We start from the raw sequence: 276837 nt of genomic DNA, 5'->3' as shown, positions 1-276837 counted from the left end.
CTGGACTCAGGGGTAAAGTAGTAAAGTAAGACGAAGTCCCGCTCTCGGGGCACTTATATTTGGGGTTGCAGGGGTATGGGTGAAACACACAGACTGTGACCATAGAGGGATGGGCCAGACTAGGTCAGAGCGGCATCTACAGTTTTCAATAGGGGAGGCAGGGAAGGCCCCATGAAGAGGCTAACGTTTGAGAGAAGACCCCAGTAGCTCTGCTGTGTAGATACTTGGGGAAGAACATTCTAGACAGAAGGGATAGCTAGGGCAAAGGCTGTGAGGCGGTAATGTGTCTGGAGTGTTCGAGCAACAGTCCGGAAGCTAGGGTGGCAGGAATGGAGTGAGCAAGGCGGGGGTACAGTGGGAGTAGAGGTCAGAGGTCAGGGAGGGCAAGAGAAGCATAGGGCCTTGTAGGCCTCTGGAAAGACTGGCTTTTACTTTGAGGTGGGAAGCCATCAGAGGGTTTTGGGCAGGGAAGTTACCTGGTCCTCTGGCTGATGATGAAAATGCAGTGTGGGGGCCAAGGGCAGAGGTGGTCAGAATCAGGAATGGTTTGGAGGTCAAGCAGACCAAAGCAGATGGATTGGATGTGGGGTCTGGGAGAAAGTGAAAGAGGAGCCAATGTGTCTGTCCTGAGGGCCTGGAAGGATGGAGGCGCCATTACTTCCCACTAACCTTCCCCTTCCCAGAGCCTCTACCTAGAGCCCCAGCAACGCCTTTCCTACTCTTCCCTGAAGAGATGCTGTGCTTCCTCGAATGTCCCTCCTGCTCCCTCCACGTGCTATTTCCACATGCCCAGGGCCATGTGCTGCCTCCTGCTCGGGCCCAGCCTCAGCAGATGATTACAGCCCAAGTAATTCTGGGAATTTGGGGGCATTTGTGGCCTGCCACAGAACTCGAATGAAGCCTCAGAACAAGTAGTAGGATTTGGTTAAGAGGAGAAAAAAAAGAGAGGGGATTCCAGAAGAAAGCCAACTCAACACCAATGGTGGGAGGCAAGTTTTGAAAAAAGAAAACTAAGAGGGCACCTGGGTGGGGCAGTTGCCTGAGAGTCTGACTCTTGGTTTTGGTCCCGGGTTGTGAGCTCAGGGTCTGGGCATCGAGCCCGGTGTCAGCCTCCACGCCGAGCGTGGAGTCAGCTTGAGATTCTCTCCCTCGGCCCCTCCCCCCACTCTCTCTAAAATAAGTAAATAAATAAATCTTTCTAAATAAATAAATAAATACATAAAAAGAAAACTTCAGAGAATAAAACTGTCTGGCAAACCTGTTCCTTACCTTGGTTTTTCCACTAATGAAATCAGCCCTTCAGTAAATATCCAGCGTCTGGCTGCTGGGGGTACTGGGGTGAACAAGGTCATAGTCTTTCCTCTCCTGGAATTTACATCTAGTGGAATTTCTAGGTCCTTCTCTTTGTTGTCATGCTGCCGGGGTGCACCAGATTATTCGTGGACTGCTGAGTGCAGAGGTGGGAGTGATGGATTGGGCATGGGTTAACACGCCAGGCTCTGACAGCCTGAGCTGTCCTTGTCCCCAGCGAGGAGGCTCTGACCCGGTGCGGGTGTGGCAGAGCCTGCCTTGGCCACCGCTGGACCTGAACTGCCGGTATTCGCCTCCCTGGCCCTCCCTTCCCCTTGCTTCCGTGGCTGCTCTGGTGCCCTCCCATGAGCTTGTTCTCTGGCACATAAGGCAATCGCTTCTGGTAGACTCAGAGAAAAGATTCTGACATTCTCTCTCTTCAAGGCCACATCACAGGTCTCTGATCCATTAAATGCTGATACAGGTGAACCTCAGGAAGCACGGTAGGGTTCAAGATCTTCGTGAGCAGCTTGCTGTCGTGCCTATGTACTTCCATGGTTTGGTTTTCCTTCAAAACAACTAATATGTTGGGTGGCCAAAGGTAAGGTGCGGACAGCCTTTGCACATTCCTCCTATGCTGGAATTCTGCCAAGTGTTTTGCTTCTGCTAGCTAAGCTGTGACTGAATAAAACTATGAGTAACACACACACACACACACACACAGTGCTTTCCTCTGGAGAGCTCCTGTGGGATGTGTGTAACGGGGAGGGACAGATGGCAGCCACGACCACGTGGAGACTGTTTTGGCTGGGCAGCACGTCTTGATCAGGCTGTGTGATCTCTTAGAAGGCTGGCTAGAGATAGATAGACTGCAAGAGGCTTGCTGTTATGCTAGGACCCATGTCCCAGGAAGAAGCTAAAATCCTAAAAGGTCAATTCCCCAGGAGCAAGGGTCAGAAATACTATTCACATTTTTTTTGTCTTTTTATTTATTATTATTATTTTTTTTAAAAGATTAATTTATTGGGGCATCTGGGAGGCTCAGTGGGTTAAGCCTCTGCCTTTGGTTCAGGTCATGATCTCAGGGTCCTGGGATCAAGCCCTGCTTTGGGCTCTCTGCTCAGCAGGGAGCCTGCTTCCCGCCCTCCCCCACCTACTTATGATCTCTGTCTGTCAAATAAATAAATAAAATCTTCAAAAAAATAAAGATTTATTTATTTATTTTTAGAGAAAGAATGAGAGGGAGGGAGGGAGGAAGGGAGCATGCACAGGAGAAGGGGCAGAGGGAGAAAATCCTTCAAGCTGACTCCTGTTGAGTGAGAGCCGTCATGGGCTCAATCTCACAGCCCATGAGATCATGACCTGAGCCAAAACCAAGAGTTGGATGTTCAACCGACTGAGCCACCCAGGCGCCCTTTCTTTGGTCTTTTAAAATGAGGCCCCCTACCGCTTTGTATGGAAGAGCATTGAAAGTGTGGTCTGGAGTCCCTCCGCCCAGGAAGCCTGTGTGGACTGCCTCTTACTTTTCATGGTGTCCATGATGTGGCGCTGTTGGAAGTTAGTCAGTTTGGATTCCTTCATCATCACTGCAAAGATAAAAGCACCTCTATGAGGCCTCCCGAGCCACAAGCAGAGCCCTTCATCTCATCCTACGCCAGTGTAAAACTGAATCATCCCCTAACCCCATTCTGCACCTGAGTACTCCTTCTCTCCCTTTCCTGCTTTATTGTCTTTTCCTGGAGCACTTATTACCATCAAAATTCTTGAGGCACGTGGGTGGCTCAGTGAGTTAAACCTCTGCCTTCAGCTCAGGTCATCATCTCAGGGTCCTGGGATCGAGCCCCTATCGAGCTCTGCATCAGGCTCTCTGCTCAGCAGGGAGCCTGCTTCCCCCTCCCTCTCTGCCTGCCTCTCTGACTACTTGTGATCTCTGTCAAATAAATAAATAAAATCTTAAAAAAAAAAGAAATTCTACATATTTTACTTACTGTACCCCTCCTACTAGAATGTTAGTTCCATGAGACAGCAAGAATGTTTGCTTTCTTTCTTTCTTTTTTTTAACTGCTGTATCCTCAGGACTTAGAGCAATGTCTAAAGCACGTTAAGTGGGTTTAAAATTTTTGTTGTTGTTGAGTGAAAGAATGAATGGGTAATATTTACTAAGCATGTGCCAGGGGCTGGAGCTACAGTTGTGAGCCCAAACAGGCATAATCACTGCTCTGATGGAGTTCATGGTCTAGAGTGGTAGATGAATATTAACCCAATGGGAAAGAACTAAACATCTGACTACAGGTTTTGCCGTCCATTGAAGGAAAAGGTATTTGGAGTTGTGAAAGGGCGGAACTGTTGGTTCCACCGTGGTGGTGGCAGGTGGGGAGGCTTCCTGGCTTCCTGGGAAAATTCAAAGTGTGGTCTATGGGGTCTACAAGAGTTTTGTAAGTTGTAGGATCCTTGAACTTTTCTGAACCCTAGGCTTTTTATCTATAAAATGACTAAGCAATTGCTGAGCCGCAGGTCATGTAAAGGAGAACTAAGCTGCAGAGGGTTAACTGTTACCACCACTCTTCTCCTGTCCTTTACAAATACTGACCTCTGAGCAGCTCGCAGGTCCCCGGGGTGTAAGTGGCCGGCCTAGGGCAGCGCCAGAACTCTGTTCCTTTGGTCACCGTCTCCACCCTTTCCTGGGAAGCCATGGGAGGGCTCTGAGGAGGGAAAAACGCAACGGCACAACTCTTGTTTCCCAGGTCCAATCTCTGCTCGCGCACCCCACAACGCCACCCAAAGTCTGGCGGGGAGTGGGGTGGGTGGCTGTCGAGCCATAGGAGAATCGTGACGTCGCCGTCAGTATCGCGACAGTGCCTGATCCCCTAACCCCGAACAAATACAGAGGCAGACCCACACACACACACACACACGAACGGAGACCTCATCATGACCCGACGCCTGCGGCAGGGAAGCGGTCTCCGGAGGAAGGGGGCGTTAGGATAGCTGTGGTCCGGACAGTGCCCGTCGGGGAATACGCCAAAATTGAAACCTCACCCTAAAGTAAGACCCCGGCTGGCTACCCCCAGCCACAGAGAGCGGCTGGGCTCCGGAGACCGTAAACACGGCTCCGCAGCGGCACCGTGCCTGGACCCCGCACAAATATTCGCAGACCTCCGCGACCAGAGCCGCCACTAGCGACTCTGGCTACCATGGTAACGGCCACACGGCTCTCGGCGCGTGCGCACAGTTACGGCTCCGGCCTGCCTCCCGGAAGTACTTGTCTCTGGGTCACGGCGCAGGCGTAGAGTCCGCGGGTCACCGCGCGGGAGTCAGGCTCGGTGTGTGTGGGTCTCCGCGAGGGTCTACAGCGCCGGGCCGCGTCGCGTCGCTGCGGGCGTCATGTCAGACAACGAGGACAAGTGAGTGCGGGAGCTTCGGAAGGGGCGGGTGAAGCGGGAGCCTGGGCCGAAGGCGGCTGTGGAGCCAGGCTCCAGGGGCAGTCTCTGAGGGGACTGCGGGTACTGAGGGGGCGCGGGGCTGGAGAGGGGAAGGGCGGGGAGCCCTGCGTAAAGACCGGGCGAGAGGCTGGGCACGGAAAGGCCCGACTCGAGGGTCCAGAGAGGAGCAGTGAAAAGGACTTACAGCAGACTTTCGGCGAGCCGGGCTGTGTGTTTTGTATTGGGAGTATTGAGGTGAATTAGGCATAGCCCTGCTCCCCGGAGAGGGGACAGGCGCTGAAACAGATAGTACGGGGTCGTGTGAGAGTACGCGCTAGAAGCGTGTAGCCCAGAAGTCATCCAGGGGACAGTCTGGCGAGCCCCGGGGGTGTGTGTGTGTGTGAATGTCTGTTAAGGGTTGCAGTAATCTCGGTGAAAGGAGGTAGTGGCTTGGACTGGGGTGACACTAGTAGACGTGGTCACAAGTGGTTTTGAATTCTGGTTTGATTAAGAAGCTAGGGCGTGAAGATTTCCGGATGTGCGTGGTCGGAGGAGAGTCTTCTCTGAAGATAAAAATAGTGGAATCAGGGGTGACTGGGTGGCTCAGTGGGTGGTGAGAGCCTCTGTCTTCAGCTCTGGTCATGGTCCCAGGGTCGTGGGATCAAGCCCCGCATCCGGCTCTCTGCTCGGCTGGGAGCCTGCCACTCTGCCTACTTGTGATCGCTGCCTGTCAAACAAACAAACAAACAAACAAATAAATTTTATAATAAAAATTTACAGTAAAATAAAATAAATAAATAAAATCTTAAAAAAAAAAAAGTGGAATCAGCAGCCTAAGTTTGTTAGTCAGAACTAAGAACCAGGTGAGATCACCAGGGGAGTGTCAGTAGGGAAGAGTAGATGGCTGGTGACCCAGGTGTTAGAACATTCTAGCATTGAGTGCTCCTGGTAGAAGAGGAGAAATCAGCAGAGGAGACCGAGATGGAGCAGCCAGTGAGGTAGGGAACCCCAGGAGAGAGAGGAGGCCTTGCAGTCAAATGAGGAGAGTATATTGAGTGGGGGGGGGGGAGTGGGGGAGTTGTCTAGTGGTCCAACTGATAGATCAACTAAATGAGAACAAGAATTGTCAATTGGATTTAGCAGTGTGGCAGTCATTAATGAACTTGAGAAGAGTGGTTTTGCTGAAACTGTGGGGGTGAAGGTCTTACTGGAGTGAGATTATGACAGAATGAGAAGAGAGAAATTGGAGACGGGGAAGATAAGCATCTCATGAATTTTGCTTCTAAGAGAAGCATGGAACTAGGACTCTGCGGGAGGTAAAAGAGAAGTACATTTTTTGTTTTTAAAGAGTATTTATGTGAGAGAGAGTGGGAGAGCGGTGGGGAAGGGCAGAGAAAGAGGGAGGGAGAGACAATCTTAAGCAGACTCCGTGCTGAGCGCAGAGTGCAGATGGGGTTCCATCCCACAACCCTGAGATCATGACCTGAACCGAAACCAAGAGTCAGATGCTTAAGTGACTGAGCCATCCAGGCACCCCTGTTTGTTTTTTAAGGTGGGGAAATAACTACATGTTTATACATTCATGGGAATGACCCAGTAGAGCGGAAACAGTGATGGAGTCCTAGCAAAATTTGTGGGCTGATGGAATAAAGATGAAGGAGTAAAATGGAGCAGAGGTTTGATTTGCTCATTATGTAGTTACTTATTGAGCCCTTTCTACATATCAGATGAGACACAGATCTCTTCTTTCTTTGATTCTAGTGTGATGCTCCAACTAACTGATCTCTTCTTCTTGTACAGTTTTGATGGTGACGACTTCGATGATGTGGAGGAGGATGAAGGGCTTGGTGACTTGGAGAATGCTGAGGAGGTCAGTATTTAGCTGTGGGCTCCCTTTCTCTGCAGCCCAAGCTGCCAAATAAGCCATTTGGTGATAATTGCCTGAATGAGTGAGCAGTGTCCTAGTCCTGGGTGGTGGAAAAGCCCAACAGGGTGGGCCATAGCCTGTGGCTTTGGGGGCATTTGGTTTGCTGATGGGTGAAATACCGCCATTCATGCAGCAAGCCTGTGTTGAATGTTTGTTACGTACTAGGTGCCCTGTGGCAGGGTGTATGTAAGGAGCCGGGGGGGTATGGCCAGGATAAAGCTGGAGAGGTAAGGGCCCACATCAGGCAGGATTTTCTAGCCTAAAGGCACTGGAAGCCCCTGACAAGTGTTGAGGCAGAAAGGGGCCCAATCCAGTGTACATTTTAGAAAGGGCGTTCTGGCCTCAGAGTGATGAGTGAGTTGGAGAGGTCCAGGAGTAAAAGAGACCTTTAGCATCTCTCCATCCAGGTGAGAGACCTGTGGCTTAGGCTTGTAATATAGGTGATGACAAAATGGATGAAAGATATTTTGGTGGATTGCATACAGAGCTAAGAAAGCGGGAGATGACAGGGGTGACCCCCAGGTTTCTGGCTTGCATAACTAGGTGGATGGGTTCCTAACTTCCTGAAAGACATACAGCTTTCTGTCCTGTGATTAATGGAGGAAGAACTGCTTTATGGCTCCTGGAAAGGGAACAATCCCTCAATTTTTTTAGACTTGGAAGCCAAAGCCCCCCTTTTTGGATTTTCTCTTTTCCGCATGGTACTCCCAGCTGCCTGTTCACCGAGTCAGAAACCTCCTCTCCATCCTGGTCTCCCCATCCCTGTTCTGTTGGTTCTGCCTCCCACACATGGTCCAGCCCTGGTTCTCTTTCTCTGTTCTTAGTGCTTCCGCCTTCATTGCTTTCACTCACTTTGTTGAGGAAATGTTTTACTGATTTTCCTGCCTTCAGTCTCCCTCCACACTGCTTAATTTGCCATCCTGCTGCCAGAGTCTTCTCTCTTACCTGCTTGATTACTGCTGGTCTTCCTATAGGGTCTGCTGCTGCCCTTAGCCCCTACAGAATAGTCTCAACAGAGCATCCATAGGGATACCTTTAAGTTTTTTTTTTTTTTTTTTAAGAGTTATTTATTTGAGAGAGAAAGGGTGTGCTCATGTGCATGAGCTAGGAGGAGGGGTAAGGGGTGAGGGAGAAGCAGGCTCCCTGCTGAGCGGGGAGCCCGATGTGGGACTTGATCCTAGGACCCTGAGATCATGACCTGAGCCGAAGGCAGATGCTTAACTGACTCTGCCACCGAGGCGTCCAGGGATACCTTTAAATCTTTTTTTTTTTTTTTTTAAGATTTTATTTATTTGTCAGAGAGAGAGAGAGGGAGAGAGAGCGAGCACAGGAAGACAGAATGACAGGCAGAGGCAGAGGGAGAAGCAGGCTCCCCGCCGAGCAAGGAGCCCGATGTGGGACTCGATCCCAGGACGCTAGGATCATGACCTGAGCCGAAGGCAGCTGCTTAACCAACTGAGCCACCCAGGCGCCCCATCCTTTAAATCTTAAGTCAAATTGTGTCTGTCCTCTATTCAAAACCCTCAGCCAGGGGCTTCCCATCTCATACAGAATAAGTGCCAAACAGAAGTACAAGGTCCTCCATGCTCTGGCCACCTGCTTTCTCATCTCTTCTTACTGTCCCTGTCATACTAGGTTGACTCCTGCTCAGGATCTTTGATCACCCTATTCCCTCTTACAGGAGTGCTTTTCCTGTATGTATGTACACGACGTATGGCTCACCTTCCTCAGGCCTTTGTCCAAGTGTCCCCTCGGTGAGGCTTCCGTGACCATCCTATTTGAAGTGGTAGCGTCCTTCCCCTCCTCCCACACACCCATCCTGGCACTCCCTTTTTTCACTTTCTGTTCTTAATTTTACTTATTTTTTTCTTTTGTTTTTATACTATAAATTTTACTTGTTAATTTTGTTACCTCTTCTCATAATGTCAGCTCTATAGGGGAAATAATTTTTTTTGTCTTCTTCTATTTAAAGCACTTAGAATACTATCTGACACATAGGTACTCAATAAATATTTGTTGACTTAATTTTTTGTTGTTGTTGTAATTTAAAAGTTTCTCTTTATTTTAGTAATCTCTACACCCAGCATAGGACTCAAAGTCCTGACCCTGAGATCAAAAGTCACATGCTCTACCCACTGAACCAGCCAAGGGCCCCTATTTATTTTAGAATTTATTCTTCTGCCTAAACCGCTATGCACACCTTTTGCTCTAATCATACTTCCGAAGTAGTACATTCTCTTTGACCCCTGTGCTTTTGTGCATGCAGCCCGGCCTGCCAGAAATGCCCTTCTCTTCCTCTTGGCTTGGCAGCTCCTCCTCATTCTTCTAGTCTCAAGTCTCCTCTCTGGACGGTCTTCTGAACCCCCAGCATGAGTTCGATGTCCCCCACCTTCTTTTTTTTTTTTTTTTTTTTTTAATTTTTTTTTTTAAAGATTTTATTTATTTATTTGACAGAGAGAAATTACAAGTACACTGAGAGGCAGGCAGAGAGGGAGAGAGAAGGAAGCAGGCTCCCTGCTGAGCAGAGAGCCTGATGCGGGACTCGATCCCAGGACCCTGAGATCATGACCTGAGCCGAAGGCAGCGGCTTAACCCACTGAGCCACCCAGGCGCCCCTGTCCCCCACCTTCTTGTTAACTTCTTGGCACCCTTGCCTTCCTTTGTAGCACCTGCTGTCTTGTTTACTCATGTCTCCTCTGCTGGCTGACTTCTTTGAGAACAGAAACGCTTAGCTTGCTGTCTTACCACGATTGTGATGGTGTCTGGCATATGACAGGCGCTTAAAGTAATGCGTGTGAGTACGTGCACATTCCTGTCCTCACTTTGACTTCTTAGCCATCCGACCTGTTGATTCAGTTACCCTGTCTGAAGGATGGAGTGCTTGCTCCTTGCCTCCTGCTTAGAGAGATCTGTTGTCTGTGCTCCAGGACCTGCCCACCCCCCACCCTCATCTCCAGGCTGTCTGAATCCCAGTCGTGGTTCTTCTCTTTCACTAGGCCTGAGCCTTTGGCTAAGTCAGCCCCTACTCTGAGCCTCTAAAATGGTCACTGTCACCCCAACCATGTGACGTCATCGTGAGGACTAAATGAGGCGTCACTACCTGTAGCGGCATGAGTGCCGGAATGTAATAAGTGGTGATGGCGGCGGTGATTGTCGTCATTGTCACCAGCGTCCTCCCCCTCAACCCAGAACATACTCCCTGAGACTTTCCATGCTTTCTGTCTTTTTGCCCAGGAGGGCCAGGAGAACGTTGAGATCCTCCCCTCTGGAGAGCGACCACAGGCCAACCAGAAGCGAATCACCACGCCGTATATGACCAAGTACGAGCGAGCCCGTGTACTCGGCACCCGCGCCCTCCAGATCGCGTGAGTGTATGCCCCTTCACGGTCTTTTCTGTCAGTCACTGTCCCTGCTCTCACCTGCTAATCAAGGCTGATGTTGTCTTTGTGTGCCGGGCACTGTACTAGATTCATGCCCTCAGGGAGTTTGTGATCCAGTGGGAGAAATAGAACAGGAACATCTGAGAAGCTGAATAACAGTACAGTAGCAACATAAAAATACAGAAATTGAGTGCCTGTCACATTAGTGAAGCAAAACAAAGAAAAAAAAAGTGTGACTACAGGGAGCCGTAGACTCTTGTGGCTGGTTAGTCAGGGGCACTGTGGGAACACCCGTCAGGCTTAAGATGGTTCTTGACTCAAGGTGGACTGTGGCCAGTCCTGAGAAGAGGGAAGGCCCTCCATGTAGAGGCCAGGCCAGACCTTTCCTTTCTTCCAAGTTAGGAGACGGGTGAAGAATGACAAGATTCAGGAACTAGCCGATAGACAGGTGGAGAACAAAGCTTCCGATGATTGCATATTCACCTTCTCAGCCATAGGCAGTGCAGGCCTCCAGGGCCAGTGTCTTCAGGGGTAAGCCTGCCTGCCAAGGTGGTGAATGAAGAGCCCTGAAAACAGCCTCCCTTGTAGGCAGGTGGCTTTGAGAAAGCAGGAATTGTCGACCCTGGGCTCCAGGTAAAAGCTTTTTCTCCCTGACTCCCCTCTTGGGAGTTATTATTCCTCCTTCCTGGGAATGAGTGAGTTAGGGGACAGAGAGAGGACAGATACATTATTGGTGACTCTAGTAGAATGTCCTCCCCAGGGAACACAGGCTGAAGGAATGAACCCCTGACCCCAAACATCTTACAAGTTGGTGTGGGAAATGGTGGGTATCTGGAGGAGTGGGAGCTATAAGTAGGGAATAGTGGGAAAATGTCTAGAAGGAAGAGCTGGGGTCAGCTTTGTGGAGTCCTACATGCTGGAGGAGATTCTGATCTGTGTTCCCTTCTTTGTTTTCAAACAGTGTTGGGCTTTATCGCCTCTAGTTCTCTGGGGTAAAGATGACCACCATATCCACTTTGTGCAGGGTTTTATGGGTGGCCCATACTGTTCCTCACCTTCAAAGTAATAGACCTCTCTCTAGCCTGGTTGTACTCCTGGCTGGTCTGGGTGGAATTAGTGCTGCACTCAGTGTGATGATTCTGATTATCTGTGGGTCAGATCCTCTGGGTCTGTACCATCAATTATGGTAGCCACTAGCTACATGTGGCCATTTTAAGTAAAAAAAAAAAAAAATTAATATTTTATTTATTTATTTGTCAGAGAGCAAGTGTGAGCGCAAGCAGGGGGAGCAGCAGACAGAGGGAGAAGCAGGCTCCCTGCAGAGCAAGGAGCCCGATGTGGAACTCAATTCCAGGACCCTTGATCATGACCTGAGCTGAAGGCAAATACTTCACTGCCTGAGCCACTGAGGCATCCCTAAGTCAAATAATATTAAGTGAAATTTAAAGTTCAGTTTTTCAGGGTCACCTGGGTGGCTCAGTACCTTCGGCTCGGGTCACAATCCCGGGGTCCTGGAATTGGGCCCCGCATCGGGCTCTCTACTCAGCGGGGAGCCTGCTTCCCCTGCTCTCTCTGTCTGCCTCTCTGCCTACTTGTGATCTCTGTCTGTCAAATAAATTAAAAATTTTGAAAAAAAAATTTTTAGACAGTTTTACAGTCTAATTAGCCACATTTCAGGTGCTTAGTAGTCACACGTGGCTAGGGTCTCCGTAACAGTGCAGATAGAGGACATTTCCATCACTGCAGAACATTCCAGTGGGCAGCGCTTGTCCAGGCTAAAAATGATCCAGCGGAAAGAATAACTCGTAAATTATTTTTCAAACAAGTAGAATGATTCTTTGCCAGCTTACAGTCTATCAGCACTGAGTGAGGTATCGGGCTCGCACCTGTTGGGGAGGGGAAGCTGACCGCAGATGGCCCCATCTGACTGCAGATGGTCTGCTGGGGGAGATGGCTCACAAGTCACCAGAACCCGCAGTAGCCGGGTACTGTGCTTTCTAGAAGGCACGAGGAAGGAGAGAAGGGAGTCACTGCGGGTCTGCCTGGGAGAGCCCAGGAGGATGGGGAGAGGCAGGCGGTTTTGAGGGTATCCCGGGTGCCGGAGACAGCACAAGGAAGGGCTGACAAGCATGGATGGTGGTGGGCGAATGGCAAGTAGCTGGGGGCACAAGGCTGGGAAAGGTGTCACCGGTGCCTCGAGTGACAAGTTCACAAGATCAGCATGCATTTGGTGGGCAGCGTGGGGAAAAGTTGGGAGGCGGACATTCGGTACACCGCCGGTCCCAGGGTCTTGCTTTGCTTTGGGAGAGAAGCTTGGTTCAGCTTAGTTGGGTCTATTGTGCTCCTTCTCTTTATGGGCTGGGATGCTGTCCGGGGGCTCCCTGCTTGCTGTAGGCCCTCCGACAGCCAGGGCTGTATCTTGTCACCTAGTACCAGGCATGGGACCCTGCACCTTGAAAGTGCTGAACATTTCTTTGAATTTTTTGGATGAAGTGTCGCTCTGGGTCATTAGCACCACCTGGTGGCCGATGTTTACCACAGCCATTTCTTGAGGATCATTGGCAAGTTTGTGGGGTCGTTGGTGCAGGACAAAATACCTAAGGGCACACTCGTGATTTGCACATTGTATGCACAAGGCTGGATGAGTGGACTTGAATTATTAATATCTTGAAAGGAATAAGGTGTTCATGGATCAGGAAAACCATTTTGCTATATATTTTAAAGCTTTAAATTAGTGGGAAATTTAAACACTTGAAAGGGGTATAGGGAAGGTTAAACATTTGGTCTCTGCCTCTGGGAAATTTTCAGGGAACAACAAATCAAAGTCATAATAATATTAGTAGATGAGGGGCGCCTGGGTGGCTCAGTGGGTTAAGCCTTTGCCTTCAGCTTAGGTCATGATCCCAGAGACCTGGGATCGAGCCCCACATCGGGCTCTCCACTCAGCGGGGAGCCTGTTTCCCCCTCTCTCTCTGCCTGCTTCTCTCCCTACTTGTGATCTGTCTGTCAAATAAATAAATAAAATCTTTAAAAAAAAAAATCAGTAAATGACGTTGTGTAAACTGGTGCCTCTCAGACTGGCTATGATCAGAATCACCTGGCGAGCTTTGCAAATGCAGGTTCTCAGGCTTCTTCACTAGCTATTCAGAGGGTCTGGAGCAGGCCCTGGGCTTCTATTTTTAGCGTGTTCTGGTAATTCTGATGATTGTGGGGTTTGGGATCCATTCATGTAAACTTGTGATGAAATCATGAATGGTGGCTTCCTAGAGGATAGAATTGGTGTTCCTCCCATTCATTTTGAGAGTCTCTGCTGCCGGCCAAGTGTTGTGTTAGGACGTGTGGTCCCAGGCCACCAGGTGCTTATGGTCTAATGCAGAAGACTCCAGATAAGCAACTACCATCCAGTGAGATTGAGAAGCTTATGGAAATGCGGCAGGGCGCCGAGCAGGGATTTCCGGGGCAGAGGATTGCCGGAGAAGAGAAATTTGAGCCTATCCCTGGCTTCTAGGGAGAGGAAGAGCTTATTGGAGGGTGCAGAAGGGAACCCCCAGGGTGTGTCTGGGACCCGTGGGAGTTTAGTATGGCGGGAACGTGGGATGAATACAGGCAAGTAGCGTGAGAAGGAGCTCCTAGAGAGGTGAGCGGACTGGGTTCTGCTGATGGCCGAACCCAGTGCCATAGAAGGGTTGGAAAGAAGAGAGCATCTGCCCGCAGGCCCTGTGTGGAGGTTGAAGAGCAGGATCCCGAGGGGTGTTGCTTGGGCAGAGAAGGAAAATGAGTTGGCTGGGCCCTGAGGCAGGCCTGAGGAGTTGGGTTAGAACTAGCCTTTGGGTGGTTGTTCCTTTGTGCTGGAACACTCTGCTGAGGGGGCTGGCCTCGGGAGTCTGTGGGAGGCCCTTGTCAAGGGAGCCAACAAGGATGTCTTATGGCCCAGTGAGGAAAGCCTACATGTGCCCTTTCACAGTACCTTTCTTAAGTTTATGGACATTTACTTTTAAGGATTTTATTTATTTATTTGACAGAGATCACAAGTAGGCAGAGGCAGGCAGAGAGAGAGAAGGAAGCCAACTCCCTGCTGAGCAGAGAGCCCAATGCAGGGCTCGATCCCAGAACTCTGGGATTATGACCTGAGCCGAAGGCAGAGGCTTTAACCCACTGAGCCACCCAGGCGCCCCTATTTTTTTTTTTTTTTTTTTTTTTTTTTTTTTAGATTTTATTTATTTGATAGAGCACAAGTAGGCAGAGCAGCAGGCAGAGGGAGAGGGAGAAGCAGGCTTTCCGGTGAGCAGGGAGCCCGATGCACGCCTTGATCCCAGGACCCTGGGATTGTGACCTGAGCTGAAGGCAGATGCTTAACTGACTGAGCCACCCAAGTGCCCTATTTTTTTAAATTTTTATTTTCTAAAGATCTTGTTTATTTGATAGAGCGCAAGTGTGAGAGTACAAGCAGGCAGGGTGGCAGAGGAAGAGAGAGAAGCAGGCTCCCCGATGATAGGGGGCCTGATGTGAGGCCCTATCCTAGGACCCTGGGATCATGACCCGAGCTGAATTTAGATGCTTAAACGATTAAGCCACCCAGGCGCCCCCAAGTTTATAGATCTTTAGCTTATTAATGGGAGGTGTTACAGCATAGTGGGTAGGTGCATGTGGGATTCCAGTCTTGGCTCTGCCACTTACTGGCTGTGTGAGCTTGGGCAAGTCACTGATGTCTCTGTTCTTAGTTTCCTCCTCAGTAAAATGAGAATTGTAGGAGTCCTCACCTCAAGTGAGATCCTCTGTGGAAAGAGCGGGAAACAGCAGACAGTATTAAGTGAGCCAGTAGTATTTTTGTATCATTGTAGGCAAGTCAGGGCTCTATGTCTCCCATGTTTGAGTGAGGATACTGAAATTTGGAGAGAAATTCAGTGTCTCTGGAGGTAGAATTTAAAGCCTGTCTCCTGGCTCCCACTTGCTTATTATAGTCACTGTGGCAGTGCCTCCAAACCCCTTCCCACCCCCCATGCTTGCTTGCCTCCCTAGAAGGTGACCTTTCTTGGGGAGGACTAGGGCGCTGATCTGATCCGATTTGTGAAGTGAGCCTCCGTCTTCTTGCTGGGCCCTACTCTCCCAACACGTGTCCCTATACCTACAGGATGTGTGCCCCCGTGATGGTGGAGCTGGAGGGGGAGACAGATCCCTTGCTCATCGCTATGAAAGAGCTCAAGTAAGTCACCCAGACCACCCAGACCACCCAGAAGTGGTTCACTTCTTCAGAGCCCTGGGAGGTGTCCCTTAGGTTCTCTGCTGCATACCCCGCCCTCTCCCCCACCCCTGGCTCGGGAGATGTGATTCTTGTTCCTATAGGTCCTTAGTTTGTTCAGGAGTCAGCCCTGTAGGAAGAGGGTTGGGAGGGAACAGGTGAAGGGGGGTGGGTTGAATGAGACACGGTCTTCTCCTGTCTGTCGAAATCCCCCTCTTCCTGCCGCACTTGGCTTTACCAGTATCCCTCCACACTTCTTTCTCTTTCTCATAAGATGGCAGACCCACTCTCATATGATTTCCAGACCCACTGTCCCCTACTCGAGAATGCAAGAAGTTTCTTTTTATTGTAATTTCTTTCCCACAAAGTACCCTCATAGTCCAAAAAGGCTGCTGTCCAGACTTCTTTTTCGTGGCATTCTGCACACAGTCTGTCCCATCTGCTGTAGAACCGGGGCCACCAACCCTCATATACTTGTAACATCCCCCTGCCACAGGGCCCGAAAGATCCCCATCATCATTCGCCGATACCTGCCGGACGGGAGCTATGAAGACTGGGGGGTGGACGAGCTCATCATCACCGACTGAGCTGGAGTCGTCTTCCTGACTGTGCCTCATCCTATTTTCACATTCTTTCTACGTGTAAATAATAAACTGTTCAGCCTTTTAGCCCGCTCTGCCTCCAGCTCTCTGATACCCGTTTGGTCCTTCCCTGTTACTGCCCCACTGCCTGGCAGGGACACCCATTCGTGTGGCCCCCTGACCGTCTGCACTGAGGAGCACCAGGGGCCTCACTCCTCGTGGATCCCCCGCGTCCCTCCCTCCATCTCCCTGTTCCCCAGTGCAAAGGCTGCTGCGGGGAGACACCTCAGCTGCCTTCCCAGCAGACAGACGAGTCTTTGTGCCCAGGGAGCTGGTTGCCACGGAAACCCCCAATTTCCTTTCCAGTGGGGACTGGCTGCAGGGGCTTCTCCCTTCTCAGGAGTATCACAGAGCAGGTCTCATCAAGCCACCCATTGTTTCCTGAGGACCTGCCTCGAGCCTCTTATCGTGGGCTCGGATCCCCTTTCAGGAGCTAGTGCCCCAGCAGGAAGCTTAGGGATGCAGTGATCTCCCGCCCTCCCCAGGCAGAGCCCTGCCGGGCAAGGCAGCAGCTGGAGCAGGGACCGAACACCTGCCCAGCCCTGTCCCCACTCTGTCCCCACTCCTCGGGCCACTGTCCTCCATGGCCTTCTGGTCCACCACACCCATCTCCTCTCCTTCCCTACCTCTGCAGGATGTCCCTTCCCTTCTGTGTAGGGCCCGTGCTCCTGCGAGGCCTTGACTGGGATGACGGTGGGCAGGGAAGCAGGGCTCCCGGGTTCCAGGTGTGACATGAAGTCGACACCGGCGCTTCCTCTGTCCTTGGTTCTGGGTCCTGCTCTCTTCATCCTGCTTTACCCAACCTGCAGTAAGACCAATCTTACTGCTTCCTCCCTCCCTGGGGGGACAGGGAGAGGGTGTATATCGATACCCACAGAGAGGGAAAGTTGGTTCCCTGAATATTCCAGCCTTGACCTCCATTCTGCTGCCAGCTCCCCTTCCAGGAGGAAGAGTGGGCTTGCCCAACCTCTGCAAGAGGCAGGACCTTCGGGTTGTGTGTGCCGTGGACAGAGTGGGAGTGACAAGTGTCCCCAGGAGTGGGAGGGGTGTCTGCCTCTCTGGAGAAGGGTTAATCCAGGGAGCCCTGGACTCAGCACCCTTCCTCCCTCCTCCAAGCCTGTGGAGTCCTTTAATCAAGTAGGGTGCTGAAATTCCAGCTCTGAAATGCCGCCTTTGTGCTGGCGTCCAGGCGGCCGCCCCGGAGTGCGGGGTCACTTTCTCGGCCCCGATTCTCTAAATGGTCTCTTTGTTCCTGCTGGGCCGCTCAGTATCAGATGTGATTAAAGGGAGATGGGCTTTGGGCGGGGGAAGAGAGAAGGGGCTGAGAGAGGGAGTAGGGGGTTAACCCTTAGGGGATAGGGTGTAGGGGAGATGGAGGAAGGGGTGGCTTTCTTCCCGTCTCTCCCTTCCCAACCTGCTCCTGTTTCATGGGAGTCAGTCCCTTGCTGCTCAGCTGGCCAGGCCTGGGTATGGCTTCTTCAGTCCCTTCCAGAAACATCTGGCCCCATCTCTCCACACACAGAAGCCACTGCCCTACTGAGGCCCAAGTACCTCCAGAACCTTAGGTCTAAGGGCGTGAGCACGAGCCAGGTCTTCCGACTTCTCCAAGGTCATTTGTCCTCTCTGGGGCCATTTTTACCTCCTTCCATATCCCCAGTGACTTCCCAGTCCATCTCCATCTCTTGAGAGGCAGGGTCCTGGAGGGGGTGGTTTCATCTCCATGGAGCCCCTCCCTTCTGCCCTACTGGCTCTGTCCACAGCTCCACGGAGAGCAGGAGCAGTGAGCACCTGGAAATGGACTAGCAACCTGCATGGCAACAGAGGGGAACGGCTAGGTGTAAAACTTAGGAGTACCGAAGGTCAGTCCTCATCCGTCCCTGACAAAATTTGTAGAATAGGTGGTTTCCTATTTGAGAACACAGAGGTAAATAAAGAGGAGATCCCGGAGCTAGCAGAATTTCTAAGAATGTTGCCACATGAATCCAATTTCCGTTTCTCAAAGGTTAGTAGTCTCGTTGGTCTGGTAGGTTGGAGGAATGCCACAGAGCAAATCTTGATTTCAGCAAGGCATCAGGCAGTCTTTCCGAATAGCTATGATGGAGGGGGTTGTACTCGTGGTGATACAGTCAGATTCGGAGTTGACGGTTTAGTCCTTCCCTCAGAGTGTTGATAATGGAACAGATGATGGAGAAGTATTTGGTGGTGGCTATGGGCCTCTCTTCATGTCAACCTCTTTTATTTGTGACTTGAATAGGGATATTCAGGTTTGCAGATACATAAAACTCAGAAGGAGGATCAATAAGTTGGATTCAGAATTCCAGGACTGAGTATAGGTGGGAAAACAGTCAAATCCAACAAGACGAGTTCTGTCAAAACTCAGTATAAAATCCTGCCTTTCACTACAACACAACAAAAGAAAACACCAGAAAATAGCTTCTATACAGTTTCGGGTGATCTGACTTGGCATCACTTATGTCTGTAAGAGCAGGGCTTTGTAGTTACTGCTAAGCCTTATAGGAGCCGGTGGCTATGGCTGACATTGCCAGAAGAATCCGCGTGACGCAGCTTCCAGGTGGGAGTGTGGCCAGCCTGGGGGACTATGCTACTTGGTGCTCCCTGCCCTGCCGTAGGTCCCGACGAGGTGGTGAGGGACTGGAGCCCACAGGTGGAAGAAATGGAAAAGGGAGCTGGGGACGCTGGTCTAGAGCCGCAGGAGAAGCATCACTCCCGATGACAAGCAGAATTGGGGCCTGCAAGCCGTGGGCAAGGTCAGTGTCTCATTAGCATCAACGTCTCCAAGTTTCAGCCGCCCATTTGGAAAACAGGGATAACGAGTGGACCCACTTGGTCCTAGGCCTGAATGACAAAGCAGTCAGCAGAGCACTTGATCAGGGAGCACTCAGAGCACGGGGACTGTACTGTTGTTAGGAGCCTGGCCTAAGGAGGACCTCCAGCCCCCAGAGCCATCCATCAGTGGAAGATGGCAGGAAAGAGGTTTCCCTTGTCCCTGACATGGAATGGCTTCTGCCCCCGAGCACAGGGTGGAATCCCACCCAGGGAAGAGCTTCTAGGGAATGAGCACTGAAGGATGAGTTTGCGTGTCTGCCATTCCGGGTTCACACACAGACCCATGCAGCTGCCATGAAGACTTGGCTAGATCGCGGAGCAGACCAAGGGTGTGTGTGTGTGTGCGTGCGCATGCGCGTACGCGCTAGGGGAGGGGAGGCACAAAGAGGGGTGCAGTGAGAGAAAGCCCGGTGACACATCCCAAAGGACAGGCCTGCTGGCCGTAGACGGCTGGACATCAGGCTTGACCCCCCTCTTTCAAATACCTGTCCCTTGAATGCTTCCAGGCCCCCACCCCTCTGCTGGGCAAGTAAAAGGGGCTGTTCCTGCTGAGCTCCAGCTGGAAGCGCAGGTGGCCCCACAACAGGATGAGCGCAGCAGGGCTGGGGATAGCTCCCAGCAGGGGCCTCCAGCCCGGGCATCAACGGACCCCACCGTGATGCCACTTGTCCCAACACATGGCACGGCCCCTACCGTCTTACGGGAGAGAGGAGACCTCTGTATTATCCGACCTTTGCATTCTGCCCCTAGCTACTTCCAGAAAGCATCCGAGGAGGTACAGGTGCGGGGATAAGAGACCAAGAGACAGGCCAGGTCAGGCCCACCAAGCAGGTAACCGGAACCTTTAATTTTATTATGTGGAATGCTTAATGCAGAGTTAATAGGGGCTGGAATACCTAGGAGGAGGGGAGAGGGGAGAGGGGTCTACTGAGATAAATAAGAGGGGGCAGTAATGAGTTACATGTGGACTGCGGGGCTGCAGAACAGGAAGATAGGGGCAGACAGAGCTACATACTTTATTCAGATACCACTGGGAGGCAAAGGGCAAAAGGCCAGGGCAGAACGTACATGTCCGGAGTCTAGTGTCTTCAGCCTGCTGCCAGCAACCTGGGTCCCGGGCCCTGTCCTGTGTCTCCTCCTGGAGCTAAGGGCAGAGGTCTGAGCAGCTGTGACCCTCTGGGAAGCCCGAGGGGCCGGGGCTGACAGAGCAGGGACCGCAGAGCCTGGTGAGGGGAGAGGGAGTTGGCAGGGAGCCTGGGAGGAAGGCTCTGTGAATTGTCTCTGAATCCTTTCCTAGAGCCCCTGCCTTCTCACTCCTCATCCGGGAGGTGCCTCAAGGTCTGGGGGGCTGTCATGGAGTAGGACCAGGACGCCCTGTCTCCGTGAGACAAAGAATGAGGTGGCTGGCATGGAAATGGGTCCGGAGGCCTCTGTGCCAATTCCTCCCTGTGTTCAGAAGGGGAGGGGGCCCTGTGGGGATGAGGAGTCCTCCCTCTGAGCACTCCTGCCCCACCCAGGCTGTTCAGAGCTGTCCTCAGCCCCCGAGGGGCAGACGTAGCCCACTGTAGGCACTGACGCAGGTCTCTGGCTGGCTTTGATCTTAGGCACGTGGCCCAAGTGGCACGGGTTATGTCAGACCCCTCACTCTCCACGAGAAAGCCAACACGGGCCCAGGCGTGGCAGGGCCTCCGATTCCCATCCAACCCTGGATGCCTCCCCGACTCCCAGAGGAGGGTGAATGGGTCTTTCTCAGGTCCTGGGATGAGGGTCATTCCTGGGGGGGAAGGTGCAGCCCCTCATCATTCAGTCTAGGGGCAACAGTCCCCTCCTTCTCTTCTGCCCAGCCTAGTAGCTCAGGGCTTTGCCTGGGCTGGAGCCGGGATAGGACGGGGTGGGGTCATCAAAGGCAGTGAGCCAGACAGAAAGCCTTCCCTCAGCTGTCAGCCTCTGCAGCCTCCTCTCCAGCCACCACCAGGCCTGAGATGGGTGAGGAACAGGGCACGAGGGCTGGGGGAAGGGGCATGCCACCCAGAGGGGCCGGGCAAGGTGGCGATGACAGGGCCCCCCCTTTAAGGCCGGGACAGCGTCGTATATACTGGCTGCTCCCAGTGTGTGGGGCTGTGGGACTGGGGCCCTGAGGGGCTGGGGTCAGAGATGGCCGTGTAGAGGGGCCGCTGCGAGGGCCCCATGTAGGAGAAGGCCGAATAGAGGCCAGAGGCCTGGCCTGAATGGCCGTAATAGGGTCCTGAGGGCTGATGGTCAGAGTAGTCAAACTGGGGGCGGGAGATGGAGGGGAAGGCGGAGCCGTAGTGGGGCAGGCTGAGGGAGGTGTAGGCGATCTGCGAGGTGGACGGCTGGTCGGTGTAGTGCGGCGGGCCCTGGGGCCCTGCGGTCTCCGTCTTCACCTGGGCTTTGGCGTCCACGCCAGGTGGCGAGACTGTAGGCAGAGCCACGCCTGGTGGCTTGGAGATCCAGGCGGAGTGTCCACTGGCCACAGCCAGGGCGCTGCCCAGCCCGTAGCCGGCTGCTGAGTAGCTGCCCACGTGGCCCGGGTGCCCGTTGGGTGGCAGGTACTGGTCCAACTCAGCCACATCAAAGGTCTCCATGTTGGACATTACCTCGTGGCTGATCTCACCGATGTCCACGTTGCCGAAGTCGATGTGAGGCTTCCCGCCCTCCCCCATGGAGCGCCCATCCCGCTTGGGGTCTGCCTTGCCCGACTGCAGCTCTGTCTTTGGGGTGGTCGGAGGGGTGGGTGGGCCATGGCTCTGGCCTGGGTGGAAGGGAGACAGAAAGAAAGTGGGAAGCGAGTCAGAGGCTTCTGGATTCTGATGGTTCACTGTCAGAGAAGATGCCTCGGGGGGCTGAGGATGGATCACGGCGTGACCTTGTACGCTTGACGCGTTTGGGAAGCCCAAGTTGGTGCTTAATTCTCTAACAGTCTAGGGCTGGTCTCCAGCTGTTTCTGAAGACCCCCATTTGGAGGGGTGCATCGGCCTCCCCCACCCACAGCAGGACTCTCCCTGTCACCCACCTCCTGGAGAGACTTGCTGCATCCTGAACGACCTTCCCTGTTGGGGAAGTTGTTCCTCATATCAGCGGAAGTCAGCTTCCTTCTCTGCCCCCGCTGCCCCTTAGCTGTCCCCTGGATGGGCACTTAGCTGACTCGTTCCACCCGTTCCTTGGTTTTCTCATTCACACATTCATTCACCAAATGCTTAGGGGGTGTGGTGCCAGGTGCAGGGCACACAAGAGGAAAGAAAGGGGATCCTACTTTACAAGCTCCCAGTCTTGGGGGAGGATCCAGAGACTCACACAGAACTGGAGGGCAGCTCAGAAGTGACGGGACGTGCAGGGGGCTCAGGAGACCAGAGGAAGAAGCTACCCGCCCTGCTGTGGGCACTTAGGGAAGGTCTCTCTGGGGAAAGGAAGCTGAGCTGGGCCTTGAAGGTTGAGCAGAGACCCAGGCCCATGGTTGTATTCCAAGGTGACTGTTTGGTAGTGGTCTTCTGCTGTGTGTATGTGTGTGTGTGTGTGTGTGTGTGTGTCCCTGAATCTTTGAAGGTAAGGTATGTAAGTTGTGTGGGAGAGACGGCTGGACTGGGGATCCCATTGGAGAGAGAACATGCCCTTGGTCTATGAGACTGGGGGCTCCTTGGGGGCCGGCCCATGTCTCTCACATCAGGCCAGAGGCAATGCCAGGTCCGGCACTGGCCAAGTGCTCTGGAGTTTGAGAGGCTCACCCGGGTTGGAATCCTGGCTCTATCACTTACTGTGTGATCCTGGAAAAATGCTCATCTTCTCTAACCTGTTTCCTTATCAGTAAAACAGAGATGATACTGGGGCACCTGGAGCCACTGGGTGGCTCAGTGGGTTGAAGCCTCTGCCTTCGGCTCAGGTTATGGTCCCAGGGTCCTGGGATCGAGCCCTGCATCGGCCTCTCTGCTTAGTGGGGAGCCTGCTTCCCTCTCTCTCTACCTGCCTCTCTGCCTACTTGTGATCTCTGTCTGTCCAATAAATAAATTTTAAAAAATCTTAAAAAAAAAAAGCCCAAAGATGATACTAAGCAGCTCAGACACGGCCTCCTTCTGGAAGGTGCAGGCTTCATGCACACTTGTTTTGGATTCGTTCATTTGTTTTCATCCCTGCTCCTCCCTCTACACTGTGGACCTCGTAGACCAGGGAGCTTCTCTTGTTGGTGCCTCTGGTGTCTGCTCCTGGGTCTGGCACAAAGGAGGACTCGGGCGTGTCTCCTGAGGGCAGAGCTGTGCCGACAGAGACTTCCCATATGCCTGACCCCATGTACGGCCTTCTACACGTTGTACGAACAGAAGCAAGGCAGCACTAGTGTCAGCAGGGGCCCCAGAATCCAGCTGCCTGGGCTCAGACTCAGCTGTGTCCGTTTACTCATCCGTGACATGGGCGTCATTTGCCACACAGCTGAAGTCGGAGCCCAGGCAGTGTGGCTGCCTCATCACAGCTCAGAGTAATTGAATGATAATACACATAAGGTAATTTGGGTGCCTGTACACAGTAGGTGCTCAATTAATGTTAGCTGGTATTTTCATTAATAAGAATGCAACGAGATGCCCTATGTCTGGCCTCTCCATGGCACTTGCTCAAGATCCCCTGCTGTGGCTCCCCCATCAGACTGGGAGGCGGGAAGGAGGCAATGATCTCTCCTCCATCTGATCACCCATCTCTCAAAATCACCCTGTCTCTGCTTTCCCTGTTGTAACTCACCCCTCGGCCTCCATGGCCTCCACAGCCTCCTTAACTGGCCTCTTCACTTAGTAGCTGTGCCCGCTTCCATCCACCAGAGCCATCTGGCCCAGCTACTTCCTCGGGGACCTGAGTTCCCACCGAGCTCCCTCCCGGACCCTGCACCCCAACTGGGGCAACTGTGCAGCTGGGTGAGCCTCCCCAGCGCCCAGGCTCTCCCCACCCATAGCTCATCAGCCCAGCGCTCACCTGAGGGGTGCTCGGGGTTCCCATCTGACATGGGGGAGCCCTCTCCCGGGTGCCGGTGGTCCAGGTGGGCACTCTTGTAGTGGGCCTGGATGGCAGCAGCGCCGCCCTGCTCGGCCTCCCCGCCGGGACACTCTGACTCCCCCTGGGCCGCCTTTCCGTTCTTCCGCCTCCGGGGTTGGTACTTGTAGTCCGGGTGATCCTTCTTGTGCTGCATTCGGAGCCGCTCAGCCTCCTCGATGAAGGGGCGCTTGTCACTCTCGTTCAGCAGCCTGAGGCGGTACAGTTGGGGGAGATAGCCCAGCGGCCAGTGTGAGTCTCTGCCCTCAGACAAATGAGGCCTGGGGGTGCGGGGGTGGGGGTGGCAAGTGCAGAGGGTGGGCGGGGTCCAGGGCAGGGGGAGTTGGTGGGGGTTTGCTCTTTGAGTCACAAACTAGGAAGTGAGGCCGGAGGATCCACAGGCTCAGAAGGCTGTGATCATCCCTAAACTCTCAGGGGCTCCTGGCAACCCTGAGGATGGAGTTAGACGTATGGATAGAGCTTTTTTTTTTTTTTTTTTTTTAAGATTTATTCATTTATCCTAGAGGGAGAGAGAGCATGAGTGTGAGCACACAAACAACGGTGGGGGGTGGGGAGGTGGTGGGGAAGGGGGTTGGAGGGGAATGGGGAGGGGCAAGCAGATTCTGTTTGAGGAGCCCAAGGCAGGGCTTGACTCCAGGAGCCAGAAGAAGCTCACAACCTGAGACAAAACCAGCGGTCAGATGCTCAACCGACTGAGCCACCCAGGTGCCCCAGGAATAGGGCTTTTGAGGGATATGGAACTTCATTTCAAGGAAAGAAAAAGCTTTCCCGTCATCAGATCTGTCTGGAGGTAGAGCTGGCTGCCTTCTTAGGGGATGAGCTCCCTGGGGCTGGAGGTATGCAAAGCAGAGTGGGGGGAAGAACTCAGTCTCTGCTACTGGCTAGCTGTGGGACCACGGGCAAATTGCTCCTATGGGCTTCTTTGCTTGTCCCTAGAGGATAATGCCTACTTCACTGGGTGTCAGATTGGCTGAGGTCCTGGGTGTGAAGCCCCTTGCACGAGGCCTGGGGGTGGAGGGCAGGCACCTTGAGAAACAGGTGCTGTTCTCATACTGCTGGGGGTGGGGGCCTGGGCCAGGAGGACCTGGGGTGGGCCCTCTCAACTCTGGAATGTTCCTTTTGTGAGTCCCAGTGTGGTGCAGACAGGATGAAAGTCCCCTTTGCTCTCTGGGGTCACAGCATCCCAGGGGAGATCACATCTCCTTGTCCAGGGAGTGACAGAGGGTAGAGGAAGCTAGACTTTCTTTCCAGACCCTGAGACAGAGGCAGATAGACCCTCTCCCCAGCCTGAGACCAGCCCTGAAGGCAGTGCCTGGGGCCCACTCAAGTCCAGCCTCAGGCCAGGGCTGGAGGACAGTGGAGGGGGTGATGTTTAAGGCTTGGCTGCCCCCAGGGCAAGGAGGGCAGAATAGAGTGCCTCAAGTGGAGTGGGCTGAGGGCAAAGAACAGACTCAGAGAGTCCTAGACATGAGGGACTCTGGGAGTGTGACTCTGCTGCCCAAAGGGCCTGTCTCCGCTGCCCTCCTCCCCCAGCCAGCAGAAGGCCTAGCCCTCCTGTCCAGGATGGGAGGGGGTGGTCATACCAGGCACCTCCTAGCCGGAGGCAGCATTCCTGTGCAGCTTAGCCTGCCCAGCCGCCCCCTCCCCCCACCAGGCTGCCAGAACCCAGCCCTAATGTAGCTTTCTCCAAGGATCCCTCCAGCTGAGGGATGGGATGGAAACCCCAGATCAGCACCTCCTCTGGGACGAGGGAGTGGGCTGCCCCCTTTCTCCCCCAGCCATGCAGGCTATCCCCCTAGCCAGGCCTCAGGGAGGCTGGGCCGCAGATTTGTGTGTGTGTGTGTGTGTGTGTGTGTTTGAGGGCGGGGAGAGAGAGAGGCACTAGAGGTCTCAGCCACTTCCAAGGGTCCCAGCTCAGACGCTCTGCAATGGCTGGGGACACTGAGCTTCCTCTCCTACCCAGATCCTTGCTTGTGCCCTCTATCCAGCTGGCAACTGGGTGTGAATCAGCAAGAACACAGTGGGGGCATGGAGTGGGGGCACAGGCCACAAGACAGGGAAGAATCCAACACGATACACTGTCACCACCCTGCTAGGTCCCAGCAGTACCCTAATCTTGACAGGATCCTGACCTCTGGTCCCCCCACCCCAGCCCAGCTGGCTAATGAGCCTCCAAGCCCCGACCCCAGCCTTACTCCAACCTCAGCTCTGTTCATCTTGACCCCCGCACCAGCCTTGCATTGTCCCCCAGACCCCCCCATGTACCCACCGCTCTAACTGCAAACCCGATCTTCATTTGCATTCCACCTGGCCTCTGTCCTCTAGATCTCCCGGGTCTGGAATAGGGGCCAGGAGAGGGTAGGCTGGTTCCCCCTGCAAACTGGAAATCCCAACTTGGTGGTGGGGGGAGGGTGCTCCTAAGGTGGGGCACGGGCTGCTGCTCCGTCTGCTCTCTCTGTCAGGGAAGGGGCCTGTGGACTTGGGGGTCAAGAGAGGCTCCAGCCTGTGACCCCCTTTTCAGTCTCTGGGGTCTAATTACTCTTTCCAGCAAGTACACCAATGTACAACCGTCAGCATGTGACTATTAGAGCTCACACAGCCACTTAGGAGCCAGGACCTGGACGCTGGGTGTCCGACCCCAACCCATTTCCAGCACCCTAAGCAGTCTGTCCTCATGTCTTCCTCTTTTTGGGTTTAGGGCCCTGTTTTCTAGTTCTGCCTGTTTAGCCCATACCCTCCCTGGTGGCCTGGGAATTATGAACCGGGGAGGGATTTCGGTATGGGCCCCCACCCAGGATCCAGGTAGCTCGCCCACCTATGGGGATAGCCTTTGATCCTTGTCCTTTTCCTGCCACCCTCCTACCCTGGGCTTGGGTCCTGAGCAAGCAGTGCCCGCTTTCCTGATGGCCCTATGCTAGATTGGCCCTTGGGGCCAATCACAGATGGCCAGGAACTAGTCCTCTGGAGGGAGCCCAAGCCCAGGGTTCTGGGCTGGAGGAACAAGAACAGGGACAATGGAGGGTCTAGTCTTAAATCCCTTGCAGTGGGTTGAGGGACAAGTGGGGGTCCATCCTTGTGTTGATGCTGTCATTGAGCTGGTGCTGCGGTCTGTTCCTGATCCCCAGGACCTGCTCCTTCTGCCTGTCTCCCTCCTGGTTGTCTGTCTCTCATTTGCTCTTCTCTGTCCCACGACACCAAGAGTATTGGCCTGGGCTGTGCCCTACCCAGTGCAGATGGACCTTGGGCGGACGAGCTAGTTTTGACCCTGCTCTTGGGCAGAGCTGGAGCCTCTGAGTCCTTACAGCAGGCTGGTCACTAAGCCTAAGGCCTGCCTGCCCGGGATGAGCAGAGCGCTGACGGCCAAGATGGGGATGTGAAGGGGCACCAGGCCATCAGCAAACACATGGGGCCCTGGGGCTGGATGCGAATCCCTCTTGGTCTCTTGGGGGGGCCTTCTAGCTTCTTGTACCACCCTAAACTTTTGGCCTTCTAGGCCCCATCTCCATTACACTGGGGCCCACCAGGGGAGGGCAGCAGCAGGAGGGAAGCCCGCTCCTCTGAGAAGTGCCGACTTTCTGGAACTGAGGTGTGCTGTACTTCCACTCTCCCCTTCTCTGTCCCCCCACCTCCTAACCACGCTTTAGAGCCAAGGGGTGACCCACCACTGTCACCAAGGACAGTGTGGAGGACGACCAGTAGACCTGGATTTGACCCTGCTCTGCCACCAGCTGGGATGTGGACTTTGAGGTCCCTTTTCCTTTCTGGACCTGTCTCTTAGGCAGTCTGGTGGGGGCATCAGGGGGCCTCTGCAGGCTTGCATCTCCTGGATCGCCTGTTCTTTTCCTGAGCTGCCCAGGACGCCTGAGGTGGGAGGTGGTTACCCTGCTCAACATATCCCAAGGGGCCAGGCTGAGCCCCAGACCTGAGGGGAGGGGTGGCCGGCTTCCTCGTTGGGGTGCATGTTTTCCCCCAGAGGTTTGGGCTGGCCCCAGGGGACCAAGGACTCTGAGGGGCCAAGGTTTCCTCCTGGCCAGGGCGCTCGGCTCCAGCTCTGGGGCTGGAGGGGTAGGAGGTTACTCAGCGCTGGGTGGGGCCCTGGAAAAGAAGATGGCGCCGGACGTCGGGAGGGAGGGAGAGAGGGGCAGGCCTGGCAGCACTGGCACAGGGTGGGAGGGGATACTTCTCTCTGTGCGGCCCTTACCCTAGAGGATAAAGACAGGAGTCCCCCCTCCCCCAACCCGGAAGGAGGGGAGGATAAGGAGGGCACGATGAAGGTAGTTGGGACAAGACAGGATCCTGCAGTGACAGATTTGCCCTTGGCCGTTCTCCATCCCTCACTCTTTCAAAGGCTCCTTCTGAGTTCCTTATTTTCCTTGAACTGGCTGCCTTAGTTTCCCTGCTTCACCAGCCAAGCCTTCCGTTCTGTCCCAAGCATTTCTCGGGCATCCCCCTGACTAGTGGGGCCGGTGGCAGTGGCACCCTCCAGTGCGCCGGGCCGGCGGAAGACGTTAGTGAAGGTCTTTGGTGTGGGCCCCTCGGGATCCTCCCCCCTCCCTCTCCTTTACCCCCCCCCCCCACAGGAAGAAGCTCAGGCCCTTCGCCTGCCACCGACGGAATTCCAACCACGAGGGGGCGCCCTCCTGCCCGCTGCCCCGGGTGGGGAGCCTTGCCTAGGCCACTGGAGTTCTAAGGCGGCGCAACCTCAAGGGGGTACTTGTGGGGGAAGGGCGGGCCCGAGCCCCACACCTGGTCTTCCAGTCCCATCAGAGCGGTGGCTGCCCCCCGCGAGAAGGGCCCGGGCAGCGCGCGTCTGGCCTGAATCCACCCGCAGCTAGGGGGGCCCGCGGGAGCTCCCCGGAGGCGATTCGGGGGCGCTCACCTCCAGAGCTTGCCCAGCGTCTTGCTGAGCTCGGCGTTGTGCAGGTGCGGGTACTGGTCGGCCAGCTTCCTGCGCGCCGCCTGCGCCCACACCATGAAGGCGTTCATGGGCCGCTTGACGTGCGGCTTGCTCTTGCTGGCGCCGTTGACGCGCACGGGCATGGGCACCAGCGTCCAGTCGTAGCCGCTCAGCACCTGGCTGACCGCCTCGCGGATGCACACGGGGAACTTGTCATCGTCCGCCTCGCCGTCCTGCTGCTCCTTCTTGACCTTGCCCAGCTCGCCGGGCCCCGGGCTGGCTCGCAGGCCCGATCCGCCGCCGCCGCCGCCGCCGCCACCGCCGTCGGGCCCCAGCGAGGGCGCGCTCCCCGGGGACAGGCAGCGGGGCTCCTCGGAGCCCACGGGGCTCAGCTCCACCTCGGATAGGTCCTGCTCCTCCGCCATGTCGCCCCCGGCCGCCGCCGCCTCGGCCGCCTCCCCGGGGCCCGCCGCCGGGGTCCTGGCGAAGAGTCCAACGCCCACCTGGATGGGAAGGAGGACGCGACGGAGCGGCGGTGAGCGCAGCCCCGACGGCAGCCGGAACGCGACGCGGGCACAGCCCCGAGGTGGGGCCCGCGCACATGCCAGACCCGGGCTCGGCCTCTGAGCGCCCGCCTCCGCGTCTTCCCACCACCTGGTCCCAACCGTCTCTTGGTGTGGGTGGGTTTGGGTTTTTTTAAACCTCTTTTTGGGTGGAGGTTTGTTGATGGAAAGGAAGAAAAACGGACTCTTTATTCTACTCTAATCCTGGCTCCTGGAATTTCCCACCTTTTCTCTCACCTTTCCGGCTACCCTTCTGCCTGCCCCCCATGGAGTCTAGAGGAGCCGGCGGGGGCGGGGGGCAGATGCGGGTGTCATTCTCTCTCCACCCACGCCCCACCGCGGGGTCCCAGGCCCGGGCCCAGGAAGGCAGGAGCAGAGGAGCGGACTGCGCACTCACTCACCTCCTCGGACCTCTCCTCCAGTCTGGGGCTCGTCCTTAGGAAGTGGAAAACCGTGTCCCAAGGTGTGCGGTCCAGCTCGGGGCTGGGGGGTGACGCTGGTGGGCTGGAAGGGAGGGGCTGGGGGGCCCTGAGCCTCAGGCCACGGCCTCGTCCCGACGGAGCCTGAAACCTCACCACCAACCACCCCGGCCGGACAGCCTGAGACTGACTGAGCACTGAGCTGCTGCCGAGGGCTGGGAAGGAAGGAGGGGGAGAGGGGGGGGGGAGGGGAGGGAGGGAAGGGCAGAAGGTGGAGCCTCCAGCGCTGTCCTTCATCCCCAACACTCAGGGCTCCTCCGCCAGGCCCCCCCACCCCAGCTCCAGGCGCGGCTGTCCCAGGCCGGTCTTGGGGCCTGGGCATAGTCAGGGAGGTGTAGGAGTGGGCGTGGTTAGGCCGGGAAAGCCAAAGGATGCAGGTGGGCAGGGTCGGACCTGTCACCTGCAGGAAAATTGGGCCCAACTGGGACCCCAGCCTCTGCCTCAGGTGGCGGGATGGGCAGGTGGCAAAGGATTGGGGCTGGATGAAGAGAACACAGGGGAAGGTTCTGTGGACATCTGAGGGCGCCCGGCCTGCGCTGCTGGTTTAAGACGCTTAGGGAGGGCCTACTGTGATCCGAGGGACGCTTCTTCTCAGCCTGCCTCACCTGCCTCCCAGCCTGACCCAGGCTACCCTTTGCCTCAGCTCATATGGGAGAGAAAGCACACGCGGGTCCGTACCTGGAGAGGCAGGGGTGGCTGGATACCTCCTGCCCAGGCCAGAGGCCCTAGCTCCAGCCCTGGGCCCTTCTCACCAGACACGCAGCGCTTGGAAGGGCTGGCCTGGCTCAAGGTAGAGGGAGGCAGGACTGAAGTTCCTAGGGGAGCTGGCCGTGGGGCTGGGCTGGGGGGTCCTCTTCAGCTAGGTCTGAAAGGCTTCTGGGACCCCAACTCCCTCCACGCTGGGTTCATGCTCTCTTGGTCTGCGGTGGGGAGATTCTCATTCAGGGCTGTCGTGAAGTCCCGCACTCCCCACCCTTTCAGGGTGTCTCCCTCCCTGCCCGCCTCCCTCTCCCACCTCTCTGCCCACTCCTGTCCTCGGCCGCCTCCCCAGTGGGGTCACCTCTCTCCCTTTTCTTTCCCGCCCATCACCCAAGGCTCCTTTTCCTCTCCCCTTTCCCAGGGGCCGGGTGTCGAGGCAGAGGTTCGGGTGGGCGTGGAGGGGCACGTGGAGCCTGGGCCCGCGCGGGCGACCACGTACACTCCTGAGCTCAGCGGCTGGGCAAGGCCTTAGGCCCAGCCCAAGGGAGTCTCGTCTGGACTGGGGCTGCTAAGGGGGTCTAGGCAAGGCCTCATGCTTGGGAAAGGCCAAGGGGGTGGAGGGGGGTGGGTAATGGGACACAATGAGGTAGTCACACGAGGCAAAGGCATGTTGGGGGTGGGGGGAGCGGACATTGGAACACACACACACACACATGCTCGCACACACAACCAGTCAGACAATTGGGCCAGTGTGTCTGGGGCCTCGGAGCCCAGTGAATTAGGAGTTTGATAAGGGTTTTCTCTTTCTCTCGCTTGCCGGCCTTGGACAATCTCCCCCCAGTTTTCCTCGACGCCACCCCCGGCGCTGCCAACCCTCCTCCCCCCGCCTCCCTTCTCTTCCCTGTGCCCAGACTCTTGTTCGGGGCCTTGAAACAGTGAGCTGTCTTTGTTCGAAATACAGGTGAACGGCAATCATGTGATTAACACACACACACATAAAAAGCTTTTTAACAGCGCCCGCCCGGCCTCAGAACCGCCCAGAGAGGAGCCGCCCTGGATGGACAGAGGGACGGAGGGACGCGCATCCAGCCGGTCGTGTCCAGCTGCCCGCAGCAGTCTCCGACACCCGCTGCTGTCCGCCCGCGGCCCGCCTGCCCGGCATCTCTCGATCCCGGTGGGTCCCCACTCGTCCTCCCATCCCGTGGTTCCTCCTCTTGGAGGGAAGGACTTCCCTGCTGCCCGTGGCGTCTGAGACCCCCCTGGGGTGGGAGGGGTGGCCGTAGAGGGAGAGGGCCCAGGGTAAGAAGCCTGGGCGTGGGGTCCCACAGCGCCCCTCTCCGGCTCCCCTCCTCCCTCACCCTCCTGGGCCCAGCTGTGCCAGGATGGGGTGGGTGCGGCGGTGGGCGCTCTGGGTCCACAGAGAAGCCATGCTGGACAGAGGGGACCTCTCTCTTCCCCTCCCTCTGTCTGTCTCTCTGTCTCCCCCTCTCTCCTGTTTCCTCATTGCTGTGCTTGGGCTTTCTGCTGGGAGGTTGCTGGATGAGACAGGTGGGCCTTCAGGGGTGTGGGGAGGGGCTGCCTGATGCCCAGAGGTGTGGGCAAAGGGGCGGGGGCAGGGGGGACCCCTGCTGTGACCCCCCCCCCACTGTAATCCCCTCCATCCCATTCCCAGGCCCTGGGGGCCCCAGCTTCCTCCAGCAGAGAGGGCAAAGGCCCCAGGCATCCCTGGAGTGCAGTGAGTTGGGGGGGGCAGGGGTGCCGGAGGAAGGTACTCTGGGCTCTACCCTTAGCAGGACAGCCACACCCCCATCCAGCCTGCCCCTTCTCACTGAGATGTGGTGGCCACGGACCCCATGGCCTGCCCTCTCTCCCCAGCAGAGAGGGGCCCGCCATGGGAGTGTGAGCGTAATGGTGGAGAGTCAGGCTTCCCTCCCTGGGTGGAGAGGCCTTTCAGGAGCTGCAGACTTTTCCTGGGACCTCCCCCCACCCCACCTGGGTTCTGTTGCTGCCAGTCCCAGCCTTACTGCTCAGATGGCCCTGACAGTGAATTATGGCCCTTGGCAGTCAGAGGTAAAGTCCACTGAGGACCCCGCCTGGCAGAACTGCTTCTGTCAGCAGTGACCCTTAACCCCTTAGCTCCCTGAGTCCTCTTCCTAGGACACTGGGCCCATTCCGTGGAAGGCTCCGCCCTTGGTTCCCTGCCCTGGGTCTCAGTCCCTTATCTGTCACCTGGGCAGGGACCCCCAGTGCCTCCCTGCCTGCCTCCTAGGACGCACTGAGCTGAGATGGGGGGGTCTGCTTTTCAGTGGAGCAGGGGCTGCGCCAGGGTGAGGGGTGGTGCTGGTCAAGTTGGGCCTCTGCTCCAGCCTCAGTTTCCCCAGCTGGGCATGAGACTCTTCCTGCCTGAGGACCAGATGAGGGGACACTGGGAAAGCACTTTAGCACCTCGAGGCGCCTGGTCTAGGCTGTCACTCCCTCATTCCCTGGGGCCTATGGCCCCTCTCAGTGCTTCAGACACTCACCTGTCCACCTGTCCAGCGCCCCGGGGGCCAGGGGGAGGGGATTGGCTTTCCTCCCTACCTGCTGGTTTGTGCAGAAGCGGGGCTTGGCCGAGGGCAGTACTTTTCAACATAAAGGTGTGCAGAACACTGGCTGGCATTCTTTGGGTCTGGGATGGGAGCTGTGGTTCTGCATTTCTCACCAGCTCCTAGGCAGGTGTCTGAGGATTGATTGTAATTCTTGCTGAACTTCAGAATCACGTACGAAAGTTTTTAAACAATACCGAAGCCTGGATCCCACCACAGACTGGCTGACTCTGCATCAGGGATGGGGGTCCAGATGTGCTTACTTTTTAGCTCTCTGGGCCCTGCTTTCCATCACTGGGGGCCTGGAGCCCGCAGGCTGTGACGAGCCCACGCAGAGCCCCGCATCTCTGGGGAGAGGGCAGGGGGCCAGGGCTCTGGAACCCAGAGCTGGAGGTCGGAATTGCAGTCACACTGGGGTGTCTGCGGAGTGGGGGGCTGTGGCAGGGGAGCGACTGCACAGTGGGGTGAGGGAGGGCTCAGGGGCACAGGTCAGGGGTCAAGGGTAGGGTAGTGACCGCTGCAGAAGCTTAGTCTGGGTGAGCACTTCCTCGAACATTTCCTAGGCCCCCGCCACCTCTGGACAGGCTGTGTGGTTCGTCGTTTGGAGGGCAGTGGAAGGAGCACTGGACTTGGAGTCAGGAAGTCCTGCCATTAGCATCCACGTGGCCTTGGGCAATTTGTGCTCTTAGCTTCTTGGGACTTGATTTTTGCATGTGTAAAATGCTGATAATATACATCACTGCACGCGGGAGTGGATGGGAGAATTCAGAAACCGCACAGACTCACATGCACGCACAAGTGCCTAGCTCAGCGTTTGGTTCGTAGTAGTAATTTACGTGCTGGGAGGTTGAAATGCTCACATCAGTTCAAGTGCACAAGCGTTTACTGAGTAGCCAGTGTGGACCCGCCTTCAGGAGTTTTACCGTCTGCCCCCCGAATCCCAGCATCAGACCGGGCTGGTGCATGATAAGCCCCTCAGCACTGGGCCTCCCCTCCCTGGGCCCCCTCCATAGCAGAGGCCCGCACTGCCAGAGCCTCCCGTGGGCTCTGAGTGCTTCTGTCCTCTCGGCAACCCAGCGAGTGGGTGCTGTTGTTATTCTCCTTCTAGGAAGGAAACTGAGGCACAAGAGGTTCAGCGACAGGCCGGAGCTCAGTGATAGGTGGGAATGCATCTGCGGCTGCAGTTTACCTCCGGAGCTGGACCTCTGACCATTCTGCCCCGTGCCACTAGACCCCAGGGGCCGCCATGGGCCAGTCCCCTCCTCTACCCCCCAATGGGCCTTTGCACTTTCCTCGTGCTCCCCATCACCGCTCAGCTCTGAGGCCCTCTCTTCCAGGGACGCACTCCTGGACGTGAGCTCGGCTGGAATTCTCTCCCTGTATTACTTGCTGGTGGAGTTGTTACTTGCACCCCCCTTCCTCTCACAGCGTGGTGTCTGGGCCAGTCTCTACCTCCTACTTGGAGCCCCCGAGAGGGTAGGGCCATGCCTTCCTTCTTGGTGTTGGCCCTCCCCAGGGCACAGCATGACCTCAGGGAGTCTTTCCTGAGTTGAGCTGCTGTCAGGGTTCCAGAGCGGAACAGATTGGCGAGGCTGGAGCAGGCAGGACTGGCTTCCTGGAGGTGGAGGGCCTGAGCGCTTGTGGAGGATGGAGGACCGCCGCGTTCCAGGGCTTGTCCCAACAAGGGCTCTCCCCCGTCCTTGTTTCTGGTCCAAGCCGAGGGTCCCACCCCAAGCCAGGAAGACAGCTCCAGGGACTGGAGTCTTCCTTCCCTGGCCCGCCCCACCCTCTCTGACCACAAGGAGGCTGGGCCAGTGCCTAGGGCAGCCTCAGGGCAGCTGGCCTCTGCCCTCTTCTCAGAAGCCCTCCCAGGAGGGCTTGTTCTTGTTCTCCAGACCCTGCTGCTAGAAACCCCTTCCGGGTGTCTGCCCCGAAGCTCTCACGCTGAGCTGAACTTTCGGGAATGTACTCTGTATGGGACACAGGAGCTCAGAGTTTGAGGGGAGAGGCCTACGTGGATACCCAGCGCCTTGGGCTATGTGGGCCACAGGGACCCCGAGGGCTGGGCTTGTGTCCCGGCTGGGCTGTTGAGGCCCTTTGTTGCCTCGGCTACCTCTAGCCTCCCGTGGCCTCAGTTTCCCATCCCCTGAAATGAGGGGCAGACTAGGTTATCTCTGAGGGTGTTTCCAGGTCGGATAGCCCATGAATTCTATTTCAAAACGAGGGTCCAACGCCTGAGCTTCCAAGCCGTGGTGTTGCCAGACATGGAGCGGTGTCTCTTGAAAAGGCAGTTTTGTGGGCAAATAAGTTACAGAAACCCTGCTTTCCACTTCCTCTTTCTAGAGACGCAGGGCCTGTCTAAAGCTCTAAGTTCTGCAGTTAAGAAATGGATCTTTGTTTAAATACTTATCCCCAACTCCTCCTCGGCCGTGAGCACTCTCCCCGGCCCCACTCTGTGGCCCAGCCTTGCTCTGGACACCTTGCCTGGTGGCTGGGCCTGGAGCCTCGTCCAGCTCCTGTGTCCCTCGCCTTTCCAGCAGGACCTGATCCCTGCAAGGCGGGTCTTTCCGGCCTTCCGACATATGCCCGGCACTTGGAAGGTGCCCAGCGGTGCCGATGAACGAAGGAGTCCTAAGGAGATGACTTTGCAGGTAGCAAGCTGTGCTGCTCTTGAGTCAGACAGCTCCGGGGTTGAATCCTGGCACCCCCACTTATTAGCTGTGTGTCCTCAGCAAAGGACGTGAGGTCTGAGTCTCCCTTTCCTTCTAGGTTGTGGGGAGGATGAATCCGGATGTAGTATGTAAGCGCTTAGGATCGTCCCTGGCACATTACGGGACTAGGTCAATGGCTGCTGTTGATCTCGGCATCTAGGGGTCGGCCCCCGGAGGGTGGCTGTCAGCTGACCTTGGGTTTGATAGTCGTCCTTGCTCCTTTCCCCGTCCACATGCTATCGCTGTCAGCGGACGTTCTCTGTCCGCCCCTCGCAGCCAGGAGCTGGCGGAACACGGGCAGGACCATCGTCCCATGGAACAAGAGCAGGAAGCGGGGCGACTAACTGGCCGAGGTCACATGACTGCTTAGTCTCAGAACTTGACCTCTGTGCCCTGACTTTTTGCCCCAGGTTTCCCGAGGACCCACTCCTAGGCAAGGCTCTGCTGTCTGTGGGGTCCTGAAGAGCGACGAACAGTTGGCTTATCTTCGAGGAGCTTGTCGATGAGTGGGGAAGTTGGGTCGTTCATTCATACATTCCCACGCGCTTATTAGGGCAGGGGCGCGGACAGGTGTGAGGGTGGCGAGAGCGGTGTGGGGAAGGCGGAGGAGAGACAGAAGGGCAGAGGAGGGCCGAGGGTGGCTTTTCTCAGAGGGGACCCTGGTTTTGACCAGGTTGGGGCTGCTACTGTCACAGCTGAGTGGGCTGTGTGTGGCTAACAAGGGCCTCTGAGCCTCCATTACCTGGGCAGCTTGGAGCGAGGGGCTTGTCCAGGTGGCCCGGTGTAGGGGTGCCTGGAAAAACCCCGGATCTGCCCACACCAGATACCCTGTCATTTCACCCCCATCCTCCGGGGCATGACCAGGGACCAGGGGGCTGTGGATGCTGAAGGGGGCCGGCCTGGGCGTGAAGGTAGTCATGGTCACCGGGCTTGGCGTTGTGAGCGCATCTCTGCTCTTGCAAAGTTTCCCCTCTGTCCCCTGAAAGTGAACACAGGGTGATCTGGTGGGATTTCAGTGTTTATATGAGCTTGAAGGGGCCGCTCCACAAGAAGGTTACCGTGTTCTGTGATGGTGTCACTTTATAAGGACAAGGGAGCCGAGTGACGAGCCTGAGATCCAGAGCCAGAGAGACCAGGGTTCAAATCCTGTCCTGCCCCCACTAATCTGTGGGATTGGGCTGCTTACTTATCTTCGTAACGAATTACTTCATCGGTAAGATGATGATAGCAACACTTGGCTCCTGAGAATGTCACAAAAATGAAAAAGCAGAGAGAAACAGTACGTGCCCAGCAGATTGCTGGAAACAAAAGGTAGACATGGCCGTTCGCTTCTCTCGTCTGTGTCCAGCATTTTCCAGGCAGGACGGCCCACGTATTGGATATGATAATATCTTGGCTATAATACACCCAGGAAAATCTCTTCCCTTTGCAGGGGGAGGAGGCGCACTTACCGTGATAAGACCAAGGGACTCGGGCACAACCCGGCGGGGGGGGTGCTCACGCGTCCGGGTGCTCCGGTCCAAGGAGAAGTGAAATGTACCCGTGAGGCTGCCAGACACAAGGATTTCACATGTCTCACCCTCCCCCCACACCAGGTGGCAGGTAGAGAAGTCAGAGAGTTTGAATGTCTCCCGTTTGGGGCTAGAACCCTAAGCGGAAATCTCAGCTTTGGCAGGTACAGTGGGAGGAACTGTTCCCAACGCTGCCAAAGTCCAGACTCTTGCTGTGTGACCTTGGGGCAGTCGGCTGCCCTCTCTGGGTTTGCTCAGCCATTCATCTATACGATGAGAGAGTTGACCTCTGATTTCAGGGGAGAGGGGGCTCCTTCAGATTTACTAGCAGGGGTTTCAGGGTTCTGTGGGAAAAGGCCCACACCTGGTTTTGTCTCCCCGACTCGGCTACTCAGGGCTGGACATGGGAGTACACAGCAGGTACACACAGGACAGTACTTGTCCAACCTCGATGACCAGAGAGAGAACCCACTAAGAATCTTGGGCTGCTTCTCCGCTCCCCAGGCCCGATCACATCATTAGTATCGGTCCCTCTGGGGCAAGACCCACGAGTTCATGCCACAGTCAGCTGCTTGCTCACTGGGTGAGCAAACGCACGGATGTAGCAGACACATGTGCCCATTATGGAAATAACACTTCACATCAGAGACATACTTGATACAACATAGTTCCTTCTCACGGCTCTCGGGATCAAAATCCCAAATCTTCAGCCTGGCCCTCACGTCCTGGCCCCACTCTCATCCCGAAACTCCAGCCACAGCGGCTGCCAAGCTCCACGAATGCCATCCTTCCACTGAACGCGCTTTCCGCGGTCACCTCGCCGGCCTCTCCTGTGGGCTCAGCCTTGAGGTCGGGTCTGCAGACACCGCCCGATTCTCTAGCATCGGTTACGCCCTGGGACCGCACTCTGACCTTCTGCTTTACAGCGCTCGCGTCGATTCACGACTTTATGTTTGTTGCGAGATGAGTTATTCGTTGTCCGTCTTCCCACAAGGATGTCAGCTCCGTGAATCCTTGGGGATCCGTGGAATGCCTGGCATGCCGGAGGTGCCCGATGAACGAATGAGTGAATGAATGAATGAAGGGGGGTGACCAGTGGAGGAAGGGGCGGGAGGCCTGGAGAGGTGAAGGGAGCAAGGAGGGAGGCTGAGTCTGAGGGCCAGAGGGAGGAGACGGGTCCGAGGTCTGTCACGTGACCGAGGCAGGTGCCTCGACCCCTAGTCCCGTATTCTCCCTTCTAATGCAGCCGGGGCCCCTGGAGCGACAGGCTGGGTTTAGTGAGACGCCAAGGCCCTGAGGACCTAGGGAAGGGGGATCTGAGCCAGCTCCCCAGCCAGCCCCACCCCTTCCCCCAGCAGGCAGGAAGGACGGGGCAGATCTGTCAGCTTCAGAAACACCGCCCCAGGGGACCCAGCCCTGAGTCCAAGGAGGCCAAGGGAAAGAGGGGGGGCACAGGAAGCACCCAGGTCTCCCCCTCCTCCCTCCTGCCCCACCCTCCGCCCCCATATCTGGCTAGAGCTCGCAGCCCCGGGCCTTGGCACTCGGGGGACGGGGGCGGGGAAGTGGGGGACAGAAATCCTCTTCCTTTCCCCCATTTGATTTCTGGGCCTCAGGAGGGTGACTGACCTGGCAGCCCCCGAAGAGCTGGGCCCTGGCCTCGAGGCTGGAGAGATGGCGGGAGAGGGAGGCGGCACTGCCCACTGAGGCCCTTCCTGTGTGCCACCCGGGGCGGGGACCTGGGAGGCCTCACTGTAAGACTTTGCAGGGAACCCTTGTGTGGCCGTCGGTGGCCCCCTCATTGGTTAGTCTGGTTCACCCCAGAGCCACACGTGGCTACAAGCTCGCTGGAGAGCTTGCTGTCGGTGCTGGTTCCCAGGTCCCATTCCAGTCATAGATTTAGGTGGGAATCTCTCTCATTTTTTAAACTTTTTTTTTCTTTTTTAAAGGTTTTATTCATTTATGTGACATAGAGAGAGAGCATAAGCAGGGAAAGAGGCAGAGGGAGAAGCAGGCTCCTGCTTAGCAGGGAGCCCATTGTGGGGCTCGATCCTAGGACCCTGGGATCATGACCTGAGCTGAAGGCAGACCCTGAACTGACTGAGCCACCCACGCGCCCCTGGGTGGGAATCTCTTTTAAAAGCTCCTCTGTGGGGCGCCTGGGTGGCTCAGTGGTTAAAGCCTCTGCTTTTGGCTCAGGTCATGGTCCAAGGGATCCCTGGGATCAAGTCCTGCATCGGGCTCTCTGCTCAGCAGGAGGCCTGCTTCTCTTCCTCTCTCTCTCTGCCTGCCTCTCTGCCTACTTGTGATCTCTGTCAAATAAATAAATAAAATCTTTAAAAAAAAAAAATAAATAAAAGCTCCTCTGTGTCTATGGTGCGGCTAATGCGGAAACTACTGGACTGGGTGGCCTCTCGGTTCCCCTCCCCAGCCTCCAGCGCCCACCTCTGGGGCAGACCATCCCTCCGGGCTTCCGCGGTGCCCTCCTCATTGCTGTGCGCTGAGCTCTGGGAGCTCCGGGTCCTCCTCCTGTATGCTGCTGGAGCGCCGTGTGTGCGCCCCGCGGCGCGGGGTGCCGGGAGGGGGCTGCGGGGACCTGCCTGGAGGCCCCCTTTCTCCTCCCTCCTCCGCCGCCTCATCTTCCTCCAGACCTTTGCCTTCGGTCTTCTTTTCCATGCCTGGCTCTGCCTCTTGGCCTACTTTCCGCCTGGTTTCCTACTCTCTGCCCATTGCTTCCTCTTCCCCTTCTTTCTGTCTGCAGCCTCCTCTCTCTGGGAGGCTTTGTAATTTTGACCCCACAGCTGGTTGCTTCCATGTCCCCGCGTCTGTCCTCTTCTGGCCCGCTCCGTCTCTGGCTGGCCGTCTCTGTCCCTGTTCTCCCCCTGTCTCCAGCCCGGCCTCTGCTTGCAAGGCCTCCATCTCTCTCGGTCTCTCTCCTCAAATTTCTCTGTCTTCGCCCTCCCCCTCCCCCCGCTCCTCCCCTGGCCATCCTTCACCTGCCCTGGCCCCGTCTACCTGGAAATCTGGGGAGGCTGCCAGGGGGTGGAGGGCCCCAGGAAGGTGAGAGAGACGGCAGAGGTGACAAGGTAGAGCAGCCAAGATGTGTGCACATGATTGCCGAGCAGCTCTCGGGGCTCAGCGCCCAGTGCCGCCTGTCCTGACCTTCCAGGTTCTCCCAGCCTGGCTCCGGTCCACATTTCAGCTTGCTGCTCCCTAGGCTGTCCTGCCTCCGTGCCACCTCCGCGCCACCTCCACGCGCTGGCTGCACTGCTGCTGCCTTGGGCCTGTGCCCCGCACCCCACCTCCCTCTGCCTCTTCCCGGCTTAACCGCCATGGCCTCTGGGGCCTTCTCCCTGAGCTCCCACAGCGCTGTGATGGCAAGAGGCAAGGTGGGAGGGTGGGTTCAAGTCTTTCTGGAATGGTCCTCACTGAGCTGCAGATGGAAGGATGTGTGCCTTGTCCTGGGGCAAGAGGCAAAGGTGGCTGATGCGGACTGTGGAGCAGGGGTTCATGTCCCCTTCAAGGACGAGCTCTCCGCCACCGAGGGAGCCAAGGTGATGGGCTCAGGGTGGCACAGCAGGCTTGCAGAGTTGGGTCGGTGGCAGGGAGACGGTGGAAAGTGGAAAAGGAAGGATGGAGAAGGAGAAAGTGTCTTGGTTTAGAAACTGGGTCCCCGGGCTGTGCCACCAACTTGCCCGGAGGGACGGAGGCCACACTGTCCCCCTCTCACATTCCCCATCTGAGCACAGAGGGCCCGGCCTAGATGGCCTCTGAAGCTCTTCTCACTCCCATTGTCTAAGTTGGAGGGGTGGGGACAGGCAAAGAAGAGATGGTGTCCTTTGACTCAACAGACCAGTTCCTCCTCTGTCTCCAGACTCCAAAGGCTACGCACCTCTTGTCTCTCGTCCGTGACCTACCTGGACAGGTGGCTGCTGCCTCCGGTCCTATTAACCCCCTCAGGACCGGGTATGGCTGAGAGCCCCAGCCTGCCAGGTGTCCCCTGAAGGACCTCCCTGGGGGTCTGAGGCATCAGACTGGCCCTGGCGAGTCTGTAGGCCCTGGGCCTCCCGCACGTAGTGGTGAGACCTTCTGGCCACCAGGGCCTGGCTGAGAGAGGCTTAGGCAAGGAGCCAGGCTCAGGGTCCCTGGGAAGTTTGGGTGGTCCTGCTGTCCTATCCTGGGGACTTTGTTCCAGAAGCTCTGGGCTGGAGGAGTCCCTGTTTTTCCCAGACTCCCTCTCTGCATCCCTCCTGCTGGCCCTGTGGCCCTGGGTCTGGGGACATGCAGACGAGCAGCCGGGAGAAGGGTTAAGTCAGGAACTCTTGGGATGGCTTTGGCCACGGCGATTCCTCCGGGAGAGGAGAACAAGAGGCCCATTCTGTGTGTGGGAATTAATAGCAAAGAGTCATCTGGGGTGTCATTCAAGCCCTGATCAGCTCCCAGAGGAATGCAGGAGAGAGAGAGAGAGAGAGAGAGTTGCTGGTGGGGGTGGCGCGGGGAGAGGCCCGAGGCAGAGATGTCAAAGGAAGGGCATCAGGGTCTGGCTGGTAATGGGAGCCCGCCCTGGCAGGTGGGCCCACAGCCCTAAGATTGGAGGTATGCTTTTCATCACAGATGGACCCCCGTTCCCACTTGGGATGGGGACCCCCTCCTGTCATGCCTTCACCAAGGGTCTCCTTCCGTCTTCCCTCTTTTCCCAGGATGGCGACACCCTCCAGTCCCTTGTGATTGTCTCCCCTGAGGCCTGGAGCCCAGCCCAGGCTATGGGCCTGTCTGGGCGGGCCCACGGGCCTGCTCTTCTGGGAGCCCCGAGCCTGTCCCCATCTTTGCCTAGGGGTCCTTGCCGGTCCCCTAGAGAACAGTCCTGAGGCTGGCACCAGAGAGTGCCGGCTCGGGCTCCTGAGTTGGACCCTCTGTCCCCGGGTCTGTGGCTTGGCTCCAGGTCCAGCTCCGACACATTCCTGCCAGGGGACCACAGACACCTTCAGCTCCCGGCACGTGGGAGGCACTGGAGCACTCGGGCCCCCACTGGGGCACGGCCCCCATGGGGGTCAACCTCAGCCAAAGGCCCTGCTGGGGAGCTCTGCAGGCCTCTGGGGACATCCTGGATGTCACAGGCTGAGGAAGGGCCTTGGCGAAGCTCTCGGTCAAATTCCTGGTTTTTGCAGACGTGCTGGCTGAGGCCCCTGGCAGGCGCCCACCTGCCCCTGGCTCGTTTGCCTCTCAGCCCTGTGCCCCGGCTCTGGCCCAGCCAGCACCCCCGCCCCGGCCACTGAGCGGTAAGGCGCCTCCACCGTGGGGGGCAGACAGATCGGGGATGACGGGGTGGGTGGAAGGATGAGGGCTTCCAGGCTGACAGAGCTGGGTGACCTAGGGCCAAGTGAGAGCCGGGGAGCGGGGGATTCTCTCTGTAAAATGAGAGGAGCTGCTTGGTGGGGGAATGTGGGGCGGGGGCAGGGAAGGTCTGACGCGAACCCCGGAGGGTGCTGTTATTTTGATTGTGTTGCTCATTTTTACCAGAGGTCTGGGCGCTCGAGGCGGACCGTACGGTACGTACCACTTGGCAGTCTGAATCCGTGCCCAGCAGCCTGTGCCCGCTCCGGTGGCTTTCAGGAATCTCATGCCTGGTTTTGGTGGGGGTGAGCTCCCCGGCCCCCCATCCCCTTTGGTGCCAACAGTGTTTCCACACGGTCTGACTCCTCCTGCCGGTCCTGGTGGCAGGTGGCATGTTTCTCCCTGACACAGCAGTTCCGGGGACCACCATGTACCACCTGTCGGGGTTCTGGAAATCTCGGGGCCTTAGTGCCCTCCTGTGTCCCAGGGCCAGCCTTCCTCCCCATTGTGGACTCTGGGCATGTTGAAGCCCGAAGGGATCTCAGAGGTTGTCCAGCTGAGGCCCCTCAGAGCCCAGATGGGGAGGTGAGTTTTAGGAAGGAGAGGGGACTTTCTGAGGTACCAAGGGACACCGGGGTCCCAGCCTGAACTCTGCCTCGAGGAGCCAAGTGGCCCTGGAGGACTGCTTACCTGTAGGCAAGATGGGGACAGGATGGACTGAAGGAAAGTCGGTGCAGGCTTCTGCCAACCGAAAAACGCTCTGCATTTAGGGCGTTTGAAGAGGGTCCATTTGGGACCCCTTGTGAATGTGCCAATCCTCTGGAGAGGCTCTGGGGAGAGGGAGGCCGGGGAGGCCAGGCCTGTCTCTGTGCCATGTGGTGGGGGAGGGTGGCTGGTGCCTCCGGGGCATGGCTACCCCACCCAGGGGAGCAGACTCAACACGGCTGAGACATGGGACAACCCAGGGGTTCCCTGCCTGGCTTGAGAGGCGGCAGGTGCATGAAAGCGACATTCTCCAACATCCTCGAGGTAGAGGATGGGCTGGCTCGGGCCTGCTGTCTCTCTGCTCTGGGCTCGGTCCCTGGCCTGCAGGACCTGGTAGCCAGGTGACCTCGGCGTTCTTCATTTTAGCTCTGGTTCCCTGCACGGGGCTTGGCACGCGGTGGGTCGGTGGGATTGAATGGAGCGATGGTGTTGAGACAGCCCACTGCTGGCAAGACGGCGCGTTTGGGCGCAGGTGAGGGCCGCGTCTTGCCTGGACGCAGAGGAACGGACGAGGAGCAGACGGGGAGGGATGGCTGGCGGTGGGACCCGTGGGTGGCAGGAGAAGGATGTTGAGGGGACCTGGGGGACTGGGAATGGGACAGTCCTTCGTTCTCTTCCTCACTCTGCAACCTCTTACTTGCAAGCTCGTTCCCTACTCTGAACCCCAGTGTCATTCTCTGTGAACCGGTGATAACTGGATCTACTTCGTGAAGTTGCCAGGAGGCTCAGGAGAGGTAACGTGTGGGCTCCTGGCCGCGCACATGTGATGTGAGCAGAGATGTTTGGATAAACTGTAGAAGTATTTTATAGAGGGGCCCTGGGGTGGCTCAGTTGGTTAAGTGTCTGCCTTGGGCTCAGGTCAGGATCCCGGGGTCCTGGGATCGAGCCCTACATCAGGCTCTCTGCTCAGAGGGGAGCCTGCTTCCTCCTCTCCCTCTGCCCCTCCCCCTGCTCATGTGCTCACTCTCTTTCTCAAATAAATAAATAAATAAAATCTTTTAAAAAAGAAATAGAGAGACACAGTTGACAGATACAGGAATAAATACGAGTTGCTTTTTATTAGATTCATAGAGAAGAAAAATTCTGTGGGCACTGCCTGAACACTGCACTGTGCTACCCGGCTGTTGGCCACCAGGGGCACAGAGAGGAGGCAAACTCTGATTCTTGAGGTCACCTGGTCCCTCAGAGGAGACAGGTCGATAAACGCCTGATTTGTTACACCCAGCAGTGGTCAGCTCTGGGTGCAGTCTTCTTCTTCTTCTCTTTTTTTTAACATTTTATTTATTTATTTGACACAGAGAGAGATCACAAGTAGGCAGAGAGGCAGGCAGAGAGAGGGGGAGGCAGGCTTCCTGCCGAGTAGAGAACCCGATGTGGGGCTCGATCCCAGGACCCCAACACCATGACCTGAGCTGAAGGCAGAGGTCTAACCCTCTGAGCCACCCAGGCGCCCCTGGGTGCAGTCTTCTTAACCTTTGGCAGGGGGAGCTTAGGGCTCAGGGCCTAGAGGCTTTTCATCACCCCACAAAGATGTTTGAGAATGAAACACAAAAGCACTAGCTGCGAAAAGAATTTTTTTAAGATTTCATTTATTTATTTATTTTAGAGAGAGAGCAAGATGGCAAGTGTGGGGAGGGGCAGAGGGAAAAGGAAAGAGAGAGAATCTCAAGCAGACTCCTTGCTGAGCATGGAACCCCATGTGGGGCTTAATCTCATGACCCTGAGATCATGACTTGAGCCAAAATCAAGAGTTGGGCATTTAACTGACTGAGCCACCCAGGCACCCAAATATGGATACCTTTTTTTTTTTTTTTTCAATTTATTTGATAGAGATCTCAAGTAGACGGAGAGGCAGGCAGAGAGAGAGAGAGGAGGAAGCAGGCTTCTCCCCGAGCAGAGAGCCCCATGCGGGCCTCCATCCCAGGACCCTGGGACCATGACCCGAGCCGAAGGCAGAGGCTTTAACCCACTGAGCCACCCCGGTGCCCCAATATGGGTACTTTTTAATATGCTTGATAGGGTGTGGGGTCAGTATGGTACTTACAAGGATCTTAGGAAACGATCCTGAGCACCAGGGTCTGAGGGTGCTCGGCAAAGGGAACTGCACTGGGGCAATCAAAGAGGGCTTCGTAGTGGAGGAGATATTTGGGACAAACCTTAGAGGAAAGGGTCTGAACAGAAGGAAAAGTGGCCTCATGGTAATTGAGGAAGAAGCAGATATCCGAACAAAGTTCGGGGGAAAGCAAGCATCTGGAGAATTCGAAAGAAGTGCCAGATACGTGGAATGCAAGCTATTTTGGACTTAGGGTATGGAGAACAGGGGAGGGATCAGAGTGACACTAGAGAGGTTGGCAGGGGACTTTATCCTAAGGACAATGAGGAGCCATGGAGAAACTTTAAGAAGGAGGAAGTGCGGCAACATGGTCAAACTTTCTGGCAGATGTATGCGGGGCTTGGAGGGAGGGAGGTGCTGGAAGAGACTGGAGGTGGGGAGGCCGGTTAGGAAAGATAGTAATCTCAGTAAAAGATGGTGGGACCTGGGCTGGGACAAGGTCAGAGGGGAGAGAGGAAGAGGAGAGGCTTGAGAATCCGTCTGGCAGTGGCTGCATTGAAAGACCTGGAGGAAGGTGGGAATACCAACACAGCGCAGGTCCCTGGGTGCTCAGTGTGGGCTCTGCACGTTCTGTGATGTGTCTTCTGGATGATGTGTCTTCTAGATGAATCTTCATCACCTTCCTCGTGCAGGGAGAGACAGGAGGCAGGCTTTGCTATCTGCAAGTCTGTGTCAGTGAAGCCTGGGTCATGTGAACTTTCAACGAATCAGTCCTCTGTGCTCTGCATTGAGAAAACAATGTTGGAAAATGATGTACATTCATTGTAGACAAATTAAAAACATAGAGAAACAAAAACAAGTAAAAACTCCTAATATCATTGTCCAGAGAGTGGTAACAGTTTGGTGAAATGTTCCAGAATTCTATCCGTAAGCATGCGCATCTGAATGTGTTTGTCAGAGCCCTTAAATGTGTAGCTGATGAACTTGTCTCTAGGTGGAGAGCAGGGTAGATGTTTGGGGTGAGTCCGAGTACATATCTGAGCATTGGGTTTACAGCAGCTTCACGATTCTAGATTCTTCTGCTCATTTGATCTGAGAGAAGAGGGTTCAGTTCTCCTGTCCCCCATGGGCTTCAGTTCTGCCGAAATCACCTATGTTTTCTGCTTTATGGTTGTTGATGCTATTATTTGGTGCATATGTATTTATATTTTAAAATCTCTTTATAATGTTTCCCTTTATAAAGTCCACATCCTCATCATTTTTAATGCTTTTGGCCTAAATATAATCTTGTCCTATTACAGGGTTGCAAGCGCTGACTCTCTGCGCTTGCCTGATGTGACTTTACCATCAGCAGAGAGATATATTTCATGCAGCTATTTAAACATTTGAACTCCAGAGGCCAGCAGAACTGAGTTAGAATCCTGACCCTGACATTCTCTGGGTGTGTGGCTTTGAGCAAGTCCCAAATCTCCATTGTTGAAGAAAGAGGCTAATAAACCACTCTACAGAGATGTTGATGATTAAGAGTCTTGCATTAAAAATTAAAGACAGAAGCGCCTGGATGGCTCAGTGGGTTAAGTCTCTGCCTTCGGCTCAGGTCATGATCCCAAGGTCCTAGGATGGAGCCCTAGATCAGGCTCTCTGCTCAGTGGGGAGCCTTCTTCCCTCCGGATCTCTGCCTACCTCTCTGCCTAATTGTGATCTCTCTGTCAAATAAATAAACAAAATCTTAAAAAAAAGATGAAAGATTGCTATGAGTGGGCACCCACGACTGCAGGGGAGGATGAAGAAGTCTGCACATTCACTTAAAGGGTCTATGGAGGGAGAGCGCGTTCGTGTGCAGAACTGGTAACAGTGCCGGGTGGGGCACCCGGTTCTTTCTCTGTGGCTGGGAGAGGGGCCGCTGGAGCGTGGAGGATGGAGGCCCACGGGTCTTCCTGGAGAGCTTCTGAGGGAGGAGAAGCTGGGACTGAGAGCATGGGGAGGACAGAGCTGGCCGAAGAGGAGCTGGGGCCTGTGTGTTCCCAGAAGGAGAGTCCTGATGCACACAGTGAATGCAGACCAGCGGTCCGTGGGGATCCCAGGTTTCCGGGAGGGCATACGAAGTGATGGGGCAGGGGTGTGTGTGAAACTCTAGCTTATGGAGGGAATGTTAGGTTCAAGAGCTCGGGTCCTAAAGGGGAACCACAAAGGATTTCAGTTCATAAGGGACACACGTCAGTTCCAAATCTCACCCTGGGTGGTGTTGGGGGGCCAAGACCGAAGGCGGGAGAGTGGGATTCTGGTCTGGGGTGCCACAGAGGAAGGGCCCCACCAACGAGACATTACGATGGAAGGAAGTTCATGACCAACTGGTCCGCGAGGGCGGCAGGGTGAGGGGTTGCCAGGCACAGTGGGGATGGACGGGAGCTACCGTCACTGAAATGAGGAAATTCAGAGCAGCACTCCTGCAAGTGAGGTCCATGGACGGGAGCCTTCCCTGAAGGGGTAAGTGCAGACTTGAGACACTCCTGTAACAGCCTGACCTAGCTTGCTGCAGTTTCCAAGGGAGGGATCGACATTTAGTTATTTATTTGTATTGTAATTTACAAAAGTACTGGTCCACAAAGGATTGGATTTAAAAAAAAAATTGTTTGTCCTCCTGTCCAGTGAGCGGAAGCACTGACCTAGATGGACAGCTGGTGTCCAGGGAGGGTAGCGAGCCGTCAGAGGAGCCAGTCGGCGGGCCTGGGGGAGGCTCCGCGCACACCCGAGGAACCTTGGGATTATTCGCAGTGTGCGAGGTCCAGGGTGATCAGCGGTAGCAGACCGCAGCTGGCTATCCCACAGTGAGGGATGCCAGTCCCACAATGACTGTTTATAGAGCACAGGACAGGTGCCATAGCATTTAAATACAGAGCAGAGGGAGCCTGATCTGTCCTTGTCCACTTGGAGTTGACACCCTCTTACTCCAGGCCCACCTTAGTGGGTTCAGCCCAGCTTTTAACTCAGCGGAGAGGACAGTGGGCTGCCTTGGGATCCCTGTTGGAGCTCCCGGGGTGCACCCTGCGCCTGGCTTCCCGGTGTTCTGGGAAGCTGCAGGCTCACAAAATCTGAAAGGAACCGGGTCTTACTGGTTATAAGGGCTCCATTTCTCAGTGAATAAAAAATCCAAGAGGTCCAAAGAGGGCAAACTGCATAGAAACTTGACCCTGATTCCTGACTTGAGGTCCTGCCGGCAGTGCCGGGCACCCTGGGAGCCTGCGGGGGCAGAGGGGCGGGCAGGATGGGTGCCCACCTGTAGGGAGGTATGTTAGGGACCCCTGGGCTGACTTGGGAGGATGAACCAGAAACAGGAAGGCCTCGGCTCAGAGGAGGGGCCGAGGGGTACAGGAGCCGTGGGAGGCTGTGGGTCTGGGGGCTCAGGAAGTAAGTGGAAGCTGGAGAATCTGCTGGCCAACAGAGGCCGGAGGCTGGGCTCAAACCAAGGAGCAGCTTCCATGGCTCCAAGACCTGCGTCCACATTTACAAGATGAAGGTGGGAGCCATGCTCTCAGGTTGTCCTTCCCAAGGAGGTGGGCCGAGGCGCTCTGCCCTGATTGTGCCTGGTGTGGGCCCCACGGGGAAGCACCCCTGCCACCCCGTGTTGGGAAGTCATGGATCGTGAATGAATGAATGCCTGAGGGAGAAAACAACTAGCTGTAGCCACAGCTGGTTTCTGTCCTGAGGACCCTGGGAATCATGGCACCATTAGGGCTGTCCTGGGACCTGTCACAGGACTCGAGCTCTACACAGCAGGAGTGTGGTCTGTGTATTGTCAGACAGGTGGGGAGGGGCAGAGGGAGAGGGAGAGGCAGATTTCCTGCTGAGCAGAGAGGACCAACACAGGGCTTGATCCCAGGACTCTGGGATCATGACCTGGGCTGAAACCAAGAGTCTGGCACTCCCCTGACAGGGCCACCCAGGCGCCCCCTGCCCTGCCCCCTTTTGAAAGAAGCCATTTGAGTTTTGTGTACCCTTCTCTTCCTCACATGCCTTTTGGACCAAGGCAGCGAGAACACCTAGAGGAAACCAGGAAGGGTTGTTGTTCCTGTGGCTGTTATAAGATCGGGATTGGGGACCTGCTGGGAGGAATCTGGTTGGAGATGCCAGGTGTGACCAGAAGCTGTGATCAGGGGACCTAAGCACTGGGGAGATGGTGGAGCATTCTGGCTAAGAGCACAGGTTCTGGAATAACCCTGGGCATGCTTAAAAAAACAAAACAAAACTCTGCATGCCTCAATTTTCCCATCTGTAAAGTGGGCAGAATTACAGCACCACTTCCGGGGACTATACTATGATCTATGAAAAGCAGTCACAACAATGCCGGTACGCATCGAACATTCCTTTATTTCTTTTCTTTTAAAGATTTTATTTTTATTTTTTTTATTTGACAGAGAGAGACAGCAAGAGCAGGAACACAAGCAGGGGGAGTGAGAAAGGGAGAAGCAAGCTTCCCGCCAAGCAGGGAGCCGGATGCTCCCTGAAGAAGCTTAAGGACTGAGCCACCCAGGCGCCCCTTAAATATTCCTTTAACAACATTTATGGACACCTACCTGGGGCTCCCAGACTACAACACTGAATTATAACAAAAGTACAAATTCCAACTGAGGGAAACAAACAAAACCCAAAGGAAGTTGATTTTATTCGGTGTGGTATGGGAGGGGGGAACCCAGGCCCTAAGGCGGGAGCAGTGAGCAAGGGAGATCAGGGAGGAGAAGCTACTGAATTCCAGCCCAGGTGGTGTGGATGGTGGCCCCAGGTGGCCCCAGTGTGACGGCCAGGAGTACCTGGTTGCGTTGCTGACATACAATAAATTTAAGATGTGCATTTTATTTTATTTTTTAAAATTTAAATTAATTTAATTTATTTTAAAAAATAAATCAAAAATTTTAAAATAATTTAATAACTATTTAAATAATAACAATAAAACAATGAATTGTTTATTGTTATATATAATTAATAAATATATTAATATATAATTATATATTATATAATTGATAATAAAATGATTTAATTAAAAAATTTATTAAAATATAATGTTTTATTTGCCCCAGGGGTACAGGTCTGTGAATCATCAGGCTTACACATTTCACAGCACTCACCATAGCACATGCCCTCCCCACTGTCCATGACCCAGCCACCCTCTCCCTACCCCCCTCCCCCCACCCCCAGCAACCCTCAGTTTGTTTCCTGAGATTAAGAGTCTCTTATGGTTTGTCTTCCTCCCCAATCCCATTTTGTTTCATTTTTTCCTTCCCTAACCCCCAAGCCCCCCACTGTACCTCTCAAATTCCTTATATCAGGGAGATCATATGATAATTGTCTTTCTCTGATTAACTCATTTACCTCAGCATAATACCCTCTAGTTCCATCCACGTTGTTGCAAATGGCCAAGATTTCATTTCTTTGGATGGCTGCATAGTATTCCATTGTATATATATACCATGCCTTCTTCATCCATTCATAAGATGTGCATTTTGTTTTATTTTTTTAAAAAGATTTTATTTATCTATTTGACAGAGAGAGAGAGTGAGCACAAGTAGGCAGAGAGGCAGGCAGAGAGAGAGGAGGAAGCAGGCTCCCTGCTGAGCAGAGAGCCGATGCGGGACTCCATCCCAGGACCCTGCGATCATGACCTGAGTCGAAGGCAGAGGCTTAACCCACTGAGCCACCCAGGCACCCAAGATGTGCATTTTAAAATTGACATTTTAAATCTTCAAATTAAGATGCGGATTTAAGATGTGCATTTTGTTGAGGGTTGACCCATCTGTAACCACTGCCACAATGGAGAGAACGAACACCTCCATCGCCCCCCAAACTTCCCTCCTGCCCCTTGGTCATCCCTCCTCGAGCCCCACCCCTTTCCCCGGGCAACCACTGACCTGCTCTGCGTCACCGCGGATTAATTCACATTTTCTGGAATTGCAGCTAGATGGAATCGTACGGTAGGCAGTGCTTTCTGATTTGTCTTCTTTCGTTCAGAAGACTTGCTCTGAGACTGATTCCTGTCATTGGGCATATTAGTAGCTTATCCTTTTTACTACCAGAGAATATTCTATCGTATGAATAGCCCACAATTTGTTTATCCATTTGCCTGCTACTGGACGTTGGGGTTGTTTCCAGATTTGGACTGTTGCAAAAAAGCTGCTGTGAACATTCGTGTCCAAGGCATTGTGTGGACATGTGTTCTCATTTCTGCAGGTCAGTGTTTAGGTGTGCAATGGCTGGGCTGAACACAGGTGTGTATTTCACTTTTTAAGAACCCATCTCCCTCTTCTTGGACCATTTTTCATTCTCACCAGCGGCACACAAGAGCCTGCTTCCTCCACGGGCTGGACAACACTTGGTAGGGTCAGTCTTTGTGATGATAACCATCAGACAGATGAATAGGGGTTTGAATTTGCACTTCCCCAATGACCAGTCATCCCGAGCATTCCGCCACGGGCTCCTTTGCCATCTGCATATCTTCTTTGGTGAAGTGTCTCTTCAAATTCTTTGCCCATTTAAAAAACTAGATTGTGTTCTTATTGAGTATTGAGAATTTTTCATGTATCCTGATTACAGTCCTTTTATTAAATAGACCCTTGGCAAATATTTTCTCCTAGTCTTTGGCTCGTCTTTTCATTCTCTTGCTTGTGTCTTTTGAAGAGCAAATTTAAAAAATTCTGATGAAGTCTGATTTATTAATTTGTTCTTTTTAAAAAAAAGATTTTATTTATTTGACAGAGATCACAAGTAGGCAGAGAGGCAGGCAGAGAGAGAGGAAGGGAAGCAGGCTCCCCACTGAGCAGAGAGCCTGACGTGGGGCTCAATCCCAGGACCCTGAGATCATGATTTGAGCCGAAGGCAGAGGCTTAACCCACTGAGCCACGCAGGCGCCCCTTAATTTGTTATTCTATGGGTTGTGCATTTTATGTTGTATCTAGGGAATCCCTCCTTAACTAGGGCTCCCATGATGTTCTCTTCTAGTTTCTTCTAGAGGGTTGTTTGTTTGTTTTAAGATTTATATATTTATGGCATCTGGGTGGCTCAGTAGTTTAAGGATTCCCTTTCAGCTCAGGTCATGATCCCACATCCGGGGATGGAGTACGAGGTCGGGATCTCGGCTCAGTGAGGAATCTGTTTCTCTCTCTCCCTCTGCCCCTGCCCCTGCTCACGATCTTGCTCTCTCGTGTGCGTGCTCTCTCAAATAAATAAATAAAATCTTTTTAAAAAGATTTATGTGTTAATTTGAGAAAGAGAGGGAGAGGAAGAGAGAGAGGATGAGTGAGTCGGTGGGCAGGGGCAGAGGGACGGTCACAAGCGGACTCTGGCTCAGCGCAGAGCCCGATGGGCTCTCTACATTTTTTTTTTTTAATTTTATTTATTTAGGGATGCCTGGGTGGCTCAGTTGGTTAAGCAGCTGCCTTCAGCTCAGGTCATGATCCCAGCGTCCTGGGATCGAGTCCCACATCGGGCTCCTTGCTCGGCAGGGAGCCTGCTTCTCCCTCTGACTCTGCCTGCCACTCTGTCTGCCTGTGCTCGCTCTCGCTCGCACTCTCTGACAAATAAATAAATAAAATCTTTAAAAAAAAAGAATTAAAAAAAGATTTTATTTATTTATTTGTGTGTGAAAGAGAGATCACAAGCAAGAGTTGAGGAGGGGGAGAGAGAGAAGCAGACTCCCTCCTGAGCAGGGAGCCGGGTTTAGGGCTCGATCCCAGGACCCTGTGGTCATGACCTGAGCAGAAAGCAGATGCTTAACTGACTGAGCCACCCAGGAGCCCCCCTACTTCTCCATTGATCTGTATGTCTGTCTTTATGCTAATGCCACGCTGTCTTCATTATTATAGCCATATCATAAGTCTTGAGATTAGGTAGTATAATTCTTCTGACTTTATTCCTTTTCAAAATCGCTTTGAGTATTCTAGATCCTTTGCATTTACCTGTAAGTTTTATTTTTTAATTAAAAAAAGATTTTTTTATTTATTTAAGAGAGAGAAAGCGCATGTGACTGGGAGTGGGGACGGACAGAGGGAGAGAGAGAATCTCCAGGAGACTTTGGACTTAGCACAGAGCTCAACAGGGGCCTTGATCCCAGGACCCTGAGATCATGACCTAAGCCAAAATCAAGAGTTGGATACTTAACCAACTGAGCTACTGGAGTGCTCCAAATTTTACTTATTTTTATTTTTAAATTTGTCATCAAAGTATAGTTGACATAAAGTGTTCTATTAGTCTCAGGTGTCCAACATAGCGATGTGATAATTCGATACATTACTCGATGTTCACCATTCATGCAAATTTTAAAATCAGCTTGTCAGTGTCTCCCAAATAGCCTTCTGGAATTCTTATTAGGCCAGGATTCGATCTATAGAACAATTTGGGGGAGAACTAATATCCTAACAATATTGGCTTTCAGTCAATGAATGGGTTTCATCTCTACACTGATGTCTTCCTTAATCGCTCTCAACAGTGTTTTATGGGTTTCATCTTTTGTCCAATTTTCCCCTAAGTATTTATGTTTTTATGCTATATTAAGTGATAGGGCTTTTTTTTTTTTTTTTTTTTTTACTTTTTAGTTGGACATAATTTTAGACTGACAGAAGGGTTGTGAGGACAGTACAAAGAGTCCCTGTATACCCTTCACCCAGCTTCCTCTAATGTTCTTTTTTTGTCCCAGGATCCAAGCCAGGCTCCCAAATTGCCCTCATTTGTCATCCTTAGACTCCTCCCCTCTGTGACAGCTCCTAGTCATCTTCCCTTATGTTTCATGACCTTGACATTTTTGAACAGTGTGGGTCAGGCATTTTATAGAATGTCCCTCAGTTTGAGTTTTTCTGGTGTTTTCTCATCACTAGACGGCAGGTCTGGATTTGGGGGAGGAGCACCACAGAGAGGATGTGCCCTTCTCACCGCATCGTATTAGGGACATGTGATATTGATATCCCTTCACACTGGCGTCAACCTTGACTACTTACTTGGCTCGGGTGCTGTTGGCCAGAGTCCCCCACTGTAAAGATTCCCTTTTCATTCCCTGTTGGAAATGAGTCAGCGCACAATCAAGGAACGTTCGAGGGAGTGAAGGTCTGGGGCGCCTGGGTGGCTCAGTGGGTTAAAGCCTCTGCCTTCAGCTCAGGTCACGATCCCAGGGTCCTGGGATCAAGCCCTGCATCAGGCTCTCTGCTCCGCAGGGAGCCTGCCTCCCCCCACCCCCGCCTGCTTCTCTGCCTGCTTGTGATCTGTCAAATAAATAAATAAAATCTTAATGAAAAAAAAAAAGGGGGGGGGTGAAGGTCTACCTCCAGCCCCACGGGGTCCATTCTAGTCTTCCCCCATTGCTTCTTTGTGATTTCTTTCTCTGACAATGAGAAACCCGGCTCTCATTATCTACAGTGTATTTACCTATTTGTTCACATTTAGTATAGATGTAAAATGGCCTCAGAGTTGCTAAGCCACGCCTTGTGGGAAACACATAGGCCAAAATACAGCATTTGTACGTGGTCTATGCCTCTAGCTTTACAGCAGCTAGTAAAAACACCACTGTGCAAAGTTACTTAGGTGGGTCCTTTCTTCTCCCCCTCCCCAGCATCCTTATGTCGTGCATTTGTAATCCAAATTTATCCTTAAGTGTTTCAGATTTTGTGGTTTTGTTTTAAATGAGATGGAACAATTTTAAATTTCTGATTGTTTTGGCGAGTATACAGAAAGAGAATTAATTTTTTGTATTTATTCATTTTTTTAAAAAGATTTATTTATTTATTTGACAGGCAGATCACAAGTAGGCAGAGAGGCAGGCAGAGAGAGAGAGAGGAGGCAGGCTCCCTCCTGAGCAGAGAGCCCAATGTGGGGCTCTATCCCAGGACCCTGGGATCATGACCTGGGTCAAAGGCAGAGGCTTTAACCCACTGAGTCAACCAGGCGCCCCTATTCATTTTTTTAAAAAAGATTTTATTTATTTATTAGACAGAGATCACAAGTAGGCAGAGAGGCAGGCGGGTGGGGGGGGAGAGGCAGGCTCCCTGCTGAGCAGAGAGCCCAATGCCTGGCTAGATCCCAGGATCCTGGGATCTTGACCTGAGCTGAAGGCAGAGGTTTTAACCCACTGAGCCACCCAGGCGCCCCATGTATTTATTCATTTTTTAAGTGTATCTTGCAACCTTGCTAAACTCACTTATTTTTCATCATATATATATATATATATATATATATATATATATATATATATTGTGTGTGTGTGTGTGTGTGTGTGTGTGTGTGTGTAGATTAAGGAGGATTTTCTATATAGATGACTATGTTGCCTGTGCTATAAAGATAGGGTTGCTTCTTCCTTTCCAATCTTTATGGCTTTTATTTTGTTTTCTTGCCTTATTGCACTGGCAAGGATTTCCAGTACAAAGTAGAGAAAAAGTCAGATGGGACATTCTGGATGTGTTTTAAAGATAAAGTTAATAGGACTTTCTAAAGGGATTGGAGTTTAGTGATTATCATGAATGCTGACTTTCCTTAGCTGGAGAGAGAGTTGGTGGCCACAGAAGGGGCCTGGGGCTTCAGCGGGGACAGTGGGGATGGTCTGTAGGTGGTGGGAGTCAGAATGTTGTCAGGAGGCCCTTGCTCAGCAGAGGGGAGAGGTGGGGGGTGGGGACAAGGAGACTTTGCTCTGCATCTTCCTTCTTCCATTTGGGCTTAAACGTGAAAAGACTCAGGATTTCATGTGATTTTCTTTTTTGAGGAGGGGAGACAGTCTAATGGCGATTTGCAGACCAGCCCCCAAAAAGGGGGGTTAGCACTCCTCTGTCGCTCAGAGCTAGAGTCCTAGTTTCTAGTGTCTATCCCGGAGCAGTGGAGTAGACAAGAAAGAGTCCTGGATTTGGAGTATCCAAATACTCCTGGCTCTGGAAATGCTGTGTGATCAGAGGGGAGACCCCAGGTGGGCCTGAAGCTCCAGCACCACAATGATCGCCACCACCACCACCACCACCACCATTATAATAAAAACGGCCATAGCTCTCAAACCTAACAAAACCGTGTGCCAGGCTCTGTTCTAAGTACCTTATTTGTCGCATCTTGTCTTCCCCAGTACCTGTGAGGTAGGCATCACCATTATTCTCATTTTAGTGATGAAGACTTAGTCGTGGTGAGATGGGGGAGGGGGTCCGACCCCCACCTCTGCCCCAACGGCCTGTCCTGTTTTTCTGCTTGTGCTACCTGCCCCCAGAACTGTCCCCACCACCCTTCCCACCACCTGCACAGCACCAGCGACATCAAGCCCACTGCCTGGGCTCCCCCATCCCATCCCCCACGCTCTCCCAAATTAGGGACCATGTCTCCCTCATCCCCTCAGCCCAGCATCTAGCAAGGGTCTCAGCAGCCACGGGGGGTTCCAGATTATAGAGGTAATTGTGGGCGCTGGCCACACCCTTGGGGGTCGCCAAGAAGGCCTCCTGCCACGAGGTCCGAGACCTGCCCTCCGACGAAGCCCCGGGCCTGAAGGCATCCCGGAGCCCGCTCGTCCCTCCGCGGCTCCTCCCTCCGCGCCGCCACCAGCCGGCCCCAGGACGCTCCAGGAAGTGCTGTGCGCGACACCCGCCCCCGCCGCCACCTCCCAGAGAAGGGACCATTGTGTCCGAAGGGTTAACAAGGGATGAGGGATGCGAGGCAGGGGCCCTTTAGCCATGATGCCCTCTGACCTTTCATAAATCAGAGGGGCTGGGGGCGAGGGGGCTGCTTGGCAGGACTTGGTGGGGCGGGGGCTTCGAAGCAGCTGCGCGCGACGTTGACATTGTTCCCACCATTCTAAGTGCAACAAATCCCTCTATTGTGTTCCTGGTTTATCTGGTTCCTCTTGTTTATTAGCTGGGCTCCTTTGGCCGCGGTTCCAGCCCTGGGCGGGTGGAAAGAGTGCTGGCACGCACCGCGGGGGGAGGGGGCCGGGAGGGGGCCGGGAGGGGGCCGCCGTCAATGCCCGCATTGTTCCCGCGCTTTTTGTTTCTACTGTAATGACATGTTGGAAGAGAGAGAGGAGAAAAAAAAGACGTGAGTTGGGGAGGGAAGAGGAGGGCAGAAAAGAAAGAGGGAGCGGGCCCTGGTGTGGATTGATGTCTGGGCCTGGGCGGATGTGCCGGCAGCTGGGGAGTCCGTTGGGTGCGCGGAGCCAGGCCGGGGTGCAGGCGGTGGGGGGGGGAAGGGGGTGGCCGCGTGAGGGGCCATCAGCCCTCCCCCCCGGCCTCTGCTGCCTGGCACCAGGTCCCCCCACCACCCTCCAGCCCTCCTTGGGCATCTGCGGGCTGTGCCAGAGTGGGACAGGTGCTGGGATCTGGGGCCCTCCTGCCGATGTGCCCCTGCCTGGCTGTGCCACCCAAGGCAGGCCGCTTAGCCTCTCTGGGTCTTGGTGTCCAAGGTCTGCCAAATGGGGGTATTGGGCGAGAAAGGCTCTGCTGGCATTCTGGCGATGGTGCCCTGTCCTCCCCAGTTCTGGGTCTATACTTCTGAGCCCGGGGCAGAGTGGAGACACACTCACACCAGACGCAGGGCCCAGCACTGCTCCCAGAAAGACAGTGCCCAGGACCAGCTCGGCAAGGCGGGTCTCCTCTCCCATTTCGGTCTAGTCTGGACAGCGAGGGGGGTGCTGTGAGAGGACTGAGCCAGGGAGGATTGGAGCTCCGGTCCCACCTGGCCGGGGCGGGTCTCTCCCTTGCCCGGGGGCAGGACTCAGGGGCCCTTCCAGTGGCTGCTGGGTTGAGGGGGGAGAGCGCAGGGACCTGAAGGAGGCACGGTGCGCCCTGGACATCTCGGAGCAGGCAGAGCCCTCAGAGCTCGTGGGCCTCTCCCTGCCACTTCCTGTAGGCCTCCCTGTGGCACCAGGCAGAGAGTCACCTCCGCCCCACCCCCCACGGGCACACTTCACACATGGCTCCTTCTGTCCTTGCCCAGCCCTGACTTTGGGGAAGTTCTTCCTAAAACCTGCCTCCCTGTAGCTTCTATACTTTGGTCCCGGCGCTAGTCATTGGAACCCCGTGGAACAAGGGAAGCCTCCCTGGGAACCAGTTTCCTCACCTATAAAAAGGGAATCATAGGTCCCTTCCTGCCACGTAGCAAAGGCCATCATGTGGATTGTGTGGAGAGTTCTCCAGATCTTCTCAGACTTCAGCTAGGGCTTTCTGTGCTTTAGAAAGGAGTGAGGACCATTCCTCATGTGAATAAAGGCAGAGTGTTTTGAGATTGGCTTAGGGCTCGGGCTAGGATCAGGACACTCAGTCTGGGGGCAAGACCAGGGCTCAGACTGGGGCCAGTGTCTGGGCTCAAGCTATAGCCATGGTAGAAGTTTATTCAGGAAGAGGGTAAGGGCTTAGTTTGGGGTCAAGATCAGGGGTCAAGATCAAGGGTCAAACTCAGGCCAGGATAAATGTTCAGTCTGGGATCAGGATTAGGGTTGTCTAGGTTTGGAACAGGGCTCAGTTTATAGACAGTGTCAGAGATTGTTTATTTTGGAATTAGGGTAATGGCTCAGTCTGGGGTCAGGGCTCAGGCTACAACCAGGGTGTGTATTTTTGGGGTCAAGATCAGGGTCCAGTCTGTGGCCAAGATCATTTTGGGTTTAGGATCAGGCTGCTGGCTGGGGTCAGGGTCAGGGACAGGCCTTAGGCCCAGGTTTGATGGACAATGTGAAGCTAGGGTCAAGGCTCCCTCTGCGGCTGGGCTGGGGTCGAGGCTCAGCAGTGATGTGGATCAGGACTCGGTTTGAGACTCTGTCTTAGACTGTTCTTGATCCGGGCTGGTTTTTGCATCTTGCTCCCTAGTAGCTCAGTCCATCGAGGTTTTCCTGGCTGACTCCAGTCTCTGGAAGTCTGCCGTGGACCTGGCAACATCGGCGTGTGCCAGGAGAGCATAGCAGGGAGAGCATGAAGAGGAGGGGGCCCTCTCTCTGGCTAGCCCAAAGAGGAGGCCAGGGAGTGCTGTGTGTGAGAGGGACTGGAGGTTGGCCACAGGGGACAGGTTGGCCTCTGGGGGACCAGGCTGGCCTGGGCAGGTGAAATCCTGACTTTCCAGGGGCGTGAGAACCAGGCCACTGGTCAGGGGATTGCCAACAGACTTCTGGGGGTGGGATGAGGTGGGGAGGGTAGAAACAGGAGAGAAAGAGCGATCTTGGGGGTGTCTGGCCCTTCCTCCCGTGCAGACATGCTTTGTAGGGTGACAGGTGACTGTGCGTGTGGACACGCGTGTGTGCCATGCGTGCTGGGAAGGTGACTGTGGGCGTGGCTGTATGGAAGGACTTAGGTCTGGGGGTGAGCTGGTGATTGCACGTGCATTCAAGGGCACGTGTTTGGTTGGGGTCAGGGCCAGGATGGGGGCAGGCTGACGCCAGGCTTCCTCCTCTCCATCCCTCCGTCCCCCGAGCTGCTGGCGCCCCTTCTTCAGCCCCCAGCCTCTGCATCCCGTGAGGGTCCAGGCCATCCCACATGACTGGCATCCGAGCCCTGGATCAGCCATCAGCTGAGAGCCTGGGACCCAGCAGGAGACACGCAGGGCCAGCCCTTTCTGGAGCTGTTCCTCACCAGGGACTTGTTCAGGAGGCGAGGGGCAGGGAGACTCTCGGCTCCAGTCAGGGTCATAACCGCACACCTTCCCTCCCAGATGGTTCAAATACAGCTAATACTGACACTCCCTGCAGGAATCTGCCCCCGGGACGGAGAGCAGCCGCAGGCGAGCAGAGAGGGAGCCCAGGGGAGGACCATGGTGGGCAAACAGCGGGGACTCCAGCTAAAGTCAGGCCACTGTCAGGGAGGAAGTGGCACCCCTCTTGTGGGAGGTGGGGGGCAGTCACCTCGGTCTCCAGCGGCCTTTTAAGAAGGTTGGGGCCAGATCTACAGGATTCCTGCTACCCCTCTCTGCAGGCCCCTTGCCCCGGCTTAAGAGGGGGAGGACGCCCCTTGGAAGTCTCTGCCACCATCCTCTGTGTCGCTCTGTGTCCTCCTCCTCCTCCCAGCATCCCCCACCCCTGGGCATTCTTTCTGGTCTGCAGATTGGCTGCATATTCACAAAGCCGGGAGTCAGGGTCATTATAGGGTGTCAAGGCCAGAAGGGGCCCGAGTCCCACACTGGCACGCGCGCAACCAAGTGAGGGCTCCTTGGGGTGTGTCCGGGCCTGCCCTGCACTCACGACTGTGCACTGAGCCCCACTGTGTACCAGGCCACAGAGGAGAGACCTCAGGGAACCCTCTGTCACCCGGGGCGGGGGGGAGGCCAGGCTAGGGGAGCCCCGGCTGCAGAAAGGGACCTCGAACTAGGTCTGTAACTAGGAGGAATGGACTAGGTGCGGTGTGTGTGTGTGTGTGTGTGTGATGGGGGTGGCCCCGACCTTGCCGACAAAGAGGGAACTTGGCTGTGGGGCCACCTTTGCCAAGCTCTTCCTCATGGTTTGGCAAGAGGCTCTCCAGTAGGAACAGCACAGTTGTCGGGTTAGACCAGGGGTGGCGAGTCTTGGCTCTGATGCTTTCTAGCCCTGTAACCCGGAGAAGCTCACGGACCCCTCTGAGCCTTGTTTTATCCCCTATAAAAGCAGGGTGCCGGCCGCTGTCTCCTGGAGCCACGTGCACACGATTGCCTCACTTGTCCCATCTGTTAAGTGGGGTCATACGACTGTACTCCTCTCGTGGTCTCAGCAGCTAACTTGGACACATGGGCACAAAAGTCCCAAACGACACAGAGATACTCTTCACATCAGAGTTCGTTTGGGTTCTGAATCTGGATGGCAAGAGTCAGATGCCAGGGTTCAGCTCCTGAGCCATCAGTGAAATCTGTGTGGTTCCTGAGTTTTGGATGGTGAAAGATATAAAAAAGATTTCTCAGAGTCTAGTTAGTTCCTAAATCAGACCTCGAGGCATATCTGTTTGTTTACAAGTTACATACAAGTACTGTGATATTAAATATAAGTTAAGTTGAAGTTTCAAAATCACGAGAGTAAGAATAAACATGGAAAGCAATGCTGACATTTTCTTTTCGCACTCACTGGGTCCTTCTGTGTTTCTCCCCCGATGCCCCACCTTTCCAGAACATTCTTGGTCTGAGGCTGGAGGTGCTGATGGGTTCCCCTAGAGGGCAGGAGGACCCTGGGGGAGCCTAGTCAGAGAAACACCATGTGCCTCTGTCCGACTCACCCCAGCGCTGGGGCTGGACATTCGTGTTGACATCTGCCTGAAGGAAGTCGGTGATGTCTGTGCGGCTGTTTCTCTTATTCACAACCGGGTCCACAAAAGAACAAACTTTCTTAAAATCTAACGAAAACGTCCTCAAAAAACTCTGCCTGGTGCTTTCCTCCCCCCAGCAGTAAAATCGGCACAAGATGACATTTACCATTTTGACCATTTTCAAGCGCGCCGTTCAGCGGCGTCAAGCACATTCACAGCGTTGCACAGCCAGCATCGCCGTCTGACTCTAGAACTTTCTCATCTTCCCAAATTGAAACTGCCTGTTCTGCCCCCCACCTGCAGCCCATGGCAACTACTGTCCTCTTTTGTCTCTCTGAGTTTAACCCCTCTGGACACCACATCTCAGTGGAGTCACACGGAGTTTGTGTTTTTGTGTCTGGCTCCCTTTGCTGAGCGTCAGGTCCCTGGGGTTCGTCCGTGGTGTGGCAGGCGTCCGAATTCCTTTCCATTTTACGGCTGAGTGATATCCCGTTGTCGGTATGGACCACATTTGGTTTGTCCGTTCACCTGTCGATGGGCGCTTGGGTCCTTGGCACCTGTTAGCTGTTGGCAGCGATGCTGCCATGAACACAGGTGTACAATGATCTCTCCCAGTCCCTGCTTTCCATTCCTGGTGACTTTTATAGACAGAAGTTTTTGACAACTTCTCCCATGGCTTGGCGTCTAGTTGATCCCGGTTTTGTAAACGTCAGTGGGTCACGAGGACTGTCAGAACCGTGTGCGAGAGCGCAAGACGTTATGGGGCTGCGGGGAGAGGAGCCTGCAGGGAGGGACAGACGGGGGGCGACTTGGTGACTGTCTCAGAGTTCCCCAGACAGACTCGTCGTCGTGGAGGGCAAAGCATGAAGGGCGGAGGAGGGGTGGCGCAGCTGAGCAGGTGATTGGGTCTGGCTGAGGAGCGGGCATGGGTTGAGGGGCTGCGGGAGAGAAGCAGAGAGAGCGTGGCTGACCCAGCTCCAGAATGTGGGTTTCTCCTGGAGGGAGGAGGACGACTCCAAGACCCTCCGACAAGTGTGGAGGAGCACTAGGTAGGACTTCTCCCCGGGGTCTGGTTCCGCTGCAGGTGCCTTCTTGGACCAGCCCGAGCGGAGGCCTCCACCCCACAGCACCTTTGTCTCTTCTCGGGGTCTCCTGGCCCCTTGGAGGTCCCCGGTCTCTTCCCGGTCCCTCCGGCCACATGTGAGCACCTTCTCTGGGGTGCTTGACCTCTTCATGCATTGGACATTCTGAGGTTTAGCTCAATCCCCTTTCCCCAAAAAAAGATTCCATAAGTGATCCCTTTGCTGCAGACACACACACACGCACACCTGTTCCCACACTCGTGTGTTCGCACACACGTGCATGTGCACAGGTACTTGCACACATGCACAACACACCCGTTCCCATGCACGCACACACTCATTCACAGCACCCCCCACATGCGCACTCACACACACGCCCTCACGCATGCGCACACTCACAACGCCCACACTCACACACACCTATGTGTGCAATCACAGCTCCCACCACTGTGTAGCCTCCCTTCTCCCCTGCTCTCCCGTCTGCGTCATTGCCAGACTTTTCTGCGGGCCAGAACCAACTTTCACTGAGAATCCCCAAGGCGTCAGACAGTGGGTGTCGGCTCTTTCCACTCCCCGTGACAGCCTTCCGGGGTGGAGAGCGTCACACCATTGTACAGATGCACACACTGAGCCTCGGGAGCGGGTGGTCCCACAGGAGCCACTGGGTCTCTTTTCGTGGCAGCTCCGTGTTTTTTCTGTGTCATTAACTCCCCGAGTCAAGTTGGCAACCCCCCCCCCCCCAGGGCCAGGACCACATCTGCTCCTTCTGTGTCTCCTACGTGAGCTGGAATTCTGGAGATGCTCAATGAATTCTTGTAAACCAGTGACTCTGAATCCTGATGTCGAGGGGTGGTCTCAGAAGCCCCTTATGCTGTTCCGCTGCCTGGAATGCTCCCCCTCCCTTTCAGGGCCCAGTCTGGGGGCTCTTCTTGGAGCCCCCTACCCGTCCTCTGTCCTCCATGTTGGCGTCACTCTCTTTGGAGTCACCTCTCCTCGGGACGGGACGGTCATGGTAATTGTTATTTACTCTTCTGTCTTCCCTGTGGGATAGGAGCTCTGTGGGATAGGGCTGTCTCTGGTTCACCTTTGGGAGCCCAGAGATGCTCCAGAGGCTGCACCCTGGAAAGGAAGTGCTTTGCATGCATGTTTGGTCCAGTTCCCCACTAAGGGTCCTCCCGCTGCTCCTGGGAGAAGGCTTTTGTGGAGGAATTTTTCGGGTGCCTCTGCCTGTATCCCCCTGTTGTCCCCAGGCATGTCGGCCTTCAGGGGTACCAAGCTGGGGAGGAAGTGGGGTTTAGTCGGTGCCCTTGTCCATCCTCCTGGGCACTGAAGCTCTCAGTGGGCCACCCCGCTTCCTTCTCTCTCCTTTATGCCCAGGGCAGCTGGCTTAGATGACCTTGGGGCACCAGGGCCCCTTCCCCTTCAGCAAGGACAAGGCGGGGTGCAGGTACCCCAAGAGCTGGGACTGCCCCTTTCTCTGTAGCCAGCCAGCACTCACTCTGCCATCATCCAGCCACCTCCTGGGCCTCAGTTTCCCTGTCTGTAACACCAGGGCTTGTCTCCCTGAGCCCAGGGCCCTCCCCAGCTGTGCCCTCCTGCACCTGTGAAATTCTGAGAGCAGAGGCGGGAAGGAGAGATGGCCCCTCTTTCCCCGCCGCCTCTCCCTGTCCCCCAGGGTCACCCCAAAGCCTCCCCCTCCCCTGACTCCCTGGAACTTCCCTGCAGCTGCAGGCCTGGTGAGACAATTGGGTGTTTTAGAGAAATACATTTTTGGGCTAATTTGCCATGCATAAGTGTTTCTCTTACCCTTTAAAGGCGGAGAACAAAGAGGCCTTTCTGCACCCGGGCAGGCTGCTGGGGAGGGGACCGCAGCTGTACCGGGCCGGCGACCCTCCTCCCTCCCTCATCCCTGTGAGCGCCCCACCACGCCGCCCACCGCCCCCCCCAGGAGAGACAGCCTGGACTTTCCCAGCCTCCCCCAGCCCCCTGCCCTGCTGCCTCTGAGGCCCCTCTGGTCCTGCCCCACCCCAGCCCCCACCCTCCCACCAGCTGCCCCAGGCGAGAGGGAAAGCCTGCGTGGGTGAGGGGATGGATGGATGGATGGATGGGGAGGGGGCATGCCCGGGGAGAGCGGCTTTCTACGAGGCTCGCCAGGGCGGCCAGGGCCTGGCTGGGTGCGTGCCAGAGCTCCTGCGGGTTGCGGGGGGCAGTCACGGGGTGTGGGATGGTGTCAGTCATCAGGTGAATCACCAGTGTCGTGGGGGGGATGTGGCGGTCTCTCCATCCACTCATTCCTACGTTCATTTGTCCATTCCTTCCTTCAGCTAGTCTCTGCTGTGCTCCCACCGTGTGCGGGTCTCAGGGCACCTGCATCCCGGAGCAGCAGTGAGGCGCTAATGATTCCAGCAAAGCACGTGGGGTTCCGTATTTCCAAGGGGCAGCGGCACCTAGGGGGGCCGTTGCTCGGGGACAAGGCTGTGGGTGCAGAGGTGTGGGAAGCAGGTGCTTCGTGCTGCCTGCTGCATAATGGAGGGCCACGGAGCTCCGTAGCAGCTCCCCTTGCTGGCGGTGAAGGTCCTGAACGCGGCAGATTCAGCATCACGCCCTCCCAGGTCATGGTTCACCATCATCCCTTGCTCAAGCCGTTCCTTCCCCTGGAATGCCTTGCTCTCACTCTTGGCTGTTTGGAGGCCACACCTCTCCTCTTCTGGAGCCGTCTCCTAGCTCCCCATCCTCCTCTGTCAGGGATGGCCCCCTCAGCAGTCCTGTCTGTCTCCCCCAACACATTGAGAGAGCCCCGTGGGCGCGCACACATCCACACAGGGCCCTGCTCTCCCCCTGTCTGCACTTTCCCCCCATGTTCGTGGGCTCACTGAGGGCAGGGGCCTTGGGTGTCTTCCCAGCAGGCAGCGCAGCGGGAGAGCACAGCCCTCTGTGCTCAGGAAACGAGCGTGCAGGGCTGGACAGCCCTCGTCTATACTCAGAACGGCAGCGGCCACTGTTTGCTGAGCACTTACGGCGCCAGACCCTGCGGGTGACATTGGCTCACTCACGAAGTCGTAGCCCCTGTGGGAGGCGGGCGCTGCTACCTACCACTGCTCTGCAGGTGGGGAAACAGATCCAGAGGGCTTGAGACTTTGCTAAAGACTGACTGTCTGGCTCGCAGGGGAGGAGGCGTGAGAGTCCTTGCTCTAAACCGCTGTATCTGGATCCCACAAGAGCCCCTGCTCCCTGGGGTAGACTGGCAGACGCTGGCCTCTCCTTCCATCCCTGGGCGCTGCCTCTGCCCCACGTGTGCCTGAGAGAGGGCGAGACACCGAGGCTGAATGGCAGCGTGTCGCCCCACAGTGGAGCCATGTAAGGCAAGGCCAGCCAGGGCAGGAGGCCAGGGCTGCTGCTCTCCCGCTGCCACAGGGGCAGGCGTGACCTTTGGTCCTTGGACTTCAGGACCAGCGAGGGCTTCAGAGCCCCTTTCCAGCAATCTCACTTGGTTTCCTCGAAGTCAGCACACCCGAGGGCACGAGCGACACCTCCCAGGGCTCCACGGGTCAGCACAGGGCGACGGACACGGGCTTCGCAACCCTCTGTGAGCGTGTATATGTGCACACCTCTGCACGTACACGCATCCGTGCCCGGGTGTGCCCAGGTGTGGGTTGGCCAGGGCATGTCTACCTCGGGGTGATCAGAGATGGAGAGGCTGAGACTTGAGGGAGGAGAGTGGCTGCATCGTCACCCGGAAGTCTCGGAGCGGGATCGAGAGGAAGGGGCAGCCCTCTACCCCTCACATGCTTCCGAGTGTACAGATCCTCCGAAAGCTGGAGCAACGCAGGCAGAAAGCGAGATGTGGCTGTTTGCCCCGGGGGGTTGAGGGGGAGCCCCGCTGCGAGGGGCAGGCGGCTCTGGGCCTGTCTGAACAGGGGCTCTGAGACTCACCGAAGGCTTTGTAGGCCTTGGCTGCGAGCTCCATCACAGTCCTTGATGGGCAGTCGTGGGGGCTGACTGCGTGCCTGGGGGCAGGGCTGGGGGTGGGTGGGCCCGGCCTCTGCCCTTGCAGAGGAACCTGTAGTCTGAGAGATCTGTTCGAGGATCTGAGGGGTGAGCGGTGTGGTCTCTTGGGTGTGTATTTGTGGGGGGGGGGAGTGAAGGCTGCTGAGGGAGTTTGGGAGGTTAGGGAGGGAGATTTGAAGGTTAGAGACTGATAGGGAGAGGGAGGGCCCCTATTCATAGAATCCTAGAATGTAAGTCCTTTGAAGATGACCTAATTTGAGTCCAGTTTATGCAGAGGGAAACTCAGGCCCAGGGACAAGGGATGCCTTGCCCAAGACAGCGGAGTCCATTTGAGTCCATTCAACAGGGATTTCCTAAGCCTATGGGGCACCAGGCAGAGGACTCAGCCTTAAATAAGGGCCCATCTTGCCTCAGGGGGCTGTGGTCTGGTGGGGCAGTGGACACACAGACAGATAAGGACCGTCCAGTGCCATGAGTGTGACCATCACAGGGTGTACAAAGCAGCTGGGTGAGGGGGAACGGAGGACCATTACCTAGGCAAGACTTCTTGGCAGAGGTAGCATCTGGGCTGGGCTTTGAAGGATGAAGAGTTCAAAAGGCCGAGCAGGGAAGGAAGGCATTAGTTTCCAGGTGACCAGGTGGTTTGAGTCAGTTTCTGTTTTTGCCACCCCTGAAGGCGGCCACCAGTGCGTCCTGCATGGGCACCCCATTCTCTTGGAGACCCGAAGCAGGCTGGGACAGCAGGGGGGTTTTGGGGTGTTTCTGTCCTGAGGCGGGGGAATGGATTCGGGGTTTCCCAGGGCTCCGGGTTTAGCCTGGCTGCAGGGCCTTGATTTGTCCCCCTTCCACTCAGTCAGAGAACATTGCCTGGGCACCCGTTATGACTAAACCTTACCCACTGGGGAGGATTGCGAGAGGCAAAGAGGAAAGAAAGGCATTCCAGGAGAAGGGAACAGCACGAGCAGAGGTATGTTTGCTGGAACACAGAGGTTTATTTCATGACTATCTTTTGTTTTGTGTGGCTGGAACAGGGGCCATGAAGGGAGCAGTTCTAGATTCATCTGGAAAGATCTTCCACTGCTGGAGCTGGAAGGCTCTAGCGAGGAGTCTGGGCTTTAATCGGTGGCAAAGCGGGAGATGCTAATTGATTGTGAGCAAGAGCAACTCCTTCAAGAGCCCAAGACCATGCTGGGAACTTGAGAGAACCCAGAAGCCTCCCGGGGAGCCAGGAGATGGCCCCGCTAGACACGGTATGCTGGGAAATGCTTGACAACCAGCTCTGTTGGGGCAGAGGGTGGCCCTCTAAGGATGGATTTCCACAATGTAAATGCTCCCACCAGGGCTAATTTCAAGCTTCCCAGCTGACATCAACAGGCTTAGAATGTTCCAGAAAATTTAACAGTTGGCTCTCCCATACCGGTATGAGCTGACTCCTGCACACCACGTCCCCCGGGATGATCAGCTGTCATGTCCAGTGCTCAGCCCCCTTCTCTCCAGGTTTACTTCCGGTGTGCCCTTCATGCGGGAGCCCAGGGATGGAGACCTACCTGAGAGGTTTGTCCATGCTCAGTGGGGTTCTGACTGAGCCCCCAGGCCCTGTGGGTTTGAGCCTTGGCTCACCCAGTCCCATGCTGGATGACCGCAGCCCACCCCTCACTCCTCTGGGCTGACATGATGACACAGAGGGGAAGTGTGGGTGGCAGAGAACAGAGCCGGGAAGGCCTCAGGGGGCTTGAGTCACCGCTCTCTGGGGGTAGGGACCAGCCCCACCCACCCCCAGCTCATTCGCCTGAAGATCCATCAGCTCACCAGCTGATGCTGGGGCAGGAGGGGACCTTCGGGGAGAGAGGACAGGGGACAGGGTGGGGGCACTGAGAGCCACGTGGGCTCCAGGCTATAGACCACCAATGCCTCAAAGTCTGCCAGGGCAAAGCGGGTTTCTGGGCCTTGATACAAGTTGGTTCCTTTGCCCGGGGCCACCCTCTCCCTCCCTGTCTTTTGGCAAATTCCTGCTCAATCCCAGGCCTCAGCTTCAACACATCTCTTCCAGGAAGCAGGGCCTAAGAGCCCAGGACCCGTGAGGCCATGGATAACCTTAGTCTTTCTCCAGCTCATCTGTAAAATGGGAACAATGGTACCGTGGAGCCTGTGGGACGGCTCCGAGCGTCACGTTACTCCTTAGTTACTGCCTCTTCCCCCATGTCCCTTCCTAGGCAAGCTTGGCCTCTGAGTCCCCACCGTGCCTAGCGGACACACCTTCAATCAGGTGGTAATCATGGCCATGTCTGTCTCTACCGCCGGACAGTGAACCCCTGAAGGTGGGGATTGGGTCTGAGTTGCCTTGGGGGGCTCCAGGGCACAACCCGAGCCCAGCCCGGGCACCAGCCTTGCCCTGTTTTTAGGTCCCTGGCCTTGGCTCCGACCCCAGCCAGGTCCCTGGCCTTGGCTCCGACACCGACCCGCTCAGGGTCCTGGCTCAGTGGCTGCTCCCCACAGAGACTGGGTTTCCTCGTGTGTGACCTGGATGACCTCTGAGGTTACTTCTTCCAGCCCCCAAAGGCTGTGAGTCCCTGTCCCAAACCCGAGTCACCATCCCGCCCCCTGGACCAGCACCCCGCCCCCTCCGCTTCCCTGCTCCATCAATGGCTCCGCTGTTCTCCAGTGACCCAGGCGTGAAACTTCAGAGTCATTTTTGACTCATCCGCCTTTCTGTCCCCTCACGGCTAATCACTAGCCACGACAGTTTTTCCTTCGAAATGTTGCTCATATCCGTTGTCCCCTCTGGTATTCTGGTCCCCTCGGTCTGCCGCTGGGATGATGGCGCCCACTTCCTGACCGGCCAACATCCTCTCTCCTCCCGTCACGGCCGTCTCCCCAGCAGAGCTCTGGAAATGCCACCCCTGTGTACCCCCCACCCCGGGAAAAGCACACCTGTCCCCTGGCAGGGGATGAGCTCCTGGGTGTGCGCAGGAGAGACCGGCCGGAAGGGAGGTCTTGAGAGGAGAATGGGGTGCACGCCCCAGGTCGCTGTGGCTTGTCTCTAAGCGCTCATACACTCATCTGGTCGGGGGACCCAGCGCTGCGTGCGAGGCAGGGACTCTGTCACACCCGACAGGCCCCATACTGTGGGGTGTACAAGGGGCTGTGGGTACTGAATCAGGGGCCTCGGCCCTGAATCAGGAAGCTTCACGGGGGAAGTTGGTTCTTCAGAATGCGGATTCCGGCCCGGAGACAGCCTGTCCGTGGAGCAGTCAGAGGGCCGGGGAGGTGCTCGGGGTGGCGGGTGCTGGGAGGGGTGAGGCTGGCAGGGTGGGAAGCGGTGAGGTGAGGCTGAGCAGGGCTGGGTGGGCTGGGGAAGGGCCCTGGCTGTAACCTCAGCGACCCTTTCCTGCCATCTGTAATTCAAGTCTCCTGCATAGAGCTGACGTCCCTGGCAGGGTCCTCTCTGTGACAATCAAAGTGATAGCCTGTGGCCCCACACTCTACGGTTCGCACAGTGCTGGCCTTCTCCGGCTCCTGGTCCTGCTTTACCAGCCCCGCGAGGTGGCACCGGCAGCTCGTCTGTCACTCCTGTTTGACAGATGAGGCAGCTGAGGCTCAGAGAGGGGAAGGGGCTGGTCCGGGGTCCCCAGCAGTCCTCGCCCGCAGGAGGCTGGCATTTCCCTGGCCCCGGATGCCAGCTCTAGGGGTTGAAGGGAGGGAGAGAGGGGCTTAAGCTCCAGGGCCCCTGTCCTCCTGGGGAGGGGCTGGCTCCGTGGGACCCAGACGGGGGACAGGCCAGCGGCTGGGAGGCTGGGAGGGAAGATTGCTTCCATGGGTCCTCAGCAAAGCAAACCCCGCCGGGCTGGCACGCCCCCTGCCTGGGCGCCCTGGGGCAGGAGTCTGCCGGGGGGAGCAGGAGGGACTGGCTGGCGGATTTGTGTTTCCACTTGATTCCCTTAGTTGTTTTTCCAGAGCTGTGGCAGGATCCCGAGGGGTGGGGCGGAGGCGGGGAGACCTCAGGAAGGCAGGAAGGCGGGGGGGGGGGGCGCCCCCACCGCCCGCCCCCCATGTGACTCCTCTGACTGACGACAGTGCCACATGGAAGGGCCTCGAGGCTTCCGTCCTGCGCTGGCAGGACGAGTGTGTGACGTGGGCCAGGGCGCTGGGCCCATACAGGGTGACTTCCCGCGTGACCTGCACTGTCTCAATGCTCTTTCCATTGGAGGCCAACCCCTCCGACTGTGGGGTGGGAGAGGCCCGTGACCGTCACCTGACCCCCATGTCCAGCACAAGCCCAAGGGGCAGGTACCTAGGGCCAAACGTGGGCAGGGCCGGGGAGGTGGTGGTGCCCTGAACCCTGGGATTTTGCTCTCCCAGTTCCCCTCCAGCCTGTCCGGTGACCCCTTCTCAGCTCGGTCTGTTGTCCACAGCCAGGACCCCTTCCTCCTGCTGCCTCCCAGCCGCATTTCAGGCCTGGCCTGGCCTGAAGTCTCTCGACTTCCCCAGGCCTGGCCACGCTGGGCTCGCTGTCCCTGCTGGTTGAGTTTCCTGCCTTCCACAAGTGCCCACACCCTGGTCCCTGGGCCCCAGGCCTGGCCTCTCCGCTTGCAGTCACCTGTGTGTCCTGGTCCTGTCTGCCCTTCTCAGATGGTGGCAGGAGGAGCAGGGGCAGCTACTCCTGGCTTTGGCATTCTGCTCCTGGCCCTTGTCTGGAACTCAGCTTCCTCCGCAGTGAAGCAGGGCTGAGGGGTACAGAGCCAGCAGCCTCCCAGCACTAGATCTGAGGAGACAGGGGCCTGGCACAGGGTTGGGGGGAGGCGGGGAGGTAATGGAAGCTCTCAAAGGAGCCAGCCTCACACCAGCTCTACAACCCTGGGTGAAACTGACATTTCCCTGAGCCTCAATTTCATCCTCTGTAAATTGGGTATAATAATAGTGCCTTCCCTTAGTACTGAATGACATGCTCCCGGGGGAGGGCTTCTCCACCTGGCCTGGGGTGAGGGAGGGCTTCCTAGAGAGGCCGCGAGAGGCCGCCCTCATGGCTCTGGACACGCATGGACAGAGCTCCAGGGAGGTGGAAAGCAGGAGCTTTAAGCTGAGACTGGGAGTGGGGGAAAGAGACCTGGGGCTCTGGTCCCGTGGGGAACAGGGGCTTTCCAGGACCTCACCCCAGTGTCCCCACCCTGCCTCTCCACCAGGGGCTGACGTCACTTCCTGTTCTGCAAGCTGGCTCCCTTCTCTGTGACTTTGCTTGTACAGGTCCTTCTGTGTCCAGGCCCTCCCACCTCCCTAATATGCACAACTACAGCTTGACTCTCCAGGAAGATTTCCCTGCCATGGCCATCTCCCTCCCTCTCCTGTCAGCACCGCCCAGGTGCTGTGTTGGATTATCTTGTAAATGGCGCACAGCCTGAAACCTAGCAGGAGCCCAGGACCTGCTACCCCTCCCAGAAGCAGTCTCCATGATGGCTTCACAGGCATCTCTGTGCCCAACCCTTGCTACCGTCCTATGCGGTCAGGAGGGCTAAGGGACCATCGACAGTTGATACAGTGGCCGGGGAGGTCCAGGGGGCTGCCCAGGGCCCACAGCAAGGTGGGGAGCAGACAGGAACACAGCACTCACTTGCACTTTCTCTCTGTGTCTCTCCATCTCTGTCTCTGCCTCTCTCAGTCACCTGCCCCCCAGCACAGAGCTCCGGGCTGGGGCCTAGTAAGGGCATGTTTCCTTTCTGTTCAGCTGGAACTCCAGAGTCTGTCCTGTCTCTGTTCGTCTGGGCCATGCAGCCTTCCTTCCCTCCCCGCCAGCCTGTCTGCTTTTGGAGGGTCCCCTGACACTGTCACCATTCTCTGTAGCCACTGCCCCACGCTACCCACCACTGCAGGCCTTGACCTGAGCTGAGCTGAGGAGCCCACAGTTGCCCTGAGAGCACACAGAGGGTGCAGGGAAAGCCATCACTAGGGGTGGGGAGGCGCTGCCCCTTTCCAGCTGGTGACCTTGAGCCATCGCTTGCCTCTTGGAGGCTTAGTCTCCACCACCCGTGCCCCCCAAGAATGAAGTGCTGCCTTTTTATGCTTGCAACAAACCTGCAAAGTGTGCCTGCTTTTACAGTGGAGGAAGCTGAGGCCCTGGGAAGCCAGGGACAGGCCTGAGCTGGGGGCTGGCCGGTGGGCCACCGAGCCTCTGCTTTGCTGGACCATTTGTAACATCTCAGCACTGTGGGACTCGGGGGCGGGGTGGGGGCAATGTTCTGAGAGCTCTTCGTTAGGCTGTAAAAACTCCCCAAAGAAGAGGCTCTGTTCTTCGAGCGGGGGTCAGGGTCCCTGAACCCCATGATTATGAACTGCTCCCGGCGGTGGGGGTCAACCTTGTTCTCTTTAGGAAACTGCCTGTTTCCATCCTCACCATGGCTGGTGCTGGGCCATCGCTAATTCAAAGAATGATTGGACTCTACTTATGAGGGGGTGGGTGACATGGGGGAGTAGCCACCGGGGATGGGAGCACATAGGGTATGGGGGGCTGGTGGGTCTCTAGTCCTCACCCTTGGCCTTCTACAGTTTATCCCTTGCATGGGAACCACGATGTCCTTGTTAAAATAGAACTCGGACCCCACCACTCCCTGCTCCAAGCTCCTGCAGGCCCCTCCCACCTGGGTTCCTCCAGCATCCCCCCTGCTCTGAACCCTGTTCTGTGGCCTCCCCGTGTGCCCCTTGCTCCCTCTGTTTTTGCCACTCTGGCCTCCTGGCTGCCCCTAGACCCCCTGGCACATTCCCTCTCAAGGTCTTTGCACATGCTCCTCCTACTGTCTGGAACATTCTGCCCCAGACATTCTTCTTCTCTTCATTCAGACCTTTGTCAAAGAGCGCACCCTTCCAGGGGCTTCCCCGATCACTGTTTCTGATGCACACCCTTCCTGTTGGTCCCTCCCTGACCCTGCTTTGTTTTCTGTCACAGAGCCTGTGGCCACCGGACATTAGCTTGTATATTTGCTGGTTTATTGTCCATCCTGACAAGAACATTTTCTCTGTTTTGTCCACTGCTGGAACCCCAGAGCGGAACAGTGCTGGGCACATGACTAGTGGCCAACTCTTACTTGTAGAAGGAGGGAGGAAGAGGGGGAGGGAAAATCCTTTCTTCTGCTTATCTATGGACTGCCTCCCCTGTGTGGCCCTGTGTGAGGTGCTTCTAGAACAAGTACCATCAGCAGGGCAGACAGCAGCTCACTTGAGCCCCGCTGACCCCAAGGTAGCAATGGTCATTAAGTGGGTATAGGTGAGGGGCCCAGAGTGCTGTAGCTTCGTTTTGCCTTATTTGCGGTATTACTGGATGTGGTCTCTAGGAGCTAGAACCAGGGTTAGTGGGTGGAGAGTGGGGGAAGGGGAGAAAGCTGGGTAGGGATGAGAGAGATTTAATTAAATTTGAGAACAAAATTTTCAAACAGGCCACACTGCAACAAGGAAGGGACGTCCTTGGTAGGAAATGTGCTTCCTGTCCGCAGAAGGAGGCAAGTGGGGTCTGGTGGCCCTGGAACCTGGTCCAGCCAGCCTGAGGACCTGAAGCCATAAGATGTAAGGATTCAGGGGAGTCCTCCCCGAGGCTGGGGTGGGCCAGGCTCTGGAGTTGGAGCAAGCATGGGTCACTGGTCTGACCAGACCGAGGCAGCAGAAGCCATGGCTCCAGTCCCCGGGTCCGAAGGCTGCTGGGACTTGGCCAAGCAGCCATATTGGGCCTCTGGACCTGGGAACCGCAGACCAGGCCTGGGAGACAGGAAATCGCCCCGCTCAGGGCCCGAAAGCCCCCTAGCATACCCTCACTCCCTCCCCACCTCCCACAGTGGCCTCAGGCCCCTGCGCCCCGCGCCCATGGGGTTAAATCTCTCCCTGTCTCTCTCTGCTCCAAGTTGTTTTCCAAGTGAAGCAGAGAATGGTTCTCTTGTTACCAACATGGCTTCTGGGCATTGGGTAATGCGCTGCCTCTTCTCCCTGCTCCACTCCACAAAGGGACCTTTTGTTCCTCTCCCTGCCCCTCTCTCTGGCTCTTCCCCGGCCCCCCACCCACCCCGACTCCCTCCTCCCCGCCTCCCGCCCCACAGTGCACCCCTGGGCTGCGAGGAGTGACCGTGGTCTGGCCGCGGTGCCCTCCCTCTCCCGAGGCGCCCAGGGAGAGAAGGGGCCTTGTGGCCACGGCGGCCATTTTGAGAGCGGCCATTCCGGGCGGCCCCTGGCTTCTGAGAGCTTGCGGGGTTGGGGAAGCCATAGCGGGGTGGCTGCGGCTCAACAGGAGGTCTTGTGGTGCACCTCCTATTCTCTAGGGAGAAGGGGGACCCTCCCACCGGCCGCCCCCACCTGGGCCGCCTCCTTGCACGGAGACAAGACACCTTCCCCCTTTCCACCATCTTGCTGGACCCGCACAGCAGCCCCCGAGGCGGGAGTGACCCCCGCCCTCGGCAGGTGGAGACTGAGGCTCCGTGGGGGTAAGTGTCTGTTCCGACCAGGGGCTCAGTGAGCAGGTGCTGCCGCCGGACCAAGCCATGTGCTCCCCCCCCCCAGAACCCCCCAGGAAAGAGCCCTCAGAATGTGCCCTGACCCACGGGAAACACAGATGGAAGCTTAAAACCAGATTTACTGGAATTTTTTTGGAAATGGAGTTGATGGTGCCCAAGATGGGAGTGTCAGGAAGCCGGTCAGAGGTTGAAGTGTCTGCTGTAAGGGAATTCAGTCTCTATCCATTGTCCCCCTCACAGGGTCCTGCACAGCGGGCAGCAACAGGCTGATGGCAACCGTGTTCAGATGAGGAAACAGGCATGGGGGAGACACACTGCCAGGACTTGGCACTCACCCAGCCGGCTCCAGCTCTGCCTGTCCCTTCCCAGGGCTGCAGCCCACCCTTGTAGAGGCCCGGGGACTTGGGGAGGAGATGTAGGTCGATTGTGGCAGCCCCAGCCACCCGGTCTGCAATCACAGGAGCCAGACCCTGAGGAGGCTGTGCTCAGGTGCTTCCAACACCCACCGATTCAGCCATCTCACTCTGTCGCCACGTCTCCAGAGCCCTGAAACAGACCACCTGCACCGTGCCAGCAGGGGGCACTCACCTATAACCATCGAGTGGGGCAAGAAGAAGCAAGAAGAGGTAAAATGGGTAGATTGGGGATGGATGGATGGGTGGGTGGCTTGGGAAACAGACAGAGAAGGGAGATTTATTCAGAGTTAAATGCATCCCTGGGCCTGCCCTCAAGGAGCCACACTCTAGGAGGAGAGACAGCTCAGCCAAGAGCCAGCGTGCTGTAAGACAGGGCGCCTGCGAGCTCACCACTGGCTGGGAGGTTGGGGAAGGAAGGCTTCCTGGAGCAGGTGACCAAGGATGGAACCTGAAAAGATGAGGATGAGTGAACTAGGCAAAGAAATTGAGACAGAAGGTGGCAAGGGGCTGGCATAAGGAGAAGGTGAGTGGTGTGTGATGGGGGAACGGGCCATACCCGCGTGCCAGAGCAGAGTGGGGGCAGGGAAGGTAGGAGAGGTGGCCAGGGGAGGAACTGTGTGGGCTGCCAAGGGTAGTCAGGGGGGCTCCTGAGGACTAGAAGACCCCGAGAAGTTACATGAACTAGATCCTGAGGGCAGCAGGGTGGTCACTGAAGGATTTTCAAGGGGTCAGGTTTGTGTTCTAGAAAGATCATATGGGCTGGGTCTGTGCCAGTTTGGTTTATTACTCTTTTCCCAGCACCCAGCTCAGTGCCTCACATATAGTAGGTGCTCAATAAATGTTTTGAATCAATACATGAACACCAACAGTGTACTTCGAGGTCATGGTTCACACTAGTTGTAGGACCCTGGGCTTCAGCTCCCTCATTTGTGAAATGGGGGTAAGGACACCTGTCTCCTGGGGGTGCCGAAATGGTGAAGGGTTGAGGCTTGTGACGGGCTTTGTTCAGTGTCCCGCATGGGGCCCACGCTCCATAGCTGGTAGCTTTCTGCCTTGTGCACAGGGTACGCCGGGGGGGCGAGCCCGAGGCCAGGAGCAGGTGGAGAGGGGCAGGGTCACCCTGGCGTGGGGGCTAACACCAACGCTGATCAAGGGCTTAAGCTCTTCGAGAATTTTACTCTTAAAACCCTCAAAACAAGCTAACGAAGAGGGCATTATGGTCACCCCTGTTTTATTGTCCAGGAAGCCTGGCACAGAGAAGTGAAGTGATTTGCCCAAGGCTGGGGGGGGGGGGTTGAGTGGGATGGAAGGGCTCTGGACGCCAGGGCCCAGTGACCCCTGAGCTGGTGACAGTGGCAATGGTCTGGGCAGCCACGGGGGGAGGCGGCCCAGTCTGAACGGTTGGACCAGAAGGTGGGGGCAGGCAAGGGGCGGGGAGGGAAGCATCAAGCCTGCCCCTCGTTTTCCGGCCTGGGTGGCCCAGCAGAAGTTCATTCCATTTCCTGGGTGAGGGACACTGTGGGACGGGCAGGCTAGGGGAGGAAGAACACACGGAGTCTGGGTGGAGGGGCCCGGGAGGTCCGGCGTCTGGGGGAGAGGTCTGGGCTGGGGATGTGGATGAGGGCGAAACGGGCTCCTGGGGCAAGTGGGAGGCATGTGGGGTCGGGGGGGGGGGAGGGCCCCACCCCCTGGAGCTGGTGGAGCAGAGATCAGGTCGCGTTTGCTCTGTGCCAGGCATCACCCTGAACCCTTGTGTTACTTTATTAAAATCCTCCCAACAGACCCTTCGAGGGGCACCATGACCATCCTCACTTCCCAACCCAGCAGACAGTGAGAGGTCCCAGCTGCCCCAGCGGCCAGGGCTGGGATTGACCCAGGGCCCAAGCCCGGGTTGGGGATGCGTGGAGAGGCTCTGAGGGCTGCCTGGGTGTGAGCCGAGGTGGGGGGCCCAGGCCTGCCTCATTATCTCCTTCAGTACCTGGTCTGGTCACCTCCCCTCCCCATGCCTCCGCCACCCCCATGGGCCCAGGCCTGTCCCTGTGACGGAGGAAGCCAGCAGGGAGCGGGGGCCAGCTCTGCTCTGCTCTGTGGGGCCCGGTGGTGGGTGAGGGGCACGCGTTCTGGTCAAAGGGTGCAGAGCTGGAGGGCTGGTTGGGGTGAGCAGCAGGGTGGCAGGAAAGTTCTGGGTATCAGGGCCTGGGGGGCTGGCAGGCAGAGAACAGTAATTGTCCAGCTGCGCATTAGGGACAGGGGCCGGGACATGCTGGCCCAAACTGCCTGGTCCCCAAGCCTGGCTCCCAGCTGTGAGCTCAGGGAGTGGAGCGCGAGAGCTTGGTGGCGGGACAGTTGTGCCTCCATCACTGCTGGGCGAGGCGCAGAGTCAGAGCTGAAGGCCCTGGGGAGCTCCCAGCCCACTATGGAGGACTGGTGTTTTGCCTGATGACAGACCCCCGAGAAAAGGGCTTCCAGGAAGGGGCTTGCCACTGCCGGCTTTGCAAGGTATGTGGCACAGGGAGTGGTGACCCCGGGCCAGGCTTCAGTTTCTCGGGACAGGTAGCAGGCAGGGTGCCGGCAGGAGCAGTGGTTAGAAGTGTTGGAGCTTTGGGAAATGGTGGGTGATCTGGCGTAGCTAGCTTAGGGGGTCCAGGAGACGAAGGGGGCTAGACGCGGGGAGAGGGGGCTCCCTTCTGTAGGCAGTGAGAGCCAGGGAAGACACGGGGGCTGGAAGAGCTGCTGGTTCTGTTATGAGAGGAGGCACCGAGCTGGGAGCAGGCAGAGGGCGTCAGAGAAGACACGTTGCATTGTCCCATAGGGCGGAGGGTCAGCAAAGTAGCTCAGAGAGACAGGGAGAGAGTTTGGGGTGGCGGTCCCCTGCTATGGAGCCTTTCCCAGAGCGGGCTCAGGGGCTGGGGGAGAATGGAGGGGCCTTCAGCCAGGGCGTGTGGACAGCAGGTGTAGACAGGTCTTTGGGGAAGCTCGGCCAGGAAGGGGAGATACAGGGCAGGCACTGAAGGGGGCCTCGAGGATCACGGGTTGTTCTTAGAAGAGACACTGGCGGTGCATCGCGGAGGTGGGCTCCGTGGGGGAGGGGCTCCTGGAGTGGAGGTGGGGGGTCCTGAGCTGGCTGGGGGGGCCTCTGGCTGGGGGGAGGGAAGGGATAGGGCTGGGAGCTGCAGAGTCATTTGTAGGCTGAAGGGGAGGTCCGGGGACGGCTGCCCAGGGGCCTCTTCTCTGTGACGGAGGAGGGGAGTGGAGAGCCAAGGCGCTGCCGGGGGTCCTGAGGTTGGGGTCTCGACAGAAGGCCCTGGAAGAAGGAAGCCTTGACGATCAGAGAAGGGCGGTGTGCAGGGGGACGACCAGGCTGTTCTGAGCTCACGCCATGTGCTCATGCCCAAGGGGCCGTGGGCCTGTCCAGAGCTTATTGGCACCTTCCTGGAGGTGTTCCTGTCCTGGTCCAGGGCAGCCCGTCATCCCCAGAAGGCAGAGCCGCTCCCAGAGGCTTCCCACGGCCTCCAGATGCTTCCCTCCTGTCCCACTGGCTGCCAGTCCCCAGCTCGGCACACAGCAGGGCCTGGACACCACCGGCCTGTGTGCTTCCATGCTCTCCCACATTTCCAAGCACCCCCCGTAACTCCCTGTGCCCCCTCTGGGTTGCAGGACTGGGGCTGCTGTCTGGGCTCTGTCACTGTGGTCAGGACCAGGAACGAGGGGAGGCTGAGTTCCATGGCGCTTTGTTAAAGCCAACTCGGTACAAATTGTTCCATGGAAAGATGTAGACTCTGACCCACTGGCCACCCCCTTAAGGCTCAGTGGTCAGGGACTGTCACAATCCTGTGACAGAGTCTGATGCTGCCATTAAAAATGATGTGTATGGGGGGCACCTGGGTGGCTCAATGGGTTAAGCCTCTGGCTTTGGCTCAGGTCATGATCTCAGGGTCCTGAGATCGAGCCCCGCCTTGGGCTCTGTACTCGGCAGGGAGTCTGCTTGAGGTTCTCTCTCCCTTGGCCTCTCCCCCGGCTCACGTGCTCTCTAAATAAGTAAGTAAATAAATTAATAAGTAAATATTTTTTTAAAATAATGTTTATGGGGAATTATAATGACATAGGAAATGTTTTCAGTTTTAAGTGAAAACCAAGATATGAAAAGCTATAGGCATATGTATGATTTAATAAAATGAAAAAAAAAAAAAAACCATGTGCTGTGAGCTTGACTTCATTGAATAATTACAGGAAAAAACCTGAAAGAAAACTCAAAAATGCTAACCCTGTTATTGGGACTGGGAGTGGCGGAGACGTTTTCAGTGCTTTGTCCTTTATCGTTATTTCCAAGTTTGTACAATAAACACGTTCAAATGTTAAAGTAGTTTGAGATGAAGGTGCGGCACGGATCCCGGCTTTGAGAAGGAGTCCACGTCTCTGGAAAATCTTCTTGCGTGAACGTGTAAGATCTTGGAGTGTATTTATATATATTTCAGCTGGAGGTAGAGCGTGGATCCGTTAGGAAGGCGTGTTGACTGCAAATGATGGAAAACCCCATAACACTGAGAGGGTTACTTCTCCTGCCCCTCCCCCACCGGTCACAGGAAGTCCCCGTTCGGCCACCCAGGGCTGGGGTGGCTCCGTGATGCTCTCATGGAAGCAGACCTGTTATTCACCCTGCACCCCGCTCTTTCAAGCTCTGTTCCCCACACCCACTTTCCATCTGGGACTGCGAGCTTGCCCCGTCCCGTGCCAGCCTTACTGGAGCCGTGTCTGTGCTCATCTGGGGCCACCTGGGGGCCAGGACCAGGCAGCCCAGTGGGGACCAGCTTGTGGGAGACTGGTCGTGAGGTCACACTGTGCCCTGGGTCACACCGCTGCTCAGGTCACTGGATGAATGAGAAACAGATGAAGGGATAGGGGCACAATCAGAACCCGTCCCTCAGCTCTCTTCCCCACCCGAGTGACACACTGCCGAGTCAGTCCCCGCAGGACCTGGCCCTGCTGACCCACTTAGCCTCACGTCTCACCCCTGAACTGCTGTGGTTCACACATACCCCACCCTGGTTTTACTCTGAGCCTTCGCTTATGCTGTTCCCTCTGCCTGGAATGCCTTTCCTTGCTGCACCCACCCCATTTGGTCTAACTTCTGCTCGCTCTTTTAGAATCGGCCCAGCGTCATCTTTTCCTAGAGGTCTGCCTGACCTCCTGACTCCTCTTCGACACCCACCGGACTCTGTGCTCACTGATTTTACCACACTGCCTCCTTTCTCTTCGAGTTCTGACCCGCTTCCCTGCCAGCCTCTGAGCCCCTGGAGGGGGGATGTGTCTGACTCACCTCAGCACCCAGCCCTGGCCTCAGAAGGGGCACGTTTGAGCAGGAAGTCTTGGGACCTGGCTGTCCCCAGCTGCTGGCCCTGAGGAGAGCCTCAGAATGGTAGAGGTCTACGTGCTGGGGCCTCAGCACACCAGCCCCCGCCAAAGAGGCTGGCCTGGCAGGCCCCATGGCAGAGAGGGCTGGCCCTCAGCAGTTATCAAAGGCCAGCAGGGAAGCCTCCCTCAGATGGTGGCTGGGGGAGGGGGGAAAGGGGAGCTCCCTGGGGCTGCCGCTTTCACTGTCAAGCGGGGCCATCCGTCAGCCCTGAGCACAATGGGGTCATTAACCCCTGACCTGGGCCTTCTTAGCCACTTCCTCTGGAGGGCTCTCCCCAGCAGAAGAAGAAGGGTGGGGAAGATTTCTCTTAAGCCTCCGGTCTTCAATGAGAAGGCCAGGACCCCCTGGGCTGGTCGGGGGAGTCACAGCCTTGTGGACCCTTCCAAAGCTCAAGGTCCCTATCTCTAGCTCCCACCCTCTGTGGCTGCCTTGGGGGATCGGTTGGTGGCCCCTCTGCCAACTGCCCAGAGCAGTGTGTCTGGGGAAGGACAGACAGGGACCCGAGAGAGACAGAGATGAGATGGAGGTCTTCTGAGAGAGACACTTCAGCTCAGAGATGACGCTTTTTCATTTAATAGTTCCTTCAAAGGACCTTACAGACCAGTCCTACTTGTGAAGTTGAATGCAGGAATCCTAAATAAAATGGTAGCAAAACGAATCCGGCAACGAAGAAAAAGGATACATCCCTCACGACCAATTGGGTTTACTCTAGAAATGCAAGGGGAGTTTAACATCTGGGAGTCAATTAATGCCATCTATCACATTAATAAATTGAGGGAGAAAAGTCACATGATCCTCCTGGAACTGGCAATAAATTTCAACATCCCCTGATGATAAAAATGCTTTAGCAAACATTGGATCGAAAGGAACTTCCTTCAAAGGATTATCTACAAAACCCAGCACCAGCGTGGTTCTTAAAGGGACAGCAGACAAAATTCCTTAAAATCCAGGGCAAGACAAGTTTGCCCGCATCCGTATTTCTATTTAATATCTCACCTGAGGTCTGAGATGGGGCAGTAAGCGAGAAAAAAACAAACAAAGACAAGGTATGAGGACTGGACGGGAAAAAGCAAAACTTGTATTATTTGCAGATGATGTGATTATCTACATAGAAAACCCAAATTCACCATGAAATTAACCATGAGTAAAATCTAACAGAGATACGGGATATTCTTATTTCAAATCAATATCAAAAAGTAATTATGGGGGTGCCTGGGTGGCTCAGTCACTGAGCGTCTGCCTTTGGCTCAGGTCATGATCCCAGGGTCCTGGGATGGAGCCCCCCATCTGGCTCTCTGCTGAGCAGGGAGCCTCCTTCTCCCTCTCCCACTTCCCCTGCTTGTGTTCCTGCTCTCGCTGTGTCTCTCTCTATCAAATAAATAAATAAAATCTTCAAAACAAAAACAAAAAACTAACTGCGGCTACAACCTGTGGATGAACCTTGAAAACCTTATCCTAAGTGAAGGAAGCCAGACACAAAAGGACACATGGTGTATGATCCCATTCACACGATATTTCCCAAACAGGCAAATCTACTGAAAGTAGATTTTGGGAGGAATGGGGAGAGACGGCTAATGGGCAAAGGTTTCTTTTTGGGGTGATGAAAATGTTCTGGAATTAGTGGGGACAATTGCACATCTCATGCACATACTAAAAATCTACTGAATCGTACGCTTACCAGTGATTAATTATGCTTACCAGTGATTCATATTGTGTAAATTCTATCTCAATAAAAAGCGACCATCATTTATAAACATCAGAGCAAGCAAAGCATCATTTTAAAAAACCTTCCACTTATAATAATAACAAAAATTCAATCTAGAAAAAATATCTACAGAGAAAAACATGAAACGTCTCTGAGGTGCAGCCACTCTGGAAAATAGTTTGGCGGTTTCTTAAAAAAATGAAATGCGGGGTGCCTGGGTGGCTCAGTGGGTTAAAGCCTCTGCCTTCAGCTTAGGTTATGATCTCGGGGTCCTGGGATCGAGCTCCGCAATGGGCTCTCTCCTCAGCGGGGAGCCTGCTGTCTCCTCTCTCTGTCTGCCTCTCTACTTGTGATCTCTCTCTGTCAAATAAATAAATAAAATCTTTTAAACAAACAAACAAACAAACAAACAAACAAAAAACCCGGAAACACACACTTACCATATGACTCAGAGGCTGCACTTCTAAGCATTTGTTAGAGAAAATATCCACACAAAGTACATCCATGATTATGCAGGGCAACTGCATCTGTAATAGTCAAAAATAAGAAACAAGGGTGCCTGGCGGGCTCAGTCAGGAGAGCGTGTGACTCTTGATCCCGGGGTTGTGAGTTCGAGCCCCACATTGGGCATAGAGCTCACTAAAACAAAACCAAACAACCCTAAATGCATCTAAATGCCCCTCACTGAGTGATGGGTTAAAAATCTCAGAATACCACTCATCAATAAAATAGAACTATCGATACACGCGATTAGCTGGATGGAGCTCGAGGGAATGATGCTAAGTCAAAGAAGCCTGTCTCAAAAGGCTACATGCTGTGTGGTTCATTCGTGGGACGTTCATGGGACGTTCCCAAACTGACACAAGTATAGAGACAGACGGAGAACCGATTCGTGGCTGGAAAGGTGGGGAGGAGAGAGGGAAGGGGGCTCCAAATGAGCAGCGCGACGGGCTATGTGGTGTCCGGCTTGTGGTGGTGATTGCACGAATCCACGCAGGGGAGGGACCTGCACGGCAACACACAGGCGCGCGCACACACAGGCGCGCGCACACACACACACACTTACGTGCACGCATGCGTGAGTGCGTATAAACCGAGCGCAATCTGAATGAGGTCGGTGGATGGGCCCATGTCAGTTTCCGGGTTTGGGTAAAGTGCCCTGGTGACGGCGAGCTGTCACCCCTGGGGGGAGCTGGATGAAGGACACACAGGAACTCTCTGTTTTTGCAACTTCCTTCCATTTGTAACTATTTGAAAACAGAAAGGAAGACCAAAAATTTAAAAACATTACTAGAAGAGATTAAAGAAGACCCCAGAGGTTAGCTTGAAAATAAGGAATTCTGGGGAAGGTGAAGGGGTAGGGAGGGGCAGGGTTATGGCTGAATAGAGAGAGACCACGAGGGGTAATGCATAAAGAGTGTTTTGTTATCCTTTTCTCTCTCTTTCTGTACACTTGACATTGTCTGTCTTTCTTTCTTTTCTTTTTTTCTTTTTTTTAATTCAGGTACTTTTTTGGGGGAAGATTGTATTTATTTATTTGACAGAGAGAGAGAGAGCACAAGCAGGCAGAGCAGCAGGCAGAGGGAGAGGGAGAAGCAGGCTCCCCGCTGAGCAGAGAACCTGTTGCGGGGCTCGACCCCAGGACCCTGGGATCATGACCCGAGACAAAGGCAGACGCTTATCCTACTGAGCCACCCAGGCGCCCCCACTTGACACTTTCTTAATAAAAAATAAAAGAAACCTAAGGAAATGTGGAGAGACGGTGTCATTGACTTCTTCCCAAATTCCCATCTGGACTGAGTTCAGTCCTGATCAAACCCCCACAGGGTTTCGGCAGAGCTCATAAAGCAAGGTAAGAAAGAGCAAAGCACAAATACCAGTTGAGACGCTCCCCCAGAAGTTGGGCGCTTGTCCTGCCACACCTCAAGGCTTATTACAAAGCGGTAGTGAGGAGGCCAGTGTGGTGTATCCTGGAGCAAAGACAGGCCGCTCGACAGATGGGACAAGGCAGAGAGACGGACAGACAGGACACGGAGGTGGGCATGTGGCAAATCAGAGGGTAAGGGGGGAACGGACCCATTCATGTCTGTCACATGTCATCCTCACAGCCTTCCTGTGGGGCTGGCTTCGCTCATAAGTGCCCCAAACCCCATTTCACACTCGGCAGAGGCTCATGGAAGGCCAGTGGTGCCCAACGTCTTCTGGCTTTGGTCCTGAGCTCTTTCCAAAGTGGGGTCCTCCCTGCCTTGTGTCTGAACCATGGACCCCGATCTGGACCTGTTGATTCCTAATCTCTGGGGATGTCCTGGCCTCCACATGACTACTAACATCCCACTTGAGCCTGCGAACTCATGAACTAGAGAGAGGGAAAGAGCGAATTACACAGTGGTGGCGGCAGAGGGGCAGCGGGGGGGTGGGGGGGAGACACGAGATAGCAAAGAGCCAGTCACACCGAGGCCAGCGGGGCCTCACCGCCGGGGGCGGGGAACAATCAGGCACTGTCCCTCTCCCTCCGCCCCCCTAGGCTTTCATCACTGACCTAACTCTGGGGCAGAACATTAAGGGTGGGTGGGAGTGAGGGGGGGAAGGTCAGGGGTCAGCCCCCCGCGTGCTAAGCACTGCCAGGAATAGAGTTGATTCGTAGGTGGCTGGAGGGACTCGGAAGCCATTGAGGAGAGAGGAGAGAGCTGCCCTGCGCCCCAAGGGCAATGGGGTCCACAGCCTCATCAAGCTGGGAAGGGGCTTCTGGAAGGAGGCTCTGACCGATGCTAATCCTCTTCCTCAGCCACTGCTGCCCGAGTGGGAGGGACGTTCCTGTCCCTTGGACGATCTGGTCCCTATAGTCCCATGACCCCCAGGCTGATCCACTGAACCAGCGCCCCCTTCCGCCTCGAAGCCCAGCTTCCCGGGTCCTGCAATCCCTGAGCCCTGTTCCCCAACCTGGTTTCAGACTGGGGGGAGGGGAGACTCCCCCCAAGTCCGCTGACCTGCTGCGGCGGCCGGAGGGGTCCTGCCAACTACGATCTGACTGGTCTCCGGTGGCTGCCATGTGCCAGGCAGACAGGAGTTCTAGGTGTTCGGAGAGACCAGCCCAGGGCTGTCCTTGAGCTGGTCCGCAGGGAGGGTTCCCTGAGGATGTAGCCTGTGAGTAGAGACACGGATGGAGTGAGGGAAGGAGCATTCCTGCAGAAGAGCATTTCAGGCAGAGGAAGCTGGAAGGGTAAACCATCCAACAAGTGCCAGGAACGGCAAGAGGCCCTGGAACAGAATATGAACAGAGAAGAAGAGCAGGCCACGTGCCTGAGGAGCAGCCAGGCCCAGGTCTGAGACAAGACCTGAGGTTTATTCTGTGTGTGATGGAAAGAGGGTAGAGGGGTTGGAGCAGGGGAGCGTCATGGTCTGACTTAAAACCAGCACACAGGCTCTTGGGATACCCATTTTGCCCACGGAGACCAGGGCTCAAAGAAGTCAAGTGATATTTCCAGGGTCACATAGCCGCCACTGAGCCAATGCTCTGTCGGCCCCCTTACCAGCTCCCCACAAATCTACAATCCTGCCCCTTGCCACGGGGCTCCCCTCTTGATCTGGGGGCCCTCTGCTTGGAAGTGGGAGGTGTTACCTCCCTGTGCAGCCGAGCAAGCTGGAGTTCAGAGACTCTGGGTCACCCGTCCACAACCACACAGCACGGCAAGCTCGGGGATCAGAGTGGCTCCAGGCCAGGCACACCAGGCTTCGAACCCTGGCCTTACCAGCGATGAGCTGGGAGGTGTGTCTAACCCTTCAGAGCCTCGTCTGGGAAACAAGGGTGGTGATAACACATGATCTGACCCCCACCCCCTGCCTCTATGCATCCTACCGCTTCCAGCCACCCTGGCCTCCCTGCTTCTCCGAGATGTCAGCTCACGTCTGCCACGGGAACATTCTGCCTCTGGGCTCCTCTGGGGCCTCTCCGGTCACCTCCTCAGAGACCCTCCCAACCATCGTAGCAAAAAAAACCAAAACAACCCGGTCTCACCACCTTTTCCACCCTCCCCCACCTCCCCCATTTTGCAGTATCCTTAACGCCCACCACCAGCTGGCCTGAGCCCATTTCTTGGTGTCTGGGTTCACTGCCTGCCTCTCCTGCTCATGTGAGCTCTGTCCAGGCGGGACCTTGCTCTTTCTACTCCCTGAGGTGTCCCGAGGCCTGGGCTCAGAGGTGCTGACTGGGTGTTTACTGAGTGAGTAAGTGCGTGCACGGAGAGCAGGGCGTGGTGATCTTACACGAGCTCATGTATGGGAAATGCTGTCATTTCGCTTGATTCTCAAACCCGTGATCCAGATCTCTATGCTGCTGATGAACTGAACCGAATTTCAGCCCCCACCCCTGGTTTACTGACCTTCACCGTGGCCTTGGAAGCCAGCGGTCAATCAGTGAGGAGCCAGGACCCGGGCTGGGGCCCCAGCAGGGCTGAAGGGCGGGCACCTGGGGCACAGTGCGGCATATGACCAGCCTCACCCACTGCCCACGGGGTACAGAGACTCGTGGTCTCCCCAGCCAGCCCAGAGCTGAGCGGGTGGTAGGGTGGCAGGGGGAGGGGATGGTGGCATGGACTGGAGTGGAAAGATAGGGACCCTCCTAGGGCCCTGGTGCCCCAGGAGGTGTTTCTCCTAATGGCCACTGGGTGGCAGCACTCCTCCAGGAATGGGGGCAGTGCAGCCCAGCTTTTCCTGCGGGAGCCTGGGAACAGAGGTGGCAATCTTGGGATTGTGGGAGAGGAGTTGAGACTTTCCCAGGGTCACACAGTGACAGGGATTGGCCAGGTAAGAGGTCATCTGCCTGCCTGGAGAGACTCGGGAGCAGAGAGAGGGAGGAGGAGGAGGAGCGAGCTCAGAGGGTGAGCGGGAGGGCCAGCCCTGACTCAGCCCCTGGGAGGGGGGTGGACGTCCTTACCCCAGTCCATCCTAGAGTCGGTGCTTAAAGCTTCCCCCTGCTGACGCCTGTCACCTGTGCCTCTGCAGACTGGTGGTACTCCTGCTGGACTTGGAGGGCTGTCACCGCCCCCACCAACTCTCTCCCCCACAACACTGGACTGTGCCTGGACCCCAGCTATGCCCTCTGCCTGTGCCACGCGGCCCCTCTCAGCCTGGGTAACACCCGCTCCTACAGGACTCAGCTGAGCTGTCGCTCCCTCCGGGAAGCCTTCTCTGGGCTCAGCCTTCCGAGAAGCCCCTTCTCTGGGCCCACATAATACACTGGGCTCCTCCTGGCTGGTGAGACTGTTGGGGCAGGGATTGCTGGTGGACACCCCGAATGTGCCAGACCCCGCCCATTCTGAGCCTGTGATGCGGTGGTCCTGCTGGAGGCACTGAAGGCATGTTTTGTGGAAATGTGACCTCCAAAAACTGCCCTTCCTTGGAGACGCTGATCTCTTTTTATTTGTTTGTTTGTTTGTTTGTTTCTTTCTTTCTTTTAAGGGAGATAGAAGTTACTGAATACACCGGAAGGAAGCAGCCAACAGGCCAGCTGAGCAGAGGCTCTGCAAGGAGGCAGTGGGTAGGGGCTGTAGTTAAAGTGGAAGTGGGGGCTGGCTGGGTGGCTCTGTCTGTTAAGCATCCGACTTTTGGTTTCGGCTGAGGTCATGATTTCGTGATGGTGGGATCAAGCCCCGAGTCGGGCTCTATGCTCAGTGCGAAGTCTGCTTCAGATTCTTACTCTGAATGGTGGTAGGTAGCCCATTGGTCAGTTGGGGGCCTGTGGATATTTGAGACATGATGGGGCTGTCTGGATTCAGCCAGGGGGTTGCTGGGGCTCCTTTCTACATTCCATCGCTCAAGACTGTTTGCCTAAAAGCGGCCTCTACATCCCCTCTGCGTGCCCTACCACCCCTCACCCCCCCCCGCCTGGCAGATCGACAATGACAAATCTTAGGCATTTGGACATAGGTCTGGCCTTCGGACTGAGTGAGGGGCACAGAGATGTCCCCTCCTAAACCTATTGGTCTGGCAGTTACAGACCAGAGCATGGTATTAGATTAACGGGCTGATGGGTGATTTGAGTCAAAGTCCTTGGTGGTCACGGCCATGGGGCTTGGGGGAGGAGACCCTCCGACGGAATGTGCTAGAATCCCTTTTGAGCCATCATGCCCAGATGGAATTGTTGGATTCACTCAGATGCGTAGGAACATGTTTGCCCGTAGATCGAGGTGGAGACTCTGATCTAAGAGGTCTGAGACAGAGCTCCAGAATCTCCGTGGAAGACACCTCCCGCTGGAGTCTGATGCAGGGGCCTGGGCCTCCTAAGGCCCTTCCATGTTTGCCTTCAGAAGCAGTGGGCGAAATAATAGCAATGAGGCAAGACAATAAAAACCTCTGTCGTCTGCGCTGAGTGAATCGCTCACGAGGTACTCCCCACCTGCTGCTTCTTTTAGTCTTCATCTGTTGTAACTACTGTCTTGGGAGGGATCATCGTCCCCAATTCTCCAGACCCCTGAGGCTCAGAGACAAAGGGTGACTTGTCCAAGATTCCCCAGCTACAATACAGCAGAGCTCAGAAAGGAGCTGAGGCCATCCTGGAGCCGTCCGTCTACGATAAAGCCTCTGGGTTTGGAGGTTGCTCTTTGTTGAAAACCAAAATTCCAAAATCCAGGACTCCCCCGCCCCTTAGTGTGGTGATTCCAGCCCCATGGAGGAAGCTCCGGTCATGGTTCAAGTTCAGGCCCTTATCGTCCCTTCTCTCTGTCCACCCACGTCCTCTCCTCCAGGGCCCAGAGAATGTCCCGTCTCATAGAAAGCTACACCATTTCTAGGGCATTTTCACCCACAGCTGGGGACTGTTCGGGGCTCTGTGGGAGATGCAGGCAACCTCCCTTGATTGCATTTTGTAAATGCTGTGGTTTGTTTTGTTTTTGTTTTTACAAATTGACAGTCTGTGGCATTAAGCCTGTGGTGCTATTTTTCCAACAGCATTTGCTCAGTTTGCGTCTCGGTCACATTTTGGTTGCTCTCATGATATTCCCAAATTTTTGATGGTTATGTTTGTTACGGTGATCTGTGATCAATGGTTAGGACTTGATAAAAGCCCAGATAATAGATAGCTTTTTTTTTTTAGTGATAAAATCTTTTTAAATTAAGGTATACAGGGACGCCTGGGTGGCTCAGTGGGTTAAAGCCTCTGCCTTCGGCTTGGGTCATGATCCCAGGGTCCTGGGATCGAGCCCCGCATCGGGCTCTCTGCTCAGCAGGGAGCCTGGTCCTCCTCTCTCTGCTTGCTTCTCTGCCTACTTGTGATCTCTGTCTGTCAAATAAATAAATAAATAATCTTAAAAAAAATCAGTTAAAAAATTAATTAATTAAGGTATACACATTGCTTTTTGAGATGCATGCTCTTGCAGACTTAATAGACTACAATATAGTGTAAACATAACTTTTCTCTGCAGTAGTAAATCAGCACGGTCACTTGACCTGTTTTATTGCCTTATTGTGATGTTGGCTTTAATGTGCGGGTCTGGAACAGAACCTACGAGGTCTTCAAGGTGCCAGTACAGAGAAAAGCCAGATCTGTCCCCAGGGGCTTTCTGGCTGGGAAGACAAGAAGTGCTTACTTTGTTGTTGTTGTTGTTTTTAAGATTATTTATTTATTTATTTGACAGAGAGAGAGAGATCACAAGTAGGAAGAGAGGCAGACAGAGGGAGAGAGTGGGGGAAGCAGGCTCCCTGCTGAGCAGAGAACCCAACATGGGGCTTGATTCCACGACCCTGAGACCAAGACCTGAGCCAAAGACAGAGGCTTAACTACCTAGGTGCCCAGGTTTGTTTGTTTGTTTGTTTTAAGATCTTATTTATTTATTTTGACAGGGAGATAGAGAGCACAAGTGGGAAAAGTGGCAGGCAGAGAGAGAGAGAGAGAGAGAAAAGCAGGCTTTCCGCTGAGCAGAGAGCCCAATGTGGGACTCGATCCCAGGACCCTGGGATCAGGACCAGAGCCGAAGGCTGACGCTTAACGGACTGAGCCACCCAGGTGCCCCTGTTTGTTTGTTTGTTTGTTTTAAGATTTTGTTTATTTATTTGAGGAAGGGGAATGGTCAGAGGAAGAAGCAGACATAGCAGGAAGCCTGACATGGGGCTCAATTCTGGGACTCCAGGATCATGACCTGAGCCAAAGGCAAATGCTTAACTGACTGAGTCACCCCAGGAGCCCCAGGAAGCACTTACTTTGGTGATGGACCAAGTCACTTGAACTTTCTTTTCCCTCAAATTCATGGCCCCAGCCTCGTCCCCTTAATTGTCTGGAACACGTTTCCCTGCAGCATGGGCTGACTGATAAAGTTGTTCATAATAGTTTCACACATAGGGACACCTGGGTGGCTCAGTTGTTGGGCAGCTGCCTTCGGTTCAGGTCATGATCCCAGGGTCCTGGGATCGAGCCCCACATCGGGCTCCCCGCTCAGCAGAAAGCCTGCTTCTCCCTCTCCCACTCCCCATGCTTGTGCTCTCTCTTTCTCACTGTGTGTGTCACTCTCTGTCAAATGAACAAATAAAATCTCTAAAAAAATATTTTCACACATAGTATTTTCCACTGATAAAGTGGTTCATAATATTTTCACACTAATAGGCATTCAAAAGCAATCCAATTTTCTTTTTTATTGTTTGCCACAGTGACATCACCCATTGGGGTATTCCTGGGGTCCTCTGGAAGGTACAAGGGATGATAAAGTTGGTACAAAAAGGGAATTCAGGGAGAAGCAGTTTATAGTTTATTGAGATAGGAGTCCTAAACCCCAATTTTAAAAAAAGATTTTATTTATTTATTTGACAGACAGAAATCACAAGTAGGCAGAGAGGCAGGCAGAGAGAGAGGAGGAAGCAGGCCCCCCGCTGAGCAGAGAGCCTGATGTGGGGCTCGATCCCAGGACCTTGGGATCATGACCTGAGCCGAAGGCAGAGGCTTTAACCCACTGAGCCACCCAGGCGCCCCTCTTAGCCCCAATTTTAAAGGAGAAAAAAACCTTCTCAGACAAAGTACAAGCATGTATAAGTTAAGCAACTCAGAATTGGCTCAGGGAAGCCCTGAACGGATTTCAGAAGGCCAGACATAATTCCAAATGAATGATCCAAATGAATGTTTCTGGAACTAAGTTAAAGTGGCAGAACTTGTGAGCAGCGATTGTCTGGTAAGTCTACCTGGAAAAGGTGTGTCGGGATGGGGCCTGGAAGATGGGGAGGGTGAGGCAGAAAAGAGGGGACCAGAGCTGGTGGGGAGTCAGGAGGCTGGAGTGGCATCTTTGCCATGAGAATTGTTTACAAAACACTCACACCTGGTTCTCCTCTTTGTCTTGACCTTCACAAGTACCTGTTGGATTATTTTCCCCTGGTCTAGGGATACCTGAGGCTCAGAGGTGGGCAGTGACTTGCCCAAGATCACCCAGTTATAAAAATGACAGAACATGGGCTTGGGCTCAGACTGTCGTGGGGCGGAGAAGTCACAGTCCGTGTTAAAGTATCTAACTTTGGAGGCTGCCTTCTTCTTCTTCTTCCTCCTCCTCCTCTTCCTCTTCTTCTTCTTCTTTTTAAAGATTTATTTATTTATTTTGAGAGAGAGCACGCTTGCTCGAGCATGCACACACATGGGAGAGGGTGGGGCAGAGGGAGCCAGAGAATATCAAGCAGACCTCGTGCTGGGCACGGAGCCCTGGGGGGGGGGAGGTGCTGCATTCCATGACCCTCAGATCGTGACCTGAGCGAAAATCAAGAATCAGATGCTTAACTGACTGAGATACGCAGGCTCCCCAGCTGCTGCATTTGAAACCTAAAATCCTGGCCTGAACAGGGCTTGGAAGTTCTAGCCCTAGTTCTGCGACTGACCCTCTATCCATGAGACAAGGGGGGAGTTGCTTCTCTGTGCCTCAGTTTCCTCACCTCCACAATGTGGCTGACCATCCTTGTTCCCCTCTCACAGGGTGGTGGTGAGTTTTGCAATCCTGTGGCTAACCCGAACTGCAGAGCAGCAGGTACATGGGAAGGTCGCTGCTACTGTGGCATTCTGCACATTTGCGGGGACCTTCCTAAAGAGGGTGTGGGGTGGGGATCCCATGGGATGGTGGGATGCGCTGATAATCATCCTTCTGTGTCTCTCCTTCCTCTTCTGCCCGGGAAGGAAGCTGTGACCCTCCGTGGGGCCCCCGGGGGGGGGGTGCGCCTCAGGACTAAAGAAAGAGATGAGGTGTGGGGAGTCTTTTACCACATACCAGAGAAAGCATCTGGCTCAACGCTCTTAGTTTGCATATGGCGAAAGGGGGCACATAAAGGTAACTTGTCCAATCTGTCGTTAATAACAGAGCCGTTGAATACAAGTGTGCAAGCGTTAAAAGGGCGCTGCACTAGATGGCAGGAGTCTCAGGGTCGAGATCTAGATCTTATAACAACGGTGCGGGGCTCCGGTCAAAATCCCTTCCCTTCTCTGGCACTTAGTTTCCTGGTCGCAGAACTGGGATTAGGCTCGAAGGGTCCTTCCAGCTCGGTGACCGGCGCCTAGGCCGGGGCGCAGAAAATGTGAAAGTGTTTGTATTCCACGGAACTTCGCCGGGAACCTCCGCGCCCAAGGATGCTTCCGTTGCCATGGCAACCGCCCGGCCGGCGTGGTCCCCGGAGTCCCGCGGAGGACGCTGGGAAGAACCCTGCCCTTACCAAGATGGCGGCAGCCACAGGGCAGGGGCGGGGTTGAGTTGTTAGCCTGTCCAGACCTTTCCTCTGTTTCCGCTTTTTCGTGCTAAAAGCGAGTTTCCGTCAATACTTGTTTTCTCTTCTGGTTCTGGAAGCGCCGGGAGCCCGGGAGGAAGGGCTGTCTGCAGGGACTGGGGCAAGTACCCCGGTGGTGGGGAAGGCGGGACTTCCGTGTCTCACAGGAAGTGACGCGACAGTCGCGGCCGCAGACAGGTGGAACGGCAGGTGGGTTCAGGTGCCAGCCTGGCCTGGACCCGGCTGTGGGACCGACGCTTCCGGTGAGCGACAGAGGTAGCTCCCAAAGGCCTGGAGACCCGTGGGGGCGGGCTCTGGGGTCTGAGCCCACCGTCCTGGCCTGGAATCCCTCCCTGTACCCAGTAAGACTCCCGTACCTTCCCGCCCCCGAGCCACGGGGACTCTCCCCGCTGTCCAGAGGGAAGGGGGAAGGTCCGGCTCTCCCGTATCGTCGGGGCGGAGGTTGACACCTAGGCACTTCGGGTCCCCAAACCCTACACTCTCTTCTCTCCCTGATCCAGTTCCCCATTCCCCTGCCGAGCTGGGCGGTTCGCCAGCCCACCTCAACTCTCGGAACCATGTTCGCGGACTTGGATTATGACATCGAGGAGGATAAACTGTGAGTATTTTGTTCCCTGCAAGTCCCAGGAACGCACGAGCTCCAGGGCCTCCAGATCCCCAGACTTCCCAGTTCTGCAGACCCTTGCTTCTCAGCGGGGGGATCAGGTCTTGTACTTGTAGCAGTAACAGACCCTGCCCTTCCAGGAGCTCACCATCTGTAGCTGGGCTGTGGACGCATTAGCAGATAACAGATCAGGGCCACATGGGTACTAATGGAGGATGGCCTGGCTACAAGGAGAGGGCAGATGGAGCAGTGCCTTGACTAGGTGTTCAGGAAAGGTTTCACAAAGGAGGTGGCAACTGAGCCAAGTTTTGAAGGTGAGTAGGAATATTGTAAGCCCACCTTCCTTCCCAGTGTAGACAATCAGTGGGGCATATTTTCAAAAATTGTTAGTCTCCTTCCTAACATCTGTCCTCCATCGGTCCGCTGCCCGTGTCTTTGGCATTTAGTATGGTGCTCCCCATCAGTAGGCTGTTAGCAAATGTTTGTTGAATGAATAAGTGAATACAGGCAAATATCTACCACAAAACATAAGTAAGTGCTGGTTTATAGTGAAAACTGGGGGTTACCTGAACAGAGCAACTGAGAGATGGGTGATGGATGGTTTAACAGGAGAAGGCTTCCTGGAGAACGTGGCCATAATGTTCCCCGGGCGCCTGAGAAGGTGACGAGGACAGAGTTTGACTCAGGTCTCAGAGGTAGGAAGAAGGAGAGAGAAGGGGGACCTGTTTTCACAGGTCCAGAGTGCCTGCTCTGGGCTGGTTTGGTGTTAAGTGCCTTCCATGGGCTTTCTTAGGTTTTCATCAAGTAGCAAGCCATTCTATCCATACCGCTGCCTTCCGGATGCGGGAACTGAGATGCACAGAGGTGACTGACTTACCCAAGTCCTGTAGATGGTCGATGGCAGAGCTGGGATCTGATCCCGCATCCTCAGGACTGCCGAGAGCCGCACCCGTGCCAGCACAAGATGCTGTCTCTTTTGGCCAAATGAGAAGAGAAAAAGCTGAGCAGCACTTGGAGCCTCTCGGGTTTTGAAGGGCCTGTTCCTTCACTGTCCCCTCCAGTCGTCCTTCTGCCAGGAGCTTCAGCCTCACGTGCTTCTCTTTCCAGCGGGATCCCGACTGTGCCCGGGAAGGTGACCCTGCAGAAGGACGCCCAGAACCTGATCGGGATCAGCATTGGAGGAGGCGCTCAGTATTGCCCCTGCCTCTATATCGTTCAGGTAGCGGGTGCTTTGGAGGTGGGGGTGAGGTCCCAGAGAGGGGGAGTCATCTCCCTGCTTGGGTAGCATCGTTTTCCTCTCTGCAGAGCTGGTGCCTTTTCTTCTTGAGGTCTGACCCCCGCAGAGAGGCCTTCCCGACTGCCCCCTCCGGAGGTGCCCCTGTCTTCTCCATCACATCACTGTGTTCCCTCCCTTCTCAGCCCCCGTCACCCATGATTACAATCATGGGCTTGCCCATTCGTGAGTCTGTATCTCGCCACTTACCTGTCTCCGCTCTTGGACGACAGGCTCTCAGTCTGCTTTTCCACTGCATCAGCACTGAGTACAGTGCTTGGCGTAGGGTTGAACCACATAACTCTTGGCCGGGGGCGCTGGGGCAAGTGGAGTGTCGTAGGAAGTCTCCCAGTCTATGAAGTGATAATGGTCTGAGTTCAGTGTAAATCTCCCTGGTCAGGAGCGAGTTACCCAGCCTCTCTGGGCCTCAGCTCCCTCCCCTGGAAAATGAAGGTGTGAAATATTTGGTCACCGTGAGGATTAAACAGAACACCCCAAGCAGTGCCCGGCATAATAAACACTGAGTAGAAGATGCTGTTATTTTTCTGGCTGTTGCTCACTTCCCCAGATGGTGCAGAACAATTCTGTGGTTCTTGTAGAAGCTGCCCTGGTGACTTCCAGTCAGCTGTGACTCTGAGCCATGGGGACCATTGACTTGGCAGCTGGTCAGAGTCCCTGGTTTTTCTGTAGGCTCAGAAGGAAGCTCTCCACCTCGGACATAAACTTGACCCGGCTTCTACCCTGTTCTGACTTTCTCAGCTCAGTAGCCATTGGTGGCAGATGGGAAACTGCCATCTGCCGAGGATCTTGGAAAAGAGTCACTTCTGGGCCTCGAAGACAGAGATTCCCGGGCTGTGGTCGGCCTCCTCTGGGTGCTGCCTTCATAAGCAGTTTGGCCTCCTCTGATCCAGAGGGTGCTAGGGAGGCCTCGCCCTGGCCTGGCCCTTTTGCTTTGTGCCTGCTTGACTCCTGCCACCTCCCCCTCCTCACCCACTGGGGACCACATCTGCTTAGAACAACCCGTAATTATAAAATAATGGAATTTGGTCAAATAATAGCACTCCTTTTTTTTTTTTTTTTAAGATTTATTTATTTTAGGCAGGGAGAGGTGGGGAGGGGAAGAGGGAGAGAGAGAGAGAGAATCCCAAGCAGGCTCCCCACTGAGCACAGAGCCTGTTGTGGGGCTCGATCTTATGACCCTGGGAGCATGACCTGAGCTGAAACCAAGAGGCGGACGCTTAGTCTACTGAGCCACTCAGGTACCCCTGTTCCACCCCTTCTTACAACCCTCCTCTCCCCTGCCCCCACCCCTACCCCCATAGCAATGCTGCTTTCTACCCTTAGAGCTGTGTCTTAGGTGTGAGCCTCCACTTTCCTCACTTAGATGCTTACCCTGTTATTTCTGGATCTGTTGCTTGTAAATATCTGTCAGTTTCTCCCAGTCCGTTCCCGTTAGGTGGGAACGTTAGCTCTCTTCCAGAGCCTCCTTGCTCTCTCTCTCCCCCCCCGTCCTTCCAGCATGGTGCTCGCGCAGTTCAGGCTAACCTGCGGTCCGTGTCAGCACCGCGGGCCAGGCTGTGCTGTGGGCACTAGGGGTGAGGCAGTGAGGGGAATGAGGAGCCCGTCCTCCCGAGCTGCTGGTGCTGTAGGAGCAGGATGACATCCGGGTCTGTGTCTTGAGCTTCACGATCGTCCGCGGTCGTGCTTTTTTAAAAATTACTTTATTGTGAAATCCATACAACGTACAGTTAGTAGTTTTGAAGTTCAGTGGCATTTGTGGTGCATTTGCATAAATTCAGCCATCAGCCCTCTCTAATTTCAGAACATTTTCATCCCCCAGAACAGCCCACGTCCTCTTAAGTGTTCACTCGTCACCCCTAAGTGTTCACCCCTCCCCTCCCCCGGCCACCACCCCTCTCTGCGACCAGTGTCCGTGCTGGTTATTTCAGATCAGTCAGTAATCTGCTTATTACATAGGTTGTTCTTTTGGATATTTTTAATATAAACAGACTCTAACACGTCACCTTTGGCGTCTGGCTTCTTTCACTTTGCATAATGTTTTTGAACTTCATTCAGGCGGTGGTGTATTTCAGTAATTCATTCTTTCTACGGCTGATGAAGATTCCTTTTTGTGGGTGCACCACAGTGTGTTCATCCATTCCTTTGAGGGATGTATGGGTTGTTCACCCTTCTCAGCTGCTGTGATGGTGCTGCTGTGAGCCCGCGCGGGCGCTTGCTGGGCGGACACGCGTGCTCGTGGGCATGGAGCACGTACCTGGGAGCAGGTGCACACACCAGTGGCACCGCTGGCTCCCACCGTACTGCCGTGGTTAACTTTTTGAGGAACCTCTGCCTCTTTTCTTAACTCAATCTTTTCTTCTTTTTTAATGTCATTTCTTGGGGTTCTTCCATTGTGTACATTCAGCATCTTTCCTCGTGGGCAGCTGATCTTTCTGTTTCCCTGATGGCTGTAGTCTGTCCTCACTGGGCCTCCCCTTCCCTCTCCTCTGTGGGACTCCCCCACTTCCAGGAGTCCTCTTTCCCTCCTCCTTTTTTTTTTTTTTTTTTTTGAAGTTTTCGTTTTGATTCCAGTGACTTCATGTATGGTGTAATAATCAGTGTCATGTCTTCGACATAATGATTTAGCACCTGCGCACATCCCCTGGTGCTCGTCACAAGTGCCCGCCTTAATCTCCAGCACCTGTTTCCCCATCCCCCCTCCCGTCCCCCCTCTGGTGACCAGCAGTTTGTCCTCTCTAGTTTTGTTTATTTCTTTTTAAAGATTTATTTAATTGAGAGAGTGCGCGTGCGCACACGGGTGTCAGGGGGCAGTGACAGGGAAAGGGAGAAAGAGAATCTCAAGCAGGCTCCCTGCCGAGGGCAGAGCCTGACCAGGGTGGTGGGGCGTTCGACCTCAGAACCTTGAGATCAGGACCTGACAAGAGTCAGACGCTTAACCGACCGAGCTGCCCAGACGCCCCTGTTGTTGATAGTTAAGAGTCTGTTTCTTGCTTTGTCTCTGATTTTTCCCCCTTTGCTCATTTGTGTTGTTTCTTAAATTCCACATTATGAGTGACATCGTGTGGTCTTTGTGTGACAGACTCCTTTTGCTCAGCATTATGCTGTCTAGATCCATCCATGTCTTTGCAAATGGCAAGGTTTCGTTCTTTTTTATGGCTGAGTAATATTTCATTATATATACACACACCACATCTTTATGCATTCATCAGTCGATGGACACTGGGCTGTGTGCATATCTTGGCTCTTGTAAATAATGCTGCTGTAAACGTAGGGGTCCACATATCCCTTTTTTTGTTTTTGTTTTTTAAGATTTTTTAGAAATTTATTTTACAGACAGATCACAAGTAGGCAGAGAGGCAGGCACAGGGGTTGGGGGGGAAGCAGGCTCCCTGCTGAGCAGAGAGCCTCATGTGGGGCTTGATCCCAGGACCCTGGGATCATGACCTGAGCCGAAGGCAAAGGCTTTAACCCACTGAGCCACCCAGGTGCCCCCACATATCCCTTTGAATTAGCATTTTTATATGCTTTGTATTCTGAATAACCAGTAATGCAATTGCTGGGTCATAGGGTAGCTCTATTTTTAATTTTTTGGGGAACCTCCATGCTGTTTTCCAGCACGGCTGCCCCAGTTTGCGTTCCCACCAACAGTGCGAGAAGGTTCCATTTTCTCCACATCCTTCCCAACACTTGTTTCTTGTGGCATTGACTTTAGCCATTCTGACGGGTGTGAGATGGTATCTCAGTGTGGTTTTGATTTGCATTTCCCTGACGCTGAGTGATGTTGAACATCTTTTCATAGGTCTGTTGGCCCCCTGGATGTCTTCTTCAGAGAAACGTCTGTTCACGTCTTCTGCCAGTTTTTTAATTGGATTATTTGGTTTTTGACTGGTCTAAGTTCTTTATAGATCTGGGATACTAGCCCTTTATCAGCTGTGTCCTTTGCAAATATCTTCACTCATTCTGTAGGTTGCCTTTTAGCTTTGTTGTCTGTTTCCTTCGCTGTGCAGGCCAGGAGCCCTCTTTCTCGGCTGACTTCCCCATCAAGGTGGAGTGCACCCCATGCAGCTTTCTTTCTTTTTTTTTTTAAGATTTTTATTTACTTATTTGACAGAGATCACAAGTAGGCAGAGAGAGAGAGAGAGAGATTGGTGGAAGCAGGCTCCCCACTGAGCAGAGAGCCTAATTTGGGCTTCGATTCCAGGACCCTGGGATCATGACCTGAGCCAAAGGCAGAGGCTTAACCCACTGAGCCACCCAGGCCCTCCCTCCTGCAGCTTTCTGAGAGAGGCTGCATGGGAGGTACATTTTCTGAGAGCTTGTGTCTCTGAAGGTGCTGTTATCCTGTCCTTGTTGTTATTCTAGTCCTTCTACTTGACACTTGGACAGATCAAGAAAGACTATCAAAAAAAAAAAAAAAAGGATGCCAAGTTTGAAAATAATTTTCACCTAGAAATTAGAAATTCAATGGCGTCCTTTCATTATCTGTGCTGTCAGCATTGTTACGTCTCAGGCTGCTCTTCTTATGTGTGACCCTTTATCTGTAATTTCTTTTATCCTTGATCTCTCAAGACCCTTGGGAATTTCCTTGTGTCCCCGGCATTCTGAAGGGTCACGATGATGGCTCTTGGCACAGGTCTTTGTCTTGTGTTGGTCCTAAGTGGGTGTGTCCGTCAGGGACCCTCATGGCTCTCTCCCCGCTGGAAGTTTCTAGTGTTAGCTCTTTGAGGGGATCTTGCTCTGGTTTCTATTCCCTCTTGTGGGACTCCTGTTCATTAGTGCCGGGCTTCCTGAAATGATCTTCTAATATTTTTCTTTCTCTTTTTTTTTCTGATTTCCTATGTCTTTTTCATTTTCCTCTGCTTGGCTGCCTAATTTCTTTGACATTGTAAATTTCAGTTATAATTTGCATTTCTAAGATTTTTCCTTTTTTAAATTTTTTAAAGATTTTATTTGTTTATTTGAGAGAGAGAGTGCTCAAGCACGAGTGGGGGTAGGGACAGAGGGCGAGGGAGAAGCAGACTCTCCACTGAGCAAGGAGCGCAACGCAGAACTCGAATCCAGGACCCCGAGATCATGACCTGAGCTGAAGTCAGGTGCTGAATGGAGTGAGCCAGGCAGGTGCCCCCCTGTTTTTGAATTGATCCTTTTATATCACCCTGTTCTTTTTCTAATCACTTTGAAGACATTAATGGTGCTTTTCTTTCTGTTTTTATATCGTCCCTACTTTGTTTCTGCTTCCTGTGGTTCCTTTTCTCTGTGTAAGTGTTTCTCATATGAAACCTTTTCCCAAGTGCCCGGTAATCCTCACCTGTCTTTCCAGGGCAAGTGAGCCATCACCGCCATGTGCTAAGTAGTCGAGAATCTGTGTGCGGGTCGTGTCTGGGGGCTTCCCTGTGGGGCAGTCAGGCATCAGGGAAGCTGTGAGGGGAACCTCCCAGTGTCTACATAGACGGGCCTTTGCAGTGGAGCCATTCAGGGCAGTGGCCTCCAGTCTCCCGTGGGGAAGGGCAGTAGGCCTGGCTGCTGGCATTCTGGGTCCCTACTGGGGGTAGGGGCTGGGGATTCACTAAACCCAAATCCTTCCAGTCTGGTGCCTCTGTCCTGCCTCCCTCGGTCCCCGGGCCTTGGAAAGGGGAAACCCGGGGAAACCACCTCCATCTTCCGTGGAGACGGGGTGGTGATGGACGACTCTGTGGATGGGGAGGGAACCCGGAGTTGAGTCCTTTTCTTACTTTCTACACCTTGCCTTCCGCCCACCTGTGGCTGTTTCCAGAGGTCCACTTCCTGACCCACTGGCAGTTTCCAGCAAAGACTGGATCTTTCTTCCTAAAGCCCCTCCATTAGGCCTTTGGATTCCTGCTGTCCATCTTCCAAGGACAGGTAGACCCTCTCATTGTCTTCTCTACCAGTGAAAAAAAAATATTGGGGTGCCTGGGTGGCCCAGTCAGTTGAGCATCCAGCTCTTGATTTTGACTCAGGTTGTGATCTCGGGGTCCTGGAATCGAGCCCTGCATCAGGGCCGAGTGGGGACTTGGCTGGAGAGTCCCTCTCCCTCTCCGCCCCTCCCCCTGCTCGTGCTCCCATGCGTCCACGTGTGCACACTCTCTCTGAGATAAATTTAAAAAATAATAATAATGATTGTGTTTTTAGTGTGACCCTGGAAGGTAATGGAAAGAAACTCTCATCTCCGGTTTTTCTGTTTTTATATTGCCCATATAATGTTACATATAAGTAACATATATGTGAAACAGTATCAAGTATTCTTTCTATACACTTTGTGTAGGAAATTTAGCGACTGAAGATCAAGGAGAGGAAAGACGTACCAGACGACCACTGCTAATAATTAGGTGTCTGTCCTAGTGGCTGTTGTCTGGCTATGCCTTTTGTCTTCTTGTCCATCTCTGCACACACGTTCGTGGCCTAACTGCACCCCCCCGCCCCCGCCTTGCCCAGAGCAGCGCTTGCACACCCGTGCTTGGACAGGCCCGCCCTGCCTCACGGCACAGGAAGTGCAGACCCACCCCGGACCCCGGGAGGGAGGCTCACATGCGCCGTGGAGTCCTTGCTCTTTGGGGACTGAGATGAGGCGCAGGAACTGACCAGAGGGCCTTTGGGGCTTCAAGCATTGTGGGGAAAATCTGTGAACGAACTGCGTTTGGAGGAGCACACACTCAGCTGGGTGCGTGTGGGCTGGCCCGAGCCCGGCCTCGGTCGGGGTGCAGGGGACCACTGTCTCCACCCCGCCCTCCTTTGCACCCCCAGGTGTTTGACAACACCCCAGCGGCCCTGGACGGCACTGTGGCAGCCGGTGACGAGATCACCGGGGTCAATGGCAGGTCAATCAAGGGCAAAACCAAGGTGGAAGTGGCGAAGATGATTCAGGAGGTGAAGGTAAGGCTGCCGCGGGCGGGGGCAGGGAGGGGGGACACAGACAGCCACGCCGCTTTGATGACCCCCAGCCTGTCAGAAGCCCCCGCAGGCCTGGAAGGGGATGGGCCCTTTCTCAGCTGCCCCCTTGGTACACCCGGGTCCGGGCCACAGTCCAGCCTTCCGCAGCGTCTCCCACATCCGGTCAATACCGCTCACGCTCCAGGACTTGTAGTGTCTTGGCAGGAGAGTGGGTACCTTCTGGTCCCCTGTCCTTCAGCTCCCAGGGTTGCTGTCGGATTGGGAACCGTGCCTCAGGGCAAGCCGGTATGTCCCCGCTCAGGGCTGGAGCTGAAGCTAGAAGTCCAAGGTGAACCTGCCGGGGTCCGCAGACACCCGGTAAATGTCAGTCGGGCCATGCCGGGCCTCGGAGGGGTAGGAGGAAAAGAGGAGCCCCCTTTCCTCATCCCTGTAGGAGCTTTTCTGCTCACTGGGTCCTCCAGGGCTCACAGACCCCCAGGGAAAGTTCTGGGCTCTGTGGCAGCTCGCAGGCCAGCTGCCGGTCTTCTGTTCTACAGACCACAATCACGCGCGGCCGGTCCCCGCTCCCCGCGCTCCACCCCTGCTGCCACGGGCCGAGGTCTCGCCCCACAGATCCCCTCCCCCACCAGTGGCAGGCAGCGTTCTGACCACTCACAAGCAAGCGTGTGGCCCTTCAGCCATTTTTTAGAGGTTTTGCTGCTAGTGACTTGGGAAACCAAAGCGGCGAAGGACCTGCAAAGCCATTGGATTATTTTGAGCTTTTCAAGTCAGGGGTCCCAGCCGTAGCTAGGCCAAGTGTCCTGGCTCCCTCACCCCATCCATCCAGAGCTCTCCTCACCCCTGTTCCTCCTCCGTGTCTCAGGGACTTGGCACCAATGTCCCTGCCTGTCCCTCTTGGTGGGGAAACACTTCTCAGGAGAAGGCCAGCACTTCCCTTCCTATTGTAGAAAGTGATTTGCATCAGCCTCTCTCTGGCTTGGGCCCTAGGGGCTGTGGGCTGTCCCCCACCTCCCGGGCATCCCAGCCCCAGGCACAGAGGAGGCGCGGGGAGGTGTTAGTAGGGGGCTACTGAGCCTGGGGTAGCACAGCGACGGCTTGGAGTGGGGCGTGGGGTGGGGGAATGCAGGGCACCTGATCTCGCTGGAGCACAGCGGGCTCTGAGCTCCGTGACAGCAAGGGACCGTGTCTGCCCTTGTCCCTGCTGGTTCCGCAGGGCCTGGCGCGTAGTGGGCTAAGGAAGGACCTGGGAACAAACAGGTTACAAGGCAGGGCCTGGTCACAGCCCTTGGCCCAGTGTGGCAGAATTTGGGGCCCCTCCCTGGGCTCAAGATTCCGTTATGACCACAGATTGTGGGGCACACAGGCTTCCCCAGGGGAGGGGCTGGGGACCCAGGAGATTCCTTCTCAACCCTCCTCTTTTCCAGGGGGAAGTGACGATCCACTACAACAAGCTGCAGGCAGACCCTAAGCAGGGCATGTCCCTGGACATTGGTAAGTGGGGACAGAACAATGGTGCCCCGTGGCCCCCCAGGCCCCGGCCCCTATTTTGTGTTTCTGTGACAGTGTGTCAAGAGTTATGTGACTTTTGACCAAGTTAGGGGCCTAGGGGAGTACCCGGGGTGCTCTCCTGCAGCTGCTTCAAGAAATCTGTCCCATGTTGCAGTCCTCTCCCAGGGCCACCTCCTCTGACTGCCCTGCGGTTGTCCCTTATAGGGCAGCCCCTCCCCCTTCTGAAAGGGAGGGCAGCCTCTACAGTGAGGCATGGTGCCTCCTGCCCTCCCGACACTCCCTTACGTGGCCCTGGCCGCCTTTCCCGCCCACCTGCTCCCAGGAAGGCTCGTCTGAGCTGGACGTCACTGGCCAGCCCGTGCCCCCACGGCATTCCCCGGGACAAGTGGCCTCCTGCTAGCGGGGGACTGGGCTTTGGATCTGTAGAAGCTTCAGGGTCCAGAGCTTAGACATTGCAGCTTTGAGGTCCTCTGGACCAGCTGCCTCTTTCCGCATCAAGGCTTGAGGCCCAGAGAAGGCTGTGTCCCCTGCGTGATGCACACCCAGGTCCCTTGGCTCTGGAACCCAACACACTTTCCCTCCACCTTAGGGCCATAGCCGCGTTCTGGTTTTTAGGGAGAGAGGCTAAGATCAAGTGTGTCCTGGATGGAGGTGCTCTGTAGAAGCACCTCCCCTTTGGTCCCATCCTGGGCCCCTTCCAGGACTCCATATGTGGCCAAGTATACAGTAAATGAGTCTGGGTCCAAGGTCTCTTGTCGCTGATGGCACCTCCACTCAAGGCTCTCCCTGGTTGGCCTGTTGGCACTTTACACATTCGCCTCCTTCTGGCTCCCAGCACCGCCCTCATGGAGAGCGACTAGGGCAGGGGGTCCAGCGCGACCTCTGCCCTGGGGCTGTCCTCAGAGTCACCAGAGCTCAGTGCAGCCCCCTCAGTCCCTGCCTGAGGTCGCTGATCACGAGGAGATGAGCTGGGGCAGGGGCGGGCCAACAGCCCAGCTGCACAGGCTCCGTCACTGAGGCCCTTTCTGCCCTGCTCCCAGTGCTGAAGAAGGTAAAGCATCGCCTGGTGGAGAACATGAGTTCGGGGACCGCAGACGCCCTGGGCCTGAGCCGGGCCATCCTGTGCAACGGTGAGTCCTCTCCTGCCCAGCGCCCCGGGGACAGGATCACAGGCCCAGGCTTCCAGATCGAGGGGCACCATGGCCACCCGTGTTGCTGATGTGGGTACTGCTGCCCGGGGGGGCCGATGGTCACCCTCTGCACCCCCAGAGCGTCTACGGCAGTCAGCCAAGGCCTCCTGCAGCCAGCGGCCCTCAGGCCCTGACACAGATGAGACAGATGTCCAGCTCCCTGCGCCTGCGCTTTCCTTCGCCACTGTCCCCAGCTGCTGTCACAGGGCCAGCAGCCACCACGGGCCCTCAAGTGCATCCCCAGCTCCCTGCCTTTCTCCAGGAGGTGGCGCTGCTGCCCTTGTCACAGAGGTTCCCGGCCAGGACTGGGGTGGGGGTGGGGAGAAGCCACGGGACACGCACGTTCACACCCACGCATGTGTGTGGCCAGTGAAACACTTGGTCCTGCTCCCACCCTCCCCAGCCCGAGTTTATAAATAGCAGTTCTGCTGTGCCTGTGTGGGGGCTGGATTTCAATGCCTATATATATTGTGGGCTCAGCTGGGCGCACTGGGCTTCACTGCGGGGGGGCGTAGGGGGGTACAGAAGTGGCGGCTGCTATTTTCAGCTTCTTGGTGTCTATAAATCCCTGTTACTGTAGTTACCATGCGTTGAGATGAAATTAGAACTGGTTGTTGTGTTTTTCCCCCCCAAACCTTGCAATTTCCCCAGCCTTAAATAGGGTTTCTAAAATTGAAGCTGTCATGATGTCCCATGACCCAGCTAAAAACAACAGCGGGCGCTTACGTGGCTCCTTTCCTGCCAGGCTGGCCGGGGGCCAGGGCTCTGGGGAGCCAGCGCCTGGGGGCCAGCCAGGGGCCCAGCTCCCAAAGACACCCCCCGCCCATCGCCGCTCCCTCCTGTCCCGCAGAGCCCACATGGCCGCCGCCTGACGCCCAGCCACCTCGGCCAAGCTCGCCTTCTACACCCCCCCCCCGCCTCCCGCTCAGAAAACCAGGGCTCAGGTCAACACGGGGGTGGGGGGTCAGAGGGCCCCCCCCCCAGCTGGAATAGTGCCCTGCTGTGTGCCATCGGGCAGGTTGTGTCTCAGCTTGTCAGACCATGAGGGAGGTAGTCCCTGCCCCACAGGCGCACAGGGAGGGAGGACTGAGCTGTGTGCAAGGAGCCTTGAGCCCTGAGTCCTGGCTCACAGTGGCTGGGCTCAGTGAGGCCAGGCCTTGCCCTGAGGGGCCACCACGTGAGGAAGCCAAGGGCGCCAACACCTGCCCTGACCCTGCCCTGAGGTGGCCGCCGGGGCTCCTGGTGGGGAGGTGGGAGGTCCCCTGTCCCCTCACTGCTGGAGGGGCCCTCCCTCCCATGATCCGAGAAGCTGGCCCCGGCCACTGCGGTCCCCTTGCTCCCATTTTGAGCCCTTGAGGGGAAGCAGCTGCCCCCACCTTGCCCTTTGGGGTCACCCCACTTGTTGCTTGGCCACTGTCTCCTCTGTTGGACCGCGAGCCTCGAGGGCATGACGTGGGCTCATTCACCAAGGCTGTTCTGTGGGCCTGCCGCGGGCCTGGCAGGCAGAAGGTGCTTGAGAAACCTCTGTGGAGCGAGTGAGGTTGATGGCCAAGGCCGGGTCCAGCGCGAGCTCGGCTTCAGGGCCTTTCCCGACCTGGTCATCCCTCCCAGCCATTTTTCACTCGTGACTTTGTATAGTGTATAATGATCGTCCCCTTTTTGCCCCTCAGATGGGTCCCAGCCCGCTGGGGTGGGGACTTACCTTGGGGGTGTCCCGGGGGTGGCCCTGGCATGCCTGTGGTTTGGGTACCCTGGGCTGCCCCCAAACTCTCCCAAGCCCAGCTGAGGTGACAGCTCCCCCTCCCTGGGACCCTGTCCCCTGCCAGGCCTGGTTCTCTTCTGGGGGCTGCCTCGTTCCTCCCGAGTCTGGCTCGGGCCGCCCCTGGCTCTCTCCTTCCCCCACGCTCGTGGGGACTCACTGGCCCCCCCTTCTCTCCGATCCCCCCCAGACGGGCTTGTGAAGAGGCTGGAGGAGCTGGAGCGGACCGCCGAGCTGTATAAAGGTGAGAAGCGAACTGGGCACGGGCTCTGCCCGGGGTCGACTGCCACAGCCCAGCTCTGAGATGGTGGCAGCAGAGGCGGGAACACCAGCCCGTGACATTCTAGGACGGCGGCCACTAGGAGTTCTTAAGAAAAAGCCTCTTAAGACATACTTTTTCTGATTATGAAACTAATACACATCCGTAAAAAATGCCAATAAGAGCCCATGTAAATGCAGTCGGGGGGGTCTGTCTGAGCCCGACTCTCTCCCTGAGAGATGGCCCGTGGGAGGCCTTGTTCACCGTCTGCCCCTACCGAGCCTTGGCTCTCCTGTTGGACGGCGGCTCCTCCTGGTCGGCGCTGGGCCTGGGGCTAAGCCTTCCACCCTGGGCCCTAGTGGGGCTGTGGGGGAAGCTGGTGAGCTCAGGAATGGTGACGGCCTTGGGGTGGGGCTGGAGGCCGTGTCCGGGGGGCCGCTGTGGTCCCGCCATGTGCCCCCATCCCCTTTTGGTTGGGTCTCTCCCACAGGAATGACGGAACACACCAAGAACCTCCTCCGGGCCTTTTATGAGCTGTCACAGACACACCGGGGTAAGGGCACCCCCAGACGTGCTGTGGGTCTTCCTGGGAAGACCCTCGCTCCCCTCTGAGCCCGGTGCTTCCCATACAGTGAGAGTGTGGCTGGTCCCCTCCCCGGGCCCTTCCTCACCCCCACACTCAGGCAGATGCCACAGCATCTGACGTCAGGCCGAGTTCAGGCCAAGCCTGGTCTGGATGCCAGGAGCTAGCAGTAACGGGGGCCAGTAGGGAACATCTGGACCAGCTGGTCATCGGTGGGGTCCAGTCCCTTGTCTGGCCCTGCCCCGTCTCACATCTACTGCCCTTGACCGTGTAGAGAACCTTCCTTACTTGTGCCCTCGTGTCTTACAAGTCTGCTTGCTGGGCAGCGCAGCTACAGTTAGTACCAATTTACAGTCGGGAAAAGGAAGCCCCAGGTCGACGAAGTGGTCACCCAGCTCCTGCGGGCAGAGCTGGCCTTAGACCCCGGCATCCAGATTCCCAGACCGATGCTCTGCTGTCAGGCAACCCCAGCCTCTCCAACCTTGACTGAGCCTTCTTCCCACGTGGCCTGGTCAGACCCAGCTGTCTTCAGGTGTAGACCCATCTCCCTTGGGACATAGACTTCATGCAGACCTTGGCCTTCAGGCTGCCACGCCCCCTGCCCTGCTTCTCCCCAGCAAATCCCTGGCTTCCCCATGAAGGGGTCAGGTAGGGACAGCCTTCAGGGCAGACTTTCCTGCAGCCTTTGGGGACGTGTTCTCCGTCATCGGGGTGCGGGAGCCCCAGCCAGCAGCGAGTGAGGCTTTCGTGAAGTTTGCCGACGCCCACCGCAGCATCGAGAAGTTCGGCATCCGGCTGCTGAAAACCATCAAGCCGGTAGGTCATGGCGGGCATGTGTGTGTGTCCGCATGTGAGGGTAGAGAGGGGACAATGTGGCATGCAGAAGGGGCCTGGACTGGAGTCAGTGGGCGAAGATTCTGGCTTGGTCCCCTGCACGGCTGACTGTGGGTCAGTCACTCTGCCTCCCTGACCTCACTCGGCATTGACCTCCAGGCTGGTTTCTGGCCCTGGCTGCACCTGGGCCCAGCCTGCCCTCTCACCATGGAGGGGACAGACTTGTCCGAGGGTGCCCCTTGGCTCTGACGCCTGGGTCCCATAGAAGGATCGCTGGGTCAGTGCTATCTTTGTCACACTGGTCCGCCTAACTCCTGCCCCGCGTGGACCAAGCACCTGCCCCCACCCTTCCCTTCCAGATGCTGACAGATCTGAACACGTACCTCAACAAAGCCATCCCAGACACTCGCCTCACCATCAAGAAGTACCTGGATGTGAAGTTTGAGTACCTAGTGAGTGGTCTCCAGCCCCTGGGGAGGGATGAGTCTGGCATGCTGCTGAGAGAACCGACCTAGGGATTTTCCCCTCAGTTGGCCACAGGCTGGCAAGCAGGACGGGGCTGTCCTGTCTGATTGAAGATGTGGGACCAGGGACCTGTAAGACCTGGGCAGTTGAGCAGCAGCCAAGACCCTTACCCGACTGCTCAGAGGAGTCTCTGGGAGCCTGGGGTAGGCAGAGTGCTCACTCTGGACCCCTCTAACCCCTTGGGGGTCACTTTTACAATGGGTCAGATTATAAAGTGGGTGCCAAGGGACATTACTGAGTTTTTTTTCTGGAAGATTTTACTTTATTTATTTATTTTTTGAGAGAGCGCATGAGTGGGAAGAGGGGCAGAGGGAGAGAATCTCAAGCAGACTCTGTACTAAGTGTGGAGCCTGATGGAAGGCTCGGTCTCATGACCCTGAGATCATGACCTGAGCCGAAATCAAGAGTCAGACATTCAGCCAACCCACTGAGCCACCCAGGCGTCCCTGGACATTTTTGAGTTTTATGCTGAAATAAAAATTCTGATGGTTAAAGGAGTTGAGGGGAAATGCCCCAAGAAGCCAGCCAAGGCTCCTTTGCTGCAGGACTTCTCAGAGCCTTTGACAGGCTTGTGTGCCACGTGACTCTTCAAGGGCCTTCCCACGTTCTTTTGACCGCGGAGTCCATTTCAACCCAGAGCATTACTTGGGACTTGAGTTTGGTAAACCCCGGGCTGCCGGGTGTCAGCCTATCCCAGTTGAGGGCATGCAGGGCCCAGGCCTCGCATGGCCGCCCCCAGGCAGGGCTTAGGGGTCCTGTGGGGCGTGGAAAGAAGTGAGGCATCAGGGGACACCCAGGAGGCGCAGCTCCTCTGACCTCGTGGCCTCGCTGTCCCACACAGTCCTACTGCCTGAAGGTGAAGGAGATGGACGACGAGGAGTACAGCTGCATCGTGAGTTTCCCGGGGCGACTGAGGGGGGTGGCCCTGGTGCTGGAAAGTCTCGGCGTGTACACACCTTCCCCAGCTTGTCTCACAGAGACCCACACATGTCCGGGGGCTGCCAGGGGCTCAGGCCAACCTTGGAGAGGCCCGGGCATCTGGCTGAGCTCTTGTTTCTGGATGTGTGGGGCTATCCGTCCCCCCCCCCATCTTGCTGCAGGGCCGTTCCCCCAGGCTTGGCGAGGCTGACTTCCCTCACTCCTAAGAGGCATTTCTAATCCTCTACATTTTTAATATTTTTGATGGCAAGATGGTTCCCCTTAGCACTAAATGTTCACTATTTAACGTGCACAGGTGTGGTCTTTTGTTTTCTTCACAAAGAATAAGTGCTTCTGGCAATCAGAAGTGGGGGGCCAGGGTTGTGGTGTGGCGGTGGGAGCTGGGAGCCGGTGTCTGTCCCAGAGCGGGCTCCCCCTCCCGCCTTCCCACCAGCCGGGGTCCTGATGTGTTCCCCACCCCCCCTCCCCCGCCCCAGGCCCTGGGGGAGCCCCTGTACCGCGTGAGCACTGGCAACTATGAGTACCGCCTGATCCTGCGCTGTCGCCAGGAGGCCCGCGCCCGCTTCTCCCAGATGCGCAAGGACGTGCTGGAGAAGATGGAGTTGCTAGACCAGAAGCACGGTGAGGGGACTAGGTGGGCACTGGGGGCCGGACACGTGTGCCCAGCCTCCGGCCTCTGCCACCCTTGGGCTGGGGTGGCTGGGTACCGCCTTCTCCGCCTTTCAGAGTTGGGGAAACGGTGGCCCGAGAGGTGATGAACCTATGTGCGCTTCCAAGGCCTCGCCATGGGAGAGCTTTGAGTCTGACCCAAGATGGAAAGCTCTGGCAGGAGCGCCCCCACCCCCTCAATCCCCGCCTGGGGTCTGGCCTGGGTGGGACTGGCCTGTGCCCTGGGGGCGCAGCGGGGTGCCGTCCACAAGCTCTGCGCTGGGCTGGGCCGCCCTGGCCTTGCACACTCCAGCTGCGTGGGGGTCTCTGAGGGTGAGCTGGGCAGCCCAGGGGCAGAGGGCAGGCCCGGGCAGGCCTCGGGGTGGGGCTTCTCCACCGGCGCCGTGTGCCCGTCTGCCCCAGTCCAGGACATCGTGTTCCAGCTGCAGCGCCTCGTGTCCACCATGTCCAAGTACTACAACGATTGCTACGCGGTGCTGCGCGACGCTGACGTCTTCCCCATCGAGGTGGACCTGGCGCACACCACGCTGGCCTACGGCCTCGGCCAGGATGAGTTCACCGACGGGGAGGAGGAGGAGGACGAAGACGACGAGGACACGGCAGCCGGGGAGCCGTCCAGGGACGCGCGAGGGGCTGCCGGGCCCCTGGACAAGGGTGGGAGCTGGTGTGACTCCTGAGTGCCCCCACGGGGTGCGGATCTGGGGGGTAGGGGGAGTGGGAGGACGGAGCACGGGAGCGGGGGCGGGGCCGCCGCCCGCATAAAGGCCTGCTGGCTTGGGGCGCCTGCCTCCCTGCTCCTCTGTCCTAGCACAGCGACCCCAGGCTCCTGCTCAGGAAAGTCCCTGGGTGCCCCTCCCCTCCCCGCCTCCCCAGCCAGATGGAGAGCTTGGCCCCCGGAACTGCCTTAGGAAGGAGAGTGGGGGCACAGAGAGGAGGAGGGGCGGGAGCAGGTGGCAGGCAGTCCAGGACCCATTCCCTGTGGGCACCAGCACTGGCCCCTCCTGGAGCCTGCCGGCGTGGGGGGCCGGGGGCAGGCCACTGAGGTTGGGGGCAGTGGCCATGTGCCCCCTCAGCTCACCCCAGGCCGGCCCCAGCCCTGCCCACTCTCACTCCCCAGTGGCCTTTGTTCATTCGCTTCTCCCGGCTCAGCCGCTTCCTGGGGCAGGGCCGGGCCCTGGGCCTGTACTGAATAAACAGCAGCCCAGACGGAGCGGCTCCTTGCGCTGGCCTCACCCCCTCCTCGTGCTCTCGACGCCCCGTCTGCCCCTCCCTGGTCCTGAGCGAGGGCGGGATCGACGTTCCCTTGCCACAGCTTTGTGAACTGGTGCTACTGTCCCCATGTACAGACAGATGACCGAGGCTCTGGCTCAGGGCCACCCGGCATCCAAGGACAGGGAGGGATCTGCACTTGAATCTGGCAGGTCCCAGAGACCCCAGGTTCACTCCTTCGTGGAGCCTCTGCCCTCCTCCTCCACCTTTGGTCTGCCTGGGCTTGTGGCCAGTGGCTCTGCCGTATTTGGGAAGGGCAGGACAGACACCAAGGCCCATTGAGGGGAGAATGTCAGGGGCGCCCCCACCAGTCGAGGCACACCCATTCCGCCGCGGCGAGGGAAGGCCAGCGGAGAACGCAGCCCCTGTGCTCTGTGTGTTCGCAACATGGGCGAAATAGGCTGGCTGTGCCTCCCGCCAGCTGTGCGGTCCCTGTTCACACCTGTGGTCCCCACGTAATGGTGGCCCCTTTTCACTTCCAAAGTGTCTCTGAACAATGACTTCCATGCGCATCCTGAGAAGGGGAGGCAGCAGGAAGCTGTGGGGTGGGCAGGGTCTAAAATGGGGGGAGGGGGAATGGCTTTCAACTTGTCGGCTTTGAGGACAGGGGGCCTGGGCAGCAACCCGGATGGGTCAGCGGGACTGGGAGTTTGGAGGGAGGAACGGGCTGTCACTAGGTCCCCTGGAGCGGCCAGTCCAGACCACTTCTCTGAAGGAACTGCCAGGGCACAGACTGCACCCTGCTGCTGGGTTCTAGTCACAGCCTGTGTGACCCTGGGCTACTCCCTAACCTCTCTGTGCCCCCAGTTTCCCTATCCGTGCTTGTGGCCAGTAATGGTCCTGAGCTCCTTGGGCTCTTACGAGCATTTGATGAATTCACACTTGTAAAGGGCCTAACCGTGCGTGGTACACAGTCCCTGCCCTGAGTGTTTAATAAAAAGTCGTCACTGCTGTGGTGACTCAGGGATGCAAACCCGCGTGTCAGCCCGGCATTTCCCAGGGCTCCCACACCTTCATAGGATGAGACCAACAGTGGGGGGTGGGCGGGCGCTGGTGGGATGGGCTCTCCCGAGCCCTCGGCTCGATAGCAGGGGTCTGCGGGGGGAAGCTCCTTCCTACTCTTGGGCCCGGTTTCCACACTCGAGACTTGGAGGGGAGGCGGCAAAGGAAGGGCTGTCAGATCTGTGGGAAGAGAATAAATGCGGAGAGGGACTAGATCCCAGAGGCTTCCCAGCCAGGGTGAGACCAGGGCGCCCTGCCCTTGGATCCAAGTGTAAGAGGGCAGAACTGCGAGAGAGAGACTCCTAGTGCCTCCAAGTCAGAACACCGCCCCCTCCACGCCCCCTCTTCCCCCTGCCACTTGTTCCCCCAACACCTTCCCAGTCAGAGGGCCCTGGGGAGAGCCTCAGACTCCCTCCCACCCTCCAACCCCCCACCAGCCACCAGAGCTGGGAGGCACAGGAATGGACCCGCCGTCTCGAGCTGAGTTTTATGAAGTTCAGTTTCACAAGGTCAAGCCCAGGCCACGCGCAGCAGCATCACTTAGCCAGGGCGGGGCCTGGCCATGCCCCACTGGGCAGACAAGGGTGGGAGTCCCCCCGCCCCGACCCCAGGGGGGACCATGGCAAAGCAGCTTCCAGTGTGCCAGGCCCTTTTGGGACAGCTGGGGCTCTTGGAGGGTAAGCCCTATTCCCAAATTCACCAGCCACCTCGCCTGCTGCCCCTGGGGCTATACAGACTTGGGGTCCAGCCCTGGCTCTGCCTCTGCCTCTGGTTCCGTGGGCCCAGCACTGGGGGTGGGCACCTCCCAGGTTTTGAGGCTGCCAGGCTCCTCAGCCCCCGTGGGCAGAGCCCCAGAGTCCCCTTCGGCCTCAGCATCTTCGGTGTCGCTGGCCTCGCCCTCGGTGCCTTGGCTGGGCTGGGGGTTCCGAGAGCGGCGCAGGCAACAGCTGGTGGCGACAGCCATGAAGACCCCGGCCAGGACCACCTCAGAGCCAGCCAGGTAGAAGATGATCTCATAGTTCTTCAGGGCGTCCACCAGGCGGCCTGGGACGGAGGGAGGCGGGAGGTGAGGGCCTGCAGGGGGGTGGGGGGGGGACCCCACTCTCCCCCCTTTCCCACAACCTCAGATAAAGGGCCGTGTGCACCCTCAGCTTGGTGGGGTTTACATTTGGGTGACAAAGACACGCCCCCAATCTCTTAAGTGATACAGGGCCTTTGGTGAGGCAGCACTTTTCAGGTTACAAGGCACCCCCTCCACTCCCAGACCGAGACCCCACATGTGCCGTGTGATTTGCCCAGCGAGCGGGTGGGGAGGGGGCACTGGGCTCAGCCTCACTCTCCTGGGGGCCCCTAACACCTGCTCTTTGCAGCTAACCCCCCTGGTCCTCAGGGGCCTGGCTCAGCTTTCTCTGTCTCCCTCCCCAGCCTCCTCCTGTCCCTTCTCGGGGCCCTGATACCCTAGACTGAGCTTCCACTACTGTGAGCTGGCGGGGTAGGACTCATGGGTCACAACCCGTCTTTTCCCCTCTGTATTTTCCAAATGTTCTATCCAGGCGCATATTACTTTCATACACAGGAAAATCTTGTAATTGCAATATTCCCCTCCCCCCGCCAAGTGTGGGGGAGCTCTGTGGGCTCCATCCTCTCCTGGCATTTTTGTCGCTGACCATCCAGGCTGTGACCCCTTGGTCTATAGCTCTGTGGCTTCAGGGAGGCTTCCCGGTGTCCCCCAAGCTGGCTGCCTGCCTGAGCCCCTCTGAGCACTGCACCCAAACTTGCCTCCCTGGTCCCCGCCCAGCCAACCAGTCCTGTCCCTCCCACACTCAGCCCTGCAGTGTTCTCCACCTTCTCACCCCCTATTAGATCCACCCACCCAGGTCACAGGAGAAAATGGAAGAATTCCTGAGCCTCTGGGGAGCTGGTTTGATGGCTTTTGGTGGTGGGCTTGGCCACCTTCCCACTGCGATCAGATGACAAAGCCTGATGAGGACATTGAGCTAGACCAGCCCTGGAAGGAGGGGCAGTTCACCCCATCTCAGGGGCAGCCTGGGCCCCAGCAAAGGCAGCCGCCCCTCATTGCTCATCCCCAGCCTGACCACGGGCAGGCTATGCTGGGACAGGGACAACCGGCCAACCCAGGAGGACCCTGACATCCCCCCTTTCCAAGCTCAGTTCCTGCCTCACTTGCATAGGAACCCTGAACCCCTAATGTGGCCCACTGTCCCATGTCCTCTCCTGCGGGGTCTGCACTGCCCTGTGAGGCTGCCTGCATGCCGGCCCCTGCAGCTCCTTCCCTGGCCTGTCGTCATGGTGACTTCCTAAGGCCAGTGACGGGAGAATGCCCTGTGGGCCATCCACACAGCAGAAGGCCCAGCCTCTGTCCCTGCACAGCAGCTTCACCAAGTGAGGGCAGGGCCTGGCCATGGCCCAGTGGACAGATGAGGGAAGAAGCTCTCCCCTGGGCCCCAGGGAGACCACTTGTAAGCACCCCCACTCGGCTCACAGCCGGTTCCTCCATGACACTGTCCCTGTCCTGGTCCCCCTTAGAGCCTGAGGACACTCAGCGGCCGTGTTCCAAAGGTAGGGGCATTTAGCCCTGGGCAGGGCTCTGCTCACTCTGGGAGCACCCTGTACTAGACACCTGTGCCTCAGTTCTACCACCCACAAAACGAGAATAAGAATCCGCCCTTCACAAGGACTTTGTGCCATCATTTGAGATGGCCCAATGGGTCAGCAGCTGTCAGTGCTGGGTTCTTCCTGGCATCTTTCCCTGTGCTTCCAGCCCCACCCAGAGCTAGCAGGACCCGGCTTGGAGGAGGGGCTCATTAGCCATGGGAAGACCCCACCAGGCTGTCTCCACCGATGGGTCCCTTGCCCTCATCCCTGGAAGCTCCACCTGGGACAGGGCTGGTAATCCCCGCCCCCCCAACCCCCGGTCTAGGGAACTAGCCCCGCACCCCCTCCTCTCAAGGGGCGCACCAGCAGAGGGCGGTCCAATGAGCACAGCCACGGCCTCGACCAGCAGCACCAGGCCCAGCGCACTGGGGAAGCGGTGCGAACCCACGGCTGCCATGAGCACCTCGAACTGCAGCGCGCCCACCATGCCATACGAGAGGCCGAAGGCGACGCAGAAGGCGACGAGGGCGCCGTAGGAGCGCGCGCGCGCGCTGCTCAGGTCCGTGAGGCCGTTGGCCATCAGTGCCAGGCTGAAGAGGTAGGCGACATGGGGTCGTAGGCGCGCCAGCCCCGCTAGGGCCCCGCACGCCGGCCGAGCCACAATGTCGACGAAGCCCACGATGGACAGCAGGAAGGCGGCGTCGGCGTCCGGCACGCCCGCGTCCTTGGCGTAGTTCACCAGCAGGATGGCGGGCACGAAGAGCCCGAGCGCCATCAGGAACTTGGTGACGGCGTACACCCCGAAGGCGCGGTCGGCGCACACGGCCACGTCCAGCAGGCGCCGGCGGGGGCGGCCGCCAGGGGGCGCCTCGCGCAGCCGCAGCCCCCCGCGCTCCGCCTCCGCGTCCCCCGGAGCGTCGTCCGCGCTGTCCCGGCGAGGTCGCGGGCCGGGCCCCGGCGGCGGCGGGCGCATGACGGCGCCGCACGCGCAGCAGTGCAGCAGGAGACCGCCGAGCAGCAGGAAGCCGCCACGCCAGCCGAAGTGCTCGAGCAGCTGCTGGCCCAGCGGCGACAGCGCCGACAGGAACACGGGGCTGCCCGCAGCCGCCAGCCCGTTGGCCAGGGGCCGCCGCCGCTCGAAGTACAGCCCCAGCATGATGAGCGACGGCTGGAAGTTGAGGGCCAGGCCCAGGCCTGCGGGCGAGGGCGGCGCTGTGCCGGGCTCCCTGAGGGCAGCGGCCCCAGCCCCCAGCGAGAGGGAGGGGGCCAGGCCCCGACGGGGCGGGCCCACCACCTCTGGAGGGGAAACTGAGGACAGGAGACCTTGCAGCAAGGACTCCGCCCGGCTCCCCAACCCGCGAGACCAGCCCCTTCCCCGTAGGGGAGGGAGTCGTGGCCGTCCTCACCTGTGAGCACCCCGGCGGTCAGGTACAGCTCCAAGAGGCGCGTGGCGAAGGATGCCAGGACCATGCCCGCCGAGGCCAGCAGCCCACCCACCAGCATCACGGGACGACAGCCAAAGCGGGTCACGAGGATGCTGGAGACCGGACCTGTGGGCAGGGCACGGTCACCGCTTAGGCTGGACTAATCTCTCTCCGGGGCGCACCCCAGGCTTGGCACGTCCCAGCCCCCAGAAGATGACATGAGGGGATGAGGGCACCCGCGGGTCAGAGAGGACAGTGTCTGCCCAAGGTCACCCGGCCTGGCTGGGACAGACCAAGGAGGCAGCACCCTGCGGGGAGGTAGGGGAGGGACCTGTCTTGTTCCGGGGAGGCCCATCCCCAACTCTCCTGAGAACAGGGGACCCAGAGTAGAAGAGGCTGACGCCCCTTGCTTTTGATCTGCCCAGCTGGGCTCGTCCCTTGGACTGCTCAGCCTCTTTCCACCCCTTCCATCCCCCATGCGGCTCGGTTGGGGTGACAGGATTCACCCCATCCCCGCGCACCCCACAGGCGGTGAGGGCGCCGGGGAGCAGGGATAGCGGGGAATTTTATTTACATCTGTTTCCCCACCTGTGACAGAAGCGGCTGTAGGTCTTTGGCAGGAATGGAGGGGCCCTGCCGGCTGGCCAAACCGACCCCCATTCAGCCACCGCCCCCTTCCTGTCCCCCTCCTCCCCTGTCTCCGGGACCAGTGCTTCCACGGGAAGAAAGTGGTCTCCGTGCTCTTCCCGAGGGGTCTAGGGGGTGCCCAGGGGGTCCGCGTCTCCTGGACCCGGATCCCGTCTCCCAATCCTGGGCTGGGGGAGGAGGAGCAGGGACCCGCGAGGGGGCGCTGACCGGTGCCGTAGAGCATGGCGAGCATGATGGAGGACACCCAGGCCGTGTCGCTGTAGCCCGCGCCGAAGTCGCGCATAAGCGCGCGGAAGAAGACGCTCACGGCCTTGGGGAAGCCGTAGGCGAAACCGGTGACCACGAAGCAGGCGCCCAGCACGGCCCAGCCCCAGCCACCGTCTGGGGGTCCCGCGCCCCGCCGGGGGCCGCCAGCGCCCATCGCTGCTGCCTCTGCTGGTGGAAGGGGACAAGAAGGAGCAGCGAAGTTCTGTAGCCCCGATGGGAAAGGGGAAGGAGACCCAGCGTGGGAAGACTGAGGCATGGGGGCTACCGACGTGAGCCCTGCTCTGGGAGAGAGCCAGGAGGGAAACCGAGGTAGAACCGCCCCCCCCATCTCCCCCTCCTTCAGGGGGCCTGTGAAAGAGGAGGGGAGATAATAGAAGGGCTCCCACCTGAGTCTGAACTTCAAGAAGACGCCCCCGGAGGACACTCCTTGTCTAGGGACCTAATGGTGGCCGGAGAGGGGGTGCTGGTGAGTGGGGGGGGGGGCACTGTGGGCCCCCTGTGCGTGGGAACCATCAGGATTCCCAGGGTGCCCGTGTGAGGGTCTCAGCGCAGGAACTTACAGGGGGTGTGGGGCAAGCAGGGGCAGCCTCGCACCTGCTACGAAGTGGGTGGCTTTATTTGGCTCCTGAGCCTTGCCATATGTTCATTTTTCTCAATGATCAGAAATGACTATTGTCATCAGAGCATTACGGAAAAAACAAAAAACCCAAGACCTGCCGTAATAACATTAGCCTCGCTTCAGGAGCCGAGGGGGCTGAGCTCCCGTTCATCCCCGCTTAGCCATGGGTTCTCTCCGGGACTTGGGCAGGTCCCCTTCCCTCGCTGAGCCTGTTTTGCCACCTGTAAGATCGGTGATCGGTTCCCCCCGGGGCCAACCAGGAGCCTTGGCAGGGGGTGCGCAGATCTCTGGTTCCACTGAGACCTTTGAGGCAGCACTAAAGGGACCTTCTGATCTCCAAACCCCTAGAAGCTCCCCCAAACCCCTCCAAAAGCAGAAAACAGGTCCGAAGTCTCTCACATTCCTGGAGCTCCAGCCAGGGGTTCACACAGCAGCCTCCTGTGCATCCCCCCACCAACAGAGGGGGGGGCTCACGGGCAGGGTGGGCCAGCCCACAGCTGGGGAAGGAGCGTCCTTCCCTTCTGCTGCCCCTCCGCTCCTAGGTCTCCCTCCTGGCCCTGGGCAGTGCCAGGTGCCCAGTGGCGATCGGAGACTCTGACCCTCTCTCACCAGGACCAGGTTCTGGCTTTCCCTGCCTGTTGGCCCCTCACCACAGCTGCAACCACTTGAACTAGGACAAGGAGGCGGTCGGGCAGCTCTCCCCTGCACTCACCTGAGCCTTCCGGTGGGTTTGAATGTCCAGCCTCACATCTCCTGAGGCCTCCCTGGAGGGGCTGCCCTGCTGGCTCCCCCTGGGAAGCCTGGCCTTCTGGGGGCACGGCAGCCGAAGGCCCCAAGTTACCTGGAGATCAGCCACTGGCCTCTCACCTCTAGCTCCCTCCCTCAGGCCTCGGGCCTAGGGTGCCACCCCCAGCCCTCTAAGAGGCTTTTGCTTGGAAAGGGAGAAGGGGCAGGGCGCTGACCGCAGCGCAGGGCCACGCTGGACCTCACAGGGGGGTCCCTGTCTCGGGCCCTCCCAGCAGAGCTAGATAAGGAGCCCTTTCCTGGGCAGAGGACACACAGAGCCCTACTCTGGGGGACAGGGGGCTCCTAGTGGTCCTGGGGGCATCACCCTGCCCTGGAGAGACCCCACCCGCCTACTCACCTCAGTGCCTCGCCTGCCCCCACCCCCAGGCCACATTCCAGGAGGGGCTTCTGAGGCTTTGGCTGGATCAGGCTAATCTGGGACTGAGAGGGCAGGAGGGGCCAGAACAAAGGATGCTGTGTCCCTGGCTGCCGAGGGTGACTTGCTGGTGGTCCCAGACCTTGGCCACTGCCACCCCTCCCCCTCTGGAGAGCCCCCACCCCCCACTTCCTGGGAAACCTGGAGTGTCACAGTCTGGGCCAGAGGTGGGTGGACACAGCCTAAGGGCTTCAGGGCAGACCTCAAGATTTGCTTCAAATGGGCGCTATGTGAGGGGCTGTGCGTGAGCGAGGCGGAGCGAGGCAGTGACCTTCAGGACCTCCTGGACCCCATTCTCCAGCGGGAAGCCTCCAGCCCCATCTCCCACCCCTGTGCCCCAAATCAGACACCACCAGTCCTGCGCACTGTCCTCTTGCTTTATTTCTCACGTTTACAAAAGTTAAACAGGACGACATATGCGGGGTGGGGAAGCAGGTGTACAGGGGATCCTCCCTACTGGGGCAGAGAAGGGGGAGGGGGTTGGGGTGCACGCGGCAGGCCCCCAGGGACAGTCCTGGGGCCCTTGGAGGGGAAGAAATGGTCCTGTCCCCCAGTTCTGCCTGATTTATTTATTTATTTATTTTAAAGATTTTCATTTATTTATTTGACAGACAGAGATCACAAGTAGGCAGAGAGGCAGGCAGAGAGAGAGAGAGAGAGAGGAGGAAGCAGGCTCCCCGCTGAGCAGGGAGCAGATGCGGGGCTCGATCTCAGGACCCTGGGATCATGACCCGAGCCAAAGGCAGAGGCTTTAGCCCACTGAGCCACCCAGGCGCCCCTGCCTGCTTTATTTTGAAGGCCCCGGACCCCAGGCCAGCCCTCTTGGAGCTGCTCAAGCTGCGGGCACGGTTTGGGGCGGGGTAGCCACCCCTGGGATCAGGACCCCGGCTTCTCGGGTCCACTGCTGCTGCTGCTGCTGCCGCCAGCTCTGGGCAGCTCCCGGGCGAGTGTGGGGGGACGACCTCAGCCCCCTGCCGGAGGAAGGTGTCTCAGCGGATGAGGGGCGCCGAGCGGTCGTTGGTGACCGTGGGACGCAGCTTTACCGTGGCGAAGGGGTTCGTGCCCCTGTGAGGGGAGAGGTCAAGGTGAAAGAGGCCCAGGTCTTCAGCTGCCCACCCGTGCCTCCTGCCCCCAGTGGCCACATCCACTCACCCCTGCGTCATCTCTCCCCACAGCCCTCCTCTGAGTCTCGTCCCCCCCAGCTCCCGTCCTAGAACTCACCGAGGGAAGAGCTCTGGAGGCTGCTGCTCCCAGGACATAAGTTTCTGCAGTGGGGGGTGGAGGAAGGGCCAGGTTTAGGGGAGAAGGGGGCCGGGGAGCCCCTGCCTCTGCCGTTCTCCACTCCAGGAAGGCCGAGGACTAGACCCGTGGCCCCGGGCAGCGCCAGGCTTCTGGGAAACAAGACTGGGTGTCCTGAAGCCCAGAATTCTGTGGGTTCCAGACGTGAGAAGCCTGGGCCAGAGGACCACCCCCCAGGCTCCAGCTGCTTTCCCCACACCCCACTCCTCACCCCGGTCCTGCCCAGTCAGCTCTGGTCCCAGCTATGATCCAGGATCCTGGTCTTGCCTCTCCTGGGAGGCAGGAAGGGCAGGACTTTCCCTGTCCCAGGGCTCCCAGCTGGATGACGGGGGCTCCAGTCCCTGTCCCCCTCCCTAGACTCAGAAGTCCGTCCCACACCTTCCCTGCAGATGGGTAAACTGAGGCTGGGGTGGGAAGGCCCCCTGCCAGCCAGCCAACCAGTGGCCAAGCAGGGAGGGTTACCTGGTCTCCAGTCTCCCTGCCCATCGGATGAGCCCAGGACTGGGGGGACAGGCTAGGTGTGTCCGGGGCAGGGGGGGGGGGCTCACCTTGACATCACTGGCTACCCCTGGGCTGCCCATGCTGCTCCGGCGGCTGTCAGGCAGGGGTGTGGGTGCAGGGCTGGGGGCGCGGCTGGGGATGCGGGTCGGGGTCCGGGAGCGGGACTGGCCGTCCCAGTACTCCGAGGGGGCTGTAGAGTTGCCCGGCCGGTCCAGGAGGTCATCAAGGCTGTGGCTGCCCCGGAGCGGGTAGGATCTGAGTCCAGAGGAGGGAAGCAGGTGAAGGGGGTCAGACGTTAGGCCCCTGCTGCACCCCAACCCACGCTGCTGGCCTCCCGCAGCCTTCTCCATTGTACCCGGGGAAAAGGAGGCCACACATGCTTGAAGTCAGTCCCAAGAGGAGGCAGAGGGATGGATGCAATGACTTTCTCCTGGGGGGGGGACCTCCTCTTCCAGGGTACAAAGGAGGCTGCGCCCACTGAGGACAGCCACTCACAGATATCCCCTTGGCGAGTGGGACCACCACCCCTGCCAGGTACCTGGAAGGAAGCTCATTCATAGGGCTCATCGGGTTCATGGAGGTCACCGGGTTCAAGGGGTTAATGGGGCTCACGGGCACCTCCTCCAGGGGCTTCACATAGGCCTCGGGGAACCAGCCGCTCCTGAGGGGGTGCAGGCAGAGGGGCCCATAAACAAAAGGCCCAGAGACAGTGGTCACAGCCGCACTCCCGAGAGCAGCTCCGGAGCCGTGCTGTGTGCCAGGCCTGGCTTGGAGGGCTTTGCCCTAACTCATTTAATCCCTTGAGATCTTTCTCGACATGCAAGCCCATCCACCCAGCCTCCTCTCCTGCCAGGGGCTGGATCGCGGCAACGCGCTTCATTCCCTGCTCGTGGAGCACCCACCCCGTGAGGCCCACAGACAGCCAGGCACAGCTCCTCCGCCCCAGAGGCACCCAGCCCAGTGGACGGACAGATGTGCAAACGGATGACCACAAGGGTGACTGGGAAGGGGACAGGGCAGGGGCTGAGGACCACAGGAGAATGTACGAGCCCAGAGGAAGGGGCGCCTGAGCCTGAGGTGCCTGACTGCCAGCCCCGTGCCCTTCCGTGCTCTGCCCCCACAGCTGCTCTTGGAGTCTTTGTGTGGCTGGAGGCTCACTACTGCACCTCTAGAGCGCCTGGGGCTGTGGGAGAGGCACTTTGATCAATGTTGCTCAGCTTTTTTTTTTTTTTTAAAGATTTTGTTTATTTATTTGACAGAGATCACAAGTAGGCAGAGAGGGAGAGAGGAGGAAGCAGGCTCCCTTCCGAGCAGAGAGCCCGATGTGGGGCTCAATCCCAGGACCCTGAGATCATGACCTGAGCCGAAGGCAGAGGCTTTAACCCACTGAGCCACCCAGGCACCCCATGTTGCTCAGCTTTTTCAGACCCCTGGGACCCCTCAGGTTCTTGCAGAGCCCTTGGGAAAGTGTTCTCCAAAAAGCCCCCAGAGACCCCAAAACGCAATCAACAACGTTCTCACCTAAAGGTAACTGGAAGCAATTTCCACTCAAACTGACGGAATAAAACCATTTCCTTATGTTTTACCTCTGCTCTCACTAGAAAGGGCCTACTGACAAAATCTGCCGTCTCCTTCTCCGCCCGGTGAGGCACGGACAGAACAGCCATGTGACCGGGGAGGGCGCGGGTCTGGGTGGTTTTACACTCGGGTCCGGGGAAGTCCACTCCACGCCACTTGTGGGGAATTTCAGGGCAGCCTCTACCTTTGTGGGTCCACAAAGCAGGGGTTTTGAGCCCTGCTGTTTGTAGCCATCTCTCCCCGCCAGCCCATGCTTCCGTATTGGTCCAGTAGTCCCCTGCCATCCTCCCTCTGTCCACGCCTCACCCATCCACGACCCTGTGGCCAACCACCCACGGACCACTGGTCCCCAAACCCACCCATCAGCTCTTGTCCACCTGGCTGCCCCCTACCAATTCGCTCACACACCTTTCTAGTCACCCCTTGGTGCACCCCACCTCCATGCACCTGCCCAGCCGCAACCACTCGGCTCATCCCCGCCTACCGACCTGCGTCCACCTGCCCACAGAACCAACTCCCGGGCCCCTTCCACCTGCCCGCTGCCCACAGCCCCGCACCACGCTCCCAACCCTCTACCTGTGCCCCGCCCACTGACCCCCGCCGCCATCCTTGCGATCACCTTCATGGGCACCTGTTGACTCCTCCTTCTAAGCCCTCATTCACCCGTATCATACGCTGCCGCAGGAATGGCAGCCGGCACCACGCAGTCTCCTGCCCATAAGGCCCGTGGGGGTCACTGCGGGCTCCAGCAAGCTCCCACCGCCCCCTTTCTCTTTGGCAGAAGAGTTACCCTTGCACAGTCTTTTTTGGCTTTCAACCCCTGCCTTCCGCCAACCTTGCAGTGACCACAGCGTACTTCCCCGCCTCCAGCCTCCCCTCCTGGTGTCAAAACCAAGCCCAGTTTGCAATCTTGAAGGCTCTTCCCTGCCCCTGACTGAAACTCAGCCTGTGAGCTCCCAGCCTGGCCTCTGGCTCTGGCCTGGGGGAGCCTGCTTCCAAGTCCACCGTCCCTCCAGGGACTCTCAGGGCCCAGGCAGGAAGCTGCTTCTCCCTCCATGTGGGGCACCCAAGCGGTGGGGCTCCCGCAGTGTTCCTCCAAGTGAGAGAACCTTCCCATTCCTCCCAAGGGCCTGTCCTCTTCCTATCCGGGCTGGCTGGATGAGGACACCGGAGGGCGGCCGGGGTGGGTGCGGGAAAGGGGAGAATTGTCTGGGTCCCGGGAGTGGAGGTGGCGGACCGAGGGCGACAAGTCACCGTCGGGGCAGGGGAGCCTGCCAGACCTCCGTGGGCGGGGGGGGGGGGGGGCTTCCTTCCACACACACACCCCCGCCCCTACCCCCCGGGGCTCCCACTCACGCGGAAGAGCCCTCCAGCTTGCCGTACAGCCAGCCGTTCTGGGCCTCTGGCACAAGCACCTCCACGACGTCTCCGGCAGAGAAGCGCAGCAGCGTGTGGTTGGCGCCCTCCGAGTGCGAGACGAGGGCGCGGACCCTCCGGGCGCCCCCGCCCCCGCCCCCGCCGCCCGGGCGCTCGCCAAAGGAGTTGGAGCGGGAGCGCTGGTTGCCGCTGGCGTAGAGCGAAGCTGCGGGGTGGGGAGGGGGAGCGCAGTGGGTGGGCGCTCGGGGGGGGGGGGGGCGGCCACCCTCCGTCCCTCTTGCTGCAGCGCCACCTCCGTGCCTCCTCCCAGGCCCCGGGTCCCCGGCCCTCCCTCTGCGCTCCGGGGCCACTCACAGGCGGACGGCGTCCGGGGCAGCGACCGGCGATCGGGCTCCAGCTGCGACGCGGACCTCGCCTCGATGGGCTCGGGGCCGTAGGAGCCCGAGCCGTGCCGGCTGCGGGGGGAGCTGAACTCCGCCAGGGGCCTCGGGGGCTGCGAGGGGAGACGGGCAGGGGAGGGTGGGGCAGGGAGGGGGGCGCCGCGGCTGCGCCCTAGTCCAGCCCCCACCCCCAGTCCCGGACGTCTGTGGCGTAGGGGTTCACGGGCCGGCGGCTCAACCACCACGGGGGCGGCCAGATCGCGCCGGGGCTGAAAGCCGGGCCCGGGGGCGCCGCGTAGACAGGGAGCCTGGGGGGCAGGAGGCTCCAGGCGGAGGGTCGCAGGCCCCAGGGCGCCGCGGAGGGTGCGGGGACCGGCGGGGGCGCGAACGGCGGCGGCGGGGGCGCCCAGGGCCTCACCATGTCCAGGCGGGTGGGCGTCAGGCGGCCCGAGGGGTAGGGCGGCCCCAGCACGGGGCCCAGTAGGCCCGGGGAGTGGGCGCGCGACGGGCTGCGACTGGCCTCCGACTGCTCCTTCCACAGCAGCACGCGGTTCTGGAGCACGCCCCGGGCCTGGCCGCGTGGGGACACAGGCGTCAGCCGGCTCCCAGCAGCCCCCAGAGTCCTGGGGCCCCAGAAGCGGCATCCTAGACCTGGGAACTCGGGCGCCCCCGCAAGCGGAGGATAACTGGATTTTCCAGCTGGAAGGAGCTAGAGAAAGCTTTGGTGTCACTTGGGACTCGCCCACTGTCTAACCCTCTCCCTCTTTTGTCGAAGGCCCCTCAGTTTTCCTTGAGGTGTTCCTTGAGGTGCTTCTCCAGCCCCTTCTCTCTGTCTGTGTGCTTTGGCCAGCCTCTACCACTGCCTGGTACATCGGTAGGCTTAGAACTCAGGCCTGGCCACTGTGATGGACTCAGGGATGGCACTTGCCCAGAAACTGTGACCAAGGAATCCAATTCCAGTACTTATCCTGGGACAATTGGGAAAAACATTTTCTTGGACCTCATGGGTTTTGCTAAAAATAGAGTGAAGCCAACACAGGAAGCTACAACTAAGAGAAGATGGCAAATTTCCAAAGACCTGAGCTCCTGGATCCAGCTATACCTGAAAGCCTTTAACTTTGTAGTAACTCAAGTGTTAAGTACCTTTGCTGCAAAAGCCGGTTGGAGTCATTTCCTGGAAGAGGCCTTTCAAATACAGTTTTCCCAGCCTATTCCTTTTAGCCTACATAAGCATCCCTAGTGTCCCTGGTACATGGGCATCTAACTCTGTTTGAGTACTTTCAAGGATGGGAAACTCAGCTGTTGACCACACAGTCCATAACAACTTGGGGCTGGGAGGGCTTTAAATGGCAGGCCAGCTACATACATGAAATCATGTGTTTAAGTTTCTGTATTTGATGATGTTTTGACATCCTGGGCCTTTACCAATCCTGCAGGCATTGTCCCTCCCAGGGCTAGATAATTCCTAGAGATAGTAAGTGAGTCGTTCCTGTGACAGCACCTTTCCATGATTCCTCCCTTCTGTCTGGTCCAGCTGGTAAAAATCTCACAGGGATCTCAGGCAGCAAAACAGAAGCCACTCACATCACAGGAGCAACTAGTCCCATTGGTCATTAGTAAGACACCCCCTTGGTTGCCTTGCTTAACTAAAGAACAAAACAGCACAAAGCCAAAACTCCGAAGGTCTTTGTGTGCTGACCACAAAAGCAGTATGCAAGACAACATTAGGTTTTGCATACCATATATTTTTTAAAGTGTTTTTGTCCAGTTTGAGAACATTCAGTGGAAAGCGCCTGCCAGGGTTCTAGGGTGTTCTGGGGGTAAAGGCCACAGCACCAAGCCCCAGCCTGGACAGCATCCAACTTCCCTGTCTTCCCTTGGCCCTGCCTCCAGGAGGTTTCACCTGTCGTTGGGAAGAAACACTGTGCAGGCTTTCAAAACCACAAGGAGACCACGGGAGAAGTTTTAAAAACATTTATGGAGCGGAAGAGTCATTCTAAGTATGCTACACACCCCATAGTCTAGAAAAAACTAATAAATTTGACTAAATAAAAATTTTTTTCAACACGGCAAAACCTACAGTAAGCAATGTCAATTGATAAATGACAAACGGGAAATATTTGCAACTCATCACCAAGAAAGGGGTAATTTCAGTAATATATAAAGAGCTCCTAGAAATGAATAAGAAAAAATGGAGGAAAATAAGATAACATGTCCTAGTAAAGGACATCCAATGGCTTGGAACCATGAAAAGATCTGTCTCGCTTATAAGAAAAGTATAAAATAAAACCACAAGGAGATGCCAGTTTTACCTTTCTGATTAGCAAAGATTGAAAAGTTTGCTTTCACACTGTTGTCAAGGAGAAGGGAATCTCTTACATGGCCGGCAGAAGGGTAAACTGGGACAACCAATGCCTAAATTCTTGGAGTTGCCAATTCTGTTCCTAGGAATTTATCCTGAAGCTAGGCTTGCACAAGTCCAATAAACCTGGAGAAGCTGAGGGTGAGGTGGGCGGAGGTATGTTATTGACAAGACGCGGACTCAGCCGGGACTGGGTATGAGAGAGCGACCCCTTGCTGAGCCCAGCCCTCATCCTTCTTTAAATCTTGCTCCAAATCTTGTGCATTCTGTTTATAGATAAAGTGATGGGTAAATATTTATGCTTGACTGTCTTAGGAGTTTGATCTTGCGTGTCCTAAAGTCCAGCTGGGTCAACACAATACCTGTTCCCCCCACCGCCTCATACCTAGGGGAAGCCTGGATCATTGAGTCCACAGCCCTCTCCAGAGGGGGGGATCACTTAGCAGGAGGCAGCCAGGGGAGGAGTCAACACTCCCCTTAATATTAGAGTTAACTGTCCAGGACACAAGTAGAAAGGAGCTTCCCCCCAAAGAAGGTACTTAAATAGCCAGGAAGTACCAGAAAATATATTCAGCATCACGAGCCATCAGGGAAATGCAAATCAAAACCATAATAAGATACCACTTGACATCCACTAGCATGGCTAGAATCAAGATGACCGACAATAACAAGTTTTGGCAAGGATGCGGAGCCACTGGAAAGCTCATAGGCTGCCAGTGGGGCCGTGAAATGGTGCAGCCACTTTGGAAAACAGTCTGGAAGTTCCTTAAATATTTAAACACAGAGCTACCCGATTCTCAGCAAGCCAATTCCCCTATAGCCATGAGGAATGAAAACATGTCCACACAGAAACTTCTGCATCTATCCACTGTAGCATTATTTATAACAGGCACAAAGTAGAAACAACCCAGATGTCCATCCACCAATGAATGGATGAATAAAAGGAGATGTCTCCAGACAACGGAATAGCATCTGGCAGCAACAAGGAATGAAGGACGGATATGTGCCCCAACACGAAGAATCTTGCTCCCAGCAATGCATCGTGGGAGAAGCCCGTCACAAAGGACCACACATTGTATGATTCCATTCATATGAAACGCCCAGAAGAGGGACATCTCCAGAGACAGAATGTAGATCGTGGTGGCCTGGACTGGAGTGGGGGTTGTGGGGGGACAGGGGAGGGTTGGGGAATGATCATTAAGGGGTCTGGGGTGTTTAGGGGGAATGCAAGTGTTCTAAACTTGATTGTAGTGATGGGTGCCCAAGTCTGTGAATACACGAGGCTCCACTCAGTTGTACGCTTTACACGGAGGGACTGGACGCCCTGTGAATTACACAGCAGCAGAACTGTTTCAAAGAACAGGCAGTTCTCCCTGGAGCATCAGTCCCTGGGAGAGAGGAGGGGCTGGAGGAGAAGGCTGAGCCCTGAGCCTGGGGCTGGCTATGGTGGGGACAGCGGGAGGATGTCAGCCGAGCCAAGATCATATGAATGGAATCATACAGTGTGTGTTGGGGGGTGTGGAAAGAGCTCAAACTGCAGAACAAGGACAAATGAAACAGACGTGGCGAGGGAGGAGGTCATAGATGCGGAGTTCTAGAAGGAGAAGGAATGATGGCAGAGAGAATAGTTAAAGAAACAGAAGAGGAAACAGCTCCCCGACCTGAAGAAAGACCTGAGCCCACAGAGTGGGGAACACCCGAAGGCACTCATGTAGGGGACACCCAGACAGATTGCTGAGTCCCCAGGACTCTAAGAAAATCTTCAAGCATCCAGAGAAAGAGGCAGTAACTTAAGATGGAAACAAGACAGACCAGCACCCAATTTCACACACACAACATAGAGCACCAGAAAACGGGAAACGTCCTCTTGGATCCCAGGAAAAAAAGCCCACAGCTCTGGAGCTCTTCAACCCACCGACATGCCGCTCAGCACTCGGGGTCAAAGTGAGACTTGCATGTATGTGTGGGTTCGGGGGGCACGTCTGCAGAAAACATTCAGTTCATCAAGACAGAAACCTCAAAACAGCGGGAAAGGAAGAGTGAAAACGGTAGTATCAGCACGTGTTTAGTGAACCATCAGTACGAGTGGCCGTGCACCGGGCATTGGGTCTATACATGGTCTAAGTGCAGTTTCTCAAGATAGAAGGATCATGCTGCAAAGAAAGGACTCATGAGAGTCTAGACCTGAAAGTCCTGAAGTTTTTTGGCAAAATCAAGAGCTGGGGGTCAGGAAGGATAAGGGGAGGAGTAAGGCCACGTATTAGAGTGCCACGGAGGGCAGGAAAATCCTTCCCCAGGCCTCATCTTAAGAGGTGGGGGAACCACCATGGACAGAGTAGCACTGGGGGGTGTCAATATATTTTAGAAAACACAAGAGATGACTCAATGTTATCATGAGGGTCACGAGGTGAGGTCATCATGAGGAGTGATTAAAAGACAGTAGGAGGGGCGCCTGGGTGGCTCAGTGGGTTAAAGCCTCTGCCTTCGGCTCAGGTCATGATCCCAGGGTCCTGGGATCCAGCCCCACGTCGGGCTCTCTGCTCTGCAGGGAGCCTGCTTCCTCCCCTCTCTCTCTCTGCCTGCCTCTCTGCCTACTTGTGATCTCTGTCTGTCAAATAAATAAATCAAATTAGAAAAAAATAATAAAAAAAGTGTTCACAGAAGAGAAAGGAGGGTGATTTTAATCTCAGACAAAGTGAAATGAAAGGCATCAGGCCGGGTTATGAGATGTTAAATACATTAATGGCGACATTTACAGAGAAGGTATGATAGCTGTAAACCCAACAGCACCAAACAACATGGTAGTTAAATACAGAAAGCAAAATGCACTGGAAAGCCAACAGGAAATGAGTGAATCTGATTGGTCTAGCAGATGGAACAGAGCAATAGCACAGAGGATTTAAACAATAAGATAAAAGCAAAAAGGCCATAACTAGATCTATGAATTGATGAATTTGCAAATGGCGAGTCTATGCAAGCAGGAATGAAAAAAGAAACGGTTCGCACATGAGTGAATAAAGGCATGAATTAGTGAATGTGAGAATAAAAATAAAATAAAAATCATGAAGGAATAAATGAAGAAATTTGTATCTGATGATACAGATAAACACAGAAACAGCCAAAGAGATAGGGAGAGTAAACAATGAATACCCACAGAGAGGAAACACAGAAGGAAACTGGTGAAGCTAGGGAAGTCAGCTCCCAGAGCGCCCAGGCCCTAGGACGGCTCCACCAGCTGTCCCCCAGCCCCAGCTCACCCGGCCAAAAAACTGCAAGAAGGTGTTGGAAAGCAGCAGGTGCTTCTCGGCCAGGAAACGATAGCGCCGCTTCTCTTCCAGTTCAGCTGCCCGCTGACTCTCAGACACGAAGGCTTGCATCTGTGCGTGTAGCCGGTTCACACTCTCCTGTGGGAGAAGCGGGTTCGGGCTGGAGGCAGCGAGTGGATGCTTCATCCCACCGTCCAAGAGTACCCGCCGTCTGAAGCCTCCTGTCCTTCCTGAACCAGCCGAGTCTCCTCCTGGAGGCCCTCCCGGCAGCACCCAGCTCCTCGGAGCTCCCAGGCCCACCTCTCACGGGCATCGTCATCCTCCAGACCCTGAGCTCTGTGTCTGCCCAGCCGGGCCCTTCTCACAGGCAGGGCTGGTGTCTGAGCCGTCCTCCCACAAGCGCGGAGAGGGGCCCAGGGGGGTTAGTTTAAGGAAATGTGGACAAGTTGATCGAAGTCCCTACTTGGGAGAGGAGGTTCTGAACAGGAGGGACAAGAGCTTAGTAAAGGAGATGGAAGTCTTGGAGACCAAGGCTGGGGATGGGGTCCTGAGCTTGGGAGGAGGACTGGCCCTCGCCAGGGGTAGGGGAGCGCGGCGGGGGCAGGAGGGAGCAGAGGAGGGCGTGGCTGCTGGGGAACTAGCTACGGAGATCAGGAGCAGCATGGCTGACCGCCTTAGGTTTTCTCCGAGAAGTAGGAGAGCCGGGCAGTGACTGTGCGAGGATCAGCGCTGAGGTGGGGGGGTGCCCCCCCACCCGGGGCTGGCTGACCTCCCTCGCTATGCTCACCACAGAGCATGGGGTAGGAGGCCCTCCTGGAATTGGGCCGGCGCTGGGCGAGGGAGCTCAGGACATTGTCAAGGGGTCCCCCCAGAGCCTGGCTCCCCCCCCCCAGCCCTTGCACCTTCATCTCCCGCACATTCTTGTCCCTCTTGCGTTCCATGCGCCACAGCTCAGACATGTACTTCTCCAGGTTGGTGGCTCGGTGATGGTACTCCCTCTCGTAGTGCTGGCGGCTGTCCTTGGGGAGGGTGGAGAGAGGAGGGAGACCCCCATGTCAAAGAGCTCAAGACTCCAGGTCCACTGGTCAGAACACTGGACAGGGCCCCGGGGAGCTCAGCTGGAAACACAAACAGCCTGGCGCCAGTCAGTGCCCAGCACGGGGCTTGGTGTGCTCATCCACCAAATGGTGAGAGGCTGTCTTGCCTGTGCTGGGCTGAGGGGGGGGGTCAAGGTGGTGGCCATACTTACTTTGATGAACTGCATGTCCAGCTTGGTATTCTTCTCCATGTGCTGTAGCAGATCTCCGTGGAATGTCTGCACCTGTGTGGAGTGCAGGGTGGGGGTGATCAGGGTGGTCCTAATCATTCCCAGGCCTCGGCCTCCCTCGTGCTGCCGAGTCTAATACAGCCCACTGTGTTCCTAACACACCAGGCACCTGCCCAATTGTCGGAGAAAATGGACATGAGTCAAGGACGTGGTTGGAGGCAAGATTAAATGGTTTGATATGCAAACAGGTCGTGCAGTAGACGGCTGGCCACACACCCTCCATAAAGGTATCAGAGTCTTCTGGGTCTTAGTCCCAGTCTGTGCTTTGATGATGCCATTCCTGCCACCTAGAATTTCCTACCAGACCTCAAATACCAGCTTCCGTGCCTCCTCTACAGGAACTCTCCCTGACTTCACCAGCAGAATCCACTGTGCTCCCATTTTGATTCTGGAATGTATATATATTTGTTTGTTTACTTTTCGTTCCTCTAGCCACAGGACAGAATCTCTTGCTGGGCCCCCGGTCATAGCCTCTCAAGCTGCTATGGACATGAACTTCATCTGACCCTTCTCTGTGTCCCCAGCACCATGGGCAGGGCCCTGACCCAGTGAAAGTGCTCACAGCTGTTGAGGTCTTAGCTGAGGGTTGGCTGGTTTCCACGATAGGTGAGACGGAGGAGGCTGACCATTTGGGTGACCGGAAAGCCGGGGAAGGCTGCTGGACTCAGGTTCAGAAGAGTTATGGCCTCAGAATTCTGGTTCTGCCTCCAATTTGCTCTAAACTTTGGACAAGTTGCTGCCCCCGTCTGGGCCTCAGTTTCCCCATCTTTAACAGGAAGGTCTTGGCTAGATGCTCTTGAAGGTCCAGCCTTTTAAAGAGCTTTGATTCTGTGAGCCTTGGTGCTCCCCTGGCACCTTCCTCTGGACCCCCCCCCCATCAGCATTCCTTGGGTCACTGTGTGTTGTGGGGACATCAGATCTAAACCCTTCAGCTATACACTTTGCCCTTGGGTTCACAGGGAGCAGAAAGGAGTGTCCCCCATCCTGCAGGGGACCTCACCTCCTTTGTCTGTACCCTCTTTGCCCTCCCCACAGAACCAGCGGGGAATGCTGCCAGGTTTGCTGCCGCAGGGGTCCCCACTGTGCTGGAGGCAGGGGTTCCCACTGTGCTGGAGGCAGGGGTTCTGTGCCTTGGGGTACAGCGTTGTCCAGCAGAATGCTGGTAATCTTCTGGTATTCAGGGAAAAACAATCAATTATAAAAGTTGCCAATTTTACATTTTTCTCCCGTAATTGTTTCAGAAACCCTGGTTACCACTGTTCTGTAGGGGAGCTTGCTTGTGGCCCCCTCAGGACTGGCCATGCCTTGAACCCTGAGCCATGGCTGCTAGGGTGTGTGTGTGTGTGTGTGTGTGTGTGTGTGTAAGGGGATTGGTGTTAGGAATGGTGCCAAGACCCCATATCTGTCCTTGTCTACTGGGCCCCACACCTGCAGGACCTCCCAGGGCAGCCCCCAGGGCACCTCACTTGCTCCTCCTCTGGCCCTGCTTCCCACTGAAAAGGCAGTCCAAGGTTTCTGCTTAGACACCAAACATGTGTTCCTGAAAATCCCCATAGCCTGCAAAATTGCCCAAAATGAACAACAGGGCTTATGGGAGATACAGGGTTGGAGCTGACCCACAGAAGTCAGGCAACTTTGTAACCAGAGCACTCATAAAGATGCTGAGTGGTACCTGGAGACGAACTTGAACCACACTGAAGGCTACGGAAAATATCTAAAATGCACAAAACCCACAGAACGGATGCACCAACTCCATCTGGATTCCTGGAGAGCTGGTGTGCGGAGACAATGCTGGGGGGACATGGGGCTGCCACAAAGGTGGGCAAGGGAGGTAGTACAGCCTGACCCCAGCTGAGAGCCCTGGGCAGCTGGGAGCGTTCTTCCCAGAGAGGCCTGGGAGCACGAGCTCTTTTAAAATGTTCTTAAGGGGTGCCTGGCTGGCTCAGTCCTTAAGCATCTGCCTTTGGCTTGGGTTGTGATCCAGCGGTCCTGGGATCCAGCCCCACACTGGGCTCCCTGTTCAGCGGGGAGCCTGCTTCTCCATCTCCCACTCCTGCTTATATTCCCTCTCTCACTCTCTCTCTCTCTCCTGCCAAATAAATAAATAAAATCTCTTTTTTAAAAGGTTCTTAAAATACAGATTAAAGGGCTCATGCTATCAGTGCAGCAGACAGGCTGGGGACTTTTCCCTTCTTCCTAATTCTGGTTGCCCTATTCATCCCACTCTTGCCTAGGAGACCTGGCTTATGAGCAAGCCACCTTCCATGTCTCAGATGTCACTCCTTCTGCTTCCAGCTGGGTATAAACGGAGTCACCCCGTAGATGTGTGTGTTAGAATGAGGCTGCTGGGCTGTAGTCACCCCGTAGATGTGTGTGTTAGAATGAGGCTGCTGGGCTATAATTCTTCCCATTGCTATGGCTTGGTTACGACCACCAATTAGATGAGACCCAGGCAATACCGGGTCAATGGAAAGTATTCATTAACTTCCAGAAGAATATCTATTAAGGGGTTGATAATTGATGTGAACTTGAGCTCTTGCTTTGGGGGAACCATAGGACTATCTATTAACAGGTGGCTTCTGAAACAAGGAAGTCACCAACCCCAGGCAGCAGGTCAGAACAGAGACTGCTCTCCCCTGTACCCCCTCTCCCAGCATATACTTCATTAGCAGGTCCTGTGAGCCCCTCAGTACAGAAGCTGAGAGCAGACCCAGACCCACTGTGGAAAACACACACTGTGAGCTCTATGTTTTGAGTTATTCCAGTAATTCGCAAGAAATCCTTTTGCCATCTATACAGGAAACTTCCCCCCAACCCCCAACCCAGAAGAATTGTCCCTGTGAGCTGACCCCACTCCTGTCTTCCAGTTTACTCTTGAACCCCCTCCGGTCAGGCTGTGCCCCACCACTCCAATTAGAAAGTTCTAGTTGAAAATCGCTGACACTCCACGTCACAAAGTCAACTCACAGGACTCCTCTGACAAGTCCTGTGGTCATCATTTGGCACAGTTGAACATTTCCTCCCCCTGAAACACCTTCCTCCCTTGGCTTCCAGCCTACCACCCTCTCCCGGTTTTCCTTGCACTCCCCCTCCCCCATCCACCCCACCTCTTCTCTGTCATTTGCCGATTCTCCCTCATCTCTTGATTATAGATTAATCTCCTCTCTGATCATAGATTAATGCAATCCCTCCCTGATCTCTTGATCCCCCACGGCCTCTTTCTTTCCCCTCCTACACCCACTCCCTCTATGAGCTCATCCGTCCATATGCTCAGGACTCCCAGACAAACAACCCAGCCTAGACCTTGACCCCAAACTCCAGCCTCATGTACATACAACTGATACTCACCTTTCCAGATGGTTTTCTAATAAGCCTCTCAAACTGACCATGTCTAAAACGAAATCCCTGATCTCTCCCCTCCACCCGAACCGTTCCACACTTAGTAGTTCCCACCTCAGATAAAAGCAACTACACCTTTCCAGTTGATCAGGACAATATGCTGGAGTTAGTTTGACTTTCCCTTATCTTTTGCAACTGACATCCACTCCATCAGAAAATCTTACTGGCTTTACATTAAGTCTGATTTCTTCTCAACACCACCACTTCTGCCACTTTCCCAAGCCATCTCAACTCTCCCTCTAAATTAGTCCTCCTGCTTCTGCTTTTGCCCTCCACTGCTGATATTATATTATTAGTAAAGGAGCCAGAGCGACAGGTCAAACAATGAACAACTGGAGGATGAAATGTAAAATTTCCAATTATAATAGCTAAAAAAGCCATATTATCTAGGTACAAATCCATCAAAAGATGTGCAAGACTGCTACCCTGAAAATGAGAAACAAATAAATGGAGAGGTATACCATGTTCATGGATCAGAAGACTCAATATTATTAAGATGACCATGAATTTATAATTTTTTTTGAAGTAGGCTCCACTCCTAATGTGGGGCTTAAACTCATAACCCTGAGATTGAGAGATGCATGCTCTACACTCAGCCAGGTGCCCCTATCATGGCCATTAAATCATAGATTAATGCAATCCCTGTCAAAATTCCAGCAGGTTTTCTTAAAGGAATTGGCAAACTGATTCTAAATATGGAAATGCAAAGGATCTTGACTATGCAAAACAATTTTGAGAAAGATGAACAAAATTCTTAGACTAGCTGATTGTTTTAAAAGATTTTATTTATTTAATTATCAGAGAGTGAGAGAGTGCACAAGCAAGGAGAAAAACAGGCAGAGGGAGAAACAGTCTTCCTGCTGAGCAAGGAGCCCAATGGGGGACTTGAACCCCGGACCCTGGGATCATGACCTGAGCAGAAGGCAAATGCTCAACCCCTAGTCAAACACCCCTAGACTGTTTGATTTTAAGACTCACTATAAAGCAATAGCAATTAATACAGTTGTGGTATTGGTGTAAGAATAGACAAATATATCAGTGGAACAGGGTAGAGAGCTCAGAAATAGATCCACACATAAAACAACAAATCAAATTTTGACAAAGATATCAAGTTAGTTCAATGGGGAAAGTGAAGTCTTTTTGAAGTGGTGCTGGAACAACTAAATGTCTATACGGGGGGAAAGAACCCCCAATTCTATCTCACTTCATACACAAAAGCAAATTTAAGATAGATCATAGAAATAAATGTGAAGTCCAGAACTTAGAGCTTCCATAAGAAAATTTAGAGTATCTTTGCCGTGGTAGTGGGCAAATATTTCTTAACTAGGATACAAACACTTTTTTAAATTGTCAAAGTAGGGACGCCTGGTGGCTCAATCGGTTGGGGGTCTGCCTTCCACTCAGATCATGATCCCAGGGTCCTGGGATCGAGTCCTGCTTCGGGCTCCTTGCTTAGTTGGGAGGCTGCTTCCCTCTTTGCTTGCCTCTTCCTTTGCCTGCTGCTTTCCCCTGCTTGTGCATTCTCTCTCTCTCTCTGCCAAATAAATAAATAAAATCTTAAAAGAAAATAAAATAAAAACGCCAAATTAGCAGAGGCAGTGTTTGCTGTTGTATAGCATTAGTCCCATGAATTGTAAGGTAGTTTACAGAGTTAAAACAGATTCTGCCTTTTGTAAAATGAAAACAATAAAATAGACAAATTGGGCTTCCTAAAAATGTAAAAGTTCTTCTCATCAAAGACACTATTTAGAAAATGAACAGATAAGCAATAGGTTGGGGGAAAAAAATCCTGCACCGTGCATATATCTGATAAAGGACTCATATCTTGACAGTATAAGAAACTCCTATAAGTCAACAATAAATATAATGGGCAATAAATATGAATGGGCAAAGTGCTAATGTCCAATAAGCCCATTAAAAGTCTTTGATCATTGCCATACGCAAAATGAAACCACAATGAGGTACTTTCTGCACCTCAGAGAACGGCTAAAACAACAAAGACGGACAACATAGAACGTCGGCAAGTGTGTCAAGCAGCAGCCGCTTGCACAGATCGCTAGCGGGGCTGCGGCTAGCACGACGACTTTGGAGAGCCCTTTGTGGTTTCCTATAAAGCCAATATATGTCACCCCATGTCCCACAAATTCCGCTCCCGAGTATTTACCCAAGAGGAATGAAGACAAACACCCACAAAAGACTTGTATAAGAATGTTCACAGCCGCCCTAGTCATAGTAATCCCAAACTGGAAACAACCCAAATGACCACTAGCAGAAAAAGAGATAAATTGTGGTAGCTTCCTTCAGTGGCATAGAAAGCAATCAAACAGGACAACGCGCCACTATCCGTGACAGCACGAAGCCATCTTACAGACATCACGCCGGGTGAAGGAGGAGGTTGTGGAAGAAAACATATGTACAATTCCTGTCACGTGAAGTCCTAGAACAGGAAACATGAATCTCCATTTTGACAGAAATCCGACAGTGGGTTGCCAAAGAGGAGGAAAACTCATTTTTAATGAAAAGAAAGACGCGAGAGTGAACGTTAACGGGGAGAGTGTTTGGGGGGAGGGGCTGATGAAAATCGTCTAACATTAGTTAGTGGGAATGGGTTCAAAGCTCTGTGACTACATTAAAAACTTCTGAATTGTATACTTAAAAGGGGTGAATTTCAGGTTGATATTATATATTTAATATATAATAAATATATATGAGATTATATTTTTATATATTATTTTATATAGAGATATACCCATGATAGGAGTTCTATTATGGGCTCTATTCTTGGTCCAGGTATTAAATCATAACATCTGGGGGCGCCTGGGTGGCTCAGTGGTTTGGGCTGCTGCCTTCGGCTCGGGTCATGATCTCAGGGTCCTGGGATCGAGCCCTGCATCGGGCTCCCTGCTCCGCAGGAAGCCTGCTTCCCTCTCTCTCTCTCTCTCTGCCTGCCTCTCTGCCTACTTGTGATCTCTGTCTGTCAAATAAATAAATAAAATCTTTTTAAAAATAAATAAATAAATAAATAAATAAATCATAACATCTGGAAGTGTTTGGGGGGAAGAAATGAGGAAAAAAGTAAACATAGCCAAGAGGAAGGGACAGATGTTGAAGATAAGTTGCGGAGCTCTAACATACAGATAATAGGAATTGCTGAAGAAGAAATGCAAAGACAGAGAACAAAAACATTCTAAAAACTGTGATTCAAGATAATATTCCTGAAATTTAAAAGAAAAAAATATTTAAAACTACTTATTGCTAAAGTACACCATGGGACTGGTAATATGGACCCAGATGGTAATATGGACAGACATGTCAACACCAAGACATGTCTAGAAAAATTACTGGACTGAAGAAAAAGAAAAGAAGAAAAAATCCTGGGCATCTAGGCTGAGAAAGCAAGTAGATTTATGATGGGAAAAATAGATCATCAGACTTTTCGTTAGCAACGTTCAACATGCTATGTCAGAAGCTGACCGGAATGTCCACATGCTTTAATTCTCTGTATCCTCGAGAATCAGGGTTCCTTTTTTTTTTTTTAAATTTTTAAAGGATTTACTTATTTGAGACATAGACATAGAGAGAGAGAGAGCATGAGCAGGGGGAGAGGCAGAGGCAGAAGGAGACCCCCTGCTGAGCCACTTACAGTAAGTGCGAGGAAAACACTACAGCCAATGGGTCACCTTCAGAGGACGACAGGGAGCGTGTTCATGACCTTAAAAGCTAATGAGTGAGGAGAGGGACTAAACCTTGATTCTGCTTCTCCCACACAAAACGTGCCACTGGCAGCAAAGAGTACACAAGGAGGAGCGCCTCCGTATAGAAATATCCCGGTTAATGGGTAAGAGCATCAGAAGAGCCATGAGCTCCCGCCGTGGGGATGGGTCTGGACACACTGAACCTCCGGGGTCGTTAATATCACGTGGCTGCAGACGCGACATGGCTCCCGATGGAAGAGCCCAGAGCCCTCTGCGGTCTTGCTAGAGGGATGGAAGAGCCTGGGTCTGACCCAGCCCCTGCGTCCAGAGGACAGAGGAACAAGATGAACTACCCCGGGAATGCAAGACTGGGAGTTTCCAGATGGCAGGAAAACCAGTCCTAGGGCCCCAGGATCTTCAACAGACAAGTCATAAGGGAAAGAAGGGGATCTATTGATTAGGAAACTCAAAGGCATATTTGGAAAAAAGAGACGGCACACAACCAAACTCCAGCGTCTAGGGATGTATGCCTGAGTGGTCGGCTACAAAGGAGCACGAGGGAGGGTCGGATCTGTGGTCACTTTTGGAGGGAGGTGGGGAGGAGGGGCTGTGATTTTGACAGAAGCACAGGGAGGGGCTCCCAGGGAGGCGGACACAGTTCCTGACCTGGATGGTGGTTTGCCTTAAAATGATTCTTTAAGCTCTAATTTGCTCAACGAGATGTTCTCTGTCTGTGTTTTCATTTACAATTAAGAAAAGTCAGATCCTGTCGCTCTTCGGCTGTGCACACTCAGAATGGCCAGAGGCAGGTTAAGGCCACACCACAGGGCTCTCGTCATAGTCGAGTGTCCCCTCACACACGTCCGCTAGCCTTTCAGAGCTGTTACCTCCACCCAGAACGCCCTTCCCACACGCGTCTCCCTGGCTAACACCCTCCCCTCCTCCAGGCCTCTCTCAGTGTCCCCTTCCTAGGGCAGTTTCCTGGAATATTGGTCAAAAACTGCAGCCCTCCAACACTTGCTAGGAGCCTTCCCTGCTTTGTTGTCCTCCGGAGCACGTTTCATGTCTAACTTGTCATGTATATACTCAGTTGTTAGTCTTGGGTTTTGTCTGGCCCCTCTCTTGGGGAGGGCGAGGGTTTTGTCTGCTGTGTCCCCCGTGCCTGCCATAGCGCCCAGCACCCGGCGGTGCAGAGCTGTCGAATGAATGAGCCCACGGGCCTGGCAGCGTCGGTGGTGCTGGGTCCCATCCGGCTCTGGCCGAGGGCCCTGCCCAGGTGTCTCAGCCAAGACGCAGGTGCCCAGAGAGGGCAGCTCTCCTTACAGAGACAGCCTGGGTGACACTTGTCCTCATCCAGCCCAGGTGTCCCACGAGAGACACAGAGAGCCATCAAATCCAAGGATGGGAAGCCACAGGCGGCCAGCACGAGCTGTGCTCCTGATTCCCCTCCTGAGCCCTGGGCCGGGGCATAGCTGAGCCCGAAGCCTGCAGGTGTCCCAGAGATGGGCCCCGAACCAGGCTTTTATCCTGGCCAGATGGATACACGTTTTTCTGTTCCTGCAACTGTTCCCCATTTCGACAGGGTAGCCAAACTGCTGAGTATTTTCTGGTGTCCCCCAAAGCGCACCTTGACTCCCAAGGGTTCCCCACACACACGGTTGAGAGCCGCGTGCTGTCACAATGAGCTGACATTTCTTCCTGAGCTTTCCAAGGCCTGTCACCACTAGACCCTCACCGGCTCCATCCCAGCTTGCCATCCTTGGCTCCCTCCTGAGCCCCACGCGCCCTGGGGACGCCCTCTCCTCTCCTCCCCGCGTGGCCAGCCCCCACTCTCTTTTCAAAGCTTGTTCTTTCCATCCAGAGCGGGTGAAGCCCTGCTCGGGGCCAGGCCCTGCCCCAGCCCTTGCAAGGCTCCCAGTCTTGGGAGGGATAGAGACAGGCTAACAGGTCCTGCTGCCAGCCGTCACCGTGAAGATGGGCGGAGGGCGACTAGTTTTGTGAATCCCCTCGCAAGAGTCCTGCCGGTAGTTATGATCGTCTCCGTTGTACAGACCGATAAGTCCAAGTACAGAGAGGCTTGTTCAAGGTCACAGGTCAGGGGCAGGTGGTGCTGGGCTGAGAAGCCAGGTGCTGGGACTGCAGAGCTTGGGTTCTTAACCACCGCACGCTAAGAATGCACAGAGGCATCCGTTAGGGTCTGGAAGAAGCTACAAGCTTGTCCAGGGGTCAAGGGAGGCCCGTAAAGCGCTGGCCGGCAAGACTGGGGCTGCTTCTAGGCTGAGCATGAAGCCTGCCCAGCGGTGGGAACACCAGGCTGTGTCTGCACAGGGCCGCTCTTTGCGGACTGGGGGTGTCACGGGGAGGCTGCTGGGTCGGCAGAGCCTGGCATCCCTCACTGAGGAGACTGGGTTTAGTTCTGTGGGGTTTTCTTATGGGTGTGACAAGGTCAGGTGCTGCTCCCTGGGAGCGTGGAGGGAGGGGCTGGAGGGCCAGGGAGGAGCAGGGCCTGGCTGTGTGCACCTGGGCCCTTTCTCTCTCTAGCTCCTGCACTCGTTCCGGAACTGGGGGCAAGGGACTCCATCTGAGTCTCAGTTTCCCAGTCTGTAGAATGGAGATAGAAGTGGCGGCTGCCTCGTGGGGTTGTTGGAGGCGGGAACAAGCTGTGGCAGGTGTACATGCCCCGCACAGCCTGGGCCTGGCAGGTGCCTGGGACACTTGTGCCTGTGTGTCACTAGGGGCCGCAGGGAGCCCTCCCTGAGAAAGGCTGTGGGGGGCTGGGCCCGCGTCTTCCTTGGAACAGGCCCACTCCCCTGTATGATGATGCCTCAGGGCCGCGCTACTCACCACCACCTCCAGGTCGGAGTTCAAGTGCCGCTGCGTGTCCGACATCTGCACCAGGATCTCCCCTGGAGGCCCGGAGAGCAGCCTTCAGTGGGGGCGGCCCTTGCCACCCCCCCTCCCCTGACAGAAGCTGCCGCAGGGGCTCCCTGAGATGGCATTTGGAGGCCGAAGTCCAAGGATTTCCCATATGGCTCTGGGAGGATGGCCATGCTTGTCCCCGCACCGGAACAGCCCCCCAGGGAGTGGCGTGGAGGGGCTTGGGCTCCAGAACAGGAGTCCAGGCCCTGGGCTCGCCCTGGGCCACCAGGCCTGTGGTTTGGGGGGATTTCCGCGACGGGTAAGAACCCAAAAGGAACCCTGTCTGGGATCCCCAGCTCGGGGGGCCCGGCTGGCCCCGGGCCTGAGGGGGAGCACCAGGGAGATGAAGGACCTGGGCAGCAGGAGGCGGCCCCGGGCGGCCCCAGGGCTGTGAGGAGAGCCCCTCCAGGCCCAAGCAACAGTGGGGGCTCTAGTGGAAGGGGGAGCGCCTTACCCAGAATCTGCGAGGTAGAGCTCTGCAGGGCCTGCTCCCCGATCTTCTGGATGGCGTTGAAGTACACCTCAGCCGCCTGGGACAGAGCTGCGTGGGGACAAGCGGTGCCTGTAGCCCCGGCCCCTCCTCCTCCATCTGCCCCTGCCCTCTGGAGACCCCTCCTGGCAGGCAAGGGTGTGTGGAGGGGACAGGGGGGTGCAGAGGCATCTGGGAAGGGGGGTGTCCTGGGTGGGGTGTGTGGATGCTAGGTGTTGGCCAGGGGAGGAAGCAGGCGTGGAGTGGGGCCCAGGGCAGTGTGTGTCCATCACGGGTGGGGGGTCGCAGGCGTCCGTGTGTACCCACGGAAGGGTGTGGGCAGGTGTGGTGTGGTGCACAGGTGTAAGGGCGTCGGGGGGAGGGCGAGCTGGAGGAGCTGGGGTGGGGGGAAACAGGCTTTGACTCCAAAGTCCTGAAAGGCAGGGAGGGCTTGGGTGGCCCTCGGCTCTGGGTGTGTCCCTGGCTTATCCTTGGCACAGAGGGTTGCAAGCCCTGGCAGGGTGATTAGCCTTGGTGGAGCCGGGGTTGCTGGGAGATGGGGGAGGGGCGGCTGTCGGCGTGTGGGTGCGGGCACCAGACAGAGTGAGGACACAGAGCTGCGGCGTAAAGCCAGGCTCGCCGAGGTGGACCTGGGTGCAGCAGTGGGCTCACAGGGCACATCAGGGTGGCGTACAGAGGTGTGTGCAGTTGGCGCTGTGGAGGCTGCCAGGACCAGGCACTGCGTCTCTGGGAGCACCTAGGGGGATTCTGGGCAGCAGGCAGAGGTGGGCGTGGGGTGTGTATGGGTGAAGGTGTGGGTAGGAACGTGGAGGGACCAGGTGCGCAGGGACAGCGCAAGCGTAGGGGCTGGGGGCCCGGGGCCGGACACTTACCATGGAAGGCCCGCAGGTAGTTGTTCCCGAGGTACACCAGGTTCTCCAGGGCAGGGTTAAACTGGTCCGTGATGCTCTGGAGCCCCAGGCCGCCGGGAAGGAGGGGGAGGATGGGGAGAGGGAGAGGGAGAAAGGTCAATGGGCAGAGGCAAGTCACCGGGCCTCAGGAGCAGGGAGCCTCCCCACCCAGCCCCAGAGAGGAGCCTGACCCTAGGGGCGTCTGCACAGAAGCGTGGAGTCAGCCCAGATCCTGACTCTGCAACAGGGTCCTCAAGGTCATTTCTCCGAATCCCTGTTCCATGCCAGCTCCTGCTCACATGCTTGCCCAGGCGGGAACCTGCTCCCAAGACCATGCATCTAGAAGGCTCTCCTCCTCCCACCGGGAGGAAACTTGTGGACTGTGGCTGCCCCTGGCCGGATGTGCCCCAACCCGGCATTGGGTCCAGGCCTTACCAGGCTGGACACATGGGCATCCGACGGTCACCTCAGGGGGCAAGGACAGATCTTGCCCTCATCAAAGAAGAGCCCGTTGGCGGCAAGGCTGTGGCAGGGTCACAGGCCACCTCAGGCTACAACCAGTTGGAGAGTACCCTCAGGGTACAGAGGGCCTGGGGCAATGACTTAGACTGGGATCTTTGTTCAAACCGCTGGAAGCCTCTCTGGGAAGTTCAGAGACCTTGAACAGATTCTTTAACCGTGCTGGCCTTGGCCTTCTCATCTACACTTTGGGGTGATTATTTTCTTTTTTTTTTTTTTAAAGATTTTATTTATTTATTTGACAGAGAGAAATTACAAGTACACTGAGAGGCAGGCAGAGAGAGAGAGAAGGAAGCAGGCTCCCTGCTGAGCAGAGAGCCCGATGCGGGACTTGATCCCAGGACCCTGAGATCATGACCTGAGCCGAAGGCAGCGGCTTAACCCACTGAGCCACCCAGGCGCCCCATGGGGTGATTATTTTCTATCCTACAGGCAGGGTGCGTGAGGCTTACATGGGAAAGGGTCCTGCACACAGGAGGTGCTCAATAAAAGTCTATAGGGACAGCGGCAACCCCTCAGGAGTGAGGTAGAAAATTTGAATAAGGGGCTCAGAAGGGAGAGAAAGACAGAGACAGGAAAAGAGAGAGAGAGAGAGGACGCCCCAGTCCTAGGCCAGGTGGCTTGTTGGGCTCCCCCATCGCTCCCCCTGCTAGTCACCCTGGGCCTCATCCTGCCTTGGTCTAGCATCTAGGCAGGCTGTCTCAGTGGGCCTGTCGCTCACTGGGTGACTGTGGACAAGCCACGTCCGGGCTAGGTGGCTCACTGCCCCCCAGGGATCCCCACCCTTGAGCCCACAACCCCGCCTGGCCTGGGCCTTCCTTTCCAGAACATGTTGCAGTTGTGTTAACCCTCTCTCCTCCAAAGCCGGTCCAACCTTCGAGCCCCAGGAAGGGGTGCTCGGACCTGGGGCCCGGGCCACATGCTCACCTTGTAGATAGCCATGGTGGACCTGTAGAACTGGTCCATCTCTGGGGCCATAGAGTGGGCTGCAAGTCAGGTGCCCGGCAGGAGACTGGAGGCGTTGGCAGGGCCGGGAGCGGGGTGAGGGGTCGGTCCCCTCCAGTGCCCACTGCTTTGGGGGAGCGAAGAAAGCTGCGCAGTGGGACCTGAAGACCGAGGCCCTGCCGCAGGTGGTGGCGGCTGGGGAGGAGGTGGCAGCTTAATTATTCACCAGCCAGGGATGTCAGAATGCGATCTGGGGCGTAACCAGACCCGGGGGAAGGCATCCTGTGACGCGGGCAGGTTCGTGTGACCTGTCCTTCAATTATTTACCCCTCGGAACCGTGGGACGGTGGGCACGCGTGGATGCAGGCCACTGTCTCAGGTCACCTCCTACCTCCGGGTCTAGCTTCCCCTGGGCCAGCAGGACCCCTGCCCTCCCATCTGCCCACATTGGGCATTGCCCAAATTATAGGGCCAGAGCTGCTGGGGGCCCTCCCCTGGGACCCTCCCTGACAGGTCCAGCGCTGGAGGCTGAATGTACCACTGGGCATCATGGCTCTCTGGTCTTCTGTCTGCCTAAGCCCCTCACGCCGCACCTCGAGGGCCGGGGCTCCACCATCAGCCGCTGCCTGCCCACCTCCACTCATGCTGGCAGCAGGAGCCCTAGAGCCACACAGACCTGGGACAAAGCCTGGCCTCGCTCACAGGCTGTGTGACTATGCCCAAGCCCCCTACCCTCTCTGGGTCTCATCTCCTGCTCCAGCAAACAGAGCTCGCCCTCACCTACCATCGTGGGCAAGTGGGCTTGGCAGCTGCCTCTGAACAGCTTCACTTTTGGCCTGACCGGATTCGGGGAGGCCTGGGGAAGAAAAGTGGTGCCCCCCCACCTACTGGGGGAGTCACGGAAACAGAGCACTCATCCAAGGGGGCAGAGGACCATGGCAGTCAGGCTGAAGGGAGCTGGAGGGTGGGGTGGGGGGGACAGGGGGCGGATGGGAGCACTCATGGCACGGCACACATAACACAGGTGAACCGGAATCAAACCGTTTATTTCCAGTGGAGACGCCCTGGAGCCCCGCCCCCTTATGCACCACTTCGGGTTGGAAGGAATGGCTGAGGTTACAGGAGTGACCTTTGAGAGCCGAGGAGAGCTCCGGGGTGGGGCAGCTTGGAGGGGTGCAGGTGGCTGGGTGTGTGCTGAGGGGCAAAGTCAGATGCGGAATCCCGCTCCTGGAGCCCAGGATTCCCCTGCTGATGAGTGGGTCACAGCCTGTTTCTCTGACCGCAGTCCCCTCCAGGGCAGAGGGCAGAGGGCGGAGGGCGGAAGGGGTCTTGATGGGGGATGGGTAAGATCCCCTTAGTGTCTAAATCAGCAGGGCTCGGGGCTCAAGGGTCAGTTGTCCTTGGCTGGCAGGGAGAGGGCCCAGAGTGAGGCTCGAGGATTTCTAAGCCTAGAATGACAACAGGTGCCAGAAGGTGGGGATAGTGGGGTCAGGCCCTCGGGACCAGCCTCAGGCAAGAAGCCCAGCGCCCTCTGAGACCTGGTCTGGTCTGCAGACGCGGAGCCACCCTGGCCCTGTTCTGCCCAGTGGCACACTGGGTGGGCATCGCCCGGCCTCTTCATCAGGGGCTGGGTGGCTGTGATGACGTGGGGGTAGCTGGGAGCCCAGCCTCACGGTGAGAGCAGCAGCTGCACGAGCTTCTGAAACTCTTCCCGATGCTCGTGGATATAAACCTCAGTCTCCCACAAAGCGTTGACCAGCACTGCGTCGCTGACCTCGTCCAGCATGATGTCTGTCCCCAGCTGGGGGTTCAATCTGTCTGGGTCAAGGAGGAGGGCTGACCCCCGGAGGCTTGGCTTGGGTGGGGGACAGGAGTGAGGACCGGGGTGGGCTCGGGGTGCAGAGCAGCCGCGTGGGGAAAGGGGAAGTGGGCACAGAGGGCTGGGTCTGGCCAGGCTGGGGCAGGAGGCAGGGGCTGCTGCCGGCGGAGTCCTCACCTGAAGTACTGGATGTCAACCATCTCGCACCAGGCCCGGGCCCGGTCCACGGCCCGCCCATCCGGATCCGTGCACTGGCAAGAAGGGGTCTCTGTGAGCGTTCAGCACACACTATACCCCAAATCACTGCCCGGGGATCCCCAGGCTCTAGTCTGGCTTAGCCACCCCACCCCCAGCAGAGTCCCCCTGCCTGGGCTGCGGTGACTGTCCCAGCTGTGGAACAGAGGGGCGCGGGCGGCTCAGCAGCCCCTGACTGCAGGGGGAGAGGAGCAGGGGCTGAGTGGACAGGCCTCTGCATCCCGCCCCCTGCGGCTTGTGTCCCATGGCATATTCTGGGCTTCCACATGGGGCCGTGTTCAAAGAAAGGGCTTCATGGTTAAAAAACGCCGAAAGCAGGACGCCTGGGTGGCTCATTGGGTTAAAGCCTCTGCCTTTGGCTCAGGTCATGATCCCAGGGTTCTGGGATCAAGCCCCGCATCGGGCTCTCTGCTCTGCAGGGAGTCTGCTTCCTCCTCTCTCTATGCTTGCCTCTCTGCCTACTTGTGGTCTCTGTCTGTCGAACAAATAAATAAAATATTAAAAAAAAAAAAAAAAAGGGGGCGCCTGGGTGGCTCAGTGGGTTACAGCCTCTGCCTTCGGCTCAGGTCATGATCTCAGGGTCCTGGGATCGAGCCCCGCGTCGGGCTCTATGCTCATCAGGGAGCCTGCTTCCCTCCCCCCTCTCTCTGCCTGCGTCTCTGCCTTCTTGTGATCTCTGTCAAATAAATAAATAAAATCTTAAAAAAAAAACGCCGAAAGCCCCAGGGGTAGGTGGTCACTACGGGCCAACACTGAGATGGAATCGGGGACCCCCTCACCTCAGCGGGCTGAAGACCTTCAACAGAGCCTTCCTGACACCCAGGGTCCCAGAGACTGAGACCCAGAGGCCAGTGGAGCTGGGGAGCAGCCCGTACTCACACAGTCCACCACCATCTTGCCCAGTTCCTTGGCCCCAAAAACAGTCTTGGCCAGTTCCCAGGGATTGCTGGGACGGAATACATCCACACAGGTCACGGGCACCTGTGGGGACTTCCCAGTCCCCAGAGAGACCACGATGGAGAGCTTCTTCACCTTGTTGCGCTGACCCTGTTGGGGACAGGACAGGGGTAGTTGGAGGCGATCTTCCCGCCGGCAGACCCTTCCCCAGGTGGCAGGGGCAGAGTCTGTCCTGTCCCCTCCTTTGCTCCACAACAAGCTCCAACATGCTGGGCACCTCGGCAAGTTCCCCCTCCCGGTGGGGCTCATCCACCATAGGAGGCCACTCAGGTGATGAAGACCCTTCCCAGTCCGAATCTTGGAGTCCCTCCTCCTCCAGGAAGCCTGCCCTGCCCTGTCTGGCCCCTAGAGGGTGCCTGCCTCTGTGACCGCTGCTCCTGCTGTGTCACCCAGCGGCTGCATCTGGGGCTCCCTGATGACCATGGTGAGAACCGCAGCCAGCAAGGCTCTGGCACCCTAGGGGTAGGCAGCGTCCTATACATTTTACAGAAAAGCACGCAGGTACCTCATGCCGGTCCCCACGCTGGTACCATCATACCCCACACAGTGGCTGGAGTGAAACACAGGCAGAGGCAGGACCCTAACCCTGCAGCCAGAGCCCTAAGCCTACATCCCGGCGCTGATGCTAACACGCATGGGCCTTGCCCCACCTCTGCGCTAAAAGCTCCTCCGGCCAAGGGCTACTTCTGTTCCTTGGGATCACCGACTCAGCACTGTCCGCCCCCGGAGGCCTCTTGCAGGGGCCCTTTCTGAGCGCCCTGGTCTCTTAGCAGAGGCGGTCCTGCTCCAGGACTCCCGCACAGCCCTCCACCACAGCACCTGAAACCCCTGGGGTGGCATTCACAGTCTCCCCACAATAGCTCCCCAAGGGCAAGCATGTGTCCCCAGGCTCGCAGAGTGGCCAGCACTGATGTTGGCATGTCCTGGTGTGCCCGCCACCCTCCCTCCTAGGCGCCCCTCACCACTCATACCAGATTGGGCCTCAGAGTCCCTCTGATTAGCTCAGAGCTCCGGGCCATCACCCATTGTGCGGGTTCAAGTGTGAGACAGAGCTGTCGTCCCACGCACCAAATCAACGGGCGTAAGAATCAAAGCCACGTGCTCTCCTAGCAGGCAATCCTTTGCAAGATTTGCTCAAAGAGATCAGCTCCCGCAGCCGGTCATGTCCAGCCCCCTCGAGCTGGAGGCTCTCACCTTGCGGATCATGTCCTGGTTGTACTCATGGATCTCGGTCATGGCATCCAGCGTGGGGTTGTTGGCCAGCAGTCCGCCGTCCAGGAAGCGCCCATTGGGCCGGAAGTAGGTGGGGGCTGCCCCACTGCTCCGGGCAGCCCGCCACACCAGCTGCTCTGGGGGGTGGGGTGAGGGAAGACGGTGGCCCAGTGGCACCAGGGGACTGGTACGAAACCCACGCACTGCAGAGCTCCGTGTGCGTGTGGGTCTGTGGGTCTGCAGGGAGAGGGAGAGGCTGGGAACTCTTCAGAAGCACGACCCACAGTTCGTGCCCTCTAGCCCTGCTGTCCGTTGGAAGGCAGGGTACAAGGTGGGACCTCCCGGGGACTCCTTTAGCCTGCCCGAGGCAGGAGAGCCCCCCAGTTCTGCCTGCCCTCAGCGACAGACTCAGGGCAGTGGCTGGGATGCTTGGGCCAGGGGGACCCCGGGAGCAAGCTTACGACTCCAACCCTCCACCCGGCAGCCCCTTAGGCTTGTTTCCTGCAGATACATCAGACATGGTTTTAACCTGAGGGCTGAGTTGGAGGCTTGAGGTTAATATTCTGGCTGAATCGAGGCTCCCGTACAGACTCTGGAGCATCATAATTCCGAAAGAGGTGGAGTTCAGCAGGTTGCCGATCAGACAGCGTCCCTGTCAGCATCACCCTGGATAGGAACAGGGAGAAGGACAGCTGGTCACCAACTTGGCCACCCCTGAAAATCCACGCTGGCAAGTTTCATCCACATCACCGAAGGCATCATCCTTACACCCAGCGATCCTGCCCCTGGGAGTTCATCCTAAGACATGCTTGTGCGCACAGAAGATGGGCACACGCGAAGTTATTAACAGGTCTGTTCAAGCAAACTGCTGGAAACAGCAGAAATGTCCATCAGCGGGATGTTTCAATGGCTCCTCTACCCCAGGGGGTCTGTGTCACTGCGGGATGACCGAGGAAGCAGTTTATGTACAGATGGGCAGTGAGCCCCGAGGTTTATGGTCAAGTGCAAAAAGTAAGGTTTAGGATAGTATGTGTAGTATTATTTAAAAACAAAATAATATTATTTAAAAACAAAATAGGTATCACCATACTGAGGTACCTATTTGCTTGGTCAGAAGGACCCATGAGCGGAACCTAGGAAACAGTGAGGGGCCTCTGGGGCACGGGACAGCTTGGTGGCTGCAGCCCCCAGACAGCAGTGGGAGGAGACTTTTCACCATGGCACCTTTGATTCCTCATCAGTGTTTCACAATATGAGCCTGTAACCTATTAGAGAAGACTTCCTCTTATCTCAAAAGACAAAAAATCCTTAAATACTGCAAGAAATGGGGACTGGCACAGCCCCCTTGGAAGCTAATATCTACTAAGATCTTACAAATCTCTGAGAATTTCATCTGAGAATTCCATTTTGGAAAATCTATCCCTAAGGAAGAATCTGAGCTACAGTAAGAGCTCCTTTTCTTTTGTTTTTTTAAAGATTTTATTTATTTATTTGACAGAGAAAGACATGAGAGAGGGAACACAAGCAGGGGGAGTAGGGGAGGGAGAAGCAGGCTTCCTGCCAAGCAAGGAGCCCAATGTGGGGCTCGATCCCAGGACCCCAGGATCATGACCTGAGCCGAAGGTAGATGCTCAATGACTGAGCCACCCAGGCACCCCTACAATAAGAGCTTCTTGTATAAGCTATTCAGTACAACGTAATTTATTACAGTAAAAAATGAACCGATCTAAATGGTAACAATAGAGGGGTGCCCAGCTGGCTCAGTCTGAAGAGCATGTAACTCTTGATCTCAGGGTTGTGAGTTCGAGCCCCACATTGCTTACAGTGATTACTAAAAAATAAATAAATAAACTTCACAAAATAAATAAATGGTACCAATAGAATGGGTAAGTAAATAAAATGTTTTGCACCTATTCCAAATTATACTAGCTGACTAATAAAGAAAAATATATTTGTTAAATTGTAAAGAAAAATATACATGAAAGGGGACAAAATCTACTTCTGCATAGGAAAAAAAATAGCTTTCCATTTCTGGGAACACTGTGGAAAGCTTATCCGAACAACTTCCCCACCGAACAAAAAATAAAATGCTGGAAAAAATATTTTGAAAAATCTCTCCTCAAAATACAGAAGACCGGGGGTGCTGAGGTGGCTCAGTTGGTTAGGTGTCTGACTCTTGATTTCAGCTTAGGTCATGATTTCAGGCTCATGAGATCAAGCTCCACATTGGGCTCTATGCTCAGTGGAGGTCTGTTTGAGATTCTCTCTCTCCCTCTCCCTCAGCTCCTACCCCCTGCACTCTTTCACTCTCTCAAATGAATAAATAAAATCTTTTAAAAAGGGGGGATGCCTGGGTGGCTCAGTCAGTTAAGTGTCCAACTCTTGATTTCAGTTCAGCTCATGATCTTGGGGTTATGAGACCGAGCCCCGCATCAGACTCCATGCTCAGTGTGGGGTCTACTTGGGATTTTCTCTCTCCCTCTAAATACATAAATAAATAAAATCTAAACAAAGCAAAACATATACACACACACACACAAACAAACAAACAAACACAGAAGACCTAACAAGATAGAAAGAAAGTAACCCAGGGAAGCTCGGCGGATGAGCAAGAACCCAGAGAGGTAAGTGGGGCCCAGACCCAGGCTTGACCTGAGGCAGTTACAAACACAGTAAACCTGAGCTTCAGTATTGATGCTCTCATGGAGCCAGGGGGACAAAAGTCAAAAGCCCAGGATCCCACATTAGGGTGGGATCCCAAAGGACTACACTCTTGGAATAAGAGTAAACCAGAAATAAACATGCCCCTCCCTCACCCCGAGGCTATGAGGAAAGTTACTTTGGCACTGGATAAAGGAGAGAGAGCAGAAAAAAAAAAAAAACCCTGAAAATGTATAACCATAAGCTAACCTTTTGTATCACCTGTGGGGACGTCCCCAAACCTTCATGCCAAGAATTCAGGTATAGGGGCCCTAGATGGCAGGGTACCTAGGTACCTGGAAGAGACAACACAAAACACTCTGGAGGAAGATACTCTCATCCTAGACCTCAAAGAATCTGCACATATTATTTTTCAATACTAAAGAACACCACACAGTTCAAAGGCAGTGGGAGAGGAGGTGTAGTACATGATGAAATAAAATCATAAATGAAAACCAGTATAAACCAACATAAAACAGCAAAACAAACACTGCAGATATTTGAGTCCTTAAACAAAGATTATAAAACAAGCGATGCTTACAATATTAAGACATCAAAGCTAAGATTATAAAACAAGCTATGTTTACAATATTAAGACATCAAAGGCCAGTGTGATAGTATCTTCAGGGAATAGGAAACTATAACTAATGACCTAGAAGATTTGAAGAAGAACCAAAGAGTATTGCTATAAATTAAAAAGTAAAAAGCAATAGAATTTTAAAAATCAATGGATGGGTTAAGTGGAAAATTAGATAAGGCTAAAGAGAGAATTTATGAATTGGAAAATAGGTAAGAAGAAATTTGTCTACAAAGCAACAGAGAGAGATAAAATGTTAGAATATACAAGAGAAGTTACAAGACATGGAAGACAGAAAAGGTCTAGCATATGTTTAACTAGAGTTCCAAAAGGAGAGGAGAGAGAAAACTCAGAAGAGGCAAAGGTTGAAGGGATAACAACTCAGGTTTCCAGAACTTAAGAAAGGCAAAATCCAAAGATTCAAAACTAAAAAATCCCATGCAGGATAAACTGGAAACACCTGCTATCTAGATATATCATAGTATAATGGTAGAACACTAAAAGCAAACACATCAATAAAAACATCCAGAGAAAAAAAGATCAATTACTTTCAAAGGAGTAACAGACTGAAACTGACTTTCCAAAGCTAAAAGATGATAGAATGATACCTTGCATGTTCCTGAAGAAAATCATCAGTCTAGAATTCTATACCCAGCAAGAATCAGAAGAAAATAAAACCATTTTCAAACAATTCTGCTGGCAGAGAATTCACAACCAGTAGTCCCTCTCTAAGGAAAAGTCAAAAGACTATATTTCAGGCAGAAGAAAAGTGGAAATCTGAGATGCAAGGAAGATGGCAGAACAAAGAAGTAAGAGACATCTACCCGCACACATATACACATGCATAGACACACACAGCCAACTGTATGCTGGAGGCAGCTCATACTGGCTTGTAAGAACCTATTGCTAAATCCCATAAGGTGGTTGTTAAAGTGCTGGTAACTTGAAATTGGCCATGGTGGGAGTATTTACACCATGGGACTTAGTGAACACTATAAATCAGGGCTTCTTCCCCCAGAGATCTGTCTCCCCAGCATACTAATGGACAAATCTAAATGAAAACAAACTTTGAAAGATAATAATAATGTCTTGTGAGCTTAAAAAAACAAGACAGACTTAAAATCAGGAAAACACCTATAGATATGATGGAATTAAATTATTTTAAAAGGCTTGATTATCTGAGGGAAGGCTAATGGTATCAATTAAATTTAGGCTTTCATAAGTTAAGCATGCACTACAGGAAAAAGAAATGAGTGCACAAATTTCAAACCATGGGGGAAAATATAATGATCAAAATTATTCAGTAATTCTAAGGCACCTGAGTGGCTCAGTCATTAAGTGTCTGCCTTCAGCTCAGGCTATGATCCTGGGGTCCTGGGATAGAGCCCCATGTTGGGCTCCTTGCTCAGCAGGGAGCCTGCTTCTTCCTCTCCACCTGCCATTTCCCCACTTGTGCTCTCTCTCTTTGTGTCACATAAATAAATAAATAATAACATAAATTTAAAAATCTTAAGAAAATAAATAATAAATAAACAAATAAAACATAAGGACTCAAGAAGACTGAATTAAAGGGTGAATACAGATACACCATACAAATACAACCAAAGAAAGCTAGTGTCTCTGTGTGTTGGTATCAGGATAAAATGGGCTTTAAAGCAAAAAGCATTCCTAGAGATAAAAACAGCTACTTCATAATAATAAAGGATCCCAGTCCTTTAAAGAAAAGAAAAATATATAACAACTTAAATATATATGCACTTAATAACATAGTGTCAAAATATTAAAACAAAAATTGACAGCACTATAGGGCAAAAGGGCAAGTTCCCAGAGTAGAAGATTTCAACATGGCTTCTCAATAATTGGTAAAAGTAGTGAGCAAAGACTTCTTAAGGGTATGGCTGAACTGGAAATCTTAAACAATATTCCTAGCCAATATGACTTAATCCACTGTGGAGAACTTGCACTCAATGCAAAATATATTCTTTTAAATTAGATGTGGGACATTTATAAGAATTGATTGTAGAGAAGTCCACAAACCAAGTCTCAACACATTTTGAAGGACTAAAATCATACAGGCATGTCCTCTAGCCACAAAGCAATTAATAAGAAAAATATAACTAGAGAATTCCCTAGATTTAGAAATTGAGAAATGTATTTTTAAGAAACTATGGTTAAGAAATTATAATGATGGGGCATCCAGGCAACTCAGTTGTGGGAAGCCACGCAGAAGCTTGAGATATGAGCCAAACCAGGCACTGACTTGCGCCTTCCTGACATTAAGGGATTAAGCAACCTCAGCAATGGAAAGGTTGAGTAGCGCTGAGAAAGGGTCTGTGCTATGAGTCTCATGATCGCCTATGTGACTACCCATTGGGGTTTATCAGGAACAGGACAATGCAGGCCTAAGTCATCAATCCATGCCTGGACCTTGCTGTTCTTGCATGGGCCATAAAATGCACCTGGCACCCTTCTTCAGTCCCTTCATCAATAGGGAACTTATCTATAAGCAAGCAACATGCTGGCGTCAGGATGTCTGTGTGTTTAACCTAAGGGAACTGGTAAACAAGAGCCTGGAGAAACTATTTTTGGTATGTGTGGGCAGTTAGTCTCCCCTAAGTGTTTCTGCTTTCTATATAATCATGCACACTTTGTAATAAAGTTGGCACTGCTTGGACATCATCCACTGTGTCCCTCCTGTCCCCATCTCTTTACATCTTGTCTTCGTCTCACCATCCTCTTACCCTCTCGACCCTAGTTGTGTTGTCGCGCTGGCCGCGACACTCAGTTAAGTGTCTACCTTCAGCTCAGGTCATGATCCCCAGGCCTTGGGATCAAGCCCCACATCCAGCTCCCTGCTCAGCAGGGAGCCTGTTTCTCCCTCTGCCTGTGCCTGCCACTCCCCCTGCTTGTGCTCTCGTTCTCTCTCTCTCTGTCAAGTAAATAAACTTTTAAAATAAATATCTTTTATAGTTTTAAATAAAATAAAATTTTAAAAATATATAATGAAAATTAGGAAGCATTATGAACAAAGCAATCATACACATGCTTATGGGGTATCATTAAAACAATTCTTAGAGGGGTGCCTGGCTGGCTCAGTCAGAGATTGTGCAATTCTTGATCTTGGGGTTATGAGTCTAAGCTCCACATTGGGTGTAGAGTTTACTAAAAATAAAGAAACTTAAAAGAAAAAAACCTAGTTCTTAGGGGAAAGTGTTTAAACTTATACATACAACCCTATATACACATATATTATACAACAGAAGGTTAAAAATCAATGAGCATCATTGATTTTAAGAAGTTAAGAAAAAAACAGCTAAATAAACCCCAAAAAAGTACAAGAAGGATAAAAACAAAAGAAGTAAGTGAAACAGAAAACAAACACACAACAGAGAGCCAATAAATAGCTAAGAGCTGGTTTTCTGGAAGATTAATCCAACAGAAAAGCCTGTAACAGGACTGGTAAAGAAGGTGTGCATAATTTGGGTTGAAGGAGGCATCACAACAGATCCTGCAGACATTAAAAAGATAATAAAGAGAACATTTTGAACACTCTATGCCAATCCACTTGAAGAGCTGAGAAACTTGACATGTCCCTAGAAAAACCCCCCAAACCAACTCAAAACGACATTTAGAAATTCTAAATAGTCTCATATGATCATTAAAGAAGTTAACTCCACCATCAAAAATCTTCCTTCAAGCAAATCCCAGGCCTTGATCACGCCACAGGCAAATTCTACCAAGTATTCAAGGAAGAAGCAAAGTGTTTATTTTACTAACTCTTCCAAAAAAATAGAAAGAGGAAACACTCCCTCAAAACCAAAACCCAGCAACCCTCAAACAGGGAAAAAAATGGGTCCAACTCACCCAGGAATGTGGATGCAAAAATCTAAACAAAATTATTAGCTTGGTGGGGCCCCTCAGAATTCTCTCTGTAAAAGGCACCGGGAATTGAAAGCAGGAACCAGGAAAGGGACCTGTGCACCCCTGTGAACAGCAGCGTCATCAACAAATCAAAAGATGGAAACAGCCAAAACGTCCACCCGTGGATGAACAGGCAATGTGGTGTATCCATACAATGGTGTGTTGTTCAGCTTGACCAGGAAGGAAACTCCTGACACGTGTTCCAACATGGACGAACGTCAAGGACACTATGTTCAGTGAGAGGGACCGGCCGCAAAAGGACAGATATTATATGGTCCCCTTCCAGGGTGTCCCTAGAGTAGTCAAAATTCTAGAGAGAGAAAGTAGAATGGCAGTTGCCAGGGCCTGGGGATGCTGGGAATGGAGAGGTGTTTCATGGAACAGAGTTCTAGATTTGCAGGATGAAAAGTTTGCGGGGGCAAAAAAAGTTTGGGAAGTCAGCTGCGTACCAGTGTGAAGGTACTTACCACTTCCTCAACTGTACCTAAGACGGTTTTGATGGTTAATTTTTATGTTACATCTATTTTACAATTAAACATGGTCAAAGAAATAAATAAATGCTATCTCCAAAAATGTATAATTTACAGTAGCCCAAAACCCACGAAGAACATGAAGAGATAAAAACTACCACTGTGGGGCACCTGGGTGGCTCAGTGGGTTAAGCCTCTACCTACAGCTCAGGTTATGATCCCAGGGTCCTGGGATTGAGCCCCACATAGGGCTCTCTGCTCAGCAGGGAGCCTGTTTCCCCCCTCTCTCTGCCTGCCTCTTTGCCTACTTGTGATCTCTCTCTCCATCAAATAAATAAAAACTACCACTGTGTAAGACCTCTATAGAAAGAAGCATAAATCTGCACTGAGAAACTTTTTTTTTTTTTAAGATTTTATTTTTTTGTTTGAGAGAGAGACAGAGACAGTGAGAGAGGGAACACAAGCAGGGGGTGTGGGAGGGAAGAAGCGGACTTCCCACTGAGCGGGGAGCCGGAGGCAGGACTTAACGACTGAGCCACCAGCCCTGCACTGAGAAACTTTTTAAACCAGCGGAGTGTTTTACTATATTCTCTCATTGGGAAGCTCAGCGTTTTCAGAGGCCACTTCCCCCGCCCCCCTACGTAAACGTACAGATTCAGTGTAATCTTTACCGAAGCACCAGTAGGATTTGATTTTCTATAGAACTGGGCGATCTGATGCTACCATTTACCTGGAAGCACAAACAGCTGCAAGTAAACTTTGTACAGCACCGTGCATGCCAGGTGCTTGCTTGCTTTCTGCTTTTTTAAAAAATATTTTCAAAATATTATTTAAAAAATAATATTAAAATTTTTAAAAAATATTTTTAAAATATTATTTCTGCTTTTAAAATTTTTTTAAATTTATTAAAAAATAAAATTTAAAAATTTAAAAAAATTTTAAATTTTAAAAATAAAATTAATAAAAAAACAACTTAAGAAATCTCTATACCCAATGTGGGATTCACACACACGACCCCAAGATGAAGAGTCACACACTTCTCTGACCGAGCCAGCTTCAGGTGCTCCACCAGGTACTTTCTAAATATTAACTTTTTGGGGTGCCTGGGTGGCTCTGTCAGTTAAGCGGTTGATTCCAAGGTCCTAGGATCGAGTCCCGCATCCGGCTCCTTGCTCAGCAGGGAGGCTGCTTCTCCCTCTGTGTGCCGCTTCTTCTGCCTGTGCTCTCTCCCTCTCTGACCAATAAAATCTTTAAAAATAAATAATAAATAAATATTAACTTTTCTCCGCCTCATGAAAACCCTAGGAGGCAGGTAGTGTGCTATTCTCATTTTTGAGAAGAGGAAACTTCAGGGCACTCAGTCTTAATCACTTCTCTAGGACGCGTCCAAGAAGAGCCGGGACACCCTTGAAGATGGACCAGGTGGGAGGCTCTGCTGTCCCAGATATTGGGACTCGCCATAAAGCGGAGGGACAGAGCCAGCCCATAGAACAGAACACAGAAACTGCTGAGCGGACCTGCAGAGAAAGACAGACCTCTTCACGGAGGAGGCTGGGGAAACTGTTACACATGTGGAAAACATGAAATTGGGGTTCCCCGATCCGAAAACCAATTCTAGGCTGATGAAGACCTAAACTGTGAAAGGCAGATCCAGAGAGATTGCTGGTCTGATGGAAAGATCACTTCCTGCCCCAAGATAAGGGAGGGTTCTTGAACGAACATAAAAAGCGCAAACCATACAAACAAACAAAACAAAAAGAAAAAACAAAAAAGGAAAAAGAAAAACATTTATAAATTCTGCTACATTAAGAACATCCATTCATCAACAAAACACTGTAAAGAGAATGAAAAGACAAGCCATGTAGTAGTAGGAAGGTTTTAAAATCTGTATATCCATCAAAGGACTTGTTTTCAGGATATAAAAAGATCATTAAGAAGCTTCTTGGGGTGCCTGGGAGGCTCAGTGGGTTAAGCCTCCGACTCTTGACTTCCGCTCAGGTCATGATCGTGGGGTCCTGGGATTGAGCCCTGAGTGGGGCTCTATGTTCAGTGGAGAGTCTGCTTGAGAGTCTCTCCTCCCTCTGCCCCTCACCCTTTCTCTCTCTCTCTCTAAATAAGTGAATCCCCCCCAAAAAGGAGGCTCAACCCCTCGGGGGGGTTGTGGGTTCAAACTGCATGTTGGGTGTAGAGATTACTTTAAAATCTAATACGTACAAAAATAAATGCTTTTAACCCCCAAATCCCACAATCTAATTTTATGAAAAATAGACAAAACACTTGAATAGTAACTTTACAAAGGAAGAAATGCAAACCACCTTTAAAACATATAGAAAGGGGGTGTCTGGGTGGCTCAATTGTTAAGCGTCTACCTTTGGCTCGGGTCATGATCCCAGAGTCCCGGGATCGAGCCCCACATCGGGCTCCCTCTGCTTGGTGGAAAGCCCGTTTCTCCCTCCTCACTCCCCCTACTTGTGTTCCCTCTCTGGCTGTGTCTCTCTGTCAAATAAATAAATAAAACCTTTAAAAAATTTTAAAAAGGGGCGCCTGGGTGGCTCAGTGGGTTAAAGCCTCTGCCTTCGGCTCAGGTCATGATGCCAGGGTCCTGGGATCGAGCCCCATATCGGGCTCTCTGCTCAGCAGGGAGCCTGCTTCCTCCTCTCTCTCTCTGCCTGCCTCTCTGCCTACTTGTGATCTCTGTCTGTCAAATAAATAAATAAAATCTTTAAAAAAAAAAACCACATATAGAAAGGTGGGGCACCTGGGTGGCTCAGTCAGTTAAGCATCGACTCTTGATTTCAGGTCAAGTCACGATCTCAGGGTCGTTAAATTGAATCCTGCCTCCGGCTTACTCTGGGGGTAAAGTCTGCTTGAGAGTCTCTCTCCCTCTGCCCCTCCCCACCTCAAGAAAGAAAGAACAGAGAGAAGAGAGGAGAGGGGAGGAGAGGAGAGGAAAAAGTAAAGCAGAAAAGGGAAGAAGGAAGGAAGGAAGGGAGGGAAAAAGGAAATTTAGGAAACCCACAGAGTAGAAAAAGAAAAGAAAAGGAAGGAAGAAAATTTAGGAAATCCACTTCACACCAGTTGGGACAGCAGCACCCCCGGGGGGCAGGACAGGAGCTAAGGGGCTGGGGACGTGCTCAAAGGGCTATGGGACTTGGCTGGTGGTTATGTGGGTGTTTGCTTTGTAATTATTCACTGAACTGATTTATGTGCTGTTCTAAGTGTATGTTCTATTTCACCATTTAAGAGAGACAAAATGTCCAGGATAAAATACATAAAAATGTTTTAAAAACATTATCTTTTGGTTTCTACCACATGAATGATATTTTCTTCCTTTTTATTTTTACTTTTTTGTGTATTTTTCCAATTTTTCTTCAAAGACTATGCATTATTCTTAAATGAAAAAAAGAAGAAGAAGAAGAAAAGGAAGGAAGGAAGGGAAAAAAGAAAAACGGAAAAAGCTTTATTATGAAAAGAAATACTCCCTCGCTCACACATCACCACCTCCAGGGAGCCCCCCCGGACCACCTCGCCCTCAGTCCTCAGGCCCCTGTCAGCTCATGAACACTTCTCAGTGCCCTGCTCTGGGGCAGATGCTGGGGCTGCAGAGAAACAAGGCAGCCACATTCCTGCCTCAGGGAGCTCAAGAGTCTGGCCGGTGACAGACACAGGCACGAGACAGACAAGAGAGCCCTCCCAGGCTGGGCAGCATGACAAAGACATAGCATTACTGTAGGCTCTTCTGCAACTTCTCAAACACCTGCAGCCATGCATGGCTGTCATTTTCCAGGTCATTTATTTCCCAACCAGACTGCAAATGGCTCACCGGCCTTTCTACCTGGTGGTGACCCCCTTCAACCGCCCCCCCCCCACACACATGAACACACACGCGCGCATATGTACACACACACACAATGCCTGGGGCACAGCCTCACTCGGCAAAAGGTCCCAGGGGTGTGATGGACAAGAAGCGACCCCCTCTGACCCAGGGATGTGCCATCACGGTGGGAAAACAGCAGCCCCGGGTCGGGGGTGTCCTACAACAGAATTCTCCAGAAGCCCGCGGCCCACTTGGGAAGGAGTTATCAGGCCCCCCCAGCCCCCCGCCACTTTCACCAGACCGGGGCAGGGAACCCTCTGCTCCCCCAGAACAGCGGGAGGGCTGCCCAGCTGGGGCCACAGCCACAGCCTTCCTCCTGAGGCTTACTTGGGTTTCTTGACGTCGGTCATCTTGGTGTGCTCCCCAAACTCGCGCTTCAGGAACTCCTCCAGGGGCCCCGACTCGTAGGGCCGCGAGCCCCGGAACACCTCATCCTTCATGCGAAAGTACACACCCCGCATGTAGGCCATGGACTTGCCTAGAACAAGGAGGGGGAGACACGAGGGTCCTGCTCCGACAGCCGCAGGGAGGGAGGCCAGTCAGGGCTCCTGGGCCTCTCCTCGGCCACTTCCCACAGAGGCCGAAATCCCCTTCAGAGCCCCGAGGCTCTGCACTTAATTCTGTAGCCACGATTTTGTATTTTGCTTAAAGAAGAGCCCTGAAAGTGTAAGCGTTTATAAATCTAATCTAGACCAACCCCAGCTGGCTCAGAAGAGAAGGACCAACCCTGTCCTGTGGGCCTCTGAGGACAGGCAGGGTCAAAGGGGACAGGCTGCTCCTCTCTGGGGCCGGGGCTGAGGAGAGCTGGGTGTCTGCTCTTACGAGAGGATGAACTAGGTGACTTCTCAAATCCTATCCACAGTCCCCCCGGAGTCTGAAGAAGGAATGACCCTTTCTGGAGGAGGCCAGGACCTCCGCCCCCAGACCTCACATCCCACTGGGCAGACAGATCCAAGAGAGCTTTTCTCTCGTGGAAGGCAGGAACTGGAAACCAGAGAGGGGATGTGGGGCCCCGGAGGCCCGGGGACGGGGGTCTCAGCACATTGCCGACGGACAGACTGCAGACTGGACCATCCCAGAGCCCCACGGGACTCTGCTCCCAGCCGCCTCCCGACCTGGCTGCCTCATGCCCCCAACACCCTGAACTGCGGGGCCATGGGCTCCTCACACAGTGAACACCCAGATGCCTGCAGCTCCCCCATGGGACGGGGGCTCCCTAGCAGCGGGGGGGTGGGGCAAGCTCTTGTCTCAGCCCCTCGATGCCATTGCCCAGCACAGGCCTGGCCTGGGGGCAGGAGGGTCCTCTCCCTGCGCCTTCAGACCTGGGCAGGGGGTGCACTGGAGAGTCTGGGGCAGGGATAGCAGGTCAGGGAGGCCGAGGCAGAGGACCGTTCTTGCCTGGGCAGTAGCTGGCTCTGGGAGGACCCTTCTCTGGCAGCCTCAAGCAGCTTAGAGAGCTCCACAAAGGGAACTACCTAGAAGACGGTCAGGAAAGCGAGGCCCCTCTGTCACCTCTGCAAAGTTGTGATGCGTGGGGGCCCTGTGGCCCTGGAAAGTGCTGGGCTGGGTGTCTAGGGAGCTGTCCTAGCCCCCGCAACCCCACAGGGCTGGTTACGTGACTCTGAGGCACCCCTCTCCCCCCGCGGCCTGGATTTCCCTGTGGGTGAAGGCAGCATGCTGACTGGGACTCTGGCTTTCTTGGACTCCGTGGCTCATCCTTCCCGAGACCACCCACTGCCTCCACCCTCAGACTGGTTTTCCTTACTCCCAGCACTTCCCAGGCCCTGTGGGGCCTGCCTCACCAGGTTATCAGGGAGAATGGTAGAGGAGACGGATGTGAAACTGCTTCGTACATGGAAAGGCTCGTTCTATCCCCCATGGAGGGCAGGGCACCTAGGCCCAGCCCCGGCCCCAGCCCTTCTCTTTCCAGCCTTGCACCCAATGCCCTCAGCCTCCCCCACAAAGGGCTTTCAGGGCCTCCCCTCCCCAGCAACCCTCTTTGCAAGGCTCTGAAACGAAACTGAGCACCATTTGAGGGCAGATCCCAACCACCACCCCCAGCCCTGCCCCTGCCGCCAGGGGCCTGCCCTCACTGTGCAGAATGGCCAGGGCCAGGATGCCCCCCGTGCTGGTCCCTGCCACCCAGTCAAAGAGATCCTTGGTGGCGACGCCCGAGGCCTTCTCAATGGCGATGAGGAGCTGGATGATGACGAGGCCCTTCACGCCCCCTCCGTCCAGGCAGAGCAGGTGGTCGTGGCTGTGGAGGGGACAGCAGTGGGAGAGAAGAGGGTCCCGTTACTGCCCAGCACTCTATGGGCCTGCGTCCCTGAGCATCTGTGAGCGCGGAAAGATAAGGCCCCATAGAGCTCGCTCGCTACTGGGGCCTTTTGGGGTGGAGAAGCAGGGGCACAATCAGTAAAGGAGTAAACATACAGTATCTCAGGAGGGGAAAAAGTGCAACTAGCAATAAGGAAAGGGGCCAGGTGCCACCTCAGCAGACGCTGGGTCTGTCCTTCCCACTTGGTTTTGGTCAGGTCTGTATTTCCAGGCCTGCCCTGCAGCAGGTGCCTAAGTAAAGTCTGTTTGAATCAGACAAGTCTAGGGGAGAGGGCTGGTACCCAGCAGCGGCCAGGAATGCTGATGGAGAGGGTGAGGGCCGTCCTCCCAGTGGGCGGGGCAGGGGAGGAGGGGGACAGGAAGAGGGACCGTCTGTCTGTACACCAGGAGCTGTGAGGTCCTTTTCCCAGCGTGAATTCACAGAAACATCCCAAACCCCTTTGAGGCATGCACTCCCTGCTCCCCCAGTGCACATCTGTGAAGGAACGAAGCTCAGAGGTGAGGTGACCCTCCGGAGTCCCAAGATTGGGAACTGCTACGGCCGGGTCCCCAACTGGGGTCTGCTGACTCCAGAGTGCTCGGTCACATGCCCTGACATGTCTCCCATGGCCCAGCCGTGCCCAGTTCCCGGCCCTGAGGAAGGCTGTCACGGTCTATGCTCAGACCAGGAAGCTTCCTTCTGGTCTCCTCAACCTTCTGTCTCGGCTTAAAAGTCCCTGCCGAGAGAAGCCTGCTCTGAGGCCCTCAGTTCCCCCAGCTCAGCCTGTTCCTCTTCAACCACTCTCTCTGTGGGGAGCACTCCTGGCTTCCATAAGCATTTCCGGTTTCTTCTGCACTGCCCCCCCAGATGGGCTGGAAGCTCCCTCCACGCAAGGCTGCATGTCTAGGGAACTCGGGAGCCACCCGTAGACAGCTGGGAGATGGGGACCAGGCTGGCCTAACTCTAGGGTCCCGTCTTCCTGGACCAGCTGCCCGGCCCTACAGCAAGCCCAGAGGGTGGCAGGGGAGGCTGGGCTGTCACTGGAGGCCCAAGCAGACATGTGAGGGACCCTTCTAAGGATGTAGGGCTTACATCAGAGACATCGGCCCAGATGGAGCACGGCGGAGCGACGTGACCCATAGCTCCGCATGGGGAGGTCCCTCCAGGGGCGTCCTGATTCTCTCCTCAGTCCCGCCCGCAAGGAGGGTGCTCCGGCTGGGGCTAACTACCCTGGTCCTGCCAGAGAATCTGCCTTCTCTCCTCTTATGGGCCAGAACAGGTCGGTCCTCCTGCTGGTACCTTCCTTGGCCCCCACGCAGGTGTGTGCACATGTGTATGCATGTACATGTGCCGCCGGGAGGCGCGGTGGCAGGAACCTCTAGAGTGTGGATGGGGCAGGGGCGCCTCCAGGGCACATGTCACAGGGCAGCCTTGGAAAGGAGTGGGACCTACCAAGGGTGAGCCAACCCTTCAGGCAAGGAGAGGTAGAGTCACCTGTCTGCCACGGCAGGAAGGGCGTGAGCTCCAAAGACCCAGGCTCGAGTCTGCTCTGATGCTCACTGTGTGAGCCAGAGGTCGCTTCACCTCTCAGGACTCAGGTCCCTCACGTGCAGAACAAGGGTCCCAATCCCTCCCCAGGCAGGCTGTTGGGAGCATGGAACAGTAAGAGCCAGAGAACAAGAAAGCAACTCTATTATGGAAAGGAGAAGAGAGAGCGAGCGAGCACAGTTGATCCCAAGCACGTCCGTGCCAGAAACTTGCCGCGCGTGGCAGACAATTTCTGAGCCCCAGGGACTATCCTCAAGGACCAAGGCCTCTGCTCCTTGTGCCCATCTCCCAGGCCTGCCTCCAAGAATGGGCCTGTGTACAGCAGGTGGGAGAAGCCGGCCCATCCACGAGCTCCATGGGGGGAAGCAGGCTAAGGGACACGGTGGAACCAGGGGAAACAGGCCAAGGGACATGGTGGAACCAGGGGAAACAGGCTCAGCATCACAGAGGGGATCTGGGAGACCTTCCCCAACAAATTGGGACAAGGGCAAGAGGGAACGGACAGGAGTGCTGCCACCTCCGTCGTGTGACCCCTGCGCCCGCATGGTCACTGACGAAAGAGCAGACCCAGGCTCTCTGAAGAGCTGGTCCCTTCTCTGTGAACTACAGAGGATGCACACTACGTCACAGGGAACCTGGTGGGGAGCAGCCGAAAGCCCCAGCCCGCTGGAGGGCACCAGGCAGAGCGGTGAACGCACGGTCTCCCCCCCCTCCACTTACGTTCGCTTCTCATCCCTCATGGAGCTGAGGATGAAGGCCGGCTTCCGGGACCGGGAGATGTGTACGATGTCTTGCAGTTCTGGGAAGCACAGGGTAGGGTGGGCCAGAGCCCCACAGGGCCAGGCTCCCACCATCCCATGGGTGCAGAGAGCAGCTCTGGGGCTATGCCCTCCCCCAATTGCCCCCAGCAGGAGCACCTGCCTCCAGCCACTGGGAAGGGGTCTGTGTCCCAGGACCCAGGTAAGCCAGAGGCCACCAGCCCCTTGGGGTGAACTGGGCTAGAACGTGGAGGGGAGCCCACGGCTCTGGGAAGGGCCCCAGCCCACCCGGCCAGCTCCAGACTCTCCTTGACGCCATCCTCCCGAAGCCCCGAAGCCCAAGCACCCCGCCATGCCCCATGCTTCTCAGTTCCCGAAGCATTTTCTCATGCATTGGGCAAGTGCAGCTGCTGACATCCATCATCACCAGAATCCTTATCCCCAATTTCCAGAGGAGGCTCAAGGAGCTTAATGGGACTGACTCGTCCAAAGTTCATGTAGCCGAAAGGGCTGAGTCTGGACATTCCTTGAGGATGAGTCCACGGTGAAGGGAGATAACCAACCGCTCTCCAGATGCTGCTCATCCTGATCCCAGGTCTAGAAACTTCAGCAGCCTCTCAGATCAGCCACACCCACCACTCCCTCTGTTCTGCTCTGCGCCCCAATCCCCCACCCCCACCCCCACCCCCAGACGGACTGCCTGCCCTCCTGCCTGGCCCGGCACTGCCATGCCATCTGGCTTCCAACAGGCCCTCCCCATCCCTGTGCAGAGTCTAGAAGCAGCAAAGTAGGAATGCAGGCTGCAAGGCAGGATGCCCCCCCTTCACCAGGGCCTGTGGCCAGAGGGTGGGCGAGATGAGCAGGACAGACTGGCCAGGAGAGGCAGTGGACAGAGTGCCAGGGAGAGGGCAGAAAGGCTGGCTGCATGCATCTGGCCTGCAGCTGGGAAAGAGAGGGAACTAGAGCTACAGTGAGCCCGGGGCTCGGCAGGCTCACCAGCCCCTAGAGGCCCGGAGCATTACCCATCTGATGCCGCGCCCCAGGCCCACCATCCCGCCTGGCTTGGGTGACGGCCTGCCTGTAAAAGTGAGAGGTAAAGATGGTGTGGGGGTGGGGGAGAAGGGCCTGGGTGGGGATGGGCAGGGGAGGAGAGGGGCCAGGCCACACGCACCGACTGTGGCTGTGGGCTCTGCCTCGCCTGACTCCAGGGTAGGCTGGGCTATACTGGCTAACGGTGCTGGTGTCTGCTTCCACAGCAAGGTGGGAAGAAGAAAGCTGGCTTGCCAAGGATTGGTTTCTGACTGCCCTGTTCAGGGGACACTACTCTCAAATGATCTTGGGCCCTGGTTGGGCCAGCCCACAGAAAGCCCAGAGGATGGACCCCATCTCCTTGGGAGCCATCTCCATGGGCACCAAGGACACAAAGGGGCAAAGGCAGGTTGCCTGGCCATGTTCAAAGGCCTGTAGGTCACCAAAGGGGCCAGCAGGGGACACACAGGCCCCAGGCCTGACAGAATGCAGTGTGGCAGAAACACTCCTCACTGGAACCATGAAAGCAACCTCCCTTGTGGGTGCCCTGGGGATGCCCAGACCTGAGACGGTGTCCAGGGCACTCTCTCAGGAGACATGGACTGTGGGCCAACAGCCAGGGACGCCACCACCACCTCCCACCCAGGGCCCTGGGCTCCATCGGTCGCTGGTTGCCTCCAGAGGCTGACAGATCCTGCCCCATCGTTCCTTGCTCCCTTAAACCACTTCTACCCTAGACCCTATTTCCTTGAGATCAAGACTGCTCTGATCCCAGCACCTGTGGACCAGCTGGAGAGGACCGGAGTGTGGCGGAGTGGGGCCAGGTTGGGGGGTGGGGGTCGGGGGAGGCCTACCTAGGTTGTTTAAGCTGATCGGTGGGGGCTGAGATCTTTCCAGGGAGAAGGAGTGATGTGTTGTAGTGGAGCTCTGCTCCGAGGGGGCCTCTTGGGTGAGTGGGAGACTGTAGTTGGCCCCTATGGTTCTCAGCAGAGTTAAGAGCGTCTTCCTGGTGACAACTAGTCAGGGTTTGGGGAGGGGGGAATTGCACAGGATCACAAATGATGTCAATACGCAAGTGAGAGGCCCTTCTTTTCCACACCAGGCCCCCTCTCTCATCTACCAGGTGGCCTGGGTATGTGGGGGAACTGGGTGTGGGCAGGAGGTGTGGCGGGGGCTGACTCCAGTCTGTTATAAAGAGCTTCCTGGGGTCTGGGAAGGCACGGAGGTCAACCACAGAATATGGAAGTCCAGTCCGAGTACTTCGGGCCACAGAATATGCCCAGTTTGAGTATCTGGGGCCCCCCTTACCCTTCACTTTCAGTCAAGAAACCAGGACTCCAGGGGTGTCTAGGTGGCTCAGTGGGTGAAGCATCTGCCTTTGGCTCAGGTCATGATCCCAGGGTTCTGGGATTGAGCCCCATGCCCTGCCATGCTGGAGTCCCTGTTCAGCAGGGACTCTGTTTCTCCCTCTCCCTCGACCCCTCTCCCTGGCTCCCACTTGCTCGCTCTTTTTCAAATAAATAAAAAAAATCTTAAAAAACAAAACAAAAAAAAGAAAACAAGATTGGGCTTAATTATATCTAATAAAAATTATCTTATAAACCTAATTTAAAAAGAAAGGAAACAGGACTCCTGCCTCTATGTTCAGCAGGTCTCAAAACCGCTGAACGAAGGGTCCCTTCCAGAACTCAAAACAGACCGCGCAGCCTGGAGGCATTTACCCTCCTCCTAGCATGCACATGCGCACTGGCACCCTAGCAGCTACACACCCACAGCAACATCCCCAACTCCCCATAAGCCCCTGGAGGAGACCCAGACTTCTGTGGAGAATGATCTGCTTTTTCCAGCTCTGATGCCAAGGCTCCCCAAGTGAACATGCGGGGCGTGCAGCAAGCCTGTGTGCACTGGGCATGCGCATACCAACCCCCCAACCCCCCCAACCCCCGGCCCCGGTGCACGCATGCGTCAACCCACGGTTGTTCCTACAAGCGGTCCCGTGGTGAATTCCCAAAGAGCAATTGGCTAAAGACTGCTGTACGTCCCAACCACCTCCCCGGGAGTCCAGGCATCCTGAGGAAGGATGGGGGCCATACAGAAGAGGACACTGTATGGCAAGCCCCCTGTTGGGATCCATCTACTGGTGATGGCCCTTGTTCTTGTGCAAAGAAAGCTTCCCCTCTCAGCCTCCCAGGTGCTCCTGGAAACTCCACGCAGGGAGCAAGGTGGGGAGGGGGTGAGTAGGGATAGGATGCTGGTGCCTGATGGCTGGGACCACCCTCTTCCCCTGGGCATGAACCCACCCACCCACGCCCAACTCTGGTCCAGAGTGCAGGGCACTTACGTTTGCTGATCTTGGAAGCTATGAATGCAGGAGTCTCCCCAGAGTCATTGGGGGTGTCCACCTCTGCCCCAAACACAATGAGGGCCTTGATCATCTCCACATTGTCTTTCTGTTGGGGAATGGAGTAAGGGGAAAATGCAACAGCTCAGGGAAAGAAGAGGGAAAGGACGCCAGCCTTTTTCACCTTGCTCATCAACTCGGTGGGCTTCTCATGGGCATGGGAGAAGATGCTGGAACGTTCGGAGCCCCCACCCACTTAATAACCTAGGCAGAAGCTGGAAGTGACTCACTCCCAGTCCCTAGCCCCCCCCCCAGAAACTTCTGGAAGCAAGGCCTTTATGACCCCCACCCCGGGAGCCATGGGGACACTGAAGGGTCAGCTGCTGATCACTTTCAGGAGCAGCAGCAAAGGGCAGGCAGGGAAAGGGAAGGCTGTCCTGCCCATCATGTCAAGGGTGTCTTTTATGAGGGGTAACGGAGTACACGTCCTCCCTGATGGCCGTCTTCAAGTGCAGCTTCAATATCAGGAGGCTGGGCAGGGGAGCGCGGGACATGGTTTCCCAAAACAAACCTAATAAGCTGGCCGCCTGGAGACCAGAGCTCTGGTCTCATCACCTCCCTCTTCCTGGGATCAATTTCCTTGCCAAGAAAATGAAGAGTCGTGTCTAGAATACAGCTTTCCAAATGGTGGTCCACGTACATTAGGATTTACACAGTCACAGCTAAGTATGTGTGCTTGAATGGTTAGTTAAGCATTTCTGTTTTCGTTACCTTCTATTGCGTCACTGGTTTACCCCTTTCGGTAGCGATCGAACACTTCCTTCTAAATAAATTTAAGTTTAGAAGCAAACCAACCAACTTAAATGATTAAGGTCATAACTGTAAATGTGGTTCATGAATGTGCCAAAGCCCGCGAGACTCGTCCGCAAGTGCCTACGGTATGGTTAACAAGGGACATTGGCAGTTCTCGAAGAGCGATCTGTGGCCCCTCCGTGAATATGGGAGACCCTCTGGAAGGTTCATGAGCATCCCACTGTTTTCATAGGGGTGCTGCTCTTAATCTCAGGGTCTTGAGTTTGAGCCCCATATTGGGTGGTAAAGATTACTAAAAAAGATAAGTAAACTTTAAAAAAAAAAAAAAGAAATAAAGAAACCCTGCTTTATAAAAAAAAAAAACCAAGATGTTCCCTTTTTGCGTTGCATTGGCTTTTGCACCAATGGTGTAAAAACAGTGATGGATAAAACTGCCCAGGCCTCCACAAGACTGGGGCATCAAACTAATACCTGCCCTGGTTTTCTTTTCTGCCACCCGTTCACAGAAAGAAATCACCCAGTTAATTAAATAAGCCAGTTTCCCTTAGGAAATGTCCTTCATTCAGTAAGAATTAATTTTATTAAATTTTGACACTGTCTACTCTGTGTCATTAGATGGAGAGAAATCGGGACACCTGGGTAGCTCAGTCAGTTAAGTGTCTGCCTTCGGCTCAGGTCATGATGCTAGGGTCTTGAGATCAAGTCCCGCATGGGGCTCCTTGCTCAGCGGGGAGTCTGCTTCTCCCTCTCCCTGACGCTCCCCCTGCTTATGTACTCTCAATCGCTTTCTGACAAATAAAATCTTAAAAAAAAAAAAAGATGGAGGGAAAGCATAGGCATTTCTGGGGCATACTAAAGCCCAACCATCATCTTGAGGAAAAGCATGGATGCAATTGTTTGGGTTGTGAGCAGAACCAGCTTTTTTTTCTTGGAACGCCATTTTTACTTGGGATCATGACTGAAGAGCTACATGTGACGGGTCAGCCTTGGGTATGCAGAAGACACGTTCTCAAAATGAATGCAGTGAGCCTGGCACTTCAAGAAAAACGCCCACCGCGTTTTGTGCCAATGATAAAATTCAAGCTCGCAAACAAAAATGAGAATTCCAGAACACTTGTATATGCCATGACGGGCTTGACAGTCTCCCAGAACTGTAAGACTCTTCTGATGAGATCAGTGGGGATATTTATAAACATGGGGTTTCGATCCCGTATAATGAAATGGTTCAACAGTCCTACGCATGCACAGTGAACCAGTATTTTCCAAGGATGACCTGAAATCACACAGGGGTAAAAGATGCAAGGGGAGTGCAAGAGATACCAAGGGAATGAAGTATAATACCGAGATCGTTGTGGATCCCACTTGCAACTGACTTGGCAGAAACTAACCCTCCTCCAGTTTAGGTGCAACAGTGAAGAATATTCATGATTCTCTGAGAAGGCGCTACTGTGTATCTTTTTCAACAACCTGTCTATGTGACCCCAGACTGTCTTCAAACCCAACTTACATTCAACAACACACTGCAACAGAATATATGTAGCAGAAGACAGGAGAATCAACAGTCTTCCCCCATGCCAAGCATTAAAAAGATTCGCAAAAATGTAGAACAAGGGGCAGCTAGGTGGCTCAGTGGGTTAAAGCCTCTGCCTTCGGCTCAGATTGTGATCCCAGAGTCCTGGGATCGAGCCCCACATTGGGCTCTCTGCTCAGCGGGGAGTCTGCTTCCCTTCCTTTCTCTTTGCCTGCCTCTCTGCCTACTTGAGATCTCTATCAAATAAATAAATAAAATCTTTTAAAAAACATATAAAATGATGCCAACTCTTTTCGATTATTTTTGGTTTGAGGGAAAAAAAGTTGTTTTTCATGAAAATGTTACTTATTGAGGTTAGACTGTGACTGGTGAATTGTCATTTTTAACTGAATATTTTGGAAACTTCTTATTTTTAATCTTTAATTTGGTAAATATAGATAAAATCCATATCAATGAAAAGTCTTTGGAATCGTCAATATCACTTTTTAAGCATACAATGGAACCACATGGACCCAAAATTTTGAGAACCGATGAGCTAGATAATTCTAAGGGATCATTCAGTGCTGAAAATGGCCACGGTGTTATTTAGGGCTTCCACCTCCCAGACAACAATGTCGCCACACGGTTATGGCCTTTGGTATAAAACAGCATGTCTCTGAGTGTGTCCTCAATCTACATCTTTTAGAGTCCCAGAGGCCTGTCCAGTCCCATCCCTTGGTGATCCGTGGAACGTATGCACGTACACGTGGTACTGCTACAGAATACGAGGTACCGAATACCTACACATGTCAGTGACAAGTGACATTTCCTCCCTGCAATTTGTATGTTCATACTCTGGTCGTCTCTCCACACTGGAGGGGCTTTAAGGGCAGGACCTATGCTCTATAATAAGCCCCAAACTGTGGCCAATCCCTATAGTGAGCCACCAAGATGAGAAGGCAGACCCTGACTTCTGAGAGCTTAGAGTCCCCCTCTAAGGCGTGGACTAGGAGACCAGAATCTCTAAGGAGATAGGAACAATATGTAGATGAGTACTTCCCCTAAGGCTGCAGGACAGGGGGAGAACTGCCATCTCCGGGACATCTCAGGGATGTTCCTGGAGTTACCAAGGGTCTGCCGCTTTCTTCTCTCAACAGCTCTGCCAGGTGGGAGCCGATACCCCGGGTTTCCAGATAAGGACACTGAGGCTGACAGGTGACTTGGCCAAGGCCACGGCAGGTCGCTGAGGCTATACTTCCCCTCTCACCATGCACCTGTCAAATGGGGAGCCCAGGAGCAGGAGGGACTGCGGCGCAGAGGAAGGAGATGATATTTTGGGTTGAGAGGGGGATACGGAAGGTTTCTGAGGGAGAAGGTGGGGTCTTGAGGAAAGATTCCCAGCGGGGGTTGGAGGGGGCACCGCGGGAGGGCAGCCACAGGCAGGTGGGGGCAGACGCAGGCTCACCGACATGGCCAAGTGCAGCGGAGTGTTGCCATGTTCCCCGCGGGCGTCCGCATTGGCCCCGTAGGTCAGCAACGCCATGACGCAGTCGAAGCGGTTGCGCATCACAGCCACGTGCAGGGCCGTGTTCCCTGTGCTGCTGGTGCTGTTCACGTCGCAGCCCCGCTTTAGCAGCATGCGGGCCATCTGCGGGAGACAGGGTCCGTGCCGGAGTGCATGGTGACACCCGGGCACTGCCACCTCCTCCCTGAGACTCCTTCAGGAACTGGACTTCTGGAAAGCTCTAGCCGCAATAACAACTCAGGGGGTGAGCCCCAGTTCTGGGGGTGGCCCTAGACCTTGGCCCATCCTGTCAGCACCCCAGAAGTAGAGGACAAAAGGCTAAAGATATGCTGATTTAAGGGGCTTCTGGGTTCTTTCCTGGAGGTAACAGGACCCCATGCATCTCTGCAAACTCCCAGAATGGCCCCACTCCCTGCGACCGTCCTGCAAAGGTCTGACCACTCCCTGGGTCTGGGCAATACACAGCCCTACACGAAGCAGCCCCGGGGAGCCTGGTCTTTGGAGCCCAAACAGTCCAGAGCCCAAAGCTCAACCCCATTTCATCCCCGTCCTCTGAACTTGGTGGGGGGGGGGGTCACCACGCCCCCTGCACCCAGTTTTTCTCTTCTGTGAAAATAGAAATGTGTCTACTTCACAGAGCAGTGACAATGCACGACAAAACGTACACGGAAGGGCCTGACTTGGTGTCTAGCCACTGGCAGGCAGAAGGTGCCCTACAGAGGTCGGCAATCTCCTCCCTCCCTTGTTTAAGAACAAGCCACAGTCTCGGGGGCACCCAGTGCTCTGCCAAGCTCGGCTTCCAGAGACCTCCATCCTCCCCAGGGGGTGAAGCCTGGCTTAGGGAAGGCCTCTGGGGAGCTGCCCAGCCAAGTCCTCACACCACCTTCTGTCTGAGTTACAAAGAATTTTCTCACACATTACCTCGCTGACTTCACCTTAATTCATACGCAAAGAAACCACGGAGGGGACATCGTCACTGTGCCAGTGAGCGGCAGAGCAACACCAGACTGTCCTTTCCCCCAGTGGGGCCACTAAGAGACCAACCCCCACAGCGCCATCCCCAGAGTCATCTTAGGAACTGCCCTCCTGTGGGCAACTGAGGAACTTGGGGCTCTGGGACTCCACCCCTGCCCGTCTACCACTCCCCATCAGACTCTGCCCCCTGCCCGCCTACCATTCCCCCTCAGACCCCGCCTACCTCAGCGGTCTTGGCCCAGTGGAGGGGGCTGGCTCCGTAGCGAGGGTCTTTGCTGTGGATCTGGTTGCTGTCCATGCTGATGATCATTTCAGCACACCTAGGGAGAAAGGAGCCATGGGGCAGTACAGATGGTCGTGGAGGTGGAGGGAGTTGGCCTGGGGCTGGAAAAGGCCAAGACCTGGGGCTTCATCTCCTGGTGAAGGAAAGTTTCTGCAAAATTTCTGTTGGTTTTGCAACAGAACCAACCAACATGTAAACCAGTATATGGTATGTCAAAGCTCAAGCGCCCACCTCCAGGAAGCCTTCCCTGATAACTCCAGTTAGCAATGATCGCTCTCACTGGTGTTGGCCTTAAGGTCAGGTAGGCCTGAGGTCCAGCCCCCAGCTTCCTCACTGGCTGACGTCTGGGAAGTGGCTGAGCCCATCTGCAACACGGGCCCAGTCCTAACTGGACTGGCGGCAATTAAAGGAGAGAAGACATTTCACTTCTGTGCCTGGCACATGGCTGCCCTCCATCCCCCGCCATCCACTGCTGGTGTTTCATGAAATGACCGGCATCCTGCAGGAAGTCCAGGCAGATGAGTTACAGATTTATTTATTTACCTGAGAGAGCAGGGGGAGGGGCAGAGGGAGAGGGAGAGAATCTTAAGCAGACTCCATGCTGAGTGCAGAGCCCGACCTGGGGCTCGATCTCATGACCCTGAGATCACAAGCTGAGCTGAATCAAGAGTTGGATGCTTAGCCGGCTGAGCCACCTGGGTGCTCCAGGCAGAGGAGTGAAGACTAGAGTTGCTTTCCACTCCCAGGTCTGTGACCAAAACACAAAGAGATGCCCGTACATCCATATTCCTAGCAGCATTAGCCGAAAGAGGAACACCCAAGTGTCCACTAGCAGGTGGAGGGAAGAGCAAAATGTGGTCCATGGACTATTATTCTACCTTTAAAAGGCAGGGAATTCAGGGCACCAGGGTGGCTCCATTGGCTAAGCATCTGCCTTTGGCTCAGGTCATGATCTCGGGGTCCTGGGATTGAGCCCCACATCCCCGCATTGAGCCTGCTCAGCGGGGAGCCTGCTTTTCCCTCTCCCTCTGCTGCTCCCCGTGCTTCTGTGTGCGCCCTCCCTCACTCTTTTGTATTGTTTACAAAAAATAAACAAAATTCATTTATTGTAGGTCATATAAATAAAATCTTTTAAAAAAAGGAATACATGCTACAACACGAATGAACCTTGAAAACATTTTGCAAAGTCAAAGTCGACTCCCAGGTGCAAACCCAGCTCTGTAAAGGTCAACTGGGTTGACATACATAGCAGAGGGGCTCCCAAACTGGAGCTGGGACAGGACCTCTCTCCATAACTCTGACGCTTGAGATTTTCTAGGGCACAGCGGTGCTGGCTACTGCGTGCTGGCAGAGGGATGTCCCCATCGGGGCCCTGGGAGGACGTGGCCATGCGGGGCTGTGTAGGGCACACCCATTGGTGTGAGGCCACTCGCATCATGTTCTGTGCATGATCCCTTGTGATGTGTACCTGCCCCTGGCAGGGGCAGAGAGGAATGCGGCTGGAGGTGTCTGAGCAGGGAGCAAGCCAGGCAATACCAGGACCCTGGACAAGAAAGCCTGAGGCGGCCGGAGGTGAGCCAGCATGGGACTGACACGCTACCTCCGGGGAGAAAAGAGCATCAGCCATCATGTATGCCCATTCAGGCTGCAACCTGCAATCAGGGCATGTGACTACTGGGAATGTGACTACTGGGTGTTGGTACCATCTCTGGTCAAGTCTTCCTGAAAGTTCTAGCCCACCTTGGCTGTGCTGCGGAGGATCAGGGAAAGGTGGGCTGGCCCACACTTGAACTAGACCTTTGAGGGGATGGCCATGCCAGCGGGGCCGGCAAGGTGGGCGCAGACTCTCGGAGACTCCAGGAAAAGGGAAAACCCGAGGGAGGGCAAGGCCTGCCCCACCCCCACGCACCTGCCACCCTCTGTGCTCATCCCCCTGCCTGTCCAGCACACAGCCTAGAAGGACCCGGTGACTTCCGTGTCACCTGTCCTGGAGCTACTCTCTTTCCTGTCTCTTTAAGGCCAGCGCTTAGCATAGCGCCCAGATGAAGGGACCAACGGACCCGTTCATTCTGTCAGTCAGTCATCCTAGACACTGTTCCCACTGGGCACTGTTTTGAGATATTCATCTTTTTTTAAAAAGGTTTATTTATTTGAGAGAGAGAGAGAAGAGCATAAGCAGGAGGGGCAGGGAAAAGGAGAGAGACAGAATCTCAGGTGGGCTCAGGGCTCTCACCACCCCGAGATCATGACCCCAGCTGACACCAAGTGTCAAATACCCAATCGACTGCACCACCCAGGCGCCCCCCTCATCTTTTATCCCCCCCCCCCCCGCCACACACACACTTCATATGGAGAGTTTTCCTGAGACCAGGGTTTCGCAGGTCTGAAGAGAGGGAAGAAATGCGAGAGTGGTCCAGAGCTCCCCAAGGCCTGGGCCTGGAGCCTTTGCCCAGCAGCGCCACTAGCCAGGAACCATGGACACATCGAGGCAGAAGGGGCTCGGGGCTACCCCACCAAGAGATCCTGGGCTTCCAGACAGGAATCTGCAGAAGCCACAGGGTAGCACTATAGCCACAAAGGAGTTCAGATCGGGCTGGTGGGCTTAGACAGAAGAGGACCCATCTCTAGGACCCAGCCCTCTCAGGGTGGCACATAACTGACAAGGAGTCACGTGCCGGCGGACCACCTGGAGGAGGTGGAAAAGAAGGACTCCGGGGAAGATCTGGATGGTTCTTCTCTCATCGGTAAAGGGAGGTTCGTGGCCAGAAATGAAGGTGTATTACAGAAAACATTTCAAAATTCTACTCTTTGTACAGCTGACTTTCTGGACTGAGGCTCACATCCACTACAGGTTCAAGTACCTTGTTCGGGCCAAGCTGGCCTCTGGCCCAAATGTCGGAAATGCATGGAATGAGCCCACAGAAGCCAGGGCTCACCCGTGCTCCAGAAGAAGTGCTGCGCGAGCCGCAGGCCCCACCAGTGGGGCAGGGGAATGAGGACTTACCCCTTATGGGAGAACTTCATGGCCGTGTGGATGGGATAGCCAGTGGAGCCCATGACATTGCACCGAGCATTGCAAAGCAGCAGCAAGCGGACCATCTCCTGCTTCCCCATCTGGCAGGCCAGGTGCAGCGGGGTCTGTCCCTGGTTGTTCACCCGGTTCAGGCCAGCCGATGCATTCTTCCCTAGGAGCTGACAGCGGGACACCGGGGTGGGCTGGGGCCCCATGAACACAAGCCCTCCACGACCCTCCACGACACCCTCCGTGCCCGTCTCCTGCGCCCACGTGAGGGCAAGAGAAGTCGGACTCTGTGAGAACATGGGAGGGACATTAGGGGAAGCACAGAGACGGGGTCTGCAGGAAAACAGGACACCGGCTGTGACAGGCTTGGCGGGGGGCTGGTCCGGCACGGCCGGGGCTCGTGGGAAAAACTTCTCAACCAGGAAACCTGAATGGAGGCTGTTCGTGTGGATGGGCCCTGGGGGTCTGGAGGGGAGAAATTCCTGCTTTTCATTGTAGACTCTCATCCTACTTTCATCTCTCTGGCTTGAATTTCTTTTTGCTAGGTTCGCATAAAAATTTTTTAATTGAAAAAAACAAACTAGGCAGCTCTTTCTGCCCATAGGTCCTGTCCTATGCTTTAATAAAAACACCTTTGGGGTGCCTGGGTTGCTCAGTTGTTAAGCATCTGCCTTCAGCTCAGGTCATGATCCCAGGGTCCTGGGATCGAGCCCTGCGTGGGGCTCCCTGCTCGGCGAGAAGCCTGCTTCTCCCTCTCCCACTCTCCCTGCTTGTGCTCCCTCTCTCGCTGTCTCTGTCTCTGTCAAATACATAAATAAATCTTTTAAAAAATAAAAACACCTTTTTGCACTCAGACAGACAGACAAGCCACTTTTACAAAGAAAGCCAAGAGGTTTCACTTCCTCACTTGTGGTCACGTGCCATCTCTATAGGTTAGCTACAAGTCCTGTGTCCCCCCAGGGGACCTTGCTGGGCCTGTCGACAGGCTGAGAACACAGCAAAGAGTCCTGATCGAGGGCCAGCCCCATGGCTCACAGCTCTGCCCCTCTCCGGGCACATTTCTTTAACCTCATGGAACCTCAGTTTCTTTGGCAATGAGAGGAGGATCCTGACCTCCCCCCACACCCAAGAGACTATTTGGAGAATTAACTGGAACACACAGCACTCAGCACAGGGCCAGACACGAGAGCAGCCCACGACAAAGGACAGCTGAGTGTGTGTCTGCCGTCTGCACAGAGGCAGCCCCTGTGAGCCGTGGAGCCGGGCGCAGAGCCGGCTCTCAGGAAGGATGGAGTTCACCACGGCACGTGGAAGTCCCTTCCCAGTGCACCAACCATACGACATGAACGCATATTTTCTGGAACGGTGTCGTTCCTTTCTGATGCCAGGGCGGAGAAGGACATCACCTTTTTTTTTTTTTTAAAGATGTTATTTATTTATTTGTCAGCGAGCGAGCATAGGCAGACAGAGTGGCAGGCAGAGGCAGAGGGAGAAGCAGACTCCCTGCCAAGCAAGGAGCCCGATGTGGGACTCGATCCCAGGACGCTGGGATCATGACCTGAGCTGAAGGCAGCTGCTTAACCAACTGAGCCACCCAGGCATCCCAGACATCACCTTTAAAAGAAAGTCTTCAGGGGTGCCTGGGTGGCTCAGTGGGTTAAACCTCTGCCTTCGGCTCAGGTCATGATCTCAGGGTCCTGGGATCAAGGCCCGTCTTGGCCTCTCTGCTCACAGGTAGCCTGCTTCCCCCTCTCTCTCTGACTGCCTCTCTGCCTACTTGTAATCCTTCTCTCTGTGTCAAATAAATAAATGAAATCTTTAAAAAAATAAAAGGAAGTCTTCAAATAAATATATAAATAAATTAAAAGAAAATCTTCTAACTCGGGGCAATGAAATCCTGTCTGGTATTCTAACGCTTCCATCTAAAACATGAAGTGGCTTTTAGGAACATCATTCCATCTCCAGTCTACGATTTTTATTTTCATTTCTCAGCCCGATAATCAAACATTTAACAGGAGGGGTATGTCTGGTGCAAACGTCTACAGGAGCCGGATGGAGTTTGCAGTTCCTGGAAAAAGCTAAGCTCAGGTCCCGCTGGACGGTCGGCCCCTCCAGGCAGGGCTGAAATGAACCCAGCCCAGGGTTGGGCTCAGTAAGTGCTTGGGACGAGCCGAACCAGAGTGCCTGGCTGGGCTGGGCCTCCAGTTTAGTTCACAGAGTTGGGGGAACCTCCCTAGGGTTGTCAGAACCTGGTGGCCGAGGGTGTGTCTTCCTGACAGGCACGAGGAGGGAGAGGAGGGGACGGTGTCCGGGAAGGAGCTCGGGATAAGTGGGGACAACAAGGTGTTGCCAGTTCCCGTCACCCCGCCGCCCCTCCCCCTGCTCACCTGCAGCACCTGGGCATTGTCACCCTGGACGGCGTAATGAAAGGCCGTCTCCCCGTTGTTGTCCGTGACGTCCATCTGGGCGTGGCAGTACTGCACCAGCTCCACCAGGATCTCCCCGTCACCCTTGCGGCAGGCCAGGTGCAGGGGGGTGCAGCCCTCCTCATTCTCCCTGTTATTGGCACAGCTGCGGGGGTGGGGGTAGGGGGGTACACGGAGGGAGGGGTGCTGAGAAACTCAGGGGCAGTGGAGGGTAGCAGGCTAGCGGCCAGAGAGCCTTCCTGCCATGCTCGGGCTGGCTGGTTCCAACAGAGGGCTGGCTCACAGTTCGCTTGGTACTGGTGTGATTTTATCAGTTGTTTACTTGCACGCCCGTACAAGGGACGGGTTCTAGGCCCCCGCCAGCTGGAGGTGGGTGGTAGGGTGGCAGAGAACAGATCGAAAGGCAGAAAACTCATTAACCCCGGGCAGTTCATGTAACCTTTCTGGGTTTTAATATCCTTATCTACAAAAAAAAAAAAATAATAACAATAATGCCCACCCTAGGAAAGGGACAGGGCCACGGGGAGGTTAATCCTCACGATGTCCAAGAACAGGCCTGGAAGCTATCAAGGGCGTAAGAAATTCTGAGCCTGGGGCCCTGGGGGCTGACACAAGCTGCGGCCACCTCAGGGCAAGCAGAGGAGCTGGAGTCCTGAGGCAGGGCCCACACGGTCCCCTCTAGGGGGCACATTTATTGACGGAAGTATTGGGTAAAGGGCCACAGGAGAGAGGGCACCTGGTCTTTGGAAGGAGACACGAGGAGCTAAGGCCTCTTTTGCTCTCTCCAGCGAAGCAACCTAGCACGGATCACATCCAAGGAGCCAGGTAACTTTTGGCTTTACAAAAGGAAACCGAATCAGGACGGAGCGACCGCCCTGGGTCCCGCCCATCCTCCCACACACACCTGCACTCGCACTGTCCCTCCTGGCCCACCTGATGATGCGGCTGTGGTGGAAACACTCCCGGATCCCCAACTCCACCGCCAAGTGGGCCACCGACCAGCTGGGGTGGTTGCGGATGAGGTCGGTCAGCTGCTGCAGGACCTCCACGTGAAGGACGTGGCCGGAGCTCTCGTAGAAGGGCGGCAGCTGCAAAGAGTAGTGCTGGAAGTTCACAAGGGCGTCCGCCTCCGTCTCCAGTTGGAAGAGTCTGTAGGGCCAGGACACAGGAGGACGACACAGAAATAAGCCAGCTTCTGCCCACACCCTTGTTGGAGGCAGATGCCTTGGGTCCCCTGCCCCCTACATGAGTCACTGCCTGCCTCTGGCCACTCAGGGACCCACTCCAGCCAGACTCCCCTTCCCACTGCATGCACGCGCTCAAATACCCACCTCCAAATGGAGTCAGGATTTTATTTTTATTTAAAAAGATTTTCGTTTCCAGTTTTTTTGATATCATGTTATGGTGCTTTAAAAAAAATTTTTTTTAAACAAATCCTTGTTGTATCCACTTTCTATTATTTGGACGCTGATATCTGAGAGCCCTGACCTCAAGTCCCTGGCCATCGCACACCGTAGGAGGTAAATAAGTGTGTAACTTAAATGTCCAGCAGTAGAATAGGATATAAATGGTGGCCCAGCTAAGTGATGGATTATTATACAACCATTAAGACGTGATTTTGAAAGAACAGCAAAATGTAATTTTTTATAATGTCCAGTAAAAAAGCAAGATACAAATTTTAAGTGATACAATGTAATCTAAATTGTATTTTAAAAATATTTCAGGGGTGCCTGGGTGGCTCAGTGGATTAAGTGGCTGCCTTCGGCTCAGGTCATGATCTCAGTGTCCTGGGATCAAGCCCCGCATCGCATCGGGCTCTCTGCTCAGCAGGGAGCCTGCTTCCCCTTCTCTCTCTGCCTGACTCTCTGCCTACTTGTGATCTCTCTCTCTCTGTCAAATAAATAAATAAAATCTTTAAAAAAAAATGTTTCAGGGCGCCTGGGTGGCTCAGTGGGTTAAGCCACTGCCTTCGGCTCAGGTCATGATCTCAGGGTCCTGGGATCAAGTCCCACATCGGGCTCTCTGCTCGGCAGGGAGCCTGCTTCCTCCTCTCTCTCTCTGCCTGCCTCTCTGCTTACTTGTGATCTCTCTCTCTGTCAAATAAATAAATAAATAAATAAATCTTTAAAAAAAAAAAAAATAAAAAAAAAATAAAAAAAAATGTTTCAAATGGGGGCTCCCAGGTGGCTTAGTCGGTTAGGCGTCTGTCTTTGGCTCAGGTCCTGGTCTTGGGGTCCTGGGATCAAGCCCTGCATTAGGCTCCCTGCTCAGCAGGGAGTCTGCTTCTCTCTCTCTCTCTCTCTCTGTCCCCCTCTACCCCTCCCCACTGCTCATTCTTTCTTTCTCTCTCTCTCAAATAAAAATCTTTTTTAAAAATGTCAAAATATATCTGGTAGGATAGTAATTGAAATATTCTTTAACCATTTCCAAAGCTTCTAAATTTCTACTTGTGCGTTTATATAATTGGTTTTTTTTTAAGATTTTATTTATGTATTTATTTGTCAGAGAGAGAGAGAGCGCGCATGCACACACACAAGCAGGCAGAGCAACAGGCAGAGGCAGAGAGAGAAGCAGGCTCCCTGCTGAGCAACAAGCCCAATGCGGGACTCAATCCCAGGACTCTGGGATCATGACCTGAGCCGAAGGCAGCAGCTTAACCGACTGAGCCACCCAGGCACCCCTGAAAACAGACTGAGCCACTCAGGTGTCCCTATTTTATGTTTTTTTAAGTAGGCTCCACTCTCAGTGTGGGGCTTAAACTCATGACCCCGAGAACAAGACCTGAGCTGAGATCAAGAGTTAGATGCTCAACTGACTGAGCCACCCAGGTGCCCCTATAATTTTTATAATCAGAAAAGAAAATTTTTTTTAACCACTCAGATGGTGCCCCTTCTCCCTAGCTCCCCCCCAAAGGAAGAGAACAATCATTAGAAGCTTTGCTCATTTTTTAAAAGTTGTGTTTAAGTCCAAGATTTGCTATTAAGCTGCTGTGTGACCCTTGAAAAATTCCTTCCCTCTCTGAGCCCCATATGAAACATTAGACTACCTGTACCTGTCCCACCTACCTCACAGAGGTACTATGAGGGTCAGATGGGCCAGCCAAGTAATGGCACTTTAAAAATGAAAAAACATAATGACGGTTGACACTGAAGATACTTGAAGTGTTGACCAGGGCTCTCAACATGTAAGACCCATGGCTAGCCAAGGTCTAAAAGAGGTGGTGCCCAAGGAGTGTGGGCTCAGCAAGGCTCACCTGCTCTTTTCGAGAGAGAGTGCGACTGTTTAGCAAATACCTACTGAGTGCATGTTCTGCACCTGCCATTGTTCTAGATGGAAGGAGTAAATTAATGAACAGAACAGATGACACGCCCCACCTTCCTGGAGCCTGTGTTCTTAGGGGAGAGACCTACATAATGCGTAAGCGACAAATCAAAATAGGAGAGTATAATAAACAAACCAGCTGGTAGTAAGTGCTAAGGAACAAAGAAAGAAAGAAAGGAGGAGATGGAAGGAAGCTCTTCCTCGTTCTCCTCGCCTGGTTTTGCTTCATCTCGCCCACCTCCTCACGTCGGAGCGCTCCGTGTTAAACGTTGTTGCTATGTCAGTCACGATGACACTAAATGACAACGACATTGTGACACCAAATGACACTAAAAAGGACACTAAAAACTGATCACTGGATTTAGCATCAATAAAACATCAATGACCTTGACAAAGTACTTCTGGTGGAATGATGGGAACCGGAGCCCGATTGGAGAGGGGCAGAGGGGGACTGGGATGTACGAAACTGGAGAGGCAAGCACAGACCATATTTGTCAAGGGTTTCGCTGCAGAGGGGAGCAAACAGAGGTAGCTAATGGGGAAAGTGGAATCAGGCATCTGAATGCTGGTGAGACTAACCCCCAAAAAAATGGGATCTGTCTGAGGACTCCCACCTCCACAACAACAGACCAGGTACTGGGAACCAGACTGCTGTCCTAGGGACGACAAAATGTGAAAGGCATCTGCTTAAGATGCTGGACATTGAAGCAGACAGGGATGAACTATCAGGCTGGTGGGGGTTATGGAAACCCAGGAAGTGATCCTGGTGTTTAGGGTTGCTGTCACTTGAGCAGCTGGAGGGATACACCACAGCATCAGCAACCTCGCAGGCTCCGGGGACAGGGATGGGAGGGCCCTGATGAAGACTCTTATTGTGGGCGGGGATCCTCAAGGACTAAGGCATAAGATGAGCCACAAGGAGACAGACCCTTCCGGAGACTGTGGCTCAGCTCCAGATAATTTCCATTCCAGAAAATGGACTGAAATTACCCTCACTGGTAATGTTCCCAGATACCTGGGAGAAGCCAATATAAAAGAAACGTTAAGCCAGGCTTAATCATTTCTACAAGTGTCGTTGCAAATCCGAAGTCCAGGACATCATCAAAACTCACCAAGCACAGGAGGAGACACTACATGAGACGAAAGAAAATCAACGGAAATAATGCATGAGGGGAACAGATCTGTAAGTAGGGGGCTGCAAATACTGACATCATCTGATACAGACTTTAAAATGACTGTGATGGTGCATCTGGGTGGCTCAGTCGGTTAAGCATCTGCCTTTGGCTCAGGTCATGATCCCAGGATCCAGGGATCGAGCCCTACTTTGGGCTCCCCCCTCCCTCCATTCATGCTCTCTCCCCTCTCTCAAATACATAAATAAAATATTTAAATAAATAAACAAATAAAATAACAGTGATAAGAGGCACCTGGCTGGCTCAGTTGGTAGAGCATGCAACACTTGCTCTCAGGGTCATGAGTTCAAGTCACACATTGGGCATAGAGCTTACTTTAAAAAAATAAATAACTGTGATGGGGCGCCTGGATGGCTCGCTCAGTGGGTTAAAGCCTCTGCCTTCAGGTCAGGTTGTGATGCCAGGGTCCTGGGATGGAGCCTCACATCGGGCTCTCTGCTCCGCAAGGAGCCTGCTTCCTCTCTCTCTGCCTGACTCTCTGCCTACTTGTGACCTCTGTCTATCAAATAAATAAATAAAAATCTTTTAAAAAATAAAAATAAATAAATAGATAGCTGTGATCATATTCAAGAGGATAAAACAGAAGATTCAGAATTGGGGCAAAGAACTTGAATCTATTTTAAAAAATGGAAGTTTTTTTTAGCATTAAAAAACAAGTGCTGAAGTGAGAACGTGGCCAGGTATAAAAGCAGATGGGACAATGTTGAAGAGAAAACTAGTAAATGGGAAGATAGGCCAGAAAAGAGGAAACAGAACAGAACGTGGGAACCAAAGGATGGAAATTGGAGGAAAGCAGAAAAAAGACATAGGATATATAACGAAAAGATCTACCATATATTTAAGTAGAGCCAAAAAAGCAGACCAGAAAAAGAACGGAAGAAAAGCCATATTTGAAGAGTTCATGTCTACGAACTCTTCAAAATTGATGGAAAAAAAATGTCACAGTGATTGAAAATATCTCTGAGCCCTCCTACACACACACACACACACACAAATAGAAATCCACACTTAGGGACTCTGTAGGTTTTAAAACATGGCCCCCAAATTCTTTGACACTGCTTCATTGACACATGTCTCTTATCATTATCCCATGATGTCTTTCAACCCTTTCGTCTGGCTCTGCAACTGCTTGACCAAAAGAATAGGGCAGAGGTGATGCTGCCCTAGTTTCTGGACCAAGATCTTAAGAGACTGGAATTTTCTACCTCAAATTTTCTCTTGGGACCCAAGTGTCACCCCCTAGGGAAACTAACACAACCCACAGGGAGGTCTCCTGGTCCTGGACCCTCAGCCGGACGAACTCCCAGCCAACAGCCGGCAGCAACTTGCCAGTTGCAAGTGAGTCATCTTAGAAGTGTGTTGAGTTCTGCTCAAATTGCAGATTTTCGGGCTAAGTAATTGATCGTCGTTTTAAGCTGCAGAGTTTTAGGGTCTTTTCTTAAGCAGCAGAAACTGAGGATGACACATATGAAACATACGTGAACATATGTGAACATACTGAAATACAACTATAATGGACACATGTACCATATTACAAAGGCTATAAACAAAATACGAAGAAATACACTAAAAAAACAGCAGAGTTTCGAGAAAGTGATCTTCAAAGGTTGACAGCCATCTACCCAGCAGTGAAAACCAGAGATAATGGAATGACATTCTTACTTAAAGAGCTAAAAGAAAATAAATGCCAGTGGGAATTCTGTACGCAGCACGCTTCCCTTTAAGTATGGAATTGAAAGTAAAACATTTCACTAATCAGGGGTGCCTGGCTGGCTCAGTTGGGAGAGTTAGCAATTCTTGATCTAGGAGTCAGGAGTTCGAGCCCCATGCTGGGTGTAGAGATTACTTAAATAAGTAAAATTTTTTTTTTTTTTTTTTTTTTTTTTTATTAAGAGGCCAGGTACTTTATTTATTTATTTATTTATTTATTTATTTGGCAGAGAGAAATCACAAGTAGATGGAGAGGCAGGCAGAGAGAGAGAGGGAAGCAGGCTCTCCGCCGAGCAGAGAGCCCGATGCGGGACCCGATCCCAGGACTCCGAGATCATGACCTGAGCCGAAGGCAGCGGCCCAACCCACTGAGCCACCCAGGCGCCCCTTAAATAAGTAAAATTTTTAAAGACTTTTTTCACTAGACACACAGACAAAGAGAAAGAGAGAAAGCCTTTGTCATTAGTAGACCTACATAATGGAAAATATGAAAGGATTTTCTTTGGGTAGAAGGAACTGATCCCATAGGGATGGTCTAAGATACAGGAAAAAAATAAAATATCGTGAAAAATGGCAAATAGGTATGTGAATCTAAATAAGGATTGGTGGCAAAATATCCTGCTGGGTTTAAAATACAGACAGACTATATATGTGTGTGTGTAGGTATGTGTCTATATATGGCATAGAAGCCCGGGAATAAATGGGGTTTAAAAATTCTAAGACCCATTTATTGTTCTGGAAGACACTAAAGTGCCAATTATTCTTCAACAAGGCCGAGGATGTTGTGTTACAATCTCTTGGGTTCTCTCAAGAACTGGGAAGGGTTTCAGATTTTGCCCTACTTGCAAACTAACAAGTTAGCCTGACACAGTTGCATAGACACTGGCAGAAGAAACAAGATTCCCGGATCAAAGACAAAGGGCAATGTACTGCTCACAGCAATGCAGTGGCTAGTTTCCATGTTCGTGCCAATTCCCTGGGATCCAGTTCCCAGAGGGTGACATGAAGAGGGCCAGGTGACACCTGCTCCCATTGCACTAGAAGAGAGAGATGCCTAGTGTGTCGGGAACTAGAATCTTCTACCACCGTCAACAAGCAAATCTGCCAAAACTTTGCTTTGGAAAATGATGTGATCCTTATTATATAAGAGAGTAAGCAAACCTCCCCTCTGCTCTAGGGAAAGACCCGATCTCTATCTTCTAAGACTGCTTGCTATATAAAATCCTTGTAAAGACGGCCTGGAACAAAGGAAGTCCATGTCTCTGCTTGTAAGACTTGGAGACCCATGAGAAACCTATGGAGAACTGTCCCCCAATAGCTATCACTAAAAGAGAATGACAGAATGCATAACTTCCAATCTGACAGAGAGGGGACACAAGGCATAATAAGAGAACATTCGAGCATGAATTACAAAACCATTACGCTAAGTGAAAAAAAAAAAAAGTCATACGATGACACGCTGTATGATTGGAAGGCAAAACCACAGTGATAGCAGATCCCTGTTTGCTGGGGGCTGTGGTGAGTGCAAGGGACTTACTGCAAAGGAACAGGGAGTGAATTTTGGAGACTACAGAAATGTTCTGCATCTTGACTGCTGTGATGGCACGGGCCGGCATCTTTCCTGAAACTCATCAAGTGCTACATGTCAAACTGGTATATTTCATTTTTTTATAAGTTGCATCTTAGTAAAGCTACCTAACCTTTAGGTAGCTTAGAATCTCGGGGTCCTAAAAAAATGTTTTTTTTTAAAGCAATTAAATTTTTTAAGCAATTTTTTAAAAATTTTTACAGCAATTAAATTATCCATAATTCCAGCAAAAAAGAAAAAACCCAACTAAACAAATCTGCCATCACACTGGAAATTTTAATAACGTTTACTACTCATAAACAATGAAACAAACAACAAAAAAAAATCCCATTAGTAAACCTGACCTGGCAGACATATATGAAACACTATTCCCACCAGCTAAAGAATACATGTTCTTTTCGAGCCACACAAACCAAAGTTAGAAATACTGGACATAAACTGGGCTGTAAAGTAAATCTGAACAAATTTCAAAGACCTGAAAATACTGAGACTATGTTCTCTGACCATGATGAAACTAAGCAAGAGATCAATAACAAAAAGAGAATGAAAAGTTTTCCATATATTTGAAAATTAAGCAAGATACAAACAAACTAGCAATGGTTCAAGGAAGAGGTCATAGAGAAACTCGGGAAATGTCCTGACTCAGTGGTAATGTAAATATTCTGTTATCAGTCTTGCTGGGGGGAACCTCCACCTCTGGATAGGACAAAGGAGCTTATACCAAACTAGCTTGCCTGCTGAAAATGAACAGAAAGGAAGGATCAAATGCAGATGAGGACCTGGAAGCGCTGGAGGGAAACTGAGGCAGGCAAGGATACAGGGCCAAGACTGTAGAGAAGAGGGAGGCCCTGCATCTTCATTCCGGGCATTCTGGGATCTGTGACGCAGGATATGAAGGTCAGAAAGGCCGGAGGCAGCCAGATGCTGCTGGCATCCCCCCTCCAGGCTGCGTGGACAGAAGCCGGCATCCAGAGTTGCAGAGAAGACTAGAACTTGAGGGAAATCACAGGGAAGCAAGCCCAAAGTTCTACACAGGATCTTCTCTCGTAAGCTAGGCAGAGCAAGATGTCAAGAAACCAAACGGAAAACAGCAGCAGACAGGACCCAGAGCTGAGCAGAAAGTGTGGCCGGTTTTTAGTCCTCGCAAAACAGAGATTCAAGTTCAAGGCCTGCCATGTGGAAGGACCCTGGTAAACCAAGGCCTTCCGCTGAGGCTTGAGAACTTCTATCCCCCTGAGAGTAAACGTGATGACGGAGGAGTCAATTCCAGGTAGATAACCAATCCAGTGATGGAAGGCAAAAAAAATAAAGCTTCTGGAAGATGCTATAGAAAAATATTCTCAACTCCTCCTGGTAGAGAAGGACTTTGTTAAACAATACCAGAAAGCAAATGGTAAAGATGAGTAACACTAACTTCCTTGAGACTAAGACTCTCGTTTGTTAACAGATCGTGTTGGAAATCCAACGGCAAGCCACTGAGGGGAGACGGCCACAAGACACGTAACCAACAACAAGTGCGTATTTGAATAGAGAACAGAAATCTTCACCATCAGGAGGAGACCGGAAAGGCATTATCTGAGGGAGCTGAGGCTGTGTACAGTCTCAGCTCACCCATTCCACTCCCTGGTACAGACGCCTGGCAGGAAAGTGTGCAAACACGCGCCAAGAAAACCAGAAGCATTCTATGAGTGAAGCTGAGGATAGTTAACACAGTGGAATTGTCCTGCGTGGAAGAAGCTGGACCCAGTTTCATGTAAAAATATATACAGAATCTCACAGACAGAATGCTGAGCAGACAAGCCAGGCACAGAAGCAACTGCCTTACAAGCCAGGTTCATGGCTGCCTTTGGGGGGCAAGGGAGCAGAAGGGGCGGGGCTCCACCTTTTGACGTGGGGGCTGGTTAGAGGTATGTGATCCGTCATCGAGCTGCGTGTACGTCTCTCTGGGCGGCATATTTCCCTATTTTTAACTAGTTTAGAGAGAGAACAGGAGGAGGGAAATGGGGACAGCTGAACAGAGGCAGTGCCTGGAGACAAAAGTGAAGTCAAGAATGAAATTTTCTAAAAAGAGGGGAAAAAAACCCCAAAATCCCAGCACATTTGTATAGCAGTGGAAAGAGGGAGGGAGTCAAGAGGGCGAAGTCACGGAGAAGAGAGGAAAGAATTGCTGAACTGATGTCCTGCAGGGGATGAGGGGACGTTGACCTTGACGGGGACTGGCCTGTACAGTGACAACAGGGAAGCCCCAGTATGTGGGTGCAGGTGTGGGCACCCGGGTGGGGGTGCTCACCAGCTGCAGGTAAGCACGGAGGGGAGGGCAGGTAGGGAAGGACATGGTCAGGGCGGCCTGCTGGCCCCGAGCCCAGGGATGCCAAAGGGCAGGGCTCACTTGAAGTGGGAGAAGCAGCATGGAGGGGAGCCCCGCCAGCCATGCTGGAGACCTGGAATTAACTACTGTTGGCATTCTGCCAAGCCAAGATGACAAAGAGAGATGTAAGAAAGCAGACAGAGTATACAAGGGTGTGTTCATCACGACAGGCCACGAGTTTCTGCAGGGCAAGAAGTGAAGTCCATGAGGGGCGCCTGGGTGGCTCAGTGGGTTAAGCCGCTGCCTTCGGCTCAGGTCATGATCTCAGAGTCCTGGGATCGAGTCTCACATCGGGCTCTCTGCTCAGCAGGGAACCTGCTTCCCTTCCTCTCTCTCTGTGTGCCTCTCTGCCTACTTGTGATCTCTCTCTGTCAAATAAATAAATAAAATCTTAAAAAAAAAAAAAAAGTCAAGTCCATGAACAGGACATGGCAGGGGGATGGCTGGGTTCATATCTACAGGGGGCGGGGAACTTGGCATTCAGAGGACAAGGGAGGAGATGGAAAGACAGGAGGTAGAGGGTGGAAAGTGGGGTGCTTGCCATTTATATTTGTTCAAGAGCCCCTGTTACTGGTGATGACAAGGTCCAGGGAAATGGCCATGTGGGCTGGGAGAGGTCTGGCCCCAAGAGCCGTGGGTGTGTGGAGGGGCACTCTGTGAATTTCAGTCACCAAGTCAGGACAGGTAGTGATGGAGAGAGGGAGCTCCAGGCCACAAGCTCCCAGCCGCAGGGTGTGGGGGAAACTCCAGGACAGAGCGTGGGTTGTACAGGTCGATGTGAAGTTATAGTCTGGGGAGCAAAGGGGCACCCAGTCCCACTTCCAGGCCCAATGGGGAAAAGACCAGGAGAAAATTCTCTCGAGGCCCCCAGGGGAGAGCCAGGTTTGGGTTAGAGCCACAGGTGAAAGATTCCCACAAAATGTTGAGGACCTGGAGGACTCATAAGGTTGTCTTCTCCCTCTCTTCTAGAACAGAGCCCCCAGACAAAAGCCACCTGGCATAATCTCTGGGGAGCCTTTGCTTTGGCTGGGAGTGGCCTGTGGATGAGCCCCAGGGGATCCGTGAACTTCAAGAAATCACATGAAAATGTGCGTCTACACATTTGGGGGGTGGATGGAGAGGTCCTGGGGTCCTGGGCCCAAAAAATGGCCCCAAGAACCATTAGGCTAGAGCCATAACTAAGTCTCCAGTTTCAGAGCCGAGCACCAGCCCCTCCCACAGGTCCCCCAAAGGGCTCCTCCTCCATCCCCATCCCTTTGTGCCTTTGCTCTCCACGTGCCTCTCCCTGCAGAGCCCTCCCTCCCTCTCTTGTAGGTCCAGATCTTACCCAGCTCCCCCCATACCCCTTTTCCAACCCCTCCTATCAAACACACATCTACCTCCAGGAGCCACGGGCTCAATCACCCACTCAACAAATACTAAGCATCACAGTGGCCATTAGCAGAAAGGACTCAGCCCCAGACGCCGTCCCGCAGGAGCTCGGGGTTCTAGAGGGGACACAGAAGTGCAAGCAGACACAGGCCGATCCCAGGCAGGAGGGGCTGACCGAAGTAGGGTCCGTGCTCAAAGATAAGAGAGCGGGCGAGGACCGGCCCACAGAGCAGGCAGCGGGGTGTGGAGAGGACAGAGAAGTGTAAAAAGGTGAGGTCTGTCTGGGGAGCTGAAGAGCTTTATTTTGTTCACGTTCTTTTATCCCCCTGCGTGCTGCGTATGGACCTACGTTTTCTGGCTATGGCCTGAGCTCCTGGAGGACAGAGCTCCTGGATTCACCTCTGCCGGGAGAGGACAGGCTACGGGCTGGACAGATTGGGAAGGGGTATGTAGCCCCCTCAGCTTGTCTGAGGTGCTGACCGGCAGTTCCCTTTCTGAGGGCCTCAAAAATCAGCCCCCACACCTCAGTGGCTTAGTGGGTCAAGCCTCTGCCTTCAACTCGGGTCATGGTCTCAGGGTCTTGGGATCGAGCCCTGCGTTGGGCTCTCTGCTCAGCAGGGAGCCTGCTTCGTCCTCTCTCTCTGCCTGCCTCTCTGCCTACTTGTGATCTCTGTCTGTCAAATAAATAAATAAAACATTTTTTAAAAAATCAGCCCCCTTTCGAGAAGCAAAGATCACATGGCATACATGCTTCGATCATTTTGGGGGGAAGATTTTATTTATTTATTTATTTGAGACAGAGAGAGAGAGAAAACACAAGCAGAGGGGAGGGGCATTGGAAGAGGGAGAAGCAGGCTCCCCACTGAGCAGGGAGCCTGACGCAGAGCAGGGCTCGGTCCCAGGACCCCGGGATCATGACCTGAGCTAAAGGCAGATGCTGAACCAGCTGAGCCCCCCAGGCGCCCCCTGCTCTGCTCATTCTTTCGAGGATTCCTGGAAAGAGGAGTCTTGTTTCTGCTAAGATACCAGTGAAGAGCTGGCGGGTTTCATCAAATATCACATGTCACCAGCAAATGTCAGTAGTAAATGATTAATTTGTAGCAGGAACACAAGTATGGATGTTATCATAATGTCCACACAAGGCTACCGGTGACCACCCTGGGGCTCATACAGAGGAGCCAGGGCTCTGGACCACATGTCAGGCCGGGGCCCTGCTCTCCCGCTGCCCCTTCCTCCCTCTCACGCTATTTCTCTCTCTAATAAATAAATAATTCTTTTTTTTTTTTTTAAAGGTAGGGGGCACCTGAATAAGTTGGATAAGTATCTGCTTTCAGCTCAGGTCATGATCCTGGGGTCCTGGGATCGAGTCCCGCATCGGGCTCCCTGTTCAGTGGGGAGTCTGCTTCTCCTCCCTCTCTCCCAGTTTGTGCTCGCTCACTTGGCCTCTCACAGTCTCTCTCTCTCTCAAATAAATAAAATCTTAAGCAGCCTGAAGAGGAAGTCTAGTAAACTGTACCTTCCTTCTAGAAACTGCAGGATGCCAGGGGCTGCAGGGAGACCCCACGACAGCTAGGAGAAGCCTAAGAGAAGCCCAGGGCTCCGGCCCTTACTCCAGGGTCACACCCCAGGCGTTGGCATTGCCATTTCTGCAAGTCTTCATCACCTCCCCTCCTGCTTCCCAGCTCACCCCCTCAACTGCCCTGAAGCCATCAGCCCCAGTCCCAACAGAGGGCACGGCATGCAGCGGCCCTCTGCTGACACTGCCGAAGCTGCGCGAGTATATCCCAAGGGTCGCACAAACCTAGGTGTGCCAGGCTCCTTGCTGGGTGCTGGGTGCTGGGTGCTGCACTGGGGCGAACAAGACAGACGCAGCCACAACCCTCGTGGGGTCGGTGGTCTCCCAGGAAGCCGGTCTACTAAGCACGGGGATGGAGTGCTACGGGACACGCAGCGCAGCGGCAGCTCCTCTAGCCTGAAGGTCAGGGAAGGGCGAGCAGAAGGGAGGCAGGCAAAGAGCGGGGAGAATGTCCACGGCCGACGGCATTAGAGTCCAGGCTAAAGCCAGGGGCACAAGGTGACAAGTGCCAAGACCGGAGGGAGAAGCCAGGCTTGATCACACCGGCCCTTTCAAGACAGGCTAAGCAGCTGATGTGTTAAGGAAACAGGGACTTCTTGAAGAACGAAGCAGGGGAGTGAGCAATCAGATTTGTCCTTTGGGAAGATCTCTCTGGCAGCAGCTTGGAAGAGGCAAACAAATATAGGAAGAGCGACAGGCTGGGAGACGGAGTGCGGCTGGAGTTGCGTGTGCAAGGACCATGGCCTTGAAAGAGAGCCGGCGACAAAATGGAGAACAACAGAAGCCTGGATTTTGGACTGGCATGGGGCCGGGATACGAGCTGCACTTCCCAGCCTCCCCTGCAGTTAGCTGTGGCCACGTGACTAAGTTTTGCCAATGGGATTTAGGTGGAGGGGTGTGCCACTTCCCAGAAGCCCCTAGTCAGGAGAGTGCCCTTGTTCACCCTGTCTGTCTACCTTTCTGCTAACCAGGAAGGTGGCTGTGATGGCTGGATCCGGCATGGCCATCTGGGACCATGTGGCGGCCTAGAGAATGAAGCCCACACGTGGTAGAGCAACAAGACAGCAAGAGCTGGGCCCTTAGGGACTGGGGAGTGGGGGGTCCCAGAGGACCACTCTCTGCTGTGGTTGTCACTTAGTAGAAAACTAAAATTCCATCCTGTCTGGCAACTATCATGTTGGGCTTCCTACCCTTCGAGCCAAACTTAAGCATAATTGATGGAGAAGCAGCAGCAGACTCAAGATATGCTTGGCAGGGGAGCCCAACAGAACTCAGTAATGGCCCAGATCTTGTAGGGGAGGGAGCCCAAGGAATCAAGATTGCTCCTGGGCTTCTGGGCTGCACAACCTCATGCAGGGACAGCAATGCCATCTGCTGAAACAGAAATGCTTGAGCGAGAGCAGTTCAGGAAAGAGACAAAAGAGTCTAGAGCCAAGTGAGGGACGTGAGGAATTCCGAGAGGAGACCCGTGCTTGGCTTGAAACCCCACCCAATGCTCCCTATTCTGTCCAAACACACAGAAACACACAGCAGCACAGAAAGGAGAAATGGCTTAGGAGCCGGAAGACACAGATTCTGTTCCTTCACTGCTTTCCACGCAACCTTGAATGACTCACACTTATCATCCTGAGCCTCGGTGTTCTTATCTGTAAAAAGGGATACTGCCTTCCTTGCTTCCCTCAACAGGTCATTGGAGAATGGCATTGCCATTTCTGTAACTCACACCATATGGGAAAGTACTATAAAGTGCCCCCCAATTAAGAGCAGTAAATAAACGTGCAGGTAATAATACACTGCTGGCGAAGAGTTTAACCCCCTGGGACGGTAGTCTGCCCACAGGGGGGCTCGAGCTTGCTGGAACGGATCTGGAGTCCTGTCAGGGACATTTGCGGCTGACAGGACTTGGTGATGGTGGAGGGTGGTGGAGCCCCACCACGTTCCTTGCCCTACCGCCTGCTGTAGGGGTCTCTGCCTCAGTTTCCCCATGCAACCAGACTCAAATTCTTCCCCCCCCATTGGCCTCTTTGGCTCTCCTCCTTTTGGCTGGACCCTGATTCCCAGCTTGCCACTTTCTGAGACTCCTGCCATGCCTCAAGGGGAATAAACCCAGAGGTTCCCTCAGGCCTCAAATGCTCGCCAGAGCCCTAAGCGCACCAGGGATCTGGCCCGGGGCTATTGGCCTGTGGGCGCCCCCCCACCCCACGCCTCTGCCTGCCTAAAATGACCTTATCCACTCTCCTCTGCCAGACACATTCCTCCTCATTCTACGCTCCGAGGAGCCCGCCAGGAAGGGATCGCCTGCTTGTGTCCCCACCGTCCGCTTCTACCCACAGCTCTCCTCACGTGGTTGGTACAATGCCTGCTTGGCATGTGGCCTCCACCCAAGACTGCACATAAAGGCACTGAGCATATCTTGTCATCTCACAGTGCCAGCTGGGCCCAGCCCAGGGCCTGGGACTCCTGAGCCACCGCAGATGCCCGGTGCCTGGTGAAGAGATGGACGGCGGGCTGGCCAGATGGATGAACGAACGGAAAAAGGCCCATTAGCACTCGCCTAGCTCAGGACCAGTCTGCCAAGCTCCTCGGGACCCTGCATCTTGGGTGCCCAGCCGCTCCTCTCCCTTTATGCCAACCAGCCCTGCCCCGGGGTTCCTACCCTTCCCTTCAAGCCCACGGGAGACCCAGCATGCCCGGAAAAGTGACCACTGTCCACCCAGCACACTTTCTTGAACAAACCTTGGCCAGCCCCTACAAGGGCAGTCATGCCTTTAAAGACCCAGGGTTGCAGGTGAAGCCAGGACTTTACCCAGTTTGACCCTGCGAGCTCTCCTGTCTTTCCTCCTTCCCTCCCTCTGCGGGGGTCCAGCCAGAGGCAGGGAAAAGCCTGGCCTTCTACCCTCACGCCCCGGCTGCGGGGACCCTGCTGGGCCAGAAGGTAGGATCTAGGAGGTCCCTCTCCCCACCGCCTCCCACCCTTCTCCAGAGTCCTCAGATGCTAGGCCCCAAGAAGCTGCTCTTCAGGCCAGGGACCGCCAGTCCCAGGAGCCCAAGGAAAGAAGTGTGTGTGTGTGTGTGTGTGTGTGTGTGTGTGGCAGCTGTCAACCGTCACCCACCGGAATCCACTCTGTGAGTTTCTGGGGTTGACCAGGATGCAGTCCCAGGTGCGATTGGGAATGTTCTGGAACAGAATCAGCTGCCCTTCCTCCTGAACCCGGCTACTCGAGGTGTAGTCCGCCACAGCCACCTCCTTCACCCGGAACGGGTTCGAGAACAAGTTGGTGACGCTACTCAGGGTATTGACCAGGCGCCCAAAGAACTGCATCTTCCGTGGGGCGGGGGGCTGGGCCCCACCGCCTGCCCCCTCAGTCTGGAAGAAAACGGGGTCTCTGGTCAGCTGGGCTCGGTCTCCCATGCCCACCTCACCAAGGACAGCAGTTCCCTGCTCAGGCTCCCAGATGGCTCCCCACCAGTGCTTGTCCTCTGCTTCCGGCCAGGAGGGACCTGGAAAGAGGGGGGAAGAGAAAGAAAGACGGGGCTGAGTCAGGGGTGAGAAGTCCTGATGGGCAGCTTCAGAGTGGCCACCATCCACGGAGGACCAGAATCATCCCGCTTCCGGGCCAGGGTCCCCCCAGAGCCTCAGCTTTCTCATCTACGGTACGGACCTTATTGCTCAAGGAGACGACAGACAGGAGAATGGGGTCACAGACGATCCTGCCCTGTCCAAAGGGAGGGGCTCTTGTCAGAGCTCAGAAAGCTTGGCATGAGTCATTCCAATTCAGCCAACAAAACCAGGGTCCCCTCTCGACCAGATACAGCCAGGGGAGCGGGATCTGCCCACACTCCATCGGGGGCAGGGGGACCGTGGGCATGGGTCTCCCAATTTTTGGTGCCTGCTACCTACTGCTCTTTCCCAAGGAGCTCTGAGAGAACACAAAACCAGTTGCCCCAGAAATGAACGTGAACATGAAGACTCAGCAGCAGTGAACGTGTATGTGATGGAAACGTTACACTTGTAGATTCCAAGGGTCCCAGCTTCTGCTGTGGAAACTGTCCCCAGTTTGGGGGATGGAATGAGATGTCGCATATTTGCCTAGGTTCCCAGAAAGCATACTGCATTCCTAAGGCCGTGCCACCAAAGCCGGGTGACATTTAGCTGGAGGTTGCCCTCTGGCTCCACTCCAGGAAGTTACCCACCAAAAGTGCAGCCCAGACACTGAGGACAGAGCATGGAAGTGTGGGCACTCCAGAGGGGAGAAGACGCATCAGTGGACACTGGTCACACTCTGGCTCAGCTGTTGAGATGATCAAACTTAGGGATAAAAGGAAGAACAAGAAGCCCCATAAAACCACAGATAAAGGGAGGAAGGGCCAGTAATGATAATTAGACCAGGAGACCGAGTACTTCCTGGGCATGGGCCCTAAGCTTTACTTATGCGACTGTCCCCTTTCGGTCTCTGCAAAGGCAGAGGGCTGGAACAAAACGGTCTTCCCATCCTCGCCTGCTGTGTTTCCTTGGGCAAGTCACTTAACCCCTCTGTGTCTCAGTTTCCTTATCTGTAACATGAGAACCACGACAGTGCCCAACAGTAGAATCTGGCAGACAGTAACTGCTCCATAGGCATCAGGCCTCATCACTTCCTTCACCCTCCCTTCAATGCACAAAGAAACGAAGATGGCGACTTAAAGAGCTCTAGAAGCATCCTGAAGCTTTGTAATGTCCTTCCTCTTAAGATGTGGTATGAGCAGACCATGAGCCTCAGTGTCCCCTTTACAATGAGGACAGTGCTCAGGGCACCTGAGTGGCTCAGTCGGTTGAGTGTCGGACTCTTGATTTCAGCTCAGGTCATCTCAGGGTTGCAAGATCGAGTCCCACACCAGGCTCTGCACTCAGTGAGGAGTCTGCTTGGGATTCTCTCTCTCCCTCTGCCCCTCGCCCTGTTCTCACTCTTTCACTTGCTCTAAAATAAATTTTTAAAAATGAGGACAACTCCCCTCTTTGGCACTGTGAGGATTAAACGAGAATGTTCTTAAGAATGTTTAGACCAGGGGCGCCTGGGTGGCTCCATCGGTTAAGCATCTGCCTTCGGCTCAGGTCACGATCCCGGGGTCCCAGGATCTAGCCCACATTGGGCTCCCTGTTTAGCGGAGAGCCTGCTTCTCCCTCTTCCTCTGCTCTTCCCCCACCTTATATTCTCTCTTTCAAATAAATAAAATCTCTTTAAAAAATTAAAAAAAAAAAAAAAAGAAGAATGTTTAGACCTGTGTCAAGTTTCTTCTTCCTTCTGCACTCGGGAACTGAGAGGACACAGGCTGCGCCCCTCCCCAGAGCCGGGGAGAAGGGAGGGACCCAAGCAAAGGTATGGGAACTGATCCCTGAAAAAGAAACCCCAGAGATGGAAGGCATGGCACGCACATCCGTGTGCCCTGTAGCGACTTTCGTTTGTCACAGAGACAGAAGGAACTTTGGCACCCAACATTATAGAAATTGTAAACTGGGACATGTTCACTTCAGATAGCACGTGGTCACTAAGAGCTGTGACTGTGAAGCTTACAGCTCAGGAAGCATGAGGGGGTGTAATAGACCCTGGGGCATCGAGTCCACGGAACTCCCTGTGCTGGTTGTGGGCTGCGGGGTAGGCCTGGGAGGCCCAGACCACCCCCTGCAGCCTCTCCCTGTTGTCCTGTCACGCACAACTGCAAAAAGCACTGCTGTCCCCGCCCCCCGCCCCCTCCACATGGATCTGTCTGATTCCTCCTTCCTCTCCTCTATCCTCCTGCTGGACCCTTCACACCAAACACTCATGTGCCTCTCTGTGCTCTGGTCCTGGTCCAGGGACTTCACATACATAATTTTTTTTTTAAGATTTTATTTATTTATTTGACAGACAGAGATCACAAGGAGGCAGAAAGGCAGGTAGGGGGAGAAGAGGGGAAGCAGGCTCCCCGCTGAACAGAGAGCCCAATGCGGGGCTCAATCCCAGGACCTGAGATCATAACCTGAGCCAAAGGTAGAGGCTTAACCCACTGAGCCACCCAGGCGTCCCCACATACACAATGTTCCATCTGGACCACCACCCTGGGGTGCGTGGGTGGCTCGGCTGGTTAGGTGCCGGACTCTTGATTTTGACTCAGGTTGTGATCTCAAGGTCATGAGATGGACCCCACCCTGGGCTCCAAGCTCAGTGGGGAGTCTGCTTGATTCTCTCTCTCTGCACCTCCTCCTGCTTGCATGCTCTCTCTCTCAAATAAATAAATAAAATATTTTTTAAAATCTGCACCACCATCCTATGAAATTGTCACATTATCCTGTTTTAACATATGAGAAAATCAAGGAAGAGAGAGGTAAACAGGCCCTACGTCACACAGCCAGTGGAGGAAAGAGCAAAATTCAGAGCCAGACAGCAGGTTCTAGATCATCAGAACCTTTTAAGGACTGGTACATGGTCTTTGCCCCTCTGTACGCTCACCCCTGGCTCAGGCTTGGCCCACAGAAAGTCTGTTTAAACATAATTTAACTGAGTAAAAATTACAGAGCAAAAAAATAAGGGTGACAAACAAATACCAAAGTACTATGAGGATATTGGGTTTATGGGCCGTTTTTTTTTTTTCCTATTTACTAAATGGTATGGAAAATGTTTCTTCTTCTTCTTCTTCTTCTTCTTTTTTTTTTTTTTTTATAATTCTATTTGTTAAAGAATGTAAGAGGGTAGCTGAGCCCCTGGGGCCCACAGTTGGGGAGATGGAGGCCCAGGGGTGAGGACCAGCTTAGGAAAGAGCACAGACGCTGCCCAGAGAGTAGGTGGGAGGCACTGGGAGAGGCGAGGAGCTCCCGGGCACCTCCTGCGGGCAGTCAGGAGAACCAGCACCCACGAGCCCACGTGGGGTTAAGGGGAGAGTCACCGTGGGGTTCCAGCTGGATGGAAGGAAGACATTCCGCCCCAGGAGACAGACACCCTCCCCAGGGGCCCGTCCCACACCCGGATGGCAGCCTGGCCACCAGGTCCGGCTCCCTCCCAGCCTTCCAGGGTGGACGTGAGGGTGAAATGACACAATGGAGGGAAAGTGTCCAGGACTCTCGCTGCCCAAATGTGGGCGCACAAACAGTGGCCATTGTTATCACAAGGTGGAAGAAAGGAAACGGACCCCCCGGGGCCACATCCTGGAACAATCATAACAGAGCAGCCCGGAAAGCAGCAAGTGAGAAGCAGACAGAGCGCATGCCCGTGCTTCCTTCTCGCCCCTGTGCTCTTCCTCCCCTCACACTCCCGACCTCAGAGCTCGGGTTCTTTCCAGCACAGCTGTGGGGGTGGGGGATGCTCAGCTGGGGAGTAGCCCCCTCCCTCCTGGCTTCCTCCTCCTCTCTCTTGCCCCTTGACCTTGACCCCTTGCCCTTGACCTCCCCACAGGGCCAACATTTGCTTTTACCTGCTGACAACTGTCCTCTGTGGCTCCTCACCTGGGCTTGCTGTCTGCGCGGAGATGACGCAGGTGACCCCAAGGTCACGTGACAGGGGCTGTCCGCTCCTGGGCACCGGAGGCTTTGAGCAGCTCTCAGATGCCTCACGCAGGAAAGCCACAAACCCAAGAGCTCTGCAGTGAGGGGGATGCTGACAACTGTGCCTGTCTACTCCTGCAGTTTCCAGGTGTTCATTGTGTCTGCCCTACAGGGAGGCTGGAGACTTCTGGCCTGTTCTCTTTACTTCTGCTCCCCCGTCCCCTGTCAAAGGCCCCTGCCTGCCTGCTTGACTCCTTCAGGGAAGGCTTAGGAAGCTGCTGCTGGGGAAGGCAGCCCTCAAGGAGAGGAGCAGTCAGGCAGGAAGGACAAGCATTAATGTCCCCATTTTAGAGACGAAATAACTGAGGCCCAGAAAGGCCTCAGATTGTGGGTGTTGGAAGGGCAAGCTGAAGTGGGACATGATGATGGCCACCAAAAAAACTAAACAGAAAAAAAGCAGTACTGGGGCCAGAGGGAGATGGGAACCCACAGGTGGCATCTTTGGTGAGTCCCCAAAAGCGGCTGGTTGGGTTCATAAAATGAGTAATGCCAGGGGGACCCCAAGCCCAGTTCCCCGTCCCCTTGCGGGAAAGAGTCAGGCAAGGATGGCTGTGCGGGGTGACTCTTGAGCCGAACATTGCAGTGGGGACCCGCGCCACAGACGGAGCCCCACAGATGGAGCGAAAGAGAAGGTAAGGGAAGGCACGGAGCCGGGAGCCTGCGGGACCTGCCGGGAGTGAGCCTTCTCCTCGGTTCTGGCAGCCCACGGGGACTTGCGGGCACCGTCGTGACCCACGTGAATACTAGTCACCACGGAGCCACCTGCCACATTTACTTTAAAGCCATGCCCCCGGCCAGCCTATGACCTGGGCGCGTTACAAGGAGTTTGCCGATGTAGTTACAAGCTCAAGAAGCGCGAAAGAGGGGGCGCCTGGGTGGCTCAGTGGCTTAAGCCTCTGCCTTCGGCTCAGGTCGTGATCTCAGGGTGCTGGGATCAAGCCCTACATCGGGCTCTCTGCTCAGTGAGAAGCCTGCTTCCCCCTCTCTCTCTGCCTGCCTCTCTGCCTACTTGTGATCTCTGTCAAAATAACTAAATAAAATCTTAAAAAAAAAAAGCAGCAGCAGTACAACGGAGCTGAGAAGTATGTGTCTGGTTAGCGGGGCGGTGGGGGAGAACCTCGTCCTCAGATGTCTGCTTCCACCTCGGCCATGAACTCCCTGACCCCAAGCAGGTCTCAAGCAAGAGAGAAAGCCCAAAGCCGCCAGGCGCTAGGCCCTACCCCCCCACCTCCTAATCTGGCCAGTTCTCTCTTTCAGAGAAAGAGAGAGAAGCCCTGAATTGTCAAACCTCTGGGCGGTCCTCCCTGGACCATCCTCCCCTGCCTCCCTTCACTCCCATCTCCATCAGAGCCTCTGCTTGGCCTTCAAGGCCCAGCGGCGCCCCCCGATGGAGGCTCAGAGCCCCAGACTGGTCCCTCCCACAATGCTCCCAGCTTGCATTAGACCCCTCTGGTCCACAAGCACCCCTTGAGGGCCAAGTCCACCATCCACCCCTACAAGCCCTCTGTGCCTACCTCTGGATGCAAATCGGAGGCTTCCACTTGCCCCGCGGCTCTGCATCACCTTCCAGAGAGAGCCCAAGCTCAAGGGCAGGGAGGCAAGCGTCCACATGACCGGGCCAGCCCACCTCCTGCTCGCCTACTCGAGCCATGCTGCCCCGGAGATGTTCCAGAACATCCCACTGTCACACCTCCACGTACCCGCCCACCCTCCCGCCTACACTGTGCTCCCCACTTCGCTCAGCAGTCTCATGTCAGACAAACGAATAAACCCTTCCTGTCCTTCAAGAACTGGCTCACGGGCCACCTCACCTAAGAATCCTACCCTGTGGGCCTCCTGGGTGGCTCAGTCATTAAATGTCTGCCTTTGCTCAGGTCATGATCCCCAGGGTCCAGGGATTGAGTCACATGTCAGGCTCCCTGCTCAGTGGGGAGCCTGTTCTCCCTCTGCCTCTCTCTCTCTCTGCCTGTCTCTCATGAATAAATAAAATCCTAAAAAAAAAAAATCCTATCTTGTGCCTCCCCTCCTCTCAGCCCTGGAGGCACCCCTCACCCTGCCCAGCGGGTCCCCCAGAGAAGCATTTGTCCTGTGATAATCATGGTGCATCTGTTGGTTTGAGTCGGTCCCCTCTTTATTTCTTAACGCCAGCACATGGCCTGCTGCTCCTGATGAATAGTGAATATTTAAGAAATGTTTGCTGAATGAGTGAGGACAAATGAGTAAGCCCGAGAAGCCCATGGGCCCTCACGGTCGAGGCCCCTCCCCTCCTCTCTTACTCCCTGGCGGGTGGTAACAGGCCGAGCACCGTATTCCCCACTCACTCTAGGCTGCCCAGCACACCACCAACACCACCGTGGAAAGGCTCAGAACATTTATGGGGCACCTGCTGTGCTTTCTGAGTGGCACTGAGCTATGATCTGGAAAGTCTGGCTTTACACACTGAAGCTCATTTGGGCTCTAAGCAGGGACACCCTACAAGCCCTGTGCCTCACTCCTGACAAAGCCTGGCTGCAGGAACAGACCAGCTGCCCCTGGCGGTGCGTGACAGGATCCCTCCGGCAGCCGGGCCAGGAAGCTGACCTCACGCGACTGGCCTCCTGGGGGATCCTGGGAGCACACCCAGAACCGCAGCAGGCTTCCCGAGCCCCGGCTGCTTACGACAGGATGTCCCATGACTGGAACAATTGGCACAGGCCAGCAATCCCCTCCTGTGTAGCTCAGGTCACCCCCATCCACTGCCCTGGCAGGATCACCAAGGGCACCCAGGCCGGCCCCGAGCACCACGGCCTTCCTTCCTTCATCCCCACCAGCCGCGCCTCTCAGCACGGAAGCACCTCACCACACGGTGGCCTCTGCCCTCTCACAAGACCACCCCGCTCTATGGTTGGCCCAGGGTTCCCCCATCTGTTAGCTGTCCTGAAGCTCACAAGGGCCCGTGAAGGAAGGAAGGTGTGGGTGCTATTCCTGTCTGGCACAAAGGGAAACTGAGGCCCAGAGAAAGGATGTGGGAGGTATTGCCTGGCTGCTGGACTCATGGCTTCTTCCCACTCCTGAACTGCACTAGGAAGAGGGCCTGCAAACAGTAGGTGCTCAATTAGTGCATAAGATAAGACTGGATTTGGAAGTAGGGCTTAGGTCAAATGTCCTTTCCATCCCCCACCCAAGCCTCTGGGACCTACAAAGCTACCCTCTAGAACAAAATGTGCCTTCAAGTGTTCTCTCTGACCCCAGCTCATCACAAACACGTGCCTAATGCGAGCGAGGAATGGGGAAGGTCCCCCATCACTTTACACACAAGACAACGCGGCTGCATTCATCCAGCACCCACTGAGCACATGGCACCTCACCAAGTATCTGAGGTAACTACCACATTTAATCCTCAAAACACTCCTACGAGAAGGGGACTTCCACCCACATGACACGCAGGAAACTGAGGTACAGGAGCTTATGTGACTTGCCAGGGTCTGAACCCTATTAGTTAGCCTTCGGGAGCATCACCTCAACATCCTCAAACTGCCTTCAGGAGAAAGCCTGAATGGCAAGTGGCTGAGTGCCTTGATTTTCAGCCTCTTGTCCTCCAAAAGCTGAGGCGCCCATCTAAAAATGCACTGCCATTCATACGAGCTGGAGCAAAGTGTCCTTCAGGAAAGGAAAAGGTGTCTTTTTCATTTGCCCTGCTTAGCGGGATCATAGCTGGTGGCACATCGTCCCAGACATGTTGCTGAAGCTTCCAAGGACGGGAGACACCGATAACTTGAACAGATCGTTGGGCTCGTGCCTAAGGGACAGGGTGGCCCATTTTATGAATCAATTTATGATTCACTCTATAAATATTTATCAAGGACCTACTCAGGGGCAAGCATTGTTCTAACTGCTTAGACTCCACTAATCAACTAAACAGACAAAAATCCCAGCCCTTGGGGTGCCTGGGTGGCTCAGTGGATCAAAGCATCTGCCTTCGGCTTGGGTCATGGTCTTAGGGTCCTGGAATCGAGCCCCACATCAGGCTCTCTGCTAGGCAAGGGAGCCTGCTTCCCCGCTCTCTCTCTGCCCCCTTGTGATCTCTCTCTCTCTGTCAAATAAATAAATAAAATCTTAAAAAAAAAAAAAAATCCCTGCCCTCCTAGATCTCCTACTTTACCGAGGGCTCTAAATAATAAAGAAGATCAAAAGGCAAAGCATAGGGGCGCCTGGGTGGCTCAGTGGGTTAAGCTGCTGCCTTAGGCTCAGGTCATGATCTCAGGGTCCTGGGATTGAGTCCCGCATCGGGCTCTCTGCTCAGCAGGGAGCCTGCTTCCCTCTCTCTCTCTCTGCCTGCCTCTCCATCTACTTGTGATTTCTCTCTGTCAAATAAATAAATAAAATCTTAAAAAAAAAAAAAAAGGCAAAGCATATCCATAGGTTTTAGGTGCCGGGTAGATGCTGAGAAGAAAAGGGAACCGAAGAAGGGGGATCAGAAATGCTGAGGTAGAGACTCAAATTTCAGACAGTGTGACCCGGGAAATCCTGACAAGAACTTGACCTTGAGTAAAGACTGAAAGGAAATGAGGCCAAAACCCATATGGATATCTAGGTGAAGAAATGTCCAGATAAAGGGAAGACCAAGTGCAAAGGCCCTTGGGCTGCAGCATGACTGATGAGTTCCAGGAAAGGCAAGGATGCTGGACACCGCTGGACGCTGGGGAGGTCAGAGAGGTAACAGAGGGCCAGCTGCGTATAAATGAGAGAAGCCATTGCAGGGCCTGGAGCAAAGCTGCCACATTAACACATCACTGGCCAGATGAGGAGTGTAGAGAGCCTACAAGGGTAATCCGACAGCTTTAGCCAGAGCAAATGAAAGACTACTGCCATTTCCTACTCCAGACGGGGAAAGTAAGTGGGAGGGACAGACACTGGTGGAAGGGGCAGGGGGATGAAGGGGATATATATCAGGAACTTAATTCTAAATACCTTTAACTTTGAAATGCCCTTTTTGAGGTGTTGAACAAGCAATTCTATAAGTGAGCCTACCATTTGGGGGAAAGATCTAGACTGGACTGGAGATATAAATTTGGGAGTTGTCAGAGATGGTACTTAAAGCTATGACATTGGATGAGGTCACCCAAAAAAGGAGGATGGACTAAAACAAGAGAGAGAGAGAGAAGAGCCATGTCAGCCATGGACCTATTAAAAATGTTCTCCCAGGGGCCACCCTCTACAAGGAGAAGCTCTAACGAGGCCTCCTCTCCACTACAACCTCCTCACCCCTTCCGCACACACACAGCCCTTCCTCTGTCTCTTGGTGATGTCATTCTGCTGAGCGAGAAGTTAAGTTCTCATCGAGGATACGTTCCTAATGAGAAAGGAATCCGTGCAAGGGAGAGAAAGGGCAGCAGTGAGCCTCACAGAGTCTAAGCAATCACATGGGCTCTACTGTTTGTAGGTGACCTCAGGAAACTCATTCACTCTTTCTCATGTTAAATAGGAATAACATTCGCTACATCATGGGTATATTTGTTAAACAAATGAAGAATGAGTGAATGAATGGTAAAAGCTACATACCTACAAAAGAACCTGACTCAGAGCAGATGATTGATAAATACTGTCAAATGCTAAGTGCAGACAGCGGTCCTTCCACCTGTCTTTCCCTCTTTTGTCATTTTATCCCTTTCCCTTTCCTGGCCCCGACACAACAGTGAAACCACACATTTGTATGGGACCATGCTGGTTTCAAAGCTCTGCCTTCTGCATTTCTTTCAAATTTTCAACCTCACAGCAGCCTTATGAGGGCAGGAAACATAATCCCCCTTCCATGGACAAAAAAACCTGCAACTTGGGACAAAAAAACAGCCTCCAAACTCCAGGAACATTTTAGGGCAGAGACAATAACAAAAACACCGCATACAGCCCAAGGGTGGGGCACCTGTGTTGCCAAACCAAACCTGCCTAACATCCTGTTGGGTGGGTAAAAGGGCAGGTGAGGGAAAGACCCAGAAGCTCAGGGGAAGGGAAGGTATTTGTTTGGGGTCACATGAGTAGTCCATTAAAAAAAAAAATGGGCACAGATCCCTGAGCCCCTGCCCTCCTTGTCCCACACCCACGGACCTGCCCATCCCAGTCACATGGTCAAACAGGTTATGCCTTCCTGGTCACCAGCTTCCAAGCCATCTCTGGGCATAGAATTGGTGGGTTGGGAGACGCGGGGGTGAGGAGGCTTTGGGTAAGGAGGGAGCACGGTGGGGCGCAGGCACAGATGAAATCTGAGGCATGTGAGAGACAATAAGCCTCAGAGAGAAGCAGAAAGATGGAAATCAGAAAACGGGGAAAGTAAAAAAAAAAAAAGAAAGAAAGAAAGGGGGTAGAGTAAAATAGACAAGAGGGGAGACACAAATAGAAAAATGCAGAAAACAGATAAAGTGGGGGATTAGGTGGGAATACAGAGGCAGAAAAGTAGGGAGCAGGTAAGAAGGGCACAGGAAGGACAATGGGACAATCAGTGCAGCCCAGAGTGGAAACTGGGGGCCCTGAGAGGCACTGAGAGTTGGAGGGAGACGGGAAAGGGCTGACCAAGGAAGCTGGGTATAGAGGGGAGACACACAAGGGAGACCGGGGTACTAAGGAGGGACCCAGGGCCGAAGCGGGCGTCCCTGGGGAGGTCACAAGTTCGAAATGAGACAAGACCTGTCACAGGTGGAAGTTGGGGCACTGAGGAAATCAAAGGGCGGAAGCTGCGAGCACTCAGAGGGTCACACAAGGGTCAATGGAGGACACGGCGAACAACTGGGGAGCACAAGCGAGGTCCGAAGGAGAGTCAGGGTGGAGACCACGGAAACTGGGGCGAGCAGGAGGTTTGGGGAAGGGCCCCCCCAGGCCCCGCCTCCCCTGCGCCGTCACTCACCTCAGCTTACTCAGCACTTCTACTTCCTTCTACTTCCGCAAACAAACTAGGCCAGTCCCACGTGACGGCCTGGCCACTGCCCTCCGCCAATCAGCGAAGTCCGTGCTCCGGTTGGGACGCTCGAGGAAGGCGGGGGCGGGGCTCCGCCATGTTTTCTAACTGCCCAATGGAAGGGGTTTCCAGCGCCGAGGGAGGCCGGGCTTCCGTCTGGAGCCAATCCTCTGCGGCGGGGCGCGGCCACGTCTGTGCGGGGCGGAAGGGCCTCGTGCCGGCTCGTTGGCGGACATGTTGATGAGGGGCGGGAGTCTCCTCCGCCTTACACCTCCCGAAACGGTCTGGAGGCCTGGAGTCTGACACAACCGTTCGCGACGGCTCGGCTCGTAAAGATAAAAGTGAAACTAGCAAAGACGCAGGGCGTGGCAGGGAGGAACCTGCTTAGATTTTTTTTTTTCCAGGGACCCCCCAGATTGAGTAATTAAGAATATGGGATGCCCAGTTAGATTTGAATTTTGGCTCAACGGCCAATAATTTTTTAGTTTGAACCAAAAACACGAAGGACGGTTGTGCTAAGGAAGTGTTCGGCGTTACTTAGCAGCTCTACAGCAAGCTGATCTCGGGAAGTATTCTCGCACTTTTAGGAGAAACGTGGGCAAATGACTTGGTCTCTGCGATCTCATCCTTAATAAAGACGTTGTGACCTAGCGATAAATTCATCTCTGTACCTGCACGTAGTGGGATTTCAACAAATGGTCGCTATTATCATTAGCAATGCAGAGAAGGGCGCACCGGCGAGGGGGTTGTTGTGACAGCTTTGTTTCTGTGGAGCAGATCCTATCCACTAATACCCGTACAGAGCTTCACCTGTTACAAAGTAGTCTGATTTCACATCCATCACCCCTGAAGTGTAGTCAATCTTGTCTGCACTTCACATATGAGGAGGCTGTTCCTTAAACTAAGATTTGAATTTTGCTCACGAGTTTGAGCTTTGAGTTGAGAGAACTGGGTGAAGACTCCCACTTCTCGCTGAAAATATTTTGCCCTCCACACCCCAAACACATGAAGTTAGGGCGATGGTTATCAGGGAGCTTGCTTGCAAAAGGCGGGGCATTTCACCCTCTTACGAGTAATCTGACCCAAGTCTTCAGCAAACACCCCGGTATTCACAGTGGATCTGCAGGACAAGTTTGGCAACACAGACACACAACTGAATCTGAAATGGAGAAAAGGCTGAGGGAGGTTGGATCAACCATTAAAAACCTTCAAAGATCCACAAAAGAAATTTAATCTCGGGTCCTCATGAAGTTGAGTGTCCCTCCTCTAAGTGTGAAATGAGTGGATAAAGCAAGAAATGAGGGTTAGGGGATTATTAGGAAGCACTGACTGAGCAAGCAATGGGAAGGGAGTGGACAAATAAGCATGATGTTGGCTTTCTGTTGGATGTTTGCATTGGAGCAGTTCCAAGTCCAAGAGCTTCTCTGGAGGGGTTGTGCCAGAAACATCTCAAGAGGGGCTTACCTGCAGCTACAAACATCTCAGAGCAAAATGTCTGCTTTCTAGGAGGCCAGAATCTGGAGAGTCAGACTAGACCAAGCCCCCTCCCTCATAGTTGGATAGAAATTTAACTAACTGGGGTGTCTGGGTGACTCAGTCGGTTAAGCGTCCGACTCTTGGTTTTGACTCAGGTCATGACCCCAGGGTTGTGAGATCCAGCCCCGCATTGGCCCCGTGCTCAACCTGCTGGGAGTCTGCTTCAGATTCTCTTGCTCTCTCTCCCTCTCCCTCTACCCCTCCCCCACGCTCACATGTGCATGTGCTCTCTCTCTCTCTCTCTCTCATATAAATAAATCTTTAAAAAATAAAATTTAACTAGCTGACACACTAATGGTACAGTTTACATTCTTACCTTGTTGGATCCTCACCACAATGCTGAGAAGTAAGACTCTTGCCCCCCACTTTATTGTGGAAGACACCTACAGATTCTGCAATGGGAAATGATCTCCAGAGTCACATGTCAATCACAGGCAGGACCAGGGGGGACTTGGGTGCCTCAGTCGGTAAGCATCCGCTTTCAGCTCCGGGCATGGTCCTGGGGTCCCGGGATCAAGCCCCACGTTGGGCTCCTTGCTCAGCGGCAAGCCTGCTTCTCCTTCTCCCTCTGTCCTTCCCCCCTCCTCCCACTGGTGCTCTCTCTCTCTCTCAAATAAATCTTTAAAAAGTAGTAATAATAAATAAAAGGCAGAATCAGAATCGGGACTTGCCTCATCCTTTCTTTCCCTGCTCCAAAAAAGTCCCCACTATGTGCCAAGCAATATTCTTGCTGCTGAGGAAACCACAGTGAACAAAACAGACAAAAATCCTTGCCCTCCTGGTGTTCGCCGTCTTGTGGGAGAAAGACAGATGATAAACAAGATCAAGTCAAACATAGAGTGTGTTTTGCTAAAGTCTTTGGGCAAAGTGTCATGATGTTAGCATCCTTCTTTCAAAGAACCTTGAGTGTGGAATCTGGGGTTACCTATACAAGTGCCTTTGCACTGGCCTTGCGTTTTGTATATTTGAGCATTTTTATCATTGAAAAGTTGGAGGGGAAGTACAGTATGGTAGAGGGTGATTAAAAAAAAAAAACATGGAATAAAAGCAAGGGGGAAAGTTGGGGGTGGGGTGCAGTTTTAAACAGAGTGGCCAGGGAAGGGCGCACTGAAAAGGGAGGTGTTTAAATAAGGACCTGAGGGAGGCCAGGCAGTGAGCGTGGGAAAGAGGGTTCCTCAGTGAAGGGATGGTAGAGGCAAAGGCCCTGAGGCAGGAGTCTCCATGGCTAGTGTCAGGACAAGCAAGGAGGCTGTCGTGCCTGGAGTAGCACGAGAGAGCAGTAGCAGGGAAGGCGATGAGTTCAAAGGACTCTCAGGGCCTGACGCACATGGTGGCTCATTCTAAAACATTGGTTTTCATTTTGAGGGGAATGGGAAGTCATGGGAGGTTTTTGAGCAGAATGAGCTGGCTGGATTTACAGGTTAACAGATCCTATCTGTTTGGTAGAAATAGACTGTAGAATCATTACAGCTGGGCTTTGTGTCACCGTAAAACGTGCAAGGTACAGAAGGCATTGCAAGAAGGCATTGCCAAAACTCTGTCTGTGGGATGCTGTGTGAGATGACTCCTGAACAGGGGTGGGCACCCTAACCCCCCCCCACCAGTTCCTGTGAACAAAGCTTTCGTGGAACACAGCCACATCATTCGTTCACACGCCTGTGCTGTCTACAATGGCAGAATCAAAGAATTACGACAGAAACCATATGGCTCACAATGCCTAAAATATTTCTATCTGGCCCTCTACAGAAAAAAATGTACCAACCCCTGTTCATAAGTTGAGTTTCCAAGGTTGCACAGGAGTTCGCCAACTGGATTGGGAAAGTAAAAACATTCCAGGTGGAAAGAACCTTATGGGCAAAAGTCCACATCACAAGACTATATGGATTGTTTGGGGAACTACGAAGGCCGAACGTTGCTGGAATCCAGTGTGTGAGCAGGTGAGTGCGCAGTGAGCCACAGAGGCCAAGCAGGAAGGTTCTCGAGTGCCAGACTGAGGATGTGGACCTTGCCCCCTGCAGCCAGTGGGAGCCCCTGTAGGGTGACAGGTCAATGATGTGGGGGGAAATCTCCTTGCTGCTGTAGAGAGGTGAGTGAAAGGCACAGAGGCCATGAGGCAGCTGTGTAATGATTATACTAATTATATGGCTTCCGATTTGGAGGGGGAGCAGCCATCAAGGCTTGTGCCCTCTGGAAAAAAATGAGAGCAGGTGACCTTGGGCTGAGAGGCAGCTGCCACGTGTGTCCCCATCCCAAGGAGGAAAGCCAGTCCTGGCCAGCATAAGCAGGACTTGCCTACCCTGGGGGCCCCTCCGCCTAGCTCAAGGGCTCCCAGGACAGACTGTCTGGAGGAAAGGCTGGATCTCAGGGCCATAGGGTCAGGGAAGCTTTGCCAAGAAGCTAGCCTGAACCTGGGTCCTGAAGGGTGGGAGGGCTTGTCAAGGCTGAGTGGAGGGCATTTCAGTCAAGGATGGGGGACCTGTTCCAGGGATGGCGCAGTCTAGCCTCTCGGGATGGGGTCTAACCCAGGGTTCTGGGGGTCACAGTGCATAAGGTCTTCATCCCTTTCTTCCTTCTCTGGTGCTTCTCACCGTCACTTCAGTTTCTCCAGCCAGGGCTGACAAAGCACCTACTATGCGCACGGCTTCCCTCTTGGCAGGGTGAGGGCTCGAAAGATACATCTGTTCCTGCCCTTAGGGTCCGCAATTGAATACAGACGTGCCCCAGATCCACAGATAATTGTTTATGGTGAAGAAGCAGGGGACTAGAGGCAAGCATGGTTTTTCCAGAGAAATCACAAAATTACACGGGATCGTGTTCCAGATTACCAGGCAGGATAGCCTAGTAAGTGTTATAGTGATGAACCACCCCACGATCGCCCTGGCTTAACACAGGCTTATGTTTTTTTGTTTTTAAATCTTTTTTTTTTTTAAGATTTTATTTATTTGTCAGAGAGAGGGAGAGAGAGCGAGCACAGGCAGACAGAATGGCAGGTAGAGGCAGAGGGAGAAGCAGGCTCCCTGCCGAGCAAGAAGCACGATGTGGAACTCTATCCCAGGACGTTGGGATCATGACCTGAGCTGAAGGCAGCTGCTTAACCAACAGAGCCACCCAGGCGTCCCCAGGCTTATGTTTTTGTTCACAATGTATGTCCAGCGTGGGGAGGGGTTGGGGGTTCTGTTTCTCAGAGTCCCGCGGGAAGCGTCTTGTCAAATTTCGATTTTGGATGAGAGGCTGCATTAGAAGTTTTGCCAGACAGACAGACAAGAGCTGGTGAGAGTTAAGGGAGTGGTTAGCACCGGCTGGCACCAAGATCCCTAGCGGGACTAAGGTCCCCCAGGGAGAGGAAGAGGGGGCAAAGTCCAATGCCTCCGGGAGCATCCCTAATCACGGAGCTCCAGGGGACGGAGGGGCAGGAGACTGCAAAGGTAGGAGGGAAGCCGAGGGAGAGAGAACCACAAGGTCAAGTGCTGTCAAAGGACAGAACAGATCCGGAGGGGAAATGGACCCGGGTTTCAGCAATAATGAGGTCCCATCAAAGGACAGTGGGGCCGAGCCAGACTGCAGGGTGGGGAAGAAGAGGGGGCAAGAGAGCTCAGAGGGGGTGAGGCAGATTGGGCTGTGAAAGGGAAGACCAGGAGAGCCTGGGGGCGGAATGGTGAGGCAGGAAAGGGGCAGGTGGGGTGCGGGTTGGGGATGACAATCACTTGGGGAAATGTCGATGTTGAGAGAGAAGCAGGGAGCTGGAGGGTAGGCATGAGGGTCTGGGAAGAGGAGAGGTGGCTTTGGGACAGCTTCTGCAGGGACAGGGGAAGGGGGAAGGACAAGTGCAGGAGGTCGAGGCCAGAGGCCTCTCAGTGGGCCTCTCTTTCCTCAAGTGGAAATGAGGACAAAGCAGTGCGTTTTTTTCTCCCTACTGGAACCAAGACCATTGCAGACAGTGGCCCAGTGCAGGTCGCCCGCCCCCACTGCCCTCTGGGGTGCCTTGGGATCTCAAAGTAGGAGGGAAGAAGAGGGGCAAGATTCTGTACAAGATCCGGCCAGAGCTGCCCCTAGCACGAGCCGGAGTGTCCTTCAATACCCAGTGGCTCAGATGACTCCCCAGCAAAGCCCAGGGATGATACCCACCAGGAGTAGGGGAAATAGCTCGACCCTCGCATCAGACCAACCTGAGTTCAAATCCTCCTCTGCCCGGGACTGACCGTGATATTGGGCTGGTTATCTCACCTCTCAGAGTTCCGATGTCTCCCCCGCAGGTGATGGTAACACCTAGCTCCCCAGAAGGTGGCAACGATTAGCAGGATGGGGCACAGCCCTTCCGGCAGTCCAGCAACCGGGTGCTCCCTGGGGAACTGGGGAATCCATATTTGGGCCCGTTTCCTCTGCTCTAGAAGGAGGCTGATCATTTGTGCCCCCACTGCCCACCTACAACAGGGAGGGCTTTTGTGGGAAGGAAAAGTTATGAAGACACGGAAATGTGATGAAAGTACAGGTAATTTGGGGGGATGGTTGGTTTATTTAGCAGGGGGAGGAAAGAGCTGGAGGAACAAACAAGCCCAGATAGGTCGTAGGCACTTAGGGTGGTGCCTGGCATCCACGAGGCATCTCAGAAGCACAGTGATGGGAGTAAGTACGACGCAGTACTAAGCTGCTGCAAGGCATGTGAGAGGTGAAGAAGTGGGAACAGAACAAGATGCCAGAAAGTATCCTATGACATCACCCCACCCAGCAGAAAAACCCATCCCAAAAGTGGGATCTGGCTCAGTGACAGAGGGCTGCCCTGCTAAGAGTGGGGGCTAGGAAGGCCCCAGCGTCTAGGGACAGGAGCTCTTGTGGGCCTGAAAATCACATCTCAGGGCAGGAACGGCTTCCAGAGAACACCCGGCTGGGAAATCTCCAAGCCAGCAGTGGTCCCCTCCATAGCAGCCCACCTCTAGCTACCTTTACAACGCAGGACACACGACCAAGTCAGATTTCTTTTAAGAAAGTTTACTGTGGTTTGAGATGGTTTGGAAATCACTGGTCTAATCCTAGACTTTCACTGCACTTGGGGAAACCGAGGCTGGGATGGAAGAATGCCCCACACGCGGATCAGCCAGGGGTGTGAATGAGCGGCGGATCCAGGCTTGGGTCAAGCCTGTCGCTGTTCGTGGGCACCTACTAAGGACTGGGGTCCCACGGGGATATGCCTGGGGGCTATTTGGGGTTTTGGATCCCTGGCCAGATGAGCAGGGGATGAGTCGGACCCATCAGAGTTGTGCGTTACTTAGCAGGCAAAGGCACGCCTTCCCTAGAAACTGACATGGAGGCCCCGCCCTGTGGGCAGGAGGTCGGGTCTCTGGGGGCGGGGGCGTGGTCAGCACTGGCTTTGTCACCTGCCCAGGGAAGAGGCAGGTTTCTCTAAGGGACTCCTGAAAACTCATCTCTCTCTCACCCAGTACATATTGATCCCTTCTCCCACACTAGGCCCTGTGCCACATGCTTTTAAGTGTGAACACATTAAATTGTTTCACAATCCATGAAATTGGCACTCTGTTAGTAAGCCGGTTTACAGAGGAGGAGAGAGACTGGAGAGGTTCAGTCACCCAGCTGGTGGGGGTGGAGGCCAGGATTTGAGCCCTCGGACTACCCTGAGGGCCCCTACTTAAAAAAACAAAACATAGGAAGAAAAGAACTTGTATTTAAATAGAAATTGCAGGAATGACAGAATTTCTGCAGAATTTCATCCAGATTCCCAGAATGCTAAGACTTAGTCACAGTAACTTTATCATTCCCCACCTATCTTGTTCTCAACTGTTTGAGAGTAAATTGCAGACACCGTGAGCTTTTACCTCTAAATATTCCAACATGTGTTTCCTAAAATCAAGGACAATCTCTTACCTGACCACAGGACAACTACCCAAATCGGGAAATTAACACCCATGAGACTCTATTAGCTAGTCGACCGACCTTACTGGGACTTGACCAGCTACCTTCACGATGTCCTTCATACCAATGGGAAATCCTGGATCCCACACAGCTTCGGTTATCCTGTCTCCTCTAATCTGGAACAATCCTGTCTTTGTCTTTCAGGATCTTGTCTCTCTCTCTCTTTTTTTTCCCCAAGATTGCATTCATTTATTTGATATATAGAGAGAAAAAGCATGAGCTGGGGGAAGGGCAGAGGGAGAGGGAAAAGCAGATTCTGTGCTGAGACGCAGGGCTTCATCCCAGGATCCTGAGATCACAACCTGGAGCAGAAGGCAGACGCTTAACAGACTGAGCCACCCACATGCCCCGATCTTGTCATTTTTTTAAAGCATGCAGTGCAGTTATTTTATAGAGCTGTTCTCAGTCTGGGTGTGTCTCCCATTTCCTCACGATCACATTCATGGTGAGAGTTTCTGTCAGCTGCTCCACAGAACTGATGCTGTGTCCTCCTCCGGGCATCGTTCAGGGGACACACGAGTCAGTTTGTCCCGTTACTGCTGAAAGTAACCTTGATCATTTAGCCAAAGTGTTATCTGCCAGGTTTCTCCACTGTAGAAAGACTATCCTTCTACTTCCAATTAATAATTACATTTAGGGGATGACTGGGTGGCTCAGGTCATCTCCTGGTCCTGGGATGAGCCCCTTGTTCGGCTCCCTGCTCAGTGGGGAGTCTGTTTGCCCCTCTCTCTGATCCTCCCCCTTGCTTGGGCACTCTCTCTCTCTCTCTCTCTCAGAGTCTTTAAAAAAGCTATATTTAGGGTCATGCTTTGAAACTATAACACTATATATGTTTCTCATCAAATTTTCATATCCATTGATGATTCTTCTTGGATCCATTATTACTAGAATGCTTGTCTAATGGTCATTTTCTAATTCCATCATTCCTTCTACTGGAAGAAGGAGCTTTGTCTTCTTCTATTCATTCATTCATTCATGCATATTAGTATGGACTCATCGATTCTTCTCTTATTTAATGGGTTATGATCCATCATTACTATTATTATTTTTTTAATATTTGAATTGTCCTAGATTTGTCCAGTAGGAAGCTCTGTTGCAAACCACGGAGCCACCACTATTTTTTTTTTAAATATTTTATTTATTTATTCGACAGAGAGATCACAAGTAGGCAGAGAGGCAGGCAGAGAGAGAGGAAGAGAAGCAGGCCCCCTGCCGAGCAGAGAGCCTGATGCGGGGCTTGATCCCAAGACCCTGGGATCATGACCTGAGCTGAAGGCAGAGGCTTTAACCCACTGAGCCACCCAGGCACCCCATGGAGCCACCACTTTTAAATACGACATTGCACTACATCCCTTGGCCTTGACCAGAAAGGGAGCCATGTCTGTGGGCAAGCAGTCTCTGCTGCGTGGGTACTGAAGGGCCGACCCCCTGACATGGGCAGGCAGGGCATGGGAGCAAAGGATTTAGGCAGCATGGGGTCCTTGGGTGTTGTGCAGGTTGCTGGGGACTCATTCAATAGTTGAGCACCTATAATGAGGCCTCTGAAATTAAACTCTACTAAATTAAGGGAAAGAGGAGCCTGGCCGGTGACCAAGGCTCCACACAAAGACCATCTTGTCGATGGGTCCCATGCCTTCCACTGCCAGATAAGGTAGGTGCTATGACGTCAGTTTCACAGAAGTTGTGGCTGTTGCAGTGACAGGCACTTCAGACAATGAAAACAGCATGAGCAAGGACAAGGGGGGTGAACGGCAATGCTCCCCCATTTTGCATCCCCACCAAAGCTGCCCCTTATTTATTTATTTATTTATTTATTTATTTGGCAGACAGAGACTACAAGTAGGCAGAGAGAGAGGAGGAAGCAGGCTCTCTGAGGAGCAGAGAGCCCAATGCAGGGCTCAATCCCAGGACCCTGAGATCATGACCTGAGCCGAAGGCAGAGGCTTTAACCCACTGAGCCACTCAGGTGCCCCCAAAGCTGCCCCTTTTGAGTGGAGCTCCAGGCACTGAATATAAGTCTTGCATTTATACTGGAACCCACTCAGTTGGGCACAGCCCTAAATATCTGGACCCGGAATCTATCCGGTCCAGATTTAAATTCCAGTTCTTGTACTTCCGAGCTGGGTGGCTTTGGAAAGTCACTTGACCTCTCTGAGCCTCCACTAATATATTTCCTCGGCAAGTATTTACGGAGGGCTCACTATGTGCTGAGCACTGTTTCAGGCTTGTGACATGCTGTGGTGAACAAGGCAGACAAGAAACTTCCATTCTGGGGGCATCTGGGTGGCTCAGTGAGTTAAAGCCTCTGCCTTCGGCTCAGGTCATGATCTCAGGGTCCTGGGATCAAGCCCCACATCGGGCTCCCTGCTCAGCGGGGAGCCTGCTTCTCCTCTCTCTGCCTGCCTCTCTGCTGACTTGTGATCTCTGTCTGTCAAATAAATAAATAAAATCTTAAAAAACCCTTCCATTCTGTTTAGGGAAAACAGACATTAAATAGTAAACAGATATAATAAGCAAGGTAATACCTTATGGAGATATGAAAGTTAATATAAGAACAAATTTCAGAAGTGGGGAAAGACCTCTCTGAGGCAGTGACATCTAAGCTGACGTGAGAAATGAGAAAGCCTGGCAGTGAACAGAAAAGGACATAGCTAGTGCAAAGGACCTGTGGTAGGAATAAGTTAGGTGTGTTTGAAAGACAGTGTGGGCAGTGTGGCTGAAGAGCAGTGGGTGAGATGAGAATGGAAGGTGAGGCTGCAGAGCTGGGCAGAGGCCAGATGGCTTAGGGCTCTATAGACTGAAAGGAGGAATATAGTTTATATTCCAAATGCAAAGGGAAGCCATTGAGGGTGTTAAACCAGAGGGTGGAAGTGTGCTAAGGAATCTGATCCTTATTTCAAGAAGATCTTTAGGGGCGCCTGAGTGGCTCAGTGGGTTAAAGCCTCTACCTTCGGCTCGGGTCATGATCCCAGGGTCCTGGGATCGAGTTCTGCGTCGGGCTCTCTGCTCAGCGGGGAGCCTGCTTCCTCCTCTCTCTCTGCCTGCCTCTGCCTACTTGTGATCGTTCTGTCAAATAAATAAATAAAATCTTAAAAAAAAAAAAAAAGGAAGATCTTTAGTGTGTGAAGAAAGCCTTTAGGGGCAAAGTGGGGAGGCTATCAGGAGGCTTGCTGTCATGGTCCAGATAAGTTGATGGTGCCTAGGCTGGAGGTAGAGCCATGAGGGTGGGGAAGAGTGGTCAGATGCTGGACCGTGTTGGAGGTAGAGCCAGCCTCACTGGTGGGGAAGAATGGAGAAAGAGGAATGGGAACAACTGAAACTGGGAAGTCTGGGGGTACAAGGAGTTGAGGTAGGGTTAGTGGTTGGGAACTGGATTTTTGCCATCCTCATCTGGCACTCAGCTAGAGGTGCAGAGGGGCAGTCTAGAATTCAGAGAAGCCCTCCGGAGATCATGGGCATATGGTTGGCATTTAAAACCACGGGACTGGATGAGATCATCATGGCAGAGGGTGTAGGTTGAAAGGAGAAGAGACACGGGGCTGTTGACTGCAAAATGAGACAAATGACACCTCCGCCCACGCGGCTCTCGCGAGGTATCACGTGAATGCACGCACCCAGCCCATGTTCTTACCCGGCTTGAGAATCCCGACCGCGCTGAGGCTGAGCGGGGGGAGGGGCGGGGAATGGGGCCCTTGTGGGCGGGGCATGACCGGGGCGGGGCCACATGGGGGCGGGGCCGAGAGCCGGGAGGCCGCTCCGGGGCCGGAGGGACGGCCGGGCGGTGACGTCACCGCATGACTGGGTTTTTATGAATGAAAGGAATCCTGTGAGTGAGTAATTCCGGGAAGCTCGCCTTACAACTCCGCGCCGCCCCCCCCCGGGCTGCCCGCCCCACAACAAAACTCGGCGCGGCGCTCTCGGGAGCCCGGCTCGGAGCGACCCGCGGTCGGGACCGGAGGCGAGACGGACCGGGGCGCGGGCCGGGACAGCAAGCCCGGACGGCAGCAGCAGCCGCGCGTGCCCGGGGCGCCAGGCGAAGCGGGCCGAGAGGCGGGTGAGGGACGCGGGTCCGAGACGGGGACGGGAGCGCGAAAGCGGAGGCTACAGGGTCTCCGCGCCCGGGAACGTGCCTGGGGCGGGGCACCAAGGCCCGCTCCGTCGGCGCTCCGGTGTATCCCTCGCCCGGACGGCTGGCGGGGCTGGGTGGCTGGGGGGGCGGGGGGCGGGGACCAGAGGTCCTGGCGGGGGGCCGAGACCGGGTCCAGGCAGGCTTGGCGGGGTGCGGAGACGGGCCTCTTCTGGGGGCGCGCGCGGGGAGGCAGCGGAGCCGGGCAGGAAGGGACAGCACAGGCGGGCGAGCGTCAGCGTCCGCCCAGGCGGGGCCGGGGGCGGTGTGTGCACGTACGTGACTCGGTGAGGACAGTCCTTGGACCGCTGCCCGCGGGCCCTACGTGCGCGGTTTGTTTACGTCCGAAGGCGGGCGTGTGTGTGTGTGTGTGTGTGTGTGTGTGTGTGTTCCCGGGCCAGTGTCCCTCTTATCTTGCCTGGTGCGTGCGTGAGGGAGAGGGGGAGAGAGAGTGAGTGAGTGTGTGTGTGTGTGTGTGTGTGTGTGTGTGTGTGGTGTTTGTGTCGACCCGCGCGCTCCCAGGGCAGTGAAGACCCTGGGCCTGTGGCCAGTGGTGTGTACCTCAGAGAGTGTGCCCACAGGAATAAACGCGGAATGAGGATTCGGTCGAGGGAAGTGGCCCGTTCCATGGTCACACGGGGGCCCGGGAATTCTCCCTGGGGCTGTCCCCTTCCTACCAGCCTGCAGCCAGGCCCTTGCTGTCCCTGGAGTTTCCCGGGGACACGGCCATGTGACTGCGGTGTTTGTCCCCCGCCCAGAGCCGGCGCCTGCAGCCACAGGGTGGGGCAAAGTATCAAAGGCCCCACCCAGCTGGGCAGGGGGGGGCGGTGGTGAGATGAGAGAGCCACCCCTGGCCTGAGCACCCACCGATGGGTCTGGCAACAAAGTGGGCTGGTGCCTCTGTCCTTGTCCACAGGTTGTCCAGCTGCCTGGGGAAGGCAGACCTTGGGGACTCTCCTTCATCCCCAGGGTTGCCCATCTCCTGCCTCTTGGGAGGAAGAAGGGCCAGAAAACCCACCGCAAAGGTGGGAGGTGGGAAGGAGTCCCTGGCCCCCTCTCTTTCGTGGCTTCTCTGGCTGGTCCTGGTTCTGGAGGTTGTACGCGCTGTGCTGGGTTGGGGAGGGTGAGACCGGGAGGGTGGGGTGGAGCTGGTTTCTGTCCTCCTGGTGGTTTCAGTTCCCAGGTGGGATTAGTCAGACAAACCTACTGATGGTTGGACCTGAGGAGCTAGTTGAAGGCCTGGGCCAGTCCTGGGACCCAGAGTCCTCACCCTGGGCTAGCCCAGGTCATGGTCAGCAGGCAGTGGCACAGGTGGTCTTGGTCCATGAAGGATTAATATGTGAGGGGTGGGACCCTGACCTAGCCTTCTCTCCTCATCAGCCCTGTGGGATGAGATGGGGGTTAGGGATGCCTTCCTCCTATTCTGCGCCCCTCCCATCTACAAAGCTTAGAATGTTGTGGGTGGGGGTGTGTGTTGGTAATTGAACTTGCTGGGGCGAGAAACCAGATGATCTTTTAACCTTGAATCTTTGAGCCCTGGTGAGCTCTGCTTCCACAGCTGGGAGTTTGAGTGACTCCAACTGCAACAGGAACTAGGCTATGTGGGGTGGCAGGATGGGTGTAGAATGGGGAGGGATGGACCTGTAGGAGAGAAAGGAGAGTCCACAGCCCCAGTCTGGAGCCAGGGATGTCCAGGAGTATAGTATAGGACTTGAGTGAGGGAGGTGGTGGCCAGGAGCACAGGAACTGCACAGGCCCATCCTTCAGAGCTGGACAGGAAACATCCCCCAGTAGGGTGGAGATTCAAGGGACAAGGGGAAGTGGCTGGTTGGATCACAGATGGAGGGTTTTGACTCCCATTGAATCACCTCTGGGCCTTCCCTAGAGCCTGAGACTGAACATGGGCTCCTGTGGCTCCCTCCTTCCTGACACTTTTAGCCTGAGTTGCAGTGGACCCTGTCATGGGCTAGATGCTGGGAATAAGATGGTGAACACACAAGATCTAGAGCCTGCCCTCTGGGACCTTACGGTCGAGGAAGGGGAGACAAAGTTGAAAGAGCGACCAAACTCCGTGCAAAACCACAGCTGAGATGGGTAGTATGAGGCAGAAGGCTCTGTAATTTGCAAGTATATAACAGGACTTTGACTTAGCCTGGGCAATCAAGGGAGGCTTCCCTGAGGAGGTGACCAGTGACCTGGGTTGTCAGATGGAGGGATGGTCACCTGTGAAGCCCTTAAGGGCTGGGGTTGTGATTCATCTTTGGGCCTTTGGGACCCAGCAACAAGTCTGGCACAGAATAGGTGCTTCTTGGAGGTTTGCTGATGAAATGAATGAATGAGCCTAGATCCATGTCCTGGAAGAACAACATAGCACTTGGAGTAAAAGGCCTGGGAATCCCAGGGAAGCAGGAAGCCTGAGGGAGCTACGGGATTCTTGAAGCGGTCTCTCAAAAGTGAGCAGATCGTTCAGGACCCAGGTGCCATCCTCCTTCACTTGCACATATACACACACAGGCACACACAGATACACGCAGACACACTCCCTGTGGGAATTGTACAAGGATGGTAGGTTACTGTCCTTTTTTTCATTCGTTGTGACCGTGAGGATCCTGGGAGAGAGTGGAGAGGGAATCCAATAGAGACACGGGGGCTCTGCTGTGCGGGCTGGAAAGAAGGTTTTGAAATGGGCTGAGCCTGGACTGGTTTGTAGGTTTGTGTCAGCTGTCCGCAGTGAGAGGGCCGGCACTGGAGGCAAGCGAGACCAGAGGCCAGTGAGGAGGTGGCTGTGGTCATAGCTCCACTCCACTGAAAGGGGAAGTGGTCCCCAGCTGTGTAGGTGGAATGGAGGGACAGTCAAGGCTGACAGTCCCAAAGTTTGTGTTCTCATGCCTCTGCCTCCAGGAAGCCTTCCCCGATTGCCTTCCCCTTCCTCCAGGGCCTCCAGTCTGTTGGTGGTCTTGGAGTTCCATTCTAGACCAGAATCTGCCACTCAAAACTCCAAAGTAATCAGTGCGGGAAAGTCCTCTAGGCTCGGTGAAGTTTGGGCATGGTGGGAAACTGAGGCCACAAGAGGTGAGTGGCAGATCTGAAGCCATGCGCAGTGAATATGAGTGGGTGGCAGAGTCCCAGAGCTAGAATGCAAGGCCCCTGCTTCCCTGCGGTGCTGGGTTCTCTCAGCTTTGCTCCCCTTCCAGCAGGGAGGAGGCTGCACCAGTGCTGGCTGCCAAGGCCCAGGAAAACACATTTTTTCCCTCTGTCCTCAGAGGAAGCAGAATGGCTCAGCAGCCAGCAAGGAGCCCATGCCAGTGGGTGGGCCGTCTACAGGATGTCTCTGGAGTGGACCAGGGGCCAGGGAGGGGAGTGCAGGAGAGCTGGTGGCTGCTGGCTGGGCCAGGCCACTGTCAATCCCTGAGAATCAGTTCATTCTCTGTGCCTCCAAAGGAGTGTTGGGAACCTGCAGACCTTGGAGGTTGGCTCTGCTGGCCTCCAAGGGAAGAAGAGAAAAAAAATGGTTGGCGGAGGTAGCGATCCGGTAGCTGGCAGTGAAGAAAAGGCCCTGAGCTGGGGGTCAGGACCATTTAATACCTGCTACGTGACTTCAGGCAAGAGATGCCCCTTCCTCTTGGGCTAAGTGAGGAGGCAGGGCCAGGTGCCCTCCAGGGAGCCAGAGGAGGCTGAGTCCACACAAGGTCCCGGTGCCTGCTACTGGCCTGATCCCCCCTCCTGGAAGGACTCAGCCATTCTGATAACCCCCAGCTGCTCTCAGGGCTCTGCAGTTTGTACCGCTTGGCAGGTATTGTTCTGATCCTACAGTTGTAGGATCTGATTCCGAATCAGATCTGATTCTGATTCCTACAGTTGTAGGAAGAGTGGAGGCCCGGAGAGGCGGGCCTTGCCCCAGGTCTCACAACCCGGAGAAGACAGGTACAGGACTCAAACCCAGGCTTGCCTCGGTCCACTGCTCCTTCCTTGCTTCCCATATCCCAGCGGGGGGCCAAGCATCATGAAGGTAGAACCCCTTCTGCTCCTTTCCCATCTTCCTGGAGTCTGGGTACCGTCCTTGCCAAGTGGAAGCAAGGAAGCAGATGGAAAGGAGGAAGAGTTGGAGACAGGGTAGGAGGTTTTTCTCCTGGAGAGTGTCCAGCTAGGCTTGGGCTTGGCACTGGGTTCAGAGACTGATAGACTGGGTCAAGGTGTCAGAGACCACCCACCCACATCTCACCAGTGCCTGCTCCCTGCCAGGCCCTGTGCTAGGGGCCTCGGTACCAGGAACTGCTGGTTGCTGCCGCAGAGGTCCCTGTCTGGTGGGGAGACAAGGACACAGAACAGGACAAGATAAGAGAGAAGTGCTAGGGTGGGTGGTGTCGGAAGAGTCCTGTGGGTCCAGGAGGGCTTCCTGGAGGAGGTCTTATTTGTGCGAAGGCAGAAGAAAGAGCAGGAATCTGCCAGATAAGGGGAGAAGTGTCAGAGGGCGTGGAGTTGCCCAGAGGCCATAGACTGTGGGAGAGAGGAAGTGAAAGAAATTCTGGGTGCAGAGGTGCCAGGCAGAGGTGGTCCTTGATGGCAAGCAAGCCTGGGATGCCACGCAGGTGGGCCTGGACTCTGTCCCAGGGATAAGGAGCCACGGAAGGTTTTCCTCTGGGTGGTAACATGGTCAGAGGCACATGCTGGAAAGATCCTTGTGCAGCTGTGTGGAGGACTGAGCAGGAGAGCATTCTAGGCCCTTCTAGGTGTGTTAAGAGGACTGCAGTGAAGGGCAGGATTGGTGGGTGTGGTGTATGAGGGTCTCCAGGTGGCATCTGTGAAAGGCCAGGGTCCTGACTTGGGGCTCTCTGGGCCTCAGCGACATCATAGGAAGCCTGGGTGGCCCTGAAGACCTTCCCAGGCTAAGGGCTGTGGTGGCGGCCTCTGTGAGGGGGTCTCTTCAGATGCCACATTCCCCCTTCTGTCCCACTCCTTGTTCCCTCTGGGGTGTCACACCCTCCGGCTGTATGGGCCCGGAGGAGCTGGGCGACTCCAGAGAAGCCTTGGGCTTTCTGCACCTCGGCCCGAGTCACACTGAGAAGTCAACATTCCTCGAGCCTCTGCAGTGTGCCAGGCTCTGGGCACAGGAGATGCAGCAGGGGACGAGCAGACTCTGGGCTGCCGGGGAGCTGGCCCTCTAATGGGGCAGGGGCAGACACTGAACAGATATGTACAGTAGATGAGTAAGAATGCATACATTGGAAAGTACCATGGAGGAACATGAGGTAAGGAAGGGAGGTGGGGAGAGAGAGAGAGAGAGTGCATGTGTGCGTGCGCGCACACATGCCAGGGGCTGGAATTTCCAAATTGAGTGACAACTGAAGATTGGGGAAGAGACCCAAAGGTGAGGAAGCAAGCTTGGGGGCCATCTGGGAGTAGAGAAACCCAGGCCCAGAGAACAGCCAGTGCAAAGGCCCTGGGGAGGAGCATGAGTGGTGTGTGTGAGGAACCACAAGGAGGAGGGCGTGGCTGGAGCAGAGTGAGGGAAGGGGAACCACACAGCAGGTGAAGTCAGAGGTCTATGCTGGGGCGGCATCCTGCAGGGGCTTATGGGCCATTGTGATGACTTGAGCTTGTACTCCAAGTGAGATGGGAACCGTGGGAGGGTCCTGAGAGAGAAGTAACATGAGTGACCTAACTCTGGGTCACCCCTGGGGAAACCGAGGGACAGAGCTGTTACCTAATGGGCCAGGATCAGAACTAGTGGGGAAACCACCATGGAAAGGTCCCACGGGTGTCTGGCACCGAGGTCCATGCACTTTGCATTTCAACAGCGTGTCTCAGAGACACGGGGAACCTGCGGGAATGTGTCAGAGGCCGATCTGAAGCTGTGAGGTGGACCCCATAGAAAGTTCAAGAAGCCAGGGCTTGGACCCCCATTTGCCTCTGCTGTTCCCTAGCATCCCGGGTATTGCTAATGAGATCGCTAGGACACCGCATCTCAGGCCACAGGGCATCTTCCTGCCTTGTCCCCTCTGTTCTTCACCACCACCCCTCCCCGTCGGGATTATCGGATGAGGACACAGACGCTCATAATGAATTGGGGGAGAAGATCAGATCTGCTGGGGATACAGAGGACTGCTGATTTCAGGGGGGTTTTGGGAGACAGTCCCCTTCCTGGCCCCGAGCAGTGGCCACTGGCCTCCAGAAGGTCCCCTCCATGTCTCCCCAGAGCCGATGTCTGGCATAGAGTAGATGCTCAAAAAATACTTGTTGAAGGGACATGGAGTTTTCAGGCCTGTGGGGGAGAGACACTGAGGGCCACCTCATCAGTTTAGGGTATGGCTGCCCTGACTGCCCAGGGCAGGGCTGCATTAGTGCTGGGTACCGAGCAGGAAAAGCTTTCCCAAGACCGATTTGGGTGAGGAGGGCGTGGGCTGGGGTGGAGGGGAAGGGATTGGTAATGTTTTATTTTGATGGGGTGCAGGTTGGACTCTGGAAAGTCATTGACTATCATATATATATATAATATGTATTTTATATATTATAATTTATATAATTATAATTATATATGTATATAATATATATGATAGTCAATGACTTTCCACAAACACATATGTATATATATAGTATTTTATATATTTTTTATAAATTATAAATTATTTTATTTTTATTATATATTTTATATATAATTTAAAGTAACTTCACTCCCAGCACAGGGCTCACTCATGACCCTGTGATCGGGAATTGCATATCCTACCAATTGAGCCAGCCAGGTTGCTCCAAATATGGTTTGTGTAATTTGCTGTATATAGGCATCTCTGGACCTCATATGGGCGAATGGCTGGAGGGGGGTGTCCATTCGGTTGATGCATTTTGCTTGAGCACGTGCTATGTACCAAGCACTGACTTAGGCACATTGATACCATGGCAAGACCACAGTCTTCGTGAGTGTGCATTTTGGTGGAGGAGAGGTAGGACAGAGACAGATAACCAAGTAACCAAACAAAATTACTGCAGAAGAGGTGACCATGAGGGTTATAAAATGAGGTGATGTGATAATATAGGAGGTATTTAGCCAGGATGGTTAAACCAGTTTTAAGAGGTGACATTTGGCAAAGCTCTCAGTGAAGAGTCGCTGTGGGGAGATGAAAAGGAAGACAGCCATAAAGAGAGAAGCAGGTGCAAAGGCCCTGAGGCTGGAATGAACCATTCAGCAGCGTCCGCGTGGCTGGACCGCTGGGGCAGAGAAACGTGGTATGACAGGAATTCCAGAGCAGCAGAGGCCTTGAATGCCAAGGCCTTGAATGCCAAGGTAGTGAGTCTGGGTTTTATTCAAAGTAGGAAGGAAAGTGACCTTGGTCTCTTCTTTCTCCTAGGTCTCAGCCCGGAGGGCACCTTTTGCAAACATGTCTGTGGATCCCTTATCCAGCAAAGCCCTGAAGGTGAGGAGGCAGCCCCCGTGGTCCCTGTCCTCCCCCTCTCCCTCCTTGCCTAGGCTGACTGTCCCATCCCAACTTCCCCTTCAGTTCCTGGAATCCTCAAGGGTGGCTCAGCAGGGTTCAGGTATTCATGGGGCCCTAGGAAGGGCCCCAGCCTGGAAACCAAGAGGCCTGGGCTCTGGTCATAGGTTGAGTGACCCCTCGCAGCCCCCACCCCACCCCGGCAGGTCACTTCCATCTCTGGGCTGGCTTCCACATCAGCACAGTGCTTACTGGGCTAGAGAGGACTTAAAAGGTGCTTTCTGGGCCGGGTTTCTCTGGCTGAGTCCAGGCTGATGCACTGGGTTAGAATTTGGGCCAAGCCCTGGTGTGGTGGTCCCTTTTGTGTTCAAATCCTGGTTTGGCCCAGCTTCCCCTTTCTTCGCCCGCCCGCCCCAACGCTTTGGGGCCTTGGAGCAAGCAAGTCCAGTCTCCTCGTTGGGGCCTGTGGTGGTAAAGGGGGAGCACTGGGGGTGGGGCGGGGGAGCCGTCTCCAGCACCTGCTGCGCACCAGACCAGGGCCAGCGTCCACAGGCAGGGCGCGACCCTGGGCCTCAGTTTCCCCATGCGCCCAACATTCTACCCCTAGATCAAGCGTGAGCTGAGCGAGAACACGCCGCATCTGTCTGATGAGGCGCTGATGGGGCTGTCGGTGCGCGAGCTGAACCGGCACCTGCGCGGGCTCTCCGCCGAGGAGGTGACGCGGCTCAAGCAGCGACGTCGCACGCTCAAGAACCGTGGCTACGCGGCCAGCTGCCGCGTGAAGCGCGTGTGCCAGAAGGAGGAGCTGCAGAAGCAGAAGTCGGAGCTGGAGCGCGAGGTGGACAAGCTGGCGCGCGAGAACGCAGCCATGCGCCTGGAGCTCGACGCGCTGCGCGGCAAGTGCGAGGCGCTGCAGGGCTTCGCGCGCTCTGTGGCCGCTCGCGGGCCCGCCGCGCGCGTGGCGCCAGCCAGCGTCATCACCATCGTTAAGTCAGCCCCGGCCCCCGGGCCCGGGCCGGGGCCAGGCCCCGCCTCCGCCCCCGCCCCCACCCCCGGCCCCTCCCCCGCAGCCTGCTCCTAGTGTCCGCCTCGCCCCGCCCGGCCACGCCGCACTTCCAAGCCACACCCCCCACCCCACCCCGCCGCTTCCTTCCCAAAGTGCCTAAGCGTGGTCTCGTCCCCAGGTGCCATTTCTCTGTAGCCACCAGCCCCGTGGTGAGCACATGATTCCTCCCGAGCCTGTTGTCTTCCTGTTGTGGCCCCTGTAACTGGGTCCTAATAGGTGGCCTTGGGGTGAGACAACTTGGGTGGGAACGGTGGGGTGGTCTTGAAGTCTGGGGTCTCTTTTGGCTGAACAGTCCAGCCGTCTTAGACTGGGATGGTGGGATACAGAGTGGATTAGAGAGAAGGGCTGTCCGGGAGGAGAGGGCCACCCCTCATTTTGTAAAGTGTCTGCTCAGATCGTGTCCTAGCCCCTCCGAACCCTCCCAGGATTCGGGACTAGGTTTGGCTCCCATATGTGTCTCCTGGGACTGGAGGCTAATGTGCCCCGCCTCTGCGCTGGGCCCAGCAGTGCCTGGCCTTCCAAAACTGGGAGAATCGTCAGACATCACTAGTGAGGGCCAGTTAAGAGATAGGGAAACAGGCCTCCAGCGGACAGGCCAGTGCTCAAGGCCATCTGTGTTTCGTGGCTGAGCTGGAAAAGCCAAGCTGCCCTGAGGTTCCATCCGGGTTTGTCAGGGGCATTGTGGACACAGACTGGAAGGGATGATGGAAGGGCCTCCCTGGCCTGGGAGCTGCCTCTGTGAGTTAGGGGAAGAGAAGTAGAGGGCTGGAGAAGGTGATAAGGATGGAAGAGGTAGAAGGAGCTGGCCAGCCAGAGAGAAAGAGGACCAAGGAGGCCACCATTGACTGTGGCAGGCGGGAAGATAAGACAGATGCTGAGGTCTCGCAGTCCTGAGAAGGACCATTGTGGCTTGAGGGGTGGCCACTGCCACTGATTGCCATTCTCCTGGGGAGTCCAGCCCCAACCCTCCTGCCCTGTATACAGCTGTTTATTTATTGCACGAATTTTAAGTTATTCTCCCCAGCCGGAAACCTAGCACCCACTGCCTGGGAAAAGTGGTGTGTGGCCCTGTGCTGGACTTTATATTTTATATGTGCAAATAAATCACATTTTATCTTATATTTAGGGAAAGCCGGATGACAACCACCCAAAAAATGCTTAAAAAAAAAAAAATTGACCCGGCCCCCAGAATTTATTTATTTTCTGACTTACAGTAAGCGAGTTATCCGCCTTCTGTATTTTGTAGACTTTCTGAATAAAAGTCAAATTCTCTTTTTCCACAGTGACCAAGTGTCAGTCCAGTGTCTGGGCTATGGTTTCTGGAGGGGGTGGGGGGCAGGATGGGTTCTGAATGAGGGGCTGAAGCTGGAGTTCCGCTTATAACCCCAGACAGGCCCCCCTGCTGGAGAGGGGTGGGGCTAGCCCTGGGTTGCCAATGAAGAAACCCGGCCATTGGCTCCCCCTAGCTCTTGCTGGAGGCGGGGGCTTGGGGGGACTTGCTAAAACTACGGTTCTTCCTTCTGGTTCCCTGGAGCCTCCCAGGGGAAGACAAAGCCAGGGGGAAGATGAAATGTAGGGTTAAATCCCTGGCATCCCTTCACTGAATAAACAGTCCCGCCCAGAGGAAAATTCCCGGATTTAAGAGTAATCTTTCCAGCACTTTCCCACCGAGGCCTGACTTTCTACAGCCAAGTAAAAAATATTTTCCCCATGGTCCGGAAGGCACAGGGAGGCCGAGACAGAAGTGGCTTCTGCAGGCCTAAAAGGCAAGACTGTATCTCCTCTTTCGCTCCAAACTCACTATAATTTCCTCCCCATCTGCCAGCCCTTTGGGGACACCCTGAAGAGGAGTGGAGGGTACAGCAGTCTGGGGGGGGGGCAGGGAAATCAGGGTTTAAATCAGGGTGTGCCTGTTTCTAGCCATGAGACTTCTTATGGTTTCTTTAGCTTCTTACAGCCTCCCTGCAGAGAAGGCATAGATGTGACAAGCACCAGGAAACCCGAGGGGCTGCAAGCTTTAACACACAGCACGCGGAGGCGAGCGCTCACACACACAACACACACACACACACACACACTCACACACACAGGCTGAGGGAAAAGGCCCTGTCTGTGGCAGCTGCTGGCTTTGAAAGTTGGGGAAGGGTCAAACCGCATGGGTTGGCAGCACCCACTGGCCTTTTTCCCCCTCTCATGTTGAGGCCCACGTCATCCTGATCCCTGATCCGGGGATGCTGAGCTCAGGCCTGCAAAAGGGCAGCAGGAAGCCTTGGGCGGGACAAGTGGAGTTTCAAGGTCAGCTGGGAAGTCCCCCCCCCCCCCCCCCCCCCCCCGCCCACGCCGCATTCCTGAGCACTCCTGTCAGCCCGCCAGCCCCTCCTCCCCGAAAGTGGGTGGCCAAGGCCGGGCACCTGGCCGCCTTAACCCTTGGGGCAGGGACAGAGGGTCGGACAGTGGAGGGTGGGCTCAGGGAGGCATAAAGATAGGCCGCAAGGAGCAAGAAGGCCTGGAAATCCCTTCAAGCCCATGGGAGACCCCTGTGGGAATGCGGCTGCTGGTGTTCGAGGTGCAGGGGGCCCTCTGGCTGGAGGACAGAAGGGGGAACGGGGCATCCACCCACTGGGGTTGGGAAGGCGGGCCCCTGTGGCCACAGCTGCCCCTGGCTCCCACCAGCTGGAGGAGAGGGAGACGGTTCGTCCAGTGCGAGCCCGGAGCCCAGTGTCAGTCTCTGGCTCCGTGAATTCCCCCACTCCCCTGTCACCTACACATCGTGCCCTGGAAGGAAGCCGGTTTCCTAGGAGACCCCTGCCCACAATCACCAAACCCACCCCCAAACACATACACGGGAGACGGGGAAGAGGAAGGGCAAAAAAACCTCACCCACAGGCAGCAGATTTCAATACAATCTATATTATCTCATATATATATTTCTTACTTTATTTGCTCACTTCTGTCACACATTTAAAATGTCACAGAGACCAAAATAGAGCGGCTTTCTGGTGGAATTCATGGCAGTCATACACGAGATACAAAACTAGGGGACTCTGTCCTCTCATACATCATACAGTTCAGTTTTCAAGTATTTTTTATGTACAAAGAGCTACTCTATCGGGGGAAGGGATTAAAAAAAAAAGGTTATGCATCCTAGGAAGGAAGGGTGGAGTGGGCGGGCACCCATTCCCGGCCCCTCGACTCCCCGGGGGCCACTAGCTCCCTGCCCCAGAGCCCCTCCTCTGTGTCCCCCCACGAACCATGCTAGCCAGCAAGTGCCAGGGCAGCCAAGACAAGGGGGCAGGGAATCGGCAGCACACTTTGGCCTGGAAGGAGAATCACAGCGATCTATGAAAGCGAAGTGGGGAGTGGGGACAGCCTGCTCCCACCTGCCACCTTCCTGGGCAGCTTGGTACCAGCTGGCCAGGCCCACCAGATCGGCCCCAAGAGCCAGCCTCCAGCTCGCCCTCTCAGGCCTCTGTGACCCCGGGCAGGGACGGGGCGGGGGGGGGGGGAGCCAGCTTGGTCACAAGGGCCAAAGGCAGCCTGGGAAGACGGCAGGGGTGTAATCCCCCACTGGACCCTTGGCACACTTCATTCCACGAATGAACGGAAAGGAAGAGAAGTTCTGGTGCCATAGGGTGGGGCCCTCCTTACCCTACGACCTTCCCCAGGCTGTCCCGGCCCCAACCCAAGTGCCCTCTGGTTTCCGAAAGACAGAACACACACTGTGACTGTCAGGAGGCTCCTCCTAAGACAGTGGCCAGTCTAAGCCCAGCCTGACTGGGGGCTCTGGCCACAGAGGCTCCGGGAGTTTAGGTGTGGAGGTGAGCGAGGGGAGGGGACTCGCCATCCTGGCCATCCCCTAAGGCCTGTCCAGGGTGCTTGGCCCAGTGCAGCAGGGTCCCCTGAGTGCCAGCAGCTTGAGAGGGAGCCCCCAGGGAGTGTCTGCGGCCAGACAGACCGAGGGCCTGGGACGGGGGAGCTTTCGTATGTGACTAAGGCACAGAAGAGATGGGCCGAAGGGCCAGCCGAGGCAGGACTCCAGGCCGTGTGTGGATACGGCGCCAGGGGAGAGGAGGTTGGGGTCACTCCACCTACTTCTCAGCTCCCGGCTGTACGCCCCCTCCTTTCGCCTCCCTCCCGTAGGGCTGCTCCTCCAAAAGCTGGTCTGAAAAGTGGAGACTCAGACCCTTCCCCTGAAACGGGAAGCAGCAGCCCTAGGGCAAGACCAGGACCCTGCGGAGGTTCTCACTGCTTAGCCTGGGAAAGGGGCTGGGAGCCTCCAACCCCTTCAGCAGCCAGGAAGCAACAAGGGCTCTGCCCAAAGTGCTCTCAAGAAGAAAGACCCCGAGGGACAGGGCAGTGCGGGCCGCTGGCTGCCCTCAGCAGGTCAGGAGGAGGGGGCATGAGGCAGGCAGGGAGGGCAGCCACGGAGAAGACAACCAGGGGCCCAGATGCACCCGAGCTCCCTTCCAACATGGGACACATGGCTCTGGGTGTCCCTCTGGTCCTTGCAGCATGCCAGGCAAGCCTGGGTCAGCAGGGGGCGCGGGGAGCGTCTGGGTTCCCTCCCGCCCCTCTGGCCAAGGCTGAGGCTAATCTAGCGCGGACAGGGGACACAAGGGAGGGAGCAGGCAGGAAAGAGCCCAGGTCAGAGTATTGCACGGTGCTGGGGGCGGGGCTGTCAGTCTCAGGGGGGAAAAGAGGGACCCACGTGGGGGCTGAGAGGGCCATGGCCGCGGGTCCACCACGGCCACAGCTGGTCCCACCAGGCCGCTGCCACAGGACAAGCCATAGGGGCACAGGAGTCGCCCCAGCATCCTCCGTCCCTCGCCCGGCAGCAGGGCTGGCCACGCGTGAACAGTCTGGAAGGCCCCCGTGGTGAGCCCGGGCTGTTCCCTGGGCCGACAGCTTCTGGCTATTCCTCTGGGAGCGACAGGTGAGTGTTTCTGGTCCAATAAATTAACGGGCAATGCCAAAGCTGTGCCAGCCTGCCTCCTCGCCCGCGCGTGGGACTGGAGGGGGGCACGCCCTGCCCTGGGCCGCGGGGCCAGTCCTCCCCACCAGCAGCCGCACCTAGAACTCGTCATCGGAGCTAAGCAGCAGAGTCTTCTCGTTGTCGCGGGCGCCGCTGAGGCTGTGGGAGCGCGAGAGGCTGTGGGCGCTACCGCGCCATGCGGGCCCAGGCTCCAGGGTGGACTGCTGTGTGTACTGCTGGTAGGCGGGCGAGAAGTTGTGGATGGCGTCCTGCACAATGTCGTGTGGGTTCATGGTCTCCTTGAGGCTGCTGGAGATGCTCTTCATGGGGGCACAACGGCCTGCAGGGTAGGAGCCCAGAAGAGGGGGTGAGGGGCAGGGAGGCCCCAGTCCCGGGACCAAGCGCCACCCCAAGGCCGTGTCACCCGACAGAGAACAGGGTCCCGGGCATCAGGAGGCACAGGCAAAGAAATGGCTCTCTGGCTGGGGCGCAGAGGACAGGAGAGCAGCCGTGGGGGGCTGGTAAGTGTGGCTGGGGGGAAGGGACCCGGGTGGAGAATGGCATGCCTCAGGGAGGCTGGAGTGTCGGGGAGGGGTCCACCTACAGAGCTAGCCCTGCCCCCTACCCCGGGGGACCCCCTTTGCTCTGGCAGTACAGGTAGCCAACCCCCCACCCCGCCACCGCCTCCAGCACCCACAGTGGGATGCCCTGCAAATCCTCACTGGCTCCCCTCTGAGAGGGCAGAAGCCCTCATGTGCTTCTTGCTAACTCCTCCTCTAAGGATCTCTCCCTCCATGGGTTCAGTAGGGAGAAGTGACCCAGATCCAAAGCCGAGGTGGGGACAAGCCCAGGTCTTCCAATTCCAATCTGGCGGGCCTTTTCCACTTTTGTGTTCTCCGCCATGGATTTCCCATTAACACGCACTGTGCCCCTGGAACCCAGCGGGCGTATTCCAGAACACTGAGAGACCAGGATGGAAGCAGGCAAACTCTACGGGTGGGGGGCAGCCCTTGGCAGGCAGGGCCTCTGAGCTCTGCTGCCTGGGGGTGCCTTGCGGGGGAGAGACAAGAACACGGAGAAGGGACTAGGGAGAGAGACATGCCGGTGACGGTGACCACGACTGACGTGCAGGACAGACGTGTAGACCAGGAGCAGAACCTACCGTAAGGGCCGTATGTTGGCACTGCCCGCGGCCAAACCCGGGGCAAAAGCAGGGCGGAGTGGGGAAGGGGAGGGAGAGAGAAGCCAGAGAAATAGAGAAGACAAGAGACAGCTGAGTGACACCATCTGCCCACCACCAAGGCCTGCACACCGCACCAGACACGCTTCCCACCCAACCCAGCACCCAGCAGCCCCAGCGGCCCCCTCAGAGCCCGGCACCCAGTGGGCGATGGGGATGGGGGACGGCACGTCCACTCAGGGATGACCCCTCCCACAGGGCTCACGCTCTCATCCAGGGGGACGGGAGAGCCACCAGCAGACGCACAGGACACTGATCGCGGTCCCATTTCTACACCCAAGTCGTGGCCCAGCACCCCCACTTCTCTTCAGGCTTGGCTGGAATGGCTAAGCCAGTGCCCTGCGCTTTACAAACCTCGTGACACTTCACAGGAAATCAAGGCTGGGGAGTGAGGGGGCGTGGCGCCCTGTATAGATTCCCCCAAGCTTTTCCCCAGGAGGGCTGGGCTGGGGTCTCCGCCAGAGGTGGGTTTCTGGCCACGCTGTTCTTTTCTGGGCTGGTGGTCCGGGAGCAGCGGGTGGGAAGATACAGCCTAGGTGTCTGCTGGGCCTCTGCAGAGCTCCCACACGCGACATTTTAAACCACGAGGGCCCAGAAAGGGTTCTCTGCTATGGCCCCAGGCTCCAGGCACAAGGGTGACTTTCCTAAGGATGCAGGCTCTGTTGGGACCAGGTTCACGGGACATCGTGCTCAGCACTGGGTGGGTGTTTGCAGATCTGAGGACCTAGTGGGAAGCGCAGGGGACAGCAGCTGGCAGCAGCAAGGCGGCTGGAACCGGGTAGGTGTGCGATCACAGACAGAAGAAGGGGTACCGCCAGCCCTCCGCCAAGTGTGTCGGGAGAACACAGCTGGGCGCCCAAGAACTGAGCGGCCCGCAGTGCCGGCCCATCCACTAGTGGCCACCAGGTCTCTTTCCAGCCACGGAGAGGGCCGAGGGGTCCCCCTGCAGCACCCCATCCCTGGGGCCTGTGGCGGGCTTCGGCGCAAGGCCTGGGAAGAGGGGTTCTCGTCTCTGGCCACAAGGCAGGCAGCCAGCAGCAGCCCAGCTCCTGGGTGGGTGTGTCAGAGCAGGACCCTCCAAGGCCCACCCACCTCCCCACCGGAGAAGTCAGTGCAGGCATTGCTGGCCTCCTCTTCCGCCCGCCGTGACCATCCGCTCTCTGCCCAGGAGCAACCCAGAGGCCGTTCCCTCCACTGGGGGGAGCTGGGAAGGTCCCTGCAGCTGTTCCAGCCCAGACCACTTAATGCCGAATCTTGGAGATGGGGGGGTGCACAGGAGGGACAGGCAAGGCCTCTCCGGGCATCCTAACGTACAACCGGGGTCGCTAATGTCTTCGAACAAGGAGGCAAAGGAGCAGGTGTAAAAAGCAAGCTGTTTAAAAACGGCCTGTCGGACACTGTGGCAGGAGGGCCCTAGGGCGGGGCCTGGGAGGGCTTCTCCCGCTGTGTGGGGGGCGGTCACCTCCACGCAGGCTCATACCTTGCGCATCCAGCCTCTTGTCAGCGTAGACCTTGTAGGTGAAGGCGTGCCGCAGGGCCAGGGCTGCGAAGAACATCTCCACGCAGATGATGAAGTCCTGGTAGCCGGCGGCCACGGTGCCCTCGCCCACGGACACGCGGGCTGAGTGGATCTTGGGAATGGCCCCACACTTCTCCAGGATGGCCAGGAGCATGCCTGGAAGAGGAGGCACGGGCATGTGGCCCTGGAGCCGACCCCTGGCCTGTTGCCCCTTCTACATGCAACCCCCACCCCGCCAATGCCACACCCACCAACAAGGACGGCAGCGGGGCCCACGGTCGCCCCGGGGGGCTGAGATGCTGGCACCAAGCGGAGGCGTCTGGGAAACCCCACCCCGCCAGCTCCTTGCTGGCCACCAACACCGGGGGTCCCTTGGATCCCCATCCATGAGGCAGCCCCACGGAAGGTTCCCCATGGCTCCTGTGAAAGGCTCGTGAGGGCCTAGACGTTCCCCTCAGGAGGCCCCAGTGGACAACACAGGCCTTACAGAGGCTGGGAAGAGGCTCACCTTGCCAGAAGGAGAGAAAAATGACGGACTTGACCATGAAGAACTTGAGGACGGGGCTGTAGGGACTAAGCAGGTCCCGGGTGGCAAAGTAGAAGAGGAAGAGGGCGTAGAGGGCCAGGCTGACAGAGATGTTGTAGATGATGGTCACGTAGAGGTAGCCGCTGGTGACACTGGGGGAACGGGGAGTGTTCTCTGGCTTGGACAGAGCCTTTGGAGGGACAAAAGGCCTCCCTCCCGCCTCTGCCCAGCCAGTATGCCAACCCCCATGGCTCTCACCAAGGCTCCCCAATCGGTGCTCCATGAGCCACTGAAGAAGGGACCTAAGTGGCCAAGAAGCAGGGGGCGGAGGGAAGGTGTGCGAGCGTGTGCCCACGGTGAAGGCCAGCCCTGTGCCTCTGCTCTGGTGCCCGGGCTCCTGGTAGGAACCCAGACATGGAAGCCACCAGCACCAGGGGGCTCAGCCCAATGGCCCAGCAACAGGGATGAGAATGATGTAGAGCCTGGCTCTGCTTTTCTCTTGAACCAAGTTCTGTCGCCCTCCAGGCTTCAGATGCTCACCTGCCCTGGCGGGGCTGTCCCGTGGGGTACAGGTTGCACCAGGCTGGGGTGCATGGTCCTGTTCACTAGCCCCCCGAAACGAAAGAAGTCCACACGGGAGAAGCCTTCTCCCGGGGACTCAAGCCAGGCCTCTCAGGGCTCTGACCTTCTAGCTCCCTGCCTTGGGAGTGGTCACTACCCTCAGGCACCAGCCTGTGGGCTGTCCGTGAGGGTGATGAGGGCTGAGGGCTGGCTCCTGTGCCAGAGGTGGGGCCAAGCAGGACGATAATCACCTCCAGGCTTGGGCCCTGCAGCTTAGGGATGCGCGGGGGCATGAGGAGCCACGGGCCACCCTCGGCCTCCCCTCAGAGGAAGGTCAGGGGCGTGGGGCCAGTCTGCAGGCACCTCCTTCCCTAAAGCAGGGCGTCATAGCCTCGGGGCAGGACCACCCACCCCCACCTCTCAGGGGGCCCCCCGCTGCTTACTCAAAGTCGCCGTCCCGGTACTTGCCGAAGGCCTGGAGGACCACGGTGCTGACAGCCATGAGTGGCTTCACCACGCAGAACTGCAGGGTGGCCTGTCAGGGGAGAAGGTCAAGAGTCGGGGATGAACAAAGAAACTGTGTGGCGAGCCCCTCCTCTGGCCAGGAGAGCCTGTGCTGGATGCTGGGGTGGGGGGTGTTCTGATGTCCTGTCCCGAGGGGACTGCGTGTGGAGGGGAGGCAGAAGCTGTGAAGGGACAGCTGTGCAGAGCGGCCGTGCGAGCAGACGGGAGGAGGAAGGCGAAGGATGGCCGCTGGGGGCACGGCCGAGCGCAGGGCGGGGGAGCCCGCTGGGGAGCTTCTCACAGAAGGGGTCGGGAGGAATGTGCCAGAGACACGCCAGGGACAAGCAGAGGGAGGCGCTCCTACCGAGACCGAGAGGCCGAGGGCAGACACGGGCGAGGGGGTAGATGCTGGTGATGGAGGGCAGCAGGAAGGGGCCAGGGCCCTACTCAAAGCTGCCTCCTGTCCTCCTGTGTCCACCCGTGGGGTCCCACTGGGGCTGGAAGGGACCTCCAGGAGCACAGGAAAGGAGGCAGCTCAAAGCACAAGGTCTGGGATCCTGAATCTGAATCTGAATCCTGGCCTCACCGGCTACCATCTGGAGAAGGTCAAGTGAGCGGTCACGTAGCCTCTGAGCGGTCACCTCACTAACAAATAGATGTAACCAGCCCCACATCGCAGGGCTGAAGACCACAGCAGCGTCTGTTGTTCAATGAAGGCCTCCACTGGCCAGCTCAGCTCAGCCACTGGAAGAATTCCTAAACCAGGTTCTTACAGCGCCCTCCAGAGGCTCCAGTAAAGTCAAGGACAACCCACAGTGCCCAGAAAGCCAGCAAAAACACCAGGTTCTTGAAAATCATGTCTAAGCCATAACGCCCCTTCTGTGGTTGGGGAGCAGCTTGAAAAGGCTGAGCCACTGTGGCTCCAAGTCAGGCAAGGACCCTGGGGCAGAGGAAGTAAGCCGTTGACCCCAACGTTTCTGCCCCACTGGGGACCCGAGTGCAGTCTGTGGGGTGTCCCCATGGGCCCTGGGATGTGCATGGAAGCACGTGTGATGGAGCACAGAGGTGCAATGCTGCCACCAAGAAAGCCCCCCAAATTCCCCAGCCCCACCACCCACCTTGAGGGAGCGGGACCAGTGTCTGGGGCAAAGGGAGGAGGCGGGGGCATTAAAGGCCTGCCCACAGGCCGCCGCCATCCTGGTCAGCTGGGCGCACAAGGGCCCCCCAACAAAGCACTGTTACAGCTGAGGAAACCGAGGCACGGAGGGACAGAAGAGGTGGCGTCAGCAGGCCCCACAGCCCGCACCCAACCACAGCCCTACACTGGGCAGGGAACCAGGCAGCGGTTCCCCAGCCAGGAGGGGGTTCAGAACCACCTGCGGAGCTATAAACCCAGCCCCGGGGCCCAGAGCTCCAGGCCAGACCTTCTTCATCAGCCTGGGGGCTGCGGAGAGGGGGCTGGCTGACCAGAGGATGGCTGTGCACCAGCTCTCCGGGGGAGTGGGATCCTGGGGGCCCCTGGCCTAGGCTTTCTCAGGAGAAACAGCAGAGAGGAAGCAGTGCTCTCCCAAGGGAAAGGGATGCAGAGGCTGCTTTAATCCTGTCCTCTTACTACCTCCCCCTGCCGCTTCCAGAACAGCAGCAGGACATCCGAACTCACAGGGCCTGGGGAATCATTTATAACCAGACTAGCAAGCTAGTGATCATGGGATCAAAACTCTGTACACAACATACCCATCAAAGAAGGCGGTGGTGAGTCACAGCTGGGCCCAGGGCGGCTGAAAGGCTGGTAAACAAAGGCTCTGGAAGGCCCCACCCACCGTGACCCGGGGACACTTTTAACTCTTTGCCTCCAGGCCCAGTAGGGAGATTGTGAATGGAGGAACGCCCAAGGGAAGGCAGAGCTGGAAGCTGGCCTGTGGCGTAGACGTAGACCGGTCTGATCCATCCAGGTAGGTGCTATGTGGGTGTGCCCGCACTGCGGGCAGTGTCCCTGCACAGAAGGGAGTGGAAAGGCCAGCCCTCTGGTGGCCAGGGTCATCAGCTGCAGTGACTACTCTTGGTGACCCAGAGATCCCAGCAGGGGCAGGCTCTCCCTCCCCCGACCAGAGTGGGCTCGGTGCCCGTCTGTGCTGACTGCTTCCCATCCATCCCCCACCTGGGCCTCGTGCCATCCCCCCAGGTAAGTATCGTTCGTTCTGCCTGCTTTACAGAAGAAGGAAACCAAGTCACGCTCGGGGAAGTTATTACATAACCTCGCCAGGGTCACTCAGTCAAGAGGAAAAGCTGAAAATCAAACTCAGATGGTCGGACACCCGGGCCCATGTGCTTCACCACAAACCCCGCGCGGCCTCCGCCCAGCTCCCGGAGACCACAGGGGAGGCAGCGGAGGAAACCGGAAGCTGGTGGAAATAGGGAACAGACCAGAGACTCGGCAGGCCCGTGGAGCTTTCACGCAGAAGAACTCCTGACCTCTAGCTGCAGCCGAGGAGGGGTTTCAAGCTGAGACTCTAGAATCCCTGCACTTCCTCATTCTCACACACACACACCAAGACCCGCTTGGTGGAAGTGAGCAGGAATGGGACCACCTCCCGCCCTGGGCCGCCACAGACCCCCTCAGGACCCTGTTGCTGCCCCTCGGAGCATGCCTGGCTCATGCACGCGTGGGGCGTGGGTGCCGGGCCTTCGTGTACTTCACGAGGTATGGGAACTCCACAGGTGGGCTCCTCGGGCCCTACGTCCACCTCTGCCGCTGGACGAGCAGGGGCGGCCCCCAGGCTCCGGGACCCTGGCCTGGGCCCCTCAACCGGGGCTGGTGCAAGGGACACGCACCTGCTTGCAGAAGCGCAGGAATCCAATGGAGTAAGTCTTTCCCCAGAGGCAGCACGTGCCATACATACAGCTGGACCTGGAAGAAGCAAGCAGAGGAGAGGCTAGAAGGCAGCCAGCCAGGATTCGGGGAAGGTGGGGCTGGGGGAGGCTGCCTTCCCGCACATCCACACGAGCCCAGGGAGAGCAGACCGGGCCTGGGAACGAGGCACAGAGTTCAGGCAGCCTTTGCCCGGAGGCCACGCACTCGGGGAGAGTCTGCACTGGCGGTGGTGGGAGGTCCGGGGTGGGGCGCATCAGGGAGCAGGGCTGCACCAGCCTGGACACAACCAACCAACCTGCCAAGTGCTGAATGGAAAGACTACAAGAGGGAAAAATAGGCAGACAGGAGGGGACAGGAGGAGAAAAAAGGAGTAAGAGCCGGTGAGGCCATCCCCACGGTCGCGCTGTACAGGGTCGCTCGGGAAGGGAGGAGAGGCACGACAGGGCCAGGTCCTGGGCAGGGTCAGTCTGTGTGTCCGGCTGATACCAGGACAGCTCGAAGACCCTCAGGCCCAGGAAACAGGGTGCTGTGGGGGCTCCAGGGAGACCGTCTACTCACTCGATGGGCTTCCCTCTGATCTCCGACATGATGGAACTTTCTCCCCCAAGGTATTCGTAGCACAGGCTCAGGAAATTATAGATGACCAGGGCTGTGAGAGATGTCCAGAGAAAACCACTCAGACCAGCAGGCTGGGCAAACAGATGGTGGGATTCTAAACAGCCACAAGAGTGGAGGCACCACGGTCACAGGGCCGCGGGGACGCAAGAGAATATTCCAATGGTTACCAAACCAGGCAAAGCTGAGTCACACTGTGTGCGGTACGTGCACGTACGCTGCTGGTCACCCCGTAAAGCGACACATGGTGATAAGCACGAAGTTCCAGATTGCAGGGGGAGACGGGGCTGGGCTTGCTGGGGGCTGGGAGGCAGATTCTGAGGCTCAAAGCCGGTACCTACTGGCTTTGTTACTGTGTGCGTGTGCATGCGTGTGTACGTGTGTGTCTTACGGATCAGAGTTTTACAACAAAACAATAAAACATTCTCTGGAGAAAATCTCAGGAGAAATGTTCAGCAGGAACGAGACAGGACAACCACCCAGAGGGGGAGGTTAGTGCGCACGCCAGCAGAGGCTCTCGGGTGGCGACGAAGGTCAAAAAATCAAGCACAAATGTGTGGGGCAGCTGGGCCAGCTCTGTCCGGATGTGGCTCGAGGGCACCACAGAGACGCAGCTCTGCAGCAGCGACAGGCAGCACTGAGGTGCGTTGTCAACGCTAGAACCACAGCATGCCGAGAGGACTTCTGTGGGGTCAGCAAGATAAAGGCTGAGGCCTCCAGGGTGCCAAGAACACGGGGACACGCCAGGAGCAAGGACGGGGAGACTGGAGAGCAGGAGGAGTACCGCAGAGACCACCAGGAGGCAAGGGCACCGGAGGATGGTCAGGCCGAGAGCGTGGGAACTCGAGTGTGCAGCAAAGGCATGAGGGTCCAAGTGGGGTCAGAGGACAGGAAGGGCAAGGGGAGTACCTGCGACCCTGCGGACGGAGGACTCCTCATCTGTCCCTGCTGTCCCCCCTGTCGCACAGAGGCCCTTACTGCTCCAGGTACAGCCCTGACCTTGGCTCTCGAGACTTTTCCACAGTGACTTGGCCCCGGCCCACTCCCCACATGGCCTTCCCGGGGAACTAGATGCCCCTCTTTCCCCGTAGGTCATGACATCCTCCATGTGCTTCCCTTTGCTGAGTCCCACGGCCTGGGGGGCCCCTCCCTCTGAGTTGCTGGCGTCCTTGAAACCCATGAGACCTCGTGAGAGTCTCTGGCCCCTTTCATGGAGGCTGGCATGTTCTCACCCAGGGAACAGCTGACCTACAGATGCTGGGCCGTGTTTCCTGCCCCGGGGCCTGGCTAGCATGATCCCTGACTGCTCCCACGGGACTGCAGCCCCTAGAAGGCGGCCCACCTCCTCCCCAGAGCATGGCCACAGCACTCGGCACACACCTGGCACACCACGACCACGGGGCTACCTTGAGCTGGAGAGCACGCGATCCCGGCGACAGATCTATGGGTGAAAGCGGGCCTTCAGCGGTTTGGGAAGGAGTATGTATGTATGCAGTGTGGTATACCTAACCTATCAGGGGCTCACCTGCCAGCTAAGGTCGGGGATTCCAGGTAGCACTCCATCTCAGCATGACCCACGGCACCTACCACACGGTGCTGTGACTGACTGTCTACGGATGTAGTAGAGGGTTTGCCCCCCATTAGCTGGGAGCCTTTCTGTGCCTCAGTCTCCTCATCTGTTAGATGGAGACAACAGAGGCATCTACCCTGTCAGGGGGTATGAGGTTTGAGTACCCAAAGTACTCAGAAGAGTGGCTGGCCTTAGTCGCGCCCACTAGGGGGCTACTACTGTTTATCTGCTGGTCTTCCTCAGGGGCCAGGGTCCCCCATTGGGGCCTGTGGACGCTGCCTGCCTGGCCCGGAAGCAGCTCGGGAAACGTGGGGACTGCGGCAGTCTCCACTGAGCTCCAAAGCACTCTTCAGTGCCCAGAACTATGGGGCATTGGGGCCGGGGAGGAGGCATCAAACCAAATCTGATGTCAGCCTGCTGACCACCTTTGTTGGAAACCACACGAGGCCAAGTAGGATGGACATGCCCGTCCCAAGCTGGCTCCAGCTACAGGGTGGCCAGTGGTACCTTCCAAAGACGGCCACACCCTGGGATGCTGGCTCCCCTTTGCGGGGGACATAGGGTCTTCCTCCCTCCCTCCCCCCCCGGGGAGCCCGGGGTGACTACAGCACAGGTGCTGCTCCAAGACCTCTGACACTGGGCTTCGAGAAGGCCTCTTTCCTCTGCTGCTTTCTCTTGAGACGCCTGCCCTCGGCTGTAGCCCCCCTGCTCCGAGGGAGCCCAAGCCAGTCCACGTGGAGACAATACCCAGAGCGGTTCGGGTGGGAGGACCGGAGGCCCCAGCTGATGATGCCAGCGACAAGTGCCAGACCCACAAGCGCACCAGACTGCGGACGCCACGCCCCCAGTTGGGGGTCCCCCAGCCAAGGGTCCCCCTGTGGAGGCCCAGACAGCAGGGCACAGGGACAGACTACCCACACGGTGCCCCATCCACGTTCCTGGACTACACTGTCCGTGAACAAAAGGAATGGCCGTTTTACACTAGTCTGGGTGATTACACAGCCAGAATAAATGCATACGTACACATGTGTGTGTCTGCGTGTCTACATAACATCTCTATGTATATGCACATACATCCGCATGATATAACACCACTCTGGAAGTTCCCAGGATGCGCCGGGAGCTCTCACACCTCCCATGCTAGCATGTTCTGGGGCCTCTGCTGAGGCTCAGGGGCAGGCCCTGCTGAGACACCCCCTCTCCCCTGTCCAGAGCCAGGCTCACTCCACACTCCACACTCCACACTCCACACTCCACGACCCCGCCGTGGATCCGGCCGAGCCTTCCCGTATGAAGGGGGCAGCGTCACCAAGCAGGGAAGCCCCAGACCCTGGAGCCAGACTGCCAGCGGGTGTGGATGGTGGCTCCGTTGCTTCCTAAGTGTGCTGTGCCACGGTTTCCTACCTGCAGGCCGGGGTAACAGCAGCTCCTTCCTTGAGGACAAGGGCGAAGTGCGACTCCTTCGCTAAGGCTGAGCTCACACGGAGTACCCACGCCGCAGTACCCAGTGTTCTTTCCAGATTGCCAACTCTTTGCCAGCCTGCCTCGGACTCCTGGAGGGCCTTAACTCGGGGTGTGGCTTGGAGAGGCCCACACTCCTTTCTCGCCCGCAGAGCCCATCCTTCCGCAGGCTGCGCGGACCAGACACAAGTCCCGAAATACGGACCTCTCAAGAGAAGCCCCAGGGGCCAAGGTTCATCATTCCCCTTGTCCAGAGCCATTCTCCCAAGCCAGGCCATCTTGCAAGCCACTGCCGTGAGCAGCTTGACTCCTGAGCTCACATCCTCTCCTGCGTCACAACACACGTCAGCACCCTCCTGAGTTACAGGGCTGAGCAGTCTGTCCCTGTCGTGCTCTGCACTCAACTGGCCAGAATCATCCCATGGCATCCGTATCTCTCAGCTCAAGGTTCTGGACTTTTCCCAGCTCTCCCGGCCCAGCCCGTCGATAAGATATCGATTGGCTGACAGCTTCCTTTAAAGAATCATCGGTGAGTCAGTAACATGTTCTCAGAGAAGGGAGACAAAGTACGAGTCTCCTGGAGATGACTCCAACAGCCCACACCAGCACCCACTGACCATCTGGACAAATCGATCCCCTCGCAGGAAATTACTGAGCCAAGCAAAACACGACCCCCGCCCCAACAAGGCTGTTTACAACAGACAACTCAACGCACACCCTCGGAAGAAACACGAAGACATGCGGCCCGGGCATGAGAAGACGGCACCCGCTGGGTTGGAGGCCAGCGGTGGACAGCGGTGGAGTGCGGTTCTTGGTTAGCAGCTTGGTGCCTGACTGCCCCTCGGACCACAGCTCTGGGCTACTCCCCCGAGAGGCCCCAGAGACATGGAATGACTCTTTGCCTCCCTAAGTACTAACCACAGCCTGTGTGCCAGGCTCTGTGCTAGGCCCTAGGGATATATGAGTGTCCAAGGGACCCACCGACCAGGCCCTCCCGTTTAGAGGGGAGCATCCAGAAGGGAAGGGATGATCCTTCTGTCTCTCTCTCCTGCTCTGGACAATGGAATTTTCTGTTCCATTCTAGATACTAAACCTTAAATTGTTTATTTTAGAGGGGAGAGGAGGAGGGACAAAGGGAGAGAGAGAATCTCAAGCAGACTCCCCACTGAGCACCAAGCCCAACTCGGGCTCAATCCCATGACCCTGAGATCATGATCTGAGCCAAAGCCAAGAGCCAGACGCTTAGCCAACGGAGCCACCCAGGCACCCCCTAGATACCAAATCTTAAATGGACTAGAAACAAATGCACAAAATCAGGAGCAACTGACCAAAATGGGAGATGAAATGAGCATCGAACTAGAGCCTTGAGGCCCGGAGAAAAGACATCAGGGTTACTGTCTTCACAGAAGGGGCACGACCTTGTCCAGAGCATCAGACAGGACCCATCTGGTCCTGGAGGTAGACCCTAGGCCTTCAGCCTAATATAAAAAACAACTGCCAACAGGCCGTCTTCAGAGATGAAAGCTAGTGAGCTCTGTGCCAGGGGGAGCATGCCATCAGAGGCCAGGGGGACCTCTTAGCAGAGAGGCTGAGTCTTTACAGGTCCCTTCTGACCCTGACACTTGAGGACTTCTTTCCTCACTGGCAACATCTCTAACCCACAGCTGCCCGGACTTCCCGGACAGTCCAAAGCGACTGTCAGCCTCCCCCACAACAGGCACCCGCAATAGCACAGCCCCGGGGAGCCCCAAGGGCTTCAGAGAGGATCCACCAAGAAGTGCACTCCAGCTGTCCCTGCCCGCAGCTCCCGGAGTCAGAAGTCCTCACAAGCAGGTCATCAAGGACACCTGTCTGTTCATTCAATAACCCCTCCCTGGACCCTGGCCAAGTGCCACACTCCGGGTGTAGAACCTCAGTGGCCTGGCCCCTGGGGGCCACTAGCCATTCCAAGCTCGCTCCCCCCACACACCTTCTGCACCTACAGCTGGCCCCTAGCCCTGGCCTTCTCGGCTGCCCACAAATACTTCGGTTATCTCAGAAGACGTGGGGGCATTCTATGTGGCAGGTAACTCGAGGATGAGCTCAGAAAACTTAATTTTGACTACTTTGGACAGAGATCTTCTGTACTCAGTGAATAGGAGCCTCAGAACAAGCTTCCTTCTCTTTTTCTGGGATCACCAGGGACAGCAATGGACACAGTGGGCCACAGCCCTGGTGGGCCAGGCTCTGCCCCAAACTGCTTCAATCCCTCCTCCCTCGTGGCCTGTCTGCCCTCACTGATCCTACCTATTGCTGTTCCCTGTCACCCAGATCACTGTTCTGATGCCTTTTCTGATTGGTTTCCTTTCAATACCTTCCTTCGTTCCGACCAACTGCGCGGTCAGAGCCGGGGCCCACAGCAGCACCCGGGCCTTCGGGGCCCGTGCGGCCCTGCGTCTGCGGCACTCGGCTGGGTTCCGTTTACCCCCGCTGTCCTGTCTCTCTGCCTCAGACGGTGCTTCACATTGGGCCAGATTCCAGGCAGTGAGGTTTGTCCAAAATCTGAAGCAAGGTGAAGGCAGCCCCCTTCTTTTACCTGTTTCATGGAAACTCCCCCTCCTAACAGAGCCCGTGCTCCTCCACGGGACGACGCAGGCCTGCCCTCTTCCACCCGGCCTGATGCGAGCCATTCTGGGGACCCAGAGACCCAGGGCTGCGTCTGGCCTCTGGCAGCAACTCTCTAGGTAATCCTGTTTCTTAGCCAACTCGGTCTTTTCTTCACGAGTACAAGTGAGGATGGTAATACATCCACCAGTAACTGGGAGGCGAGAATGAGCTAAGAGTAAGGAAAAACATGCGGGAAAACGAACACCACAAAAAAAGCATTCACAACACAGTTCCTGCGTGAGGCGACAGTGCAGTCAGTCTCCCTCCTCCGAACTCCAGCCCTATGCACCCCTCTGATCACAGAGCTCCCTGGGGCTGTCCCAGAGACAGCTCTAGGGGCTAACCCTCGCCCTGAGCATGATCATACGCGACACCTGCATGCAGGGGCTCGGTCCGCCCTCCTGTTGACCTGCCCCGATGGCCCGTCCTCGCACCACACGGATTACAGACCTTGCCAGATGGTAGAAACTTCTCTGAGACTCAGCCCCTCCTTAGAAGACAGCAATCCTGCCACCAAATTGCAGGGTTTAGTGTTACTTGCTCCCCCACTGCCCTGCTGGAAGGCAAACAAATGGGGGAGGTACAAACCTTCGCGCACAAGGAGCCAGCACCAGGGGCAGCAGACCAGAGATGCTGACCACACTCCAGAAGATGCAACGTGGTCATGGACTCAGGAAGGGAGGGAGCCAATGAGATCCCCAGGAAAGCCCCAAACCGGACATACTGGACATCCAGAAGGCTAAGGGTGCAAATGGGAACCTTAGCTCCAAGTCTCCATGTGGAGCTATCGGGTTTCCACTCCTAAAACAGGTGTAGACGGTTCTGTCCTGGGAGAACATGGCTCAGCGGAGCGCAATGAGGTCATATGCACGAGTGCATGAGGCCCAGATGCGAAAGGGTAGATGCTGGGTCCCATGGCCGAACCGCTCCCTCCACTCAGCCTGCAGATGAGAACACTGTTCTCCGGGGAAACAGACTCAGAGTCAAAACATCCTCGCTGCGTACCTACCCTTACCGCTGCACGAAACTGGCGGGGTCATATCACGTGCCCCATCACCCGAATGGGAGGCTCAGCCATTTTGAGCCCCATTCTTAAACACAAAAATAGCCAAGGACACTAGACATTTGAGGAGAATTTCTGACACAAAGGTCAAAGACCAAAGCCAGCAGACCAAAGGAACTCAGGAGGCTGAGATAAGGCTGAGCAGAAGAAAACTGTACTCAGCATCCCCAGAGAGAGGAGATACTCCGCCCAGTACCAACAACTGGGGCTCAAAACAGACAAACAAACAAAAAACCCTCCTGAGAAGCAGAACAAAAAAGGAGGTGGAAAATTCAGCTCCATTCAGAAGTGCAACGACCTACAACAGGAATTCCCGAATGGCAGGATGAAGTGGAGGGGAAGAGATTATGAAAGAAACACACAAGAAAACTTCCCAGAACCTCAGGGCGGGAGCTTCCACATGGAGAGGGCCCACGGGGTGCTCCACATGAGGAATAAAGAACCCACCACTTGGGGGATTCTACAACACTGGGGGTAAAGGCAAGATCCTCAAAGAGCAGGTCACATACCAGCATTAAGGATCAGAATCCAGCTGACTTTCCTAAAATGACACTGGAAGCTAAAAGACGGGGGAAAACTTGCCTTCAAAATTCAGGGGCAGGGGTGACTTCCAACTTGGAAATGGATTCCCATGAAACTCCAAACAGGATAATAGAGTAGAAATATCTGCAGATAATTTTCAGATTGCAAAATGAAAAACCAGAACTCTCACGCACGCTTCTTGCCAGGAAGCTCCTGGAAGATACGACTGACCATAAGAGGGAGAGCAAACCACAGACAAGGAAAAAAAGGCATCCAGGGAACAGGTGATTGAGCACAGGAGAGGCAGGCAGGCATCCCAGAGTGGTGGTGACAAGAGCCGAGCAGTAAAAGAGGCCAGAAAGCAGCCAGTCAAGACCAGAGCGGGAAGAGCAGGGCTTGGGGGAGACCCGGAGCCAGCAGATACGCCCGTGTGTCTGACGGCACGGAGGAAGGTTTCTCTCATGGAGTCAATGGAAGCATTTGGGAAGAAATTAATGATAGATCCACAGAAAGCAGAGCAAACCAAAAAGCAAGGCAAGCAATAGCCAGAGGAAAAGAAAAAGTGATGCAGGGGAATGTTAGCCTGGGACACTACAGGGCTCAGCTCTGATCAGTATCTACAGATAGGTGACAGTGTAAACACTGAAGGCAGACTGAGAAAAAACTGTGGTCTAGTCACGATGAAAAGATGAAGAGAATTTGTGTGTGTGTGTGTGTGTGTGTGTGTGTGAGTGAGAGATTGGGGTAAGATACCCAGTCAAAGCTTTCTACAATCAAAGGTCACTATGGAGCCCTATCTGAAATTGAAAAATTGAGAACCAATAGTATAAGCATATTTTTAGGTTATTCTAAGAATAAAAAAAAAAAAAATTTAAAGGGTTGAAAATGCAGTGAACTTGGGAGTGAGGAGGAGTCACAGTGATTTTGTGTTTCAACTGCATGCACTAGTGTCTGCATGAGAGTAAAATGTTAGCTATAATTTTGTTAAAGAGAAAAACAAATGTCTGCTCAGTGCCCAGTGAAAGCCCGGCTGCCTGGCTCTGAAACTGGGGTTCTCCGGCACAACCTGACCCCTGATCCCCCTTCTGCCCCTTCCTGGGTCTTCAGACACCAAGAAGGGGGCGGTGAGAGGGGAATGAAGGGGGGTCCTCTTCCTGAATTTTAAGGGAAGCCCTCCATCCCCTACTCTGCCCTGTAGATGGAAGGGCAAGGGGAGGGGGTCCCAAATGCTGAGCGGAGCTGCAGGAAGGGGCAAGGCAAGGGCCAAGCCCACCAACTGGGACACGAAAAGCTGGTGAACTGCGGGGCAGCCTGAACTCCCATTCCCGCAGCTGCGGTGCTGGTGCTGGTGCCATTTGTGAACTGCCTGGTTGCTGCGGAGAGGCAGGGCGGGGGGGGGGGGGGAATAACAGTGTTGCTAGGACACATGCTTAGCAGGGAGGCAGACTTCTTACCAGGACCTCTAAGTGGACCAAGAGGAAGGTTGGGACAGGCGGAGCCTGAACAAAGAGGCTTCTGGAGCCAGGGTGGGGAGGGGGTACCCAGCCAAACGTCTGCTGCTGCCTCTGGGGCAGAGTGGGGACGGTACAGACACTCCCCCGGCTGCACCCCACTTCTGGCAGGCACTCTGATGTGTGGGGCCCCGCAGCGAAGGGAGACCACACCTGCCCCTAGACCACACAGGAGAGGATTCCCCCTGGCAGGGAACAGCTCTGCGCTTCTGAGGGAACCAGTGGGCAGAGGCCGCTTCTGGGCCCCCACTTGCAATTGGCACATGATTAGAAAAGGATTCTCAACAGTAGCGTGAGCAGCTCCTCAGGAACCCAGGTTTCTGTTGACTGCTTCCAGGGACATCAGGCATCAGAGCCCCCCCTTATGCCCAGAGCCGGGCCCCATCTGGCCTCAGCATTCTCACCCGGCAGAGCCAAGCTGGGAATTTGAGGCGGCCACCCGCACTGGCAGGGGCGCAGGCGGCGTGTGATCAAGGCCCTTATTCTTTCAGAAATCCTGGACTGAGGGAGCACCTACCCAGTGCCTGGCTCTGCTGATGTGGGCTCCCGGCCTGTTCTGCTCTCACCCCTGCCACTGCCTTGCCCTAGGCCCCCGGATGAGCCTCTGACCCCTCTGTACCTGGGGGTTCCTGTCTACAGAGTCCAGAGTGCTAACCATTACACAATGGAACCGGGGGTTTCTGTCTACATACAAAGTCTTTGCTGCTCATCCCCATCAGAAACACCAAACTGAGAAAAGAGGCACAGGGGGAGGCTCCCTGTTTGCCAGCGTCCCTAAAAGTGTCATGGGAGCCCTGGTGGTCAAGTGCTACACATGGGCCGTCCCCTGCATGCGGGGGTCCAGACGGGAACCCTGAAGTGGACAGAGAAGCGAGGCACAGCCCGGGCTGAGGGGCTCCTGGCTCCCAGGCCCACCCGGAGCTCCCCAGCACCCCAGCCCAGCCCGCACACCCTCCTTACCCTCATAGCAGTCCCGCACGGTGCCGAAGTAGACATAGTACTGGTCGTTGGTGAAGAAGAGAAGGCTGAGCCAGGAGTCGAAGGCGTAGATGGGCACGATGAAGAGGATGCGGACGATGTAGCGCTGCTCGTTGGGGCAGCTGTAGCAGCGCAGGTGCATGTAGATCTGCGGGCAGATAGGGGTGGGCTCAGCCAGGGAGCCCCCCACGGCAGCCTATCTGCCACCCGCCACCCCTGTACTCCACGGCCAAGGGGACAGTCGCACTCTGCTATTCGCCTCTGCTGCTACCTGGTGCCGTGACCAGTCCTCGGCCCTGAGCCCCAACCCCTCCTCGGCGACGGAGCTCCCACCACAAACCCGGGGGTGCATTCAGGGGGCCCAGGCCAGCGTCACAGACATGGGGGCCATGAGACCAGGCCCAGGACTCTTCAGATCCGAGGAAAGCATGGTTGGGAATGCAACAAGCACCCCAGGGCCTGTGCGCCCAGCCAGTTGGGGAACCTGGGGCGAGCGGCACAGAGGAGGCCCTCGATGGAAAGGCAGATCTCCTTGCCACCACCCTAGCCTTCCTGACGCCTTGTCCCCGGAGTTTTAGGGCAGCAGCATCCACCCCGTGTGAGGGACAGAAGGGACCCTTGCTTCCCCAGAAGGCAGAAGCGCTTCCCCAGTGAGTGGCTACAGTGATGTCACTGTCCCCCGGCGTCTCCCTTTCCCATGTGTCAGACAGAGCCGCACTGCCGGCCCCACGGGGAAGCGGGGAGAATGTGGTGCAGTTTTTAGAAAGCAGGAACTAGCAGCCACACACGAAGGCCAGCAACTGCTCCAGCCACGCTTCTCAGTCCCAGCAGCCAGGGTGCAGGCCCAGCTCTCACAACTGCATACCCAGCCCCGCCGCGTCCTGGGCTCGGGGGGCAGGGGCAGGGGTTGGGGGAGAACAAAATCTCCCCCAGCTGCTAGGAGCCAACTGCCTTGGAAGCAATTGGGTTCAAGGAGGGACAGGGACACTGAGCAGCAGGAGAGGAGCTGACAGGGGACCCAAACGGGCTCAGCCGCCCTTCTTCAAACGTTCTTCCTTGGGCAGCCCAGGCAGGCCTCCTCTGGGACCGTGAGTACAGGGGGACAGGAGACCTGCCCTCCATCCTGGCTCTGCCAGCAGCCTATGCACCCCACCACCTCTATGTCTCAATCTTTTCCTCTGCAAACGGGTCACTGACATCCGTGTGCCTCTGCAGGGCCCCTGCAGCCGAGGCAGCCCATGTGACCTGTCCTATCCCATGGACGTGAGCAGAAGCCTGGCCTCATACCCCGTGGGGACTAGAACACCTCTGAGGACCCCTCTGCAGGGCCTCCTGCGGCTCTCCGGCTCAAGAGCCCTGGGCTGGCCAGGGTACCTGGTGGCAGGTGATGAGCAGGGCCGTCCAAACGAAGAACCCGGAGATGGCCTGCGCGGCTGTTGTCATCAGGAACACAGGCTGCTCCATGGCCGTGGGGCTGCCCTCGGGGATCACAGACACACTGGGCGATGCTGCCATGGTCGTGGGAGACGCTGGATCTGGGGCCAGCGCGACCCCCCTCACCGTCATGGTGCCTGGCAGCCGGGGGTCCCTGAGACAAACCCTTGCAGGAGGCGACGAGCTGGCCTAAAGAGAGGACACCACAGCGTTAGCCTCCTTCCCGGGGAGCGGCATGGCCAACAACCTTCCAGGCCTCCACGTCCACCTTCAGACTATAACTAGACTCTGACCACGTGTGTCCTGGCCCAGCCCCGGATTCGTGCAACAGGCACCTCACCTGAGCAGTCACTAGGCTTCTGCCTTGGCCCCTACTGTCCCATCCCCACAAAGAAGCTACAGGAGGCTTCTAAGACGTTCACTACCCTGGGCCCACCTTTGCTTAAACCTCCCCAGCAGCTCCTAACTCCTTTAAAGTATAACCTGCTGTCTGTACAACAGCTCCCAAGACTGGCCAGTGGCTCCCTGTGGTTCTCATCTCTCTGCTACCTGCTGCAGAGATGCTCCCCTGCAACCACGCTGGCCTCTGGCCCCCAGACCTCTGCTTGGGCTGCCACACAGCTCCCATGGGCACTTCCCTTGGGTGCCTGCCCTGACCACCCATGCATGCTGACGACGCTTCCCTGCTCCAGGCACTCCTGACCCCTTCGCTTTCTTTTTCTCCAGAACTCTCCTTCCGCCCCCCCCACCACCACCCCCTGCCCCGCCCCGACTCCCTCTGACAAAGCCACACTCGCAGGTTTAGAACACAAGCTCCCCGAGGGCTGGGCCGGGGAGGCCCCATCTGGCTCCCAGCACCTGTCACACAGCAAACATCTGCTGGGTCTGTGCATCGCCACACCTCCCCATCTCGCAAGGTCACTTGGTGGCTTTCTCTCTTCGAGGAGGGGCTGTGCCTTCTCTTTGACATTTCTCCCCAACTTCCTGGATGGCCGCCCCCCGTTCATCATCCACCTGAGCTGTTTCGGGAGACTCTGTGGCCACCTCGCGTGCTTTCAAACTGCTCTGTCTTAATTCAGTTTTCTGCATCGCTCTTCCTAAAAGGCTGCCCCCTATGCGTCCCCCAGTCAGACTCCTCTCCACGTCACAGGCCGTCATACTCCTCATAACAATGGCTCTGTCCCTTGCTCGTGTGTATCCCCCAGCGGCCATCCGCTCTCTGCAGCAAGAACAGCATTTCTGTCTTTTGATCCCCAGCACCAAGCTCAGCACCAAAGCCATTAATAACATTTACTTTGTTACCTACTGATTTTCAGTCCTTATTTTAAAAAATTCAGGTATTTCCTAGAAAAGCACACAGAGATGAGCAAATTGGCATACCGGGAAATTCTGGGTAGGAAAATAAAGATGGGTGTGGGTGGGACACAGGCTGGCCTTCTAGGGTCCTGTGGGCCCACCCAGTCCCCCCACACAGGCTCTCCGTCCGCTGCTCTTCCCAATGGCGACTTCAAGAACCATGGTAACAAACGAACAATTTCACATTAAAAATGAACCCAGATGCCCCCAGGGAAGAGCTGCTGTCCAAGAATAAAGCGACTCCAGAGAGGCTGGTCACTGCTGGACCCAAGGCCATCCGAGCCACACCGCCCAACAGGCGACCCTTTCAGTTCTGCCAGCTGCCAATGGGCTGGTCAGCATCCCCAGAGCCGCTCAGTGTCCCTGCAGCAGAGGCTCTGGGAGACTAAGCTGCAGAGTGGCCAGAGGCTCTGCTGACCGTGAAGCAGATAGCGTGGACACCAGGGAGGGCACCCTGGCTGCAGCTCCACCAGCAATCAGTCCTGGGTCCCCACACAGCTTTGCTGGGCCTGGAGGGTCTCCTCCAGGGACCCTGGAAGGTCTCCGCAGTCTGGTGCAAGACACAACCAAGCCCCCAAACCTGACCATCTCAGCCTGAGCCCCAAGGTCAGCCCAGATGACCCCTCATGGTCCCTTACAAGTCCCAGCTGACACTCTCGGCCAGAATATACTGGCATCGACAGAGGCTTCCGGGGTGCACCCAGGCCCACGGCCTGACTTTGGATGAAGAAGTTCTTTGCCTATGTGTCCCCACGCTCCTGGCTTTGCCCCCGGCCCCCTCAACATCTCCAGCACCGCCGGCCCTCACGTGTGCATCTGCTCTTAGCTCTAAGTTTTTACCCTAGGAGAGCCCTTTGCGTTTCTATTTTCCTGTGAAAATAAGTGATCTCTAACACACTGACCAAGAGCTGAATCTAGATTTAAAATCCAAACTGGAGAAGGCATCTATATAAAGAAACTCAAAACTGTTGAAGGTGTCTATATAAAGACTGGTGGCGAGCTCTGAGAGAGAAACAGTGACAAGTCTAAGAATAGCTCCTGCAAAGATGGTTGCAAAATTGGAAACCAGAGCCAGAAATACTTCTTTAAAAAAGAAGATTTGGGTTGTAAATCATCATCTTTGTCTATCATCCCAAATTAAATGAATAAACACAGGGAATTGGGGGGGGGTGCTTAGAGGAAGTACAAATATTCCTAAATCTCCAGCTTCCAAGCACAGGCAGGCCGGTGCATCAAAGGCTGTTTTGTTCCCGCTGAAGGCGGCATGGGGAGGCCGGGCACAGGGGCACTGCTGAGCTGACCCTGTCCACAGGGAGAAGACCTGCGCCAGGGACCTGCCTTGGCTGTGGAAGCGGAGTGAAGGCTCCAGGCCCAGCTTCTACCTGGAGCTCTGCTCACTGCCACTTGAGTGTCCCCCTACCCCAAGCCCAGAGAGACACTGGCATGCAGAGCTCTCTCGCCCTTACCCCATGTAGGTCGCTTAGCTTACGGGCAAGAGAGCTGCTCAGATAGGGTGGGTGACTTGCCCTGAAATCAGGGATAGGACTCGAACTCAGGTCCTATAAACACATTGTCAGGCCCATCCTACAGCGCGGGGGCCCTGTGTGAGCAGCCACTCCCACGCCAGAGCCTCCTTCCAAGGGCCGGTCCTTCCTAGCAGGACCGAGGGAGAGAGGTCCTCTGCAGGGAGGGGCAGCGGATGCTAAGCCTGATCGCTCTCGCCAGCCTTCTGGGTTTACCATAAGCTCTTTACCGAACTCTGTGCAGTGCTCGTTTACACACTGTTTTCCCAAGCACCATCTCATTTTTTTTGCTCAACTTTGAACTAAGTACTATTACTTGCACATGATTCGAGGGTTTTCATAATATCCTCCCCCCACAAAATACATGAAGCAACATTCTGACTCACAGACGCATGGTCCCTGGCACGAAAGACCAGCAGGTGAGCCGGCTCCTCCAAGGCTGTAGATCCCAGGGGCTCGCCTTGCTCCCAGGGCCCAGGGCAGCACACAATGCTGGACCCTGCAGACTGTTCACAGTGTGTGTGCTGGGACAGGGGGATGGACACTGGGGTCCCGTCCTCTCACACTCGGGCGGCATCAACGGCCTTGGCCAAGGCTGGGGGGAGGGTCAGGGAAGGCTTCAAAGCGGCAGGGACTTTGGGGCAGAGTGTTTAAGGAGCAAAACCAAGCTTCAGCACTGGGGCCACCCAACGAGATTCCTGTCAGACCTCACCATCTGCGAGTGTGGACAAGTGACTTCATCTCTAAGAACCTGAGTTTCCCCATCTGTAACACTTACGTGACTTCATCTCTAAGAACCCGAGTTTCCCCCATCTGTAACACTTCAGGGTAACTACAGAATGGATGAGGGCGTGTTCTACTTCACAGAAGTCCCAGGATGCCTGGGTGGCCCAGTTGGCTAAGCGGCTGCCTTCGGCCCAGGTGGTAATCCCAAGGTCCTGGGATGGAGTGCCACGTCTGGCTCCTGGTTCAGCAAAGAGCCTGCTTCTTCCTCCCACTCTCCCTGCCGCTCTCCCTGCTTGTGCTCTCCCTCTCTGCTAAATGAATAAATGAAATCTTATAAATAAATAAATAAATAAATAAAAAGAGAAGTCCTGTTAATGAATAGAGGCAGAATAATAGAAGAGAACAAAAATGACCATTTTGCAACTCCTAATAAAATTCTGGATATAGATACGGATCATCAGTGGATGATAAAACCCCCAGCTAACAGTCTGGGCAAGTGCAACTCCGAACCCACAGTCAAGATCAACCTTACCAACACGGAGCTACGAGAAGTCTCCAGCCTCCATTATAATGGGATACATAGGGAGCACACGCCACCACCATCTAAGGAGGACCCTTTTCCCAAAAGTGAAATGGGATCAAAACAAGCCTCCAGAGCTACTACCAGTAGCCAGGAAATGCAGAGGGTACTGGGACAGACTAAATGATATCATGAGGACGCAGCAGCCGAGTCTAGACCACGGGACAATCTACAGGACAAATGACGCAGTTTCACCAACAAATCAGAGGCTTATAAACAAAGGTGCTTGAGGGGCTCTTACAGAATAAAAACTCGAGGGCGCCTGGGTGGCTCAGTGGGTTAAGCCGCTGCCTTCGGCTCAGGTCATGATCTCAGGGTCCTGGGATCGAGTCCTGCATCGGGCTCTCTGCTCAGCAGGGAGCCTGCTTCCTCCTCTCTCTCTGCCTGCCTCTCTGCCTACTTGTGATCTCTCTCTGTCAAATAAATAAATAAAATCTTAAAAAAAAAAAAAAGAATAAAAACTCGAGAGACCTAACTAAATGCGACAAGTGGACTTTGTTGGGTCCTGATGCTAACAAACCAAGGATGGAAAGACCTCTTTGAAACGGGTAACACACAGGAATTCTGTCAGTTTCATTAGGCGTGATCCCGGCATGGCGGTACAAAAAGTCCTTATCAATGGAGGGAGAATCGTGTCTTCAATAAACAGCACTGGAACAGCTAGACATCCAGAGAGAGAATGCATGGTTAACCTAAACCTTTACACCATATACAAAAATTAATTTTAAATGGATCACAGATTTAAAGGCAAAATGCAAGACAATAAACTTAGAATTCTCAAACTCAGCAGTAGAAAAAATAATACAATTAGAAAATGGGCAAAAGGGGCAACTGGGTGGCTCAGGTCGTGGTCCCAGGGTCCTGGGATCAAGCCCCACATCGGGCTCCCTGCTCAGGAGGGAGGCTGCTTCTCCCTCCCCCACTCCCTGTGTTTGTTTCCTCTCTCACTGTCTCTCTCTGTGTCAAATGAATAAATAAAATCTTAAAAAAAAAAAATGGGCAAAAGACATGAACAGACATTCCACTCAAGAAGGATACATGGACAATAAACACAGGAACAGCTGTTCAACACCGTTAGTCATTAGGGAAATGCAAACTAAAACCACAAAGACATCACTGTACACATATCAGTACAGAACAAAGACATCCAAAGATGGCAAGGGTGCAGGGAAACTGGCTCTTATGTACATTCCTGGTAGGAACAGGAAACAGTAGAGCTACTCTGGAAAACAGTTTGGTCGTTTCTTACAAAACTAGCACGCCATTTGCCATACAACCCAGTAGTCACTTAGATGTTTATGCTACAGAAAGGAAAGCGCATGCTCACACAGAACCCTATGTGCTTATGTTCACAGCAGCTGTATTTTAACTGCCAAACCCAAAATGATTGACACATCCTTCAACAGGCCAAAGATCAAACTCCACTATGTCCAGATCATGGATTACTACTCAGCAAGAAAAAAGCAACAAAACTACTGATACAGGCAGAAATCTGGATGGAGCTCAAGGGCATTCTAAACAGAACAGCCAATCGCAAAAGGTCACACACTGAGTCTGTTGATCTAGAACATCCTCAGCACGGCAAATCTATAAAGATGCGGAACAGACTGGAGACTGGCAGAGCACAGCAAGGAAGGTGTGTGCACAGAGAGAGGGCCGCACAGGGACTTCCCTCCAGTGAAGGGAGCCCATGTATCTTGAAGACAGTGGCTACAAGTCTGTGGGTGAAAAACTGTACAGAGCCCCTCCCCCCGCCACAAGAACAGTGAAAACTGAGCAAGGTCTGTAGTCTGGTTAGTAGTACTGCACTCATGTCCGCTTCTGGTTTTGATCATGGTCCTAGAGCAATTGGAACGTCACCATTGAGAGCAGGGCACATGGGACTTGGAGCGCTATTTTTGCAACTTCCTGTGAACCTACAATTATTTCAAAATAAAACAAGTTTGTTTTTTTATTTTTATTTTTTAGATTTTATTTATTTATTTGACAGACAGAGATCATAAGTAGGCGGGGGGGGGGGAGGTGCGGGAAGCAGGCTCCCTACTGAGCAGAGAGCCGGATACAGGGCTCAATCCCAGGATCCTGGGATCACAACCTGAGTCGAAGGCAGAAGCTTTACCCCACTGAGCCACCCAGTCGCGCCCCAAGTTCTTTTATTTTTTTTTTTTTAAAGATTTTATTTATTTAAGAGCGAGCACGAGTGAGGGTGGGGGAGGGCAGAAGGAGAGGGACACGCAGACTCCCTGCTGAGCATGGTGCCACCGCAGGGCTTGATCCCACCAAGACCCTGAAGATCATGACCTGAGCCGAAGTCAGACGTTGAACTGACTGAATCACACAGGTGCCCCAAAACAAGTTGTCTGAAGTCCTTATCAGATGGAGATGCATACTGAATTATTTAAGGGTAAAAAATAACATGACTTCTGGGATTTGTCCTTTAAAAGGGGGAGAGGGATAGAGGCAGCAAGACTGTAGGACATTTCCTTGCTGTTGGAAGGTGAGGGACTATGGGCAGAAACCTGTTCTATTATTTGCTCTACTTCTACGTGTCTGAAATTTTCCAGAGTAAAAAGCTTTAGACAGTAGAACAGAATTTTCCACCAAATTTGTAATGAGATGGCCAGTGACTCAGGAAACCGTCTGTTTCAGAGATTTACCGGTTATCTTGTAGAAAAGCAATCAGAAAGACCTGTCAAATGTAACAACTTAGTTCAACACATCTTTCTTTCAAAAAAAAGTTCCACATTTGTCCATGTTTTTCTTCAATACTGGCTGTCAGGGATATGCTTCCCAGTTAAGCTTTTGAAACATCTTTAAGCATGTTTAGTATGTCCCTTCATGGGAAAAGCATGTTATCACAACAAATGAGAAAATAACTGCTCTTTCAGAAGACACCGAGGCCGGCAGAGCCTTCTGGAAAAGTATATTTGGAAATGTTGGAAATGTTTCTACTGTCATAGGATCTTGTTACCAAAAACAATGTTAAGTCTGTAACTCACAAAAACTCTCGTGTCTGAACTCCTAAAAACCTACGTAACAGAATTTTCTAATCTGCTCAAAAATTTCCAAAGCATCTGAGTGGGTTTTGGATTCATGTGTTAAGAACTTTAAAATAAAAAGTACCTTCCATTTAGTCGACAAAAACATCTGATTGGCATCAGGAAGGATGGAAATGTACTAGCCAAATTTCAACAAATTCCCTGCATACGCAGTGGACAGGATGGAGAAATGAGTAACCTGATTTAGAAAGCAAGCCAGTGATGCGTTTCCTCTGTGTACAGCTACATGTCTCGGGGATCTTTTTAGGAGAGGGCAGCCATTAAAACCAGACAGCCAAGCAGACTGAACACAGAGCCAGAGCTTCTAACTGCTCGCTCACAGACCACGAAAGCATGCTTTCCAAAAATAAATCACGCCTATGAAGCCAGAAGGTTTTTGCACCACCAAGAAAATAAAATAAAATAAAAAATTTAAATATTACATCTTTAGCATCATCACAGCTTGGTGTACGCTTTATGAGCTACATGTAACAATATGCAAGTATGGGGGAACAGACCCCAAAAGTTTTCTTACTGATAGGGATGCAGCCAGTCGCTGACAGGGCTCCCTGTTCCCCCCGAGGCTCCTGTCCCTCTGTCCTTCCGCAGCCCCTGGTGTCAGGCCTGAGGCTGAGGCAGACACAAAGCACAGTCAAGACCCGATCCCGCCTCTCTCCCAGCGGCCACCTGCCCGCCAGGTGGCCCCACACCTGTGTCCTCACTTTCGGGACAACCTGCAGGCTGCGAAGAAGCCAGGCCATAGGCCACACTTTGTCCCAGGCTCCAAGTCAGGAAAACAGCTGGAATCCTGGTGCTGCCACCCAGCTGTGACTGGGCCGGGGCCTGAGCGTCTCTGAACTTGTTTCCCAGGTACGCCAAGCCCACCTTGGGCCGGTGAGCTTAGGACTTCAGAGTTTTTCCGAGTTAGAAAGGATTCCAGAGCTGGAGGAGGTATGCAGAGTGAGTCCCCCAGAGCGGTGCAGGCAGCACCCGAAAGTCAAATACACAGTATTTCCGCAGAGAAACATGAGATATTTTTAAAGAATATAATTAGTCTCACATCAATTCAGGTCAGATTTTTGCCACGAAATTAGTTTGCTGCAGGCTTGGAAGAACCTTTGGGATTTCGAGCGTTCCGGATTCCAGAAAGGTGGGGGCCTGGGCTGCCCCCCAGCGCTGCAGGGAGGCTGATGCTTGAAGATGCAGGAATCTGGTGGCGTCTACTTCTCACCTTATTTTCAGATGTGACCATGTCCCTCCTCCTGACCTGAGATCTTCCAACTCTGACGGTCTGTGATGCCCTCCATCGCCACCGTGCCAGCCCCAGCGAGTGGAAGGTTCTCTTGCTCCCACCCAAGGATTTTTGACCCCCATCAGCCTCGACAGATATGGCCTTCTGTGACCTCTCACAGTTTGCTCTCTGCATGTCTCCCCTGGTCTGCCAGACATTCACCCCTCTGTGACTTCATCTGGTCCCTTAAAGCCCCGCAAGCTGGGTTCTGCGAGCGCAGGGATCAGTCGCCATGTGGGAAAAGTATTTACTGACTGACTGCTTAGGGGACAGAGGGAAAAACCTGAGCAGAGGCATGGAGACAGTACATGGGCAGACACCCGGCCAGGAATGCAGAGCAGAATTAATGACTCCGGACCCTGCAGAAGATGCGGGTGCGGCGGGCAGCCTGACTGACAAACCACCTGCGGCTCTTCAGAGGGACAAGGCCCTCCTGCCCGCCCTGTGAGGTGTGTCCTGTTGCGGCTGGAGCATCCAGGCCAGGATACGGTCCCCTGGGTACGGTCCCACAGGGAGCACCAGAACACAGAGCCCCGCTGGATCACCAAGGCACAAGGCCGGACAGAACTCCTCTTGCGGGTTAGAAAGCCAGGCTTAGGAAACCGGGAGAACCCATGGCCAGAGGGTGCCTGAGGGCACAGAACCAGAGCACAGAGAAGTGGGGGGTCTTGAGGAACATCCAGGCAGGCCCGGCAAGGCCTAACGAATTAAGCCAAGCCCTAGAAAAGCACCCAGAGTGCCGTGAATGGTCACTTTGCCTAAGATCGTGCCTACCCCCATCCTTCCCCAAACAGGACAGCATCTGGCTAACTCCCGCCTGAAGACACTCACGTCTTCCAGAAGAGCTGCAAAGCTGTGTGCAGGCTCAGGCCCCTCCTTGGAATTAGGGGTTTCAGAGAACCTCACATCTCAGAGTCCGTTTCATTCCATGTTGGGGGGATACCATGCTGTTACCCCTCCATAAGTTCCTGTGTCTAAGACTGAGTAATGCATCCCCCCACACACAAAGACGTCACATCCCAAACCCTGAACACTGGACTATTCTGCCTGACGTGGCAAAAGGGGCTTTGCAGGTGTGACTACATTAAGGCCACCGAGGGTCCCAGATGATCTGGGTAGGCCGGATGTAATCAAAGGGGCCCGAATGAGAGGGGGCAGGGGGCTGTGGGTGTGAAGGGGACAGTGTGACAACGGGAGCAGGCAGGAGAGGCTGGAGGGTGCCAGGCCGCTGGCTCTGAGGATGAAGGAGGGGGCCCTGAGCCAAAGAATGCAAGTGGCCTCTGGAAGCTTGAAGAGACAAGGAAACATCCTCCGGAAGGAGCGCAGCCCTGCCAACATCCTGATTTTGGCTCAATGAAATACATTCTGACCTTGTGACCTCAAAACTTCAAAACTGTAGGATGGTAAATCTGTGTCACTAAGTCACTACATTGCCAGCAATTTTGTTGCAGAATCCATAGGAAAGCAACGCCCGCAGTTTCCAGATGAGGAAACAGAGGCTTGGGGGCTCCCGCGGCTGGTCCACAGCTCCTGTAACTGGCTCCGGACACCACCCTCGCTCCCTGTGGGCTCTGCAGGTGGACCGCCTAGACTCGAGTCCTGGTCCCGCCACTGACCAGCTCTGCGTCCACGGCCAAGTTACGTAAGTGCTCCTCGCTCCGGCTTCCCCAGCTGTGAAATGGGGCCGCAGTCACTCGAGCCTGGGACGGAGCTGCAAGGGGCCAACAGGGTGGGGGGCCAGGCACGACCCGTGTGCGCCGATCTGGCCCAACTCCTCTCCCACCTCGGAGCCTCGGTCAGGCTGGCGGTTCACAGGCCCGGCAGTCTGAGCCCCAGGCCTGGCCTATCTCTGCTCGTCTGCTCTTTTTTAAACCTTCTGAGGTCATATTTTCATTCATTAGTTTCAGATCCAAGCCCCTTTGAGCTGCGGCCATGAAGCGCTCACTCGGGCGGCTGCCACACTCCCACAGGCCGAGCGAAGCTGGCAACCTGTTCACACGCACGTCTCCAGAATATTAACGCAGCCTGGGAGGGATTTTTGTTGAACAGATGTTATTTAAAAAATATATATATGGAAGGGGCACGTGGGTGGCTTTGTTGGTTAAGCGTCTGCCTTTGGCTCAGGTCATGATCCCAGGGTCCTGGGATCGAGCCCCGCGCTGAGTTCCCTGCTCAGGGGGAGTCTGCTTCTCCCTCTGCCCCTCACCCTGCTCATGTTCACTTGATCTCTCTAATAAATAAATAAAACCATTAAAAAAAAAAAAGAAGAAAGAAAGAAAAATATATATGAAAAACTTTCCATCTTAACATAGCTCCCTAGGTCGAATCTGACTTAGGAATTGCTCGTCTGAACAGCCCACTCTGGCCCCACTCTGGCACCTGTGACAATAGCCTCCTCCCTCCCCAGGGGCTGTCAGGTTCTGTGAACTTTCCGGGGCGGTGGGGGGCTGGGGGGTGCTGCCTTCTTGGGGAGGCTGACCCGCATCCGAGCAGGTCAGCAGCCCACAGCCTGGCCCTTCTCCAGAGGGGATTAAAGGAACAGAATGCCGGAGGCCGGGCAGTTCTCTCTGGGCAGCCTCTGGGAGGATGATCACGTGCCCTCACGAGGGGCAGCGCCCCCCGCCTCAGTCAACACCCACAGGCCAGGCCACTCCAGCGCCTCTCTTGTCTCTCCTCCTTCTCCCGGGACCAAGTTCCCACGAACCTCCCAACCACAAAAGGAAGAATCTCCCAATCGTGTAGCTCTCCTTCACTTGGGTGGGGGGGAGCAGAAATCTAAAGGAACAACCAAGTCATCCAAAATTCTTCAGCAAAGGCTGACTTAATCAGCCTTGTAATTAAGTTCTGTTTTGCCTTAATGCATACAGGCCAAATCTTGCTCACCCCAGTTTTCTCCCAAAGTGCAAACAGATGGGCCAATGCTCGGCCTCTTCAGGCAGTTTCTGTGTCCCCCTAAATGTGACCTTTCCAGCCACCTAAACCCTATTCAGCACTGCATAAAAGGGTTCCCTTAGGACTCAGAACTCTGAACCTCAACAGTCCTACTGCCCCAGGAGTGGGGGAAGGCTGTCTAAGCAAGACCCCTGAACCTGCTCCAACCCCTGGGACCCCTCGAGCAAGGAACCCGGCTCCGGCCCGGGTGCCTGCGACAGAAATTCCAACCGGAATGTCACTCACGAAAACACGCACCAAATGGGGCGAGCCAGCCTTCCTCCCTAGGCATCGGGAGCCCCCAGAGTCCACAAGTCCCACAGACAAGAATAAGAACCTTCACAGCACCCCTGTGTACTTGGCAAAAGGCGGGACGAGTCAGCAGGGATGAGGAGTGAGCAGTGGTTACCAGTTACCGTGGGGGGCCACAGGAGCCTTCTGGGCGCTGGGCGTGTTCTGCAGCTTGACCCGGACATAATTTTTATGGGTACTGGCAGATGTCAAAACCCACTGTGCTGTAGGGCTAAGACCAGTGTACTTTACCCTACGTAAGCTAACCTTAAAAACTTTAAAAAGTAGGGGTGCCTGGGTGCTCAGTGGGTTGAAGCCTCGGCCTCCGGCTCAGGTCATGATCCCAGGGTCCTGGGATCGAGCCCTGCATCGGGCTCTCTGCTCAGCAGGGAGCCTGCTTCCTCCTCCTCTGACTGCCTCTCTCCCTACTTGTAATCTCTGTCTGTCAAATAAATAAATAAAATTTAAAAAAAAAGTATAAATGTTTACCCTTGAGCACCCTCTGAATGCTAAGTCCCAAGGGTATCTCTCTGAAAAGACGCTGATCCCATTAGAGCTTATAGGATGATGGGGAAGAAAACACTCAAACATGACAAGGCTGCCTGCGGCCAGTGGGACAGATAGAGCAGGTCTTTTTACCAAGAAACACCCAAACTTTCACACTTGGTCCACTCTGTGAGACCCCAGCATGCATTTTGTCTGTTTTTTAGGTAAATACTACATTCAGCGTGGAGCTCGGACTCAGGACCCTGAGACCAGGAGTCAGTCACATGCTTTCTGCACTGAGTCAGCCAGGTGCCCCCAAGCACACATTTTTGATTAGATGGTGGCAGGGGCTTGAGTGATGCTGGCAGGTCCTTGAGGGAATGGCCGGAGACTTGACCTTCTTGCACTGGGTGGGATAAAAGGATACATTCTTATGGTTCTTTTTTACTTAATTTTGTTTATGTATTTATGTATTTATTTTTTAAAGATTTTATTTATTTATTTGAGAGAGAGAGCATGAGAGGGGAGTGGGTCAGAGGGAGAAGCAGACTCCCTTCTGAGCAGTGAGCTCAATGCAGGACTCGATCCCAGGACTCCACGATCATGACCTGAGCTGAAGGCAGTTGCTTAATCTACTGAGCCACCAAGGCACCTCTTTATTTCTATTTTGAAAAGATCAGATAGCCCCACGATTTGGCACTCAGACGGTTCAAAGTGTCTCTAGTAAAGAGCCTCCCAGCACCAGCCCCATCCCAGAGGCACCACAACAGCTGACTTCCCACAGGCCCCCAAGACCCTGTGTGCACACGTGAGCACACGCACTTTCCTTTTACACCCACGGAGGCACACGAGACACACTATCCTGCACCTGCTTCTTCTTCTTTTTTTTTTTTTTTTTTTTTTTAAGATTTTATTTATTCATCTTGAGAGAGAGATCGCATGAGAGAACACAAGCCAGAGGGCGGAGCAGCAGGCAGAGGGAGAAGCAGAGTCCCTGCTGAGCAGGGAGCCTGACGTGGGACTCATCCCAGAACACAGGGAAGAGGACCTAAGCTGATGGCATACACTCACCCGGCGGAGCCACCCAGGCGCCCCCCGCACCCCCCTCTCTCACAGCAATCCATCTGGGCGACTGCTCCGTATCTGGGCACGGAGCTTCTCCCTTATTTCCCAGAGCTGCGCAGTACTCTATGGTCCACACGGAGCATAACTTGTTCCTGGGTCCCAGCAGATGGACATGACATTCTTCCCAACCTTTTTCCTAGCACAAATAAGGCAGCAATGACTAACCTTCAAATAAATTATTTTACACACAGATTAAAACATCTGTAGGATGAAATCCTAGAAGTCCAACCATTGGGTCAAAGTGGACAAGCGTCTCTAATTTTGGAAAATGTTGCCAGACAGACAGGACACATTTAAATCCTCATCCAAGGGGCACCTGGGCGGCTCAGTCCATTGAGCCTATGCCTTCGGCTTGGGTCACGATCCCGGAGTCCTGGGTTCGAGCCCCACATCAGGCTCCCTGCTCAGTGGGGAGGTCTGCTTCTCCTTCTCTGTCCTCCCCCGTGCTCGTGTTCTCTCTCGGGACACGGGCTCTCTCTCAAATAAATAGAATCTTTAAAAAAAAATCCTCATCCAAGAAATAAGCTTAATTATTAGGAATACTGACAACATGTAGTTTTTAAGAGTGCCCAGATGAAGAAACGGTAGAGCAAAGCCCGTTCAGCAGAGAGCACGGGGTCCGGAGTTGGTTCGGGACCTGTGTCAGCCCCCTCTCACCCAGAATGGACTTCCTCATCCCTGAGCGAAGGGCCAGACCTGCTCAGCCCCTCAGCCCTTCCCAGAGCAGACAGGCCCTGATGCCCTTGGTCCCAGGACACGTGGAAGGATGGACTGTGACCAGAGTCACCACAACACCCAGCCATAATTGGTCTCCCTGGGCATGGGAGCCAGGGTCCAGGGGAGGGGCAGGCTACAAAGTACACACACACCAGAGGCAGGCCTGACGCGGTGGGGGGTGGGGAAGCGCAGGAGAGCAGAGCCCCAGAGGATCCAGCGTTTCCAGCTTGGCCATCCCAAACGAGTGAGAGGCACCTCCTGCTGTTTTCCCTGCACAGGCGGCTGGGACACCAGAGCCACACAAGACGCACTCATGCTCTAGGACATTCATGGCCACGTCTACTGCGGACCCATTACATAACGTACGCGCCTGACCGCGGTGGCCACCCACATCTCGCTCTTCAAGTGGGCAGCCGGCGGAGGATGGAGCCAGGCCTCTGGATGCCTAGTGTCCTCTCTGCAAGGACAGCTGCATAAACACAGCGGGCAGGGCAGGGCTTCCTCCCACCTCCACAGACCCAGCTCAACAACAGAGAACTGGGAATGCAATGGTCTTCGGCCCCCAACAGAGGACATGCCTCTCGGCCAACCAAAGACAGCTTTTGAGAGGAAGAACCTTCACCAACCTTCCTATTGCCAGCCCAGGTTTTGCGCCAGTGGACTGGAGGGCTAGGAACTCCTACCAACCAAATCACACTTGAATGCATTGAGGTTATCGATATTCAAATTTTTCTGACAAAAGCACAGGGCCGGCCGCCTCGGTGGCTCAGTCGGTTCGGTGCCTGCTTTTGGCTCAGGTCACAATACCAGGGTCTTGGGATGGAGCCCCAAGTTGGGCTCCCTGCTCAGCGGGAGTGTGCTTCTCTCCCTCTGCCTCTGTCCCTCCCCCTGCTTGCTTGCTCTCTCTCTAAAAAATAAATAAATAAAATCTTAAAAAAAAAACTTTTCTTTGTTTTGGTGAGACTAAATTCTCACGTGTATTATTTGTTTAACATCCACAAATGCCTCCCTGCCTTGAAGCACCGACCTGCGTGTGCGCTCAAGGCAGGCCCACTGCTTGGGAAGCATTCTCCTTACCGCTCTACTTGCCAACCTCCACTGACCATCAGAGCCCCCGGCTCAGCCCGCGCCTCCCTCAGGGAGCCCCCCACCCCACCCCGGCAGCTTCCACCTGACCCTCTACAAGCACGGCTGTCCAAGTCCGGCAGCAATTCCGCCTGCTGGGTGCGGGGAGGTGGGACTGCAGGCTGCGAGGGTGGGGGGCCGCTCAGAGCAGCAAAGGTGCAGGATTCAAAATAAAAAACCCACGAGCTTCCTTCCATAGGCTCTCGGGCCAGTTCACCGTTCTGAGCCTCAGTCTATCCAGCGACAGTACAGGCAAGATAATCCCAAGGTTCCAGGGCTACTGGGAGGATTAAATGAAGCAGTTTAAGTGAAATGTAATTTGCAAACTGTAAAGCCCTACACAAATTCTGGTGAGAATCAGTAATACTGGTATTAATTAATATATTAATCTCAGCTGACGCTAATATCCTCACACATATCCCACATATCCCTTCACCAGCACTCATCGGTTGTGCCTTGCAGGCACCCAAAATGATCATCAATGGAATCCCAGATTCTGCGTGTTCTAGATGGAATGAGAAAACAGAGGCACCACAGGCAAAGGCAAGGAGGCTCTGCAGCGGCCACCACAGCAGCAGCCATGGGGTGAGCTCCTTCTACCTCAGAGCCTTCCTGTGAATGGTGACCCAGAGGGCTTTGGGGCACAGCACCACCCAGCAGAGCGGAGGTTCTCGGCCACCTGCCAGCAGGACCGGGCCCCCCTGGGGACAGGCTATCCACAGTTGCGCAGGAGAAAAATAAAGGTAGGCAACCCCACAACGTCCTCCAGAGTGGGTCCGCTGTCTGGTGTGAAAATCCTGCAGCGTGACAGATGCAGCACCTTCTGGGGGTCTCACCCCAGCGCTCTGTTGAGTGGGGGTGGCAGGGACAGCTATCCTGGGACCACCCACCGTCGCAGGCACAAGAGTCCACAGATCACGGGTCCCCGGCCAGGAGACCTGGGTCTTCAGGAGGATCGCCAAACAAACTTCAGGTTGGAAAAGAAAAGACACACACACACACATACACACACACACACATACCCCTTCATCCATCTTTACGTGACCTGCCCTGACTCTACACTAGGCCCCCCGACTTGGGGAGCTCAAGGCTCTAGAACCAGGGGCCTCACTTGAGCCTTGCAGCACCCAGGGGGGTGAGCAGAGGTGCTACAGGTAGCCCCAGCAGTGGCAAACCCCTTGCCCAAGGTTATCACCCTGGTTCTTCGACTTGCACACAGTTCTCTGCGGCTGCTCAAGGCCATGATGCCATCTAGCAAAATGGTTGGGGACGTCATCTTTCCCACAGAGAGCGGAAATACGACACCAGGGGTCCTGGTTTTTAACTTGTGTGACTCTTTCGTGGCTAACTTAATAATGTCACGGGAAATGCTTATGACCTGGTGTTACGTGAACAATGAGATACTGCAGGATCGTACCTAGAAAGAAAATACGCCCACGTCAACCACATTATTTCTTGGTTATGAAATTGGGGGTGATTTTTAGTCTTACCCACCAACCTTCTATGTTCCAAGTTCACTACAATCAACGTGTCCTATTTTCCAAAGTAGAAAAGCCTATTGTTTTTCAAAGACCCATCAACCCTGCAAACTTTCCATTAAACACTCAATTACTCGTATGTGACTTTCTAAAACACAGCAGAGTTGGAAGTGACGTGGGTCAGGCACAAAGGTTTTCTGGGTGGGATCTTCCCCCTCTGGCTTCCGTCCCAGCAGGGAAGGAAAAGGAGTGACTGTGGGGCTTCCTGCCTCTCAGAACAGGCCCAAGACCTCCCAGACCCCAGGCTGTCCTAGATGCCCCATGGCCTCCTGGTGGAAGCTCAGCTCTCCTCCACCGTCCTGTTCTGATTAATCCTGTCCGTACTATCCGTCACTTCTCAAGAATAACTCCAGCTTTATCCCGAGTGGCAATGACATTCACCTAGCCGTTCATTTGTGTCATCGAAAACTATTTCAGCACCTACGCTGCGCAAGGTGTTGTGCCAGACAGGGAGCCACCGGTAACCCAAGACTGGAAACCACCAACCAGAGGCCACATGTCATCCTTCCAAGTTCTGTCCCAGCACAGCATGTCTGCTCCAAGGGCAGCAGCAGAAATGTGAACAAAGGCTGCCTGGGTGTGCAGCCTGATTCCCGCACCCCACCTCCCGCCCCCACTGCTCTGGTGCTCCCCCGCCCCTCCCCACAGGGTCCGAGGCAAAGAATGAGTCCCTGCAGAGAACGCTGGTGTCTAAGCCACAATGCCCTCAGGGCCCTGCGCTGGATCCCACTGGGAAAGAGCTTAGAGAAGAAGGGGCAGGAACGTAAGAAAACCCCAAAGTGTGAGACCATCCAGTTCTCTCAACAGCTCCCTCCCACTCTACTTCTTCCCCTTCCTGTGTCCTCTTTGAGGCTGAGAAGATCATATTCGATTAACATTCACCAAGAGTTCACAGGGTGAAGACTAGATGCCACATAATTTTATAGACAAGAACCAGGACATTGGCTTTGCACATGCTGTTCCCTCTGCCTGGAACCTGCTTCCTCTCCTTCTACATGGTAACAGCTTCAATGTTGTCTCCTCAGAAAACTGCCTATCTGGGCAGGAATGTCCTGATATTCCCTCAGGGGGCCCACGACAAGTGTCATTGCTCCTGCGTCTGTGGTCTCTCTCCCCAGCAGGACTCAGCTCTGCAAGGGCTGCTCCCCGCACTGTCCAACATACAGACAAGGCTGACATCTCTTCTTTTTTTTTTTTCAGATAGGTTTTTTTCTTAAGTAGACTCCACACCAAATGTAGGGTTTGAACTCAAGACCCCAAGATCAAGAAGCATATATATGCTCTACCAACTGAGCCAGCCGCGCACCGCAGGCACACTTCTGTCTTAAATACACTGAAAGGCCTGCAGTGGACCAGTAAAAGGCAGCGTTCTCCCAGCGTGGCCGACTGCTGTGCTGAGCTCCACAAGGATGTGAGGTCAGGATGGCTGAGTGATGGCCACACTATTATTATTCCCATTTTACAGATGTAGGAAATTGCATCATTTCCCCCCTCTTTTTAAAGAATGGAAACTAGAACCCAGCAAGCAACTTGCCCAAGGTCACAGGGCTAAAAAGAGAGTGAGGATTTAAACATTTCCCGATTCTCTCTCTCTCCAGGCCACCAGGACGGGTGGACCCCTTATCCTTGGTTGACTGACCCCTTATCTTCCGCTCTCCCCAGGGCGCGAAGGCGCGTTTCTTTCTCGTGCTGCCAGTGACCCTTTGTCCCCTTCCTGAATTCTCATTTCCTCTCCCAATTCAGCAATCTTCCGACTCCCCTCCTGTCCTGCACCCAGAGCTCCCACACCTGATCTGGATGTCACAAGCAAGGACCCCTCGTCTTTCCGCCCTGGGGCCCAGCGCCTGGAGCAGCTGCGCAAAAGGACACCCGCGGACACCGGCAAAGCAGGCAGCTCCCCAGGGAACTCATATGTGGGATCTGTGGTTAAACCTGATTCCCAGGCTCCAGCTCCCGCTCTGTCCCTACTCCCCTCTGCTTGTATTTACAGCGCTGCTGAGTGTGGGGGCCTGTGGGGGACGCAGAGCCACCACAGCTCTCAACAGGGAAAGGCAGCCCACGCTCATGCCCAATCTACGAGCCACGGCACTGGATCGTAGTGCCATAGTGCTACGTAGTGATCGTAGTGCTACGATCCACTGGAAGTCGGTGAGGTCCCACAGGACGCAGGAGGGCCAGGAAGAGGGGGGTCCCATTCAGTGGAGCCAACTTCACAGCCAGCCCCAGAAGCCAGTTCAAGGGCAGAACCCGTGACAACCACGGTGGGCTCCAGAGGCGGGTACTGGGTCACACGGGGTGGTCAAAACCAGAAGCTGCTGGAAGAAGAAAAGGGAAAGGCAACAGGGCCTAAAAATATGGCTGTGGGAAAAGCGTCTTGGAGAGCAAAAAGGAGAGGGAGGAGAGAGGCCTCTGCACCAATACGCAAAGGAGAGGAGATGGTAATGCTGTCCCATATGCCTGTGACACGGCTGACGACCTCAATTCCATTTTGAAACCTTCAGGGGCTCCCTGTTGACCACGCTGGGGTCAAGTTCAAAGTCCTTAGCGAGGCCTTCAAAGATCTTCACGCCCGGGGCCCACTGCAGCCAGGTCTGGAAGGAGAGGTATCCCAGGCCTCCCCAGCCCTGCCCAGGGTTTCTCATCCTTCCCAGCATAGGGCACTCGCTCCTAGGAAGACTTAAGGCCCACCTGGGATGAGTGGGGAGGGGGGGTCACGGGCTCTGGGGTCAGAACCTCTGATTCAGAGCTCAACTCCACCAACTGCCTCCACTTGAACCTGCTAGGCTGACTGCAAAGCAGGAAGGTAAGGATTCCCACCTCACCAGGTGGTGCGGGATGAAACACAGTCATTCATCAGAGCACTGTGAGCTGTGCCTGGCACACAGTAAGTGCTTAATAAACAAGCTGTTGTTCCTATTGTCCTCTGCACCCCTGTAGGGCCTCTGTTCCAACCACAAGTAGAGTACTGTCTTGCCCATAGTCGGTACACACTGGACTCCCCCAGCCAACCACGGCCTTTTAGAAGGCAGCACCACCCACCGCTCAGGACCCGGTCCCGAGGCCTAGCATGGAGCCTGGCACACAGTAGGACTTCAGCAAGTCACACAGAGCTCTCCCAGGGCCCAGCTGCTGGCCTTCCACAACTTGCACACCAATTCCCCAGGCTAAAGGCCCTGCAGAGTGAGAAGGGCATTGGCTGTTACTGGGTTTCAAAACAATGAAGGGCTGCGCTCTCTGCCCTACTGAGGCTGTTTCCACTCTGGGGAATCTATGGGGCGAAATGAGCACAGCAGGGACTGGAAATAGCGCTCAGCCCCTCTCAGGGAGAGCGCTGGGCTGGCTCGCCAGAAACCAGGAGGGAAACCTCAAAAGCAGAGGGGGAGCAAACAGCCTCCCCACGGAAGCCCAAGCTCCACAGAACTGGGCCAACAGGAGTGAGGTAAGACCACTCGCACCCATCCTGCCTTGCGTCTCCTTCCCGCCCATCTGGAGAGCTCTGAAGGGGCTCCTTACCCCACCCCCATGGAGGATCAACTGAGAACACATCCTGAATTCCAAGGGCTACAGAAAGGCAGCCCAGGTTGCCTAGGGTGGTGGTGGTGGGGAGGGGAATGTGGCAAAGGGTTGGAAAGGTGGGAATTCACAGTGCCTTCTCTAACCACACCGGCTATTGGGCCCTCCTGTCCTGGTCACTGTTCTCAGCCATCCATACCCTACTCCCCCGCAGACTGGGAGGCCCTAGACCAGGTACCAGTTCCCATTCATCTTCAGACACCTGTGCCCCTAGCATGGCACCTGGCATGTGGATTGTTCAGTTACAAGGCAGCAAGATCTGGCAGCAAGAGAGGTCCCTGCTCGGGGAAGACTCTATCCCGGCCCGCCATGTGCCACAGACAAGTGAGTCATGTACTCCCTCTGGTCTCAGTTTCCTCAACTGCACACAGGGATGACAACAGCTCTGTACTCACATAGCCACTGAGAAAATTAACTGCGAAAACACGTGTGGTAAGCACCAAAGACAAATGCTCGTCATCCTTCAAGCTTCAGCTCAGCTGTCCCCACGTGTCAGAGTCTCCGCTGCTGGCTGTGGTCCCCCCCTCTCCCAGCAGTGAACCCACACTGCGCTCCCTCTACTGCTTTATATTTTTCACATCATTGTGATTACTAGTTTCTGCGTGTGATCCCCCCACCATCCCAGACCTGAGAATTCCCGGAAGCCAGGGGCCCTGTGAGTTTGTGTCCAAGTGACAAAACAAGCACACAGGTCGGGCTGCTGGGGCCCTCCCACCCCATGGTCACAGCACGGATACACACAACACCCTCTGATGGAATGTCCCACAGTGCGGAGCCGAGGGGGCCCAAGCTTGCTGAAAAGGAACAGGGATGCTGCAGACACAATCTGGGAAGGAAGTCACGCCTCTGAGACCCGGGGCTCCTCTGCAGGCGCAGGTGAGCTCCGAGAGCTTGTTTGCTGGGCTGACTGCGCAGCACACAGGCCTCCAGGGCACAGATTGCTGAGGCTTTCCTTACATAAAGCACCCAGCAGCCAGATAAATAATACATGGCCTTCACCTCAAACACAGGTAGCAGGCGTGCAAACACTTGCTTTGCACCATGGTGCCCCTGGGCGTGCGGGCACACCCAAGCGTATGTGTATATGATACCTGGCCTTGCGTGACCCAGAGAGGCTATGATTTGGGAACAGACACCCCGGCCCACTCCCCAAGCCTGCCTTGCCATGGCGGGGAGTCAGCTAGCACCAGAACCAAGCAATGTGCCCAGAGAGAAAATGTACAACTCCCAGGATGGATACACAAATCCTAAACCATCCTCTGTGGTCCCTTTCCAAACAAATGTCCTTTGGAGCCCCACTTTAGTCTCCGTGCCCCTCCAAGCGGCTGACTTGTATGCAAGGCCTGTGCACTCTGCACGCTTGCATCCCCAAAGGCCTGGCCAGGCCAACCATCCTCCCAGATCCCAGCCACCGGCACAGGGCACGGATGCCTCCCCCACTCGGTGGTGCCAGGCGCCAGCACACCCACCGGGCTCACACAACCCCCCTTGCAAAGGGCCTGTCCACCCGCCTTCCCTCTCCCCCGGCCACCCCCACAGGCAGGTCCAATTACACTCTAAGCGAGGGCCTGCCACGTTGGCCAGGAGGGGGCCAAGGCACACCCACGGGCAGCCCCGCGACCCCGCAGGGCAAAGAAGGGGCACAGGGCGGGACCGGCTGGGAGGCGGACGCCCCCTCCCTCCTCCACCAGGCCCGCCACCTTCGTGCCTTCCCCGCCCCGGGACCTGCGGCCAACGCGACCCGTGGGGCAACCCCACCCCCGCGGGGGCCTCCCCAAAACGGAGCAGCCCCCCGCCCCCGGAAACCCGCAGCTGCCCCCCTCAGGGCCTCCAGCGCGAGGCCGGCCGGGCCGGGTACCTCAAGAGCCCATAGCGGCGGCGGCGGCGGCGGCGGTGGCGTGTGCGGACAGCGCGCGGCGGCCGGACTCTGCGGGCGGGGCGGGCGGGCGGCGCCGCAGCCCCGGTGTTTCGCCGCCGCCGGCGGGTCCCGGGCCCAGCGGAGTGCCGCCGCGGCGCGCCTGCGCACTGAGCACGCCTCCGGGGAGGGCGGGGCGGCGAGCGCGCGGCTGAGATCACCCGCCTGGCCTTAAAGGGGCCGCACCCGAAATCCGCAGCCCGCCGCGAGGTGGTGGGAGCCACCTCGGTTCTCCCGCGCTCGCTATCAAACCCGCCGGGAGTCGTCGTCGCTCTCGCCTCAATTCGACTCCCCAACCCTACCCACCACGGAGCTTCTGGGGATGCACGGATCGAGTCCTGGGCTCCAACGTCTGTCCCCGACACTCGCTAGATCTCTGGCACTTCACTTTTCTTAATCCTAATTTCCTCCATTTGGGCCTGTTTTGAAGATGGAACAATACATCATGGCTACTTATCGAGTGAAGGATGCATGTGGAGTTGGGAAATTAATGTGTACCGAAGTGCTGTATGCAATCACGCGAGGTAAAATTGCAGGGCAGAGGAGACTTCCTTCCCATTCCACTTAGGGGCGCTTCATTCTTGCCCCGCCTGTCTTTAGGCAGCCTAATGAGCAAAAAGTTTTCGGATGTCATTCAAGCTGCCTACTCCACTGCTGTTTGCCAGGTCCACACCTTACCCAGGTTAAAAGAATCCGATCAAGTTCCGGCATTGGTGTGTTCCAGATCCCCAAATTTATTTATATCTCCTGCCCAGACTCCTCCCCTGAATTGTCACCAAATACTTGAGGTCCAGTAGGCATCCAAAGTCAATGTGCCATCCAAACACATACAAAACTACACCTTCACAGCCTCCCCCAACAGCGGTTGGCAACTCTGGTCTTTCCAGTGTCCAGGTCAGAACTCCTGGAGTCATCCCCGAATCCCTCATCCCGCCACCTCCTTACCCACGGAAGCAGAAAATCCCTGGCTCTACCTGCAAAATGTACCTAGACTCTAATCTTTTCCACCCCATCTCCACTGCTAACACCCTCATCCAGCTTCTGCCAAGGATCACTGCAGTATTCTTTTTGTACACTGAATGCGTCCTCCTCAAATGCATTTGTTGAAATCCTAGCCCAAGGTGATGGTATTGGAGGTGGGGACTTTGGGATGTCATCCGGTCATGAGGGTGCAGCCCTCATGAATGGGATTAGCTCTCTTATAAAAAGGATCCCAGAAAGCTGCCTAGCCTTTCTGCCACGTGAGAATAGAAGTGGTTGGCAATCTGTAACTCAGGAGAGGCTTCTTGTAGATCCCAATCATGCTGTCGGGCAACCTGATCTCAGACTTACAACCTCCAGAATTGTGAGAAATAAATTTCTGTTGTTGATAAACCAGCCGGTCTATGATAATCTGTTATAGCATCCCAAACTGACCAAAAGTATCACAACTGTTGGCCTAACCCATTTCCTTTTTCCAAACTTGCCCTGGGCTATGTCAGGATTGGAGCCACAGAAAGTCTTTTATTTTATTTTAAAATTTTTTAAAGAAAACATTTTATTTATTGGGGCACCTAGGTGGCTCAGTGGGTTAAGCATCTGCCTTCGGCTCAGATCATGATCCCAGGGTTCTAGGATGGAGTCACACACTGGGCTCCTCGCTCAGCTGGGAGTCTGCTTCTCCCTCTGCCTACCCCTCCTCCAGCTTTTGTGCGCACACGTGCTCTCTCTCTCTCTCTCTCTGAAAAATAAATAAAAATAAAATCTTTAGGGTGCCTGGGTGGCTCAGTGGGTTAAGGCTCTGCCTACTGCTCAGGTCATGATCTCAGGGTCCTGGAACTGAGTCCCGCATTGGGCTCTCTGCTCAGCGGGGAGCCTGCTTCCTCCTCTCTCTGCCTGCCTCTCTGCCTACTTGTGATCTCTCTCTGTCAAATAAATAAATAAAATCTTTTTAAAAATAAAATAAAAAGCAACAAAAACAAAAACCCAAGTCTTGCTTGATTTGGCATTCTACACACCCAGGATGTCTGACCTCATCCCCACCTCTCCTTTCCCTCTACCCTGACCTCTTGCTGTTCCTAGAACAAGCCAAGCACCCTCTGCCTCAAATCCTTTGCACTGGCTGTCCCATTTGCTAGGATCATTGTTCCCTTGGATAACTCAATGGTCCCTCCCTCATGTTCTTCAAGGATTTGTTCAAATATTCTCACTCAGTGAGGCCTTCCCTGGCCACCCTTAGTAAAATTGCCAAGCCCCTCACATGCACTCCCGAGTCCCCTCTTCCCGTGCTCTATTTTTCCCCTGTATCACTTAAGCTCTACTATAATACATAGTTTGCCTGTTTTTCCGTCTTCCATCAGTAGAACACAAGACCTATGAGGACAAAGATGTTTATTCTGTTTCCTGACGTACGTCCAGTACTTAATACGGGGGCTGGCACAGAGAACACGCTCGGAGTATTTGTCACATTATGAATATCTTCTAGAAAGAGTCCTGTGGAAAACTTCTTTCCCAGCCTCAGACAAGAAATCCTCAGGGCAGTCCCAACACACAGAACAAGTCTGCCAGTTGCATTAGGATCATCTGTTTACAACTTTCCAGCTCTCTGGGCAAAGTCCTTGTCCCAGCTTCACTATTTTTTATGCCTAGCATGGAAAGTTTACAAAATAGACACAATCCAACATCTACTGAGTGTTCAAGCCAAACCACACCCAAGTTCGCGTTTTCAGCCCCTGCTCATCAAGGGTACTAACTCTTAGATCTCAACTTACAGAGGCCCTAGTCTGGCGGGGGCAGAGACAGCGGTGGGTATTTTTAGGCTTGGATTGCCAAAAAGGGCTTCAAGACAGAAAGTCACCTGGCCTGAGTGACAGGGCAGGTCAGCAGGGGGCACTAGGAGACTTGGTTGTTTGCTCCCTGCCTTTCCTCACCCCCCCCCACCCCGCTTGCCGATCGACGTGGATCCTCTTTGTCCTCTCTCTGCTGCATTCCATTCCCCACCCATCAAGGCTCAAAGATGCTGTTCATATCAGTCCGTCCCCACTTGGGTCCACTGCCCTATTCAGGTCCCCTTACCTCTGGATAATTATAACTGTTCCTCAGCCCACCAGTGGCTCCAGAAGGCGAAATGCCTTTCTTCACCTCCAGCAAATAGCTACTCTTTCCTCAAAGACCAAATCAGAGGCCATCCATCTTCTTGATCCCCACCTCTCCCATTTCCCCCATGATGTTTGAATTAGTTTCTCCTCAACAAAAAGTTGGAAATAATCTGAAAGTCACTGGAGAAGAGTTAAGTAAACTCTGGTATAGCCATACAATAGCCTATTTTTTTTTAAAAAAAGATTTTATTTATTTATTTGACAGAGAGAAGTCACAAGTAGGGAGGCAGAGGCAGGGGGTGGAGGGAAGCAGGTTCCCTGCTGAGCTGGGAGCCCAACGGGGGCCCCATCCCAGGACCCCAAAAATCATCACCTGAGCTGAAGGCAGAGGCTTAACCCACTGAGCCACCCAGGCGCCCCTACAATAGTCTCTTGTATAGCTATTAAAATAGCCTCTTTATACATTTCTGATAACAAATGGGGAAATGAGCAGGAACAATACTGAGTAAAAAGGAAGTAATAAATTTGCATGACAACCTGGTCTGAGCTCTGTTAAAAAAAAAAAAAAGTTAGAAGAAAGATTGGAAGGAAGTATGACAAAATGTCAACAGTGTCAACAACACTTCTAAGTGGCAGGATTATGCATCTTGGTTTCGTTACCTTCCCCCTTCCCCACCACCTTGCTTCTCTGTATTTCCCAAATTTGTCAGCAAAAAGCACGTCATATTTTCAGAAGAAGAAAAAAGGTTAAAGAAATTATTTATTGTTCCCTTTTATCTTCTTCTCACTGCATCATAAATTCATTTGAATGCATCTGTCTCCCCCATCAGACTGAAAACCTCTTAAAGGTAGACACTAGGTTGGGTTATTCCTGCATCCAAAATCCACTCCTAGCACTTGGTAGGGGAGAGCGAAGGGAATAGCCAAGACCTCAGCAGTGCAAGCTGTTGAGTGGCCCAGAGCTCAGAGCACTCCGGATCCATTTACCTGCAGCCTCTGTGTCTCCTACTTGTCCCCA

At 54.8% G+C, this 276837-nt stretch overlaps 9 protein-coding genes and 1 long non-coding RNA gene across 30 annotated transcripts in view; 4 read left to right on the top strand and 6 right to left on the bottom strand.

Annotated features, from left to right (window-relative positions):
• CUNH22orf23 (chromosome unknown C22orf23 homolog) overlaps window positions 1–4499 on the bottom strand; it is a 7582-nt gene extending 3083 nt beyond the window's left edge. Inside the window, exons 1-3 of one of the 3 annotated variants that reach the window (XM_013051608.2) lie at window positions 4330–4499; window positions 3881–3992; window positions 2814–2876 (exon numbers count right to left, since the gene is read on the bottom strand). In XM_013051608.2, coding sequence (XP_012907062.1) covers window positions 2814–2876; window positions 3881–3983 — 166 coding nt within the window. In that variant the 5' untranslated portion in view covers window positions 3984–3992; window positions 4330–4499. Of the gene's footprint in view, window positions 1–2813; window positions 2877–3880; window positions 3993–4201 lie in introns of all 3 variants that reach the window. The other 2 variants (XM_004743202.3, XM_013051609.2) reach the window with 2 other exon arrangements.
• A 43-nt stretch (window positions 4500–4542) lies between these two features.
• On the top strand, window positions 4543–15926 carry POLR2F (RNA polymerase II, I and III subunit F). The gene is made up of 5 exons (XM_004743205.3): window positions 4543–4694; window positions 6513–6582; window positions 9874–10004; window positions 15151–15222; window positions 15755–15926. The coding sequence occupies exons 1-5, from the start codon at window positions 4675–4677 to the stop codon at window positions 15843–15845; spliced, it is 384 nt and encodes a 127-aa protein (XP_004743262.1). The 5' UTR covers window positions 4543–4674; the 3' UTR covers window positions 15846–15926.
• Window positions 15927–19578: 3652 nt separating this feature from the next.
• SOX10 (SRY-box transcription factor 10) lies at window positions 19579–29861 on the bottom strand. Its single transcript, XM_004743206.3, has 4 exons — window positions 29657–29861; window positions 28675–29195; window positions 23718–23986; window positions 19579–21519 (listed from the first exon to the last, which is right to left on the bottom strand). The coding sequence occupies exons 2-4, from the start codon at window positions 29115–29117 to the stop codon at window positions 20816–20818; spliced, it is 1416 nt and encodes a 471-aa protein (XP_004743263.2). The 5' UTR covers window positions 29118–29195; window positions 29657–29861; the 3' UTR covers window positions 19579–20815.
• A 33-nt stretch (window positions 29862–29894) lies between these two features.
• On the top strand, window positions 29895–76419 carry LOC123393086. 2 transcript variants are annotated; one of them, XR_006607814.1, is made up of 3 exons: window positions 29895–31607; window positions 74088–74214; window positions 74958–76419. It is a non-coding gene; the product is annotated as an uncharacterized LOC123393086 (long non-coding RNA). The 2 variants fall into 2 exon arrangements; XR_006607813.1 differs by having other exon boundaries at window positions 74088–76419.
• Window positions 76420–93343: 16924 nt separating this feature from the next.
• On the top strand, window positions 93344–111704 carry PICK1 (protein interacting with PRKCA 1). Of its 5 annotated transcripts, none has more exons than XM_045083887.1 (13): window positions 93344–93761; window positions 93921–94018; window positions 95132–95243; window positions 102081–102209; window positions 103652–103718; window positions 104777–104866; window positions 106876–106929; window positions 107435–107497; window positions 108210–108343; window positions 108721–108813; window positions 109728–109778; window positions 110302–110446; window positions 110902–111127. In XM_045083887.1, exons 2-13 carry the CDS (start codon window positions 93978–93980, stop codon window positions 110982–110984), a joined length of 1062 nt encoding a protein of 353 aa, XP_044939822.1. In that variant the 5' UTR covers window positions 93344–93761; window positions 93921–93977; the 3' UTR covers window positions 110985–111127. The 5 variants fall into 5 exon arrangements, with proteins under 5 accessions (XP_044939822.1, XP_004743267.1, XP_004743264.1 ...); XM_004743210.3 differs by having other exon boundaries at window positions 93345–93609; window positions 110897–111704; XM_004743207.3 differs by having other exon boundaries at window positions 93345–93662; window positions 110897–111704.
• Window positions 111705–113186: 1482 nt separating this feature from the next.
• SLC16A8 (solute carrier family 16 member 8) lies at window positions 113187–117874 on the bottom strand. The gene is made up of 4 exons (XM_004743212.3): window positions 117661–117874; window positions 116788–116931; window positions 115745–116575; window positions 113187–113809 (listed from the first exon to the last, which is right to left on the bottom strand). The coding sequence occupies exons 1-4, from the start codon at window positions 117872–117874 to the stop codon at window positions 113493–113495; spliced, it is 1506 nt and encodes a 501-aa protein (XP_004743269.1). The 3' UTR covers window positions 113187–113492.
• A 2050-nt stretch (window positions 117875–119924) lies between these two features.
• On the bottom strand, window positions 119925–145436 carry BAIAP2L2 (BAR/IMD domain containing adaptor protein 2 like 2). The gene is made up of 14 exons (XM_045083886.1): window positions 144491–145436; window positions 143027–143102; window positions 142119–142205; window positions 141590–141651; window positions 131574–131645; window positions 131227–131343; window positions 130316–130462; window positions 125115–125267; window positions 124671–124809; window positions 124296–124521; window positions 121900–122022; window positions 121409–121616; window positions 120783–120826; window positions 119925–120626 (listed from the first exon to the last, which is right to left on the bottom strand). The coding sequence occupies exons 1-14, from the start codon at window positions 144539–144541 to the stop codon at window positions 120551–120553; spliced, it is 1581 nt and encodes a 526-aa protein (XP_044939821.1). The 5' UTR covers window positions 144542–145436; the 3' UTR covers window positions 119925–120550.
• Window positions 145437–145533: 97 nt separating this feature from the next.
• Window positions 145534–206486, bottom strand: PLA2G6 (phospholipase A2 group VI). 11 transcript variants are annotated; one of them, XM_004743216.3, is made up of 18 exons: window positions 206403–206477; window positions 195438–195471; window positions 195084–195337; window positions 179777–179992; window positions 178805–178988; window positions 176400–176587; window positions 173336–173432; window positions 172078–172260; window positions 168290–168398; window positions 166803–166964; window positions 164882–164960; window positions 162390–162553; window positions 160624–160774; window positions 149281–149417; window positions 148734–148888; window positions 147462–147629; window positions 146505–146578; window positions 145534–146322 (listed from the first exon to the last, which is right to left on the bottom strand). In XM_004743216.3, exons 3-18 carry the CDS (start codon window positions 195290–195292, stop codon window positions 146178–146180), a joined length of 2421 nt encoding a protein of 806 aa, XP_004743273.1. In that variant the 5' UTR covers window positions 195293–195337; window positions 195438–195471; window positions 206403–206477; the 3' UTR covers window positions 145534–146177. The 11 variants fall into 11 exon arrangements, with proteins under 11 accessions (XP_004743273.1, XP_004743272.1, XP_004743274.1 ...); XM_004743215.3 differs by lacking the exon at window positions 206403–206477 and adding an exon at window positions 199396–199512; XM_004743217.3 differs by lacking the exon at window positions 195438–195471 and having other exon boundaries at window positions 206403–206486.
• Window positions 206487–217703: 11217 nt separating this feature from the next.
• On the top strand, window positions 217704–227819 carry MAFF (MAF bZIP transcription factor F). The gene is made up of 3 exons (XM_004743221.3): window positions 217704–217968; window positions 225384–225449; window positions 226075–227819. The coding sequence occupies exons 2-3, from the start codon at window positions 225414–225416 to the stop codon at window positions 226546–226548; spliced, it is 510 nt and encodes a 169-aa protein (XP_004743278.1). The 5' UTR covers window positions 217704–217968; window positions 225384–225413; the 3' UTR covers window positions 226549–227819.
• A 1608-nt stretch (window positions 227820–229427) lies between these two features.
• On the bottom strand, window positions 229428–272834 carry TMEM184B (transmembrane protein 184B). Of its 4 annotated transcripts, none has more exons than XM_045083875.1 (10): window positions 272686–272834; window positions 250468–250716; window positions 249076–249241; window positions 239286–239439; window positions 238688–238763; window positions 235795–235886; window positions 234773–234942; window positions 234226–234420; window positions 232668–232688; window positions 229428–231845 (listed from the first exon to the last, which is right to left on the bottom strand). In XM_045083875.1, the coding sequence occupies exons 2-10, from the start codon at window positions 250657–250659 to the stop codon at window positions 231604–231606; spliced, it is 1308 nt and encodes a 435-aa protein (XP_044939810.1). In that variant the 5' UTR covers window positions 250660–250716; window positions 272686–272834; the 3' UTR covers window positions 229428–231603. The 4 variants fall into 4 exon arrangements, with proteins under 4 accessions (XP_044939810.1, XP_044939812.1, XP_044939811.1 ...); XM_045083877.1 differs by having other exon boundaries at window positions 239286–239376; window positions 272686–272833; XM_045083876.1 differs by lacking the exon at window positions 232668–232688 and having other exon boundaries at window positions 272686–272833.
• Between the last annotated feature and the right edge of the window lie 4003 nt (window positions 272835–276837).

Source organism: Mustela putorius, unplaced genomic scaffold, assembly GCF_011764305.1.
Source record: "Mustela putorius furo isolate JIRA1106 unplaced genomic scaffold, ASM1176430v1.1 tig00000738_pilon_pilon_pilon, whole genome shotgun sequence".
Taxonomy (NCBI): domain Eukaryota; kingdom Metazoa; phylum Chordata; class Mammalia; order Carnivora; family Mustelidae; genus Mustela; species Mustela putorius.
Note: the sequence above shows the minus strand (reverse complement) of the source record. Positions and strands in the feature narration are given on the sequence as shown.

Coding starts and splice junctions, on each gene's coding strand:
- PICK1 (XM_004743210.3), top strand. CDS start 93,978: ATGTTCGCGGACTTGGATTATGACATCGAGGAGGATAAACT. Junction 102,210..103,651: donor AGATGATTCAGGAGGTGAAG/GTAAGGCTGCCG, acceptor CCTCTTTTCCAG/GGGGAAGTGACGATCCACTA. Junction 108,344..108,720: donor TGCTGAAAACCATCAAGCCG/GTAGGTCATGGC, acceptor CTTCCCTTCCAG/ATGCTGACAGATCTGAACAC.
- PLA2G6 (XM_045083880.1), bottom strand. CDS start 195,382: ATGGGAGACCGAGCCCAGCTGACCAGAGACCCCGTTTTCTTCCAGACT. Junction 162,554..164,881: donor ATGAGGGATGAGAAGCGAAC/GTAAGTGGAGGG, acceptor TCCCCTCCACAG/CCACGACCACCTGCTCTGCC. Junction 149,418..160,623: donor ACCGACGTCAAGAAACCCAA/GTAAGCCTCAGG, acceptor GTTCCTATCCAG/GGTGATGCTGACAGGGACGC.
- MAFF (XM_004743221.3), top strand. CDS start 225,414: ATGTCTGTGGATCCCTTATCCAGCAAAGCCCTGAAG. Junction 225,450..226,074: donor TATCCAGCAAAGCCCTGAAG/GTGAGGAGGCAG, acceptor TTCTACCCCTAG/ATCAAGCGTGAGCTGAGCGA.
- TMEM184B (XM_045083875.1), bottom strand. CDS start 250,659: ATGACGGTGAGGGGGGTCGCGCTGGCCCCAGATCCAGCGTCTCCCACG. Junction 249,242..250,467: donor TGCTCATCACCTGCCACCAG/GTACCCTGGCCA, acceptor ATCTGCCCGCAG/ATCTACATGCACCTGCGCTG. Junction 234,943..235,794: donor TACCGGGACGGCGACTTTGA/GTAAGCAGCGGG, acceptor CCGTTCCCCCAG/TGTCACCAGCGGCTACCTCT.
- SLC16A8 (XM_004743212.3), bottom strand. CDS start 117,874: ATGGGCGCTGGCGGCCCCCGGCGGGGCGCGGGACCCCCAGACGGTGGC. Junction 116,932..117,660: donor CGCCATGCTCTACGGCACCG/GTCAGCGCCCCC, acceptor CCCTGCCCACAG/GTCCGGTCTCCAGCATCCTC. Junction 113,810..115,744: donor CATTGGACCGCCCTCTGCTG/GTGCGCCCCTTG, acceptor CCTCCGTCCCAG/GCCGCCTGGTGGACGCCCTG.
- POLR2F (XM_004743205.3), top strand. CDS start 4,675: ATGTCAGACAACGAGGACAA. Junction 10,005..15,150: donor ACCCGCGCCCTCCAGATCGC/GTGAGTGTATGC, acceptor CTATACCTACAG/GATGTGTGCCCCCGTGATGG. Junction 15,223..15,754: donor ATCGCTATGAAAGAGCTCAA/GTAAGTCACCCA, acceptor CCCCTGCCACAG/GGCCCGAAAGATCCCCATCA.
- SOX10 (XM_004743206.3), bottom strand. CDS start 29,117: ATGGCGGAGGAGCAGGACCTATCCGAGGTGGAGCTGAGCCCCGTGGGC. Junction 23,987..28,674: donor ACGCTGGGCAAGCTCTGGAG/GTGAGCGCCCCC, acceptor GTACCGCCTCAG/GCTGCTGAACGAGAGTGACA. Junction 21,520..23,717: donor GAACCCCGAGCACCCCTCAG/GTGAGCGCTGGG, acceptor CCTTCCACCCAG/GCCAGAGCCATGGCCCACCC.
- BAIAP2L2 (XM_045083886.1), bottom strand. CDS start 144,541: ATGGCCCCAGAGATGGACCAGTTCTACAGGTCCACCATGGCTATCTAC. Junction 131,646..141,589: donor ACTCCGACCTGGAGGTGGTG/GTGAGTAGCGCG, acceptor CACTCCACACAG/GTGCAGACATTCCACGGAGA. Junction 125,268..130,315: donor TCTTGCAGTTTTTTGGCCGG/GTGAGCTGGGGC, acceptor CCACGCGGCCAG/GCCCGGGGCGTGCTCCAGAA.